General features: G+C 43.0%; 1 protein-coding gene across 1 annotated transcript; it reads left to right on the plus strand.

Moving 5' to 3' along the window:
- The first annotated feature begins 84,024 nt into the window (after positions 1-84,024).
- LOC141131494 (uncharacterized) lies at positions 84,025-210,252 on the plus strand. The gene is made up of 8 exons (XM_073618830.1): positions 84,025-84,399; positions 111,406-111,483; positions 129,717-129,977; positions 152,310-152,711; positions 170,301-170,381; positions 170,464-170,488; positions 199,428-199,459; positions 202,583-210,252. Exons 1-8 carry the CDS (start codon positions 84,330-84,332, stop codon positions 202,864-202,866), a joined length of 1,233 nt encoding a protein of 410 aa, XP_073474931.1. The 5' UTR covers positions 84,025-84,329; the 3' UTR covers positions 202,867-210,252.
- Positions 210,253-288,358: the final 78,106 nt, after the last annotated feature.

Here is a 288,358-nt window from a genome sequence, read left to right on the forward strand (position 1 = left end):
AGCAAGCCATAAGAGGGGAATTTGACTCACTTCTGTAGAGATTTCCTCATCGGCTAATGTGACCTCCATTTGGGAGATCCTATAGCATAAGACTCTATAGATACAAGAACCTGTAGTTATATCTATCCCACCTGCCTCCATTTTCAACATGTGTACATACCTCCCAACTTTTTGAGATGGGAACGAGGGACACCTTTTAGCAAAAGTATGTAGGCATAGGACACACCCCCTGCCGTGCTCCTTTAACCACTTCAGCCCCGGAAGGATTTACCCCCTTCCTGACCAGAGCACTTTTTACAATTTGGCACTGCGTCGCTTTAACTGCTAATTGCGCGGTCATGCAATGCTGTACCTAAACGAAATTTGCGTCCTTTTCTTCCCACAAATAGAGCTTTCTTTTGATGGTATTTGATCACCTCTGCCGTTTTTATTTTTTGCGCTATAAACGGAAAAAAGACCGAAAATTTTGAAAAAAAATGATATTTTCTACTTTTTGTTATAAAAAAAATCCAATAAACTCAATTTTAGTCATACATTTAGGCCAAAATGTATTTGGCCACATGTCTTTGGTAAAAAAAAATGTCAATAAGCGTATATTTATTGGTTTGCGCAAAAGTTATAGCGTCTACAAGCTAGGGTACATTTTCTGGAATTTACACAGCTTTTAGTTTATGACTGCCTATGTCATTTCTTGAGGTGCTAAAATGGCAGGGCAGTACAAAACCCCCCAAATGACCCCATTTTGGAAAGTAGACACCCCAAGGAAATTGCTGAGAGGCATGTTGAGCCCATTGAATATTAATTTTTTTTGTCCCAAGTGATTGAATAATGACAAAAAAAAAAAAAAATTACAAAAAGTTGTCACTAAATGATATATTGCTCACACAGGCCATGGGCATATGTGGAATTGCACCCCAAAATACATTCAGCTGCTTCTCCTGAGTACGGGGATACCACATGTGTGGGACTTTTTGGGAGCCTACCCGCGCACGGGGCCCCGAAAACCAATCACCGCCTTCAGGATTTCTAAGGGCGTAAATTTTTGATTTCACTCCTCACTACCTATCACAGTTTTGAAGGCCATAAAATGCCCAGATGGCACAAAACCCCTAAATTACCCCATTTTGGAAAGTAGACACCCCAAGCTATTTGCTGAGAGGCATGTTGAGTCCATGGAATATTTTATATTTTGACACAAGTTGCGGGAAAGTGACAATTATTTTTTTTTTTTTTTGCACAAAGTTGTCACTAAATGATATATTGCTCACTCAGGCCATGGGCATATGTGGAATTGCACCACAAAATACATTTAGCTGCTTCTCCTGAGTATGGGGATACCACATGTGTGGGACTTTTTGGGAGCCTACCCGCGTACGGGGCCCCGAAAACCAATCACCGCCTTCAGGATTTTTGATTTCACTCTTCACTGCCTATCACAGTTTCGGAGGCCATGGAATGCCCAGGTGGCACAAACCCCCCCCAAATGACCCCATTTTGGAAAGTAGACACCCCAAGCTATTTGCTGAGAGGCATGGTGAGTATTTTGCAGCTCTCATTTGTTTTTGAAAATGAAGAAAGACAAGAAAAAACTTTTTTTTTTCCTTTTTTCAATTTTCAAAACTTTGTGACAAAAAGTGAGGTCTGCAAAATACTCACTATACCTCTCAGCAAATAGCTTGGGGTGTCTACTTTCCAAAATGGGGTCATTTGGGGGGGTTTTGTGCCACCTGGGCATTCCATAGCCTCCGAAACTGTGATAGGCAGTGAAGAGTGAAATCAAAAATGTACGCCCTTAGAAAGCCTGAAGGCGGTGCTTGGTTTTCGGGGTCCCGTACACGGCTAGGCTCCCAAAAAGTCTCACACATGTGGTATCCCCGTACTCAGGAGAAGCAACAGAATCTATTTTGGGGTGTAATTTCACATATTCCCATGGCATGTTTTAGCAATGTATCATTTAGTGACAACTTTGTGCAAAAAAAAAAAAAAAAAAAATGTGTCTTTTTCCCGCAACTTGTGTCACAATATAAAATATTCCATGGACTTGACGTGCCTCTCAGCAAATAGCTTGGGGTGTCTACTTTCCAAAATGGGGTCATTTGGGGGGTTTTGAACTGTCCTGGCATTTTATGCACAACATTTAGAAGCTTATGTCACACATCACCCACTCTTCTAACCACTTGAAGACAAAGCCCTTTCTGACACTTTTTGTTTACATGAAAAAATAATTTTTTTTTGCAAGAAAATTTCTTTGAACCCCCAAACATTATATATTTTTTTAAAGCAAATGCCCTACAGATTAAAATGGTGGGTGTTTCATTTTTTTCTTTCACACAGTATTTGCGCAGCGATTTTTCAAATGCATTTTTTTGGGGAAAAAACACACTTTTTTAAATTTTAATGCACTAAAACACACTATATTGCCCAAATGTTTGATGTAATAAAAAATATGATCTTAGGCCGAGTACATGGATACCAAATATGACATGCTTTAAAATTGCGCACAAACGTGCAGTGGCAACAAAATAAATACATTTTTAAAAGCCTTTACAAGTTACCACTTTAGATTTACAGAGGAGGTCTACTGCTAAGATTACTGCCCTCGATCTGACCTTCGCGGTGATACCTCACATGCATGGTGCAATTGCTGTTTACATTTGACGCCAGACCGACGCTTGCGTTCGCCTTAGCGCGAGAGGGGGGGGACAGGAGTGCTTTTTTTTTTTTTTTCTTTATTATTTTTTTTCTATTTTTAACTTATTTTTAAACTGTTCCTTTCATTTTTTTTAAAATTATTTTTATTGTTATCTCAGGGAATGTAAATATCCCCTATGATAGCAATAGGTAGTGACAGGTACTCTTTTTTGAAAAAATTGGGGTTCTATTAGACCCTAGATCTCTCCTCTGCCCTCAAAGCATCTGACCACACCAAGATCGGTGTGATAAAATGCTTTCCCAATTTCCCAATGGCGCTGTTTACATCCGGCGAAATCTAAGTCATGAAATGCTCGTAGCTTCCGGTTTCTTAGGCCATAGAGATGTTTGGAGCCACTCTGGTCTCTGATCAGCTCTATGGTCAGCTGGCTGAATCACCGGCTGCATTCTCAGGTTCCCTGTTGAGACAGGAGAGCCAGAGAAAAACACGGAAGACGGTGGGGGGGGGGGGGGGCATTCCCTCCCACTGCCTGTAAAAGCAGTCTAGAAGCTAATTAGCCACTAGGATTGCTTTTACATGAAAGCCGACCGCTGGCTGAAAAGATTGATAAGATGATACCTAAACCTGCAGGCATCATTCTGGTATAACCACTCAAAGTCGTGAATGGCCTACCTGAAGACAAAAAAAATGGTTAGCAATAAGACACAGTAAACGGTAAAGTATAAAAAATTGCATACCTGAAAAGCAAACATGATAAAACATAATAACAATAAAACATTGCAGAATAGAATACAGTAAAAAAGAGCAGAACAATAGAGAGAGAATAGAGAGAGAGAGAACAATGAAACGACAACTATTATTTTTTATTCTCACAGCCAGTGAGAAGGCCCTTGAGCCACCTGCCAACTGCCTCTGAAAATAAATTTACTGCTGATCGCTTTTCAGAGGGGTGGCAATAACGGTTTGCAAATGTAAGCAAGCCATAAGAGGGGAATTTGACTCACTTCTGTAGAGATTTCCTCATCGGCTAATGTGACCTCCATTTGGGAGATCCTATAGCATAAGACTCTATAGATACAAGAACCTGTAGTTATATCTATCCCACCTGCCTCCATTTTCAACATGTGTACATACCTCCCAACTTTTTGAGATGGGAACGAGGGACACCTTTTAGCAAAAGTATGTAGGCATAGGACACACCCCCTGCCGTGCTCCTTTAACCACTTCAGCCCCGGAAGGATTTACCCCCTTCCTGACCAGAGCACTTTTTACAATTTGGCACTGCGTCGCTTTAACTGCTAATTGCGCGGTCATGCAATGCTGTACCTAAACGAAATTTGCGTCCTTTTCTTCCCACAAATAGAGCTTTCTTTTGATGGTATTTGATCACCTCTGCCGTTTTTATTTTTTGCGCTATAAACGGAAAAAGACCGAAAATTTTGAAAAAAAATGATATTTTCTACTTTTTGTTATAAAAAAAATCCAATAAAATTATTTTTATTGTTATCTCAGGGAATGTAAATATCCCCTATGATAGCAATAGGTAGTGACAGGTACTCTTTTTTGAAAAAATTGGGGTTCTATTAGACCCTAGATCTCTCCTCTGCCCTCAAAGCATCTGACCACACCAAGATCGGTGTGATAAAATGCTTTCCCAATTTCCCAATGGCGCTGTTTACATCCGGCGAAATCTAAGTCATGAAATGCTCGTAGCTTCCGGTTTCTTAGGCCATAGAGATGTTTGGAGCCACTCTGGTCTCTGATCAGCTCTATGGTCAGCTGGCTGAATCACCGGCTGCATTCTCAGGTTCCCTGTTGAGACAGGAGAGCCAGAGAAAAACACGGAAGACGGGGGGGGGGGGGGGGGGGCATTCCCTCCCACTGCCTGTAAAAGCAGTCTAGAAGCTAATTAGCCACTAGGATTGCTTTTACATGAAAGCCGACCGCTGGCTGAAAAGATTGATAAGATGATACCTAAACCTGCAGGCATCATTCTGGTATAACCACTCAAAGTCGTGAATGGCCTACCTGAAGACAAAAAAAATGGTTAGCAATAAGACACAGTAAACGGTAAAGTATAAAAAATTGCATACCTGAAAAGCAAACATGATAAAACATAATAACAATAAAACATTGCAGAATAGAATACAGTAAAAAAGAGCAGAACAATAGAGAGAGAATAGAGAGAGAGAGAACAATGAAACGACAACTATTATTTTTTATTTTATATATATATATATATATTTTTTACACTTTTTTTTGTAACTAACTTTTATAACTGTAACTGGTTCCACGTTCGGGTCTCTCAAAATGCGATGGCATCTTGGGAGACCCTGTGAAAGTGTGCCTAGTCTGTGCAGTGCTGTACCCTACGCTAATACTCAACTAGTGAATGGTAGCGTTCAAAACATTCACCAATGCAAAGACCAGGATTGTCAGGACAGGAGGGACAATAATAACGGGTGTCACGCCTATATCTGCGCTTGCTGCAGACATGACATCTTTTTTGGGGGGGTTCGTTGGGTAGGGGTACTCGGGAGGACATAAAGAAAATGCCTCTCATGCAGCCGACTGCATTTGGTTGGGGATGTTAATGGGGAAGTACGGGTGCTGCAGAAGTGGTGGGTTCCCAATTAGGATTGGCAAATGCAGCAGGAAGGGCATTATGGGCACGACGGGCCTGTTTGTCTTCTTCTTGGTGGCAGCGGGACATTACTTGTGCTTGCCACCTCACCAGCTTGAACTGCACTTATGGGACTCGCCATGTCACCAAGTGTTACTGCAGTGCTGGTTTGACTACGACCGGGGTGTACTAGGCCTCTGGTGCTTGCCACTTCACCAAAACGCTACCAAAAAAAAACTGTTAGCGATCGCAGGGATCAGGCCTGACTCTGCGAACGCTGCAGTTATGCATTTAGTGTTTTGTAAGTGACAGTGATCGATCGATACTGCACTTGGGTGGGCTGGGCCAGGAGGAGGGGCAAAACGCAGGTGCTAGCAGGTATCTGGGCTGATCCCGCTAACGCTGCGTTTTTGGGAACCCTAAACTGCTGGGGGTGCTAGTATAGATCTGATCGGATCAGATATTGATCCGTTCAGATACTATACCACTAAGGGAGGTGTACGGTGCATGCGTGGGTGTTAGCGGTACTGGCGCTAACCTGACGCTGCTTGGGGCTAGTGTTTGCCAGTTCACCAAAACGCTACAAAAAAAACTGTTAGCGATCACAGGGATCAGGCCTGACTCTGTGAACGCTGCAGTTATGCGTTTAGTGTTTTGTAAGTGACAGTGATCAATCGATACTGCACTTGGGTGGGCTGGGCTGGGCCAGGCGGAGGGGCAAAACGCAGGTGCTAGCAGGTATCTGGGCTGATCCCGCTAACACTGCGTTTTTGGGAACCCTAAACTGCTGGGGACGCTAGTATAGATCTGATCGGATCAGATATTGATCCGTTCAGATTTCTATACCACTAAGGGAGGCGTATGCTGCGTGCGTGGGTGTTAGCGGTACTGGCGCTAATCTGACGCAGCCTGGGGCGACGCATATCACCGCCGGGCGATCAGGGGGCTAAACCTTTATTCGGTAATAAACGGCGGGTGCCCTGACACTAAATAAATAAACGAACTAACCAGCGTCACCCGTAACACTTATATGGTGATCAGTGGTGAAAGGGTTAACTAGGGGGCAATCAAGGGGTTAAAACATTTATTAGATAGTATATGGGGGTCCCTGACTCTATAAAATGCTGACGGCGAACCTAAATATTTAGCTCCCTAACTAGCGTCACCAGTGACACTAATACAGCGATCAGAAAAATGATCGCTTAGCGACACTGGCGACGGGGGGTGATCAAGGGGTTAAAACTTTATTAGGGGGGGTTAGGGGGGTACCCTAGACCTAAAGGGGGCTAACACTAACTGCCCTACCACACTAACTGTCACAAACTGACACCATGCAGTAATCAGAAAAAAAAACAAAAAAACTGCTTGTTGTCAGTGTGACGGGGGGGGGGGGGGGAGGGGTGATTGGGGGGTGATCGGGGTGGGGGGGGGTGTAATGTGTGCCTGGCATGTTCTACTGAGTGTGTATGTGTTTTACACTCACAGTGATGTCTTCTCTCCTCGGCGCCGGAATGGAAAATACCGAGCCGAGGAGAGATTACATAATTTCCTTTGCTGCTGTTTAGCATACAACAGCAAAGGAAGATTCTCATTGGCTGGGAGGGATCGCGAGGGGGGGGGCCACGAACGGATGGTCTCCCCCTCGCCTCTCATCGCTCCCAGACCAAAGCCGACCGCCTCGGGCACCGAGGGGGGGGTCCGATAGGACCTCCCGCCCGCGGGAGGCAGATCACGTACGGGTACATGATTCTGCCTGCCCGTGCCATTCTTCTGACGTATATCAGCGTGAGGCGGTCGGCAAGTGGTTAAAGGAGAATTATAAAAAAAATGATTCGTTAAACCCATACGTTGCTGAATTTGTAAAATTTACAAATTCAGCAATTTAGAAATTGAATGCAAGGTTTAGCACTGGGAAACATTTTTTAAAAGATAAATAGTGCATTTAATATACAACTATATAGATCAGACCAAAATGAGGAACAAATGAGGAACAAAACGGGACAGAGGGACTTTGCTCCAAATCAGGGACAGTCCCTCAAAATCAGGGACAGTTAGGAGCTATGTGTAGCACCCTGAGTGTACAGAGTAGGAACATTTTGTTGGGCTCCTCTGTAGGCTGGAGCTTAGAAGGTGGAGGAACAGAGACAACAGACAAGGGGTCAATTCACTACTGTTTATCACATACAATAACAAGTCATGTGACTAATTTGCATAAATTATCGCATGTGGTAAATAAAGTCCAATTCACACAAAAAAAAATGACGATTATTATTACTGCAAAATGAAAAATGTGCCGGTAAATATAGTTTACTCTCTGGACCAGAGAGTAAAAAACATGCAATACTTACCACCAGGGTTTTGCTGGCGGTATCACTTGCTTTGTTTGTCAAAAAACAGCATGGGGGTCGGGGGGACTCTTATCCGAGTATGCAGTCCAGTAGGTCAGGAAAGGGAAGGGGTGACGAAGAGCGAGCGCCCCCCCCCCCCCCTGAACCATACCAGGCCACATGCCTCAACATGGGGGAGTGGGTGCTTTGGCCCCCCCACCCCAAAGCACCTTGTCCCCATGTTGATTGTGGGGTTGTGGGGGTCTGCGGGCAGGGGGCTTATCAGAATCTGGAAGCCCCCAGACGGGGGACCCCCTAACAAGGGGTCCCCCAGATCCCGCCCCCTCATGTGAATGAGTAGGAGGTACATTGCACCCCTACCCATTCACCAACAAAGTGTCAAAAAGTAATAAAAACGCAGAGACAGTTTTTGACAATTCCTTTATTAACCACCTACCCACTGGGCACTTAAACCCCCTTCCTTTTTTCACACAAATAGAGCTTTCTTTTGGTGGTATTTAATCACTGCTGTTTTTTTTAATTTTTTGCGCTATAAAAGAAAAAAGACAGAAAATTCTGTAAAAAAAATGCATTTTTCTTCGTTTCTGTTATAAAATTTTGCAAATTAGTAATTTTTCTTCATATGTTTTGGCCAAAATTTATACCGTTACATATCTTTGGTAAAAATAACTCAAATCAGTGTATATTATTTGGTCTTTGTGAAAGTTATAGAGTCCACAAGCTATGGTGCCAATCACTGAAAATTGATCACACCTGAAGTACTGACGGCCTATCTCATTTCTTGAGACCCTAACCAGCCAGAAAAGTACAAATGCCCCCCAAAAGACCCCTTTTTGGAAAGTAGACATTCCAAGGTATTTAGTAAGAGGCATGGTGAGTTTTTTGAAGTTGTAATTTTTTCCCACAATTTATTGCAAAATCAAGATTTTTTTTTTCTTTTTTTTTTTTTTCACAAAATTCTTATATTAGCAGGTTATTTCTCACACACAGCATATGCATAGCATAAATTACACCACAAAACACATTCTATTATTCCTCCTGAGTATGGCGATACCACATGTGTGAGACTTTTACACAGTGTGGCCACATACAGAGGCCCAACATGCAGGGAGCGCCATCAGGCGTTCTTGGAGCATAAATTACACATATAATTTCTTGACTACCTCTTACACTTTTGAAGGCCCTGGAGTACCAGGACAATGGAAACGGCCCAAAAATGACCCCATTTTGGAAGGAAAACAACCCAATGTATAATCTATGAGGCATATCGAGTCTTTTGAACATGCCATTTTTTTCTACAAGTTTTTGGAAAATGTGTAAAGAAAATGAAAACGCATTTTTTTTACACAACATTGTCCATTTACACAATGTTTCTAGAACATAGCATGTACATACCAAAAATTACACCCCAAAACAGATTCTCCTACTCCTCCTGAGTACGGCGATACCACATGTGTGAGACTTTTCCACAGCGTGGCCACATAGAGAGGCCCAACATGCAGGGAGCATCATCAGGTGTTCTAGGGACATAAGTTTCAAATCTAATTTGACTACCAATTACACTTTTGTGAGGCACTGTAGTGGCATGGATGTGGCATGGATGAGAACTGATGTGGCATGGATGAGAATGAATGGGGATGGATGAGCTGTGGATGGGGATGGCTGAGCATGAATGAGTATGGCTGAGTATGGCCGGGTACGGCTGAGTACGGATGGGTACGGCTGGGTACGACTGAATATAGCTGGGATGGCTGGGTATGGCTGAGTATGGCTGGGTATGGCTGGGTACGGCTGAGTATTGCTGGGTATTGCTGGGTATGGTTGAGTATGGAAGGGTATAGATGGGATGGCTGAGTACGGGTGGGTACGACTGAGTTTGGCTGAGTATGGCTGGGATGGCTGGGTATGGCTGGATATGGCTGAGTATGGCTGGGCATTGCTGGGTATGGCTAATTATGGATGGGGGTGGATGGGATGGCTGAGCATGGATGGATGGATGAGTATTGCTGAGGATGGATGGATGGCTGAGCATTGATGGATGGATGAGTATGCTCAGTATGGATGGCTGAGCATGAATGGATGGATGAGTATGCTGAGTATGGATGGGTGAGCATGGATAGATGGATGAGTATGCTGAGTATGGATGGCTGAGAATGGATGGATGAGTATGCTGAGTATGGATGAGTATGGATGGGTGAGCATGGATGGATGGATGAGTATGGATGGGTGAGCAGGGATGGATGGATGAGTGTGATGAGTATGGATGGCATGCTGAGCATGGATGGCTGAGTATGGATGGGTGAGCATGGATGATGGATGGGTATGCTGAGCATAGATGGGGGAGCATGGATGGATGGATGAGTATGTTGAGCATGGATGGGTATAGATGGCTGGGTTTGTATGGCTGGAATGGGCACTGAGCAGCACTGTGGGCACTACACATCCAGCCCACAGTGCTGCTGCCACCGATCTCCCCCCTCTCCCCTCGCACTATACCAATCGTTACGGGGAGGGGAGAGAGGAACCGGATGTGACGCCGGTTTGTTTACTAGTGATTGTTCCGTCATTTGACAGAGCGATCACGTGGTAAATGGCTGCTGACGTTTACCGTGATCCGTGATGCACCGGGTCCTCTGGACCCAGCGGTCACGAATGTTCTCGGGTGCGCGCCCCAGGATGTGCGCGAGTAGGGATTCCCATTTTGAGGGCATATGGCCTGGTATGGTTCAGGGGGGGCTCACTCTCCCCCCCTTTCCTAACCTGCTGGGCTGCATGCTTGGATAAGGGTCTGGTATGGATTTTTTGGGGGGGGACCCCACGCCGTTTTTTTTTTAAATTTTGGCTTGGGGTTCCCCTTAAAATCAATACCAGACCCGAAGGGCCTAGCATGGACTGGGGGGGGGGGGACCCCATACTGTTTTTTTTTTTTTTCTATTGCCGTCAATGGTATTGTATTTCTGGCAGTTTAAATGTCATTTCATTAATTTCTTTTTTTTTAGAAATGTCATACGTTGTTAAAGATGCTGTGGCCGGCTTCCTGGCCCACTCCTTAGAAACCAACTCAATGCGATAAATGACCGCATTAAATAATGCTGTAATTACCGCTAAATCTAACGAATACCACATTCGGTATTTAACCCCTTGCCGACCGGCCCACGCCCATATACCCTGTTTCCCCAAAAATAAGACCTAGCGTGATTGTCAGTGATGGCTGCAATATAAGCCCAACCCCCCAAATAAGCCCTACCCTGTTTCCCCGAAAATAAGCCCTACCCTGAAAATAAGACCTACAAGGACTTTAACTAGGGCTTATTTGGGGGGTAGGACTTATATTGCAGCCATTACCGACAATCACGCTAGGTCTTATTTTCGGGGAAACAGGGTATGTCGGCAGAAGGGCACGTACGGGCATTGTTAGCGCACGCGCCCGCTGCGAGCTCCGTGAGTGTGATCGCGAGTCCCGCGGACTCGATGTCTGTGGGGATACCTGCGATCGTCTCACGGAGAGGAAGAACGGGGAAATGCTGATGTAAACAAGCATTTTCCCATTCTTCCTAGTGACAGGACACTGACCACCACTCCCTGTAATCGGGAGCGGTGATCAGTGTCGTGTCACACGTAGCCCAGCCCCCCAACAGCTAGAATCACTCCCTAGGACACACTTAACCCCTGCAGCGCCCCCTAGTGGTAACCCCTTCACTGCCAGTCACATTTACACAGTAATCAGTGCATTTTTAATCGCACTGATCGCTGTATAAATGTGAATGGTCCCAAAAAAGCGCCAAAAGTGTTCGATATGTCCGCCATAATGTCGCAGTCACAATAAAAATCACAGATCGCTGCCATTACTAGTAAAAAAAAAATATTAATAAAAATGCCATAAAACTATCCCTTATTTTGTAGACGCTATAACTTTTTCGCAAACCAATCAATAAATGCTTATTGCGATTAATATGTAGAAGAATACGTATCGGCCTAAACTGAGGGAAAAAAAAAAAATGTTATATATTTTTTGGGGATATTTATTATAGCAAAAAGTAAAAAATATAGTGTTTTTTTCAAAATTATCGCTCTTTTTTTGTTTATAGCGCAAAAAAATAAAAACCGCAGAGGTGGTCAAATACCACCAAAAGAAAGCTCTATTTGTGGGGAAAAAAGGACGTCAATTTTGTTTGGGAGCCACGTCGCACGGCCGCGCATTTGTCAGTTAAAGCAACGCAGTGCCGAATTGCAAAAAATGCTCTGGTCTTTGGGCAGCCAAATGGTCTGGGGCTGAAGTGGTTAATGCAAAATTCTTAGTAAATTGCACTTTCAAAACTGATTTACCGCAAACGTTATTTTACTGCATTTTTTTGGCCGTTATTTAAGTCTCCTCCAATCCATGGGTAGCTAAGGCTCAGTAGTGGGAAGATAGGCCATTAATGTTCTGGGGCCTGGCCATATGAGAGCTGAGTCCAGGATCCACTCACCTGTAGGGGACCCCTGTGCTTGGGGGCCTCTGCCACTGGATGGAAGGAAGAAGCTACTGGAAGAGAGAGAGAGCTGAGTACTCACATCTCTTTCCAGCCTCAGCTAGGCTTAGCTGGAGCACCCTGACAGTCAGGAGCTGGGCCTGTTCATCAGGAAGCCTGTGCAGCAGCAATCTGGACTTAAAGCGGAGTTCCACCCAAAAATGGAACTTCCGCTTTAAGGGAAGGTGACCCCCTGACATGCTACATTTGGCATGTCTTTTTTGGGGGGGGAGCAGCAACCCTCTTTTTAGAGGGTTGCAGCTCCAACTTCCTCCCGGCGCACCGCGGCATCGGAAGCAAGTTAACCTCTCCCCCCTCCCTCTCGCCAATCATCTGGGACACGTCACAGGTCCCAGATGATTGCCCGGCCAGTTACAGCGCGCCACCCAGCTTGCGCATGCGCAGTGCGTGCCCGGCTGTTAAGCCACAGCCAGGCGCCCACAGTGACAATGCCGGCGCCGCAGAGAGGAGGGGGAGAGGAGTGGGGCTTCGTTCCCCTGCATCGCTGGACCCTGGGACAGGTAAGTGTACGATTATTAAAAGTCAGCAGCTGCAGTATTTGTAGCTGCTGACTTTTCTTTTTTTTCTTTTTTTTAAGCGGAACTCCGCTTTAAGGATTAACTCAAGAGGGACAAAGTGAGAGACCTTCATTCTTCACACCCCAAGCTTGGACAGAGGAGGAGCAGCAAGGTGCAATACTCTGCTAGCCCATAACCAGAACACAGCTTAGAGACAGTCTGCAGTCGCTAAAGCCATCCTAAACCTCTGGCTTGGGTCCAAAGTCAGCCAGGTGCATCAGCATTTCCTTACGGAGCAGCACCTAATAGTTGGAACTTTCTTTATTGCTACTGGGTTGATCCATCAATCCTATGGGAGGACAGCATACTGACATTATTTCTTAGCAGCCAGAGACAGTATCAAGGCCTCAAGTTTATTTTCAAGTGTCACAGTTCTGGGTATCACATGCTTCCATTCCCCATCCAAGTTATAACACCCTAAATAAACAAAAACACAACAAAATACCCCGGACTGGTTCTTGAAGTCTGTGTGAACGTGCCAAATTCCTGTTGTCTGGGCTGTTTGTGTAAAGGAGGCCCCGAAAATCCAGCGGCCCTTACGGGGGTTAGCGCTACTCGAGGAGGAAACTGACATTTGACGTTAGGCATAGCCACCATCATTTCAAAACCCTTAAAGGCTAGGATAACAAGATATTTTATTTTTTGGCAGATGGTTGTGGTCTACATCAAGTTCCATGCTTGCTATTACTACAGCTGCATTTTCTGTAAAGTATAATAATGTAAATCTAGTAGGGAGAGCAAAACACTTCCAAATGGCAATACAAGGTGGGTGAAAATTAATGTCTCTTGGAGTTACCAGCAGTAATCAGAAGCCAGAGGGTTGGTGTATTAACATCTAAAATATATTTTTTGTGGGGTTACCCTTTAAGTGTAAAATAACTCCAAATTCAAACCTCTTTCACACTCCTACACATACAGACACCATGGGGGTTATTTATGAAAGGCAAATCCACTTTGCACTACAAGTGCACTGCAAGTAAACTTAAAAATGCACTGAAAGTGCACTTTCAAGTGCAGTCGCTGTAGATCTGAAGGGGGCATGCAAGGAAAATAAAAAACAGCATTTTTGCTTGCACATGATTGGATGATAAAATTAGCAGAGCTTCCCCTAATTTCAGAGCTTCCCCTCAGATCTACAGCGATCTACAGCGACTGCACTTACAAGTGTACTTTCAAGTGCAGAGTGGATTTCCCTTTAGTAAATCAACCCCCATGTCACCAGGTCTTCAGCACCCTCTAGTTTTACAAAGGTTTTTAAAATGCCTGTAGAATTATGGTATACTCCTAAAATTGAAAATGTAATGTTGTTTAGTCAATTGTATTTTAGCATTTTTTAAGTTTACATTTTTGCTGTTTTATTTCTTCCTTCTATTTTAATATGTTTCTAATCATTGTTTCACAAATTTCTCTCTCTCTTGCTCTCTTTCTCTCCTTCTCTCCAGGTCTTCAGCGCCCTCTAGTGCTAAAGATTTGTGTTAGCAAATTGGGTCAATTTTGTTTTTTGTTTTCTTAAACTGTATAACAGTTATAGTAAGTCCCCTACATACAAACCATGTTCTGCACAGTTTTTCTTCATTCAACCCAATGGGCTGAATGAAAAAAAAACCTGACAGATCGCCATACCAACAGAAGCAATGATGGTGCAGCAATATGGTTGCCACCTCATCCCTTTAAACCTGAACACATATTAATTACACAGGTTCTGTGGCTGATTAAGGTGGTAATTAAACTCACATGGTGCCTTACCTGCATTTAATTAGCCTCAGAACCTGTGTAATTCATATGTGTTCGGGTTTAAAGGGATGAGGTGGCAACTCTATGCAGCAATCTCCCCAGCTGTGCTATTGTGTTCTAACAGGGGGAGTCCCCTGCCAGAACACACTGATCAGTGCTCGCAGCCTTTCTCTGGAAGCGCTGATCTTTGTTGGACTTACAACATTATTCTGCCCTAAGCTGGCAATCAGAAAGTAAAAAATAATTTAAAAAAAGTTTACCTTTCAATACCTTTTTTTTTTTTTTTTTTTTTGCAAGAGGGAGGGAAAGGAAGAGGAAGGAACAAGTAAAATTGGGTAATGTTTTGCCTAAAGGGCTGAAAGAGGTAAGTGCGTTGAACTCCAGGCAAACAGATAAATACAGATGAAAAACAGAGCTGCAGTTTCACTTTCACCTATAGGTCTCCTCCCCACCCTGTGATTGAGGAGTAAAAAGAAAATCTATTCATTAACCTCCCTGGCGGTATGATTATTTAGGATTTTAGGTGCTGAAAGCGGTACAATTCTTTTGCATGGAAATTTGGCGTTTTATATTGTAGGCCTGTAATTCTTAGCAATAACACACTTAAATCTGTCCACCAAGAGTCTAGTAGATATCCGGGGTATGATGAAGTTTGAAACACAAAAACATAAATTATAATATAATAAATAAATATAAATAATTAAAAAGAAAAATAATATAATAATAAAATTAATTTCCCCACGATTCACTATCGCTCAATTCTGCAAGTGTTCTCATTTACTATTGCTGTTTTCTAGCTGGTCTAAAGCCACTTTTGACGTAAAGGGACACTTTTTGGTTGCTATGGACAATCTAAAGTTTCCAGGCAGAAAGAACAGTATTTATAATATAAAACTGCATGCAGGGCATTGGACAAAGCACTGGGGACAAAAGGGATGTGAAATAATTTCATACAGTACTGTAATCTGTAAGATTACAGTACTGTATGTGTTATGATTACTTTTTTTTTTAATTTGCCGCCAGGCTCCGCCCCCGCACATCGCAACGCTCGCAGGGAACTTAGCGTGGCACAGAGAGGCTTCGGAGGAGGACGGAGCCCGCAGGCACAGCGGGGGACATTGCAGGATCCTGGGGACAAGGTAAGTAACACCGCACCAGGATCCTGAGATGTAATCCCGAGTGTGGCTCTGGGTTACCACTAATGGTGCTGAAATTTAACCCTGTGCCACACTCGGGAAAATCGTCAAGGAGGCTACAGAGCTCGTCTCTCAGTCATTCTTTTCTTTCCTCCTACAGTATTGGTCCTAAGGAACTCTGTGCACTTTCAGCTTGTCTCTTCTTCTCCTTTAGAGTCCTCCTCCAGTGACAGTCTCGATACTCCCAGTGGGCAGCTCTTCCGCCTCCCCCTCCAGTCCTGGTTGCTGTGATTCATAAAAGGTGCCATGACATCACCACGGGTCTGTCCCTAAATTTATGGACGGTTGGCAACCCTGACCCTGTGGAGCCTTCTGGGCTGTGGAGCCTTCTGGGTTCTTCAGGGGTGCCTTGTAAAAATAACTAAAAATTGCCCCAAATTGCCAACAAATTGTATGCAAGTCATCAGGTGGATTAAGCCTGCTTTTTGTGTTAAACAAAGCCACAAGTTTTCATTGTGCAAAAATACAACCTTGGCATTGTGTAGGCCAGCTGTCAGTGTCCTAACCAGGGCCGTCTTTAACGCGGGGAAAAGGGGCGGCAGCTGCCCAGGGCCCTGTCATTGTTGGGGGGCCCTGCGCTGCCCGCCGGAGTTCGTCTACTGCCGGAGCTGGTCACATGCTGGCTGCTCGCTACTGTCACTTGGAAAGACAGAAGCGCTGCTTCTGTCTTTCCAATTGACAACGCTCCTCTTCCGGCCACCGCTCTGAACCTCGGGTATACACACTGATTTCTGAGAGCAGAGGAGGAAGGGGGCAGGGAATCTGCATGGGGAAGCTGCCTCTGGAACCGGCAGGACATCGGACAACACTCCGAGTAGCATTTGGGACAGAGGAAAACTCTGTACTGGAATCCGGGGGGATGGGCTGTGGGGAACGGTAACGGGAGGAGAGCCATGTACTTGGGGGGAGTGGAGCTCTGTACTGGAATCTGGGGGGGGGAGCCGTGCACCTTCTGCACCCACCTCACCCCCACACTCTTCAACCCACCTCACCCCATCCCTGCACTCTACACCCACCTCACCTCATCCCTACACTCTGCACCCACCTCACCTCATATCTGCACTCACCTCACCTCACCTCATCCCTGCACTCTGCACCCACCTCATCCCTGCACTCTGCACCCACCTCACCCCTGCACTCTGCACCTAGCGCACCCCTGCACTCTGCACTTAGTGCACCCCTGCACCTAACGCACCCCTACACCCAGTGCACCCCTGCAAGCTGCACCTAGCGCACCCCTGCATGTTGTGCACCCCTGAACCCTGCACTCTGTAAGTAGCACGCCCATGAACTCTGCACTCTGTACATAGCGCACCCCTCGACTGCATGTAGCGCACCCCTCAACCCTGCACTCTGCACATAGTGCACACCTGATCCCCACACTCTGCACATAGCTCACCCCACACTCTGCACATAGTGCACCCCTCAACCCTGCACTCTGTACTAGGGATGAGCCTGATGTTCGAGTCGAATGTAAGTTCGACTCGAACATCGGGTGTTTGCCCCCTCCTGAACCGTACCAGGCCACATGCTCTCAACATGGGGAGGGTGCTTTGGGGTAGCCCCCAAAGCAAGTTGTCCCCATGTGGATGGGGACAAGGGCCTCATCCCCACAACCCTTGGCCGGTTGTGGGGGTCTTAACAAGGGACCCCCAGATCCCGGCCCCCCTGTTTGAAATGGTAATGGGTACATTGTAACCGTACCATTTCACAAAAAAAGTGTCAAGATGTTAAAAAACCACAAGACACACCTTGGGACAAGTCCCTTAGTAACCAATTCCCACCCGTCTATAGCAGATTGATGGCCAGGCGGTGTTTCAGTTACCCTGACTGGGCGTCATATGACTTCCAGCAGGATAACATGCCGCCGCGCACCCGTGGAGGGCGTGCATCGCGGCTATCGTTGGAGCGATGTGTCAGTCTGACACACCGCTTTGGGGGGCTAACCCAAAGCAACCTTCCCATATTGAGGGCATGTGGCCTTGTATCGTTCATCACCCCTCTTTTCCTGCGGCCTGCCAGGTTTCGTACTGGGCCTGGCCTGGTATGGAATTTGGGGGACCCCCACGCAATTTTTTTTGGTTCGGGTTTCCCCTTAATATTTATACCAGACCCAGGGCCTGGTAATGGACTGGGGGGGATCCTGTTACCCTGAAAAATCTATATTTAAGAGTTTTCATATCTCATAGATATGATGTGGGTTAAATAAGAGTTCTTTTCGACCAAGAGTGAAAGCTTCAAATATAATAACATTTATTAGGAAGCAGTTGCAAGTCTAGCTAATACACAATCATCTATCTATCTTCTTACACCAAGGAAGAAAATATTAGGTTGAAATAAAGTATTTACATGAAGGAATACAGGGTATATTCCTCAATACAGTAATCTACACACATATTTAGTTACAAGTAAAAGGGCATTCCTTTCCCATAATTACCCATCCTTACAAAAGTTCCTTTCAGCTTGCTGGTCTATCAGAAAGAGAGCGATACCTCCCCCTTGGCTCTGAGTATATCAAACCAAGCTGATGTCTCATTGGTTGGCCTAGCTTGGATCATGATTGGAGGGCTTACTCCATAAGTCAGCCCCCTTTCATGCAAATCCTTGTGACTATGCTGGCCAAGTGTGTTAATTGCATTTCCCCAGGAAGTTAGGTCCATTGCATATCCCAGTATGGCACCCTTTCAAAGGAGTAGGTGTAGAACAATGGAATTGGCTCTCCATTGTTTGCATATACAAGCCTTGGCCCACATTCTCTGCTCTTAGCAAAAGCTTAAATGAAACCCTTTTTGCCCGGCTTTCATAGATGCGAGCTAAATGAAATATATTCATTATTACAATATTTTACAGTTATTAATGGAGATTTCAAATAAACTCATAAGGCAACAATCCCATGCCGTTTTTTTCAATGACTTTCATCTGTATTGCCGGGTCCCGACAATTCATTATAGCCGCTCGTAATTTTAAATGACTTTTTTTCCTTTAGAAATGTAATTTCATGCAGGGACTATTCTAAACACGGGAAAAATGCGCCACTTTACAGGCATACTATAGACACCCCCCAGGTACGACATTTAAAGGAATATTTAACTTTTATTGTTTCACTTTAAGCATTATTAAAATCACTGCTCCCAAAAAACAGCGTTTTTAAAACTTTTTTTTGCATTGATACATGTCCCCTGGGGCAGGACCCGGGTCCCCAAACACTTTTTATGACAATAACTTGCATATTAACCCTTAAAATTAGCACTTTTGATTTTTCACGTTTGTGTCTCATAGACTTTAACGGTGTTCGCGTGTTCGAACAAATTTTTTGCCTGTTCGCATGTTCTGCTGTGAACAGGCTCTATATGTAGCACACCTTTCAACTATGAACTCTTTATGTAATGCACCCCAAAAACCTGCACTCTGTACATAACACACCCTTTAATGGTAGTGCAGTTTGGCCAAACCTGCAATTTGAAGCAGAGGTTATGATGTGCAGTTACCTCTATTAACCAGTGAGCAATAATGATGTACAGCAACCTCTAGAAACCAATTAGTGGGCAGTAATGATGTTATGTAACCTATAGCCCCCAACTGTCCCTGATTTCGAGGGACTGTCCCTGATTTGGAGCAATGTCCCTCTGTCCCTCATTCCTCCTCATTTGTCCCTCATTTTGGCCTGATCTACAGTGCCTTGCAAAAGTATTCACCCCCTTGGCTTTTTACCTATTTTGTTACATTACAGCCTTTAGTTCAATGTTTTTTTAATCTGAATTATATGTGATGGATCACAACACAATAGTCTAAGTTGGTGAAGTAAAATTAGAAAAATATATACATAAAACAATTTTTCAGAAATAAAAAACTGATAATTGGCATGTGTGTATGTATTCACCCCCTTTGTTATGAAGCCCATAAAAAGCTCTGGTGCAACCAATTACCTTCAAAAGTCACATAATTAGTGAAATGATGTCCACCTGTGTGTAATCTAAGTGTCACATGATTTGTCATTACATATACACACCATTTTGAAAGGCCCCAGAGGCTGCAACACCTAAGCAAGAGGCACCACTAACCAAACACTGCCATGAAGACCAAGGAACTCTCCTAACAAGTAAGGGACAATGTTGTTGAGAAGTACAAGTTAGGGTTAGGTTATAAAAAAAATTCCAAATCTTTGATGATCCCTAGGAGCACCATCAAATCTATCATAACCAAATGGAAAGAACATGGCACAAGAGCAAACCTGCCAAGAGACGACCATACACCAAAACTCACGGACCAGGCAAGGAGGGCATTAATCAGAGAGGCAGCACAGAGACCTAAGGTAACCCTGGAGGAGCTGCAGAGTTCCACAGCAGAGACTGGAGTATCTGTACATAGGACAACAATAAGCGGTATGCTCCATAGAGTTGGGCTTTATGGCAGAGTGGCCAGAAGAAAGCCAATACTTTCAGCAAAAAACAAAATGGCACGTTTTGAATTTGCGAAAAGACATGTGGGAGACTCCCTAAATGTATGGAGGAAGGTGCTCTGGACTGATGAGACTAAAATTTAACTTTTTGGCCATCAAAGAAAACGATATGTCTGGCGCAAATCCAACACATCACATCACCCAAAGAACACCATCCCCACAATGAAACATGGTGGTGGCAGCATCATGCTGTGGGGATGTTTTTCAGCAGTCGGGACAGGGAAACTGGTCAGATTTGAGGGAAAGATGGATGGTGCTAAATACAGGGATATTCTTGAGCAAAACCTGTACCACTCTGTATGTGATTTGAGGCTAGGACGGAGGTTCACCTTCCAGCAGGACAATGATCCCAAACACACTGCTAAAGCAACACTCGAGTGGTATAAGGGGAAACATGTAAATGTGTAAATGGCCTAGTCAAAGTCCAGACCTCAATCCAATAGAAAATCTGTGGTCAGACTTAAAGATTGCTGTTCACGAGCGCAAACCATCCAACTTGAAGGAGCTGGAAAATTTTTGCAAGGAAGGATGGGCAAAAGTCCCAGTGGTAAGATGTGGCAAGCTCATAGACACTTATCCAAAGCGACTTGGAGCTGTGATAGCCGCAAAAGGTGGCTCTACAAAGCATTGACTTTAGGGGGGTGAATAGTTATGCACATTGACTTTTTCTGTTATTTTGTCCTATTTGTTGTTTGCTTCACAATAAAAAAGAAAAAATCTTCAAAGTTGTGGGCATGTTCTGTAAATTAAATGATGCAAATCCTCAAACAATCCATGTTAATTCCGGGTTGTGAGGCAACAAAACACGAAAAATGCCAAGGGGGATGAATACTTTTGCAAGGCACTGTATATAGATGTATATAAAATACACTTTTTTTCTATCAAAAAGTGTTTTCCAGTGCTAAACCTTTCATCTGATTCCTAAATTGCTGCATTTGTAAATTCCAAAAGCCAATATAAAGGAATATTAGGTGTTAAAAAAAGCACCTGTAGGTTTAACCAATCTTGTTTTTTTGTACAATTTTCCTTTAAGGGCGTGGTAAGGGGTGTGTCCTATGCATATTTTTGCTGATAGGTGTCCCTCATTCCCATCTCAAAAAGTTGGGAGGTATGTGTAACCTCTAGCAACTAATTAGTGAGTGGTAATGATGTGCTGTAACCCAAGGTACAATCAATATTAAAGATGGCTCCGGTCCTAACAACTGCTGATGCCATTGTTTGATAGGGAGGACATTGGGCACCTGCACAGCATCCTTGTTTGACTCCCCCACCCCTCTGTCAGCACTGGAGTCACTTTAGCTGTGGATTATTTGTGGAGAATAAGGATATTGTGAACTAAACTCAGTTCAGAAGTAGTTGATTCATTTTCCCAGAGGAACAGTTTCCCTTTTAAACACTAGGTGGTGCATTTGTACCCTATCGCTAGTTGTATTGCATCCAGAGAGCAGAAAAAGAGTTACTGAAAGTCTATGCAAATAGTTCATGTATATTTCACTTAGCAGCAGAAATATACATTTTGCTCCAAACTAAGTAATTTACAATAAACATAGGAGGTGCAAGGTTATCCAATGGTTTGGTGTTTTGTATGTGGTCTAGACAGACCTCTGTGGATCTCTATAAGTAGGTGCATTATGGGGTCTTTATGAGTTTTATTATTTGAAGCAAGGTGTACAACGATATACTAAGATGGTTGCAGACATCTATATCTAAAAACAAAAATGTAATACATTACATCGTACCGATTCGTAGATGTGGCGGATGCCATCATTTTCTTTTTTAATTTTTTTTTCTTTATTTTCACCTGGTGATCTGGACAGTAACACACTTTCTGTCTAATGCCGCGTACACACGGTCGGACTTTACGGCAGACTTTGCCCGGTGGACTTTTCGACGTACTTTACGACGGACTTTCTGAATGAACGGACTTGCTTACTCACAATCCACCAAAGTCTGTCGAATTCGTACGTGATGACGTACGACCGGACTAAAATAAGGAAGTTCATAGCCAGTAGCCAATAGCTGCCCTAGCGTGGCTTTTTGTCCGTCGAACTAGCATACAGACGAGCGGACTTTTCGACCGGACCTGAGTTCGACGGATAGATTTAAAACATGTTTCAAATCTAAGTCCGTCCAACTTTTGAGCAAACAAAGTCCGCTGGAGCCCACACACGATCGAATAGTCCGACGAAATCCCATCCGCCGGGCAAGGTCTGCCGTAAAGTCCGCTCGTGTGTACGCGGCATTAGAGTGACTACACCATCTCCTCCACTGTATGTATTAAGGAGCAGCACAGCCATTCTTGGATAGCCACATTTTAAACCTGTGGAGAGACTAGTGTTAGATGGACTAGCGGATTTAAATGGATTTTAGGTGCCTAAGAAATTAAAGCCTAATGCCGCGTACACACGAGCGGACTTTTCGGCAGACTTGGTCCGGCGGACTGGACTCCGTCAGACAATTCGATCGTGTGTGGGCTCCAGTGGACTTTTTTTTCCCAAAAGTCCGTAGGACCTAGAAATAAAACATGTTTCAAATCTTTCCGACGGATTAGAGTCCGGTCGAAAAATCCGCTCGTCTGTATGGTAGTTCGACGGACTAAAACCGACGCTAGGGCAGCTATTGGGTACTGGCTATGAACTTCCTTATTTTAGTAGTATTTACAAATACCGTACTGGTGACCCCACAATAGGGATAAAACTTTTTCGCGGAAGGGAGTTTAACAAGACACATAGCCACTCATTAAAATTAGAAGAAAAGAAATTTAACCTTAAACTACGTAGAGAGTTCTTTACTGTAAGTGCGGCAAGGATGTGGAATTCCCTTCCACAGGTGGTGGTCTCAACGGAGGCATCGATATTTTATAAAACTATTAGATAAGTACCTGAACGACCGCAACATACAGGGAAATTCAATGTAATACTGACATATAATCACACACATAGGTTGGACTTGATGGACTTGTGTCTTTTTTCAACCTCACCTACTATGTAACTATGTTGTCAGTTTGACAGGAGTACACTATTGATGTTCATAGTATTGAACATTAACCACTTCAGCTCCGGAAGGTTTATCACCCTTCATAACCAGGCCAATTTTTGTGATACGGCACTGCCATGCTGCACTCAGATAAAATTGATGTCCTTTTTTTCCCACAAATAGAGCTTTCTTTTGGTGGTATTTGATCACCTCTGTGGTTTTTCATTTTGCTATAAACAAAAGAAGACTGACAATTTTGAAAAAAAAACACTAATTTTTCTACTTTCTGCTATAAAACATATCCAATAAAAAAAAGTAAAAAATAAATTTAGGCCAATATGTATTCTTCTACATATTTTTGGTGAAAAAATTTCAATAAACGTATATTGATTGGTTTGCGCAAAAGTTATAGCGTATACAAACTACGGGATATTTTTATGGAATTTTTATTTATTCATTTTTTTACTAGTAATGGTCTCGGTCAGCAACCTATAGCGGGACTGCGACATTCCGGTGGACAAATCAGACACTAAGTGACACTTTTTTGGGAACTAGTGACACTAATACAGTGATCAGTGCTAAAAAATATACACTGTCATTGCACTATTGACACTGGCAAGTAAGGGGTTGACATCAGGGGCGATCAAAGGGTTAAATGTGTTCCCTGAGAGTGCTTGCTAACTGTGTGGGGGAGGTGCTTTAGCTGGGGGAAGACAGAGATCTACGTGTTCCTGCTTAGCAGAAACACAAGATCTCCATCTTCCTCTTTGACAGAATGGCAATCTATCTTGTTTACATAGATAGACCGCCATTCTGGCTCTCTTGAGAATGATCACTGGATGGCGGCGAACATCCGGTCTAATCACAGCGGGACTGAGACGCCAGCAAAGCGCATGCGTGCCTCAGACCTGGAGCTAAAAATGACGTACCGGTACTTGATTTCACGTTGAAGGGCCGCCCTGCCGCAATACGTGTACGCTGGTCGGTCCGGTTAAAGAGATAATAAAGGCTGTTTTTTTTGCGTTAAAATAAAAAAGGGGTTCTACTTACTTGCTCTGTGCAATGATATTCACACATAAAGGTCCCTTACCTCCTCTTCTGGCAGTCCCCTGCCGGCACTGTCCATTACTGCCTCCTCCAGGTGCTTCCTTAGCAAGCCGTGTCCTAAGGAGGCACCCATATGCCTGAGCCAGGCTGCCTGCATTCATAAACACATACTTCTTCAGTAAGCCACCCTGCCGCTCCCTCCTCACATGAGTTTGACTGACAGCAGTGGCAGCCAGAGGCTAAGTGTCTCCTTAACTGCTTCCGGACCACCATGTACATTTACTGCGGCAGGGCGGCCCGGGTGTGCAAAATCATGTACCTGTACGTAATTTCGTGCACGCGGTTTAGGGGGTGCACTCCTGTGCCACTCCCATTGTGATTGGACAAAGCGGGAACCAATTAGTGGGTACGGTGGCCGCGATGGCCTGCCGCAACCCGACGATCATTCAGAAGAGGCACAGAGCAGCGGTGTGCTGATGTAAACAAAGCACACCGCTGATCTGTCAGGGAGGAAAAGTGAGAGATCGTGTTTCAGCTGAATCACAATCTCTCTCTTTCTCCAGTGAATCCACTCCCCCCCAGTTAGAAACTGCTCCCAGGGAACACATTTAACCCCTTGAACGCCCCCTAGTGTTAACCCCTTCCCCGCCAGTGTCATTTATACAAGGATCAGTGCATACTGGTGTCACTGAGATTTGTCTGCCGCAGTGTTGCAGTCCCGCTAAAAATCGCAGATCGCCGCCATTACCAGTAAAAAAATGTAAAAATAAAAATAAAAGTCCCTAAATCTATCCTGTAGTTTATAGATGCTTTAACTTTTGTGCAAACCAATCAATATACGCTTATTGGGATTTTTTTACCAAAACTACGTAGCAGAATACATATTGGCCTAATTTCATGAAGAAATTTGTATTATATATGTATTATATCAGAAAGTAGAAAATATCATTTTTTTTTCAAAATTGTTTATAGCGCAAAAAATAAAATAATGCAGAGATGATCAAATACCACCAAAAGAAAGCTCTATTTGTGGGAAAAAAGGACATCAATTTTTTTTGAGTACAGCATTGCATGACTGCGCAATTGTCAGTTAAAGCGATGCAGTGCCGTATCGCAAAAAATGGCCTGGTCAGGAAGTGGGTAAACCTTCCAGATCTGAAGTGGTTAAAAAGGAAATGAGAGGAGCATTACTGCAGTGGAGACAGCGCATGAATGCTGACACAAGTCACAAGTCAGGTAAATGTTTAGGGATGGGGATGAGTTCGACAAGTAGTGGGGAGTTTTTCATCTAATGCAGAGAATACATTAAGGTTAGAAAAGCTAGACTTTGTAACCATTTTAGGGGTAAAACGTATTCTGCGTAATTACATTTAGCATTGCACTAGCAGCAAGGTATTACTTATTTTTATCTAGAACATCTACATTGCTGATAAGTATATGAGGGCATGATTCAGTGGTGTATTTAGGTTTTGTGCTGCCCTAGGCCTGACTGAACTCGTGCACCCCCTATTTTAAATATGACCCACCCCTCCCTGTCAAGGCCACACCCCTTCCTGTTTAAGACCCACCCAATAATCTGTAAACCACATCCCCTCCTCCGCCGCAACATTCGGAAAGCGCATCGCGCTTCGCACATGTGCATTAGGGAATGGGACATAATGGTGGCAGCAGCTTTCGAGAGCCAATCCACAAATTGGCTGGGGTGTTGACATCGCGGGAACCCTGGAAAGGTAAGTGTCCTAATATTGAAAGTCAGCAGCTACAGTATTTGTAGCTGCTGACTTTGGGCCCTTTCACATTGGCTGTCTGATCAGGTCAGTCTGTCACTTTTTCAGGCGGATCTGATCGGACGCTTCATTCACTCCTATGGAGCGGTGACATGTCTGCTGACACCCGCTGCTACCTGATCCGATCCTGTCTGAACTCCTCTTTAATGAGTTTGCATTGATTTCAGCATGCATGGGGCACTTTGCACATGCTGAAATCAATGCAAACTCATTAAACCATCCACATTCAGTGAAAGTTCATGCACTGCAAAGTTTGCAGCACATGAACTTTCACTGAATGTGGACGGTTTAATGGGTTTGTAGCATGGATCACTTTGCAATACCATGATCTGTATATTTACAGATTGAGCACTAAGTGATTGGCTGCTTGGCACATGCACATTACAACATTACAATAGTAATATAAATTTATTGAAATAGATGTGAACAAAATGCTTTAGGAAATAGTGGAAATAATGAGGATTAAATGTATCAAGTGAGTGAGAATCAACCATCCAGTCTATAGGCAGCTGCTAAAAAATCCAGATGAGATCCAAACATAAAAATATAGCAGAAATGAGCACTGCTCATTCCTGCTATAGCATAGCAATAGAAATTAATTTCACCTGCTGTCCTGGCCGCTGCCTGGGGTTCCCCTCATGCTCCTCTCTCTCTACTCCTCCTCCGGCTCCTATCATTACAGACACACCTGGGCCGAGGAGAAGATGCAGCCAGGAAACGAAAGCCGCACGGAGGAGGGTAGGCGGAGCGAGCGCCCCCCCCTTCTGAGCCATACCAGACAGCAAGCCCTCAACATGGGGGGATGGATGCTTTGGGGCAGGGGGGGCTCTGTGCCCCCCCCCACCCCCAAAGCACCTTGCCCCCATGTTGATGGGGACAAGGGCCTTTTCCCGACAATGGTTGTCGGGGTCTGCGGGCGGGGGGCTTATCGGAATCTGGAAGCCCCCTTTAACAAGGGGGGCCCCAGATCCCAGCCCCCCCCTAAGTGAATGGGTATCGGGTACATTGTACCCCTACCCATTCACCAAAAAAAAGTAGTGTAGTGTGACAATACACAATAGACAGTTTTTGACAAGTCCTTTATTAAAAATGTCTTTGTCAGGGACATGGCCGTCACGGAACTGGCAATGTTGCCCAGAACCTTCATGGACACCCACGGAGGGTTTCGAGATGTGCACGAGCGTGCGTCGCGCATCAGCGCATGCCGGCGTGCATCGGCGCACACGCACTACTGCTCATGCGCGACAGCGCGCAAGTGGTGTGACAGACGTTGGCGCCAGTGGCCCTATTTAAGCCAGCCTGTGACTACAGGACATTGCTGGATTATCTCCTCAGCTCCCTTGTGTACCTTGACCTTGCTTCCTGATCAGTTATTACCCATTGTAACCCAGCTTGCCTTGACCTTGCTTCTTGATCTCCCAGTTTGACCTTTGGCCTGCTTCTGGTCTCTGCTTCTGCTTCCTGATAACCCGGCTTGACCTTCGGCTTGTACCTGGACCCTGCTTGTGTATGACCTTGGCTCGTCCCTGTGTTTGCTCTGGACTGACTTATCTGTGTATGACCCCTGGCCTGGCTCCTGGTTTCTCTGTTTACCTGAACACAGCAAGTTCAGCTCTGCCTGCTTCAGTCATCCCTCAGTGACCAAGCTCATCTGACTGCAAACAAGCACCTGGCCAACTGTGCTTCTTTGGACACCTCGCTCCCTGTTCCCAACTCCAGGGGCGCGCTGCACTTAGCTGCAAGGGGAGCCCTCTTAGCATTTTGATCTCCATACTCGCACCTGACAGTATAATCCAGCCATGTCAGAGATCGACAGAGGCGCGTCAACAGGTCTCTGCACTTACCTAAGCAGTGCAGAGCCCACAAGGCGCCTATGTTCAATTAGAGGGTCGTCTGCAACACTTATCCTTGGATCCCATGTCTCCTGATCCAAGACCCACCTCAACCTGTATTTATTCTGCTGCGCTGTCTCAGGAGTCTTCCCTCACAGTGCCGATCCCGCCTCCTGAACCACGTGTGCTGACCCCTGAACGGTTCTCTGGGGACCGAAGAAAGTTTAGGGCCTTTAATATTGCCTGTCTGTTATACCTGGCTCTGCAACCAAGAACTTTCTCTCTAGAAAACATTAAAGTTGGATTCATTATATCCTTACTCTTGGATGATCCCCAGGTCTGGGCCCATGGACTGCTAGAACAAAAAATTCTGATTACTGACTCTGTTGACACTTTCTTTGGGGCTATGGCCCAGTTATATGATGACCCCCAACATATGGCTACAGCCGAAAATGCTCTGCACACCCTGCAGCAGGGGCAGGGGCAGCTTCCCGCAGAGGATTACACAGTGGACTTCCGCACATGGGCTGCAGATACATGCTGGAATCAAGCTGCCCTAAGATACCAATATCGACTGGGCTTATCAGAGTCCCTCAAGGATGAGCTGGCCAGGGTAGCAATCCCAGATACCTTAGAGGGCCTCATCCAGTTAACCATACAGCTGGATAGACCCCTACGTGAAGGTTACTCTGAAAGGTCTCATACTCTCCAACCAGCCCAAAGACTGCCTGAAACCTCCTTTCCTCTGGCATCCGGTCCCTCCAGCTTTCCTGTGTCTGAAGTCAAGCCCAGACAGATTGGCCTGGTCCGCCCTGCTCTGTCGCCTGAAAAAAGGCTCTACCGCCAACAGGCGAATCTTTGCTTTTACTGTGGAGACAATGGTCATTTCTTGCAAAATTGCCACCTCAGGCCGAAGAACCAGCCCCCAATGCACTGTCAAGTGTCAGGACTTACCTCATCTCACACTGTTCTCCCTATCGGTGGCAGAAGAAGAGATCGACTCTGAGGCCTGTAGCTGCTTCTTATACATAACCTTGGCCAAAGGACTTGGAATTCCCCTTATTACCAAGAATCAGCAGTTAACAGTCCATTTGGCTGATGGATCTCTACCCAGTTCTGAACTGATTACCCATGAGACCCTGCCAATCCCTATAACAACCAATTCCGACCATAAAGAACTGGTACGCTTTGATGTATTGTGCTTTCCTATGTTTCTGGTCATTCCGGGAGTCCCCTGGTTACCAGCACACAACCCTCACATTGACTGGCTCAAGAATGAAGTTCTGTTTTCATCTGCCTACTGTCAGCAGCATTGCCTTGCCCCTAGTCCTAAGGACTTCACCAGCTGCCCAACCATACAACCTGTTTCTAGTACCAACCCATATGTACCCTCTGCCTACCAAGAATTCCTGGATGTATTCGACAAGAAAGGAGCGGACTTCCTAGCACCTCATCGTCCCTACGACTGCCCTGTTGAATTGGTTCCAGGTTCCGAAATTCCCTTTGGTCGTATTTTTCCTCTGTCAGAGACTGAACTTGAAACGTTATGACTATATATTGATGAAAACCTGGAAAAGGGATTTATTCATCCCTCTTAATCCCCTGCAGGTGCTGGCATTTTCTTCTTTGAGAAAAAGAATAAAACGTTGAGGCCTTGTGTAGACTACCGAGAGCTGAATAAAATCACCATCAAAAATCGCTACCCACTCCCCCTCATCCCGGAACTCTTCCAACAATTCCGTTCTGCTCGAGTCTCTAAACTGGACTTACGAGGTGCTTACAATCTGGTTTGTATTCGTGAGGGGGGTGAGTGGAAGACGGCATTCCGAACTGGTTTCGGACATTTCGAATATTTGGTGATGCCGTTTGGACTCTTCAATGCTTCAGCCACGTTCCAGCATTTTGTGAATGATATTTTCCGAGACCATCTTGACAACTTCATCATTGTGTATCTGGATGACATCCATGGAGATCCATTGAACTCACATGAAGAAGGTGCTAACTATTCTAAGAACGCATGGATTGTACGTGAAAGCCGAAAAATGCGACTTTGAAAAATAATCAATCCAGTTCTTGGGTCTTGTCATTTCTACTAAAAGAGTGGCCATGGATCCCCAAAAAGCAAAAGCAATCCTGAAATGGCCTGCCCCCTCGGACAAGAAGGGCTTTCAAAGATTTATCGGTTTCTCAAACTTCTACAGAAGATTTATTAAGAACTTTTCAGCCATTATATCACCCATTACCCAACTAACCCATTTGCATTCCGGATTCCAGTGGTCCCCGGAGGCTCAGGCAGCTTTTGACAGACTTAAAGCAGTATTTGTCTCGGCACCGGTTCTCCAGCATCCTGAACCTGCATTGCCCTATGTTCTGGAAGTCAATGCATCTGAAGTGGCCACAGGAGCTGTCCTTTCTCAATGACAGGGCCCCAAATCATTGTTGCGTCCTGTAGCCTTTTCGTCACGAAAAATTACGCAACCGGAAAGAAATTACGATGTCGGAGATTGGGAGTTTTTGCCCATTAAAACAGCTTTGGAGGAATGGAGATACTTGATTGGAGGTGCAGCACACCCCATCATTATCTTTACCGATCATAAAAATTTAGAGTATCTTAGGACTACCAGACGTTTGAGACCGCGTCAAGCGCGGTGGGCGTTATTCTTTTCGAGATTTAATTTTCACATCTCTTATCGCCCCGGATCTAAGAATGGAAAGGCTGATGCCCTGTCTCGGTTGTTCCCAGACACCCCTGAAGAAACCACTCCCGGCACAATCCTGTCCACAAAAAATTTTCTTTTAATTCAGCCAGACCTAAGAGCATCTATTGTACAAGCCTCTCTCCAGTGCACATAGCCAGGAATTTCAACCTTAAGGATTCACGAAGAGTTCCTGTGGCATCAGGACAAAATGTTTGTTCCCCAGGAAGTCAGACTACAGGCCTTAAAGAGATTTCATGATCACCAGCTGGCATTTCAGGGGCTCGGCAGACAATTGACCTCGTCCAACGATACCTGTGGTGGCCTTCCCTAAGATAGGACTGCAAAAAATATGTTAATTCATGTCTGGTTTGCCAGCGTAACAAGGGTTCCAAAACCAGGTCTTGGGGTCTGTTAAGACCTTTACCAGTCCCAGAGCAACCTTGGAAGAATATCTCTATGGACTTCATAGTTGATCTCCCTCCATCAGAGAATTTAACAAAAATCTTGGTAGTAGTGGACTGACTATCAGAAATGACCCACTTCTTACCCATGCTTGGTACACCTTCCGCCATGGACACGGCAAGAATCTTTATCAAAGAAATAGCCAGACTACACGGACTACCTGACAATATAGGGTAGCCCGCTGACAGCTGATGATTCATCGGTTGTTAAGGACATGGTGGCCAGCTTCCCGACCCCTTCCTTAGCAACCAGCTATATACAGTGTAAAAAAAAACCCCACAAATCTCACTAAAACGTGGTAAAAATGCAGAACTTGCATTTTGGATGCGGGTCCAGTGAAGTCTGTTACATGCAAAACTCTGCATTTTGCGGGAAAAAAAAGTCCCAGACCCTTTCCAAAAACTCAGAGGCACAAAAATGCATTGATGTGAACGTGTTCCATAGGAACTCATGTTAAAAAAATTCCCTGCATTTCTCCAAAATGCAAAGTGCAAAAAAAAAAAAGAGGCAATAGTGTGAATCGAGCCTTAGGCTTGATTCACACCCATGCATTTTTAGTGCTTTTTGCAATTTGCAGATTTGCATTACAGTCCATTTAACATGGTTTCCTATGGAACATGTTCTGTAGTGCAAATCTGCAAAATGCAAAAAGCACTAAAAATGCATAGATGTGAATCCAGCCTTATGCCCTGTACACACGGTCGGACTTTCCGACGGAATATGTACAATCGGAGCTTGTTGTCGGAAATTCCGACCGTGTGTGGGCTCCATCGGACTTTTTCCATCGGAATTTCCGACGCACAAAGTTTGAGAGCATGCTATAAAATTTTCCGATAACAAAATCCGATCCTTTAAATTCCGATTGTGTGTAGACAAATCCGACGGACAAAGTGCCACGCATGCTCAGAATAAATTAAGAGACGAAAGTTATTGGCCACTGCCCCGTTTATATAGTCCCAACGTACGAATTTTTACGTCACCGCGTTCAGAACAATCGGATTTTCCGAAAACTTTGTGTGACCGTGTGTATGCAAGACAAGTTTGAGCCAACATCCGTCGGAAAAAATCCATGGATTTTGTTGTTGGAATGTCCGATCAATGTCCGACCGTGTATATGGGGCATTAGGCTCGATTCACATCTATGCATGTTACTTTTTAGCGTTTCTGCAGTGTTTTTTGTGGTGCTTGCCGCGTTTTTGCATCAAAAACGCAAGTACAATGGTTTTACAGCGTTTTTGCATTTTTGTTTTTTTAACAGTTTTTTTTAGACTGTATACAGTCTAAAAAAACCCCAAAAAAACGCCAAAAACGTAAAACGCGCTAAAACGATGTACTTGCCGCAAAAACGCTGTAAAACGATGTACTTGCGTTTTTGATGCTGGTCCATTGAATTCTATTAGGCTCGATTCACACCTATGCATGTTGCTTTTGAGCGTTTTTGGAGGTTTATTTGTCATGTCTGCCACGTTTTTGAGCAGCGTTTTTTGTAGCGTTTTTACAGCGTTTTTGCCTCATTTTGCGTTTTTTTTTTTGTACAGTTTAAAAAAAAAAAATATAAAAAAAAAAAAAAAAAAACCCTGCCAAAAACGCATCAAAAACGCTGCAAAAACGGTGCACATGCATTTTTGATGCTGGTCCATTGAATTGTATTACATGCAAAAAGGCATTGATGTGAACATGTTCCATAGGAACCCATGTTAAAAAATTCCCATGCATTTCTGCAAAATGCAAAATGCATCAAAAAATGCACTAGTGTGAATGGAGCCTTACATGCAAAACACTGCATTTTGCATGAAAAAAGTACCTGACCCTTTCCAAAAACGCAGAGGTACAAAAATGCATTAATGTGAACATGTTCCATAGGAACCCATGTTAAAATATTCCCATGCATTTCTGCAAAATGGATCAAAAAACGCGTTTGTGTGAATGGAGCCTAAGGCTCCATTCACACTAGCGCGTTTTTTGATGCATTTTGCATTTTGCAGAAATGCATGGGAATTTTTTAACATGGGTTCCTATGGAACATGTTCACATCAATGCCTTTTTGTATCTCTGCATTTTTGGAAAGGGTCAGGAACTTTTTTTCATGCAAAATGCAGCGTTTTGCATGTAATACAATTCAATGGACAAGCATCAAAAACGCATGTGCACCGTTTTTGATGCGTTTTTGAAGCGTTTTTGCCATTTTTTTAAAAAATTTTTTTAAGACTGTAAAAAAAAAACTAAAAAAAAAAAAAAAAAAAAAAAAAACGCAAAACGCAAATCGCGGCAAAAACGCCGCAAAAACGCCGCAAAAACGCTGCTCAAAAACGTGGCAAGCATGAAAAAAAAACCTCCAAAAACGCTCAAAAGCAACATGCATAGGTGTGAATCGAGCGGCTCGATTCACACCTATGCATGTTGCTTTTGAGCGTTTTTGGAGTTTTTTTTTTCATGCTTGCCACGTTTTTGAGCAGCGTTTTTTGCGGCGTTTTTGTTGCGTTTTTGCCGCGATTTGCGTTTTATTTATTTTTTTTTTTACAGTTTTTTTTAGTCTTAAAAAAAAACAAAACAAAAAAAACAAAAACGGCAAAAACGCATCAAAAACGCTGCAAAAACGGTGCACTTGCGTTTTTGATGCTTGTCCATTGAATTCTATTACATGCAAAACGCTGCATTTTGCATGAAAAAAAGTCCCTGACCCTTTCCAAAAATGCAGAGAAACAAAAAGGCATTGATGTGAGCATGTTCCATAGGAACCCACGTTAAAAAATTCCCGTGCATTTCTGCAAAATGCATCAAAAAACGCGCTAGTGTGAATGGAGCCTAAGGCTGGATTCACACTTATGCAGTTTTAGTGCTTTTTGCATTTTGCAGATTTGCACTGCAGTCCATTTAACATGGTTTCCTATGGAACATGTTCTGTAGTACAAATCTGCAAAATGCAAAAAGCACTAAAAATGCATAAGTGTGAATCCAGCCTTAGGCTGGATTCACACCTATGCATGTTGCTTTTGAGCGTTTTTGGAGGTTTTTTTTTCATGCTTGCCACGTTTTTGAGCCGCGTTTTTGCCGCGTTTTTGCGGCGTTTTTGCCGCGTTTTTGCCGCGATTTGCGTTTTGCGTTTTTTTTTTTTTTTCTTTTTTTTTTACAGTCTTACAAAAAAATTACAAAAAAAAAAAAAAATAAAAATAAAATAAAAAAAACGGCAAAAACGCACCAAAAACGCACCAAAAACGCATAAAAAACGCTGCAATAACGGTGCACTTGCGTTTTTGATGCTTGTCCATTGAAAACCATTACATGCAAAACGCTGCTTTTTGCATGAAAAAAAGTCCCCGACCCTTTCCAAAAACGCAGAGATACAAAAAAGCATTGATGTGAACATGTTCCATAGGAACCCATGTTAAAAAATTCCCGTGCACTTCTGCAAAATGCAAAATGCATCAAAAAACGCGCTATGCATTTTTAGTGCTTTTTGCATTTTGCAGATTTGCCCTACAGTCCATCAACCATGGTTTCCTATGGAACACGTTCTGTAGTACAAATCTGCAAAATGCAAAAAGCACTAAAAATGCATAGGTGTGAATCCAGCCTTAGGCCCCATTCACACTAGCGCGTTTTTTGATGCATTTTGCATTTTGCAGAAATGCACGGGAATTTTTTAACATGGGTTCCTATGGAACATGTTCACATCAATGCTTTTTTGTATCTCTGCGTTTTTGGAAAGGGTCGGGGACTTTTTTTCATGCAAAAAGCAGCGTTTTGCATGTAATGGTTTTCAATGGACAAGCATCAAAAACGCAAGTGCACCGTTTTTGCAGCGTTTTTGATGCGTTTTTGGTGCGTTATTGGTGCGTTTTTGCCGTTTTTTATTTATTTATTTATTTATTTATTTATTTATTTTTTTGTAATTTTTTTTAAGACTGTAAAAAAAAATGAAAAAAAAAAAAAAAAAAAAAAAACGCAAAACGCAAATCGCGGCAAAAACGCGGCAAAAACGCGGCTCAAAAACGTGCCAAGCATGAAAAAAAAACCTCCAAAAACGCTCAAAAGCAACATGCATAGGTGTGAATCCAGCTGGATTCACACCTATGCATGTTGCTTTTGAGCGTTTTTGGAGGTTTTTTTTTCATGCTTGCCGCGTTTTTGAGCCGCGTTTTTGCCGCGTTTTAGCGGCGTTATTGCCGCGTTTTTGCCGCGATTTGCGTTTTGCGTTTTTTTTTTTTCATTTTTTTTACAGTCTTACAAAAAAATTACAAAAAAAAAAAAAAAAAAAAAAAAAAAAAAAAAAACGGCAAAAACGCACCAAAAACGCACCAAAAACGCATCAAAAACGCTGCAAAAAAGGTGCACTTGCGTTTTTGATGCTTGTCCATTGAAAACCATTACATGCAAAACGCTGCTTTTTGCATGAGAAAAAGTCCCCGACCCTTTCCAAAAACGCGGAGATACAAAAAAGCATTGATGTGAACATGTTCCATAGGAACCCATGTTAAAAAATTTCCATGCATTTCTGCAAAATGCAAAATGCATCAAAAAACGCGCTAGTGTGAATGGGGCCTTAGGCTGGATTCACACCTATGCATGTTGCTTTTGAGCGTTTTTGGAGGTTTTTTTTTCATGCTTGCCACGTTTTTGAGCCGCGTTTTTGCCGCGTTTTTGCGGCGTTTTGCCGCGTTTTTGCCGCGATTTGCGTTTTGCGTTTTTTTTTTTTTTTTTTTTTTTTTCATTTTTTTTTTACAGTCTTAAAAAAAAATTACAAAAAAAAATAAAATAAAAAATAAATAAAAAAAACGGCAAAAACGCACCAAAAACGCATCAAAAACGCTTCAAAAACGCAGCACTTGCGTTTTTGATGCTTGTCCATTGAAAACCATTACATGCAAAACGCTGCATTTTGCGTTTAAAAAAGTCCCCGACCCTTTCCAAAAACGCTGAGATACAAAAAAGCATTGATGTGAACATGTTCCATAGGAACCCATGTTAAAAAATTCACGTGCATTTCTGCAAAATGCAAAATGCATCAAAAAACGCGCTAGTGTGAATGGGGCCTTAGGCTGGATTCACACCTATGCATGTTGCTTTTGAGCGTTTTTGGAGTTTTTTTTTTCATGCTTGCCACGTTTTTGAGCAGCGTTTTTGTAGCGTTTTTACAGCGTTTTTGCGGCGTTTTGTGTTTTTTTTTTTACAGTTTTTTTTTGACTGTATACAGTCAAATAAATAAATAAATAAAAAACGGCAAAAACGCATCAAAAACGCTGCAAAAATGCTGCAAAAACGCTGCAAAAACGGTGCACTTGCGTTTTTGATGCTTGTCCATTGAATTCCATTACATGCAAAATGCTGCATTTAGCATGAAAAAAAGTCCCTGACCCTTTCCAAAAACGCAGAGATACAAAAAGGCATTGATGTGAACATGTTCCATAGGAACCCATGTTAAAAAATTCCCATGCATGTCTGCAAAATGCAAAATGCATCAAAAAACGCGCTAGTGTGAATGGAGCCTTAGGCTAGATTCACACCTATGCAGTTTTAGGCTCCATTCACACTAGCGCGTTTTTTGATGCATTTTGCATTTTGCAGACATGCATGGGAATTTTTTAACATGGGTTCCTATGGAACATGTTCACATCAATGTCTTTTTGTATCTCTGCGTTTTTGGAAAGGGTCAGGGACTTTTTTTCATGCAAAATGCAGCGTTTTGCATGTAATGGAATTCAATGGACAAGCATAAAAAACGCAAGTGCAGCGTTTTTGCAGCGTTTTTACAGTGTTTTTGATGCGTTTTTGATGCGTTTTTGCCGTTTTAAAAAAAAAAAAATTTTTTTTGACTGTATACAGTAAAAAAAAACTGTAAAAAAAAAAAACGCAAAACGCAAAACGTGGCAAAAACACGGCAAAAACGCTGTAAAAACGCTACAAAAACGCTGCTCAAAAACGTGGCAAGCATGAAAAAAAAAAACTCCAAAAATGCTCAAAAGCAACGTGCATAGGTGTGAATCGAGCCTTAGGCTCTAATATGGGTTCCTATGGAACATGTTCACATCAATGCCTTTTTGTACCTCTGCGTTTTTGGAAAGGGTCAGGGACTTTTTTTCATGCAAAATGCAGTGTTTCGCATGTAATAGAATTCAATGGACCAGCATCAAAAACGCAAGTGCAGCATTTTTGCAGCGTTTTTACAGCGTTTTTGCAGTGTTTTTGATGCGTTTTGCGTTTTTTTTAGACTGTATACAGTCTAAAAAAAACTGTAAAAAAAAAAAACGCAAAATGCGGCAAAAACGCTGTAAAAACGCTGTAAAAACGCTGCTCAAAAACGTGGCAAGCATCACAAAAAAACTCCAGAAACGCTCAAAAGCAACATGTATAGATGTGAATCAAGCCTAAAGGGCCGTACACACGATCGGACTTTTTGACAACAAGCATGCAAATTAGCTGTTTTGGAGCAACATCCGACCGTGTGTACGCTCCATCGGACAAACTTTTTCAGTTTCCATCGGACTTTTGTTGGCTGTGCGAACGGACAAACTTTCCGGCAACAAAAGTCCGATGGAGCAAAGTCCGATCGTGTGTACACAAAGCCATCGGACTTTTGTACAAACTGCAGTACGCAGCCGCGAGAATGTTTCCAGCGCGATCGGATCGCGCTGGTTCTCGGCGGCAGGGTACTGTACATCTCGCTCTAGCTGCAATAGGAAAAACACATTTTCCTACTGCGGCGGGCGCGAAAGGGAATTCCCCTCTGGAGAATACCAAGCCCTTCGGTCTGGTATGGATTTTAAGGGTAACCCCCTATGCCGAAAAAACACCGTGGGGGTCCCCCCAAAATCCATACCAGACCCTTATCCGAGTACGCAGCCTGGCCGGTCAGGAAAGGGGGTGGGGACGAGCGAGCGCCCCCCCTCCTGAGCCGTACCAGGCCGCATGCTCTCAACATGGGGGGTTGGGTGCTTTGGGGGAGGGGGGCACCCTGCGGGCCCCCGCACCCCCCCACCCCAAAGCACCTTGTCCCCATGTTGATGAGGACAAGGGCCTCTTCCCGACAACCCTTGCCGTTGGTTGTCGGGGTCTGCGGGCGGGGGGCTTATTGGAATCCGGGAGCCCCCTTTAATAAGGGGGCCTCCAGATCCCAGCCCCCCACCCTATGTGAATGAGTATGGGGTACATCGTACCCCTACCCATTCACCTAGGGAAAAAAGTGTCAATAAAAAACACAGTACACAGGTTTTTAACCACTTCAGCCCCGGAAGGTTTTACCCCCTTCCTGACCAGAGCACTTTTTACAATTCGGCACTGCGTCGCTTTAACTGCTAATTGCGCGGTCGTGCAATGCTGTACCCAAACAAAATTTGCGTCCTTTTCTTCCCACAAATAGAGCTTTCTTTTGATGGTATTTGATCACCTCTGCCGTTTTTATTTTTTGCGCTATACACGGAAAAAGACCGAAAATTTTGAAAAAAAATGATATTTTCTACTTTTTGTTCTAAAAAAAATCCAATAAACTCAATTTTAGTCATACATTTAGGCCAAAATGTATTCAGCCACATGTCTTTGGTAAAAAAAATGTCAATAAGTGTATATTTATTGGTTTGTGCAAAAGTTATAGCGCCTACAAACTAGGGTACATTTTCTGGAATTTACACAGCCTTTAATTTATGACTGCCTATGTCGTTTCTTGAGGTGCTAAAATGGCAGGGCAGTACAAAACCCCCACAAATGACCCCATTTTGGAAAGTAGACACCCCAAGGAAATTGCTGAGAGGCATGTTGAGCCCATTGAATATTCATTTTTTTTGTCCCAAGTGATTGAATAATGACAAAAAAAAAAAAAAAAATTACAAAAAGTTGTCACTAAATGATATATTGCTCACACAGGCCATGGGCATATGTGGAATTGCACCCCAAAATACATTTAGCTACTTCTCCTGAGTACGGGGATACCACATGTGTGGGACTTTTAGGGAGCCTAGCCGCGTACGGGGCCCCGAAAACCAAGCACCGCCTTCAGGATTTCTAAGGGTGTAAATTTTTGATTTCACTCTTCACTGCCTATCACAGTTTCGGAGGCCATAGAATGCCCAGGTGGCACAAACCCCCCCCAAATGACCCCATTTTGGAAAGTAGACACCCCAAGCTATTTGCTGAGAGGCATGGTGAGTATTTTGCAGCTCTCATTTGTTTTTGAAAATAAAGAAAGACGAGAAAAAACATTTTTTTTTTTTCTTTTTTCAATTTTCAAAACTTTGTGACAAAAAGTGAGGTCTGCAAAATACTCACTATACCTCTCATCAAATAGCTTGGGGTGTCTACTTTCCAAAATGGGGTCATTTGGGGGGGGGGTTTTGCCACCTGGGCATTCCATGGCCTCCGAAACTGTGATAGGCAGTGAAGAGTGAAATCAAAAATTTACGGCCTTAGAAAGCCTGAAGGCGGTGCTTGGTTTTTGGGGTCCCGTACGCGGCTAGGCTCCCAAAAAGTCCCACACATGTGGTATCCCCATACTCAGGAGAAGCAACAGAATGCATTTTGGGGTGTAATTTCACATATTCCCATGGCATGTTTGAGCAATATATCATTTAGTGACAACTTTGCGCAAAAAAAAATAAAAAAAATAAAAAATTGTCTCTTTCCCGCAACTTGTGTCACAATATAAAATATTCCATGGACTCGACATGCCTCTCAGCAAATAGCTTGGGGTGTCTACTTTCCAAAATGGGGTCATTTGGGGGGGTTTTGAACTGTCCTGGCATTTTATGCACAACATTTAGAAGCTTATGTCACACATTACCCACTCTTCTAGCCACTTGAAGACAAAGCCCTTTCTGACACTTTTTGATTACATAAAAAAATAATTTTTTTTTGCAAGAAAATTACTTTGAACCCCCAAACATTATATATTTTTTTAAAGCAAATACCCTACAGATTAAAATGGTGGGTGTTTCATTTTTTTTTTCACACAGTATTTGCGCAGCGATTTTTCAAACGCATTTTTTGGGGAAAAAACACACTTTTTTCAATTTTAATGCACTAAAACACACTATATTGCCCAAATGTTTGATGAAATAAAAAAGATGATCTTAGGCCGAGTACATGGATACCAAACATGACATGCTTTAAAATTGCGCACAAACGTGCAGTGGCGACAAACTAAATACATTTTTAAAAGCCTTTAAAAGCCTTTACAGGTTACCACTTTAGATTTACAGAGGAGGTCTACTGCTAAAATTACTGCCCTCGATCTGACGTTCGCGGTGATACCTCACATGCATGGTGCAATTGCTGTTTACATTTGACGCCAGACCGACGCTTGCGTTCGCCTTAGCGCAAGAGCAGGGGGGACAGGGGTGCTTTTTTTTTCTTTATTATTATTATTTTTTTTATCTTATTTTAAAACTGTTCCTTTCATTTTTTTTTTTTTAAATCATTTTTATTGTTATCTCAGGGAATGTAAATATCCCCTATCATAGCAATAGGTAGTGACAGGTACTCTTTTTTGAAAAAATTGGGGTCTATTAGACCCTAGATTTCTCCTCTGCCCTCAAAGCATCTGACCACACCAAGATCGGTGTGATAAAATGCTTTCCCAATTTCCCAATGGCGCTGTTTACATCCGGCAAAATCTAAGTCATAAAATGCTCGTAGCTTCCGGTTTCTTAGGCCATAGAGATGTTTGGAGCCACTCTGGTCTCTGATCAGCTCTATGGTCAGCTGGCTGAATCACCGGCTGCATTCTCAGGTTCCCTGTTGAGACAGGAGAGCCAGAGAAAAACACGGAAGACGTTGGGGGGGGGCATTCCCTCCCACTGCTTGTAAAAGCAGTCTAGAGGCTAATTAGCCGCTAGGATTGCTTTTACATGAAAGCCGACCGCTGGCTGAAAAGAATGATACCAAGATGATGCCTAAACCTGCAGGCATCATTCTGGTATAACCACTCAAAGTCGTGAATGGCGTACCTGAAGACAAAAAAATGGTTAACAATAAAGCACAGTAAACGGTAAAGTATAAAAAATTGCATACCTGAAAAGCAAACATGATAAAACATAATAACAATAAAACATTGCAGAATAGAATACAGTAAAAAAGAGCAGAACAATAGAGAGAGAATAGAGAGAGAGAGAACAATAAAACGACAACTATTATTTTTTATTTTATATTTTTGCTTGTGTTTTTTTTTTTTTTTTTTTTACACTTTTTTTTGTAACTAACTTTTATAACTGTAACCGGTTCCAGGTTCGGGTCTCTCAAAATGCGATGGCATCTTGGGAGACCCTGTGAAAGTGTGCCTAGTCTGTGGAATGCTGTACCCTACGCTAATACTCAACTAGTGAATGGTAGCGTTCAAAACATTCACCAATGCAAAGACCAGGATTGTCAGGACAGGAGGGACAATAATAGCGGGTGTCACGCCTATATCCGCGCTTGCTGCAGACACGACATCTTTTTTCGGGGGGTTCGTTGGGTAGGGGTACTCGGGAGGACATAAAGAAAATGCCTCTCATGCAGCCGACTGCATTTGGTTGGGGATGTGAATGGGGGAAGTACGGGCGCTGCAGAAGTGGTGGGTTCCCAATTAGGATTGGCGAATGCAGCAGGAAGGGCATTATGGGCACGACGGGCCTGTGTTTGTCTTCTTGGTGGCAGCGGGACACTACTTGTGCTTGCCACCTCACCAGCTTGAACTGCACTTATGGGACTCGCCACGTCACCAAGTGTTACTGCAGTGCGGGTTTGACTACGACCGGGGTGTACTAGGCCGCTGGTGCTTGCCAGTTCACCAAAACGCTACCAAAAAAACTGTTAGCGATCGCAGGGATCAGGCCTGACTCTGCGAACGCTGCAGTTATTTGTTTAGTGTTTTGTAAGTGACAGGGATCGGTCGATACTGCACTTGGGTGGGCTGGGCTGGGCCGGGCAGAGGGGAAAAACGCAGGTGCTAGCGGGTATCTGGGCTGATCCCGCTAACACTGCGTTTTTGGGAACCCTAAACTGCTGGGGACGCCAGTATAGATCTGATCGGATCAGATATTGATCCGTTCAGATACTATACCACTAAGGGAGGTGTACGGTGCGTGCGTGGGTGTTAGCAGTACTGGCGCTAACCTGACGCTGCCTGGGGCTGGTGCTTGCCAGTTCACCAAAATGCTACCAAGAAAACTGTTAGCGATCGCAGGGATCAGGCCTGACTCTGCGAACGCTGCAGTTATTTGTTTAGTGTTTTGTAAGTGACAGTGATCGATCGATACTGCACTTGGGTGGGCTGGGCTGGGCCGGGCGGAGGGGAAAAACGCAGGTGCTAGCAGGTATCTGGGCTGATCCCGTTAACACTGCGTTTTTGGGAACCCTAAACTGCTGGGGACGCTAGTATAGATCTGATCGGATCAGATATTGATCCGTACAGATACTATACCACTAAGGGAGGTGTATGCTGCGTGCGTGGGTGTTAGCGGTACTGGCGCTAATCTGACGCTGCCTGGGGCGACGCATATCACCGCCGGGCGATCAGGGGGCTAAACCTTTATTCGGTAATAAACGGCGGGTGCCCTGACACTATAAAAAATAAACGAACTAACCAGCGTCACCCGTAACACTTATACGGTGATCAGTGGTGAAAGGGTTAACTAGGGGGCAATCAAGGGGTTAAAACATTTATTAGATAGTATATGGGGGTCCCTGACGCTATAAAACGCTGACGGCGAACCTAAATATTTACGTCCCTAACTAGCGTCACCAGCGACACTAATACAGCGATCAGAAAAATGATCGCTTAGTGACACTGATGACAGGGGGTGATCAAGGGGTTAAAACTTTATTAGGGGGGGTTAGGGGGGTACCCTAGACCTAAAGGGGGCCTAACACTCACTGCCCTAACACTGTAACTGTCACAAACTGACACCAATCAGTAATCAGAAAAAAAAAAAAAAAAAAAAATACTGCTTGGTGTCAGTTTGTGACAGGGGGGGTGGTGGTTGGGGGGGGATCGGGGGGGGGATCGGGGGTGTTTAGTGTGCCTGGCATGTTCTACTGTGTTGTGTGTAGTGTTGTGCACTTACATGTCTTCTCTCCTCGGCGCTAGAACGGAAACTGCCGAGCCGAGAAGAGATGACATCACATCCTCTGCCTGTGTGAAACTACACACAGGCAGGGGAGGATTCCGATTGGCTGGGAGCGATCGCGAGGGGGGGGCCACGATCGGATGGTCTCCCCCTCGCCTCACAACGCTCCCAGTCACAAGCCGACCGCCGCTGGCACCGGGGGGGGTCCGATCGGACCCCCCGCCCGCGGGAGGCAGATCACGTACAGGTACGTGATTCTGCCTGCCCGTGCCATTCTGCTGACGTATATCTACGTTAGGCGGTCGGCAAGTGGTTAAAGTAATTTATTAGGCAGCTCCGGGGTCTTCTTCCGACTTTGGGGGTCCTCTTACGACTTCGGGGGTCTTCTTCCGACTTTGGGGGTCCTCTTCCGACTTCGGGGGTCTCTCCGTCGTCTTCTCCCGGTGTCCGCATCTTCTGCCAGCTCCACCGCTATCTTCTGCCGCTCTTTTGCCAGCAGTGGCCCGGACTTCTGGATCGTCTTCTTCCCTCTTCTCTTCCAGAGATGTTGACACGACACTCTCTCCAGCTGGAATGCTCTCTGAGCGCTCCGCAACGGACTTATATAGGCGGTGACCTCGCCCCCTATGACATCACAGTCCCGAGGCATGCTGGGACTGTGAGGTCATAAGAGGGCGCGGTCATGTCATCCACTGTGCTCTTAGGAACCTTAAGTGCAGCAGCAATTTTTTTGTAACCTTGGCCAGATCTGTGCCTTGCCACAATTCAGTCTCTGAGCTCTTCAGGCAGTTCGTTTTACCTCAAGATTCTCATTTGCTCTGACATGCACTGTGAGCTGTAAGGTCTTATATAGACAGGTGTGTGGCTTTCCTAATTAAGTCCAATCAGTATAATCAAACACAGCTGGACTCAAATGAAGGTGTAGAACCATCTTAGGCTCCATTCACACTAGCGCGTTTTTTGATGCATTTTGCATTTTGCAGAAATGCATGGGAATTTTTTAACATGGGTTCCTATGGAACATGTTCACATCAATGCCTTTTTGTACCTCTGCGTTTTTGGAAAGGGTCAGGGACTTTTTTTTCATGCAAAATGCAGCGTTTTGCATGTAATAGAATTCAATAGACCAGCATCAAAAACGCAAGTGCAGCGTTTTTGCAGCGTTTTTACAGCTTTTATGCAGCGTTTTTGATGCATTTTGCGTTTTTGAGTTTTTTTTTTTTTTAGACTGTATAAAGTCTAAAAAAAAAACTGTAAAAAAAAAAAAAAAAAAAAGCAAAACGCGGCAAAAACGCTGTAAAAACGCTGCAAAAACACTGCTCAAAAACGTGGCAAGCATCACAAAAAAAACTCTAGAAACGCTCAAAAGCAACATGCATAGATGTGAATTCAAGCCTAAGGCTCCATTCACACTAGCGCGTTTTTTGATGCATTTTGCAGAAATGCATGGGAATTTTTTAACATGGGTTCCTATGGAACATGTTCACATCAATGCCTTTTTGTATCTCTGCATTTTTGGAAAGGGTCAGGGACTTTTTTTCATGCAAAATGCAGCGTTTTGCATGTAATGGAATTCAATGGACAAGCATCAAAAACGCAAGTGCACCGTTTTTGCAGCGTTTTTACTGCGTTTTTGATGCGTTTTTGATGCGTTTTTGCCGTTTTTTTTTTTTGATTTTTTTTTTTAGACTGTAAAAAAAACTGTAAAAAAAAAAAAAAAAAAACGCAAAACGCAAAACGCGGCAAAAACACGGCAAAAACGCTACAAAAACGCTGCTCAAAAACGTGGCAAGCATGAAAAAAAAAACTCCAAAAACGCTCACAAGCAACATGCATAGGTGTGAATCCAGCCTTACATCCAAAACACTGCATTTTGCATGAAAAAAGTCCCTGACCCTTTCCAAAAACGCAGAAGCACAAAAATGCATTGATGTGAATATGTTCCATAGAAACCCATGTTAAATTCCCATGCATTTCTGCAAAATGCATCAAAAAACGCATTAGTGTGAATGGAGCCTAAGGCTCCATTCACACTAGCGCGTTTTTTGATGCATTTTGCATTTTGCATTTTGCAGAAATGCACGGGAATTTTTTAACATGGGTTCCTATGGAACATGTTCACATCAATGCCTTTTTGTTTCTCTGCATTTTTGGAAAGGGTCAGGGACTTTTTTTCATGCAAAATGCAGCGTTTTGCATGTAATAGAATTCAATGGACAAGCATCAAAAACGCAAGTGCACCGTTTTTGCAGCGTTTTTGCGGCGTTTTTGATGCGTTTTTGATGCGTTTTTGCCGTTTTTTTTTTAAATTTTTTTTAAATTTTTTTTTAGACTGTAAAAAAAAACGCAAAATGCAAATCGCGGCAAAAACGCCGCAAAAACGCTGCTCAAAAACGTGGCAAGCATGAAAAAAAAACCCTCCAAAAACGCTCAAAAGCAACATGCATAGGTGTGAATCCAGCCTTAGGCCTGATTCACACTTGTGCAGATTGCAGTTTGCATATTGCTGGTGCATTTTGCGTTTTTTTAATACACATCTTTAAACCATTGAAGTCTATGGAACCAAAAAACAGAAAAAAAAAACTCCTGGCCCTTTCCATAAAATGCACAGATGTGAACTACATCCATAGGAAGCCATGTTAAATGGACTGTAGTGTGTTTCTGCAAAATTGAAAATGCACTAAAAAATGCCTAGGTGTGAACCACTTCTTAATCCACATCAGCTAATCTGGTTTACCAGTACCACATACAACCTCTGTTATGCACAGCTATGCAATTGCAATCTTATGCACTATATATTTATATAAAACTTTCCTCATGTAGATCTAAACCCAATAGCAGACCCTCCATGAAAATGTAAATCTGCTTTACGGAAAACCTGCCCTTTCCCTATTGAGATTCCAAGAGAATGCACTTCAGCCCATTGCAGGGGTATATTCTTGTGGGATTTTGAGGCTCCGCTATCTCAGAAGGAATCGGCGGGCATAATGACATCACTGCACCTCTCAGAAGTACTTGTTATCTTAATTCTTTTTTTTGTATTCCCTTTGCAAATGATTTGACTTTCTGTGCTATACTTTATTATTATTATTTGTATTACTATTATTTTATACAGTAAACATTAAAGGGGCTAATACTGTATTTTGCAGTCGGAATTAGCTTTTACCACTCTAAACAAAGTATTGTTTATGCTACAGTATATTGCAAAATATGCAGACAGGATGTGATGATTTTTACACAACTTTATTTCCATAGAAAAGTAAATATTCCACTTCTTCTTTCTAAATTAGCACATCAGCTAGAGTGTTTTCCTAAATGAAAGTGTTTAATGTACTTCCTTTTCACCAGTTTGATCTGAAAACAATTGGATGTATTTATATCATATTATGCTTATTTTAATAAATTGCTGGTTAAACTGCAATTGATGCAGAGTGAAAGGTTCTGAGTTGAGTAAAAGTAAAGTATTGTGAATAAAGCCTATGGGAGGAAATCCCAAGCATAGAAAACCCCTTCTCATGACCTCACCATGGGCTTACAGCCCCTACTGCCCTCTCTTGCCTTCTTAGTTATTGCACCATCTGTACAGGTTGTAGTACAACATATAGCAGATTTTTTTCTTTTGTACCAATGTACAGTATATGGAAAGCATATCGTTTCCATATACCTTGGTACAGAAAAAAAAAAAAAAAAAAAAGCTGTTTCTCCTATTATTTACATCACTTGGAGCATCCTTCCTACTGTTTCCTGGGCTCTTTTGGATTAACCTTTTATCCTATATGGACTATATGCTCATTTTATTATATTTTATTTGTGTATAATTTTTGAGCCACACTATTTCTATTTTTCAAACTTGTTGTTTACAAGTTAAAATCATTTTTTTTGCTAGAAAATTACTTAGAATTACTTAGAACCCACAAACATTATATATATCTATCTATATATATACATATACAGTGGGGACGGAAAGTATTCGAACCCCCTTAAATTTTTCACTCTTTGTTATATTGCAGCCATTTGATAAAATCATTTAAGTTAATTTTTTCCCTCATTAATGTACACACAGCAACCCATATTGACAGAAAAACACAGAATTGTTGACATTTTTTGCAGATTTATTAAAAAAGAAAAACTGAAATATCACACGGTCCTAAGTATTCAGACCCTTTGACGTGACACTCATATATTTAACTCGGGTGCTGTCCATTTCTTCTGATCATCCTTGAGATGGTTCTACACCTTCATTTGAGTCCAGCTGTGTTTTATTATACTGATTGGACTTAGTTAGGAAAGCCACACACTTGTCTATATAAGACCTTACAGCTCACAGTGCATGTCAGAGCAAATGAGAATCTTGAGGTAAAACGAACTGCCTGAAGAGCTCAGAGACTGAATTGTGGCAAGGCACAGATCTGGCCAAGGTTACAAAAAAAATTCTGCAGCACTTAAGGTTCCTAAGAGCACAGTGGCCTCCATAATCCTTAAATGGAAGATGTTTGGGATGACCAGAACCCTTCCTAGAGCTGGCCGTCCGGCCAAACTGAGCTATCGGGGGAGAAGGGCCTTGGTGAGAGAGGTAAAGAAGAACCCAAAGATCACTGTGGCTGAGCTCCAGAGATGCAGTCGGGAGATGGGAGAAAGTTGTAGAAAGTCAACCATCACTGCAGCCCTCCACCAGTTGGGGCTTTATGGCAGAGTGGCTCGACGGAAGCCTCTCCTCAGTGCAAGACACATGAAAGCCCGCATGGAGTTTGCTAAAAAACACCTGAAGGACTCCAAGATGGTGAGAAATAAGATTCTTTGGTCTGATGAGACCAAGATAGAACTTTTTGGCCTTAATTGTAAGCGGTATGTGTGGAGAAAACCAGGCACTGCTCATCACCTGTCCAATACAGTCCCAAAAGTGAAGCATGGTGGTGGCAGCATCATGCTGTGGGGGTGTTTTTCAGCTGCAGGGACAAGACGACTGGTTGCAATCAAGGGAAAGATGAATGCGGCCAAGCACAGGGATATGCTGGACGAAAACCTTCTCCAGAGTGCTCCAGAGTGCTCAGGACCTCAGACTGGGCCAAAGGTTTACCTTCCAACAAGACAATGACCCTAAGCACACAGCTAAAATAACGAAAGAGTGGCTTCACAACAACTCCGTGACTGTTCTTGAATGGCCCAGCCAGAGCCTTAAGACTTAAACCCAATTGAGCATCTCTGGAGAGACCTAAAAATGGCTGTCCACCAACGTTTACCATCCAACCTGACAGAACTGGAGAGGATCTGCAAGGAGGAATGGCAGAGGATCCCCAAATCCAGGTGTGAAAAACTTGTTGCATCTGTCCCAAAAAGACTCATGGCTGTATTAGATCAAAAGGGTACTTCTACTAAATACTGAGCAAAGGGTCTGAATAGTTAGGACCATGTGATTTTTCACTTTTTCTTTTTTAATAAATCTGCAAAAATGTCAACAATTCTGTGGGGTTTTTTTTTCAGACACCCTAGAGAATAAAATGGCGGTCATTGCAATACTTTATATCACACTGTATTTGTGCAGCAGTCTTACAAAAGCCATTTTTTGGGAAAAAAATACACTTTATTGAATTAAGAAATAAGAAAATAGTAAAGTTAACCCAATCTTTTCTTTATATTGTGAAAGATAATGTTACGCCGAGTAAATTGATACCAAACATGCCATGCTTCAAAATTGCGCCCGCTCGTGGAATGGCGACAAACTTTGACACTTAAAAATCTCCATAGGCATATGTTTAAAAAATTCTACAGGTTACCAGTTTTGAGTTACAGAAGAGGTCATTTGCTAGAATTATTACTTTCGCTCTAATGATTGCGGCAATATATGTGCGATGTGAACACCGTTTACATGCGGGCGTGACTCATGTATGTGTTCGCTTCTGTGCGCGAGCACGGCGGGACGGGCCACTTTAAATTTTACTTCATTTTTTTCTTATTTATTTTACTTTTTATTTCTTATTTTTACACTGTCCCTTTAAAAAAGATTTTTTTTGGATCACTTTTATTCCTAATACAAGGAATGTAAACATCCTTTTTAATAGAAAAAAAGCATGACAGGACCTCTTTAATTTGAGATCTGGGGTCAAAAAGACCTCAGATCTCACATTTACACTTAAATGCAATAAAAAAAAAAACCTTTTTTTTTTTCAGTAAAAGAAAAATGTCCCTTTAAGGCCGTTGGATGGAAGTGACGCCACTTCCGTCATCATACGCTCCGGTAAGTGGCGGAGATGGAAACCTCTCCCGCCGCTGATAAAAGTGATTTTGCGGCGAATCCACCGCGGAGACCACTTTTATCGTAAAGCAGACCACCCGCCCTTTCATAAAATACCGAGGTTATGGCAGCTATCTGCTGCCATAACCTCGGTATTCAACGTCAAAATACCGACGCCTAACGTCAGTGGGCGGTCCAGAAGTGGTTAAAGTGGTTCTAAAGCCTTTAACCACTAACTAACTGACATATCAACATGGATGTCTCGCTTCCTTAAACTCAGTCTTTCTAAAACCATAATTTTTCCTCCAGCCTGTGCCCTCCCCTCGACTTCTCCATCAAGATCAATAATACAAACACCACTAAGCAACTTATTCGCTCCCTTGTTATCTCTCGCCTTGACTGTTGTAACTCCCTCCTCATTGGCCTACCTCTCCGCAAGCTCCATCATGAATGCCTCTGCCAGACTCCTTCACCTTGCCAACCATTCAGTGTCCATCACTCCTCTCTGCCAATCTCTCCACTGGCTTCCCATTGCCCAACAAATAAAATTCAAAACAGTAACAATAACGTACAAGGCCATTCACAATTCTGCCCAAGCTACATCATCAATCTTATCTCTAAATATCACCCAAACCGTCCTCTCAGCTCCTTCCAAGACCTTCTGCTCTCTAGCTCCCTTGTCTCCTCTTCCCATGCTCATCTCCAGGACTTCTCCAGAGCCTCTCCCACCCTCTGAAATTCACTACCCCAATCTGTCCGGTTATCATCTACTCTGTACACTTTTAGGCGATCCCTGAAAACTCATCTCTTCAGGGAGTCCTATCCTGCCTCCAGCTTACAACCGAATCTTCTATTCCCCTCATCAGTTCATCCCTCACAGCAGTGCTGGGACAAGGTGCCCAGGGCGAAGATGGCAAACTGCGCCCCCCCCCCCCCCCCCCGTTTTTAATAAAGAATCAATGTTGTTTCAAAACAAGAATATACTTAACAATACAAGTTCAATTAGGTTTAATGCGATAGAAACAGTTCACTCACACATTTTAATTATATGTATTTTTATACTATTGTAATTAACCTCCCCTCAGCCACCTCCGGCTAGCAACATGGGCGCTTTTAACCCTTTCTTGGGGATTAAAAGTTCCCTGCTAGCAGTTGAAAAGTACCGCTTAAATAGTGGTAAAGCGCAGCTAAAGCTGGTGACGCTTTACCACTAATGGACCTGCCACCCCATTTTAACCGCTTGCCGACCGCCTCACGCAGATATACTGCGGCAGAAGGACTCGTACAGGCAAAACCACGTACCTGTACGTTGCCCTTTAAGAGGCGGCCAGCGGGTGCGCGCGCCCGCGGCAAGCTTCGTGAGTCGGGTTGCGGGTCCCGCGGACTCAATCGCCGCGGGAATACCCACGATCGCCTCACGGGGAGGAAGAACGGGGAGATGCTGATTTAAACAGCATCTCCCCGTTCTGCCTAGTAACAGTGTCACTCGATCTCTGCTCCCTGTCATCGGAGCAGAGATCAGTGACGTGTAACATGTAGCCACCCCCCCACAGTTAGAAACACGCCCCTAGGACACACTTAACCCCTACACTGCCACCTAGTGGTTAACCCCTTAACTGCCAGTGTCATTTACACAGGAATCAGTGCATTTTTATAGCACTGATTGCTGTATAAATGACAATGGTCCCAAAAATGTGTTAAAAATGTTCGATGTGTCCGCCATAATGTCACAGTCACAATAAAAATCGCTGATCACCGCCATTTAAAAAAAAAAAAAATTATTAATAAAAATGCCATAAAACTATCCCCTATTTTGTAAATGCTATAACTTTTGCGCAAACCGATCAATAATCGCTTATTGGGATTTTTTTTACCAAAAATATGTAAAAGAAAACGTATTGGCCTAAACTGAGGAAAAAAATTTTTTTTTTATATATTTTTGGGGGATATTTATTATAGCAAAAAGTAAAAAATGTTTTTTTTTCAAAATTGTCGCTCTATTTTTGTTTATAGCGCAAAAAATAAAAACCGCAGAGGCGATCAAATACCACCAAAAGAAAGCTCTATTTGTGGGAAAAAAAGGACGTCAATTTTGTTGGGGAGCCACGTCGCACGACCGCACAATTGTCAATTAAAGCGACACAGTGCCGAATCGCAAAAAGTGCTCTGGTCAGGAAGGGGGTAAATTCTTCCGGGGCTGAAGTGGTTAAAAAAAAAACCTTATAAAAAAAATATAAAAAAAAGTCAGTGGTGGCAGTGGACATTGCAAGGACCGCACATGAACTAGTGTCTGTGTGGGACACCTGTCATACAGCTATGCCAGCCTGGACATCACAATACACCACACGCACAGCATACTTCCACAGTCCACAAGGCAGCTCTCCTCTTCCAGCCAAAATCCATGCAGGAGAGGGTGCACACACTGTACACTTCCCCATCTGTTACAGGCTATAACATACAGCAGAAATTAAAAAGCAGTGGTGGTCATTAACCTCCCCTCAGCCTCCTCCCCTCCCCCAACCAAGCCATTTATTAATGTTTGTTTAGCGGTTACTTTTACACATGTTCGGACACTGTTTGCCACACACTGCAATCCAAATCTACCTTAGCTTCCTTCAGAATACAGCTAGACTCGAGCCAGCCAGGCAGCAGCTCCTCGACTCCTCAAGGTCACAGTGCGCCGGGTCTGACACAGCTCCCTGCGCTCCTCTGAGTCCTCCCACCTCGCCCTTCGGCCGTGAGTGACGTGACGTCACGCCGCTGGCAGGGACTATGGGACTCCTCTGTAGGGGGAGTAAACTGAAACAGTAAAGGAAACAGTGAAGCTGTGCTGAGGGAAGGGAGGATGCAGGAGCGCAAAAATTCAGCACACACAATTTGTACAGTGCCGCTGGGCATAGGTTATTGTTGAAGTACACACTGGCGGGCAGCGGCCATTGCAGAACTTCACCTGCAGGCTGTGCCCCCCTCCTATGGCAAATGGTAGCGCCCAGGGCACGTGTTCCTTCCGCCCCTGCCTCACAGTCCCTACTTTTTGTTACACCAGCCCCTCCCTCTTAGATTGTAAGCTTGCAGGAGCAGGGCTCCTCTAACCCTCTTGTTTTGAATTGTACTGTTGGTGTAGTGTCTCCCTTTACATTGTAAAGCGCTGCGCAAACTGTTGTCGCTATATATATCCTGTATAATAATAATTGTAAGGGCTCAAGGTTTTTTTACCTTCACGCATTGTATGCATAAAGGTAAAAAAACCTTCTGTGTGCAGCAGCCCCCCTCCCCCCAATCCCACCTAATACTTACCTGAGCCCAATCGTGATCCAGCGATGTGCACAAGAGCAGTGGCTCTTCCAGGTCTCTTCCTCCTCACCGGCTGAGACAGCAGCTGGAGTCATTGGTTCCCACTACTGTCAATCACAGTCAGTGAAGAGAGAAGAGAACAGTGGTGGGGCTGAACCACGCTTTGTGCGTTAATGGACAGTGGCTCGGGAGCGAGCCCGATCGTGTGCCCCCATAGCATGCACATGGGAGTCACAGCCGTGGCACGGCTCTCTCAATAGGCGGCGCGCCTTCCATTGAGAGCGCAGGGCGCATGTGCCGGTGACGTCACCAGTTGCTACTATAGTAAACACGGTGCACATTTAGGAGATATTTGCTGTACCTACAGGCAAGCCTTATTTTAGGTTTACCTGTAGGTACAGTACAAGTAAACAATATGTAGTTTACTACTACTTTAATATGAATATAAACGGTTGGGGTAACATATTAACCACTTCAGCCCCGGAAGAATTTACCCCCTTCCTGACCAGAGCACTTTTTGCAATTCGGCACTGCGTCGGGTTAACAGACAATTGCGCAGTCGTGCGACGTTGCATCCAAACAAAATTGACGTCCTTTTTTCCCCACAGATAGAGCTTTCTTTTGGTGGTATTTGATCGTCTCTGCGGTTTTTATTTTTTGCGCTATAAACAAAAAAAGAGCGAAAATTTTGAAAAAAACACATTATTTTGTACTTTTAGCTATAATAAATATCCTAATTTTTTTTTTTTAAAAAGCTAATTTTTTCTTAGTTTAGGCCGATATGTATTTTTCTACATATTTTTGGTAAAAGTGTATATTGATTGGTTTGCGCAAAAGTTATATCGTCTACAAAATAGGGGATAGATTTATAGCATTTTTATTATTTTTTTTTTTTTTTACTAGTAATGGCGGCGATCTGCGATTTTTATCATGACTGCGACATTATGGCAGACACATCGGACAATTATGACACATTCTTAGGACCATTGACATTAATACAGCGATCAATGCTATAAAAATGCATTGATTACTGTAAAAATGTCACTGGCAGTGAAGGGGTGAACACTAGGGGGCGATCGAGGGGTTAACTGTGTTCCCTGGGAGGTGATTCTAACTGAAGGGGGAGGGGACTGACTAGAGGAAGTGATGGATCATGGTTCCTAGCTAATAGGAACACACAATCTGTCACTCCTCTCAGAACAGAACAGGGAAGTGTGCAGTTACACACACTCGTCCCTGTTCTGTGTCTCCTGCTCACAATCGTTCATGGCCGGCAGTCATCGCAACCGTCGGCCACGAGCATCGGCACCCCCGTTGTGCAGCTGGTGCGCACGCCTGCTATCCTGACCCCACGAGCCGATGTATAGCTACAACGGCTTGCGCAGGGGAGCCAACCTGCCGCAATATAACTGCTGGTGGGGAAGCGGTTAACAATGTACATTATCGTCATACTTACTTCAGAAGGATTAACAGCCCACAATAAAATAGTGTTAACCATTGCGTTAGCATCTGAAGAAGAATACTGTACATATTGTTGGTTTAACAGGAGTACACCTTTAAAGTGATACTAAAGGGGAATGGCTGGATTGAGATCGGGCTCCGGTAAGTATTAGGTGGGGCTAAGAAGGGAGCTGCACACAGACGGTTTTCTACCTTCATGCACAGATTGCTGTTTTATGCTTCTTCCTCATAAATATCAAAGTGAAGTAACACATGCAAGAGTTGACACAGCTGCAGACCCCAAAAAGCATCGCAAAATTAGTGGAAAAGTTCCCCCAGGGGGCTTTTAAGCAGCAAAATATTTCTGAAACCATGTTAGTAAAAATATTATTTAATTCAGACATAGAATGCATTACATAGATACAATCAATATCACATAAAATTTCCAGTAGTCGACACAAGCAACAACAAAGGACCATCTCCCATGGCAATCAATTCATTAAAAAAGTTCTAATTGAACAGTTACATTGTATCAATACTATCCATATGAATCCCTATGGAATCCATATGGAAAGTATTGATACAATGTAACTGTTCAATAAGAACTTTTTTAATTAATTGATTACCACGGGAGATGGTCCTTTGTTGTTGCTTGTGTCGACTACTGGAAATTTTATGTGATATTGATTGTATCTATGTAATGCATTCTATGTCTGAATTAAATAATATTCTTCCTCATAAATTACCCACACCAGCTAATGTGATTTACCACATACCTATGTACAGCTTTACGAAGAGGGGGAGCGCTGCTGCGCATTACAACCCTGGGAACTAAACAAAGGTCCGCGTGCCCCCCACCCATAGTGGGTCAGCCACTATGTGGATATGCTCATATAGAACAATAAAGGCCCAGTATACATAGTTACATAGTTAGTCAGGTTGAAAAAAGACACAAGTCCATCTAGTTCAACCAAAAAATAAAAAAATCATACAATCCGATGTAGCACTGTGGACTACAATTATGAAGTACAGTGCTACCTGTACTACATATCCCAGGGATCTTTGCTGCCATAGGAGAGATTGCTGGGAGGAACTATATAAGAAGTAAAAGCCCTGCACTGTGGTCTCTTTCTCCTGGGTGTCAGGGCTGGGCCCTTCCTTCCGTTCCGGTTACTGAACTTTGGCTATGTTTTGACTTTTTGGCTGTTCTTTTTACTTTTATTATTAAACAAGTGTGATTTAACTGTACTTCTGTCTCGGCCTGATTTCATGGTTTCTGACAGTAGGCGAAGGCCATGAATTCAGAAGATGCAGTCAATCCACTTGTTGGTAAAATTTTTTCCAGATTGGATGAACTGGATTACCGCATGGATCAGTTTGCCATGGCGTTACAAACGCTCCTGAGTCGCACGGCTCACCTGGAATCTTCCACTGTGGCCGCCCTGGTACAACCTATGTTGCAGGCCGACCCTGCTGCTGCTCCAGTCTCTGTGCAGGCACCCGGCTGGAGTATTACCTCTATAAGAGGTATGTCTGGTTCCGCTATGCTTCCCCAGCAATTTGAGGGCGATCCAGTCCAATGCAGAGGGTTTCTCAACAAGGTTGAGATATATGCTACCCCAGGCGTTTTCCACGGACAGAAGCAAAGTATGTTTTATGATATCTTTGCTTTCTGAGAGAGCCTTGGCCTTGGCAAACCCTCTATGGGAGACGCAAAGACCTGTTGTCTTGAACTACCCTGAGTTTGTGGCTTTGTTTAAAAGGGTATTTGAGGTTCCCGCATGCTGCACTTCTGCTGCCAAGTGCCTCATGTCCATCGAACAGAGTACGAAAACTGTTGCCGACTACGCCATTGAATTCCGTACTCTGGCAGCAGAGGTTGCGTGGGACAATGAGGCCCCCGTGGCTGTTTTTCTCATGGTCTCTCGGATACTATCAAGGATGAGATAGCAGCCCAAGATATACCCACTGAGCTGGAGAAGTTGATCACGTTTGCCATCCCCATTGACTTCAGACTCAGAGAAAAAATCTTTTTTAAGGAGCGCTTGTGGAAGCCTCCTGTACGTTTGTCTCCGAGCTTAGCAGTCTCACTCTTGCCTCCCTCACCTCCCATGCCTCCTGGTACCGAGTCGGTCAGTGAAGGTCAACCCTTGCACTTGGGTTTCACGCATCTGTCTGCTGAAGAGAGAGCCTTTAGGAGGAGGGAGAGATTGTGCCTTTATTGTGACCAGGCAGGTCACTTTTTGAAGTCTTGTCCTACCCATCCAGTGAACGCCCGAACCTTGAGGTCCTGTCACGGATAAACCTTAGGTGGCGTTGTTTCATCCCCAGTTATCCTGAAGGATAAGCCCCTGGTTTCGGTCACCCTTTCTTGGGCTGAGTCATCCGTCGAGATACAGGCTCTAAATGACTCTGGGGCTGCAGGCCTGATCATTGATGCTGCCTTTGTATTGAAGCAATCGATTCTGCTGCAGCTGCGTGACACTCCACTTGCCATTGAGGCTCTTGATGGGAGACCTCTACAGCCTGCCCATGTGACTCATGAGACGGTTCTGTTGTCCATGGCCGTAGGGGCTCTTCACCATGAGATAATCCAATTTAAGTTATTTCCTCACCTAAGTTTCCGATGGTTATTGGTTATCCTTGGTTACAGAGGCACAACCCCACTTTTGATTGGCTCGGTGCTGACATTCTCTCCTGGTCGCCACAATGCAGTGAGACATGCTTCCAGAAGGTAGCCAAGGTCCTGTGCACCTCTTCACTCTCCTCCCTGCCGGAGGAGTACCGTGATTTTAGCAATGTTTTTAACAAAGGTCAAGCCGGTAGTTCGCCTCCACTCCGGCCGTATCATTGCGCAATTGACCTTCAACCTGGTGCCATACTCCCTCGTGGCTGAATTTACCCTTTGTTGGTCTTAGAGGATAAAGCCATGGAGGAGTATGTTGCAGACGCACTTTCTCAAGGTTTCATCCGCAAATCCTCGTCTCCTGCTGGTGCTGCTTTCTTCTTTGTTAAGAAGAAGAGTGGTGAATTGAGACCTTGTATTGATTATAGGGGTCTCAGTTGTTTCACGATTAAGAATGCCTGTCCGATTCCGTTGATGACTATCTGTTCCGGTTACTGAACTTTGGCTATGTTTTGACTACGTTTGTTCTTTTTACTTTTATTATTAAACAAGTGTGATTTAACTGTACTTCTGTCTCGGCCTGATTACATGGTTTCTGACACTGGGCCTGACGCAAGACGGACCTCTCCGTGCAAGGAGAGAGTAGTCGCGGCCTACCACGCGGTGATCCACATTCCAACTCGGGCGAGAGGGGCCTAGCACTGCTTGCTGTTTGTCGGACATCCATTCAGCACCACCTTGGCTGCCCGCCAACCTGTGTTCAGAGCTTCGCATCGGGAGAGCGATGCGGCAGATCCACTGCACGTGTGTCGCTACAAGAGCTGCTGTCCGGAGGGTCCTAAATCGGCCTGGTCGTTGGTGAGAGGACAATCGCCCACCTTTTACAAATTCTTTTCTCACGGTTTCACTGGGACACTTTGAACAGACATCTTTACCTTAGGAATACTTTGCTGAACTTATCTTGAACACTGTGCATAGACACCTTTAGCTACTACCATTTCAAGAAATCTTATTGCTTGCTATTACACCTTATTGATTACAATTAAAGAGATCCTACATGCTGGTGAAGACCATCAGAACTGCAACGGAGAAATTGCTGTCATTATTGCTACAAGGGTCCTTATACCATTGCCATTAAGTCTGACCTCTCATTAGGGTTAAAGGTTTATAGGCTGGCCTAGGTTCCCCCTTTTAGAAGTTTTGTCAGTATAACCATCTAACTCCCTTATCCTTTCAGGTGCAAGTAGAATTCCACTGTACATGGGTATATACTAGTCTGTTTTACCTGCAGATATTAGGTATGTGTTATTTGGAGGAATTCCTTTGCTGAGTTGGCGCTGTTGCCCAAAACTCAGCAGATATATTACCTCCTCTTTGTGACAATATCTTCTTTGAACTGTTCCAGTAAACATTACCAGAACAGAAATGCACAGAGTTGTCTGATTTATTGCTTTAAGGTGGTGCAAAGATGTCTGAACCCATAGTGTCAGGTGGGTTGGAATGTTCATCAGGTCATGGCAATGCAGATTAATAAGTAATTACCTAGTAGTCCCTTAGGGGGTCGTGCTACATTTGGGGGCTTGTCTGGGATGCTATCTGCAGCTGGCCTTAACTGACCTAGACAAGAGCCACAATCCACGTGGGAAGTCGATTTGATGGCTGCGGTTGCTTGGGGCAGGAGTCAGGGAGCTCCAACAGAGAAAAGCACTATTCTGGAGCTCTCGGGAAGTGAGCACACCGAGCAGAGATCAGAAGGTGGCTGAGAGCTGTCAGATCAAGTCAGGGTACTATTGGAGTGGCAGGAGGATGTACCTGTGTGCTTTCAAGAGGAAGCGGTATGTCTGGCTGAAGGGGTGATTGCTAAAGTGTTCCCACTTAGAGGGGGGGGAGAACAGCCTGAGAGGCAGCCCTTGACCAGAACTCAGGAGAAGGGTCCCGTACTTGTGGGAGCTGACTCTCAAGTGCCAGTGCCCCTCCTTTCTCTTTCTTCACAGATATGAACCAGCTAGTTGATTGCTTAGTGAAGAATGGATCTAGATATGCCAACCAGAGCTATCGAAGATTTAGGTTCAATTGCCAACCTCAGTGGGGGAAGATGCGGGTTGAAACTACCACAGACATGATATATAAATTCAGCCACACCCACCAACAGAAGGAAGAGAGTCTGTCCGAATACATCTCTCGAGTAGATAGGATGCTGCATCAAATTATCATCAAGAGGGGTATTGACCCCAAAGATGTTGACCAGTCGTCTGATTGTATTGAGGTTACTACTGAAGAGAACTGAAGTGGTACCCACATACCCTGAACTGATAAGAGAAGTACGAGAGGAGGAGGCTATATTAGAAGAGAAAAGCCAAAGATCGAGAGAATTGGGTTCTATTGCTGGGAACAAAGAGAAAGTGGTGGCTCGAGCTGTTCATGTGGAGATGGATTTCTCAGATGAAAATAGTGGAACCGAGTCTGAACCGGTGGGATTGGTCCTTCCTGACACTAATAAGCCAGTGGCAGAACTCGGGCCAACCGAATTGATGGCCCAGATAGCTCAGGCCAAGTCCCAAATGTATCATGCTCTGATGCGGGTGATCGAAACCCAAGCAAAGGCCCAGGACTTGCCAAGGTGAGCAAAAACCGTACCAAGGGTGAGAGAAGAGATGTTATGGGTGCAGAGAGGTTGGAAACTTCCGAGCTGAGTGCCCCAAGTCTGGCATCAGTCCTCAATCACTCACGGAAGTCCTGATAGCATTACAAAAATTACTTTTCCCAAAGCCGGCAGGAAACTTCAAGGGACCTCAGTGAAGGAGCTAGTTGAGAGTCCCAAGGGGAAACTACGCTCCAAAGCCAAGAAAAGAGGCAAGAAAAGGAAAGCACGCAAGTCATCTGTTACCTATCTGTTACCCCTTCTTTACCCAAACAAGCGAAAGAAACAAAATCCTCAGGGAAGGGAAGACAGGCAGGAAATCAATGCACACCTTATGGAACTAATAGTTAGACCAACTCCGCTGCCTCCAAGGAGGTTGGTTAGGGCAAAAACTATAGAGTCACCTGTGAGAAACCTACCAAAGAACTATACACAAGCCTTACTGGATACTGGTTCTCAGGTGACGTTGCTGTATTGGGACTTTCGACACAAGTACTTGAAGCATATACCTTCGTGCAAGCTTGAGGAGTAATGCCGCGTACACATGGTCGGACTTTTCGTCTACAAAAGTCCGACGGACCAAAGCCGGCGGACAATCCGATCGTGTGTGGGCTTCCCCGGACTTTCGACTGACTTTTCCAGCCACAAATCTGACGGACTTTAGATTTGGAACATGCTTCAAATCTTTACGTCGTAACTCCGCCGGACCCAGAAATCCGCTCGTCTGTATGCTAGTCCGACGGACAAAAACCCACGCTAGGGCAGCTATTGGCTACTGGCTATCAACTTCCTTATTTTAGTCCGGTGTACGTCATCACGTACGAATCCGTCTGACTTTTGTGTGATCGTATGTAGGCAAGTCCGTTCGTTAGAAAGTCTGCCACAAGTCCGCCGCAAGTCCGCCAAAAGTCAGTCGAAAGTCTGTCGGACTTTTGTAGCCGAAAAGTCCGACCGCGTGTACGAGGCATTAGAGATCTGGGGCATAGGGACCCAGAAGTACCCATATGATGGATACATACCCATTAAGATAACTTTCGATCCTGCCATGGCAGGAAAACCAGAAACTTTCAAACGCGTTGGCTGTCGTCTGTCCTCCTCCTGGGGAAGGCCGAAATTCCTTATCGATAGACACCAACACCAACATTGTGTGGAGAATACTCACTCCTCTGGCCTTGGAGGGCACTCCAGTAGGGAAGATTCATCCTCAGCTGAGGCAGGCATTCGAGCGAGTGTTACAAGAGAAGATGGCACCTGCTGAAGGAGTGGGAAGATTGTGGCGATTGGAGAAGAAAGTGTTGCAGCCTGGGGAGAGGGCATCTCTGAAAGCCATGGTCAAGCTGTCATGGGACCAGCCGGGCCCTTATGTGGTGATGGAGGCTGATTCAGCAGAAGAGGAGGCTGGAATAGAATTGGTCCTGGAGATCGTACCCACTCAGGCCTTACTAAGAAACGGGGGATGAATTCCTGTCAGCGTGAGGAACATCAATAGTCACCCAATCAGCTTGAAGCTCAGTATGGTGATCGGAAAAGTGAGTACTGCCACCCCAGTGGTGAGGGATGAGGTAGTACAGAAGGAGGATGGAAGAAGAACCATGGTTCACTGCCCAAATCTACCCTCTGCTTGGGAACAAAGAATCAAAGCTCAGATAGCTTGATGGGAGAAAATGTTCTCCAAGAATCACTGATGTGGGATGTGCCTGGGATGTGCCAGGAGTGCTCAACATCGAATTCAACTGACCGAAGATAAGCCATTTCGAGAATTGGCCAGGCGAATCCCCTTGTGTGACCTAGAGGATCTTTGAGAGCAGATGGCAGAATTGAAGAGATTAGGAGTCATTAAGGAGTCCAGGAGCCCCAATGCCTCCCCGATTGTGGTAGTGAGAAAGAAGAATGGGTCCCTTCGAATGTGTATCGACTATCGAACCTTGAACCGAAAAACTCTCCCAGATCAGTACACAACCCCTTGCATAGAAAAACCCTAAAATGCTTATCAGGGGGCAAATGGTTTCCGTGTGCTGGATTTAAAGAGTGGATATTAAAAGATCCCTATGCATCCAGATGACTGAGAAAAGACGGCCTCTAGGGTTTTTTGAGTTTGACCGAATGCCACAGGGATCCCTGCTACTTTCCAGAGATTGATGGAGAAAACTGTGGGTGATATGAACTTGGTAGAAGTGTTATGCGGCGTACACACGATTGGGCATTCCCGACAACAAAATCCATGGGATTTTTTCCGACGGATGTTGGCTCAAACTAGTCTTGTATACACACGGTCACACAATGTTGTCAGAAATTCCGAACGTCAAGAACGCGGTTGGAGAAAGTTTTCCAGCGACTACACGCTGAGGGGTTGAAGCTGTCTTTAGAAAAGTGCCAGCTCTACCGGACCTCAGTCACATACTAGGGCATGTGGTGTCAGCCGAGGGGATAGCAACTGATCCTCAAAAGTTAGAGGTTGTCACTTCCTGGCCTTGCCCAAATATCATCACGGAGTTGAGGTCATTTTTGGGTTTCTGCTTGTACTATAGAAGATTTGTGAAGCACTTCTCACAGATTTCCCAGCCATTGAATGAGCTGTTACAGAAGCAAAAGGAGTGGGACCAGCAGAGAACCCAGAAGGGAGGCCCCAGGAAGCCTCGTGAGTCTATCTTGGAACAATGGACAGCGAAGTGTGAAAGGTCTTTTGAACAGCTGAAGGAGAGCCTGGTTGAAGGACCAGTATTGGCCTACGCGGATCCATCTAAACTGTATGAATTACACGTGCATGCCAGCCAAGATGACCTTGGAGGAATAATGTACCAAGAGCCAGAGAGGCAACTCTGTCCAGTGGTGTGATTCGCAGCCTACCCCCACTGAGAAGAACTATCCTGTGCATAAATTGGAGTTCTTGGCCCTCAAGTGGGCTGTTGTAGATAAGCTATGCCACTATCTGTATGGGGGTACCTTTGTGGTGAAGACTGACAACAACACATTGACTTACCTACTGTCCAATGCAAAGTTGAACACCGCTGGGCATCAGTGGCTGGCAGCTCTGTCAAAGTTTCAGTTTAGCTTGAAATACCAGGTGTGGGAAACAACGAATGAAGTTGGAAGATGGGGTCATATTTCGAAGAGGTCCCTCTGAGGAACCAGGAGGTTCGAGTCAACTGTTCCTCCCTGAAAAACATCGTCTGACTGTGTTGACCGCCCTTCATGATGATCATGGTCACTTAATCTTAATCTCCTCGTCTCAAAAGAGAATAAATTCAGTTCCTCTAATCTTTTCTCATAGTTCAGCTCCTCCATGCCTCTTATCAGTTTGGTTGCCCTTCTCTGCACTTTCTCCAGTTCCCCGATATCCTTTTTGAGAACTGGTGCCAAAAACTGAACTGCATATTCCAGATGAGGCCTTACTAATGATTTGTACAGGGGCAAAATTATATCTCTCTCTCTGGAGTCCATACCTCTCCTAATACTAGAAAGGACTTTGCTCGCTTTGGAAACCCCCAGATCGTTCTCCACTATAGATTTTTCCAGTTGTACTCCCCTTAGTATGTATGATGCATGCATATTCTTAGCACCCAATAGGGATGAGCCGAACACCCCCCTGTTCGGTTCGCACCAGAACATGCGAACAGGCAAAAAATTTGTTCAACGCGCGAACACCGTTAAAGTCTATGGGACATGAACATGAATAATCAAAAGTGCTAATTTTAAAGGCTTATATGCAAGTTATTGTCATAAAAAGTGTTTGGGGACCTGGGTCCTGCCCCAGGGGACATGGATCAATGCAAAAAAAAGTTTTAAAAATGGCCGTTTTTTCAGGAGCAGTGATTTTAATAATGCTTAAAGTGAAACAATAAAAGTGTAATATTCCTTTAAATTTCGTACCTGGGGGGTGTCTATAGTATGCCTGTAAAGGGTCGCATGTTTCCCGTGTTTAGAACAGTCTGACAGCAAAATGACTTTTCAAAGGAAAAAAAGTCATTTAAAACTACTCGTGGCTATTAATGAATTGCCGGTCCGACAATACACATAAAAGTTCATTGATAAAAACGGCATGGGAATTCCCCACAGAGAACCTCAAACCAAAATTTAAAAAAAAATTACGTGGGGGCTCCCCCTAAATTCCATACCAGGCCCTTCAGGTCAGGTATGGATATTAAGGGGAACCCCGGCCAAAATAAAAAAAAAAAGAATGGCGTGGGGTCCCCCTCAAAATCTATACCAGACCCTTCAGGTCTGGTATGGATTTTAAGGGGAACCCCGTGCCAAAATGAAAAAAAAATGGCGTGGGGTCCCCCCAAAAATCCATACCAGACCCTTATCCAAGCACGCAACCTGGCAGGCCACAGGAAAAGAGGGGGGACGAGAGAGCGGCCCCCCCTCCTGAACCGTAACAGGCCACATGCCCTCAACATTGGGAGGGTGCTTTGGTTCTTCCTCCAGTGTTCTCGTCCGGCATCTTCCTCCGTGGCGCCGGCGTCTTCTTCCCTTCTTCTTCTCGGGCCGCTCTGCATCCACCATGATGGGGGGCTCCCGCTGTCTGACGCTTCTCCTCTTCTGACGGTTCTTAAATAATGGAGGGCGGGGCCACCCAGTGACCCCTCCCCCTCTGACGCACAGTGACTTCCCTGTCCACCCCCCTCTGACATCACGGGGAATGCCACAGGGAAGTCCCGTCAAGTCCCCGTACGTCAGATGGGGCGGGGTCACCAGGTAGCCCCGCCCTCCATTATTTAAGAACCATCAGAAGAGGAAAAGCGTCACACAGTGGGAGCCTCCCATCATGGTGGATGCCCGAGAAGAAGAAGGGAAGAAGACTTCGGTGCCGCGGAGGAAGATGCCGGACGAGGATGCCGGACAAGAACACCGGAGGAAGAACCAGAAGAACCAGAAGTAGAAGAAGATGGAGGAAGAAACCGAAGGAAGATAGAAGATAGAAGATAGAAGAAAGGAGATAGAAGAAAGAAGAAGCATTTAAATAAAGGAATTGTCAAAAACTGTCTCTTGTCATTTTTAACATTTTTGACACTTTTTTTGTGAAATGGTAGGGGTACCTTTGTACCCCCTTACCATTTCACACAGGAGGGAGGGCCGGGATCTGGGGGTCCCCTTGTTAAAGGGGGCTTAAAGATTCCGATAAGCCCCCCGCCCTCAGACCCCCACAACCACCGGGCAAGGGTTGTGGGGATGAGGCCCTTGTTCCCATCAACATGGGGACAAGGTGTTTTGGGGGGCTACCCCAAAGCACCCTCCCAATGTTGAGGGCATGTGGCCTGGTATGGTTCAGGAGGGGGGGTGCTCTCTCGTCCCCCCTCTTTTCCTGCGGGCTGCCAGGTTGCGTGCTCGGATAAGGGTCTGGTATGGATTTAAAATTTTGGCATGGGGTTCCCATTAAAATCCATACCAGACCTGTAGGGTCTGGTATAGATTTTGAGGCGGACCCCACGCCATTTTTTTTTAAAACTTTGGCCGGGGTTCCCGTTAATATCCATGCCAGACCTGAAGGGCCTTGTATGGAATTTAGGGGGACCCCCACGTCATTTTTTTAAAAATTTTGGTTCGGGGTTCCCCTGTGGGGAATTCCCATGCCGTTTCTATCATTGAAATTTTATGTGTATTGTTGGACCGGCAATTCATTAATAGCCACGAGTTTTAAATGACTTTTTTTCTTTGAAATGTCATTTTGCTGTCAGACTGTTCTAAACACGGGAAACATGCGCCCCTTTACAGGCATACTATGGACACCCCCTAGGTATGAAATTTAAAGGAATATTACACTTTTATTGTTTCACTTTAAACATTATTAAAATCACTGCTCCTGAAAAACCGCCATTTTTAAAACTTTTTTTAGCATTGATTCATGTCCCCTGGGGCAGGACCCAGGTCCCCAAACACTTTTTATGACAATAACTTGCATATAAGCCTTTAAAATTAGCACTTTTGATTTCTCCCATAGACTTTTAAAGGGTGTTCCGTGGCTTTCGCTTTCGATTTGCCGCGAACACCCCAAATTGTTCGCTGTTCAGCGAACTGGCATACAGCCGATGTTCGAGTCGAACATGAGTTCAACTCGAACTCAAAGCTCATCCCTAGCCCCCAAGTGCATAACTTTACATTTATCAACATTAAACTTCATTTGCCACTTAGTTGCCCAGTTGAGGTCGGCTTGTAAATTGGAGACATCCTGTAAGGATGTTAATCCACTGCATAGCTTGGTGTCATCTGCAAAGACAGACACACAGGTTGGACTTGATGGACTTGTGTCTTACTATGTAACTATGTAAAAATGTTACTTTTAATTCCAGACCCTATATCATTTATAAAGATATTAAAAAGTAAGGGTCCCAACACTGAACTTTGGGGTACAACACTGATTACCTTAAACCATTCAGATTAAGAAGTTTTAAGACTTTCCTCAAGTAGATCTAAACCCAACAAATATGATAAAACAGACCCTCCATGAAAATGGAAATCTGGTCTAATAAAAGCTATCCCCCCCATCAAAATCCACTGAGAATGCACGTCAGCCCATTTTGAGCCTCTGATCTCTCAGATCAGAAGGAATCAGTGGAACATGATGGCATCACCCACACCTCCTGATTTTTAAACTTTGCAGACAATTTGAGTTTGGGTGGTGGTGAGGTTTCAATAGAGCCACGGCGCTGTGTCTGAATTGACATGCAGAGCAGTGGCTCGGAAGCGAGCCTGCTTGGGTGCCCCCACAACAAGCTGTTTCCCCTGGGGGCACTTGACAGGAGGGAGGGCCAGGAATATCGGAAGATTAGGGCTGTTTTGTGCAAGATCATTGCACAGAGCAGATGAGTATGACATGTTTGTATGACATGTTTGTTAAAAAAAAAAAAAAAATTGCTGAAAGAATGACTTTAAACACTTGCCGTCCGCCACATAGCAAAATGACGGCAAAGTGGTTGTGTTATCCTGACTGGACATCATATGACGTCTTTAAAGATAACAAGCCGCTGCGTGCTCCCGGGGGCACGCATCACAGTGATCGTTGTTGCAGTGTGTCAGTCTGACACACCGCAACTCCAATCTAGGTAAAGGGTCTCTGACGGAGACTCTTTACCACGTGATCAGCCGTGTCCAATCACGGCTGGTCACAATGTAAACAAAAAGAGACGTTGATCAGCTTTTCCTCACTCCTGTCAGACGCGAGAAGAGGAGAGCAGATTGGCTGCTCTTCTGACAGGGGGGGTCTGTGCTGATTGATTATCAGTGCAGCCTCCCCAAGGATGCCCACACTGGACCACCAGGGACGGCACCAGGACCACCAGGGATGACCACCACTAGTCACCACCAGGTATACCACCCATGGCTACCAGAGATGCCAATAAGTGCCCACAATGGATGCCAATCAGTGCCCACAATGGATGCCTATCAGTACCAAACAATAATGTCTGCCATTCAGTGATGCCCATCAGTACCATCCATTAGTGTACATCAGTGCCACCTATCAGTGCCCATCCATGCCCATCAGTGCCCATTCGTGTCGCCTATCAGTGCCCATCAGTGCCACCTTTCAGTGCCCATCAGTGCCACCTATGTGTACTCATCAGTGCTGCATATCAGTGCCACCTATTAATGCCCATCAGTGCTGCCTATCAGTGCCCCATCAGTGCTGCATGTTAGTGCCCAACATCAGTGCCCATCAGTGCTGCATATTAGTGCCCAACATCAGTGCCCATCAGTGCCACCTCATTGGTGCCCATCAGTGCCTGTCAGTGCAGCCCCATCAGTGCCCATCAGTGAAGGAGAAAACATACTTATTTACAAAGTTTTCTAACAGAAACAAAAAAAAAACATTTTTTTCAAAATTTTCGGTCTTTTTTTTATTTGTTTAGCAGAAAATAAAAATCCCAGAGGTGATCAAATACCACCAAAAGAAAGCTCTATTTGTGGGAACAAAATGATAAAAATTTAGTTTGGGTACAGTGTAGCATGACAGCGCAATTGTCATTCAAAGCGCGACAGCGCTGAAAGCTGAAAATTGGTCTGGGCAGGAAGGTGTATAAGTGCCCTGTATTGAAGTGGTTAAAGGAGAAGTCCAGTCTGAGCTTGTTTGGCTGGGCTACTCCTATGGGTCACAGGAGTGCAATACATTTTGCACTCCTGTGACCCGTTTTCAGCAGAGAGCGGTCTGAAGTCCGCTCTCTGCTGATGTCACCAATATCAGTCCAGGCACCGTATCATCCCGACTCTGGGAGGCCCGGAGGCCAGGTGCCTGGACTAATAGCCGTCTCAGCCTCCCAGCGAGCCGCTGAGACGACCGCTCCCCGCCCCTTCACAGCTCAGCGCACCAATGAGCGTGGTGGAGAAGAGCAGAAGAGCTGCTGATTGACAGGCAGCAGCTCTCTGCTCGGGGAGCCAAGAGAACCGAGCCATCGCGATGTTCGATCGCTTGGTTCTCAGTGTAGAGACACTGGGGGACAGATGCAGCATCGGATCGATTCTGCATCCACCTAGGTAAGTATAAAACTGCAATAACCCCCAAACCAATACTTCTCTTTTAAGTGGTTAAAAGTGGTCAATACTGTATTTTGCAGTTGGAATCACATTTGATATCACTTTAATGGTAAAGTAATTGTCATTCACAGTATTAAAGTGTGGAAAAATGAAAAATAGCTTGGCAGGAAGGGGGATTATTATGCTGGTCCTCAAAGTGGTTCTAAAGGCAGAAGGTTTTTCTACCTTAATACAATCATCGGCTTACCTCCAGACTTCCCTTATACTTACCTGAGCCCGATCTCAGTCCAGTCATGTGAAATAGAGCTGAGGCTCTCTCAGTTCTTTCTCTTCTTACTGGCTCAAACACAGCAGCAAGAGCCACTGGCCCCTGCTGCTGTCAAATACAGCCTATGAGGAGGGAGCGGGGGCAGAGTCAGCTCAGGAGCGAGCATGCATGAGTGCCCTCATAGCAAGTGGCTTGCTATGGGGGCACTCCGCAGGGGGTAGGAGCCAGATGCGCTGACGGGGGACCCGAAAAGAGGATGATCTGGGCTGCTCTGTGCAAAACCATTACATAAAGCAGGAAAGTATAACATATTTGCTATTTATATATATATAAAAAAAGACATTGCTGAAGGAATCACTTTAAGTGGTTAAAAGTGGTCAATACTGTATTTTACAGTTAGAATAATTTTTTACCACTGTAAATAAGCTATTTTTTATGTTAAACATCTATATTGCTGATATGCTCACAGGATGTAGAGATTTTCACACTATTTTATTTCCAGATAAAAAAAATATTCTTCTACTTCTTTTTCTAAAATTAGCACATTGGCTCAAATGGTAGAGGAAAGTTGCATTTTCTGAGAAGTACTTCCCTTTTCTGTACAATTTTTTTACTGTTATAAAAAAACAAAGGCAGAGGATACGCCCATGCAGGGGAACTGTAATGAACAAGAAAATATACACCAAAGATAAACAATTTGTTACAGAAGAAGCAGGATCATAGAAACAGAAAAGTGACGGCAGAAAAGGACTGAGTAGTCCATCGAGTCTGCTCTTTTTTTGTTTTTTTAAATTATTTTATTTTTTTTATTTTATTCATTAACCTTGTTGTCTGACTATAGATATATGTTTATCCCAAACATGTTTGAAGCCATTTACTGTTGACTGTCTCACTACCTTCGTTGGTAGTTTATTCCAATCATGTACTACTCTTTCAGTAAAATAATACTTTCTAAGATTCGTTTTGAACTTTCCTCCAGCTAGTTTGAGGTCATGTCCCCGTGTTCTTGATTTTGGTTTCATATTGAAAAAGACTGCCTTCCTGAACCCTATTCATCCCCTTGATGTATTTAAAGGATTCAATCATGTCTCCCCTTTCCCTTCTTTCCTCCAGACTGTACATATTGAGTTCCTGAAATCACTCTCGATATGTTTTATCCCCCAGACCTTTCACCACTTTTGTTACCCGTCTATGGACTTGTTCTATTTCATCAATGTCTTTCTGTAAGTGAGGTCTCCAGAACTGGACACGGTGTTCTAAATGAGGTCTCACTAAAGATCTATATGTAGCAAAGTCTTTAACCTCTTCCAGCCTAATGAGGACCTTCAAGGCCAAAGACAGCTGACATCCTTCAATATTTAAGGGGGTTGTGACACATAGTGGGTGCAAAGATGGTGAAAGTCATTGGGCGCCAGACTCTTCTTGGATGCAAAAGAGGTTTTATTTCTTTTAGCAGTCCTTTTATATTTTGAAGAGAAAGAGGGTTAAGACCAGGACACCCTTAGGTAGTTGCAATTTCAATTGGCAGACTCCAAAACTTCAATAGGAGGACAGCCATACAGGGAAAGGCCCCAGCAAGGCACCACTTCTGCACGTGCAGGATTGCTGTTTTCTATGGCAACAGTACTTAACAGTTCCTAAGTTCAACAGTTCACTCAGCTTCACTACAACTTCTACTTGTAGTTCTTCAGCCCCTTGTGCTCCTAGTCTCTTACTGGACTCTCTGATTCACTGACTCTGAATCCCGTGAGCACCTCAAGGCTTTTTCGGTGGTATTTCCCTCAAGCATCACCCACGCTTCCCTGCTGGGTCCCTAGCTTGGCACTCCAGATACTTCTCAAGCTTCACCCCTACTAACTGGCTCGGTCCCTGGCCTGATACACAAGGCTGCTCTGCAAGCATCACCTCAGCTGGTTGGGTCCCTGACTTGATCACTGCCCGAAGTTTCCTGATTCTCCCCCGTGCCTGTTCGGTGAGAATATTGCTCTGGTACTTGCTTCAGTTACTCATTGCAAAACCGTCACTTTTGGTTGGACTGCAAGCCGCAGTCCCAACCCTGCTCTTCCCTCTTACTTCTGGATAGGCCCTCACACAGCCTGGTAGCCAGATGTCCCCGGGATAGGCCAAATCTCCGGCCTAGCAGCCCGGGTTGAACAACACATGTTCACCCAGACAGCCGTCCAGGTGCACAGAACTCTAGATCACCTGACCTCACCAGAATATATAGGTTTTCCCAGCAGGCCAAGGGATTCAGGAAAACCCCTGCCCATTGGCCGAAATACCCTATATAACCATAACCTGACCTTGGGTTGCCCTTCTCATATCTAGTACCACCAAGTTCCCGGCCACCCAGTGGTAAAAGAGAAAAGTGCAACAAGGCCAAACTTAGGGAGAAATCAATAGATCTCTATTAACTGCAGTAGCTACTCCTGACAAGGAATTTGGTGAGGAGTTCCCTGACTAAACTCCAGGGCGCTACATCTATAAGGGAATCAAGACTTCCCTTAGGATCACATAGGAACCTGTAAAACATCAAACAGCTGAAGAGAGTAGGGCCAAGGATCCTAGGTAAAAAGAAACAGCTGGAAGCAAAAAAATAGGGAGGAGAAAAGAAAGGGAAAGTAGGGGAAAAATTCAGAGCCCAACGGACTTGGGTTGAATGATTCAGCAGAAAAATCACGGGGCACTCAGGTTACCCAAATCTATGGATTGAAGGGCATAATTGAGCCATGGTTCCCAAATTTTCTGAAATTTAGGCTGGGAATCATAGAGAATGCTATGACAATGACATCTTTTCATTGACCAGCATTCTTTTCATATGATCCTTCATCTCTTGAAATGGAGCAATGGATTTTCTCCAGGCTCTTGCTATCTTGTTTGGCTGCCAGGAACAGATATCCAACCAAATTTCTGCTGCCTTGGGTATAGGCCCAGAATTGGGACATGCAGGATGGGTAAGTGAGTATCCTTGGGAATGATGTGAAAGTGAAAGAGTGTTTGTAAAAAAAACAAAAACTCTGGACCAAAAAGCAATTAATTTTGGGCAGGACCACCATGTATGGACTAGGTCACCCCTCAGAGCACAACCTAGAAAACATCTGACATTATATGCTGAATTTGCTCCAGTTAATGTACTTCCCTCTCCACCAGTTCGCATTTGAATAAGCTGTCAATAATCTAAAAACAATGAACATGTTTTTTATAGCATATTTAAAATGAGAAATCCCCTGGTTATACTCATGCAGAGTGAATGGTTCTGAGTTGAGTTAACATAAATTATTGTGGGGCCTGTGGGAGAGTTCCAAGCACAAAAAAACCCTTTTCATTACCTCACCATGGGTTTGCAGCCCCTGCTGCCCTCTCTTGCCTTTTTTAGCTACTACACCATCTGTACAGGTTGTAGTACCACATTTGCTTTCCATATAATTTGTTAACTGCTTGAGGACCAGCCGCCGCAGTTTCACTGCGGCAGGATGGCTCTGCTGCGCAAAATCACGTTAATGCACGTGATCTCGCGAGGTCTGTATCTGTATAGCTCCGTGAGTTATACCGCGGGGATACCCGTGATCGTCTCACAGAGAGGAAGAACAGGGAAATGCTAATGTAAGCAAACATTTTCCCTTTCTGTCTAGTGACACTGTCACTGATCACCGCTCCCTGGAATCGAGAGCGGTGATCAGTCATGTGTCACACGTAGCCCATCCCCCCCACAGTTAGAATCACTCCCTAGGACACACTTAACTCCTACAGCCCCACAATAATCAATGCATTTTTAATCGCACTGATCCCTGTATAAATGTGAATGGTCTCAAAATAGCGCCAAAAGTGTCCGATGTGTCCGCCATAATGTCGCAGTCCCAATAAAAATCGCTGATCGCTGCCATTACTAGTAAAAAAAAGATTATTAATAAAAATGCCATAAAACTATCCCCTATTTTGTAGACGCTATAACTTTTGCGCAAACCAATCAATAAACGCTTATTGCAATTTTTTTTTTTACCAAAAATATGTAGATGAATATGTATCGGCCTAAACAGAGGAAAAAAAATGTTTTTTTATATATTTTTTGGGGGATATTTATTATAGCAAAAGGTAAAAAAATTTGCTTTTTTTTCAAAATTGTCGCTCTTTTTTTGTTTATAGCGCAAAAAATAAAAACTGCAGAGGTGATCAAATACCACCAAAAGAAAGCTCTATTTGTGGGAAAAAAAAGACGTCAATTTTGTTTGGGAGCCACGCCGCGCGACCGCGCAATTATCAGTTAAAGAGACGCAGTGCTGAATCGCAAAAAGTGCTTTGGTCAGAAAGGGGGTAAATCCTTCCGGGGCTGAAGTGGTTATAAAAAACACAATAAACAAGAAAAAAACCCATAAACACTACATACAGTTTACCATGTTTTATGCTGACAGCAAGTACATGTAGGTGTAGAACACTCAAAGTAACACAATTCTGTGAATTAATTATAAGGTTATTTATTTACTATGACATGCCATCTTTTCGTTTCATTCACTTACAATATGTTACAAGTGCCAAGTTATGATAACAGAATTAAATGCCAGAATCTGAGCATGTCCTTCCAACCCAACCTATCATAGCATCTGTTTCAAACATTTACAGCATGCAGTGTAGGAGCACAAGCATGGTCAGTGGATAAAGGGGATATTAATGAAGCAGTGAATGAGACATTCACGAAACATGCACTGCAGATGTAGTGTCCTGGTGAATGAGTTTTAAATTATAATGATAGATTCACCAGTAGTGAATGTTTGGGGAATTTCACATATACTGATTTATAAATAAGCCATTCCTAAAGAAATGTTTATTTATGTTTAAGTGTTCCAAGATTTTTGTTCTTCTCAGAAAATGCAACTTTATCTATACATTACATAGATATGAAAGATATATTGATGTGAAACTTCCTCTGAAGTGAATCTGTGCTTAGACTTTGCACTGTAAAGTATGAATATAATATAAACACATATAATATATACTGACAATGCATTACAAACACACAATAAAACAAGCCCTCATTTAGAGTGGCTGTAAACCTTAAGACAGAAATATGAACAAAGCATATCTCTCTATGGTGTGTATAAGAGCACTAAGTCTCTCTTCTGTCTGCTGCCTCCTTCCTCTGCTTGCTATTTGCATGAGTCAAAGGTGACAGGGGAGGGAGCTCCAGCACACAGCCTGTTACTGACAGCCTAAGCTGTGTTCCTATGTGCTGTATGAATTGGGGTGTGCCCATTCCTTACAATCAGCCCCATGGTCACCTCACTGAGCTCTGCTCTGCAACTGAAGATTCCCACCCTCTGCTTTTTGAAAACTCAGACAAGCTGTATAAATTCAGCACTTTGAATTGCTGCAGAGAAGAGATAGCTACAGATAAACAGGTACAACGTATGTAGGAGGATTTGTTACACCTCTTTGTATCACCTGAGACTAGTCACTTTACTGGGTATATTTAAGAGTTTACAACCACTTTAACTCTGTAGTTGTTGCCTTTGTTGTTGTAGCCTTGTGATTAATCTTTAAAGTTCACTACAGAGGCACTCAAGCAGCAGGTGTTTCTAAGCTGCTATAAAACTGATCGGAACCCAACTTTAGTTTCTCTGTTGAGATATTTGAGGACAAATTGCTTCACATTAAAGGTTCTGATAGGTCAAAGGTGTCTTTTTTTAAAAGATCCTATACTCCTTGTTGAAAATATGTAAAAACTTTAAAGTTTATAGTCTGGGTACAGGTACACCTTAACCAGTTGCAGACCGCCTGCCTGTAATATAGTGTGGATGGGTGGACCGTGCAGGTAAAACGACATACCCGTACGTCGCTACCCGCTACCCTCTCCCCCTCCACCTACTCCCTACTGTGATAGTGGGAGTCTATCAGCAGATCCCAGTCAAGGATTCATGACCGGGACCTGCTGGTTCCCAAATTTTCTGAAATTTAGGCTGGGAATCATAGAGAATGCTATGACAATGACATCTTTTCATTGACCAGCATTCTTTTCATATGATCCTTCATCTCTTGAAATGGAGCAATGGATTTTCTCCAGGCTCTTGCTATCTTGTTTGGCTGCCAGGAACAGATATCCAACCAAATTTCTGCTGCCTTGGGTATAGGCCCAGAATTGGGACATGCAGGATGGGTAAGTGAGTATCCTTGGGAATGATGTGAAAGTGAAAGAGTGTTTGTAAAAAAAACAAAAACTCTGGACCAAAAAGCAATTAATTTTGGGCAGGACCACCATGTATGGACTAGGTCACCCCTCAGAGCACAACCTAGAAAACATCTGACATTATATGCTGAATTTGCTCCAGTTAATGTACTTCCCTCTCCACCAGTTCGCATTTGAATAAGCTGTCAATAATCTAAAAACAATGAACATGTTTTTTATAGCATATTTAAAATGAGAAATCCCCTGGTTATACTCATGCAGAGTGAATGGTTCTGAGTTGAGTTAACATAAATTATTGTGGGGCCTGTGGGAGAGTTCCAAGCACAAAAAAACCCTTTTCATTACCTCACCATGGGTTTGCAGCCCCTGCTGCCCTCTCTTGCCTTTTTTAGCTACTACACCATCTGTACAGGTTGTAGTACCACATTTGCTTTCCATATAATTTGTTAACTGCTTGAGGACCAGCCGCTGCAGTTTCACTGCGGCAGGATGGCTCTGCTGCGCAAAATCACGTTAATGCACGTGATCTCGCGAGGTCTGTATCTGTATAGCTCCGTGAGTTATACCGCGGGGATACCCGTGATCGTCTCACAGAGAGGAAGAACAGGGAAATGCTAATGTAAACAAACATTTTCCCTTTCTGTCTAGTGACACTGTCACTGATCACCGCTCCCTGGAATCGAGAGCGGTGATCAGTCATGTGTCACACGTAGCCCATCCCCCCCACAGTTAGAATCACTCCCTAGGACACACTTAACTCCTACAGCCCCACAGTAATCAATGCATTTTTAATCGCACTGATCCCTGTATAAATGTGAATGGTCTCAAAATAGCGCCAAAAGTGTCCGATGTGTCCGCCATAATGTCGCAGTCCCAATAAAAATCGCTGATCGCTGCCATTACTAGTAAAAAAAAGATTATTAATAAAAATGCCATAAAACTATCCCCTATTTTGTAGACGCTATAACTTTTGCGCAAACCAATCAATAAACGCTTATTGCAATTTTTTTTTTTACCAAAAATATGTAGATGAATATGTATCGGCCTAAACAGAGGAAAAAAAATGTTTTTTTATATATTTTTTGGGGGATATTTATTATAGCAAAAGGTAAAAAAATTTGCTTTTTTTTCAAAATTGTCGCTCTTTTTTTGTTTATAGCGCAAAAAATAAAAACTGCAGAGGTGATCAAATACCACCAAAAGAAAGCTCTATTTGTGGGAAAAAAAAGACGTCAATTTTGTTTGGGAGCCACGCCGCGCGACCGCGCAATTATCAGTTAAAGAGACGCAGTGCTGAATCGCAAAAAGTGCTTTGGTCAGAAAGGGGGTAAATCCTTCCGGGGCTGAAGTGGTTATAAAAAACACAATAAACAAGAAAAAAACCCATAAACACTACATACAGTTTACCATGTTTTATGCTGACAGCAAGTACATGTAGGTGTAGAACACTCAAAGTAACACAATTCTGTGAATTAATTATAAGGTTATTTATTTACTATGACATGCCATCTTTTCGTTTCATTCACTTACAATATGTTACAAGTGCCAAGTTATGATAACAGAATTAAATGCCAGAATCTGAGCATGTCCTTCCAACCCAACCTATCATAGCATCTGTTTCAAACATTTACAGCATGCAGTGTAGGAGCACAAGCATGGTCAGTGGATAAAGGGGATATTAATGAAGCAGTGAATGAGACATTCACGAAACATGCACTGCAGATGTAGTGTCCTGGTGAATGAGTTTTAAATTATAATGATAGATTCACCAGTAGTGAATGTTTGGGGAATTTCACATATACTGATTTATAAATAAGCCATTCCTAAAGAAATGTTTATTTATGTTTAAGTGTTCCAAGATTTTTGTTCTTCTCAGAAAATGCAACTTTATCTATACATTACATAGATATGAAAGATATATTGATGTGAAACTTCCTCTGAAGTGAATCTGTGCTTAGACTTTGCACTGTAAAGTATGAATATAATATAAACACATATAATATATACTGACAATGCATTACAAACACACAATAAAACAAGCCCTCATTTAGAGTGGCTGTAAACCTTAAGACAGAAATATGAACAAAGCATATCTCTCTATGGTGTGTATAAGAGCACTAAGTCTCTCTTCTGTCTGCTGCCTCCTTCCTCTGCTTGCTATTTGCATGAGTCAAAGGTGACAGGGGAGGGAGCTCCAGCACACAGCCTGTTACTGACAGCCTAAGCTGTGTTCCTATGTGCTGTATGAATTGGGGTGTGCCCATTCCTTACAATCAGCCCCATGGTCACCTCACTGAGCTCTGCTCTGCAACTGAAGATTCCCACCCTCTGCTTTTTGAAAACTCAGACAAGCTGTATAAATTCAGCACTTTGAATTGCTGCAGAGAAGAGATAGCTACAGATAAACAGGTACAACGTATGTAGGAGGATTTGTTACACCTCTTTGTATCACCTGAGACTAGTCACTTTACTGGGTATATTTAAGAGTTTACAACCACTTTAACTCTGTAGTTGTTGCCTTTGTTGTTGTAGCCTTGTGATTAATCTTTAAAGTTCACTACAGAGGCACTCAAGCAGCAGGTGTTTCTAAGCTGCTAGAAACTGATCGGAACCCAACTTTAGTTTCTCTGTTGAGATATTTGAGGACAAATTGCTTCACATTAAAGGTTCTGATAGGTCAAAGGTGTCTTTTTTTAAAAGATCCTATACTCCTTGTTGAAAATATGTAAAAACTTTAAAGTTTATAGTCTGGGTACAGGTACACCTTAACCAGTTGCAGACCGCCTGCCTGTAATATAGTGTGGATGGGTGGACCGTGCAGGTAAAACGACATACCCGTACGTCGCTACCCGCTACCCTCTCCCCCTCCACCTACTCCCTACTGTGATAGTGGGAGTCTATCAGCAGATCCCAGTCAAGGATTCATGACCGGGACCTGCTGATTGGATGTGTCCAATCACAGCCCAGAGCTCTGTGTAGACAATTAATGCAGAGCTCTGTACGGAAGGAACAATCTCTCTGTTTCATATCCCTGCAAAACAGAGATAAGAAATAGAGATATTTAGTAAAAAAAAAAAAAGCACACATTACACATTGTTAGGCAGACATTTAACCCCCTGATCTCCCCTAGATGTTAACCTCTTCCCAGCCAGTGTCATTAGTACAGTGACAGTGTATACTGATCACTGTATTAGTGTCACTGGTGATGTCAGTATCAGTTAGTCAGTTCCCCTCCAGTGTTAGTTGTCTGCTGCAATATCGCAGTCCCAAGTCACTGATCCCTGCCATTAGTAGTACAAAAAAATAAATAAATTCAAATATATATTGTATACCATACTTTTACGCAAACCAATCAATATACACTTATTGGGATTTTTTTAAGGTATTTGATTTTTTCCCTCTTTTTTACTGGATATGTTTTATAGCAGAAAGTAAAAAATATTGTTTTTTTTCCTCAATATTTTTGGTCTTTTTTCCATTATATAATAAAACATAAAAAAAACAGTGGTGATCAAATACCACCAAAGAAAGCTCTATATGTGTGAAAAAATGATATACATTTCATTTGGGTACAGCATTGCACGACCGCGCAATTACCAGTTAAAGTAGCGCAGTGCTAAATAGCAAAAAATTGCCTGGTCATAAAGGGGGTAAAACCTTCCAGAGCTGATGTGGTTAAAGTTTGCCATTCAGAAAACTTACAAGTATGCATAAACGAACTACTGACAAGTCACAAACTTCAGCAACCATATCATTTTTCAGTAAAGGTGCCACAGCCCTGATAGGACTGAGATGATGAGGGCAGCTTCTCCTGCTCAAGCACCCCTGAAGCTTAAACAGAGGGTGCAAAGGAACTGAAGTAACAAAGCAACAGCGGATGTAGTTTGCAGAACCATGAACTGGGGATACTGACCAGGAAGAACTAACAGAATGTGCAAGAATATGTCAGATGAGAAGTTACCAGGAGAATTGGCAGAAGTTAAAAGGGAACTCTGACTTCACTAAAAGTTCAGGATGATGTTAGCAGGTGTGTAGCAGAACTATGCACAGAAGCAGGCAACTGCATCAGCATGTAGGGCAAGCAGGCACCCAACAATAGCATGGGGCAGAATCGGAGGCAGAAGCAGTCTCTGAACAAGTCGAGGTGGGCAATGAAGTACCAAATCGGGAGCCAGATCAAGGTCAGGGATGAAGCCGAGGTCAGTAATGGGTAGTACAAGAGTACAGAGCAGGATCCAAACTCGGTTCAGGAGGAAGCTGGGTCGATAACAGGAAACACAAGTCAGGGAGCAAGGAACATGCTGAAGGCCAATCAGCACTAACACTGAATGCCTTAAAGAGGGCATCTGGCATCAATTCTGACACTAGGCGTACATGCTGTGATGCACGTGCACAAACGCATGCATATGTTTCTGAGACAGCTTTTGGGTAAGGCTACAGCGTGGTGCTCTGGCGGCAAAGAATACATTCAGAGGCCAAAGTGGTTGAGAACACTAGATTGAGAGAATTCCCGAACTGGAGGCTTCTTACAAGGAGATGGAGTAGTCCCTGCACTTTCCCTACTTCTCAGGAACCTTCTCCTGCCACTAAGCCAGTGGTTCTCAACTCCTCTCCTCAGGACCCACTTACAGGCCAGGTTTGCAAGATAACTGAAATACAGCAACTAAGGAAATGATATATATCTTTAATTTAGGTTTACGTGAACCCAATGTTTAATATTTGAAATTTCATGATATTTACCTATATAAACCCTACTGTAAAACAATGAGCTTACTTTATAGATCCTTGTAAACTTACTTTATGTATCTTTATAATATTGTATACTCAATAAACTTCTTTTGACAAGGAAATACAGCACAGGTGATATCATTTGCTGCTCAGTGATTACAGTATTCTAGTCTGCATCTCTCCAAGGTAATACTTAAAATCTGGCCTGTTAGTGGGTCCTGAGGACAGGAGTTGAGAACCACCGCACTAAGCACTATCCCTGCCAGACAGGGAACCTGTCCCTACACTAGCCAATCACATAAAGTGTGCCAAACCCATGACTCAGAGGCTTAAATAAACTCTGCCCTGATCCAAGATGGCTATTGAGGTCATGTGGGATGCCACCGTCCAGTCAGACAGATGTCTGACCTTAGGAAGTCATAGAGGAGCCAAGTTCTTCACAACTTCCCTCCCCTTCTGCATTGCAGCTTCAGTCAAGCACCACCTAGTGGGGAATACAGACTGCACTTGCCTACAAGCTGGCTAACAGGAATTCCCTGATAAAAAGACCCCCTTTTATCATTAAAAAAGCTGTCCTTGAGAGCCAGTTAGTGACTTTACCTAGGCAGAGATAATGTCATCAGTCTGCTACAGGCAATAGGTAGGATTCCCTCAGTCTTTTCTCCCCCAAATTTTGACATTGTCACGGACACCTCCATTTTTTATTTTAAGCATATCAACTTGCACAACCTCTTTGTGTCGACCTGTTTTACATGAAAAGCTTTCTATTAAAGTGGAATTCTAGCCACCCCTGCTACCTACCATGCAGGGACACCCTTGATGAGCCAGGGAAGAATAAATTGATATCTTCATGGGCATATGCTATTTAGCTGAGAATGGGAATTGACAGTGGAATTTGCTGAACCGTTGCTTAGTGAAAGTACAGTAATTCCAAAATCACAGTGCTGCTGATGTTGGCATAATACAGTAATTCGTATTTTTTGGCACACTGCTGTTTCATGGATAAGAGGAAGTGATTTTTTTTTTTTTTTAAGGGACATTATGCGGCTGAGATATATATGGGAATGTGCTATTTCCACAGAAAGGGACATTGCTGAGAGGTAGGGATGCAATGATATTTTGATAGACATTACGCTGCTGAATTTTCAAATTCAATGCATAGTCATCCGCTGTTCAGAATTTGCTTGGACAGTCCCACTTTTAAGTTAGTTGCCCTGCGACATCTGTTTCTCTGGTTGTATCCTGGGCTATGTCTCCCTCCTCCCTACTAGTAATGAATAAATAAATAATTTCACAATGGTATATTGGGCTTTAAAAGTAGCATCCACCTGCCTTATTACAGTGATCAGAGGATTGTACTTTACTGTACTCTGTTCAAACTCTCCCATAGTATGACATCATTTGTTCGTTCGTTACTAGGAGAGAGATGGAGCTCACTCCTCATGCCTGCAGTCCAGCAGCAGCTAAAGAGGGGGTGGGCATATTGTAGAAGAAAGGAGAGTGGAGTGTGGATGGATGGATTGAGCTTTCAGTATGCAGCTCAGAGGTGAGAGTCCTCTTCTTGTGTGCATTATGACCCCTGAGTACAGCTTTGAAGGGCCCCTCACTGGGATTCATTAATCCTCTACCCACCCTAGCTCACCCTGTTGCCCCTGAGCAGTGTTACCAACCTATCAGATTGAATTTTACTGGCATTTCCAAAAGTTTACAGATTTAAGTTCAAATTTCAGTATTTAAGCTACAAATAAGTACAATATGCAATTAGCAATGTGATTTAAGGTAGATATTAATGCACAAAACATTTCTTATTTTATTTTCGATATAGTAAGTAAGTAGCTCAGGGACAGGACTCAGAAGGGCAAGAAATTAGAATGGGCGGCACACACACATGAAATTGACTCTCACAGTGACACTGACAGCTATGTGCAGCAGCACAGATGATGATGTTATCCTGACAACTACAGTGTCCTCTGTCAGTTGACTCCATCAGAGCTCTCCCTGGGACAAGTGTTGTAGGAACCCCACAGCCCTCTCCTGACTGGCCGTCTCTTCATCAGCAGCTGCTTGACGAGCCTGTGTATGTGGAGCCAGCCCATCCATGCATCCAGTGGTCTTCTCATCTATTCTGAAGCACGGATGTGTCCCTTTTTAAGGCTCTCTATTGGATGAACTGTTTGACGCTGTTTATTCAGCTTCTCTTGTGAGTGTATTGATTTTATCCTTTTATATTCAATAAAAAGATGTTATTGCACCGTGAGCCTGTGCGCTCGTATTCCCTTTTTTTTTTTTTACAGTTATCAATTCCCGTTGATCACTGTGCTGCAAGGAATATGGTGCTGACCAGATTGTTTCACACTAAGCATTCTCATCAAAGGATTCTGTGGTCAGTGTGTTTGTTATCACACAAATGGACTGGACATTTTTAGCGCAAAGACTATTGATGTTCCTTTTTCAGATGATGACACCTCCTGAGTCAGGTGGTCCCTTCAGTCTACTCCAGTCCAAACAGCACTGACAGTCCGGCTACCAGCTTGCCTTGCTCCTGTCCTGCAGACCCTCACACAAGGCTCCAGCTGCTCCGATCGGCTCCCTTGCACCATGACATTACACAACATGCTCAGGCACACCCTCCTCCAGACCCGCCGCTCAAACACACTTGCATAGTTACACATAGTTATATAGTAGGTGAAAAAAGGACACAAGTCCAACACTGTAGCAGTCACAGCCATATTTTTTACCGGCAACCTTTTCCTGTCACTGGCATTTACTGGCAGGAGAGTGCCCATTTTTTACTGACTGCCAGTAAAAATACTGATGGTTGGCAACACTGCCCCTGAGGCTTCTTTACCAGTTTACCAGCCTCATGTACCCTGTCCTTCCCCTGTTTCTCCTGTGGCATCTAAGAATAGTCACTTAGGGGCCCCTTACTAAACTCAGCCTGGTTTAACATTGTTCATGCCTCTAGATATCCTAGGGTCCCTAAGCAAAATTTCAAGGGCCACTCTCTACCTGAGGCTTTAATAACCCCATCCCTTCTCTTCTTTTTGGGGCCCTGGGCACAGCTGGATTAGGGATGGAAACACCTCGCTTAGGGAGAATGCCTGTGCTGAGGGAACATTCCGGTACCCAGACCATTAAAGTGGGGCTCTTCCCAGCAGCAGCAGAGTGCCATTCCAGTATACCACAAACTGCCGCCCCTTGCAGTGGAAGCCGTCTTCTGGTAATACAGACCTAAGTCTATATGGTATTGTACAAATACTCAATGCTATTTTGTCTAAAACCATACACTTTCTTTATTCTTTACTACTATTCTATATACATTATAAATTGCAACCTCAAGGACCATGTGTGGTCTCTCCCAGTTTGGGTACCTTAGACCTAGGCCTCACCGACATGTTTGCAGTGTAGTTGGCGTTTATCACTGTATTCTCTGCAAGATCTATTGGGTTGCCACACTTTAAATTAATTGTACAGCTAAAAACTGTAGCTAAACAAATTTACTAAAGAACAATACCTTCTTGGCTATGTTTCTGTCCATCTTATGATAAATCTTTCTGCATATAGAGTATTTTAACAATAAATTGTACAATAGGTGATAGGGGTGCAACGGATAAAAAAACTCACGGTTCAGATCGTTCCTCGGATCAGGAGTCATGGATCAGATCATTTTCGGATCAACAAAAAAAAAAAAATTAATTGAATTTACAAAAACCTGTAAAAATTCCACCAACATATAGTCCCCGCTGTAATATCCACAATCTCCCCCACTGTAATATCCACAATCTTCCCCAATGTAATATCCAAAATCTTCCCCACTGTAATATCCACAATCTCCACCCCCACTGTAATATCCACTGTAATGGACATCTCCCCCACTGTAATATCCACATCTCCCCACTGTAATATCCACATCTCCCCCACTAATATCCACATCTCCCCACATCTCCCCCACTAATATCCACATCTCCCAACATCTCCCTTCACTGTAATATCCACATCTCCTCTACGATTGTCTGCTTGCAGTTGAGGCGGGTGATGATGACGTCAGTGCGCCGCTCACCTAGGCCCCCGCCCGGTGTACCAAGATGGCCGCCGCTCCGGAGCTAGGCTGAAGCCGCGGCCTTTCCTAAGGCCAAGGCAGCGTAGCGCTCCACGGATCGCGTATGTGCCGATCCGAAATGGTTGAACCGTTCGGATCACGGATCGGTGACGATTCGTTGCACCCCTAATAGGTGATCTATATACCTCTCGTAGAACCATGTCCATTATAAATGAATTTCCCACCCCTAATGAACCACTTGCCGACCGTCTCACATAGGAGTATGGTGGCAGAGCTGCTCTCCTATGCCGGATCATGTGTCTATGTGATCTGGCACTTCCGGGTAAGGGGTACACACGCGTGCCGCTGGCACGCTGGCTGTGCTGTGATTCTTCACAGCACAAGCTGATCAGTGAGGGGTAAGACAGGACAGAGCTCTGTCAATATAAGCAATACGGAGCTCTGTCCTGTCAGTGGGGATGTGCCAGATTTTGTTTCCCTGCAAAGCAGGAAAAAAAAATAAAAAAAATAAAAATCGGCACATCCCAGTGAAAGCGAAGAAGCACAGAAAAAGAGAAAAAATAGAAAACTGACTTTTAAGGTTGCCACTATAATCCTAATAGGAAAGAAAATGGTCTCACATTATAATAAAATATAAAAATTTATTGAATCACATTTAAAACATATGATAAAAAAAGAGTACATAGGAATATCTTATTTGGACACTGTTCCATACGTATATATAGGGGGCTGAACGTGGAAAACCACATAGATGGCCCATAGACTGGTATTAATGTAGTCCAAGATGATCCCTTCTGACTGGAGGCCAAACTACCGAAATCACGTTTTCAGCGCCAATGGTTCATGATCATAAACTAACTGGAGGAAAGATCAAAACAAATCTTAGAAAGTATTATTTTACTGAAAGGGTAGTTGATACTTGGAATAAACTACTAGCAGAGATAGTGAGACAATCAACCATAATTGGTTTCAAACATGCTTGGGATTAACAAACATAGATCTATAGTCAGACAAAAATGTTAACGGAAACCCCCCCAAAAAAACAATGGGCAGACTCGATGGACTACTCAGTCTTTTTTCTGCAGTTCTATATTTCTGTAACTCCTCCTTCTATTAACCCCAACCGTACCAAAAATTTGTGGCAGCAGGGATAGGGGGTATTGGAGGAGAAAAATTACCACTGAACTAGAAGACAGCAGCACAAGGGACACATCACAGTGAAGAGAAGTAATGTCGCTTGTGGTCATTTTGTAAATTTAGGCTTTAATTGCACCATATAGAGAATAATGCAAGAGTTCTAAGAATGAATCGTGTGCATTTTGCTTATCAACTGTCACGGTTACTAAGTGAAATATAGAGGGAAGTGGTAAGTGGAAGGAAATAGATGTTATCATGTGTCGTACCTTTTATAGTTCCAAAACCGTGTCGTGTCCTGTAATTCTACAACTCTACCATGATGGCATATATACAGAAGATCCTAATAACTATGTTACTACTGCTTGCCATTGCAGATGGATGTAAAGGTAAGAATAATGAACAAATAATGTAACTTAGAATGTCAGTGTGAGATTTTAAGAGACTCAGTCAGGGAAATTCACAAAGGCTGGTGCGAAGTTTTAACTATGTATATGACAAGTGGACTTGGTATAGTAACCTCTGTGAATACGTCTGAAACTGACAGAACTGGAGCAATGAGTCAAAAATAAAATTAAAATATCTAATAGTAAAAAAGTGTTTTTAAATAATTGGGTTATAATTTTTATTGTTAGGGGAAATTAAATTAATTCTAATAAACATGTATTTTCATAATATTTTTGTTTAATAAGTTTTTATTAAAGACGAGAAAAATGATACAAATTGTTTTTAAACGTAAGCGCAAGTAGGTCTTGCAGTGATATAACATCCATAATCCTATGAGTCACATATCGATGTATAAAGTTGCCTTATGTCAGGCCTTTTGTTAATTTACGTTGTAATCATACTTTGCTTCAGTACCATATCTTGTCATTTACTTTATTATTATTATTATTATACAGGATTTATATAGTGCCGACAGTTTACGCATTATATATTATAGGAAAAAAACAGAGGAAAAGAAAAGTAGACAGAAAGTAAGGAAGGGGGGAAAAAATTAGGAAAAATGAGGGTAGGGGTGGAGAGGAGGGGTGTTCGCCTCGGTCAGATCTCTCACATCAGATAGTCAAATCATTAATACATTATGTGGTCGGAGCCATAATTTCCGCGTAGGCGGAAGTGAATTTGAAGGCAAACCAACAGGACAATATTTCTTTTCCCAACTCAGCTTTATTTCTAAGGGAGTATGTTAAGTCCTCCATATAGTATATATGATCTTCCTCCACTAGCCATTGGCACAGTGTGGGTATTGATGTTTTTTTCCAAAACCGGGGTATGAGGGCTTTAGCTGCATTTAATAAGTGTGGAGTTATAGATTTTTTTTATGATCCTATTGGCTTGTCTGTACAATGCAGTAATACGATCCAGGGGTCATTGTGAACCTCAAAACCCTGAATCTCCTTGATCCAATAAAGGATAGTAAGCCAATATGGTCTAATAAGCAGACAGTACCAACAAACATGAGCATGTGATACCCGTTCTCCACATCCACGCCAGCAGAGCGGTGATGTTTGTGGGAATGATTTATGTAGAACCACCGGGATATAATGCCACCTTGTTAGAAGTTTGTAGTTAATCTCTGCAAGTTTAGAGGACATTGAAGATGAATGAGATAGAAGGAGGATTGTAGATCTTTGAGTCTCGGTCAGTTCTTTGTGAAGATCCTTCTCCCAGCTGTGAAGAAAGCTAGGGTAGCCAGTGGATGCAAGTGACCTTAATGCTTGGTAGAAGTAGGAGATGGGTTACTCAACTGGTTGGTCTTCTGCAAAGGCTGTTTCTATCAATGTTAGATTAGAAATATCCCGCAAGGGTTTTGGAAGAGCCTGAATGAAGGCTGACAATTGAAGATATCTCCATTGGTCCATTAGTGATATAGCAGATGTGGATGTGAGCATGGTCAAGGGTACAATGTCCGATGCCTTAGTAACATGATGTAATAGGAAAGTGTTTCCAAGGTTCCAGGAATGGAGTCTGGGGTCTATATTCCTGGGCGGAAAGTAGTTATGACCAGTCAAGGGCATCAGGGGAGAGTTGTAAGGCCATTTATGTTTTTTGCACAACGAGTCCAAAATCATTAGGGTGGAGCGTGTAAGCGAGAAGGTACTTGTGGATAAAGTTCTATGTTTCCTTGGTATCCAAATTTGTGAATAAAGATCTGTACCGCTAAGTGCTATTTCTAAAGATACCCACAGCTTGGAATTTCTGTGATATTTCCAGTCTGAAATCCTGTTTAAAGTGACAGCCAGGAAATATCGTTTGATGTCCGGTAAAGCTAATCCTCCCTCTCTTTTAGATCTAGCGAGAAGGGACCTGGCAAGCCTAGGACATCGTCTGTTCCAGACATATCTGCATATCATAGTTCTCAATAATCTGAAAAAACCTGCAGGAATTTTAAATGGGATCATTTGAAACAAGAATAGCAACCTGGGTAAAATGTTCATTTTCACAACACTTATAGGGCGTACACACGGTCGGACTTTGTTCGGACATTCCGACAACAAAATCCTAGGATTTTTTCCGACGGATGTTGGCTCAAACTTGTCTTGCATACACACGGTCACACAAAGTTGTTGGAAAATCCAAACATTCTGAACGCGGTGACGTAAAACACGTACGTCGGGACTATAAACGGGGCAGTGGCCAATAGCTTTCATCTCTTTATTTATTCTGAGCATGCGTGGCACTTTGTCTGTTGGATTTGTGTACACACGATCGGAATTTCCGACAACGGATTTTGTTGTCGGAAAATTTTATCTCCTGCTCTCCAACTTTGTGTGTCGGAAAATCCGATGGAAAATGTCCGATGGAACCCACACACGGTCGGAATTTCCGACAACACGCTCCGATCGGACATTTTCCATCGGAAAATCCTACCGTGTGTACGGGGCATTATCCTTCCCAACCATGAGTGTGCCAGTTTTGACCATTTCTGTAGGTCAGATCTAATTGTATTTAACAATGGCATAAAGTTAGTACGAAATAGGGATGTAAGGTTAGGAGTAAGAAAGATTCCCAAGTATTTCATAGCGCTTTTTTGCCAACTAAAGGGGAAGGAGTTCTGCAGATGAGTCACAGTCTCCTTTGGGATTGATATGTTTAAAATTTCGGATTTTGATATATTATTTTAAAATTAGAGACAAAAAATTAGAGACATGGTGAAATGTTGAGAAAGCCGACATTAAATTGGGAAGGGAGATTCTGGGTTGTTGTATATAGAACAGAATGTCATCAGCATACGCTGCATATTTGTGTTCGGAATTGCCTACAGTGATCCCGTGGATATCTGGGTTGTGTCTTATTGTTGATAGAAATGGCTATAGGCGAAAGAGGGCAGCCCTGTCGCGTACCGTTATATAGAGTAAATGGATCGCTATACCGTTTATTCTCAATTGTGCAGTGGGGAAATTATATAAGGCCGATATTTGTCTTAGGAGTGATGGACCAATACCCAGATGTGATAACATCGCTAGTAGGAATTCCCAGTCCACCCTGTCAAACGCTTTTTTAGCATCTGTCTATAATAGCAGGGTGGGCTGGGAAGAACCAAGTACATGTGCAATCAGGGACAGAGTAAGTAGGGAGTTATCTTGTGCCTTTCTGCCAGGGATAAGACATGTCTGGTCATTCGAGATCTATTTTGGTACCAGGGGAAGGAGCCTATGAGCTATGATTTTGGCATATAGTTTAGCATCTAGATTCAGGAGTGAGATGGGACGATAGCTACCACCAACACCAGGGTCTTTCCCTGGCTTGGGAATGACTGTAATATTTGCATGAAGGGTTTCTGGTCGAAAGTCACCAACTGACGGGATCGCGCTAGCTTAGTTAATCAGTCAGGGAGTGAAACTTCCGCAAAGGAGCGATAGTATGCCACCGTAAAGCCATCAGTTCCCGGCGCTTTGCCTTTGGCCATGGTTTTTAGTGCCATGCACATTTCTTCGGTGGTGAATTCCCCGTCCAGGGCAGCTAAAGTGTCAGGTGGGAGTTTAGGTAAGTTGGCCTGTGCTATGTAATCCTGGATAAGCTGTTTTCTGGAATCCTGTTCTGGTATGTGTTGGTGGACGTAGTATAGGTGTTGATAGAATGATCTGAACTTTTCCACTATTGCAGTGGTGTCGTGGACTAAATTATTTGTCGTGGTCTTGATTCTGGCTATAAAGGATGCGTTTTTTTGTTTTTGTAGAGAACATTTACCGGGTTTGTTACCCCATTCATGTAAGCGTTGGGCTACTATGCGGAATTGTTGTTTCTGTTCCGCATGGAAAAGGTTTTTCAAGTCTTCCCTCTTTTTGGTCAGAGCACATAACACAGACTGTGATAGTCCCGCTTTGTGCTGCTGCTCTAGTGCATTTATATCTCGGATGAGTTCAAATTGTTGAATCGTTCTCTCTCTTTTTTTCCTAGTGCCTAATTCTATGAATTTCCCACAAATAAAGGCCTTATGGGCCTCCCACAATGTACCTGGGGAGATATCTGGGTGGGCATTTTCCTGAAAATAATGTTGCAGTTCGTTGCTAATTATGTTGTCAATTTCCTCTAATAGTAATTGGTCATTGAGTTTCCAGTTAGCTGTTTTATGTGGAATGGATGGGATTTTTAATGTAAGCACAATCGGTGCGTGATCAGATAAAGTGGATGTTTCAATATCAGAATCTATAAGGAGGGAGAGGTGATGGTGATCTATGAAGAAATAATCAATACCGGAATAAGTGTGGTGTAAATGCGAATAATGTGTGTAGTCTCTCATCTTAGGATGCATTATTCTCCACACATCCATCAACTGGGCTTCATGTAGGCGTTTACGTATAAGCGATAGACGCCTATGTGAGATGCAGGATTTACCAAGTGATGTGTCCAGGAGAGGTTCCAGTGGGGAGTTAAAATCACTGTCCAGGAGAACACAACCCTGAGCGCAGTCAGTCAGTTTTTTAAGGGTGACAGCTAAAAACCCGCTTAGTCATGATTGGGTGCATAAAGTGTTGCCAAGGTGCACGGCATATTACCCAGGTTGCCTTTTAAAAACAGAAAACGACCTGAGGAGTCACTTACAGTGGAGTCGAGCGTAAACGAGGTACCCCTACGGAAGGCAGTGGCCACACCTTTTGCCTTGTGCACATCAGATAGGTTATAGCCTACCCCTGTAGGGTAATGTTGAGAGAAAAGTTTCACTGAAGTTGTGTGTGTGAGATGGGTCTCCTGCAGGAAAACAATGTCCTCCCGCAGGCGATCCATCTCTCTGTATAAATTATGCCTCTTACCTGGAGCATACAGGCCTCGAACATTAAGAGATATCAAAGTCAGTTTAGTCATTGGCACCGACAGGGGGAGCTCGCACGTTGTAATCTCCGTAATGATCCTACCTGAGGCAGACATTAGAAAGGGAAGGGAGTGGGAGAGAGGAGGGGTATGTGAAGAAAAGAAAATGGGTGAAAAAAAGAAAAGAAGATGGATTAGCATCAACTCTCAACACAATCAAAAACCTCCATAACTGGAGGTAGGTATGTGCACGCAAAAAACTGCTGTGTGAGTCAGGGGCAAGTCGCAGATCCCGCACCCCCACGCACCCCGTCCCCGTGGGAACGGATGACTGAGAGTACGGGGCCCAACGACGACGGGGTCTTTGCCCCGGGCAACAGACAGTGAACACCTATTACGGCGCATACGCTGTCTAGGCACCGGCACCATATCATACAAACCATAATATGTTTAATCCATGAGTAACTGTAAAACAAACTGTGTGTGAATAACCTAATAGCGCTAGACCAGTGGTTCTCAACTTCTGTCCTCAAGACCCAGTAACAGACCAGGTTTGCAAGATAACTTAAATACATCACAGGTGTTATCATTTGCTGCTCAGTGATTGCAGTTTTCCAGTCTGCATCTCCCTAAGGTAATACTTAAAATCTGGCCTGTTAGTGGGTCCTGAGGACAGGAGTTGAAAACCACAGCGCTAGACAGAGTTAGTCTCCGTATATCAGAAACCTGTGGCAATCTAAACCAGGGACCCAGGTCGTGGGTGATCAACTGTAATAAAATAATAAAATAAAGAGGGGATCAACCATGTCTAAACAACATCCATATACTTGCGGGTATGAGGGAGTTATGGATTCTCAGGACAATATCGAAGAAGTCTCAGATCTGTAGATCAGCCGCATTGGGGAGAGGATCCAGGAGTGTCTGATCTATGCTTACGGTCCACCTTTTGCCATCGTGGTTCAGAATGGGTATTGAGAGGAGGGATGGTATCCTGCCATCCAGGGTTCTCCAGAAGGGAGATGTTGGTGTCTGAGCAAAACTTTTCCAGGTCTTCTGGGAGACAGAGTATCGCTGTTTTGCCATCCTTATGAGCAATAAGTGATGCTGGAAAGCCCCAGCGATAATTAATAGAGGCCACGCGGAGCTTCTCAGTCAGAGGTTGCAGCCCCTGCGACGTTCCAATGTTTCCCTGGCCAGATCTGGGAAGAACAGAAGGGATGCGCCGTCAAAGTCCAGTAGGGTCTTTTCTCGGGCCTTCCGCATTATGAGCTCTTTTTCCTCATAATAATGGAGCCTGCATATGATGTCTCATGGGGTGTCAGAGGACAAATTGTGGGGGCGCAGAGCTCTGTGCGCTCTGTCTATTTTTACTATTTTTAGGGGATAGTCTGTTGCCTGGCCTAGTAGGCCATTAAAGATACCGCGGAGGGACAGGAGGAGATCATCGTCACCGGTGGCTTCAGGCAGCCCTCTTATCCTTATATTGTTCCGCCTGTTGCGGGTCTCCTGATCCTCGATCTCATAGAGAGCCATCCTGTGTGCGATGGTGAGGTTACGAGTGGTAGTCTGCAGACTCCTAATGGCGGCCGCGTGGCGATCAAGGCTTTGTTTCGTTCCAACACTTGCGCCACATCTGATCGAACCGCGGAAAGTTCTTTTTTGATAGTGCGTTCCAGCCCCAAAAACATGGAAGCGAGCTACGATTTAGTAGGGAGGTCACCAACAAGCGCTGCCACTCCAGAGTGTCTGGAAGTGCTATCTTCTCCCTCCGCGCAGGCCGATGTTGCCGGGGAGGGCTGTCTGGGTTCAGATCTATGGCGGGAGGTGGAGCCCGTGCTACGTGGAGAGCGGCCTAGCCCATCCATGGCCAAGGTATCCTCCGTTTCTGCGGCTAGGAAGCACTTTATGGAGCCCGAGGAGGTTGCTTTTTAGGTAGGGATTTGCCCGTTCTATGCATAGTTTGCAAGATGAAAACGGTGTTGGATCGTGGGTTAGTGCAGCTAAAGTATATATATATATATATATATATATATATATATATATATATATATATATTTTTTTTTTTTTTTAAATATAGATATATATTTCTTGCTATTACCATAATTTACTACCAAAGAACAACCCAAAATTAACTCTCCTGCTCCTGACAATTGCAGTGATACCACATATATGTATGCATGTTGTTTGTACCCGTAGGAGATTTTTTATTTATCCTGCTTAAAACACACTGACAGTAACTGACACTGTTACTAATTAAAAAAATTGTTTTGAATTCTGCCCAAAATATGCTGATTGTGACCTTTGACCCTCGACCTTAACTCTAATGCCCCGTACACACGGTCGGACTTTGTTCGGACATTCCGACAACAAAATCCTAGGATTTTTTCCGACGGATGTTGGCTCAAACTTGTCTTGCATACACATGGTCACACAAAGTTGTCGGAAAATCCGATCGTTCTAAACGCGGTGACGTAAAACACGTACGTCGGGACTATAAATGGGGCAGTGGCCAATAACTTTCATCTCTTTATTTATTCTGAGCATGCGTAGCACTTTGTCCGTCGGATTTGTGTACACGGATTTTGTTGTCGGAAAATTTTATATCCTGCTCTCAAACTTTGTGTGTCGGAAAATCCGATGGAAAATGTGTGATGGAACCTACACACAGTCGGAATTTCCAACAACAAGGTCCTATCACACATTTTCCGTCGGAAAATCCGACCGTGTGTACAGGGCATTACACTTACCCTGCCAAACCTTGCTCTTGTTCTTTTTTTTTTTCATTTTTTCCTTTCTTTTTTTTTCCTTTTTTATTCTTTATTTATTTTTTACACACTTGTTTGTTTATATCTTCCTCTCCTGCAAGAAGAATAAGATGCAATATATCTTCCTATATATTCAGAAGAGGAAGTAAACAAAGGGGTGGGCTCACAGTGACTGATTACTGTGATCGCCAGCCAGAGGCTATCACACCGATCAGGTGACCCGGAACAGGGAGTTCCAGGTCCTGATTGTTAGTATGAGACAGGGGCCCCTGTCTTTGTGCTGGAGGCTCGTGGTGCGGTGCTCTCCCAGCACAATAAGAGATACACATATATGCGGCCCTACAGAAAAATACCCACTTCTGCAAGGCCATATATATGCGTATAGTCAGCGGTAAGGGGTTACTATAAATAGAGCATTATGAAAAGTCAACCTGTTATTACCATTATTATATTAGGCCAGTAAGGTCTTTTGCAGTTGGGGGTGGTAAAAACAGGCAGTTGAGCCATATTTTTATTAGCTCCCCACCTGCTACATATCATAATTTGCAATAATAAATAATAAATTTATTCTATTGATGTACCACATGAATAGAATTAAACAACAAATTGCAAATGACATTAATATAAAAATCAAAATCTCCAAATGTAAACATAAAAAATCTAAAACTTGAAGGCAATTCGTTGCAAACTATTGGCAGTGTCCATAAACAACATCTTCTAATATCCTTGTCACCTTTAACCACTTAACCACGTGGGTAAAGACTTCCATGCCGGATTTAAGTCCTTATATTTGGGGCAGGCAGCACCCATTGCCCCACCACAACTGTGTGTGACCTTAGGAATCCAACGTTCTTTACAATTTTCTGCCATCTCTCCTTTAATTACCGACTTCAGATCTCGGCATGGAGGGACCTGAGACCGCCCGTCTCTTTTTGCTTGTGATGACTTAATATATTGAGCTAAACGAGTATTGACCGTAGGCCCACCATCCGCTGTAGTAGTGAAATCCGTGGTAACTGTCGAAGTAGATGCTTGAGCCTCCTTAGGAGAAAGGTGGGTTACTGGTACCATCTGCTCCGGACTGGCGGTCACCGTAGAAGCTTCTGAAAAAACGCTGGCAGTGGGAACTGACACTTCCACTGCAGTGTCAGCGAGTTCATCTGACACCTAGTTCTTCGAAAAAAGAGTCAGCCCGAGTTGGGGTAGACTTGCCAGAATTGACAGCTTCAGTCTTCAGTACTGGAGATAAGTTCCTCCACATTAGCATATCCATGGGCCCAATCGACCCTCATCACCCGTGATGGCGACGGCGGTCTGGCACCTATCAACAATAACTCCCCACATTGACAGCATCTACTCCAAGAACGCATGAATAAGGCAAACCTGGAACATCATCGGCAGACAATTCCCATAGCTGCAGAGCTCTGAGAAATATACAAAGCGATCTCATCCTTCGGTACCATTTGAGTGCCCATATCGGTAACTGTGGTCACAGAGGTGAAGAAACAAGCAATTTCCTGGGGATCATATTCGGCCCACATAGGTTGAGGGACTTCGAGCCTTGGGACTCCCAAGTGCGCCATATCTTCCTTTCGCCCACGAGGTCTTAGCATGTGAACTCAAGATGGCGTTCCGAATAGTAATGCATCATCCTCTGCAGAGTGGGATGATTTCTGAGGAACTGTGGCGCCAGCCTCCTTCTTGCTGCGGCGCGCCAAAACTGTAATGGAGTCCATTTTTGGGGCCATTTTTAACCCTTACAGCGCTAGCAGGAAGTGTCAAAAGACCAGGCTGATTCTTTCCCATGAGCAGTGAGACTCGTTGGTTCTTCCCCACGTTGATAGTACACATGACAACACAGTCTATAAGAAGGATAAAGCTTACTTGCCGCTTTCCCACAGAGCCAGGCGAAGTCCCATTGGAGCTGGAGCTGGTTGCTATGGGTGACTGCAGTAAGGACAACACCTTAGCCCCATGTTGGGTGCCAAATGTAGCAAAATCTTTGACCTCTTCCAGTCTAATGGGTACCTTCAAGGCCAAAGACAATTGACATCCTTCAAAATGTGGTGGGTTGTGAGGCATAGTGGGTGCAAAGATAGTAAAAGTCATTGGGCGCCAGACACTTCTTGGATGTAAAAGAGGTTTTATTTCTTTGACAGTCCTTTTTGTATTTTTGCAGGGGGAAAGAGGGTTAGGGCCAGGACACCCTTAAGTAGATGTAAATTCAAATGGCAGACTCCGAGATTTCAACAGGAGGACAGCTGTACAGGGAAAGGCCCCAGCAAGGTGCCACTTCTGTACATGCAGGATTGCAGTTTCCTATGGCAACAGTACTTAAACAGTTCCTAACTCAAAGTAATAGTTCTCTCAGCTGTACTACAACTTCTCCTTGTAGTTCTTCAGCCCCTTGAGCTCCTGGTCTCTCACTGGACCCTCCGATTCACTACTCTGAATCCCTGAGCTCGACAAAGCTTTTGCGGTGGTATCTCCCTCAAGTGTCACCCACGCTTCCCTGCTGGGTCCCTAGCTTGGCACTCTAGATACCTTCAAGTTTCACCCCTTCTGACCGGCTCAGTCCCTGGCTTGACTCACAAGTCTGCTCTGCAAGCGTCGCCTCCGCTGGTTGGGTCCCTGACTTGATCACCGCCTGAAGTTTCCCGATTCTCCACCGTGCCTGTTTGGTGACAATACTGCTCCGGTACTTGCTTCAGTTACTCACTGTGGTCCCTGGTAAAGGTGATTGGTCCCTTTTATGGTGACAGCTTCCCTTCTACCTCCGATCACGACGGGTTCTCCGACCGGTAGAACCATCACTTTTGATTGGACTGCAAGTCGCAGTCCTAACCCTGCGCTGCCTTCTTACTTCTGAATAGGCCCTCACAGAGCCTGGCAGCCTGATGCCCCCGGGATAGGCACAATCTCCGGCCTAACAGCCCGGGGCAAATGACACACGTCCACCCAGATGGCGGTCCAGGTGGCACACAAGAACCTGGAACACCTGACCGCCCCCGAAATATATAGGCTCTCCCAGTAGGCCAAGGGATTCAACAAAACCCCTGCCGATTGGCTGAGATACCCTACATACTCATAATCTGACCTTGAGTTGTCCTTCTCAATCTAAGACCTCCAAGTGCTCGGCCACCTAGTGGTAGAAGAGGAAAGTACAACCAGGGCAGACTTAGGGAGAAATCAATGGATCCCTAACAACTAACTACAGTAGCTACTCCTGGCAAAGAATTTGGTGAGGAGCTCCCTGACTAAACCCCAGGGCACTACATGTGCAAAAATGCATATATACAACTACAATTTACGAAATTGCTTTACCAAGTACTAGGCTTGCACTAAATATGCCAAAAAAGCAATAGAAAAAATGAGATTCATAAGCAAGCGTGTAGCCAGCGAAAGTTCAAATAAATGTGAAAAAAAACATACAATTCCAATTGCTAAATTTTTTTTGCAAGTGTTGTGCTTAAACTAAATGTGTAAAAAAAAAAAAAAAGTGAAAATTCATAAACCAGCATGTAGCCAGTGAAAGTTCAAATAAATGTGCAAAAATGCATATATAAAGTTCCAATTGCAAAATTTCTTTCCCAAGTACTGCTGTGCTGAAAATTCCTAAAGAGCTGAAATAATTGATATCCACACATGTGACAACGTGCTCCAAACCCCCCCCCCCCCTTTTGGTTACACTCACCAGACCAACCTTTCAAACTTGGACATAAGGAGAAAGAGCTCACATAGTATAGATTGTCTTGTTTATTCAGTAGAAATCAAGCGTACAAAGTTCCATAGTAAAAAACGAGGATGTTTAACCCTCTAGGGGCAAGGCTATCTGTTAATTAAATCTACTGCGTTTCCTTTTTGGATAATTCCCTCACCAAATTAGTACCCCTCCATGAGGGTTTAATGTGGTCTATACCCCCAAATTTTAGACCAGCAGGATTCTGATTATGGTGGATCTTAAAATGTAAAGATAAATTATGATCTTTAAAACCAATGCGTATATTATGAATATGCTCTGCTACCCATATTCTCAAAAGGCGTTTGGTTCTTCCAATATATAATAAGCCACAAGGGCAAGTTAAGGCATACACTACATGTGTCGTATTACAGGTCATAAAATGTTTAATCCTGAACTCTTTGTTATTAGAAGGGGAAACAAAGGTCTTTACCCCTTTAAGTGGTCTTCTGACTTCCCTGCAGGCTTTACATCTCCTGCAGGCAAAGAACCCCTCCTGATCCCAAAAGGTGGGGAGATGGCTAGGGGGGTCATGGACCTTTTTTACTACAGCATCACTGTAACTGCGACCTCTACGGTATACAAACTTTGGTTTGGCTGGAAGAACCGTAGCCAGAGATCTGTCCAAGAACAAGACATGCCAGTGTGTGTTAAAAATATTTTCAACTTCTCTAAACTGGGGAAGAAACTGTTCCTGTCAGTGGGTTTGAAAAACACTCTAGTCTGTAGCTTATCACCGGCACTATAAATAGTCACATCGAGGAAGTTAATTTCTTCCTTACTCCACTGGCTCGTAAGTTTTATATTGTTTTAAATTCTTGTTCAAATAGTCCAAAAATGCACATAATAAAGGTGCCAGACCAAATCAGCAGGAGGTCATCGATATACCGTCTATAGAAGAGGAGTTCACTCCTTCTATTGTGAAAGATGGTTTTGTCCTCCCACTCCCATAAAGAGGTTGGCAAGACTGGGCTGCAAATTTTGCGCCCATAGCCACACCTCTTTTCTGGGTATAAAACTTACTGTCAAACCAAAAATAGTTGTGAGTTAAGCAAAAGTCTAACGTGTTTCTCAAAAAGACCTTTTGGGAGTATGGAAGATCTTCCCTCTTACTAAGGTCCCGATTCAGAGCCAAGAGGGCATCCTCCTGCTGAATAATCGTGTACTTCTTGTCACGTCAGCTGTTATCAAGTACACTTCCTCCTGTCCTGTTAGTGTTATCTCCTGTAATGACTGGAGTAGATTTTTTGTATCCTTAAGATAAGCCTTAGTCTCCACCACACTTTTCTGTAAGAATATATCTAAGTATTCACCCAACCTCGAAGTCACAGACTCAATCCCGTTCACAATGGGTCGGGGGGGGGGGATTTTGGGGGTCTTTATGAATTTTGGGAAGGGTATAAATGGTAGGTATACCCCATTGTAATAAGCGCCTCCAATTCTAATCTATACTGCGTAGTAGTGTCACCATTTAATTTCTGGTAGGTGTTATTATCCTATAATAATTCGGACAGCTGGTCATTATAGTATAGTTTGGCCATAATAGGAACACCACCCCCCTTGTCTGCAGGTCTGATCACTATATCCTTCCTGGATTCAAGGGATTCTATTCCTTCTTTATTATGTCTAGGATTTACGTTTTTCTTGGGAGTAAGTGCCTCCAAATCACGTAGTACCAGTCCCTTGAAAACCTCAAGATGTTGTGTGGTTGTATTCGGTGGGTTGAACAGTGACTTATTTTTCAGTCCACTGTCAACCGCAACCGACATGTTACTGTGGTTTGAGGTTTTATTAAGGAAGTGTTTTTTGATACTAATTTTTCTCATAAACTTATCTACATTAAGATATGCATCAAACTTACATAGAGGTCTCCTCAGACTACATTTGAGGCTTTGATGCAAAATATTCATTTCTTTATGAGAGAGTGTAACTCCGCTGATGTTACTTAGAACTTTATATATGCATTTTTGCACATTTATTTGAACTTTCACTGGCTACATGCTTGCTTATGAATCTCATTTTTTAATTGTTTTTATTGTAGCACATTTAGTTCAAGCCTAGCACTTGGTAAAACAATTTCGTAATTGGAGTTATATATATGCATTTTCGCACATTTTTGAATTTTCACTGGCTACATGCTTGTTTATGAAATTTCATAAATTTATTGTGTTTTTTGCACATTTAGTTTACATTAGCACTAGCACTTTACCATTACCCAATTAAGCTTGTTTGCGCTGTGGTATTTCCATTTTCTTTCACATTTTTGACTTATGTCATGAACAGCAGCAAGTTTATCACTAATTACCATATTTAGCGTGGGTGATTTACTGTTTATTATACATATATATATATTTGGTGCAGCAAAAATTTTAAAAAGGTTAATTTTTGTGTTTTATTTTTTCACACATTAAAATGAATGGGCTGCTCTACATGTGCTGCAGGAAACAGCACATGCTCCATCACATCTGCAAAGGTGTGAATAGAGAGTTATGGCTAGTTATGGCTTTTTTTTTTAATTCTGTACACACATTACGTAGCTGAGAACCTGATAATTTATCGCAGCAATGCCATCTCTTCTATTTAGCTCACTGGAAAAAAAGCTATAAAAAACATATGCAGCCACAACATCTGTTGACGAACTGCTAAGTAATAATGTTTTGTTTATGCATGTATGTTGTCTCTTTTCTTTTTGAGAAAAAATAATAATAATGTTTTGTTTTTGTATTTTATACCGCTTTAACAGCTGTAACAGTTCAAAATGCATGGCATTGTATAGACAGTAGTGCTCAATAGCATGGGTACTGAAACTGTGCTGCTGTTTAACTCATCAAAACCTCAGAGAACAGCAAGCTCACATTCTGTCTGCCCAACAAGTCTCTCTGCTGCTCCTCTCACTCATATTTGTCTCCACCTCCTTTAACATACGCTATATTAAAAAAAGTATTGGGACACCTGCCTTTACGCGCACATTAACTTTAATGGCACCCCAGTCTTAGTCTGTAGGGTTCAATATTGAGTTGGCCCATAAAGCAAGGTCCATAAAGACATGGATGAGCGGGTTTGGGGTGGAGGAACTTGACGGGCCTGCCCTCAACAAGATAGAACACCTTTGGGATGAATTAGAGCGGAGACTGCGAGACAGGCCTTCTCGTCCAACATCAGTGCCTGACCTCAGAAATGTGCTTCTGGAAGAATTGTCAAACATTCCCATAGACACACTTCTAAACCCTGTGGACAGCCTTCAGAAAAGAGTTGAAGCTGTTATAGCTGCAAAGGGTGTGGCTGCACTACTGCTGCTCTCCTAAGCTCCAGTGAGGCCTACTGATCCAAGGAGCTTGATTGCTTCCTATGCCCAGAGTGGATGCAGGAATCCGGGGTGGACCCAGGGGAGGATCCCCCGGATGGCCAGAGTACCGGTCCTCCCATACCAGTGTTTGAGGACCTGGGAAATGGCCCAGCTAAAAAGCGAAAGCCTGACAACCTACAGAAAGAAGGTTTGTGCGAGGATTGCGAGAGTCGCCAAGGAGGAAGAAGTACTGGTGTAGTTAAATTTTGACTTCAAGCATAAAAAAATTGCAAGTGACCGGCTTCCCAGTTCCAAGAGAAGACAGATGCGACCTGAGTTAATGGCTTTGGATGCCAAAGTGGAAAAGCAGAGTTTGCTGGTGGCCACATTGAAAGAAACCAGTGGAGCTTTCAAGGAAAAGTATGGCAACGATGATCGCTTCCATGCAATGCGCAGAGGGGCCATAGAGGTCAGTGGAGGGCATCACCAGAGTGCGAGAAGCCAAGGTTGGTGCAATGCAAAAAAGTTTCTGTGGGCTTGGACTGTGTTTCTGGCCAGCACGCTGGAAAATCTTTGCACCCTGCGCCAAGTATCAGTATACTTGTAGAAAAGGGAGAAAGCAATGGCAGACAGGCTGCGGGTGATCAGCAGTCAGATGTTTTGACTAGCAGTATGTCATCGGGCCAAAGGTATTTCTGTCCCCTTGTCAACTCAGCAGGAAGCTATGGAGCAAGATGATCCATCTGAGCCTGTGAATGGAGCAGGTATGCTAAAGTTCATTACAAAAAGGGAATCGCCTTTGCATGGTCGCAAGTTTGTGGTGTCTGGATCATCTGAGGATGAAGAAGAGGGTAATGATGTACCTTTAAAACAACGGGGGACAGAGAAAGCTGTTTTTGTTCAGTACTTGCCTATACAACATAATGACGGTGTAGTTCCTATAGATGGTGCAGTAGAGGGCAGCGGAGAGCCAAGCTCCTCTCCTGGATGAGACTCCCACCTGTGTACAGAAAGCCAGTGAGGGGTGTGCAGACTTTGCTGTGAAGAGTGCTGATAAGGACATCTCCACTGTTGGTAACCCTTTAGTTACTGGTAATGAAGTAAGAATTACCAAGGGTAATGTCAATATTTCTGTGTCAGAAGCCTCTGCTCCATCTGTTCCTGACAATAATGTTGTCTTTACCTTATCTAAAGAAGGTTCTGTAACTAAAAGTGATGTGCGGGATGTTGCAAGGAGTGCGGTTATTTCCTATGCTGCAGTGGTGGCTGCACCTGTCCCGAGCGTGAGCAGGGTCAATTATTCTGTGGTCACTAGGAGTGATGTGAGTGAAAGTCAGGCCAATCTGACACCATCTGGTAGCTCCTTTAAACGCCGCAATGTGGTCCAATTGAGGTGGACTGAAGAAGGGCCCCCCCCCCCCAATAGGAGAGATGTGGTGGGCCGTATTCTGTGGATGGGTTTTAAAGAGGAGGAGATTTTTGCCTTTATCAGCCCAATTGGGTCACATGAGTATGATCTCTCCTTTGAATTAGAAGAGGTGTAGATATGGCGCTATTCCTACTTGAAATAAAAATATATAAATTGGGAGCCAGGTGGTGGTGAGAAATTAATAAAAATTCTACCAACAAAACCAGAACCTGGAAAACATTTATTAGAGTGAAAAGAAAAACCTTACTCAGTAACAGTTGGGGTGTTAGGCTACGCCCTTTGCCTGTATCAAAATTGAAAGAGTGGGGGTGTGAGAGGTGGTTTGATGTGTTAAACCCTCTGTGATGGCAAAATTTAACCTTAAACAAATGTTGGTGTGCTACACCCTCTGTCTGCTGCACAAATGTGTGTAAATGAGTGTTGAAATGTGTTGGTGTGCTGCACCCTCTGTATTTTTTGTTTGATCATGCCACTTTATTCTAAACATTTAAGTTTGTGATCATATGCTGGTACAGTGTTTTGGCACAGAGGGTCAAACACACCAGCTACTTTGTATTTATTAGATAACAGAAGGTCTTTATTCTCTACCATGTTGGTTTATGTTGGGTGATCCTCACACACCCCAGAGGGTGCAACACATCAGTTGGTCACTCTCTTTTTTTGTTCTTTTGTTTTTGCTTTTGTTTTTTCATAACAGGTTTTTTTCACATAAGGATGTAGCACATTGTTATTTTTCAACATTCACACTCGTCTGTGCAGCAGACAGAGGGTGCAGCGCACCAACACATTTCAACACTCATTTACACTCATCTGTGCAGCAGACACACACCAACATTTGTTTAAGGCTAAATTTTGCCATTACAGAGGGTTTAACACATTTAACACATCAAACCACCTCTCACACCCCCACTCTTTCAATTTTGATACAGGCAAAGGGCGTAGCCTAACACCCCCAACTGTTACTGAGTAAGGTCTTTCTTTTCACCCTAATAAATGTTTTCCAGGTTCTGGTTTTGTTGGTAGAATTTTTATTAATTTATCACCACCACCTGGATCCCAATTTATATATTTTTATTTCAAGTAGAAATAGCGCCATATCTACACCTCTTCTAATTTATTCTCTTGCTCCACCTAGGTGGTAGTAATATGTAGAGGCAGCAATTCCTCTTTTTTTTTTCTCTTTTGAAATATCAGGGCATCCACCTGTCCCATTTTCTCAATTGTAATTTGTTTGGGGATTCCGTGGCGCAGTATTATTATTCTTCAAGATCTCTCCTTTGTCAAGGGGGAAGGATTAGCTGTCTTTTGGGGGAGAGGTATGAGCAGAGGTAGGAGTCCCCAAGATGGGCAGGTTTGTCACCCAAAGTAGTCTCTCGCCAGCCATTATACAAAAAGTCACCATTTTAGTATGTAATGAGTCCATTCCTACTGCAGATCTGGTGGTGTGGTTGGTGAGATATGCGGATGACCAAGCACCCTTGAGGAAAGTTGTAGATGACAAGGGGATATGGACAGAAGGATAGACAGTGTTAGTAAAACTGCATGTCACAGGTAATATTGTTAAGCATATCCCTTTGTCTGCCTTTATAGTCGTGACAGGATTATTACTTTTTATGCAGGGCAACCAAAGCTGTGTCATCGCTGTGGTAAAACGGGGCATTTTTCAATGCCCCGTTCCCTCTGTCAGTGCTCAATGTTCCCTCTGTCAGTGCTCAGGGCATGTTGCAAAGGACTGCAATAGTATTCGTTGTAATCTCTGTAACACCTAAAGTTAGGTCACCCCTATAGCCTTTGCCCTGAAGTCCTCCATAATAAGGGAAGATGGTGGAAGAACTGCTGAGGATTGAGGAGGAACGTAGGGGGCAGCAAGGGGTTGGTGGAGCTGTTTCAGCTAGTTCTGGCCCCCCCAGGTGTCAGTTTTCCAATCTGAAGGTGTGACCCCTCTTGTGTCTGCTCCCCAGTCTGTGCCCCCTACTGTTTAGGTGCCTACTTCTGTTGTGTGTTCTTCCCCAGTGTTTTCATGTGCCCAGTGTTCCAAATGTATCTAAGTCATCCAGATTGGCTTAGGCTGCCAAAGGGGCAGATTCGTGCAGATCTGAGGTGGCAGCTTCATCAGGGCCTTCCCTGAGGTAGTGTAAGACCTCTAGAGGAGGTTCTAAGGTGAAGAAGGGAGAAGCTGCCACTGCTAATGATGTAGATGAGGCCTTTCGGAGTAATGCTTCAGGGGAGGAGGGAGAGTGGACTAAGGTGGGCAGAAGGAGGAATAAGGTAGTCCTGACCTCTGCCGCCTCGGTTTCATCTGTAGAGGTAGATGATCTACCTCTGGGAAACAAGTTTGGGTCCTTATCGGAGGGGGAGGAGGAGTCTTCTAAATTTGTGTCTCAGATGAAGGAGGATGAGGTAGAGTGTTCCCTAAAGAGGTCAAGGTCTCCAGTAAGGGGGGGAGGGAGCTCAGGCTAAAACGCCTACCTCAATCATCCTGATGGCAGTTCCCACTCCGATAAAGGTGGCAACGATTAATGTTGCCAGCATAAAATCTGTAAGGGCTCGTAATATGGCCTTATTTTTGCTCAGCGAGATAGATGCTGATATTTTATTTTTGCAAGAGATCCGGCTAAATAGCCTTTCCGATGTCCGCCTGGCAAAGAGGGAGTGGAGGCGTGGGCCCTCTTTCTGGTCTCTTGCAGCTGAGACTTACAGCGGAGTTGCAGTACTTTTTACTGGCATGGTAACGTGTCGGCGGGTTAGCGAGGTAGAGATTGGAAGGTGTATGGTCCTGGACGTCTCTGTGAAGGGGCATGATCTACATTTAATAAATATTTTATGGACCACAAACTAGGTGGGACAGGAAATGCCTCTTTACAAAGATTAATACTTTCCTTTTTACATCTCAGAAAGTTGTCTTTAGAGGTGATTTTAACACCGTCACTAGGCCCAAAGACAGGAAAAGCTCCACTGACAGCCTGAGATATGATAGCATCTTTCCTAATACGATAGCCAGGGAAGCAGGTCTGGAAGATGCGCATATTAAGCCTTGCCCAGACAGCATGGGTTACACATTTAAGCGAGGCAGTTGTGAGAGCAGGATAGATGGGTTTTATTTTTTTAAGGGGGACTCTGCCTTTTCGGCTCCTGAGTGTCGTATGGTGGAGTTCTCTGATCACCTTATGCTGTCTGTTATTCTCAATGATTCAGATATGCCACCTAAAGTAAAGGGTATTTGGAGATTCAATTTCGGCACTGCTGGATGACGAGGAGGGAAGACAATCTTTTGAGGATTTTTTTCAGGTTCAGGTAACCATCCTGGATTTCTGCAGCAGTAAGTCGGAGTGGTGGGAGCTTTCTAAAAGCAGGATTAGTAGGTTTTTCAAGGCCATAGGAAAAAGGAAACAGCTTGGTAAGTACATTGCCTACCAGAAGCTACGGAGAAAACTTGATCACCTTGTCTCGAGTGGTGGAGATTCAGGGGCAATCTCTGAGGTTAAACTTCTCCTTAGGAAGTATCAGTATGACCAGCATGCTTTTTTTGGTCTTGGAAAGGGACTATGGGAAATGTCACTCGCACGACCATTATCAGAACTGCAAACAAAGCGCAGCAGTTAAGACGGTTGTTGGGCTAAGGGATAGTATGGGCTCTTTGAGGAAATCCAGGTCAGGGATTCTGGAGGTCTCGAGATCTTTTTATGTGGATCTTCTGGGGGAGAAGTACCTCGCTCAGGCAAAGATGTCGAGTTTCTGGACTCTACACCAGGTCTGGGAAATAACATTCCGCTGTCAAGTTTGACAGGGGAAATCACAGCAGAAGAGGTAGTCAAAGCTATAAACGGTCTGGCTATTAAGAAAACACCTGGGCCAGATGGATTGACGGCTGAATTTTATAAGACTTTCAGATTCAGCTTGGTACCTTATTTTGTGGAGGTATTTGACGGCTGTCTGCAAGAGGGTTCGCTCCCTCCCTCCATGAGACCACCATCTGCTGTGATTCTGTTGTCAAAAGGCAAGGATCCTTCGATGATTGAGAATTGGTGCCCCATTTACTTTCTCTATGTCGATTGAAAGATTCTGGCGACGATAATTTTTCTGGCACTTGTCGTCAGTAGCAGACTGATTGCTTTCTTGTCAGCAGCACTGTTTGATCCAGGGCAGGAGTACTTTTTCAGCGGCGTTAGCTGTCCGGGAGGCTCTCAAACGTTGCAGGGCTGAAGGCTTGGGAAAGTTTTTGCCGGCATTGGATCAGGCAAAGGCTTTTGATCATGTCAATCATGAGTACCTCTGGCTTCTCCTTGACAAGTATGGTCTGAAGGGTGGGTTTATTGGATGTCTTAAAACTTTATACAGAGAGGCAGAGAGCTTCATGCTTAAAGGTTGGGTTGGAGGCCCTTCAGGGTTGGATCGGGGGTGCGCCAGGGGTGTCCGCTGAGCCCTTTGCTATACGTGTTCGCAATCGACCCCTTTGTCAGAAAGCTAGAGAGCGGACCGTTGTGCGAGGTGCCGGTGGACATTACTGGTGAGCCGCCCTTGAGAGTTGTAGCCTATGCTGATGATGTTTCTATCTTTATCTCTGGGACAGAGGAGGCGCAGGAGGTGGTCTCAGTGATAGAGCAGTATTCCAAGGCATCAGGCTCCAAGGTCAACCGTGATAAAAGTGACGTTTTTTGGATGAGCGAGGGAGGTGAGAGCTTTGCACTTCTGGACACCTTCCCGAGGCCTCAGCAGAAAGTCAAAGTATTAGGCATCGAGTTTGGCCCTGATGATTACAGTAAGGCAAATTGGGAAGCCAGGCTAAATGATGCTGATGTCAAGGTGAAATGCTGGAAGGGGTGGCGGCTCTCGTTGAGGGAAAGGGTGGACTTCATTAAGACCTACCTGATTCCTACCTTTCTGTAAGTCAGCATTGTTTGCATCTTGCTAAAGTCCTGCTATACCAGGATTTATAGTTGTTTCTTTCAATTATTATGGGGGAACAGGCTGAATCTTGCGAAGCGGAATGTGACTTATCTGTCAGGTAGGTCAGTGTATGTCTGTATAAACTATACATATATTTAGCAAATAAATAACATTTCTAATCATACGAAGTTAAAAACTGTTCTCCTTTTACATCTGAATCCGCAGAGTTCCCCTTTTACATCTGAATCCGCAGAGTTCCCCTTTTACATCTGAACTCGAATAGTTCCCTTACACTGCAAGGGGAGACTCTGCAGTCTCTGATGTAAGGAAGAACTCTGGGGACTCTAACATAAGGGATGCTCTGGGAACACTGAGAACTCTGATGTAAGAGGGAACACTGTGGCTTCTGGTGTAAAGGGAAATTCTGATGTAAGGGGTGCTCTGAGAACCCCGATTTACCTTTGTGTACTCACTCAGAGGCAGGAGGGAGAAGGATGGTGAGCTCACTCACCCCTTGGCAGTCAGCACCTCTCCTCCAGATGTATCTGAGGCTGCTGGAATTCAAATTTCAGGCCCCCACTTTCCTTTTCTGAGGCACAGTCCTGGGGATTAGAGTGTAGGCAGACACAGAGGGGTAAGGGCAGGATGTAGAGGAGCAGATTGAGTCCTCTCCTGTGTGTGTGTGTGTGTGTGTGTGTGTGTGTGTGTGTGTGTGTGTTTGTTAGTGCTGGCTTTGGGCAGTGTGAAAGGGAGTGTAACAGATACTTTCAGCTTAGACAACTGCAGCCAGCAACCCTGCTGGGAAGCAATAGTCCAGTCTGAATGTGTCCAGGTTTCAGGCAGTTTGAAACCCTGACACATGATTCTAAACCCGAACTGTCCGGTTGAATCCTGGACAGGTGGCAACCCTACACACAACCCCACCGCCCAGCCAAAAAACCCAGCGCCCCCCCCCCCCCCCCCCCCGGTGCAGGGCTCGGACTTCGGGCCGAAGCCCGTGGTCTTTTTGCCACCTAGCAACGCCCCTGCTGAGTGGATGTATGCAGCATTGCAGAATCTAAAGGGATTTGATTTGGACACTCTTTTTGTAGTCAGCTTAGTAGTCCGATATTACACCTGGAATGTACTGTGTCAGGTATCCCTTTGGCAGGCAGTCCTTCCTGTTCTGGTGGTCGTGTGTGAGATTCTGTTTTCTCTCTGGACACTCCTTTAGATTTTGAAGGATAAACATAATTTTGAATAAAGGCTACGTACACATGATGATCTATGTTTCTTGGTCTGAATGTTAAAAAAGTTTGAGTAATGTGCAGAATTTTTGAAGATGTCTGTGCTGTTTAGTGATATACAGTATCTCACAAAAGTGAGTACACCCCTCAAATTTTTTAAAATATTTTATTATACCTTTTCATGTGACAACACTAAAGAAATTACACTTTGCTACAATGTAAAGTAGTCAGTGTACAGCTTGTATAACAGTGTACATTTGATGTCCCCTCAAAATAACTCAACACACAGCCATTCATGTCTAAACCACTGGCAACAAAAGTGAGTACTCCCCTAAGTGAAAATGTCCAAATTGGGCCTAAAGTGTCAATATTTTGCGTGGCCTCCATTATTTTCCAGCACTGCCTTAACCCTCTTGGGCATGGAGTTCACCAGAGCTTCACAGATTGCCACTGGAGTCCTCTTCTACTCCTCCATGATGACATCACGGATCTGGTGGATGTTAGAGACCTTGCACTCCTCCACCTTCCGTTTGAGGATGCCCCACAGATGCTCAATAGGGTTTAGGTCTGGAGACATGCTTGGCCAGTCCATCACCTTTACCCTCAGATTCTTTAGCAAGGCAGTGGTCATCTTGGAGGTGTGTTTGGGGTCGTTATCATATTGGAATACTGCCCTACGGCCCAGTTTTTGAAGGGAGGGGATCATGCTCTGCTTCAGTATGTCACAGTACAAATTGGCATTCATGGTTCCCCCAGTGAACTGTAGCTCCTCAGTGCCGGCAGCACTCATGCAGCCCCAGACCATGACACTCCCACCACCATGCTTGACTGTAGGCAAGACAAACTTGTCTTTGTACTCCTCACCTGGTTGCTGCCACACACGCTTGACACCATCTGAACCAAATACGTTTATCTTGGTCTCATCAGACCACAGGACATGATTCCAGTAATCCATGTCCTTAGTCTGCTTGTCTTTAGCATACTGTTTGTGGGCTTACTTATGCATCATCTTTAGAAGAGGTTTCCTTCTGTGATGACAGCCATGCAGACCAGTTTGATGCAGTGTGTGGCGTATGTCTGAGCACGGACAGGCTGACCTCCCACCCCTTCAATCACTGCAGCAATGCTGGCAGCACTCATACGTCTATTTCCCAAAGACAACCTCTGGATATGATGCTGAGCACGTGTATTCAACTTCTTTGGTCCACCATGGCAAGACCTGTTCTGAGTGGAACCTGTCCTGTTAAACTGCTGTATGGTCTTGGCCACCGTGCTGCAACTCAGTTTCCGGGTCTTGGCAATCTTCTTATAGCCTAGGCCATCTTTATGTAGAGCAACAATTCTTTTTTTCAGATCCTCAGAGAGTTCTTTGCTATGAGGTGCCATGTTGAACTTCCAGTGACCAGTATGATAGAATGAGAGCGATAACACCAAATTTAACACACCTGCTCCCCATTCACACCTGAGACCTTGTAACACTAATGAGTCACATGACACCGGGGAGGGAAAATGGCTAATTTGGCCCAATTTAGACATTTTCACTTAGAGGTGTACTCACTTTTGTTGCCAGCGGTTTAGACATTAATGGCTGTGTGTTGAGTTATTTTGAGGGGACAGCAAATTTACACTGTTATATAAGCTGTACACTTACTACTTGACATTCTAGCAAAGTGTAATTTCTTCAGTGTTGTCACATGAAAAGATAGAATAAAATATTTACAAAAATGTGAGGGGTGTACTCACTTTTGTGAGATATTGTATATAGTATAATATATAATATAGTGATATTGCTCTTGGTTGAAAAAAACCTTTTGTTCATATATTATAGGTTAAAGTAAGCTTTTATTATTATGTGTAGTCGTGTATACAATATGTTATGCATACACAAAAAAAAAAGTAAATATTTATTTTTTGTAAAAAAAAGTTGAGATGTGTTTCTTGCAAGATTCTCAAAATAAAAAATTGCCAACTCAATATTAAACCCTACTTACTAAGACTGGGAGGTCATATGCGTGTAAAGACAGGTGTCCCAATACTTTTGGTAATATAGGGTAGGTGCTCCCACTAAAGCAACAGCCCCAGCAATATGTCAAATAGATATGTGGCACTCAGCATTAGTGTGTCTGTGGGGAGTGCAGACCTAAAAACATTTGTAGCCCTCTTTTTAAAGGGGGGGGGGGGGGGGATTGACCCTTCCCAAACAGGATATTGCACTAAACCTATAGGTAGATAAGAGAGCCAGAACCTGTGCTAAGTGGAAAAGTGGGATTGATAGTAATTTGGCTGTGCTTCCACCCAGGACACTCTGTGAACAAGGGGGGGATTCCCTTTCTAGGTAGTTAACCAGCAATCTAATCAAAGTGATTGAAAACAGAAGAACTACTGCAACCAGCATATAACATAAACCATTAGCATATAGATGCACACCAGTATAAAAATAATACAAACTCTATTTAAGAAATAATAACAGTACATACATTCAATGTTACCAGCAAAGGACCTGATAGGAGTCCTGATGGAATTTTGCACAAATACCCAGGTATACAAATTTTTAAATATAGATGCCTCCATATGAATGTTTCAGCAAAGTCCCGTTGCAGGGGCCCCTGAGGATGATGCGACGTCTGTCTTTGTGTCGGAAACCTGAAAACAACATCTGCCGTTATCCAACCGGCCTGGAACACAGTCCTAGTTATCTGGCACTGTGCATGTGAGATAGTAATAGGACAGATACTCTGTTTGTCACAAGGATTTAGCAATACACTGAAGAATCTATGGGCAGCTGCAGTTAAACTATTAGAACATAGAAATACTTACATAATTGTCTCTTCTAATCAGGTATTAGTAGCATTGACAGGACATATGGCTAATGCCGCTTACACAAGAGCGGATTTTCCATCGGAAAAAACTTGGATGGTTTTTCCGACGGAATTCCGCTCAAACTTGCCTTGCATACACACGGTCACACAAAAGTTTTCTGAACTTTCGACTGTCAAGAACGCCGTGATGTACAACACTACGAGGAGCCGAGAAAATGAAGTTCAATGCTTTCGAGCATGCGTCAAATTGTTTCTGAGCATGCAAAGGAATTTTGCGCGTAGGAATTTGCACAGATTATCGCATTTTCGGATAGGAACTTTTTCCAACAGAAAAATTGAGAACCTGCTCTCAATCTTTTGCTGGCAGGAATTCCACCAGCAAAAGTCGGATGGAGCATACACACGGTCGTATTTTCCGACCAAAAGCTCTCATCGGTCTTTTGCTGGCCAATTTCCGAACGTGTGTACGCGACATAAGACTTTTTCTTTCTCCACTTTCTCCTTCCAGGATCTTTTCCCAACAACCCCCCCAGTCAGGAAGTGACCAATATAATTATACATTACAGTGTGATACTAGCAGGTGACAGTAGAGGGCAGTGGACCCCTACACATTTAAAACCATTGGGCCATGAACTGTTTCTCATGCAAAGCACACGCTTTCTCAAGGCACTTGAATCTACCTTCACTCAAGGTATGCCTGTTTATAATACATCCTGGTGCATTCTTACACAACCCCTCCCCTCACATAATTTGTAATAAAAACATCTTTGCCATTCTGACATTTCCCTCCACCACTTTGCATATTATTTCATATATAATGTGACTCTGTACTTGCCAAATATGCTGCAGAAATCTCCCTCCACTGAATCTGGCTGCAGCCATTTTAACTGTGGGCAGCTGAAGCTGCTGCCTGTTCACTTCCTGGATTTACACAGAGGCACACCTCCAGCTCTGCAGCTCTCATTGGCCCTCTTATGATTCATCCCCCCTCCCTTCCTGGGAAACTCTCACGAGAGAGAGAGCTGTGCATAATGTCATAAGCCTAGGCTTTTTACCAGACAAGAAACAGGAAGTGGGCTGTATAGGATATTTACTGGCAGAAAAAAATGTTTTACTATCCAAAGTTAAAACAACAAGGGCAGAAGATTTAATAGATGGAAAGTTGAAAAAATGACTGAAGGTCCGCTTTAGGTTCCATTTTTCTAAGAGATATTTCCTGCATATTTCTTACAAGACAAAAACAGTTACAGACAAGATGTACTGTAAAGCAAATAACTCAGAATACTACCCAAGAAACACTGTTAATTCATTTTTGTATTTTAGTATCAATGAACCTGTTGCATTTGTGAGTGAAATGAATTTAGATTCCTCCTGTAGTATCTTCCCTTGATCAGCTCCTCCATTGTTTCAAAATAAGTTTTTAGTCTAAGGCCTCATTCACACAAGGCGGACTCCGTTTCCACAGAGCCCACCTCGGTCCGCCGGCTCAGCGGGAGGTCAGTCCGTTAATCTCCGCTGAGCCGGCGGATGACAGGTCCCTCTCTGCTCACTGAGCAGGGAGGGGCTTGTCAGGCGCCGCTGCTGCCTATGGAGGGATTGGATGAAAATGGACAGCATGTCCGTTTTCGTCCGATCTCATCCGATCCGCCAGCGACGGATCTGGACGTGGGGCCATCCATCTGCTTTTAGCGGATCAGACGGGGTCGGATGTCAGCGGACATGTCTCCATAGGCTAACATGGAGCGCCCGTTCAGGTTCGCCGTCAAAACTGACAGGCGGACCTGAACGGTCCGATCGTGTGAAAGGGGCCCTAGAACTCTAACTGCTTTTACATTGCTACTCTGGACATTCTGAATATGCTTGCACTCTGTATGTTATGCCTTGTAATTCTGTAGTTATTACTTTATATCAGGTTGAGCGCTAAGCGCTACTTTTTTTACTACTCTTCCATTAAGTGAAGTTTAAACTGATATATTTATTTAAATTAGGAAATAATGAAGAAGCATGTGTTAAAATGCATGATGATGCATCCCAAACTAATGGATCTTGTTGTCAAGCACCTGGAGGTAAGACTGGTGTGTGTGTGTGTGTGTGTGTGTGTGTGTGTGTGTGTGTGTGTGTGTGTGTGTGTGTGTGTGTGTGTGTGTGTGTGTGTAAAATATCAGACCCTCCAACCTGCATTTTTATTATGAAATTAGCCTTTTGTGCAAAAGGATTGTGATTGTGTTCAGTCATTCTTGATATCCAGAAAATTCTGTGGAGGAATATAGCCAAAACCATGACCTCACTTTTGTTTGTAGCTGCAGTTCAAGTAGAACTAAAACTCTCTTTTTAATTTTCTTTAATTTTGGATAGAGTAAGGGAAGGTATAACCTTTTTGCATTTTTTTTGCCATCTGTGTCCCATTGTGGAGATTTCCTTTCACTTCCTGCCCCATAGCCAAAATAGGAAGTGAGAAGAAATCTCTCCAAATTGAGGGAAGGAATTCCTGGTTTTCATAGGAGTCACTAGAACTAGTTTTCCAAAATGTTAAATTTTTAACTTTCACTTTTGGTGAAAGTGGTAAAAACTAGATAAATTAATCAATGGTCTATTCCTTATTGGTGGAAACTGAAAAAAATGTTTTTTTTGTGCCATTCCTCCCTATTATTAGTTCAAAAGACACATTGTTTGCATGGGATGAATGAAAAGCTTTTTCGTATGCACAAAATGTGTCTTTTGTACTACTAAAAGGGAGCATATTCATAATAATAAAAACATAGTATGTACAGTATTCTAATTTTAAACTTTGTTATATTAAAGATCCTAGGGGGATTAGGTTTGTGGGCATTGACAAGACGTATGCCCAGTGGAGGGGTTATAATAGGAAAAGAGCCATTTCAAAAAGGGAGATTTGGTGGATTTATGAATTAGATTTTTAACCCTCACAATTTTTAATATAGAGTGGGATATTAATTACTTCAATGATAATAAATGATGTTAGGTTATGGGGTAGGTATAATATTTATGGGGAAATATCATACACATATTTATTTTGAGTAGTATTATTGCACCTTTATACAATACGATAGGGATATCAATTGCCTTACTGGTAATACGTTATGGGGTAAGTACATTATTTGGGGGCAATATTATGATTAAATGTTTCGTATTGAGTAGTACCACTGGTCACTTATGCACTTTACCAAAGTAATGTTTTAATTCACTTGTAGGTAGTAATTTATAACAGACTATTGTGATTGATGTAATCTATGGGATTACGGAACATGTTATAAGTATGTGAATGTTTGGACACTATTTTATTTTAATATCTTTGGGCCTTATAAGATACCCCCCTGTTTTCCTTGTATAATATATAGCTAAAGGTAAAACTTTTTTTTAGTTGGATAGTGAGTAGGGGGATTGGAACAACTGTCAGGTTTTTATTGCCGTCTGTGTCCCTATTAGCGAGATTCACCCTCTCTTTATTTGTCCTGTTTACCATCATCACCTAGGGTGAAAGTGAAAGAGAATCAAAATGTTGGGGGAAATCTTCCAATGGGGACACTAGTTCTGGTGACAACCAGGGATTCCATCACTTTAAAGGGATTTCCTCTTGAGACAGGAAGTGAAGAGAAATCTTTCTAATTAGACACAGACGTTAAAAAATAACCTTCCCTTACTCGATCCAAAATGAAAAAGAGTTTTGCTTTTAGTTCTGCTTTAAGGTACATCTAAGTATGCATGCCTCCGGGACAGGGTTGTCCACATAGACCATCCTCTGAACCACCATTGACGCCATTCCTTCCACGCCGAGCTCCACGAGCGGCTCGAGCCTCCCTTTCAGAACGCTCTACTGCAGGGTAGTCTTACCGGTCACGATTGCAGACTAACAGTGGTGAGAGCCGGCTGTTCGGAGGAGGGTCTATGTGGACAGCTTTACTCTGGTACAAATGTTGTGCCTTCATTAAGTGTAACCATATTGCTACACTTATAGGTGCCCCTCTTACCTAAGTCTGAAAGAAGTTATACAGTATCTCACAAATGTGAGTACACCCCTCACATTTTTGTAAATATTTTATTATATCTTTTCATGTGACAACACTGAAGAAATTGCACTTTGCTACAATGTAAAGTAGTGAGTGTACAGCTTGTATAAGTGTAAATTTGCTGTCCCCTCAAAATAACTCCACACACCCCTAAGTGAAAATGTCCAAATTGGGCCTAAAGTGTCAATATTTTGTGTGGCCACCATTATTTCTTTCTCGAACATCACGGGACACAGAGCCACAGTAATTACTGATGGGTTATATAGGTATCACTGGTGATTGGACACTGGCACACCCTATCAGGAAGTTCAACCCCCTATATAATCCCTCCCCCTTGCAGGGATACCTCAGTTTTTACGCCAGTGTCTTAGGTGATGGACGTGTAAAGATGTCCTGTGCTGAGCTCCAAAGGGAATATCCTGATATCCTATACTGGGGCAAGCCAGGCGAACCGGATCCATTCAAAGTGTCCTTTTAAGGCCGAAACGGATGGTACCCAGGCCTCGTGTCCGAAGAAACGAAGTTTTACCCGTAACGCTTCTCTTTTTAGAGAGCTGGACTCCGCAGATCAGAAAATGGCTTTAAACTTCCTAATTTCTGGCGAGGTGCTTTACGGGCCCAGAACTGCAGGATCCCCCTAGGATCATAGGGGGCCCCAGTCTCTGACGTTTTTTTCAAACGGAGCCCACCGTGAGAGGTGAAGATTGGGTCTGTGTAAACTGAACCCTGCAGCTGGATAAGGTAAGAGGAGATTCCACAGAATTTTCTAATTCTAGTAGGTTTCTCCTTTAAGGTAAATGCATGCTATGTCTATTGTGACCACCGGGGGCTGCCAAGAGCACATACCTTCACATGCTGGACGGTCTGTCTCAGTGAATCATCGCTGCACATGTTTTTTTTCACAGCGTCTCAGGCCGGCTGCAAGGTAGGATGGAAGGGGGGGATTTCTCATGTTTGGATGTTCCCCCCAGGCTAGAGAGAGGCCACAGGGGTCTAGAAGGTGGTTATACCGCTCGGGCTCTGCTGCCTCGGCCACCATCTCTGACCATTTTGCTGTTTAGGCAGGTCTTCTCTACCAGCTTCTCTCCATCCTCCCCCTCCCCCAGCCTTCCTCCTAGTATTACAGGAGAGTCGGCCAGTACAGGAAGCCCTCGTTTTTTTCAAAACTCGGGGGGGAGGTCAGCACAGGTGCTTAGACTCCCACTCAGGCCAGCTGCAGGCTATTAAAGGCACTCTGTACAGGTGCACTCAGCCTTTTGAGAGACACAGAGCTGACAGTCGCATGTAAGGTGGGACACAGGCATTCTCCTAGGCAGCATTTACTGAAGTAACACCAGACTGAGCATTGGGTAGCAAGGCTTTTAGCCAGACTACATCGCTCAGCAGTCAGTGTTCATTTGTATACCTCACACCTTGTTGCTTTGCACTATGGGTAGAAGAGGTTCAAGCACCCCAGGAACCAGAGACACTAGGGGATCTCGTTCAGGTTCTGAGGGCCCCCTGTCAGCAGCATCCTCCCCCCCTGATGGGCCAGGGGCGGCTAGCCAGGGAGAGCCATCGGGGTCAGGGGCTACACCTGCTTCTGGCACTTCAGCCCCTGTATATATTACACAAGAGGTTTTTTCCTCAACCATGAATGGTCTAGAGGAAAGATTAATGGCCGTGATTATGTCTTCACTCAGTAGAAGAAAACGTACTAGGCCTTCCTCTGTTCCCCAAGACCCTCAGACAGAGGAGCTCTGGGATAAAGGAGACCAATCCCTTTCAGAGGATCAGGATGGGACGGATGATTCCTCTTCAGAGGAATCAGGTGGAGAGGGACCCTCTGCCACTTCCCAAGAGGAGAAAGTCTTAGTGCAGATCCTCATTGGATTGGTCCGGTCCACATTTAACTTGCCCCTACCTGAAACTGCTAAAGAATCCTCTTCTGCTTTGGGGTCACTGAAACCTTTCCAAGCAGCACAGGCTTTTCCTGTTCATACTTTACTTGAAAAGCTCATTTATTCTGAGTGTGATCACCCAGACAAACGTTTTTTTCCGCCGAAAAAGTTTTCAACACTTTATCCGATGGAAGAAAAGTTTATTAAAATGTGGGGAATACCGGCTATTGATGCCGCCATTTCCTCCGTAAATAATAGCCTGACTTGTCCTGTAGACAATGCTCAGATGCTCAGGGATCCTGTAGATAAAAGGATGGAATCCCTATTGAAGGATGTTTTCTCCTTAGCAGGTTCAGTGGCCCAACCTGCAGTAGCAGCGATTGGAGTCTGTCAATACTTAAGAGACCATGTTAAGCAGGTCATCAAAGTATTACCTGAACAGCAGGCCCAGGGGTTTGCTAACCTTCCAGCGGCCTTATGCTTTGTGGTTGACGCCATTAGAGATTCTATCGTGCAAACCTCCCGTCTTTCACTGGGGTTGGTGCATATACGTAGAATCCTATGGTTGAAAAATTGGTCAGCTGAAGCACCATGTAAGAAGCTACTGGCGGGGTTTCCATTTCGTGGTGCAAGGTTGTTTGGAGAAGACTTGGATAACTATATCAAGAGAATCTCTTGTGGGAAAAGCACTCTCTTACCTGTCAAGAAGAAGAGTAAGCGTCCCTCTTTCAAACGGACTCTTTCCCCAGTGCCGGGGGCTTCAGCCTCCAGGCAGTCTCTACGGCCGCCTCCATCGGGGTCCAGAGACAAGAGTCAACCCCAGGGACAAAAGAAGTCCTGCGGGAAGAAGCCTACTAGGCAAAACATTAAGACCTCTGCATGAGGGGGCGCCCCCGCTCACTCGAGTGGGGGGAAGACTGCGACAGTTCTCAGAGCTCTGGCAGCAGGATTTCCAGGACAGATGGGTCATCTCCACGGTAACCTTGGGGTACAAGCTGGAGTTTCAGGAATTCCCCTCTCCTCGGTTCCTCAGATCAAGTGTCCCCAGAGACCCAGAGAAGAAGCAGTCGCTCCTTCTAGCGTTAGAGCGACTTTTGTCGCAGGAGGTCATTATGATAGTTCCCGCAAAGGACCAGGGATTGGGCTTCTATTCCAACCTTTTTACGGTCCAAAAGCCAAATGGGGATGTCAGGCCCATTCTGGATTTAAGGGACCTGAACCGATTCCTAAGGATTCAATCCTTCCGCATGGAATCAATTTGAACAGTAGTTCCCACCCTGCAGGGAGGAGAATTTCTGGCATCAATAGACATCAGAGATGCATATCTGCATGTTCCCTTTTTTCCTGCTCAGCAGAAGTTTCTGCGCTTCGAGGTAGGAGGGCGCCATTTCCAGTTTGTGGCTCTGCCTTTCGGGATAGCCACTGCACCTCGAGTGTTCACAAAGATCTTGGCTCTTCCTCTGGCCAGATTAAGGGCTCAGGGTATAGCTGTCATAGCATACCTAGACGACCTGCTCTTGGTAGCCTCTTTGAATGGAAACTTGAGGACCACAGTCAGGTATCTAGAACACCTGGGTTGGATCCTCAACTTGGAAAAGTCTTTCCTAAAACCAGTAAGAAGACTGGAGTATTTAGGTCTGATTATAGATACAAGCCAGGAGAAAATATTTCTACCCCAGGCAAAGATCGCTGCTTTAAGAGAGCTGATTCTGGCAGTAAGGACCAAGAAGGGTCCCTCTGTCCGCCTTTGTATGAGGCTACTAGGGAAGATGGTGTCTTCATTCGAAGCGGTTCCCTATGCTCAGTTTCACTCAAGAATGCTGCAACACAGTATTCTGTCGACCTGGAACAAGAAAGTTCAGGCATTCGACTTTCCGATGCACCTGTCGCATGCGGTGCGTTAGAGCCTCAATTGGTGGCTCATACCCGAAAACCTGCAGAAGGGGAAATCCTTTCTACCGGTTACCTGGATGGTGGTAACAACAGATGCCAGTCTGTCAGGTTGGGGAGCAGTTCTGGAACAGTCTGCGGTCCAAGGGGTATGGTCCAAGACAGAGAGGACCTTACCCATCAACATTCTGGAGATCCGGGCGATACATCTAGCTCTAAAAGCCTGGACTATCAGGCTACAGGGTTGTCCGGTCAGGATCCAGTCCGACAATGCCACAGCAGTGGCTTATGTCAATCATCAGGGAGGCACCCGGAGCTGAGCTGCTCAAAAGGAGGTGAACCAGATCTTAGTCTGGGCAGAGATGCATGTGCCATGCATATCAGTAGTTTTCATCCCGGGAATAGAGAATTGGCAGGCGGACTATCTAAGTCACCAGCAGTTACTTCCAGGGGAATGGTCTCTGCATCCCGACGTCTTTTGGGCCATATGCCTAAGATGGGGGGTTCCAGATGTAGATCTCTTTGCATCCCGATTCAACAAAAAGATATACAGATTCGTGGCAAGGACAAAAGATCCTCTTGCATGCGGGACGGGGATGCGTTGGTGATTCCGTGGCATCAGTTCTCACTGATTTACGCATTCCCGCCTATTCTGCTACTACCGCGACTCCTTCGCAGGATCAGGCAGGAAAGGAAGTCGGTACGTCTGGTGGCCTCCGCTTGGCCCAGAAGGACTTGGTATGCAGAAATAGTAAGGATGACCGTGGGTTCCCCGTGGACCCTACCGGTTCGCCCAGACCTGTTATCTCAAGGTCCAGTGTTCCATCCTGCCTTACAAACGCTAAATTTGACGGTTTGGCTATTGAGACCCACGTTCTGAAGAGTCGTGGCCTCTCAGGTCCTGTCATATCTACCTTGATCAATGCAAGGAAGCCATCTTCCAGGATGATTTATCATAGAGTCTGGAAAGCTTATGTATCCTGGTGTGAATCCAGAGGTTGGCATCCCAGGAAATATGTCATAGGTAGAATCCTTGACTTTCTACTATTAGGATTAGAGATGAAGCTGGCCTTGAGTACCATCAAGGGCCAGGTCTCTGCTTTATCAGTATTATTTCAGCGGCCACTTGCTTTGCATTCTTTAGTCCGAAGCTTTATGCAGGGGGTGATGCGTCTTAATCCTCCGGTTAGGGTGCCCCTAAACCCCTGGGACTTGAACTTGGTCCTGGCTGTGTTACAGAAACAGCCTTTTGAACCAATAAGTCAGATTCCTTTGGTCTTGTTGACAAGGAAGTTAATTTTTCTGGTGGCCATCTCTTCTGCTAGAAGAGTTTCAGAATTAGCAGACCTTTCCTGTAAGGAGCCTTATTTGATTATACACAAGGATAGAGTGGTACTACGCCCTCATCCTAGTTTTTTACCGAAGGTGGTTTCTGATTTTCATTTAAACCTAGACATTGTTCTACCTTCCTTTTTTCCAGATCCCTGTTCTCCGGAAGAGAGATCTCTACATTCGTTGGATGTAGTAAGAGCAGTTAAGGCCTATCTCGGGGCAACTGCTCAGATCCGCAAGACGGATGTTTTGTTTGTGCTGCCAGAGGGTCCCAATAGAGGACAGGCAGTGTCAAAAGCTACCATTTCTAAATGGATTCGACAATTGATCATTCAAGCTTACGGTTTGAAACAGAAGATTCCTCCGTTTCAGATCAGGGCACATTCCACAAGGGCTATTGGTGCTTCTTGGGCAGTGCATCACCGGGCCTCTATGGCTCAAATCTGCAAGGCCACAACCTTGTCTTCAGTCCATACATTCACCAGATTCTATCAGGTGGATGTGAGAAGGCATGAGGATATCGCCTTTGGGCGTAGTGTGCTGCAGGCAGCGGTACAGGGTCCTCAGGTCTGATTGCACCCTACTTGGTCGTGGTCCCCCCCCCCCCAGGTAGCATTGCTCTGGGACATCCCATCAGTAATTACTGTGGCTCTGTGTCCCGTGATGTTCGAGAAAGAAAATAGGATTTTTTAAAACTGCTTACCTGTAAAATCCTTTTCTTTCGAAGGACATCACGGGACACAGAGGTCCCGCCCCTCTTCTAATACACTATATTGCTTGGCTACAAAACTGAGGTATCCCTGCAAGGGGGAGGGATTATATAGGGGGTTGAACTTCCTGATAGGGTGTGCCAGTGTCCAATCACCAGTGATACCTATATAACCCATCAGTAATTACTGTGGCTCTGTGTCCCGTGATGTCCTTCGAAAGAAAAGGGTTTTACAGGTAAGCTGTTTTAAAAAATCCTATTTTTCCAGCACTGCCTTAACCCTCTGGGGCATGGAGTTCACCAGAGCGTCACAGGTTGCCACTGGAGTCCTCTTCCACTTCTCCATGATGACATCACAGAGCTGGTGGATGTTAGAGACCTTGAGCTCCTCCACCTTCCGTTTGAGGATGCCCCACAGATGCCCAATAGGGTTTAGGTCTGGAGACATGCTTGGCCAGTCCATCCTCAGCTTCTTTAGCAAGGCAGTGGTCGTCTTGGAAGTGTGTTTGGGGTCGCTATCATGTTGGAATACTGCCCTGCGGCCCAGTTTCCGAAGGGAGGGGATCATGCTCTGCTTCAGTATGTCACAGTACATGTTGGCATTCATGGTTCCATCAATAAATTGTAGCTCTGCAGTGCTGGCAGCACTCATGCAAGCCCCAGACCATGACTTTCCCACAACCATGCTTGACTGTAGGTAAAACACACTTGTCTTTGTACTACTCCCCTGGTTGCCACCAGAACACACGCTTGACACCATCTGAACCAAATAAGTTTATCTTGGTCTCATCAGACCACATGATATGGTTCCAGTAATCCATGTCCCTAGTCTGCTTGTCTTCAGCAAACGGTTTGCAGGCTTTCTTGTGCATCATCTTTAGAAGATTCCTTCTGGGATGACAGCCATACAGACCAATTTGATGCAGTATGCAGCCAATTTGATGCAGTATGAGCACTGACAGGCTGACCCCCTCCACCCCTTCAACCTCTGCAGCAATGCTGGCAGCACTCATACATCTGTAGCACCTTGGTGTTTAGGCAGGGTTGCTAGTAAATTTAGTTTCCAAGGCAATAGTTGCCCTGGTTAATTGTTAATAGATCCACTGATTCCTCTCTAGTTCTGGGCTTGCTGCACCTTCTCATACAGAAGTGGTTTCCGGCTATAGGCCTTCCATTGTATAGCTGTCTACCTATAGAAGTCTCGGAGTCTGCCAATTATCATTGCATCTACTTAAGGGTGTCCTGGCCCTAACCCTCTCTCCCACAGTTCTTGTTCAAGAGACAATAAATCTTTTTGCATTCAAAAAGTGTCTGGTGCCCATCACTTCAGCTTGTATTACACCCACCATGCCTTGTAACCACTCTACCAAGAAGGATGTCAGCTCTCCCTGATTCTGGAGGTCACCATTAGGCCTCTAGAGTTGTAGGACCTTGCTACATTTGGCGCCCAACGTGGGGCAAAGGCATTGATCCTGCAGCAGTCGCTCATTGCAACCGGCTACAGCTACATCCAGATTTCGTCTGGCTCTGTGGGAAAGTGGCAAGTAACATCTTTACTTCATATAGACTGTGTTATTGTGCATTCCAACAATGTGGGGAGGAACCAACAGGTCTCATTGACTGAGTGGGTCTAAGGACATCCTGACCGACACCGGAGTGCGGTATACATATGAGGGTAGTCTTGCCCTGTATATGGCTAGAGGCAATGAAGCCTTGGGACTGATTTGCGGGAAGTGTTCCAGCTTGGACATGTACCTGCGGCCTTGGATCGTCTGTGGACACTGCGGGGAACCCCTGCTTGAGGTAGTCTCACCAGCCCAACCTCTGCAGGCACTACAAGCGGATTGGTACAAGAATGTCACTGTCCTGGCTGGGAATGGCATGGAGAGTCCCCCTGCTATCACCTGGCTTGTGCAAGAAGCTGCTCCTCTCATCTATGTGGCTGCTCCAGGACCCAACACTCTGGTTATTCCTTGAGGCCCTGGACGGGCCCACTTGCGTTCCTTGATGGTGGAACCACCAGGGGAAAAAGACGCTGGAGTCAGGTAAGCCTGATATGGGTAAAAGTAGGGTGCCAGTGGGGGCGGTGGTGCCGGTGGGCAGTGGGGGAGACAAGGTTGTTGCACCAGTTGCTGCTAGTTCCAAGCGCAACCTACTCTCGGCCGAAGAGTGCTCCACTATCTCCAATTCGGATGTCTCATCCGATTGAATCTCTGAACTGTTTTCAGACACTTTGTCATGGACTGGAAAGTGGGGTGATAGTGAAGAGGAGCAATTATGTGACCTGGAAGAGAATGACATTCCTTTTGGGCCAGCTGCAAGTGTTAAGATTGAACTGTCTGCTATTACAGCTCCAACTGTGTGTACTACTAAACCCTTTGAGGAGGGTCGCTGGGCAACATGGGTTCCTAACGTTGCATTGACTAAGCCAATCCAGTTGACCAAGTTTGATTGTAAACCAGAAATTATTGCAGGATACCTAATTCAACGTGCACCAGATGCACGGGTCCTGACCGGGTATGGAGACCCTAAAACACTGCCCAGGCAGTCCAGGACACAGTGCATAATCATTAAGAAAGTGGCTGACTATGGCTACCTGTATCCCTAATATACTGGCCCATCTAGAGGAAGAGATCCAGGATAAGGAAACACAATGGGTAGATGAAGCTGTGCGGAGTTTTCTTAGGATCCCTTTACGATTAGATTTCCAAAAGTTGTCACCTAAGATAGCTGAGAGATATACTTCGGTGCTACAAACTTGGGGCTATGGCCGCAAAATCAACTCAGATAAGTTTGCTATTTGCCGGCCGAACAAGAAGGACATCTATCACTACATTACCACTGTAAATACAAGAGGGGAAACCCTGAAGTTACCGGATCCCAGGTATTACTGGTAAATGAAATTGAATTGTGTGTTGTGACGGAACGTCCTGCACTCCACTTGAGTGCTTCCATCAGTATATCGCTTCCTAAGTCCTGGAACACGAGTCCAATGGATCTGGCTATAGTAACCCCCAAGTACCAGACAAAACCAGTCTTGGAGTACATCAGGGATAGCCTTCTTTATTTGAGATCTCACACAAATATATACACAAGGATGACAATACAAACTGTAACCAGAAACCTAATTAACATGACCTAATTAGACAGCCTAGGTGACTCAGAGGCATGACCCCTCAGGACAGACTTGCCGTCTTTTAGCTCAGAAGACACAATCAACATTATCATAAATAGAAATACAGAAAACCTTCTCACAATAGCAGAAGCTAATTTAAAATTAACAATACAAACAGTAGACTGTCTGGCTTATACCCAGCTCTGGAGGCCTGTGATCAGCTCTTTATATATATCCTAGGAGATATTGTGGATAAATATTACTGTTATATTTAAGTAACCACCTTCTCATTGTCCATTAAACAGCTGTCCATCATTTTTCTCATTCACTCTGTGCCTCTCATGGACACAGGGTGGCTTAGACATAGGAGGTGCATGGGGAGCTGAAACAAGGGTTTCCCAACTTCTCCACATGGGAATCTGGGTTCCATGGGCCCTCCTGTCACATCTCTCCCCTTTCGGCAGAAGACTAACACAGGAGGAGACCCCAGACGGGTTGACTCCAAAGTTAGTCCATAGTTACAGTCCCCCAATGCCCGTACCCACACAGTACCCCAAATTGTTCCAAACAGAGCATTACTCACCCAGCCAACCTCTGCCTCTCTCATAAAACATACTCGCTGCAGGTGTGGGGCAGAGGTCTAGGACCCTCTGTCCGGTTGCCAGCACTTCTGCTGGGGGTTTGCTAGGTGGTTCCTCCTCTACAGAAACGTCTATTAAATCCCCAGTCTCTGGAATTGCTAAAAGTGTGGGACAGAGGTCTTGGACCCTCTGTTTGGTTACCAGATCTTCAGCTGGAGAAGTTTGTTGTAACTCCATAGATGCTACTGGCAGAAAATCACATGTCCCTGTCAGTGTTGTGGGAGAAAGGCCAACTACCTCTTCTCTCAAGAAGGCCGAAGCCACTGTTGGTGCTGGGCAGAGGTTAGCAGAGCTCTGACCTGTTATCGGCACTTCAGGTTTGGGGGCGGCAATCTCCGGAGTTTCCACTGCCAATTCTCTGGCATGCTGCTGAACGTGTTCTAGCAGTTTCCTGTATGCCCTTTCTAGATTCTGTTCCTTCCTTAGCAAATGGTCCAGATCAGGTTTAAGCTCCATGACCCCTGCAAGACCGAGCATAGTCTTTCTATATTCTTGCAAGTCCTCAAGGGTAGTTTCCCCTTCATCGCCAAACACAAACGATCTGTAAGGCTCTCCCACAGAAATCCAGGGCCTCCAAGGTCATATGCCTCTGGAGAGCATTCTGTTGTCTCCCCTAAATATCCCTGCTCTGTGTGCCATTGCAGATTGATTGTCCAACTCTATCTCCTGCTGGACCAACCTGTCCAACTCACCCATTGCTTCTGGGGCCGCTCTCCCAGGAATGCCATCTGCAATGCTCGTTGGTCACTGGCCCATTGCTCTTGGGTTGGAAAGCACTTGCCCTGTTTTTATACCAGCAAGCTGGAGGGCTCCAATCCAGAGCTCCACCCGAATCTGCTGCCTGAGCTCCAGGTATTCATCCTTAGACACAGTCCTGGTGTATGCTGAAAGGACGATCTGCAGCAGCACCGGGAACTCTGATGCCAGGTCCATATCTCAGCTGAGGTGACCGAAGTCTGCTATCCTGATTTTGGATCCAGGTGGAGGTTTGGATGTCCCAGACTGCAGGAAGCACCCCACTGCTTGCCACCAATTGTGACAGAACGTCCCACACTCCGCTTGAGTGCTTCCGTCAGTATATCGCTTCCTAAGTCCTGGAACACGAGTCCAATGGATCTGGCTATAGTAACCCCCAAGTACCAGACAAAGTACATTGGAGTACATCAGGGATAGACTTCTTTATTTGAGATCTCACACAAATATATACACAAGGATGACAATACAAACTGTAACCGGAAACCTAATTAACATGAGCTAGTTACCAATCCTTTAGACAGCCTAGGTGACTCAGGGGCATGACCCCTCAGGACAGACTTGGTGTCTTTTAGCTCAGAAGACACAATCAACATTATCAAAAATAGAAACACAGAAAACCTTCTCACAATAGCAGAAGCTAATTACAATTAACAATACAAACAGTAGACTGTCTGGCTCCTACCCAGCTCTGGAGGCCTGTGATCATCTCCTCATATATATATATATATATATATATATATATATATATATATATATATATATATATATATATATATATATATATATATATATATATATATATAAAAAATCTATATATATCCTAGGAGATATTGTGGATAAATATTACTGTTATATTTAAGTAACCACTTTCTCATTGTCCATTAAACTGCTGTCCATCATTTTTTCTCATTCACCCTGTGCCTCTCATGGGCACAGGGTGGCTTAGACATAGGAGGTGCATGGGGAGCTGAAACAAGGGTTTCCCAACCATTCCCAAGTGATTCTGGGTTTCACGGGCCCTCCCATCACAGTGATCCTTTACTGAAACCATGTGGATTACTAATGTATACTTTGTGGAGTCAGGACACTATGCTGGAAGCCACTCCACCTTCCTCGCAGAAATGTTGCTAGTGGGGACACTCCTGTTTGGCTGTACTGCTGGGACTGTGTTCTGCCGGCAGTTGCAAGGAGTGCCTATTTGAGTCACACTGGCTAGTGTTCTGGCATCGCTAGTGTGCCTCCACCTGAAAAGTAACCGGTCAATCTGACGGTCAGCATGTTTGTTCTTCAACAAGTGAAGAAATCTTTTCTCTGGCTGTTGTGTACACACACTGAGATTACCAATGCAAGGGGACCTATTTCAAGAAATGCGGTCCCTTGCACCATGGCATGGCTGCTTCTTGGTTGAATGCAGCCATGCATTCTGTCCCCAGAGTTGTCTTTAGGAAGAAGGGAAACTGCTGGGGAATTTTGTTCCACCCTGAGTGAAGGATTGATGGACTTTGGGGCTACAAAGACACTGGGTGTTTAGTCAGTTAGGTAGAATAAGCTGTGGCAAAGAGGGCAAGTTCTCACCTTTAAAATTGAATAATGGACTGAAAAGTACACAAGGACTGTTTTCTGAATATGCTGGCCACCAGGTGGCGTAAGAGTGCCAACCTGAGTGAGCCATTGCTCACATTATACAACTGTTTTATAGGAATTGTTAAGTTTCTTTAGGTCTGTTACGGAAAAGGGGTGGCACCCTCGCATGGGGCTGGGCCCAGCTTTCATCTGTACTCATATTTAGATATGTCATAAGGTGTTTTTACACTGCATTGCTGCTCTCGGCTGAGGGTAATTAATGTTTACTCTACACTCACACTATATAGATATATATCTATATAGATATAAATCTATCTATATACAATATCTATATATCTATCTCTCTCTCCCCCTCTCCCTCTCCCTATGTATATGTATATGTATATGTGTATATATATATATATATATATATATATATATATATATATATATATATATATATATATTTTGCACTGTGTTATTGTAGGGATAGGATATATTTCTATGCTGTCTATTTTCTCTTTCTGGTGTTCCTGTACCCCATGCGTCTTCCTTGGATAAGGAGAGATGGTATGCCACATGTCTTGTTATCTTTTCTTCCATCCTTGTTCCCCCACCCATCCCAGTTTTGCCAGAACATCCACTCTCAGGCTTCAGAGTTAAATTTTTTTCTTGCAATTCTGAGACGTCGTTTCCTAGGCAGGGGGAGGATGTAGCAGCCTGGTGTTTAGGCAGGGTTGCTAGTAAATTTAGTTTGCCAGGCAGGAGTTTCCCTGGTTAATTGTTAATAAATTCACTGATTCCTCTCTAGTTCTGGACTTGCTGCACCTTCTCTCATCTGTTGCTAGGTGGCGTTATGCTAGTTAGATAGACAAGGGCTTAGCAAGGTCTGGTTATGTATAGATGAGGTGTCTCAGCCAATTGGCGGGGGTTTCTTTACACCCTTGGTCTGCTGGGAGCTCCTATTTATTTGGGTGGAGTCAGGTGATTGGGGTTCTGTGCCACCTGGACGGCTGTCTGCGTGGACGTGTGTTATGCTGCCCCGGGCTGCTAGGCCGGAAGCCTGAGGCCTATCCCAGTGACATCTGGCTGTTAGGCTGTCTGAGGCCTATCCGGAAGCAGGAGAAGCAGCGCTGGGTTGAGACTGCAGGATTGGAGTCCAACCGAGAGTAACGGTTCAGCCAGACCGGGAACCAGTTGTGGTCGGAGGTACAGGGGAAAGCTGTCGCCACTACGGGACCATCCACCTTGTTACCGGAGACCACTGTGAGCTGGAGCCAGTACCAGAGCAGTCTTCTCACCAGCTGGGGATTGTGAAGAAGTGTGAAAACTTCAGCAAGTGCCAAGCCAGGGACTCAGCGGGACAGCAGAGGTGACACTTGAGGAGCATCAGTGAGTGCCAAGCCAGGGACCCAGTAGGGAAGTGGGGGTGACACTTGAGGAAGATACCGAGTTATGGAAGTGAAAGAGCTCAGGGGATCCGGTGGCAATCAGCTCTGAGAGTCTAATGAGAGACTGGAAGCTCAGTGAGTGAAGACCTACAATGAGAGACTGTAGAGTGCGAAGAGAACTATTTGTGTTACCAATAGTTAAATACCACTACCATTAGTGACTCTTACAAGATTTGTTGCCATAGGAGACAGCGGTCCTATCTATACAGATGTGGTGTCCAGCTGGGGGCCTTCCACTGTATATCTGTCTACCTATAGAAGTCTTGGAGTCTGCCAATTATCATTGCATCTACTTAAGGGTGTCCTAGCCCTAACCCTCTCTCCCACAGTTCTTGTTTAAAAGACAATAAATCTCTTTGCATTCAAAAAGTGTCTGGCGCCCATCGCTTCAGCTTGTATTACATCCACCATGCCTTGTAACCCACTCTAGCAAGAGAGATGTCAACTCTCCCTGACTCTGGAGGTCACCATTAGGCCTCTAGAGGTCTGGAACCTTACTAAATGTCTATTTCCCAAAGACAACCTCTTGATATGATGCTGAGCACGTGCACTCAACTCCTTTGGTTGACCATGGCGAGGCCTGTTTTGAGTGGAACCTGTCCCGTTAAACTGCTGTATGGTGTTGGCCACCGTGCTGCAGCTCAGTTTCAGGGTCTTGGCAAACTTCTTATAGCCTAGGCCATTTTTGTGTAGAGCAACATTTTTTTTTCAGATCCTCAGAGTTCTTTGCCATGAGGTGCCATGTTGAACTTCCAGTGACCAGCATGAGAGAGTGAGAGAGATAACACCATATTTACCACACCTGCTTCCCATTCACACCTGAGACCTTGTAACACTAATGAGTCACATGACACCGGGGAGGGAAAATGGCTAATTGGGCCCAATTTGGACATTTTCACTTAGGGGTGTCATCACTTTTGTTGCCAGCGGTTTAGACATTAATGGCTGTGTGTTGAGTTATTTTGAGGGGACAGCGAATTTACACTTTTATACAAGCTGTACACTCACTACTTTACATTGTAGCAAAGTGTCATTTCTTCAGTGTTGTCACATTAAAAAAGATATAATAAAATATTTACCAAAATGTGAGGGGTGTATTTACTTTTGTGAGATACTGTATACTAAACCTTTGCTAGTTAAACGTTTGTTCATAACATCACTATTCCTCCCTGTTACATGGACAGCCCCTCGCACTGAAGTAACACTGAAGTCATAGCAAATCATTACAAATCTCACAGAAGTAGTGCTGAAGTAGTGGTTAAAGTCTGGCTTTAAATCGCACTAATTTAAATCATATTTGGTGTGACTGCAAGCTTCTACTTAGTTGCTACTCATATTGCAAGACAACGCTCATTTATCAAGTTGAAATGTATTAAAAAAAAATAGCTTTTCTTGTAAAACACTCACAGACCAATTTACTCTCAATCCAAGGTTTTGCTGTACATTGAATTCCTTTTTTTGAGGAACACATAACTTGAGTAAATATTGCTTTGCAGGTCTGTCTGATGTTCAGCTTTAAATTAATACTGGTTATTTGTTTTTAATTGATACTGCAGACTGCAGAGCAGGCATGATTAACTAGAGCCATGGAATCCCAGTTGTACACACAGGGGTTGACTTACTAAATCCAAATAGGCTCTTCACTTTGCAAGGGAAATTGTACACTGCAATTAAGTTTACCCTTAGCTTAGTTAATGAGGTCAAGCTTTGGTGTCTTCCATCATCCATACGTGTGCAAGAAAAATACTGTTTTATTTTCTATGCATGTGATTGGGCATTCTTTGCATAGTCAATTTTCACTACATTCTAGGAAAGGTTCCCTTGAAAAATGAACAGCCTATTTGCCTTTAGTAAACCAAACCCTTTGAATCGCTGACCTGGAACAAAATGCAGTTAATAAGAGGAAATTTGGGATTCCTGATCTTTCTACTTGTTCTAGGTCAGGAATTAAAACAAATATTGAGGCTTTTGAAGCAGTAAAATGGCTGAACAACTAGAGTTCGGCAATGACAGCTTTTATACTTTCTCTTTGTAGGTTTCCTTCTTGAAAGCTGGCGGTTTACACTGGCATTAAGCACACACAGTCTTGTGTCAGCAGCAGTCATTTCTATGCAAGTTGTGTAAAAAGTGGTTGTAAAGTCTTATTTTTTTTTTAATAAACATGTTATACTTACCTTTTCTGTGCAATGGAATTTCACAGAGTGGTCCTGAACCTCCTCTTTGGGGGTCTCCCACTGGTGCTCCTGGCTCCTCCTCTCCTGTGAGTGCGGGCTTGATCCTGGGGCCGCACTGCCTGCATCCATAGACGCAGACAGCGCAGAATGGCCCTATCCTCTGCCATCTCGTTACAGGATTTGACAGAAGGCAACAGGAGCCAAAGGGTTTTTTTTTTACTAAAGCTGGAGAGTGCAAAATCAGGCTCACTTCTGCATAGAAACCAATCAGCTTCCAGGTTTTATTGCCAAAGCTTAATTGAACAAGCTGAAGTTAGAAGCTGATTGGCTACCATGCACAGCTGCACCAGAGTCTGAGTGCTCTAGCTTTAGTAAATCTACCCCAATGGCTTCCGTCCCCTCAGCAAAGCCTGTCAGAGTGGGGAGAGCTGCTACAGATGAGCACAGCACTGAATTGAATGAAGAGTGAAGTAAGTATAAAAGGTAGGTGAGGTGGCGATACTGCTAACTAAACATTTTTTACCTTAATGCAGGGAATGCATTAAGGTAAAAAATATTTAGGCTCTAGAACCACTTTAAGTGTTGATGTATAGTAACAGTTTAGGATTTAATGTACCCAACATAGTGTTATTACATTCTGCCTGAGGTGTGCCAAAAGGAACATATTACAGTTGGAGTCCAGAATCTCTCTTCATTTCCATATACGTTTTAATCACATGAGAATCATTCACTGCAAAGTCACATTTATTCTATTTTACAGATCAGCCAGATGTGAGAATTAACAGAGGGAACACTGAAATTGAATGCAGAAATAAACAGCAAGGAAAGGAGATTACCTGGTATACATATGGAAGTAAGGCCTATGGATTAGATGTATTTACCTCCGTGACATCAGGGACGAAATATACAGCTCCAAGCAGTGGTGGAATATTTACCTGTACAACAGAGACAAATAATTCCTCTGTGACTTCTAAGTTTTTTTGTAATTTTCACAAAACATTTATAATCCCCCCAGCAAATGGTACGTACCACATTATTGGTTAGCCGGTATTGTATGTAGGATTAGTTTTCTTTAATGATGAACTTTTAAGAAACAGATATCAGTTATTATATTTTTGTATCCATTGTATTACGTGGTTGAAGTATACCTGTCATGAAAAGAATATGTAGGATATTATTGCGGACCTTCTTCACAAACTGCTAGATGCCTGGTTTTCTTGCTGACCCTTTTGTATTGGTACTTTGAGTCACTAATTCAGCACTAGTATTACTGATTTTCCTAATATGTAGACTGGTTCAAGGTTAAACACTTCAAAAATGATTGAAGCCAGAAGGTCAACACAACACATAGCCAGCAAGCATTTTTAGAATGAAGTTGCCAATCACAACCTTCATATTTCTCAGAGGAAAGATTTACTGGAAATAAATCAGTTCCTCTGTTGTGTTTATGCTTCTCCATGACTCTAACAATAAAAATAACATGAAAAAATAAAAAAAACATATGGACTCATATAAATAAATTAATTAGGAAGGTCTGTGCTTAGGACGTGTGTGAAGGTTGCAGCCTCCACAAAAAAAAACCCCGTAAGAGGGCTCTAAAATATAAAAAGAAAGAAGATGTGAAGGGGTGAGTGGCGCTACCTATATGTCAAATAGTGCTCTACCAAATCACACTATAGTGGCTAAGTATTAAAAGAAACAGTATTATTGTGGAATAAATTATAACAAAACAGTTTCCATAAAGGTGATAGTGTAATATCTATCACACCTCACCTACCCCAGTAGGTGAGTACCAAAAGTTATCACCAAAAATGTAATGGCTTACAAATTAGTGTATAAAACATCCAGACATGAATATCATGATAGTATAGTGATCCTCTGCTTGTAACAGTGCGTATAGTGTCCAAGCCCAAAATACAGAATGTGAGTGAACCAAATCCAAAAAATGCAAAGAATCGCACCAAAAAAGTTATTAAAAAAAAAAAAAATCGCACCAAACAAAAACATATAAGTGTATACATATAGTGTCCCAATCATAAAATCAACATTTTACCACTTTTACCTTTATTTTTAATGATATGGTTACCTTCATCCTTATTTTACCCTTAACCCTACTCTGTGCCACTTTTTACACCCTATGGGCCAAAGGGCTTGAGTAATCAGCAATGGTTGATGGGTATCTAGACAGTTTTACTGGGTAATATCTGGCTTTGTTCTCTAAGTTTATCCTTAAGATTTTATCCTTAGCCACTAGGGGGACTCTGGAGCAATTAGACCATATACTAATGGTACAAATGTATCTCTCACTACTATATTTACCCCGGTCTGTGTATTAACTGATTTTATTTAGGGACTGGGCTACCAGATAATTGGAGGTATGCCAGTTAATTGTTGAGCCAAGTTCAATAAGAAACTATTTGTATTTGCTGACTTTTGGACTAGGCGATCTATTTTATTTTATTTTTTATTTTTATATCTCTATAGGTACTTTTTTCCTTTATTCGAATTCTATGTTTACCTTTATTTTCATTTTATCCTTAACCCTATTTTGTGTCACTTTTTACACCTTATGGGCCAAAGGGCTTGAGTAATTAGTATTCAGACAGTTTTACTTGGTAATATCTGGCTTTGCTCTCTTACTAAGTTTATCCTTAAGATTTTATCCTTAGCAACTAGGGGGATTCTGGAGCAATTAGATTATATACTAATGGTACAAATTTATCTTATATTGCTATATTTACCCCGGTCTCTATATTAACTGATTTGTGTTTATGAAGTTTATGGTGCTATTAAGGGAGAGCGGGTGTATTATTATCTACCTTCACCTGAAACCATATTTGGTCCGTCCCGGGATAGTCACCTATTTAACATCGTTATGCGATGCATGGGTTTCCTGTTTCCCAGTATTAGCTGGGCGGGCCAGTTTTAAGTGGGCGGAGTTACAAGCCACTCCCCCTTATAAAATACGTGACGTGCAGTGGTAAGACATCGCTGCTGAAGACGTCTGTGACAAAACACGTACGGCGTCACTACGCACAGCACGTGACTTCCAGGAAGCTAAGCTAGTGGGTGGAACGCAACCAGAGTGCATGCTGTCCACCTACAGCTCGGTTGCCTGTGCTTTATTTTATTTTATTTATTTCAGGTACTTATATAGCGCCGTCAATTTACGCAGCGCTTTACATATATATTGTACATTCACATCAGTCCCTACCCTCAAGGAACTTACAATCTAAGGTCCCCAACTCACATTCATACATACTAGGGACAATTTAGCCAGGATCCAATTAACCTACTAGCATGTCTTTGGAGTGTGGGAGGAAACCGGAGTACCTGGAGGAAACCCACGCAGACACAGGGAGAACATGCAAACTCCAGGCAGGTAGTGTCGTGGTTGGGATTTGAACCAGTGACCCTTCTTACTGCTAGGCGAGAGTGCTAACCACTACTTCACTGTGCCGCCCAATAATTTATACCAGGAAGTGCAGCCCCTATGGGACTAGGCATTACGCTGCATGAACTGCATTTTTTTGTCTGTATGCATTTTTTTGTCTGTTTGTTTTTATACATTTTTTAAATAACCTTTTAACTGCTTCAGCCCCGGAAGATTTTACCCCCTTCCTGACCAGAGCGTTTTTTGCTATTCGGCACTGCGTCGCTTTAACTGACAATTGCGCGGTCGTGCGACGAGGCTCCCAAACAAAATTGACGTCCTTTTTTTCCCACAAATAGAGCTTTCTTTTGGTGGCGGGAACCGGTTAAAAAACGGAAGTTTTGGTTATACTGCATTATGGGAGCCAATTTCTCTTTTTTATGAGGATTATGAAAACTACATCTATCACAAACCGGATATCCCAAGGCTTCTCAAGGAACTGCAAAGGCTGACACCAGTGGTTACCTGCCAACCTAAGGAGCTACATGCGCATTACCCCTGTAGGGGTAGTAGGATCTGGTGAGTGGGGACCCTTGAGGGGGAGCACACAAGTCACCTGTCAAGATTTTTTTGGATTTTCTTTTGCATCTTGGGTTTATATACACCTTGATTTTATGATTGGGACACTATATGTATACACTTATATGTTTTTGTTTGTTGAGATTTTGGTGCAATTTTTTTTTTTTTTTAATAACTTTTTTTGTTTTTTGGTGCGATTCTTTGCATTTTTTGGATTTGGTTCACTCACATTCTATATGGACTTATATGTGACTGCTTCACCATAGTCATACCTGAACACATCTTCAACAAGACAAGAAAGCTCTGTCTACATGAACCAAAGGTAGCCTCTTCCTGGGCTTCATACACTATTCCTGATGGAGAAAAGGTTGGTTGGACCCCAGTCATAACATGGCTTCCACTGTTTGACAAAAAATGTTAAAGAAGGTTGGGCACATACACCAAAAAATGTTTTGTGATTGGCTGTGGGCAGATGATCAGAAATGCATACTCGCAATTCAATTTTAAAGAAAAGGTCACATGAGATATAAACAATTACCTGCTGGTCTATTGATCCATCTGTAAATAATAATCTCCACTTTAGATAAACTCAAAATGGTTATCAATAATTTTTTTTTTTTTTTCTGTGCAATTATTGCCTGTAAGCTCTCCTCTGTGCGGCAGTTTCACCCTGCGTCTCCTCCTCCTGGACTTCACAGTGGCTTCTCTTGCATCACCTCCTCGGTGGCCAATAGGATCGCTTCTCCTCTCCGCCAATCGGGTGATGCGTACCAGGACCTGCTTCCTGATTGGCCGGGAGGAGAATCAGGAAGACAATAGCGAATTTTAATTTTCTATTGTCACATAACTGGGTAGGCTCATGGCGCAGTGCCCGAGACTACTCTTTTTTGAAGCCTATTAGAGCCTCTGGCTCTAATCACATGCATAAAAAAAAACATTGGAATCCATGCGTCCGGCACCCTGCATGTAGATTAGGGGCTGGATGCATGGCTTAAGGGGCCGGCGCCCCTGCATCCCGTATGGATGGGCCGCCACTACTAGTGACATTGTGCAGTTTATGTCTTCCTGTGTTCAACTGGCATGACCCTTCTCTTGAATGACTTCCCCCCTCACCCCTGCATGACTCACTAGTGACAGGGTGCCTTGTGTATGTCTTCCAGACTGTATTGAGCTGATCATGCTCCTTCCCCCTGCATTAATAATGATAGCGCTGGGCTCAGGCGGGTACCTGCTGTAAAAGACCAGCACTGTCAATCACATATAATTAGCTATTTATCTTATATTAGTATTGTTGGACAACTGTTGGGGGGGGGGGGTGCACTGTCCTCCACTTCACGATAGCATCCATAGCATCAAAGAAAACAGGACAACATGCTATATGTACTTTGTCCCCATCGGGACTGTAGGAGAAGATGTTTAGGACCAAAACTCTGCATTCAGCATGGTGCATCAACCCATCTACAGGGGTGCAAATCTTGTGTTAACTTACAGTGCAGATGGACAAAGGTACAGAGAAGTGAAATCAAAGCCTTGTATAAGCTCTGGTGTTGAGCAAACGGTTCAGCCCAAGTATGAGTTCGGGCCGAACATTGCTGTTCGCCTGTTCAGCGAACATCCGAATTGTCAGGGCATTTGCCAAATTACCACAATGCACTATGCCCCGCACAGTGCATTGGAAGCCCTGATTGGCTGAAGCAATGAAAGCTTCACCCAATCAGGGCACATAGCACTGTCAGAGCCATGATTGGACACTGTCATGATGACTCTAGCCAATCATGGCTCATTGCTCTTAGTCCCACCCCACACTATAAAAATATTCTTACCATAGCGGCCATTTGTAGTGTGATATTGGTGTGGAGAGAGATAGAACAGGGCTCTGTGCAGTACTATTAGCGAGTGCTATAGTGGGCTATTGTGATTCTATTGTGAGTTTAAAGTATCAGTTTAGTGTGAATCTAATGATAGTGCAGTGTGAGTGTAGTGTGACTGTTCATTTTTACTTTAGTGTCATTTTATTTTGTCTGGGCAGGTTTCCTGCGGTATATTTCAGTGCACTACTGCACGTTTAACGTAGTATATTGCAGTATGTTAGTGCAAATTTAACGCAGTATATTTCAGTGCGTTATTGCACGCTTACCACAGTATATACATTGCAGCACATTAGTGCACATTTAACACAGTGTATTTCAGTGCATTATTGCAGGTTTACCGCGGTATATTGCAATGTGTTAGTGCATGTTTACCCTAATATATTGCAGTGTGTTAGTGCACGTTTAACGCAGCACATTTCAGTGCATTGGTGCATTTTTTTTAGCAGTATATTGCAGCGCTTTAGTGCACATTTAATGCAGTACATTTCAGTCTGTTATAGCATGTTTACCACAGCGTATTGCAGTGCATTATTACATGTTTATTACAGTATATTGCAGTGCGTTAGTGCACGTTTAACGCAGTATATTTCAGTGTGTCAGTGCAGTTTTACTGCAGTATATTGTAGTGTGTCAGTGGAGTTTGTCTGTGTAGTGAGTACTCAAGTTAAAGTGCACCAAACACCACTTTCCATTGATTAAAGGGCATCCACGTACACATTTCCCTATCTTCATTACTTTTTGTTAATAACCCTCCCATCATGTCTAGGAGGTCAACAAGGAGAGGCAGATGTTCCCATGGCACTGTGAGGGCGCCAGCAGCGTCTGTGTCCACAGGCAAAAGTGGACGTGATCCATCCTCAGGCAGGGCATGATTTCCTCTGTTTAGTGATGTTGCCCATGCTATCCAGCCACAGAATGCAGAGGAGGTGGTGGACTGACTTAGTAAACCACCCTCATCCTCATCCTCCTCCATCAGACTAGTGCGCAGTCCACCACAGCTGCCAGAGTAGCTTATTCTGCCTCCTTGTCCACAGCTACAGTGCCTTGAAAAAGTGTTTATACCCCTTGAACTTTTCCACATTTAGTCACGTTATAGCCAAAAACGTAAATGTATTTTATTGGGATTTTATGTGATAGACTAACACAAAGTGCCACATAATTGTGAAGTGGAAGGAAAATGATAAATGGTTTTCAAAAGTTTTTACAGATAAATATGTGAAAAGTGTGGCGTGCATTTGGATTCAGCCCCCCTGAATCAATACTTTGTAGAACCACCATTTGCTGCAATACAGCTGCAAGTCTGTTTGGGATGTCTCTACCAGCTTTGCACATCTAGAGAGTGAAATGTTTGCCCATTCTTCTTTGCCAAATCGCTCAAGCTCTGTCAGATTGGATGGAGTGCATCTGTGAACAGCAATTTTCAAGTCTTGCCACCGATTCTGAATTGGATTTAGGTCTGGACAATTTGAACACATGAATATGCTTTGATATAAACCATTCCATTGTAGCTCTGGCTGTATGTTTAGGGTCGTTGTCCTGCTGGAAGGTAAACCTCCGCCCCAGTCTCAAGTCTTTTGCAGACTTTAACAGGTTTTCTTCTAAGATTGCCTTGTATTTGGCTCCATCCATCTTCCCCTCAACTCTGACCGGCTTCCCTGTCCCTGCTAAAGAAGAGCATCCCCACAACATGATGCTGCTACCACCATGTTTCACAGTGGGGATGATGTGTTCAGGGTGATGTGCAGTGTTAGTTTTCACATATAGCATTTTGCTTTTAGCCAAAAAGTTACATTTTGGTCTCATTTGACTAGAGCACCTTCTCCACGTGTTTGCTGTGACCCCCACATGGCTTCTTGCAAACTGCAGATGGGACTTCTTATTGTTTTCTTTCAACAATGGCTTTCTTCATGGCACTCTTCCATAAAGGCCAGATTTGTGGAGTGCACGACTAATGTCCTGTGGACAGATTCTCCCACCTGAGCTGTGAATCTCTGCAACTCCTCCAGAGTTACCATGGGCCTCTTGGTTGCTTCTTTGATTAATGCTCTCCTTGCCCGGCCTATCAGTTTAGGTGGACGAACATGTCTTGGTAGGTTTTCAGTTGTGACATAATCCTTCCATTTTCAGATGATGGATTGAACAGTGCTCCGTGAGATGTTTAAAGCTTGGGATTTTTTTTATAACCCAACCCTGCTTTTAACTTCTCCACAACTTTGTCCCTGACCTGTTTAGTGTGTTCCTTGACCTTCATGATGCTGTTTATTCACTAAGGTTCTCTAACAAACCTCTGAGGGCTTCACAGATCTGCTATATGTATACTGAGATTAAATTACACACAGATGGACTCTATTTACTAATTAGATGACTTCTGAGGGCAATTGATAACACTAGATTTTAGATTATCATTTTCCTTCCACTTCACAATTATGTGCCACTTTGGGATGGTCTATCACATAAAATTCCCCAAAAATACATTTACATTTTTGGTTGTAACATGGCAAAAAGTGGAAAATTTCAAGGGGTATGAATACTTTTTCAAGGCACTGTACTCATGCCATAGCCCCAGCATCAGGCATGGACGAGTCAGCTGAGTTATTTGAACACAGCATCAGCCACTTGCTCCTTGATAATGCACAGCCATTACTTGATTCAGACCTTGGTTCTGAGGTTGAGGAAGGTATGAACATGAGCCTACAGAGAGGGGAGAACACTGGTAAACAACAAATTGGCAATTATATTCCCCCAGCCGCAGCGTATTGCCAAGTTGGCTCCAGTGATGTTGAGGATGGAGGGGATGATGATGATGAGGTCACTGACGTCACTTGGGTATCGGATAGAGCAGAGGAAGAAAGTGAGGGTAAGGGACAACCTCAAAGAGGCAGCCATCATGGAAGAGTAGAGAGAAGCCACTCTATTCCACCAGATTGCGGAGCTGTTATCTCCCGCCCCACTTCCCACAGCTTAGCTGTCTGGGCCTTTTTTAGCAAATGTGCAGCCAATTGCACTGTTGCAATTTGCAACCTTTGCTTATGCAGATCAAGCATGGCAAAAACACCAACCATTGGTACCACATGTTTGACAAGGCATTTAACCTCCCATCTCTCAGCCCATTGGCAAGAGCATCTGAAAGCCACACAAAAGGGATGCAATTCTGCTCCTCCTCACCTTTTATGGCCTACCCCCCCGCTATACCTCATGACCTCTCAGCAGCCTCAACTGCTCCACTGACAGGGATGATGGTATAGCAAAGGGTGTCACAGGTCCTTGCAGCACGTCTGTCATAAGCACACCACCAGCTGTAGACTATAGCAGGCACATTTCTCTGCCCCACATGCCCAGCTTCTCAAAGCTGCTGGCTTTACAACTCCTGCCTTTCCGTCTGATGGATTCTAACCCCTTCCATGAATTTGCATAATGTGATGTACCACAATCACAGGTTCCCAGTCGCTTTTTTTTGCACTTAAGGCCATTCCAGCTCTGTACCATCACATGGAACGTTGTGGCATCTTTTAGATGAGGCATGTGGTGCACAGCTAACAAATTAACAAATGGTATTTATTCTCTTAAAATAATGCATAGTATATCGTATTACAAAAGTACATAAAGTTTTGAAGAACATATCAATAATATGTATCAAACCATAATGGGTAAATATAAACAGCGCAGCCTATCCTATATATAGCTATTGAGGTGGGGGTTGTCTCACATTTATGGTTGCAGCAGCACTTATTTTTTTGTTTTTCATAGACACACTTTTTGAATGTTTATTTGATTTGAGGGATAGCGCAGTATTTTTTTGATTATAAACATAGCTATTGCATTACAAATGTAAAAGACCATCCTCCATAACATGAGAGTATTATAAAGGTTAATGACTATAAGGACTAAATAGATGATGAAAAGGCATCACGTGCCATTGGATGAGACCATGATGCATCTCTACAAAGGACCGACGCGTTTCTGTGGATCATTCCAGTTCTTCAGGGGAAGATGTATCAAAAATCTACAGAAAGAACATGAATATATTAATTGGATCCAGTGATGTGCCTGAACATAGAAAGGGAAATACTGGTAAGGACACCATGGTTATCCATACCCATATACTCACATGTTAACTGTATGTAAAATAGAAAAAACTGGAAAGAAAAACCAGGGCTGCTACTAGTATTGTCTGTTCCAGGAGCTGAAGTAACAGGAGTCTGTAAGAAAGCAAGGGGCACATGAGAATCCCCAAAATTAAAATTGTCCAAAAAATTAGGTGGATGTGGGCTCCAATGATCTAAATCAAAATAAATGATATGTATCAATGAATGTATGTAATGGAGTAGGAAATGAGGGGAGCCCGTAACCAATAAAGAGGAAAAATTAATTAAGTAGCGAAGCAAAAAGCAACATATGTGCAAAAGGAAATACTATATTGCATATGAACCAACCACAGTGACAACCAAGAAAAGAAGTGAAAACATTTGCTCAGGAGTCAGGAAAGTGCATAGGCTGAAACTTACAAGTGATTAACTTGTGAAAGGTACTATAGAAGACCATGATCCATGGAGATGGTGTGAGGTGCACAGCGTGTGCTGTCAGAGAAACTGATAACACTAATTGGAGATTATTTATGCCGCCTGCCTAACAAGCAGGCTTCACCCAGCATCACGCTGGCATGACAAGGGAGGAGAGGCATCCTCGCCGGAGCGGCATGGCAACACCCATCAACTCAGACACGACTATCCATATGTCAGCCAAGATGGTAAAAAACACACGCCAAGCGTGGCAACATCCAATCAGGCCTTGCATGCATGGAGCGATGCGCCCGGGGTCACACCCGCCAAAACCCCCGCATCCAACCAAACTAATGAGGGGAAGAGGAAGGGCACTCTGAACGCATCGCAAATTCCGGAACAGGCAGGACATCCCCCAGCCTGAAGTAACATAGCTCCAGTTGATTCGCAAATTATAAGGCAATATACTTGATATGAATTGGAAAACATTGACTGTCTCATAAACCTAAAAAGGAGGGGGATAATTAGACCCTCAGTGGGGTACATCATGACCTATATTAGAAACACAGGATGGGTGGTCGCACATTTGCATACTGGTCACTCACACGCCTCCATCCCTAATGACCGGATTTAAAAAAATACCATTTATTTGAACCATTGATTCATTTGTTAGCTGTGCACCACATGCCTCATCTGAAGTCCCAACCTTCTCTCTCTTTAAATAGACATAGGAATGGAGATGTTAAATACGTCTCATATAAAGTCCCAAACCCTTCTTTTTAATCCAATGTTGTGGCCTCGTTGGGCAAGGCAGTCAGCCGCAAGGTCCACGTTACTGCTGACACGTGGTCCAGCAAGCATGGTCAGGGATGCTATATTTCATTCACAGCACACTGGGTAACTCTGCTTGCAACTCAGAAGGATGCAGGACAGGGCTCAGTGCTGCAGCTTGTCATGCCACCTCCTCTCCATACAGCTAGTGATGATGATGCGAGATTTGTCAGCTCCACCCCCTCCTCCTCCATGTCCTCCTCTGCTGAACTGTCCTATTTACCACCAGTACCCTCTAAGCATTCAAGGGGCTATTCAAGGAGTCAGGCTAAAAGGTGCCATGTAGTGCTTCAGCTGGTGTGTCTAGGGGACAGGACCCACAGCTCTGCAGGGGCAGGCCCAGAGGAGGTTCACGCTATTGCTAGCTGGAGACAGAAATGGTGGTGTGGGATAATGGCACAAACCTCCTGTCCATCCTTAGACAGGGAAAGTTGACATATGTGCAATGCCTGGCACATGTCCTCAATTTGGTGGTGGAGCATTTCTTAAAAGGTACCCAGGGTTGGAAGATCTGCTAAAGCAGGCCAGAAGAGTCTGTAGCCATTTCAGGCGATCATACACAGCCAGTGCTCGGTTGGCTGAAATTCAGCAAGAATTCCACCTGCCTGTAAACGGCCTGATTTGTGACATGCCCACCAGGTGGAACTTGACGTTGTCAATGCTGCAGTGGCTGCACATGCAGCAGAGGGCCGTCAACAAGTACCCATGTTAGTATGGCACAATGACAGGCTCAGACCTGTCTTTTGTTTCCTCAAGCCAATTGCTGCTGATAAAGGATGCATGCACTGTACTGTCACCATTTGAGGAGGCGACAAGGATGGTGAGCCGTGCAATGCATGTATCAGTAACGCAATCCCTGTTGTGTTCCTGCTCGAGCAGACTCTACATGGCATTGTGGAGAGAGCACTCCAATGCACAGAAGCGGGAGGAAGAGGAGGACTTCCTTATCTCTCAAGGCCCGCTTATGCAGACAACATTCTTGCGACGCCATACAACACACAAGAGGAGGAGGAGGATAATTCTAACAGTTTTGGAGGCATTGAAGCAGAGGAAGACATACGTCAACCCTTAACGGATGGTTTTCCATCCCCAGACCCCCTGGGAGTAGTATGTGCCTGGGAGGAGGCAGTTTCTCATGCCTTGCTTCTCATGCCTCCGCAAACTTGCGGTGCATGGGCTCGCTCGCTCTTCAAAGTCTGCAAAAGGACCCGAGAATATGTGGCATCAAGGAGAAGGATCACTATTGGTTGGCAACCCTCCTTGACCATCATTTCAAAGGGAAAGTCTCAGAATCACCCCATCCCCACAGAAGGAGTAGAAGATGAAATATCTTAGGGACACCTTATAGATGAGTTTATGTAGTGCCTTTCCCGACTCTGGTAGATTACAGTCTCATGGAAAACTTAGTTTTGAGGCTTCTGTTGGTCAAGAGAAAAGCGGTGGAGAAGGGAGCCGACTCAGTGATGCATTTCAAAATTTGTTTTTTTTTAGTCCTCGGCACCCAGGGCTGTCAGCTTCCACATGCCATCAGCAGCATCTGCATCATATAGTGGGAGATTATCTAGGGGTGAAAACAGACATGGAGAGCTTTCCACTGGGTCATGAGAATAGACCACAGGCCAGAACTTGCCCAGTATGCAATTGAGCTGCTGGGCTGCCCCGCATCCAGCGTGCTTTCCGAATGAGCATTCAGTGCTGCCAGAGGTTTTGTGACAAATAGGAGAGTGCGTCTGTCCACAGACTCTATGGACCATCTGACATTTTATCAAAATGAATCAGTCCTGGATTAGATAAGAAGAAAGTAGAAAAAATGGACTTTCCAGGCACCAATCACAGAAAAATAAACAATAATATTTTATTATTAGTTAATACATTACAATAAAAACATTTAAAATACTGCAAACTATTTGCAATAGCAGCTAAACCTCTCCAATGTGAACTATAAATGTCAGAAATCTTGTCATGCAAGACATATGATAATAACATTTACTGTAAGCTCATAGGCTCTACATGTTTCACGAAAACGCGCTTCTTCAGGAGCTTGATAAGCATTCTAAGGAGAGTAAGAAGCAGATAATTGTAACAATTGTATAATCTTCATTTAAATATTTAAAAAGAGTCTCGACAGATGCATACAGGATTGCAGGGCAACATCAAAAGACGGCCAAACGTAGGCATGCATAATGCACAACAAGCAACATGTGGGGATGTGCCAGATAGAAAATAATACTTAGGTAACCATATAGGACAAAAGGGAAAAATAAAATAAAATTCCCAAAGTATAGCACAAGAAATATAAGTAAAAAGTTACCACACACCACAAAAACCTGCCAAAGTATAGATGAACCACAATCATGCTATCAGGGCGTAACTGTGTATAAATCAGTAGCAATTAGGGTCTCTGGATATTAACTCATAATATGCTGAGCAAAGAAGAGAGAATCTATAGACATATAAATAGAAAATGTAAGGGAGGTATAATCAGAATAACTTGATAGAAAGCCAATCTAGATGAAAAGAAACTAGAACATATAATGATATTGGTCTCACCTGTATTTTATAATCAATATATTATAAAGGGTGTCAATGCCAAAATACTCAGTTTGAGCCCAGCAGAAAACCCAGAAAGCCAAACTTCATAAATGGATAACATCTACTGAGAAAACAGCAGCACAAGAAAGCAAGCATAGGGCCTCAAATCCACAACATCTGAAAAGGCAGAAGCATAACCAATCAGTATTAAAAAAAAGGGGGGTGGAAGGTCTATCACCATTAGGGATGAGCTTCGTGTTCGAGTCGAACCCATGTTCGACTCGAACATCGTCTGTTCGCCCGTTCGCCGAATTGCGAACGATATGGGCCGTTCGCGCCAAATTCGTGTGGCGCGTCACGGCCCATAATTCACTGCGGCATCGCAGTGCATTGCTGGCTGATGATTGGCCAAGAATGCACTATGACCCGCATGCTTGGCCAATCACAGCGCCGCCTGAACAGAGAGCCGTAATTGGCCAAAGCCAAGGAGGCTTTCTCCAATTATGGCTCAGGGGATTTAGTACATGCCCCACACTATATAAGGCCGCCTGCACGGCGGCCCTGTGTAGTGTGTGTTCTGGCGTTCATTGAGAGAGAGAGAGAGAGACAGACAGTGACATTTGATTTGAGTTAGATAGATTAGGCAGAACAGTCAGTCAGTTAGCTGCACTTACAGTGTATTGTGTATATATATGCATCCCAGGTGTTGCATAGGGGATTTAGGCTCAGGGGATTTAGTACACGCCCCACACTATATAAGGCCGCCTGCACGGCGGCCCTGTGTAGTGTGTGTTCCGGCGTTCATTGAGAGAGAGAGAGAGACAGACAGTGACATTTGATTTGAGTTAGATAGATTAGGCAGAACAGTCAGTCAGTCAGTTAGCTGCACTTACAGTGTATTGTGTATATATATGCATCCCAGGTGTTGCATATATATATATATATATATATATATATATATATATATATATATATACATATACACTTTATTCAGTTTAGCTAGATCCATTCTTGTTATCTTCCTACTGACAGGCAGGCTTGTCTTGTTACAGTATTTACAGCTACCTGAAGAAAATTACTGGTGTTCTTTTGATCCTATTAGTACCACAGTCAGGCAGCTAGACTATTTACAGTTAGTGGGGTGCGTCCTGCTCACAGTGTTCAGCTAAACCTACAAGTTAGTGGGGTGCGTCCTGCTCACAGTGTTCAGCTAAACCTACAAGTTAGTGGGGTGCGTCCTGCTCAGAGTGTTCAGCTAAACCTACAAGTTAGTGCAGTGCGTCCTGCTCAGAGTGTTCAGCTAAACCTACAAGTTAGTGCGGTGCGTCCTGCTCACAGTGTTCAGCTAAACCTACAAGTTAGTGGGGTGCGTCCTGCTCACAGTGTTCAGCTAGATCCGTTCCTGTTATCTTCTTACTGACAGGCAGGCTTGTCTTGTTACAGTATATACAGCTACCTGAAGAAAATTACTGGTGTTTTTTTGATCCTATTAGTACCACAGTCAGGCAGCTAGACTATTTACAGTTGGTGCAGTGCGTCCTGCTCACCGTGTTCAGCTAAACCTACAAGTTAGTGGGGTGCGTCCTGTTCACAGTGTTCAGCTAAACCTGCAAGTTAGTGGGGTGCGTCCTGCTCACAGTGTTCAGCTAAACCTACAAGTTAGTGTGGTGCGTCCACCTTACAGTGTTCAGCTAAACCTACAAGTTAGTGGGGTGCGTCCTGCTCAGAGTGTTCAGCTAAACCTACAAGTTAGTGCAGTGCGTCCTGCTCAGAGTGTTCAGCTAAACCTACAAGTTAGTGCGGTGCGTCCTGCTCACAGTGTTCAGCTAAACCTACAAGTTAGTGGGGTGCGTCCTGCTCACAGTGTTCAGCTAGATCCGTTCCTGTTATCTTCTTACTGACAGGCAGGCTTGTCTTGTTACAGTATATACAGCTACCTGAAGAAAATTACTGGTGTTTTTTTGATCCTATTAGTACCACAGTCAGGCAGCTAGACTATTTACAGTTGGCGCAGTGCGTCCTGCTCACCGTGTTCAGCTAAACCTACAAGTTAGTGGGGTGCGTCCTGTTCACAGTGTTCAGCTAAACCTGCAAGTTAGTGGGGTGCGTCCTGCTCACAGTGTTCAGCTAAACCTACAAGTTAGTGTGGTGCGTCCACCTTACAGTGTTCAGCTAAACCTACAAGTTAGTGGGGTGCGTCCTGCTCACAGTGTTCAGCTAAACCTGCAAGTTAGTGGGGTGCGTCCTGTTCACAGTGTTCAGCTAAACCTACAAGTTAGTGGGGTGCGTCCACCTCACAGTGTTCAGCTAAAGCTACCCGTAGAAGGTTGGTGGTGTTCTCATACTAGAGGCAGGGAGTTGATTTTGCTAGCTGCAGTATCAGTACATACATATATATATATATATATATATATATATATATATATATATATATATATATATATATATATATATATCCCAGCTTAGTGCAGCTACAGGCCATTAGTATGTCTGGAAGGCCAAGAAGGAGAGGTAGACAGTCACAAGCCAATAAGAGAGGGCAAGCAGGCTCTGTGTTTAGTGCTGGTCGTGGAGACGGTGCATCCTCATCAGCACGTGGCCGTGGGACACGCTTGGCCTTTTTTTCGGCAGCTGGCCGTGTTGAGCCGCAACATGCAGAAGACTTGGTCGAGTGGATGACCAAGCCGTCCTCATCCTCTCTCACCCATGCCCAGGGTACTTTGTCTGGCAAAGCAGCGGCCTCTTCCTTCGGCTCAATGTCATCAGTGACTCCTTCCCTAGCCCCACCATGTCCTCCTGAGGAGTCCCTCGAACTGTTTGACCACAGTGTTGGGTACATGCTCCAGGAGGATGCCCAGCGTTTGGAAGGCTCTGATGATGATACTGAGCTCGATGAAGGCAGTAACATGAGCACGGACAGAGGGGGTGCCCAAGAAGGACAGCAATCTGGCAGTCATGCTCCCGCTGCTGCAGCATACTGCCAGGTTTGCTCCAGTGATGAGGAGGGAGGGGATGATGAGGTCACTGACTCAACGTGGGTGCCTGATAGGAGAGAGGAGGAGGAGGAGGAGGTGGCACATCATAAGGGCAGCACATTGACTGCATCACACCCCAAAGCTCCACATGTGCAGGGCGCTGCAGTCTCTGTGCGTTATTCAAAAAGTTCTTTGGTGTGGGCCTTTTTTGAGACGAGTGCATCAGATCGCACCGCTGCTATTTGCAACATATGTCTCAAGCGTATCTCGCGTGGCCAAAACATCTCCCGCTTGGGTACCACATGCTTGACCAGACATATGTTGACCTGCCATGCAGTTCGTTGCCAAGCGTATCTAAAAGACCCACACCAAAGAACAAAGAGGACCTCTCCTTGCTCCTCATCAGCTGAGATTTCCAACCCCACTATACCTTCAGTCCTCTCTGAGACCTGCACTGAGAGGAATGAAGGTGTAGAATTAGGTGTGCCACAGCCAAGTACTTGTGGGCAATCTGCTTTTGGTACATGACGTCAGATTGTACCAGGCAAATTTCCCTGCCCCAGCTGCTGCACCGCCGAAAGAAGTTTGCTCCCAGCCATCCACATGCCCAGCGGTTGAATGCTAGCTTGGCAAAATTGCTAGCACTTCAACTACTGCCTTTTCAGTTGGTAGACTCTGCCCCCGCCCGTGAGTTTGTGGAATGTGTGGTTCCTCAGTGGCAGGTACCCAAACGCCACTTTTTCTCACGGAAGGCGATTCCGGCTCTCTACCGGCATGTGGAAGGCAATGTCCATGCCTTGCTGGACAGGGCGGTCAGCGGTAAGGTGCATATTACCCCTGACTCATGGTCCAGCAGGCATGGACAGGGACGTTACCTAAGTTTCACGGCGCATTGGGTGACTCTGCTGGCAGCTGGGAAGGATGCAGGACAAGGTGCAGTAGTGTTGGAGGTTGTTCCGCCACCACGCCTCCAAAATGCTAATGATTGTGACACACCTCTCTCCTCCACCACCTCCTCTTCTTCTTCCTCCATGGCCTCTTCCTGTGCTTTGTCCTCGGAACCAGTGGTGCTCCGTAGCCGTTCAAGGGGCTACGCAAGTACGCAGGCCAAAAGATGCCATGCGGTGCTTGAGCTGGTGTGCTTGGGGGACAGGAGCCACACTGGGGCAGAGGTTCTGTCAGCTCTGCAGGGGCAGGTTCAGAGGTGGTAGACGCCACGCCAACTTAAGGCAGGAATGGTGGTTTGCGACAATGGCACCAACCTCCTCTCTGCCCTCCAACAGGGACAAATGACCCATGTGCCCTGTTTGGCTCACATCCTTAACTTGGTGGTGCAGCGGTTCTTGGGCAGGTACCCGGGCTTACAGGATGTCCTGAGGAAGGCCAGGAAAGTCTGTGTGCATTTCCGCCGGTCATATAATGCCAGTGCTCGGCTGGCGGACCTCCAAAAGGAGTTTAACCTGCCCAAGAACCACCTAATCTGTGACATGCCCACCAGGTGGAACTCAACGTTGGCCATGCTGCAGCGGCTGCACATGCAGCAGAGGGCCATCAATGAGTACCTGTGCGACTATGGCACCAGGACAGGGTCAGGGGAGCTTGTTTTTTTTTCCCCACGCCAGTGGGCCATGATCAGGGATGCATACACTGTCCTATCACCATTTGAGGAGGCCACGAGGATGGTGAGCAGTGACAGTGCATGCATCAGTGACACTGTCCCCCTTGTCCACCTGTTGGAGCACATGCTGCGTGGAATAATGGACAGGGCACTTGAGGCAGAACAGAGGCAGGAAGAGGAGGATTTCCCTAGCTCTCAAGGCCCCCTTTATCCAGACAGTGTTCCTGCATGCCCGCCAATCACACAGGAAGACGAGGAGGAGGAGGAGGAGGAAGATTGTGTCAGTATGGAGGTGGAGCCTGGCACTCAGCATCAGCAGCAGTCTTTAAGGGATCAGTCCCAAGAAACACATGGACTTGTACGTGGCTGGGAGGAGGTGGCTGTGGACCATGTCTTCCTTAGTGACCCAGAGGACTCCGGACAAACCTAGGCTGCATGGCCTCCCTGATCCTGCAAAGCCTGCGTAAGGATCCTCGTATTCGTGGTATCAAGGAGAAGGACCAATACTGGCTGGCAACCCTCCTTGATCCACGTTACAAGGGTAAGGTTGCGGACCTTATCTTGCCATCGCAGAGGGAGCAGAGGATGAAACATCTTCGGGAGGCCTTGCAGAAAGGTCTGTGCAACGCGTTCCCAGAGACTGGGAGGTTACAAACTCCTGTTTCTGGACAACGTGTTGCTGAGGCTTCGGTCAGTCAAAGAAGGAGCGGTGGAGAAGGTGGCCGTCTGACCGATGCGTTCAGACAATTTTTTGGTCCGCAGCCCCAAGGTATGATCGGTTCCAGCAACCATCGCCAGCGTCTGTTTTACATGGTGCAGGAATACCTAGGGGCAAGATCAGACTTGGACACCTTTCCCACCGAAAATCCTCTGGGTTACTGGGTCTTGAGGATGGATCACTGGCCAGAGCTTGCACAGTATGCAATTGAGCTACTGGCCTGTCCTGCATCCAGCGTTCTTTCGGAACGCACATTCAGTGCTGCTGGAGGCGTGGTAACCGATCACAGGGTGCGTCTGTCCACCGACTCGGTCGATCGACTGACCTTCATAAAAATGAATCAGTCTTGGATCACCACCAGCTACCAAGCACCTGATGCTGATGTAACCGAATAATTTTTTTTGAAATCTCAGATCCCTTCAAAGACTGCCTATGCTGATGCTGAGTGACTATCCCTGAGTAATTATCCTCTTCCTCCTCAATCATCACGCTGATAGCTTGTAAGAACATTTTTGGTTCTGGGCGCCACCACCAGTGCCTAAGGCACAATTTTTCAGCCCCTGTTTAACAGGGGAGTGTAATTACAATTTTTGATGCAATACTTTGCAGCAGGGCTCGTTCCTGCGTTCCAACTAAAGTGTCTGTGAGGGGTTGCAGTGTTGTGGCACCAGCACCACCACCACCACAGGCCCAATTTTTCTGCCCCTGTTCAACAGGGGCATGTAATTACAATTCTTGATCTAATATTTCACAGCAGGGCCCATTTCTGCACCCACCAAGAGCGAGTGCGGACTTACAGTGTTTTGACACCAGCACCACCACCACCACCACCACCACCGAAGGCCCAGTTTTTCTGCCCCTGTTTAACAGGGGCATGTAATTACAATTCTTGATCTAATATTTCACAGCAGAGCCCTGTGAGGGCTTACAATGTTGTGGCCACAACAACACCTAAGGCCCAAATTTCTGCTGACTATATAGGGCAGGCCCCTACTTTCAAACATCTAACTTACAAACGACTCCTACTTGCAAACGGAAGGAGACAACAGGAAGTGAGATGAAATCTACCCCTAGGAAGGGAAATTCTCTCCTGTAAGAGTTAATATGGGAAAAACATTTCTCCTTTCCACTGATGCTTTCCAATCCTTGTTCCACAAAAAACCCCAAATTCTCAAAAAACATTTGTCATTGGGACAAAAAGTGAGGTGAAATCTTCTAAAGAGGAGGAAAGACAGCAAAACAAATGTCACAGGGGTGATAATCCTTCCCTATGTTTTCCAAAAAGCTTAAAAAGATATTTTGGCTGGAGCTAAACACGTTAAAAATGTACCCGTTCAAAATGACAAACAGATTCTACTTAACAACAAACCTACAGTCCCTGTCTTGTTTGCACCGCCTGTATACTGCTGTTCAGAGTATATAGGGCCTGGTGGCCCCACACCTTTCCTTATTTTAATTTGGGTGCGGGGTTCCCCTTAATATCCATACAAGACCCAAAGGGCCTGGTAATGGACTGGGGGGTACCGTTTGTCTCACTGATTTTCATCCATATTGCCAGGACCCGACATTACATTAAACCCGCAAGCAGTTTTAAATGAGATTTTTTCCTTTAAAAATGACATTTTGTGCAGGGACTGTTCTAAACACGGGAAACACGCGCCACTTTACAGGCATACTATAGACACCCCCCAGGTACGATATTTAAAGGAATATTTCACTTTTTTTTTTACTTTAAGCATCATTAAAATCACTGCTCCCGAAAAAACGTCCGTTTTTAAAATTTTTTTTTGCATTGATACATGTCCCCTGGGGTAGGACCCGGGTCCCCAACCCTTTTTAGGACAATACCATGCAAATTAGCCTTTAAAATGAGCACTTTTGATTTCGAACGTGCGAGTCCCATAGACGTCAATGGGGTTCTAACGTTCGTGCGAACTTTCGGTCCGTTCGCAGGTTCTGGTGCGAACCGAACCGGGGGGTGTTCGGCTCATCCCTAATCACCATATGTCAGGTGTCTAAAAATCAAGCCATAAGGGAAGCTGCATACCAAGCCGTATAGGATAAAAATGTGTAGATGGATCCTGAATACTATCAGCTCCTGGGGTGGATGCCATAATATAGGGCTGTTACCAGCAGCCCTATATACACATCCCAATCAGGTGTGCGGAAGGACTTCCGCATCACCTGACTCGGCCGAATAGGGATGCGCGCGCATCTCCGTTCGTCCTCGCATGCGCACACTGCATTGCGGGAGCGAGACGCGGCCGAGCGGGGAGAGCGTCCCAGGGAGGACCAAAGGAGGATGGGCTCCCCCAGAGGTACCACAGGCAATAGCAGTGCACGGGCGTGCATAGTGGGCGTAGATGGAAAAAGCCTATGCTGCCGAAGTTAGTTATTAGTTATTATTTCGAATTTTACTGATTATTTTTTTTCTTTTTTTCAGATTTTCGAATTTTCGGATTTTTGAATTTCCGAATTTTCTAATTCCGAAAATTCGGACATTCGGAATTCGAAAATTCGAAATTCGTAAATATGAAAATTCGGAAATGTGGAAATTCGGAAATTCAAAAATTCGAATTTCTGTATTTTCGAATTTCCAAATTTTTGAATTTCCGAAAAAAGCAAAAAACGAATTAAACGAAAATTAACACATTTTTTGTCAGTGCACATGTCTACGCATTATGCATGCCTGCGTTTGGCCGTTTTTTGATGTTGCCCTGCAATCCTGTATTCATCTGTCGAGACCCTTTTTATATATTTAATGAAGATTATAAAATTGTTACAATTATCTGCCTCTTTTTCTCCTTAGAATGCTTATCAATCTCCTAAAGAAGCGAGTTTTCACGAAACATGTAGAGCCTATGAGCTTAGAGTAAATGTTATTATCATATATGTCTTTTATGACATGATTTCTGACATTTATAGTTCACATTGGAGAGGTTTAGCTGCTATTGCAAATAGTTTGCAGTATTTTAAATTTTTTTTATTGTAATTATTAACTATTAATAAAATATTATTGTTTATTTTTCTATGATTGGTGCCTGGAAAGTCAATTTTTTCTACTTTCTTCTTATTTAATCCAAATTTAGGCTGTGGTACTGTGCTACCTTAGGCTCCCACAGTTCCATCCTGTGTTGGTGCCTCCTGTAACTTTTTGATCCATACAGTCCTGGATTAGCAGCAGCTATCAAACCACTGATGTTCGATGTTGCTGATTAAATGCTTTCTGGATCTTGAATCTCTGAAAGTCTGTCTAAGCTGCCTAGCTTTTTTCATGTAGGATTCATGAGCACAATTGACGCCCAAAGACCATTTACGCACCTGTTTGACAAGTGCATATCGTTTCAATTTTTGACAGCAAGGCCCATTCTTGCTTTCAGCAAGAGTACCTCTATAGGGTTAAGGTGTGAAGGCACCACCAACGCCCAAAGCCCAATTTTTCTGCACCTGTTACTTCTATCCAAAGTCTCTGAAAGAGAAACCAGAATTTATCCAAAAAATCTCTAATCTTGTTCCGAGTACACTCAGTTGTGGCCTTATCATGCAGACTGGCTCCCCCAGCTGTTGTTTATAAAATAAAGAAGGCTTGAATGGTTATTTTTTTGGCTTTATTAATGCCATTATTGCTGCAGCAGGTTCTATATACGGTACAGATATGCCACTTTACAGACAGACTAAGGGGACCCCCAGGCACTATATTTAAAAATATTTTTCATTGTTATTGTTTCACTGTAAGCATCAGTAAATCACTGCTTATTTAAAAATTATGTTTTTTTATAAACTTTTTTTTCATTGATACATGTCCCCCAGGGCAGTACACGGACCCCCATAACCATTGTATGTTCAATTACTTGCATATAACTCTTCAAAATGGGCACCATAGACTTCAAAGGGGTTCGTTATTCGGCTCCAAACTTTTGCGATGTTCAAAAGTTCTACCGTGAACAGAACCAGGAGTCATTCGGCCCATGTGTGCTCTAAGTCCCCAGAGTTGTAGCTCACAAAGGGATATGGGCCCCTATGACAGTACTGACAGGCCCTGTGTGGTCACACGGGTAAGTCACATGATATCCTGTGCCCAGAATTACCAGGGTTTTCCTTATGCTCCTGACAATGAACAAAACAGCAAGGGGGCAAAGAAAATGTAAGTATATACTGGTGGGGATGGGCATGCAAGGGTTAAAGCACATAAGCAAAGAACAATTTGACTTTAGTGAGTCTAAGGGTAACCCAGACCACTGGAATCTGACTGTAATATCATCTTTATATAGACTGAAACTTATTAACATTGTTGTAAAGAGCATATCATAAGAATACGATTTGACACTTTTTGACACACTTTTTTTTTTGCTTGCAGGAACCCATGAAAATAAAGATAATACAACAACATATATAGAAGGTGAAAATGTCACTCTTCAGTGTCATGTTAACGCAACACTGACAACAGGTTCATATGCTTTGCTCTGGATAGCTACATATCATAATAGAAACATGAAGTGCTTATCTTCAGTGGAAGTAATAAGGACATTAGAGTTATACAACTTTTCAAAAAATAATCTGTGTTGTCCTATTGAGGGAAATTGTCAAAGATATAATCAAACACATTCACTTCATTATCTGGACATTGAAAACATTACAATCTCTCAAACTGGAGAATATCTTTGTATTGTATTTTTCTTTGATGATGGTGGCTATAAATGGAAAAGAGTGAATAAAACATTTATTCAAGTTACCAATGGAGACACAGAGAGTATGTATGGTATGTTAACTTCTAATTCTGCATTAAATGTTAATATTGTATTGTTATACACCCAGTGAAACAATAATGACAGCAAAGTATATTGATATACTACATACAAGTTCTACACTTGTCATGCAATATGTGATTATGGTTTCCAAGTCAAAGCTTGATAAACACCAGTAATGCAACTGACTCCAGACAAATATCCCTTGTAGTAGGGTTGTGCCCATTCTACAAAGGTTATTTGCTCATTTAGGTCTAGGAGGGAAATAAAAGAAGATTTACTTACCTGAGCCTCCTCTCCTCGCTGCTGTTAGATCAGTTCCCACACAGCATCTTCTTTTCTACGCGCCAACATTTTAGGGTTCTGACATGAGGACCAATACTGGGTCGATAGCCCTGCATTGTATATGTTGACGCCAAGAAACAGTCCATTGCTGAAGTGTGGGGGAGCACAATCTGCCAAGGGAGCAGAGGGTCAGGTAAGTGGAACAGTTTCTTCTAACCCTTGCAGTGTGGGCACAGCTTAAATGCTGAAAGAAAAACTAAAAAAAAAACAAGAAAAAAAAAAACAAAAAACGTGACTATCACTTTACAAAGGGGAAAAAAGGTTTTTTTTTTTTTTTTTTTTTCCTTGTCAAAAGAAGTTTATTGAGTATACAATGTTATAAAGATACATAAAGTAAGTTTACAAGGATCTATAAAGTAAGCTCATTGTTTTACAGTAGGGTTTATATAGGTAAATATCATGAAATTTCAAATATTAAACATTGGGTTCACGTAAACCTAAATTAAAGATATATATCATTTCCTTAGTTACTTTTGTAGGTATTTAAATGATTTATACCTACTATACATATTGTTTACAAGTAGAGTGTATATAGGTCAAATAAATTCTGATAATGAGCTTTAATCGTGAGGTGGAGAAAAGGAAAGAGAAAGAAGAAAAAGGGTTGAAAGGTAGAGATATGGTCCACAAGGTTGTCCCGCTCGTCAGTTTATTCTTTTTAGTTCTCTTTGAAGCCTTAGAATGGGTGTCTCTGTAAGTCATTTAATCTGTTACCATGGCAACAGGGCAGAGTCATTGAAGTTTGACAGGAACTGTTGTTTTATCCAAGGATGCCAAAGTTTTTCAAATTTTGGAATTTGATTTTGATCGATGGCTACCATCTTAGCATGGGACATTGTATTATTCATTCTGTGAATTGTTTCTGCTAGTACCAATGTAGGAGATTTCCATGCCTTGGCCACTGTTTGTTTTGCAGCCGTTATTAGTTGGATCATAAGTTTGAATTGAGAGAGTGTTAACCATTCCGGTTTTAGATTAAGTAGAGTTAAATATGGATCTGGTTGTATTATTTTTTAAAATATTTTAGATGCAATCACGAAGACTTCCTTCCAGAAGGTTTGGATTACTGGGCACGTCCACCATATGTGTAAATATGTGCCTATTTCTGGGCATCCTCGAAAACAAAGAGCTGAGGTATTAGATGAATATTTTGCCACTCTAGTGGGTACAAGGTACCAGCGAGTTAGGACTTTATAATTTGTCTCCAGTGCTAAGATGTTGGGTGAAGATGACTTAGATGTGAGCCATATGTTAGACCAGTCCATGTCTTCTAAAGTTCGTCCCAGGTCCTCCTCCCACCTCTGAACGTAAGAGGGTCTATTAAGATTTGCTACTCCATATATTTGATTATAAAGTGATGAAATTGTACCTTTAGCAAATGGATCTTTTGTACAGATTGATTCAAAAATGGATAATTGGGATAATGGTGTATCCCCCTTTAGGAATGGTGTATAGAAATTTTTGATTTGGAGATATCTAAATATCTCAGAGTTTGGTAGATCATATTTTTCTCTAAGCGATGGGAATGAAAGGAATGATTTAGATGCTATGAAGTCATTTAGTGTCTGAATGCCTGATGTTGTCCAAGCTTTAAAAGAATTTGGATAGATCCATGCCGGATAAAAGGCCGGATTTCTGATAAAAGAAAGGAGAGGATTGTGTGGAGATTGTAACTGATATTTGGTTTTTAGTTTATCCCAGAGAGATAAGAAGTGTTTAGTTATGGGATTATGAATTTTAAAGCGGTCTTTAGGATCAAGCCATAATAAATTTGATATTAATAGAGGGTCGTTTTCTGAAGCCTCTATAAATACCCATAATGGGATTTCCTGTTTTGCATGGTATTTGGACAGACTGGCCAAATGTGCTGCTCTATAGTAGTTAGTAAAATTAGGGTATCCCTGGCCTCCTTTATTTTTGGGAAGATGTAGTGTGTGTATAGGTATACGTGGTTTAGAAGAGCCCCATATAAACGAAGTTGCTCTTTTTTGTACTATTCTCAAAAAACAGGAAGGAATTGGAATAGGGAGGACTCTGAATAGATAAAGCAATTTGGGTAGAATAGTCATTTTGATTGCATTAATCTTCCCTATCCAGGATAAAGGAAGTTGCGACCATTGTTTTATTAGATTTGTGATCTGTCTTAATACAGGAGGATAATTGGTTGAGAATAAGTCAGAATGAGATGCTGTTAAATGAATTCCAAGATATGGGATTGATTTTTCTGCCCATGTGAATGGGAGTGCAGCCCCAGCCGGGATCAATTCCATGTTTATGAGTGAAATATTAAGCACTAGGCATTTCTTAGGATTAATCATAAGGCCGAAAAGGGCTGCAAATCCATCAAGAGCTGGTATTAAGTTAGGACCAGAGACCTGTGGTGATGATAGAAAAAATAATATATCGTCTGCAAATATACATAATTTGTGTGTAATACCTCCTACTTCAATGGAGTACCAAAAAGGGGTGATTGGCGCTGTTCCACTAAATTTCGTCTGATGTGCAAAAGCTGATGTGGTGTGTCAAGTAAAGTGTGAAAATAAAAGATATATAAAAAATAAACATAAATTATTATATATGTAGGACTGATGAAATTACAGTCGTGTGGGAATTTCTGAAATATATGCGACGAATGCCCACATATATATATATAAAGTGCAACGTGTATTATCTCCTTACTAGACAAAAGGTAATCAAAAACAAAACCTTATAAGTGGGTATAAAAAAATGTGATATGAATTCCCAAAAAACCTTCAGAAAATCCTTAAAACATGACATAAATGACATAAATATGTGCATAAAAAACGCAAATATGTGCATAAATTGCTCAAATAAAAATAAGAACCCTATAATCATAAAAGAGTTTAAAAATAAATCATGAAATCATCAGTCCACAGAATGTCCCAAAAAATAATATAATAAAATAAAATAAAATAAAATAAAAAATCTTGAGAACGTTCTTCCTAAAGTGCAAATGGTGAGTCTCTTCAAACTTCTAGCAGTGCTCTTAGTGATGTAAACTCTTCCAGCCTTCCAAAGGCCCCCCAATGTGCCCTCACTCACCGGAAGAATTCACCCCTGCAGGGGTATCAAGCCTGTCAGCCGTATCCTGCAGCACTGGTCCCTGGTGAAAGTCCCTCAATCGGATCTCCACTCCTGGTATCCGGATCGGTTCCAGTCACTCCCCGCAGACACATCCATATAAAACAAAGACGAGCCCCATCGCGTGAATCCGTAAAAACTATATTGCTTTATTAAAAAATGTTGATAAAACAAACAACAATGCTCCGCTGCCTGATTGGCAGTCAAACCAAGTGTGGTGAGAGCAGCGCGGTGCGGCGTGCGTTCCACCGCTCGCTCCACACCCGGAAGTAAAGCAAAAAGACAGGACGTATGCATATCACGTGGCCACGCCTTACGCGTTTCGTCATCCAGACGTCATCTGAGGCGCGTGATGACGTCTGGATGACGAAACGCGTAAGTCGTGGCCACGTGATACGCATACGTCCTGTCTTTTTGCTTTACTTCCGGGTGTGGAGCGAGCAGTGGAACGCACGCCGCACCGCGCTGCTCTCACCACACTTGGTTTGACTGCCAATCAGGCAGCGGAGCATTGTTGTTTGTTTTATCAACATTTTTTAATAAAGCAATATAGTTTTTACGGATTCACGCGATGGGGCTCGTCTTTGTTTTATATGGATGTGTCTGCGGGGAGTGACTGGAACCGATCCGGATACCAGGAGTGGAGATCCGATTGAGGGACTTTCACCAGGGACCAGTGCTGCAGGATACGGCTGACAGGCTTGATACCCCTGCAGGGGTGAATTCTTCCGGTGAGTGAGGGCACATTGGTGGGCCTTTGGAAGGCTGGAAGAGTTTACATCACTAAGAGCACTGCTAGAAGTTTGAAGAGACTCACCATTTGCACTTTAGGAAGAACGTTCTCAAGATTTTTTATTTTTTTTTTTTAATTTTATTTTATTATATTATTTTTTGGGACATTCTGTGGACTGATGATTTCATGATTTATTTTTAAACTCTTTTATGATTATAGGGTTCTTATTTTTATTTTTATTTGAGCAATTTATGCACATATTTGCGTTTTTAATGCACATATTTATGTCATTTATGTCATGTTTTAAGGATTTTCTGAAGGTTTTTTGGGAATTCATATCACATTTTTTTATACCCACTTATAAGGTTTTGTTTTTGATTACCTTTTGTCTAGTAAGGAGATAATACACGTTGCACTTTATATATATGTGGGCATTCGTCACATATATTTCAGTAATTCCCACACGACTGTAATTTCATCAGTCCTACATATATAATAATTTATGTTTATTTTTTTATATATCTTTTATTTTCACACTTTACTTGACACACCACATCAGCTTTTGCACATCAGACGAAATTTAGTGGAACAGCGCCAATCACCCCTTTTTGGTACTCCACTTTACTTAGAATTTCACATTGGTGTTATTCTGTGTTGGGGGGGCTGCAGTTCCTTTTTTACCTAAGCGCGGAGCTATTTGTTTCTTATACCTCCTACTTCAATGCCAGTTATAGTTTGGTTTGTTCTGATGTATTGGGCCATGGGTTAGAGTATAAGGGCAAATAATAAGGGAGATAATGGGCAACCCTGTCGGGTACCTCTTTCGATATTAAAGGCTTCAGATTTGTATCCAGCATATTTTATATAGGCTTTGGGTTTATTATATAATGCTTTGATCCATGTTAAAAAGTGGGGTCCAAAACCCCATTTTTGTAATGTATATTGCATATATTGCCAGGATACTGTGTCAAATGCCCTTTTAATATCGAGAGATAGAAAACATAAAGGGATTTTCCGTTTTTAGCAATATGTGCCAATAACACTGCCCTGCGTATATTATCGCCTGCCTGTCTATTTGGCATGAAGCCTACTTGATCTCTATGTATTAATTTTCCTATAATGCTATTGAGGCGTTTTGCTATTATTTTTGCTAATAATTTAATATCGAGGTTTAACAGAGAGATAGGCCGATAATTCACACAGGAAGTATCATCAGAAAGGGGTTTTGGGATCATACAAACAATTGCCATTAGTGTTTCTTGCCGAAAAGAATGTCCATCTAGAAGTTTGTTAAAAGTTTCAGTGAGAATGGGAGAGAGTATTTCTGAGAATGTTTTATAGTATAAAGCCGAGTAGCCGTCTGGGCCTGGTCTTTTGTTAAGTTTTAGGTCTTTTATGGCGTTAGCAACTTCATCTATAGTTATAGGCTCATCCAAACTGCTTTTTTGATTCTGAGATAACTCAGGTAAGGTTATTTTTGAGAAGAAGGATTCAGCCTCTGTAGGATTAAATTCATTGTTTGTCTTGTATAAAGTTGCGAGATGTGAGTGAAATTTTATGGACTATTTTAACTGGATTACAAGTGTAAACATTTTTTGATAATTTCAAACGTATTGGTTTGAAAGATTTGTTAGTTGAATTTAATGCCCGAGCCAAATATGTACCTGGTTTGTTTGTATTCATGTAGAAATTGTGTTTGGAGCGTTTGAGGGATTTATCAACTGACTCAGTGAGAAATAGATCGTATTCCAATCTAGATTTTTCCAGATGAGATTTTGTACTCTGAGATGGATTATCTTGAAATGATATGTAGGCTGCATTAAAATTGAGTTCTAGTTTTTTTGCTAGATTTTTGCGTTCCCGTTTAAATAGTGCCATTTGTCTTTGTATTGTACCACGCAAGACAGGCTTATGAGCTTCCCACAGTGTTATTGGGGAGATGTCTGTTGTATTATTAATTGATATGTATTCCTTTAAAGCTTGTTCAATGGCCATCTGATGTAGTGGGTGTTTGAGCATTATGTCCGGTAAGTACCACGTTGGGTCATGCTCTTTTGGTATGGCTGAGGCTATAGTAGTGTATACTGCATTATGGTCAGACCACGGAATCGGAATTATATCTGATGCAATAATTTCTGGTATCATTCCTATTGTTAGAAAAATATGATCTATTCTGGTGAAGGTTTGATGAGGGTGCGAGAAATAAGTGAATTTCTTTTTCATTGGGTTACTTTCTCTCCACGAATCTACCAGATTGTATTTGGAAAGAAGTTGAGAAAAAGGTAATCTAGAGGTTATTTTGGATGGTGTAAAAGGTGATTTATCTAGAAATGGGAGGAGGACCTGGTTCGAATCCCCACACATTATCACTGTTCCTATTTTGTGTGTATTAATCACTTGTAATATATGTGAGAGGAATGGTGTACATTGTTTGTTAGGAGCGTAGTAGGAAATCACCGCGATTGCTGTATCCATTATATAACCCATGAGTATCGGGTATCTACCTTCTGGGTCTTTAATTTCTGATGATAAGGTGAATGGTGTGGATCGGTGAAATGCAATTAGAGTTCCCCTTTGCTTGGTACAGGCAGAAGCCGTGTAAATTTGTTGATAAAAAGGAGAAATATATTTTGGAGTAGAATCTTTGGTGAAGTGTGTTTCTTGGAGGCATACTATGTGAGCCTTCTTGTTATGGAAAGTACGGAAGGCTTTGGTCCTATTTTGAGGGACATTTATTCCCTGAACATTCAGGGAAAGTATATTCAGTGGTGCCATGGCAATAGATCAAATAGTTTTGACTTACTTTTTGTTATGCAGAGCTGACTGCGCAGATCAACCTGTGTGGACTGAAGAGATGAATAGATAGAAAAGAAACCAGTGAATTCTGGAGTAAAGAGTAAACAAAAAACATATGAGATTAGATGATACATTGTATAAATTATTTTTTGCAAGTAATCACAATTTACCCGTGAAAGAGAATAAATATCTCTCTCAGGGGAATAAGTGCCTTCGTCACACTCCCACATAATATGGTTGGGAGAATGAGGAGGGCTAATGTGGGTACACGGATCTTCCGCTTACAGGAGAGAAGTGCTATGTCAAAAGACATCAAAATGATGTTTCATTAATTGGAGTGTAGAATATAGTTTTTGTTGAAATTATTTATTCCAGAGTGGTTGTATATGGTTAGTCTTGCCCTAGGCTAAATAATTTAGTTAGAAAGGTACTGTTAATAACTTTGGTATTGATGAAGATAGTTTGAATTATTTTGGGATTTTAACCCTTTTAGAGTAAACAATTACATATTTTATTCATACGTAACTGTTTAGATATGTTAACTCATAAAATTGAGGTTGTATTGCTTCAGATTAGAATAAACAAAAACATAATTCTAGGAACTAGTTAGGTAATAATATATTTGTTTTAAGAAAAGAAAGAAAAAGCTTCCATTACTTCTGGATTATTGAACATATTTGTCCTAAAAAGTAATAAATCTATTGTTATTACCTGATAATATATAACTGAACAAGAATTTCCTTATTTCACTTATATATTCTAAGGCTATATGAATCAGAAGTAATAAGAAATATAACTGGAATGTAACATGATCCCACACAGTGTGTGACTATCAGAATGCAGTTACATTCAGTTATAAATATAGGTTTTTTATAGAGAACCATCTCTTAGTATAATAAATGAAGAGATATCAGGAATTAGGATGTCAGTCCATTGAATCTTCTTGGTCCATGGATGATGTGGCATGACGGCCTCTTTTGTGAGAATGATGATTCCCATTTTGTTCTGAAATTTTCTGGGTGCTGCCTGAAGGTGAAGATGATGCCATTCTTCTGCGTGTGGGAGTGTTGCTGCTTGTGGGTTCTGTCAGATTTAATTTTAAAAGGGTTTGTTGTAATTCATCTGCTGATCTGCTTCTGTAAATTGTACCTTGGTAGTTAAATCTGACTGAAAAGGGGAAGCCCCATTGATACATAATGTTGTGGCGTTGCAGTTCCATTAGTTGGGGTTTCATGGATCGTCTTTTAGTAATAGTAAGTTGGGATAGGTCAGCAAAAATTTGATAATGGTGTCCTTGAAAATCAAGTTCCTTTTTTTCTCTTGCAGCAATTAGTATTTGTTCTTTCGTTCTGTAATAATGAAATTTTGTGATTATATCACGTGGGGGTCCATCTTTCTTTTTGGCTGTGAGGGCTCTGTGTACGTTCCATAGGGATATCTGGCTTTAGTTCTTGTAATAGAGCAGTAATAGTAGATTGCAGGTTTGTCACAGTTTCAGGTATTCCCCTTATGCGCAAGTTTGAACGTCTGGCTCTATTTTCGTAATCTTCGAGCTTAGTTTGAAGTATTAAATTCTCTTTTTTTAATTGTTCCAATTCTGTTATATTTTCTTGGGTTGTAATTTCAATTTCATCCATTTTTATTTCTAAGGCTGCGGTGCGGTTTCCCAGCTCTCTTATTTCTTTGGTTAGGCTTTTTGTTATTTGGTCTGAGGTTTATTTTAAAGCCTTATGAAGCATCTTTTCAAATTGTAATAATATTACTGGGGATGCTGAGGAGGCTTGTGGAGAAGTTTGTGAGAGGATTTGTTCTGTATCTGACTCAAATGGAGAGTCTTGCTGTGACATTTTCTGTCTGTGAGAGCGCCCTGATGCTGTATCTTGTGAGGTGACTGGAGCTGCTTCAGCTGCAGTGAGTGCCTGTGAGCTCTTTGTGAGGTGATTTTTATTTCTGCCACGGTTTCCTCCCAGTACCATTTTTCCTGCCCAAACTTTCACAGTTTGTTCCCTGGGGCAAAAAGGTTCAAATGGATACTTTTTGAGCCTGCAGGCTCCGCTTTGTCCTTCTCTTCTCTCCTCAGCGGTGTGGAGTTCTAACAATGCATGTCTGCTCCGCTAGGCTCCCGGTTTTTCAATATTACTTTAATTTCATTAATAAAGAATTTTCAATGTAAATCAGTAACTGCTAGTGTGCCCTATCATTTAGATGTGGGTGTACTTGTAGGGTTTAGATCCACTTTTACTGAAGTTTGAACTGATATATTTAAATTATGGAATAACTTAGAATTTTCTGATAACATGCATAACTTGTTGTCATGCATCCGGAAGTGAGTAAGACTGTGTGTTTCTTAAAATATCAGACTCTCAAACTTGCATTTTCATTGTGGAATTAGCATTTTGAGCAAATGTTTTTTCCCCCCAATTTAGAGAGATGCGCGCCCGGCTGTGAAGCCACAGCCGAGCGCCCCCAGTGACCATGCCGGCGCCGCAGAGAGGAGGGGGAGACGAGCTGGGCTTCATTTCCCTGCATCGCTGGACCCTGGGACAGGTAAGTCTGATTATTAAAAGTCAGTAGCTGCAGTATTTGTAGCTGCTGACTTTTAATTTTTTTTTTTTTTTTAATTGGAACTCTACTTCAACCACTTCAGCCCCGGAAGAATTTACCCCCTTCCTGACCAGAGCACTTTTTGCGATTCGGCACTGCGTTGCTTTAACTGGCAATTGCGCGGTCCTGCAATGTGGCTCCAAAACAAAATTGACGTCCTTTTTTTTCCCACAAATTGAGTTTTCTTTTGGTGGTATTTGATTACCTCTGCAGTTTTTATTTTTTGCGCTATAAACAAAAAAATAGCGACAATTTTGAAAAAAACACATTCATTTTTACTTTTTGCTATAATAAATATCCCCCAAAAATATTAAAAAAAACATTTTTTCCTCAGTTTAGGCCATTATGTATTCTTCTACATAGTTTTGGTAAAAAAATAGCAATAAACGTTTATTGATTGGTTTGCGCAAAAGTTATAGCGTCTACAAAATAGGGATAGTTTTATGGCATTTTTATTGATTATTTTTTTTTACTAGCAATGGCGGCGATCAGCGATTTCTATCGTGACTGTGACATTATGGCGGACACATCGGACATTTTTAAAACATTTTTGGGACCATTGTTATTTATACAGCAATCAGTGCTATACAAATGCACTGATTCCTGTGTAAATGACACTGGCAGTGAAGGGGTTAACCACTAGGTGGCAGTGTAGGGGTTAAGTATGTCCTGGGGAGTGTTTCTAACTGTGAGGGGGCATGGCTACCTGTGACACGTCACTGATCTCTGCTCCCGATCACAGGGAGCAGAGATCAGTGACACTGTCACTAGGCAGAACGGGGAGATGCTTGCTTACATTAGCATCTCCCCGTTCTTCCTCTCCATGAGGCAATCGTGGGTATCCCCGCGGTGATCAAGTCCGCGGGACCCACGACCCAACTCACGGAGTTTCTGGCGGCACGCACGCAATGGCACGGCAGGAAATTTAAAGGGACGTACGGGTACGCCCATTTGCCCAGCCGTGCCATTCTGCCTAAGTACATCGGCGTGCGCCGGTCGGGAACCGGTTAAGTTACTATGGGGTCAATTCACACTCAATTACTGAAGCAATATTTGGGTCATGTGACACATTTAACCCAAATATCACATGCGATAATGAAAATGTCAATTCACTACAGGTTTATGTGGTATTTAAGAAATGTTTGATAAATACAGCATGACGCTATCTAAAAGTCAATTTACTAAAAATAAAAAAATAAATGTAAACAAAAACTTTAAATAAGTTTTAAGTTCTAGCCACGTGCTATTAAACGAATACTAGCTAGTTGTTAATGAGCCGGCACCCGCTGGCGTTCTTAAAAATAAGTGAATAGCTGATTGTTAAGGAGCTGGCATCTGCCGTAATTGACCAAACATGGATGTGTCCATGTATAGTCGATGGATGGCCCTGCCCACTCATGATGTCATTGTCCCAGCCCTTGTTTACTCAAGCAGCAGGGGGAAGTGGCATGTCAATCAGTGTGTGAGCCAATTGTAGGGAACCGATGAGTTTGCAGGCAGCGGGTATTTTTTTGAGTGGGAGGCGGCTGGCGTTCATCATGATTGATAATGGATTTACATCGGGACATTTAAAAGAAAAATGTTTTTTGAAAAAGGACTTGTTTTACACTTGTCAATTTTTTGGTGACTATGTACCCCTATTCATTCATAATTACTGGGTCAGGGTTGTGGGGAAGAGGCCCTTGTCCCCATCAACATGGGGAGGGGGCCCTGGCAAAGCACACTCACATTTTAAGGAGATGTGGTCTGGTATGGTTCGGGGGGTGCACACTTGTCCCCCCCTTTCCTGGCCTGCCTGGCTGTATACTCAGGGGGGTCTGGTATGGATTTTGGGGTGGGACCAGACACCATTTTTTAAAATCCGCACCAGACCAGAGGGGCCTGGTAAGGTTGGGGGGGGGGGGAACTGCATGTCATTGTTTAAATAGTTTTTTTCTACTGTTGGCTCTTTCGTTTACATGATCATGGTTGTTCGAACACTGGTGGGTTCTGGCTTCTCAGCAGCCCTGAGCTGACGTCCCCCCCAAATCCAAACCAGACCCGAAGGGCCTAGTATGGATTGGGGGTAAACTGCATGGCATTTTTTAAATAATATTGTTACTGTTGGCTCTTTTGTTTACATGGTCATGGGTGTTAGAACAGCTCCTCAAAAGCCCTGAGCTGAACTGTCACATTTAGCAGGGGCCACGGTTGTGGGGAAGAGGTCCTTCTGCTCATCAACTTAGGGGAGGGGCCCTGGCAAAGCACCCCCCCATGTTGAAGGCATGTGCCCTGGTATGGTTTGGGGGGGCTTATACTTGCCCCCTTTTTCCTGGCCTGCTTGGCTGTATGCTCAGATAAGGGTCTGGTATGGATTTTGGGGGGACCTGACACCATTTTTTTAATTGTTGGCATGAGGCCCCCCCAAAATCCACATCAGACCCGAAGGGCCAACTTGGATTGGGGGGTAAACTGCATGCCAGGTTTTAAATAATATTGTTACTGTTGGCGCTTTTATTTACATGGTTATGGTTGTTAGGACACTGGCGGGTGCCAGCTCCTCAGCAGCCCTGAGCTGAACTGTCACATTCAGCAGGGGCCAGGGTTGTGGGGAAGAGGTAATTCTCCTCATCAACATGGGGAAGGGGCCCTGACAAAGCACCCCCTACCTTGAAGGCAAAGGGGGGGGGGGCGTATGCTTGTCCCCTCTTTCCTGACCTGCCGGGCTGTATGCTCAGATAAGTGGAATAGAAGGTGGGATTTGGGACTTTAAATGAGGCAAGTGATCAAATATCAAGTACAGAAATAATAATTTATTATTCCAATTAGTAAACATAGCACATTACAATAAAAATGTAAAAAACAAAAAAAAACAAAATGCAATTTCATATATATATACTGTACATGCATGAATATTGGACAGTCCATCTCATTAACCAATCCTTGCTCTAATAAATAAAAATCCAAGTTGTATATTAGTATAGCATGTCCAAAATTGTTTGTGATACAATCTGAATAATTAGTAGTGTTGATATGATGTTTGCATCCCATTTAGCTTGACGCGTTTCGTGGTTGAAACTACTTATCAGGAGAGGATGCCTTAGTATGTCTAAAAAGAGCATAATAACAATAGGTCAAGTGTATGGCTCAAGTAAACAGAGGAAAAATTGGATAAGAGGGAGAGGTATAACCAGTCCCAATCTCTTACACGACATTGGAAGGGAGAGGCATGCGGTGTGATGGAAAGGGGACCGCTGGATTGGTCTGTCACAGGAGCTGAGGTGGCAAAACCGACGCATGGGGCGGACACACACACATAGTGTCCCCAAGAGGGAAAGGATCTTCATAAGTAACAAATAGTAATAGAAACGTCTTCAAATATGTCATGTAAAATTAATGAGTTGAAAACTCTTGGGTAGTGAAGTATGTTCAATATAGACCATTATACCAAGGAGAATGGGAAAAATAGGTGTGGGAAGTAGGGAGGTGAACACAGCCAAATGTAGAACCCATACACTGAGTGTAAAAAAGTGCTGGTAAGGCCACATACAAAGAAAAACAATTTAGGCGGTGAAAAAGTTAGTGTGTGCAAACACCGACATAACAGGTACCAAAATAGTTACCTTGGACTTTATAGCGTGACGTCGTTCACATGTGAAGTGAGAATTCCTAACCAGCAAGTGAGAATAATGGGATAGTGAGGGGTATTTATATGTGCGTCCGATGGACATGCACACTGCACACGGGTAGCCACCAGCGCCACGTTAGCGCAGGGGTGCCCAACCTTCTGAAGAGCGAGGGCCACTTTAGCGACTTGGCAGCTGGTCGTGGGCCACAATGAGCGGAGCGGGCAGATGACAGGTCTGTTTCCACTCTGCCTATGCAGAGCAGACAGTGACACAGCCCGCTCTACTCTATGGGCCCTCCGATCTGCCCAGACAGAAGGGGACGGATTCCCTTCTGTTTTTTAAGCAGATCGGATTGAAGATCTGCTTAAAAAGTGGGTGTAAAAGGACGCAGGTCAGTTTAATTCTGCCACTCTATAGGGGTGATCATGTGAAAGGAGCCTAAGGCTCCTTTCACACTGATGCACTACGGTTTACCTGCACTTCTTCCTCAGGATTCCTGCAGGTATTGCTGGCTGCTGCTGTCTCCTAGTTGGGTATGGCTGGTGGCTGCTGCTGGCTGTCCTTCAGGTTGGGTATGGCTGGTGGGTCCTGCTGGCTGGTACTGTTGGCTGGTACTGATGGGTACTGCTTTCTGGTACTGGTGGGTACTGCTGGCAAGTACTGCTGGCTGGTACTGGGAAGTACTGCTAGCGAGTACTGGTGGGTACTGCTGGCTGGTACTGCTGTGTACTGCTGGGCACTGTTGGCTGGTACTGAGGGTACTGCTGGCTGGTACTGCTGGCTGGTACTGGTGGGTACTGCTGGCTGGTACTTCTGGGTACTGCTGGTTGGTACGTCTGGGTAATTTTTGGTATTGCTGGGTGGTGCTTGTGGGTACTGCTGGCTGGTACTTCTGGGTGGGACTTTTGGGTACTGGTGGGTGGTGCTTCTGGGTACTGGTGGGTACTGCTGGCTGGGACGTCTGGGTACTGCTGGCTGGTACTTCTGGGTACTGGTGAGTGGTGCTGGCTGGTACTTCTGTGTACTGGTGGGTACTTTTGGTACTGCTGGGTGGTGCTTCTGTGTACTGCTGGCTGGTACTTCTGGATACTGGTGGGTACTGGTGGCTGGTAATTCTGGTTATTGCTGGCTGATACTTCTGGGTACTGGTGGGTACTGCTGGGTGGTACTTCTGGGTACTGGTGGGTACTGCTGGGTGGTACTTCTGAGTACTGGTGGGTACTTTTTGGTACTGCTAGCTGGTACTTCTGGGTACTCTGTGTGTACTGCTGGGTACTGGTGGCTGGTACTTCTGGGTACTGGTGGCTGGTACTTCTGGGTACTGGTGGGTACTTTTTGGTACTGCTGGGTGGTGCTTCTGGGTACTGCTAGCTGGTACTTCTGGGTACTGGAGTGTACTGCTGGGTACTGGTGGCTGGTACTGGTGGCTGGTACTTCTGGGTACTGGTGGGTACTTTTTGGTACTGCTAGCTGGTACTTCTGGGTACTGGTGTGTACTGGTGGCTGGTACTGGTGGCTAGTACTTCTGGGTACTGGTGACTGGTACTTCTGGGTACTGGTGGGTACTTTTTGGTACTGCTGGGTGGTGCTTCTGGGTACTGCTAGCTGGTACTTCTGGGTACTGGTGTGTACTGCTGGGTACTGGTGGCTGGTACTGGTGGCTGGTACTTCTGGGTACTGGTGGCTGGTACTTTTGGGTACTGGTGGCTGGTACTTTTTGGTACTGCTGGGTGGTGCTTCTGGGTACTGCTATCTGGTACTTCTGGGTACTGGTGTGTACTACTGAGTACTGGTGGCTGGTACTGGTGGCTGGTACTTCTGGGTACTGGTGTGTACTGCTGGGTACCTGTGGCTGGTACTTCTGGGTACTGGTGGCTGGTACTTGTGGGTACTGCTGTGTGGTACTTGTGGGAACTGGTGGGTACTATTGGGTAATGCTGGCTGGTATTTCTGGGTACTGGTGGCTGGTTCTTGATCCCCCTATACCTGCCATCATTGTGACAGGAGCGGCGCTGGAGGAAGCAAACGGCTGCAGTAGAGAGCAGAGAGCATGCTTCCTGTATCGCGCTGGGAACTGTCACAGGCGGAGCACATTTGGTATCACTCCGCCTGAGACAGAAGCCGGTGCTATACAGGAAGCATCGGCTCCGCTTCCTCTAGCACCGGCTTGAATCTTCCCGCTGATGCTCGGGGATGGCAGGTCGGGAACCCGCAATCTGGGCTTGCCGACTCGCCATCCCAGAGCGGGAGGTGGCGGGTCACATCAGAGGATGGGCACCCATGTGCTAGCGTAATAGTGAGGGGTGGAGCCGCCCACTATTGGAGCCGAAGAGGTAATCAGCTGAGTGGAAACACGCCCCCACCATGACGCCCAGGAATGATGTCACAGGTGCGGCGTAATGATATGCTCCAAAAAGGGTCTGCTATTTTGGGGGGACCTGACACCATTTTTTAAATTGTTGCCATGAGACCCCCCCCATAAAATCCACACCAAACCCAAAGGGCCTAGTTTGGATTGGGGGTGAACTGCATGTCATATATTTTATTATATTGTTATTGTTGGCTCTTTTTTGTTTACATGATTATGGTTGTTAGGACACTGGCGGGTGCCAGCTCCTCAGCAGCCCTGAGCTGAACTGTCACATTTAGCAGGGGCCAGGGTTGTGAGGAAGAGGCCCTTGTCCTCATCAACATGGGGAAAGGACCCTGGCAAAGCACCCTCCCATGTTAAGGGCATGTGGTCTGATATGATTCAGGGGGGGCGCACACTTGTTACCCCCCCCTTTCCTGGCCTGCCAGGCTGTATGCTCAGATAAAGGGGTCTGGTCTGGATTTGGGGGGGGAAACCTGACACCTTTTTTTAAAATTTGGAATAAGATTCCCCCCCAAAATCCACACCAGCCGTGAGGGGCCTGGTAAGGTTGATTTGGGAAGGGGGGGGGGGTAAACTGCATGCCATTTTTTAAATACATTTTTTACTGTTGGCTCTTTTGTTTACATGGTCATGGGTGTTAGAACACTGGCGGGTGCCAGCTCCTCAGCAGCCCTGAGCTAAACTGTCACATTCAGCAAGGGCCAGGGTTGTGGGGAAGAGGTCCTTTTCATAAACATGGGGAAGGGGCCCTGGCAAAGAACCCCACATGTTGAAGGTATGTGCCCTGGTATGGTTCGGCAGGGGGGTATGCTTGTCCCCCCTTCCCTGGCCTGCCAGGCTGTGTGCTCAGATAAGGGTCTGGTATGAATTTTTGGGGGATCTGATACCATTTTTAAAAATTTTCGGCGTGAGGTATCCCCCCAAAATCCACACCAGACCCGAAGGGGCTAGTATAGATTTGGGGGGGGGGGGGGGGTAAACTGCATGCTGTTTTTTAAATCTTTTTTTTTCAACTGTCAGTTTTTTTGTTTACATGGTCATGGTTGTTAAGACGCTGGCAGGTGCCAGTTCTTTAACAACCAGCAGCCCTAAGCTGAACTGTCACATTTAGCAGTGGTGGGAATACCACTGCTAAATGTTTCACTGCATGCGGCAGCTGGAGGTCTGCATTGTGTTAAAATAATGTGCAAAAAAAGGTACTTTAAATACAGCAAAATAAAAAAATGTAACTCTATATTTGATGTGCATTTGCACGTTCATGTGTTAAATATCGCATGAGTTATTTTAACTCAAAAATTCATGCAGTATTTAAATCTTAGTGAATTGACCCTATATATTTAAGTCTGAGCTCCATGCAAACAGCTAAATAAAGAGTTGAAAAACCTACACATGAAAATAATCTTACTTGCAAAAGGATTCTCAATTGTGTTTAGCTGTTCTTGAGATCCTGAAAAATTGGCAGGGGAACATAGCCACGCAAGTGACCTCACTTTTCTCAGCTGTAGTTAAGTAAAGTAGTACAGCTTGAACATCAACCTGCTCCTAGCCTGTAACTAGACAATAAAGCAGGAGAAGCACTCTGAGTTAGTAGAACTGCTGTTTATGTTCCCTCTAGACCAGGGATCCCCAAACTATTGCCCTCCAGCTGTTGCGGATCTATACATCCCATGATGCATTGTAAAACTCTGATATTCACAGACATGACTAGGCATGATGGGAATTGTAGTTCCTGAGCAACTGAAGGGCCATAGTTTGAAGACCCCTGCTCAAGACAAAATTGTGCATTTAACCCTTGCAGCGTGAGGGTGGGCCCACTGTAAAGGTTACTTTTTGATTTCAACCAGAATTCAACTTAATAAAAACTCTCCACACAATGAAAAATTGATTTTTCTATGGATTTCAATTGATTGGTGAATGGTGATCACAGAATCTGCAATTCTCTGGTGAATACAGTTATGTATACATTACATATTTCATCAGCAAAGACAGAAAATCATTCTTATAGTCTCTGATTTGACTATCTTGATGTTCTATTTTCCAGTCTACATTCTTGCAACAATAGGAGGACTTGCTTTAGTTGGTGCCATTCTATGTCTGGTGATACTTTACATAAAATATAAAGGTAAAATCAGATCATTAATTTTCATATAATACTAAATAAATGAATGCGTCAATTTGTCATCATACCTTTTTTTTCTCAACAGGGAAACAGAGAAATGTGGATCACAGGTGAAGTACTGTTTGCACCATTCATATGAAGATTTTAGTGTGGATTCACATATGCAAGTCTTTAAAAGAGAATAATTTATGCAATGCTTCTCTAAATTTAACACGCTAATGCCCCGTACACATGGTCGGATTTTCCGGTGGAAAATGTTCGATGGGAGCTTGTTGACGGAAATTCCGACCGTGTGTAGGCTCCATCGGACATTTTTCATTAGAATTTCCGACACAAAATTTGAGATCTGGATCTCAAATTTTCCGACAACGAAATCTGTTCTTGTAAATTCCGATTGTGTGTAGACAATTCCGACGCACAAAGTTCCACGCATGTTCAGGATCAAGTACGAGACGAAAGCGCTCGGTCTGGTAAAACTAGCTTTTGTAATGGAGATAGCACAGTCGTCACGCTACAATTTTTAAAATCTTTTAATGGAGCGCATTCTCTTCTTCTTTAGAATGCTAGAATAATGAAGTTGTTTTGCTGCTGATATTCACAGAGTTCTGAAAAAATGATTTCTTTATCATTTCTCGTGATCTCCTGAATATTTTATTTTTTGGTTTTTGTAAGATCTCCATAATAATGTATTTAAATTTTAGTTTATAGTGTTTTTTTTTTTTTTTTAATATCAAGATCTCCTTTGTTTTTTTTCTAGTGCTCTCCATAATATTGTTTTTCATTTTGTGTGTCAAGTTACCACAACACCATTATTATCTTGCATTTTTTTTAACCTCAAAGAGGTTGTTTGGTGTTAGTGTCCCTTGTTAACCACTTAAGGACCGCCTCACGCCGATGTACGTCGGCAAGGCGGCACGGGCAGGCAAAATCACGTACATGTACGTGATTTGCCTCCCGCGGGTGGGGGGTCCGATCGGACCCCCCCCCCGGTGCCGAGGCGGTCCCGTTTTGTTCTCCGGCGATCGGAGTGGAGGGGGAGGCCATCCGTTCGTGGGCCCCCCCCTCGCGATCGCCGCCGGCCAATGGGAACATTCCTTTGCTGCTGTATGCTAAACAGCAGCAAAGGAAATTATGTCATCAATGTGAGTGCACAACACACACACACAGTAGAACATGCCAGGCATACAAAACACCCCGATCCCCCCCCCGATCGCCCCCCAATCCCCCCCCAATCACCCCCCCCGTCACAAACTGACACCAAGCAGGTTTTTTTTTTTTTTTTTCTGATTACTGCATGGTGTCAGTTTGTGACAGTTACAGTGTTAGTACAGTTACTGTTACCCCCCTGTAGGTCTAGGGTACCCCCCTAACCCCCCCTAATAAAGTTTTAACCCCTTGATCACCCCCTGTCACCAGTGTCGCTAAGCGATCATTTTTCTGATCGCTGTATTAGTGTCGCTGGTGACGCTAGTTAGTGAGGTAAATATTTAGGTTCGCCGTCAGCGTTTTATAGCGTCAGGGACCCCCATATACTATCTAATAAATGTTTTAACCCCTTGATTGCCCCCTAGTTAACCCTTTCACCACTGATCACCGTATAACCGTTACGGTTGACGCAGGTTAGTTCGTTTATTTTTTATAGTGTCAGGGCACCCGCCGTTTATTACCGAATAAAGGTTTAGCCCCCTAATCGCCCGGCGGTGATATGCGTCGCCCCAGGCAGCGTCAGATTAGCGCCAGTACCGCTAACACCCACGCACGCAGCATGCGCCTCCCTTAGTGGTATAGTATCTGATCGGATCAATATCTGATCCGATCAGATCTATACTAGCGTCCCCAGCAGTTTAGGGTTCCCAAAAACGCAGTGTTAGCGGGATCAGCCCAGATACCTGCTAGCACCTGCATTTTGCCCCTCCGCCCAGCCCACCCAAGTGCAGTATCGATCGATCACTGTCCCTTACAAAACTCTAAACGCATAACTGCAGCGTTCGCAGAGTCAGGCCTGATCCCTGCGATCGCTAACAGTTTTTTTGGTAGTATTTTGGTGAACTGGCAAGCACCGGCCCCAGGCAGCGTCAGGTTAGCGTCAGTACCGCTAACACCCACGCACGCAGCATACACCTCCCTTAGTGGTACAGTATCTGAACGGATCAATATCTGATCCGATCAGATCTATACTAGCGTCCCCAGCAGTTTAGGGTTCCCAAAAACGCAGTGTTAGCGGGATCAGCCCAGATACCTGCTAGCACCTGCATTTTGCCCCTCTGCCCGGCCCAGCCCAGCCCACCCAAGTGCAGTATCGGTCGATCACTGTCACTTACAAAACACTTAACGCATAACTGCAGCGTTCGCAGAGTCAGGCCTGATCCCTGCGATCGCTAACAGTTTTTTTGGTAGCTTTTTATTGAACTGGCAAGCACCAGCGGCGTAGTACACCCTGGTCGTAGTCAAACCAGCACTGCAGTAACACTTGGTGACGTGGCGAGTCCCATAAGTGCAGTTCAAGCTGGTGAGGTGGCAAGCACAAGTAGTGTCCCGCTGCCACCAAAAAGACAAACACAGGCCCGTCGTGCCCATAATGCCCTTCCTGCTGCATTCGCCAATTCTAATTGGGAACCCACTACTTCTGCAGCGCCCGTACTTCCCCCATTCACATCCCCAACCAAATGCAGTCGGCTGCATGAGAGGCATTTTTATGTCCTCCCGAGTACCCCTACCCAACGAACCCCCCCCAAAAAAGATGTCGTGTCTGCAGCAATCGCGTATATAGGCGTGACACCCGCTATTATTGTCCCTCCTGTCCTGACAATCCTGGTCTTTGCATTGGTGAATGTTTTGAACGCTACCATTCACTAGTTGAGTATTAGCGTAGGGTACAGCATTCCACAGACTAGGCACACTTTCACAGGGCCATCGCATTTTGAGAGACCCGAACCTGGAACCGGTTACAGTTACAAAAGTTAGTTACAAAAAAAGTGTCAAAAAAAAAAAAAATATAAAATAAAAAAAAATAGTTGTCGTTTTATTGTTCTCTCTCTCTATTCTCTCTCTCTATTGTTCTGCTCTTTTTTACTGTATTCTATTCTGCAATGTTTTATTGTTGTTATGTTTTATCATGTTTGCTTTTCAGGTATGCAATTTTTTATACTTTACCGTTTACTGTGCTTTATTGTTAACCATTTTTTTGTCTTCAGGTACGCCATTCACGACTTTGAGTGGTTATACCAGAATGATGCCTGCAGGTTTAGGTATCATCTTGGTATCATTCTTTTCAGCCAGCGGTCGGCTTTCATGTAAAAGCAATCCTAGCAGCTAATTAGCCTCTAGACTGCTTTTACAAGCCGTGGGAGGGAATGCCCCCCCCCCGTCTTCCGTGTTTTTCTCTGGCTCTCCTGTCTCAACAGGGAACCTGAGAATGCAGCCGGTGATTCAGCCAGCTGACCATAGAGCTGATCAGAGACAAGAGTGGCTCCAAACATCTCTATGGCCTAAGAAACCGGAAGCTACAAGCATTTTATGACTTAGATTTCGCCGGATGTAAATAGCGCCATTGGGAAATTGGGGAAGCATTTTATCACACCGATCTTGGTGTGGTCAGATGCTTTGAGGGCAGAGGAGAGATCTAGGGTCTAATAGACCCCAATTTTTTCAAAAAAGAGTACCTGTCACTACCTATTGCTATCATAGGGGATATTTACATTCCCCGAGATAACAATAAAAATGATTTAAAAAAAAAATATGAAAGGAACAGTTTAAAAATAAGATAAAAAAAGCAAAAAAATAATAAAGAAAAAAAAAAAAGCACCCCTGTCGCCCCCTGCTCTTGCGCTAAGGCGAACGCAAGCGGCGGTCTGTCGTCAAACGTAAACAGCAATTGCACCATGCATGTGAGGTATCACCGCGAAGGTCAGATCGAGGGCAGTAATTTTTGCAGTAGACCTCCTCTGTATATCTAAAGTGGTAACCTGTAAAGGCGTTTAAAAGCTTTTAAAAATGTATTTATTTTGTTGCCAATGCACGTTTGTGCGCAATTTTAAAGCATGTCATGTTTGGTATCCATTTACTCGGCCTAAGATCATATTTTTTATTTCATCAAACATTTGGGCAATATAGTGTGTTTTAGTGCATTCAAATTTAAAAAAGTGTGTTTTTTCCCCAAAAAATGCGTTTGAAAAATCGCTGCGCAAATACTGTGTGAAAAAAAAAAATGAAACACCCACCATTTTAATCTGTAGGGCATTTGCTTTAAAAAAATATATAATGTTTGGGGGTTCAAAGTAATTTTTTTGCAAAAAAAAATAACTTTTTCATGTAAACAATAAGTGTCAGAAAGGGCTTTGTCTTCAAGTGGTTAGAAGAGTGGGTGATGTGTGACATAAGCTTCTAAATGTTGTGCATAAAATGCCAGGACAGTTCAACCCTCCCCCCCAAATGACCCCATTTTGGAAAGTAGACACCCCAAGCTATTTGCTGAGAAGCATGTCGAGTCCATGGAATATTTTATATTGCGACACAAGTTGCGGGAAAGAGACAATTTTATTTTTTTTGCACAAAGTTGTCACTAAATGATATATTGCTCAAACATGCCATGGAAATATGTGAAATTACACCCCAAAATACATTCTGCTGCTTCTCCTGAGTACGGGGATACCACATGTGTGAGACTTTTTGGGAGCCTAGCCGCGTACGGGACCCCGAAAACCAAGCACCGCCTTCAGGCTTTCTAAGGGCGTGAATTTTTGATTTCACTCTTCACTGCCTATCACAGTTTCGGAGGCCATGGAATGCCCAGGTGGCACAAACCCCCCCCAAATGGCCCCATTTTGGAAAGTAGACACCCAAAGCTATTTGCTGAGAGGTATAGTGAGTATTTTGCAGACCTCACTTTTTGTCACAAAATTTTGAAAATTGAAAAAAGAAAAAAAAAAAAGTTTTTTCTTGTCTTTCTTCATTTTCAAAAACAAATGAGAGCTGCAAAATACTCACCATGCCTCTCAGCAAATAGCTTGGGGTGTCTACTTTCCAAAATGGGGTCATTTGGGGGGGGGGGTTTTGTGCCACCTGGGCATTCCATGGCCTCCGAAACTGTGATAGGCAGTGAAGAGTGAAATCAAAAATTTTCACCCTTAGAAATCCTGAAGGCGGTGATTGGATTTCGGGGCCCCGTACGCGGCTAGGCTACCAAAAAGTCCCACACATGTGGTATCCCCATACTCAGGAGAAGCAGCTAAATGTATTTTGGGGTGCAATTCCACATATGCCCATGGCCTGTGTGAGCAATATATCATTTAGTGACAACTTTATGCAAAAAAAAAAAAAAAAAAGTGTCACTTTCCCGCAACTTGTGTCAAAATATAAAATATTCCATGGACTCAATATGCCTCTCAGCAAATAGCTTGGGGTGTCTACTTTCCAAAATGGAGTCATTTTGGGGGGTTTTGTGCCACCTGGGCATTCCATGGCCTCCGAAACTGTGATAGGCAGTGAAGAGTGAAATCAAAAATTTACACCCTTAGAAATCCTGAAGGCGGTGATTGGTTTTCGGGGCCCCGTACGCGGCTAGGCTCCCAAAAAGTCCCACACATGTGGTATCCCCATACTCAGGAGAAGCAGCTGAATGTATTTTGGGGTGCAATTCCACATAGGCCCATGGCCTGTGTGAGCAATATATCATTTAGTGACAACTTTTTGTAAATATTTTTTTTTTTTTTTTTGTCATTATTCAATCACTTGGGACAAAAAAAATAAATATTCAATGGGTTCAACATGCCTCTCAGCAATTTCCTTGGGGTGTCTACTTTCCAAAATGGGGTAATTTGGGGGGGGTTTTGTACTGCCCTGCCATTTTAGCACCTCAAGAATTGACATAGGCAGTCATAAACTAAAAGCTGTGTAAATTACAGAAAATGTACCCTAGTTTGTAGACGCTATAACTTTTGCGCAAACCAATAAATATACGCTTATTGACATTTTTTTTACCAAAGACATGTGGCCGAATACATTTTGGCCTAAATGTATGACTAAAATTTAGTTTATTGGATTTTTTTAATAACAAAAAGTAGAAAATATCATTTTTTTTCAAAATTTTCGGTCTTTTTCCGTTTATAGCGCAAAAAATAAAAACCGCAGAGGTGATCAAATACCATCAAAAGAAAGCTCTATTTGTGGGAAGAAAAGGACGCAAATTTTGTTTGGGTACAGCATTGCATGACCGCGCAATTAGCATTTAAAGCGACGCAGTGCCAAATTGGATAAAGACCTCTGGTCCTTAGGCAGCATAATGGTCCGGGGCTCAAGTGGTTAATTTGACATTGTATTTTGGAAATGTACCTGCCTACTCACAAACAAACTGTCCTTTTTGAAGTAAAACACATAGGCAAGTATTTGTGAATACAAACTAGCCATTTATTATGGGTCTGTAATGTACCTGGTGGTTGAGCCTGACTGGTAGAAGCAGACCTCTCTTAAATGCTGGTTCAGGAGCCCCTGGAAGTGGGAACAGTGGTCTCCTGAGCGCAGTGGGTAGGAGGGCCTGATGCAGAGTCCAGCAGAAGCAGTCACCGGAGCTGGAAGGATGTCCCTCAGGGATGGCTGAACTGCGGATGCAGGTAAACTGGTGCAGGTCGGAGGGCAGGCGGACAGATGCGATGACAGCAGCTGGATGCCAAACAAGCAGATTGGAAGCAGCGTCACAGGACACAGGCAAACAAGGTCAGACAGTCCGTTTTGGCAGGAGATCAGGCAGGTATTAACAGGAGGGATGATCCAAGGATAGTCAGACAGGCAGGAGTTCGGCAACAGGTAACAGAATAAGTAAGGTCAGGCAAGCCGGGTCGGATTGGAGACTGGAGAGAGGTCAGACGTAGCCGGGTGTTGCCTTATAAGTTTATGTGAAATCTCCATTAATAACTGTAAAATATTGTAATAATGAATATATTTCAAAAAGGGTTTCATTTAAGCTTTTGCTAAGAGCAGAGAATGTGGGCCAAGGCTTGTATATGCAAACAAGGGAGAGCCAATTCCATTGTTCTACACCTACTCCTTTGAAAGGGTGCCATGCTGGGATATGCAATGGACCTAACTTCCTGGGGAAATACAATTAACACACTTGGCCAACATAGTCACAAGGATTTGCATGAAAGGGGGCCGACTTATGGAGTAAGCCCTCCAATCATGATCCAAGCTAGGCCAACCAATGAGACATCAGCTTGGTTTGATATACTCAGAGCGAAGGGGGAGGTAACCCCTCTCTTTCTGATAGACCAGCGAGCTGAAAGGAGCTTTGGTAAGGATGGGTAATTATGGGAAAGGAATGCCCTTTTACTTGTAACTAAATATGTGTGTAGATTACTGTATTGAGGAATATACCCTGTATTCCTTCATGTAAATACTTTATTTCAACCTAATATTTTCTTCCTTGGTGTAAGGCGATAGATAGACGATTGTGTATTAGCTAGACTTTCAACTGTGTCCTAATAAATGTTATTATATTTTAAGCTTTCACTCTTGATCGAAAAGAACTCTTATTTAACCCACATCATATCTATGAGATATGAAAAATCTTAAATATAGATTTTTCAGGGTTACACGGGTCAATAGCAAACAACAGATAAGCAAATACAGGAACTTTCAGGTGCAGAGCTGCAGACGAACAGCACCTGACATGAGCACCTGTCACCCTTTTAAAGGCCCCTTGGCGCCAAACGGCGCTAGCGCAAACGGGCGTGCGCACGCGCACCCGCGAACGCGCATACGGGCACACGCGGGAGCGCGCCGGCGCCCCCTGGTGGGGAATTTAGCTGAATTCGCCTAGAAACATTCCTTGTGGACCTGCGTGCACGCAGATTCACCCGACGACTGCTGACATGTCCCTGACAGGGTCATAATAAACTAAAGAGGAAGGCAACACTGGAGAAACTTGTGAAATTGGTGAAGCCTTTGTACCCCAGGGCACACATCAACTATTTTACACCCAAAATTGGTAGCCTGAGGAGTCCATATAATAGTGAGCACAATCCGGTTCCGGGCTACAAGAGATCAGGAACAGCAGCAGATGACATATATGTCCCCAGGCTGTGGTCATAAAACAGCCTGCGTCTTTTGTCAGACCAGACTGAACCCAGGCCATCACTTTCTTGTCTTACTTCCACTCTTCCTTCCCCACTTGCTTCCAGGCTGTGGCTGTGGTGTTGGAAGTGTGGCAGGAGGTGGAGGAGGAGGAGGATGGTCCAACTCACACAGGTGTGTTTTGGTTGTGAGTTGGCCCCTCAACCCCTTTATTTAGGGTCATATACATAATTTCCTCACACAAGAGGCGTTGGTCCTCCTCCATTTCCTGCATTTTGCTGGCAGTCATGCAGCCAAAGGCCTCTTGAGGAGTGGGAGTGGCTCTGAGGGCCGCCTTAGCCTCCCGAATTAGCCCAAGCGCTGCCTCCTGGGCCTTTTGGTTGGAAGGCGGAGGGGAGGGACCTGGGATTCTGGCAGGCTACTACTGGGCCCGGCCACCTCCTGGCTGCCACATTCCACAGCCTCCTCCTGGCTGCCACATTCCACGCCCTCCTCCTGGCTGAGGATTTCCTGTGTATGAAAAAAGTTTTTCATAGTTTTTAGTTTTTTGTTCATCAATCACACACAAATTTCAGCTCATGACTGTTGCAAATTGAATGTTAACAAATAGAAAAGACTATCATTCTGACCCCAGCATTTTCCCTTCTTGTCCCAAACATTGTTGGCCACTACTGTGTATTGATATGTAAAACACATTATTAAATCAGCAATTAGTGATCAATAATAACATCTAGTTAACATTAATTTTACTACCAGAAATATGTTGAACAATGCTATACCTGACTCAAGCCAGGCTCCTCCACTTCTTCTTCCTGCCTGAAAGGCCCAGGTTGGATGTCGGAAACCTCAGCTGGGGTGGAAGGAAGCGTGAAAGGAAGAGTGGAAGGTAGGGTTGAGAGGGATTGCCTGACTTCAGTCTGGTCTGACAGAAACCGCAGTCTCTCATAGTACCACAGCCTGGGGACATAAATGGCATCTGCTGCTGCTCCTGATCTTATGGAATCCTGGACCTTATTACGCTCCCTATTATAAGTGCTCCTCAGGCCACCAATTTTGGCTTTTAAATAGGTGATGTTTGCCGTGGGGACCACCGGCTTCACCAACTCCAGCAGTTTCTCCAGCGCTGCCTGCCTCTTTTGCTTATGATTATAATGTGGATGTTTCACTTGCCACAGACAGCGCAGCTCCCTGTTCTTGTCTATGAATATGGGGAGGAAGTTGTGGTCATTGAAGCCATCCATTTTCTTTGCAAGACACAACACAAGACAAACCCTAATGTCAGGCTAAACTCTTCTAATCTTGTCCCAATATAGGCCTCAATCTATAAGCAGTATAGACCACTGATGCCCCAAGTTCAAATTGTACCTTCAATCTAACGATCGGCGCTTCCGATGTTCCTTCCGCCACTCACAGATCGTACGTACGATGCACACGTGTTACGTTTTATATACACTGCGCATGAATCAAACTCCGCCCGCCCTTGACCTTCTTTCTAGTCTATTCCCTGCCCCTTCTCTTTTTTCACAGTGGGGATGGCGGAGAAAGAGGAAGTGCATGCAGACAGCAGCAGCAACAAAGATTTAAGGCCTCAAATATGTCCTTTGTAGAGATGGTGGAGATGGTGGACATCTTGAAGAGGGCTGACTATGATGGGAAGCATGGACCTTACCTAAACCCAAATGTCAGAAAGGCCAAGATCATAACTAAAGTTGTGAAGAGTCTGCGCCGGAATTTTGGGGTACGGTGATCCAAGGATCAACTGGGGAAACGCTGGTCAGACCTGAAATTGAGGGAGCATGATCAGTAGAAGGATCAAGAGAGTTCTTCGAAAAAGTAAGTTGTTGTCGAGTGTTCCTATTATTATTATTTCTTGCATGCTGCTCCATGTGCTTTTCTTTACTGTTATACAGTTTAAAATGGCAACTTTCAGGTTCGTGGGCACAGTAATCGTTCGTAGTAAACATTGTTCGTTCGCCCACTAATACGATGTTTTTGGCAGATGCAGGTTAACTACATTTGTTCAGGCCTATTTGGAATAAAATAAGTTTAGTTGTCTAGATGGGTTTGTAACTATTATGAAATGTAAACTTGATTCAGTGTAAGGAGAGGACACTCAGCAGTTGTTTACACATCTGGATGCAGGAGCACTAGTGTGGGACACCAGAACAAATTTTTTAGGGTGTCCCACACAGGTGCTACAATGGATACCAGGGGTGTCTCCATGTGTGAAAATTGTACAAAAAAGGTAAGTATTCCAGCTTAAGAAAGGGAAAAAAATGTCTTCAGCTTGGAACTTTGCCCAAAAAGACAATTGTACGACACTTCCAAACAATGTTTCAGTTTCCTATTATTGGGCTCAAATATCTGTGTGCTAAGTATACCTTTTTTTTTATTCACATAGGGAAGAAAAAACTTGGGACATCTGAGGACACCCAGGCCCCACAATCCCCCAAAGAAGGGGAAATACCACCAACACAACCAGAGGATGTGGAGGAGGAAGAGGTTTTGGAAGTTGGCGAAATTGTGACCACAACAGGTGAGTGTCTGAGACCACAGCTTCAGATAATAGATGTATGCCTGCATATTTGTAATACATGGTGTTTTTTTTTTTAATTTAAGGTGATGTGGATGTTGTGGAAGAAGAAACTAATTTCACAAGTGCAAGCGCACAGATCCTCATCAGGGAGAGCATGGTCTGCAATCGTGATTTACAGAAGATCAAGGAAGACATCATTGATGTTTTAGGCAGAATCTAAAAAACACCTAAAGTCTTAATTTCTTGGATATGTTTCACCAATTTTTTAAGTATCTTGAAAACCAAATTTTGAAGATGCACACAGTGTGTCAACATGTGCTGTCTGCCATCATGGGATATCAATGTACGGGTTTGGTGGGTGCAACCCCTTCCTCGCAACTAAAGTAGCTGAGAGGAAGGGGTTGCACCCCCGAAACACGTCCATTGATCGCCCATGATGTGAGCTAGCACATGTTGACATTAGGCATGGGATCAGGAGGCAAATCCAGATTTTGACTCTCAATTTGTGTGCATCTTCAAAATTTGGCTTTCACAGGGGTGACATCACCCCATCTGATGAAAGCAAGATCAACACAGTTTGGACATACTAATGTCTGATCTTGCCTTCATTTTTGCAAAGTTGAACTTTGTAAGTTCCTGAGTTGGGTATTGTTTTATGGTTTTAAACATGCCTATTTAACACAAAAAAGGCTATTTGTACTGTCTATACCAAAAATGTTATTCATAAAATATGTTGGTTTGTTCAAAAACCCTTTTCCAACGCACATGTGAGTAAAACATTGTTTTAAGACTCAACAATGTGTGGCTTCTTCTTTCAATGGTCAATAGCAGTTTTTGGAGTCAGTTGTTGTTTACCGTGACAATGGGGGTTATTTCCTAAAGGCAAATTCAGTTTGCACTACAAGTGCACTTTCAAGTGCACTTTTGCAGTGCACTTGGAGTGCAAAGTGGATTTTCCTTTAGTAAATAACTCCCACAGTGCTTTCAACTTCATTTATGGTGCTGAAAATGATGAATCTTTTTATCATTAATGCATTACATACATTAACAACAAAAACAAGGTGTGTGTGTAGCAGACCCACGACATAATATTTCGCAGAAGAAGAGATTGTCACCTCTTGTATCAAAGAAATTACGTTTGCACTATTAAAGAAAATGGCGATAAAAAAAGGGCATTGGAGAACCTAGGAGACAGCTAAAAGAAACACAAGCAGTAAATCAAAGGAAATATGAGTTCAGTTTATACCAAAAATATTCATTTGAGAAAATTTTCACACATTGTTTGGCATATCAATGGCCCTCCTACCCCCAAAGTACTCAAGATACTTCTGTCTAACTTCGCAGGTGCTTTGGGGGGGGGGGGCAAGCCAGGACGGCCAGCTTCAAGTGTGGTCAAGGTACTTGGATTTGGAACACCGGCCTCAGTCCCAACTGAGGTCACATAGTTTATAGCATTTTTCCGTAGGAAATTGTGGAGAATGCAACAGGCATGAACAATATGATTCAGTTTATATTCCACCATATGGATCGCTGTCAGAAATAGGCGGAACTGACTGGCCATTATTCCAAAGGCATTTTCAACCACTCTTCTGGCACTGGCCAGCCGGCAATTAAAAACTCTCATGTCTGGGGTGAGGGTCCTCATCGGGAATGGCCGCAGAAGATGGTCCCCCAGCGCAAAAGCTTCATCCGCGACGAAGACAAACTGGAGTGCCGCCACATTGTCTTCTTGAGGTGGCAAGCCCAAGTTGCCATTCTGGAGCTGTCTGTAAAACTCTGTCTGGGCGATGACTCCATCATCTGACATCTGGCTATTTTTCCCCACGTCCACATACAGAAACTCGTAAGTCACCGACACCACCGCCAACAACACTATACTATTAAACCCCTTGTAATTATAAAAGTATGACCCCGAGTTGGGGGGTGGTACGATGTGGACGTGTTTACCATCTATTGCCCCTCCACAGTTGGGAAAGTCTGGGCAAAGTGGGATGCCACAGTCTGCCATTCCTGTGGCGTTGAAGGAAACTGTGGAGTCAAACCAAAAAAATTTTTTTGTAATTTTGCACATAAACATTGCAAGCAGATTAAACACAAACATTCTTGGCCAACATCAGTATAACATTTATTTGAAGGAGTATTTAAAGACAAATATATAAAGTACACTTATCAGATTCCTCACCCTCTCTGATGGCCCATTGTAAAAATTTTAGGGTGGGGGAGATGTTTTGGACAGGTAACCCTCTCCACTTCCATGAGAGCTGAATACATAAATAATGTGTTTAACTTTGGCCAGCCCCTCCTTACTTACACTATTGGCAGCCCACTGGACAGGTAAGAAGTGTCATAATAAAAAATATGAATACACACTGTACAAATTGAAGCACATTTTTTCATTCTGCAATTACCTATCAAGATAATAAGAGAACAAAACTTTAAACAGTACTATTTGAAAGTATTCAGGCAGGCCCTTGGACTACATGCTTTGGTGAATTCATTCATAAATATGACCATGAAAGAGGTAGGTATAGTGTGTATGGGTTGAGCAAAGTCAGCAGATAGAGGATTGGTATCGGTTGACTTAGCGGTTGGGGGGAGGGAGGGTTCCAAATGAGTTTGGGACCCCCATAAAAAGCCTCAGGCACTATGCATGAATTTAACCACTTGACCACTGGGCACTTAAACCCCCTTCCTAACCAGACCAATTTTCAGCTTTCGATGCTATCACACTTTGAATGAAAATTACTCAGTCATGCAACACTGTACCCATATGAAATGTTTGTCCTTTTTTTTCACACAAATAGAGCTTTCTTTTGGTGGTATTTAATCACTGCTGGGTTTTTATTTTTTGCACTATAAATAAAAAAAGACTGAAAATTCGGTAAAAAAAAAAAAATAAAATAAAATTCTTTGTTTCTGTTAAAATTTATTGCAGCGTATTGGCAGAGTATTGGCGAGTATAGGCAGAGTATTGCAGAGTATGGGCACTGAGCAGTGCTGTGGGCACTTCAGATCCAGCCCACCAAATTATCTCTCCCCCTCTCCCTTCGCACTGTACAGATCAGTACAGAGAGGGGAGGGAGGACCTGACATGACGCCGGTTTGTTTACAAGTGATCGCTCCATCATTTCATGGAGCGATCACTTGGTAAACGGCCGCTAACAGCTATTTCTGGTTTGGTGGCCAGTTCTATAGGCACGACCGTGGGGTTGCCATTGGTGCCAAATACGCCCCTAGCCTGGCAAACCTTTTCATGGCCCTCTGCGATGAGGATGTCGTCTATGCCTACAATAAACCCCAAGTGGTGTTGTGGGCCAGGAATATAGACGACATCCTCCTCCTGTGGGATGGCAGTCGGACTGATCTGGATTTATATATGGGCAAACTAAATATTAATACCAGAGGTATCTCCTTCAAATATGAAGCCAGTCAGACTGAGATCAATTTCTTGGACCTCAGGATTGGAATAACTCACGTTAAATTTACGGCATCAACTCATTTTAAGACCGCATTTTACTGACCGCAATTAATTTTTCCCCGACCGATAGTGTTAAGTTGAACCTTGAAATAAAGGACATCAACGCCAATAGAGCTGCATTCGTCTCATGTATGTTTACTTCAGAATATGCACTGTACAGTGGATCACATCTAAGTCGATCGTGATACAGATTACAAGTGATTTCAGACTTTTATATAAACTTCTAGCATTACATTCTATGGTGGGCAAAAGCCCAAAGTTACACGTCACAAGTACGCATTTCACCAAGTATGTCAACACAGCTTTTGGCCAGGTTTTGGGTTATCGTGACCTGAATATTTTTAATTAAGGAATTATTTTGACAGAAAGGGAAGAATAATTATTTGGGAAAGGTTAATTTGACTTTTAGACAGGGACTTTCTATGTCAACATCTTCCCATATAACATCCTTTCCGAGAATTGTGTCAGGTCATTGGTAGAACATTTAATTGCCAACTGGCCAGCCACTTGTGTTGCAATACCAAAAGAATTCAGAAACATCTTAGAGAAAAACAAGAATAATAAGAAATATCAAAAATACAAATTCGTGTTAAAGAGGAACTCTGAATACAAAGAAAGATATGGTTCATATATTTCATATCTTCACAGCCCCTCCTGTGTTTAGAATTCTTTCGGTATCCCTTTTAAGCTTATTCTGTGTCTTTAGGTTGATCTCCAGGTATACGGACCACCATCTTATGAGCAGTTCTGACTCGAGACCTTAAGGGCTCAGAAGAACCAATATTAGTACCAGCATGTGTGATTATCTTCAAACAACATTTGCATAACATAGGTGCGCATTTAACTATCAGGATTATGAGGACTATAATTCCTAAAATATATAGAATACCATGTAAAATTCCAGAAAACCATCCCGCAATACCAGAAAACCAGTTGAGAGGATTGAGCCAGGAGAGTCAGCCTTCCCAGCTACCCTCAACCCAAGCAGTTTCGGTATGTTCTTTGCGAAAATTAACCTTCATTTGTTGTACCTTTTCTACATGTGAAATGATGGCATCTTCAGTCTTAGTATCATTTCCAATGTAGTTACAACAAGTAGTTCCCACTATGGTGCATATTCCTCCTTGACTGGCCGTGAGATAATCCAGCACCAGCCGGTGCTGCTGCAAAACCTCTTTTTTGATCGTCTTCAATTCTATAGCAAGGGCTATAAAGTTTCTATCATACAAGGCAGTAATGTTATCCATCAGGTCTGCCAAATCAATGATGATACTGAAAGCCTTTTTAATACAACATCTATTTACCCAAGGAATAGAAAATAATGGTTTAATCTCTCTGTCATGCGATTCAATATTTGTGAAGTTATCATCTGACTTAGGATAAAATGTAGGCCTATCAGGAGAATTGTCAGTGCAGCTTTGCCCCAGTGCAGTTTTGTCAGTGCAGCTTTGCCCCAGTGCAGCCTTGTCAGTGCAGCCTTGTCAGTGCAGCTTTGCCCCAGTGCAGCCTTGTCAGTGCAGCTTTGTCCCAGTGCAGCCTTGTCAGTGCAGCTTTGCCCCAGTGGTCAGTGCAGCCTTGTCAGTGCAGCTTTGCCCCAGTGGTCAGTGCAGCCTTGCCCCCAGTGTCCATGCCTACCGCCGCCGCCGACATACACATAACTGCATGTTTTAAATATGGCGCCACGGAGTTCGGAGGGAGAGATACACATATTCGAGTGCATTCTGCTCTTTCCGGCGCCGCTCACAGTCCCGCCCAGTCCCACCCTATGATGGATATAACACAGGTCCAAGGGCGGGACTGGGCGTGACTGTGAGCGGCGCCGGAAAGAGCCGAATACACTCAACTATGTGTATCTCGGCTCTGTGATTTCGGCGGCGCTCGTTCAGCTCCGCCGAGTCCCTCTGAACTCCGCGGTGCCATATTTAAAACGACACGCTATGTGAATGTCAGCGGCGATCGCCGACATTCACATAATGATAGCGGGGATCAGCGTATAACATGCACCCACGATTTCCCCCTGATTTTAAGGGGAAAAAAGTGCGTGTTATACGCCGATAAATACGGTAGCTCTGTCAATCATTGTTCTACTGACATCACCAAAGTGTGCACTGTCCTCTACTTCAGCTAGAGTGCTAGGTATTCCTAACAAAGGTATAGTCTTATGAGAAATAGGTGCATGTGTGCATATCCAGCAATTAGTGATATTCAGTTTCTTGGCAGCTTACAGGTGCATAGATACAAAAGAGTTATGGAAAGGCTCTGCTAGTTTGGCATGATATTCATGTGCGGCTTCCCTCCATGCTCTTAGATCAGCATCTGAAACCGGTTTAAGTTGTGACATTTCTTCCATTACAGTAGCATTAAAAAGAAAAGTGTCTTGTATCTTACCCTTTTCTTTCTTGTATGTCCATTCATATGCCATGACTGTAATCCATACCACCACTCCATCGCAGAGGATAACACTCCAGAGCTTCACATTCATCTTAGGCCCTAAGAGATTCATTCTGCAGTTTTCTTGCTCGTGCACGAGTCAGTGGAGGAGACCTGGAAGGTAAAGGTTCAGAACAATTCTTGCCAGTAGCAGACCGGCTTATATTCTCTTTTGGAACCACAGACTTCTTACAGTGTGCACCATGCACCCAATACTTATAGTCTTTCAGCTTCACTGCGGTAGGAGACACAAGAATGACCTGAAATGGTCCTTTCCACTTAGGGGACAAAGTAGTCCGGGGTGTGTGATTCTTGATATACACCCAATCTCTTGACTTTAGTCCATGAGTTCCTTCACTCGTGTCCACAGGTTGTCCTGCTTTGGCTCTGGAAAAAGTATCAGAAAACACATTTGCCAATTTGCGAACATATTCTATCATGGAATCTTGACCATTTATTAAAGTCACTGTCTCTGGCTGCACAAGAGATAAATGTAGTCTTTTAGGCGGTCACCCAAACAATATGTCAAAAGGTGACAGCCCATGTTCTTCTTTAGGGGTAGTCCTAATGGTCGCCAAGGCTATAGGTAACGCTTCTACCCATGTGCTTTGTCCATTAGCAGTTATTTTGGCCAAATACCTCTTCAGGGTTTGATTGCTGCGTTCCACCATCCCACTAGCCTGAGGTCTGTAAGGAGTATGCAATTGCTGTTTCATACCCAAAATATTCACTACTTCTGCCATGAGTTTATCATCAAAACGTGTACCTCTATCTGAGGAAATTTTTGACCTTATACCAAACCTTGGGATCAATTCCCTCGTCAGACATTTTACCACAGTTCTGGCATCATTTTTCGACGTGGGCCACGCCTCTGGCCAGCTCGAAAATTGATCAATGCAAACCAAAAAATACTTAAATCGACCACAAGGGGGCATATCCGAGAAGTCAATTTGCACAATTTGAAATGACTCCTCAGTATGTAGAATATGCCTCATGGGAGTGGGCACTGACTTTCAATGTTATGCATTTGACCTATAGAACATTCAGTAACCTGTTTAGCAGCATATACAGAAAAACCTGGAGCCCACCAATCTCTGGCTACCACCCGACACATCCCTCCTGTTGAGACATGGCAAGGCCCATGGCTCAAAGCAAACAAAGAAGGAAACAAAATCGGAGGAGCAACCAGTCTGTTTTTCAATCTCCATAGACCATCTGCCCCACAAACAGCTCCCTTTGTGATCCAAGAGGATGTATGAGGCGAGCTTGCCTGCAGGGCTGATAGAATGTCCAGATCCACTTGTAGATCTGTGAGCAGGAATGTTGGAAGCGCTGTAGTTGGCTCATAAGAATGTATAGCATCTTTAGCATACCTATCAGCCAAAGCATTCCCAAGTGATATACTATCATCTGCTCTGGTATGTGCTTTACATTTAATTACTGCAACTTTAAGAGGCAGCTGGACCGCTGCCAATAGTCTAACAATTAACTCTTTATGCTGTATAGGAGTTCCTGCTGCTGTTAAATAACCCCTTTCTTGCCAGAGTTGTGCAAAACTATGCACTATGCCTACAGCATAGGCTGAGTCACTATAAATATTTACAAAAGCCCCTTTTGCTTGGGGTTAACAAATTGATGGCATAAGGAGCAAATCTAAAGTCTCCCTTTACTTCAAGTGTGTTTTACTCTCATTCCTTCAGTAGTTAAAACTATAGTTACTCCTATATTTATTACTATATCTCTGTCTAGCAGACTGCCAGGGGAGTATGGCGATAAAACAAAAGAACATTTATGACACTGACCTCCCATTCTTACTTATAGAGGCTCAGTGACTTTGGCAGTAATTACATCATTACTTACCCCGACCAAAAATTACCTGCTGATTCGAAGTGGAAAAATTGGCATCACATATATTTAACAAACTCTTTGAATCGCCTTTATCTATTAAACACAGGATAGATAAACCATTAACTGACACATCAATCATTGGTTCTGTATTTTGTCCCAAATTCAAGACAGCAAGTTCAGGGAAGGAATGAAATTTTCATTAATCAAATCACCACACTCCACTATCTGCTGAACTCGAGCCCCCATTCTTGGGGCATTTCTAACATACATCTTAGTTCTGCTAGACTTAGCTCATCTTTCCCTTCTAATTTGAACAGCTAAGACCTGCACCATAATACTTTTCATATGCAGTGCTGCTTTTCCCCAGTACGGGAACTTGTTATACATTCATTATTATTTATTTTTATCTCTATCCTTATTAATCTCTCAGATTCTGTAAAATTCAATATTCATTAGTTTTAGCGATAGCTTCTTTCTCCTGCTTTTATAGGTTTGGGAAATGGATAGATAGGAGTGTTAAAAAAAAAACCCATACAAGGAGTAAGAACACCCTCCTGTAGTAACGCCTCTATTACTGGTTTAATACCTTCAATTGATTCAGGAGATAAGGGGTATTGAGATAGTCTAAGTACTGGTAGTGTAGGGTCTCTATTTAACCGCACAGGGGCAACTTTCATAAGGCCAGGAGTGTTTGCTCCTGTTACCCATATGGAGGGGTCAATTTTTGTTTGGCCTCTTCTGGAATTCCTCCCTCCATATGAGCTACTAATAAAGGCATGAACAACAGATCAGTTGCTTCCTCTTTTAACCCATGCGGTATGTCAATGACAGTTTTACCCGGAGATAAAGCAATGGTTACCCCCATTTTTGAACGTAAATCTCGTCCTAATAAATTACAGGGGGAATGTGGAGACAATACAAATGAGTGTTCTGTTGAATGTTCTCCCAATGTCACCACATCCCACCTTATCCTAGTGTCCCTTACAGTCCCGTGCTATATGTCCACTCAATCCGCAATTGAAGCAAGTGGGGGAGGTACGAGGCTGCAGGGTTGGGAGTCTTACTCTATTTGGAATGATTTGTTGGTATCGGGACTGAATTCTAGGGTTTATGCGTTGTCCCTCATTTTGTCTCCAATTGCCACGCTTTTGCCGTGGCGCCCCATAATTAGAGATATATACCACTCCCTGAGGTGGGTAAGGGGGGGCCGCTACCGGTACACCCTGTGGTGTTACCTGTACTGTAGATACTGGTACCCCCTTGGGCTCTTGGACTTTTTCCCTTAACCTCTGGTAGTTGTATATTCATCTTTTGTTTTCTCCTTCTTTTCTACCTTGTCTTTCCTTTTCTTTAACACTTCGTAGGCTATTTGAGCAATCTCAACTAACTCAGGGGCAGGTTTCTTTCTCCATCCCACTGTACGAAGCTCTATTTCTTCCCTAATCTTAGGCAACATTCTACCCACCAATACATTCACCAACTCTGGTCGCTTCATATCACTTTTATCATCTGGAATCCAATCAGTATGCTTCTGAATAGCATCCTTGAATCTATTCCAGTAATCTAACACATCCTCATCTTTCTTTTGAAAAACATCCATCAATGCTCGCATATCTTGCAAATACATTCAATACATCCACATACTTCTCTAACACCGCACAATCAATCAAGATCCACATATCAATATATGTAGCTTGTTGCGTTTTCTCTATCCACATCAACTTTTTATACCATTTCTTTTGGACATTTCTCTAAGTTGGGCAGATCAACAATAATTGCCCTAATTTCATTGGGTTTCCAGGGGACATAAACTTTTCCTATTCTTGCGGTATAATTACCCTGGCCATCTTCTTCCCCCGGTAAAGCTACCTCTCTCAAGGGCATTTGTCCAAATGGTTCTAATTTGGATTTAAAATACTTTTTTCTTTTGTCTATCTTCTGGGGTACGCTGGGGTAGTAATCCCATCCGCTTTACCTGTTGCCTAGTTAACACAGGTGAGGCATGTTCCCTAAAACCCCCTGCTGGAGAAATATTAGTATCCAATTTACTTAATTTATTAAATCTTGCTAAGGCATCTGCTCTTGCTGGAGTGTACTGCCACAGTTCCCCATCTTTTTCAAATGTCATTGTACCATCTACATCATAGAATGGTTCCTCTCTACGGTAATGTGGGGAATACTGTTTATCAACAAGTTTACCTATGTGTCTACGCTGTGGAGTTTCTATCATAATACTTGGAGTGGCCTGCTGATAACCAGATGCTTCTCCTATATTATCACTAGCTGACTCCCCTCCTGTAGTTTCCACTTGCTGTACCATAGGTGCAGACGCTCCTGATAATTCCCTTCTTATTGAGTCATAAAGGGAAGCCCATGCATTGGGCATTTCATCCTCATCTTCTACATGTAAAGCAACTTTCTCTGAGCACATTTTATAGGGGGCGGTTTTATATCTTTCCTGGATACTTCTTCCCAGGCTGCTAAACATTCAATCCCCCCACAATCAGACATTTTAAAAAGCAGATTAAACAATGCATCAATTGTAGGTGTATTAAGGAACCCTTCTGGCGGCCATCATTTAGATGGGTCCTTCTTATACTCCTTTTTTGTTAGTTTACACCATTTTACATGATGTTTCAGGGCATCTGGGTCTCCACTCACCAACATTCTGATGATAGGAGCACTTGGTTGTAATTTAGCAATGTGAAGGGTTAGTGTGTGGGTGTGGCGCAGTCCTAATTCATAGAAATACTTGGTAAATCGTGTGTAGCCAAATCCCATATGTAAAGTCGCATATAAAGTATAAACCAAAATTGCAAATAAAAAATTCAACGAAAATAAAACCAAACATAAAACAGCACAGTGACCCCCTTTGGAGTGTGTAGGTGTAACGTTGTCCTAGTTTAAAAAATACTTTGTAAGTCGTGTGTAGCCAAATCCCACATGTAAAATCGCATGTAAATTATAAACAAAATATAAACAAAATCGCATATAGCAAATATAACGGCTAGGTTGGCCCCCTTTGAATTGGGGGAGGGGGAAGGGGAACAGGGGATGAAATCAAAAAATGACTTTAGCCAAAGCTATTCCATCTGCATAAAAACCCCATATAGTGATTGACAAACATAACATTGCTGAATAATTACATAGGTTAAATCGTGACTAGTGCTCAGTGCAATTTAAGTGAAAAACTTGACATCTTTGTAAAACAAGGCAGGTATTTGTATTAATCTTGGTGACCAGGTGCTCGTGTCTTGTGATCATGCGGACACTTGCCAGCTTCTTTAACCCCTGCGTGGGTAATGTGCAGTCACAGTGTATGCCACTGTGCGGCAATCCACAGGCTGTTTCTGGGTCACGGTGACGTTTTAGGCAGCTTCTTTAACCCCTGCGGGGGGTAATGCGCAGTCACAGTGTATGCCACTGTGCGGCAATCCACGGGCTGTTTCTGGGTCACGGTGACGTTTTAGGCATAAGAGAAGAAAGAGGAGATTCCATAGCGTAAAACCATAAAACACTCTTTATTGAACGCAGATGACAGAATGGTACTCACATTTAAGCAGTTTATAATAGGCAACCAAATGTCATCAAAACAGGAGAGCTTCAGATTTATGTTGGTGATCCTCTGGGAGATGATGCAAAAGCGTCAGAATAGGCCACGCCCTACGCGTTTCATCATAGGGACGTCAACTGGAGTTGACTTTACATATGGGATTTGGCTACACACAATTTACCAAGTATCTCTATAAATTAGGACAGCGCCACACCCACACACTAACCCTTCACTGTAATTTAGCAATACTTAGCCCTGTTGCTTTTGCTATTTTCAATAACTTTTTTGCCCTTTCTTTTGTTAACCCAAATGTATTCATGACAGGCAAAACATTTTTTTCAAGCAAATTTCCCATATTTATCACAATTTCTCATTAATCTCTTCAGAAATGACAATAATTTGGAACTCCGGGACCGAGAGCTCCACCGTTTATCTTTATGGCTGTGTACCAGCAGCCCAGTACATAAGTTGAGATATCTTGCTCGTTCTAATCTCAGAAGGACGTCTCCTTTCTGAGTGGCAATAGGCTAGTCCCTATCTAGACTCCCTATTCCAGAGAACACACAGCAGGTCATTCACCTCATTTGTGGTTATCCGCTGAAGGCAATACCTATCCGCCTTAGGACCACAAACGCTCAAAAAAAACATACAAAAAAAAAAACCATACAAAAATTCAACACCACCACCAACTTCTATTCACTCTTTAGAAATTGTGGTACCTGCACTTATACATCCCTTCACAAAATATATATATATATTGTCATTTCTGGAGACAAGGAGAAAAGGCAAGCGCTTAAAATGATCTTTCTTTAGCATGCTTTAAATTATAATAGGTACCTTTTAACTTTCTCAGTAATCATGCAGAGACAAAATGCAGGCAAAATCAAATAGGAAACGTGTTACCTTCTGTGGCTGCACTCCCCCAACCGGCCCCTCAACACCGCACAGAAAAGACAGTATATATCATGAGAAAATGAAAGTTTTCTCACCTGAGGCTTCTTTGCTGCTGTCTGTCCTGGAGAGGGTGGAGAGCCGGTGGTGGAGATGCAGACAAGAAGACACGAATCGGGGGCACCAAAATGTTAAGTTGAACCTTGAAATAAAGGACATCAACGCCAATAGAGCTGCATTCGTCTCATGTCTGTTTACTTCAGAATATGCACTGTACAGTGGATCACATCTAAGTCGATCGTGATACAGATTACAAGTGATTTCAGACTTTTATATAAACTTCTAGCATTACATTCTATGGCAGGCAAAAGCCCAAAGTTACACGTCACAAGTACGCATTTCACCAAGTATGTCAACACAGCTTTTGGCCAGGTTTTGGGTTATCGTGACCTGAATATTTTTAATTAAGGAATTATTTTGACAGAAAGGGAAGAATAATTATTTGGGAAAGGTTAATTTGACTTTTAGACAGGGACTTTCTATGTCAACATCTTCCCATATCACATCCTTTCCGAGAATTGTGTCAGGTCATTGGCAGAACATTTAATTGTCAACTGGCCAGCCACTTGTGTTGCAATACCAAAAGAATTCAGAAACATCTTAGAGAAAAACAAGAATAATAAGAAATATCAAAAATACAAATTCATGTTGAAGAGGAACTCTGGATACATAGAAAGTTATGGTTCATATATTTCATATCTTCACAATAGTTGCCACCATAAAACATGGCTAAAATCAGTGCCCAAAAGCAAATACATGCAACTGAGGAGAAACTGCTCTGATTTTGGCGAGTTTCTTCTACAGGCTAATGTTTTAACTAATAGATTTCTGGAAAAGGGTTATTCTGAGGCCTCCTTGGTTAAATCTCTAGAAGAAGTGTCCTCATTAGATGGGGCCGATCTATTGAGAGAGAGACCACCCAATGGGGACAGGATACCGTCTGTCCCTTTCATCACCACCTACTCCATCCAGCATAGGAATGTTGGTAGACTTATCAATAAACATTGGCACATTTTAACTAATGATCCTGTTTTTAATACTGTTCTCCCCAATAAGCCACAGGTCATCTACAAGGGAGCTTCTTCCCTTAGGGGCAGATTAGCTCCCAAAGTTCTTGACCCCCCTCCCATTTTAAGGGTTTTCTTTGAAAACCTCACTGGGTTTTATCAATGTAGGAGGTGCAGGGTCTGTTCTGTGAGTGGATGTCCTCATGGAAGAACCCAGAGGTTTGTTTCATCCAGAACTCTCAGAGAGTTTGAAATCAAGCCTTTCAATACATGTTCCACCAAGGGTGTTGTGTACCTGCTTCAATGCCCATGTGGGCTGAATATGTGGACAGAACCAAGAGGGCACTTTCGGTTAGGCTTAATGAGCATTTAACTAACATCATCTATGGTTTTCCTAAGCACCCAGTCTCACGACACTACTTGGAGGTTCACAACAAGAATCCTGCTAAGACTATCTTCCTTGGGATCGATAGATATATTGCCCATTGGAGAGGTGGGTCTTTAGTACGTGGTATCTCGAGACTGGAGATGGCCTGGATCCATAAAATCAAATGTTATGCTCCCTTTGGACTCAATGTAGATGTTGACCTCAGTGCTTTTATCGATAATTCCTAATCTTTTAATCTTTTGTAAACTTGCTGTGAACCCTCAGTGGCTTACTTATTAATTTATCTGGCTCATTGCCTATGTCCAGTGATACCAATAGGGAACTGTGATGGGGTCACTTTTATGACTCACCTGTCCCCATGGTTCACATCCCTTATTGGTTATTGCCTTATAGTTTAGTGTCCCTTTGACCAATGTTGGTTGGGAGGTTAACTCCAAACACCGTTTTGGGCCATTCTCTATAATAGTATTATTATAGATTTTTCTCTTATTATATTTCTTTAATTATATTTTATTTTCAATATTATATTATATAATATTTATTATTATTTTTTTAGATTGGCCAATGAATTTCTATAATTTCGGTAACATTTAATATATAATATGCTTGATAGATTCCATTATATTCTATTTAATATATTTTGTTGGTCCCTTCGTGATATCTGCTGGCAGATCACACTAGCATAGTGTTTTCTTTCCCATAGTGTGTTATAAATGTGAACACATTTGTTCCACTAGAGGTCAGTGTTGGACAATTTTGTTTTGGTTATGTACACACGACATGTTTTTTATTCCCATGTAGTGTTTCACGCTTTTAATAATACCTTTCCCGTCCTCTTATTATTTTTGAAATCCCATTAAAAAATTAATTATTCATTAGTTTTCATTTTTAACTCATTTTTTGCATTAATTTTAGGCAATAATATAAATCATGTATCTTCCCATTATGGAATCAGGCAATTCATTTTAGCCGCTTATGGTTCACAGCGAGGCTTGGTTGTCTATTTATTAAGATGAGTCAGCACATCACCTGTTCCCCATGACTAAGTCAATCTTTGACGAAACGTACGTCGGGTGGGAGGCATGCTGACATCATTGCAGTGTATCGTGTATTGGTGGACGGGTGTCTGCGAGCCGGCCGGCATCTTTCTATGAGCATTTTTTTTTCCTGTTTGTTTTAAGTGCAATACTTCTTTTTTAATAAATTATTTATATGGATTTACACTATGGAGAGTTTCTTTTCATGTCCCCATAATACGGATCGCTGGTCCATTCTTTGAGCCTCAATCCTCTGGAATGTCCTCATTGCCATCAAGTGATCCACTGCTGGTACTGGTCTGATGTCAGGATATCGATCCTAGTTTACAGGCTTGCTATCGCTTGCCCTCTGGTAAGCGTGCATTTTTTATGGTGGAGGTTCACTGTCACTGGTGTTTTTTTTTTTGCACACAAGGATCATTATACCAAGATTCACCTCACTGAATGTCATTTCCGTATAGGATTATTTTTTGATGGTATCCCCTTTTATGTGGGGACTTACCATTGTATTTCACGTTTTATGGACTGTCACATTATGTTTATTTAGATTTTTTTCAGCGCAATCTCCTTCTTCCATTTTTCATGTATTGTGCTTGTATATATCATACAAAATTGAGCTGCTGCTTTTTATTTTCATTTTATTTTATTTTATTTATTTTTTAGTTTTCAGCGCGGTATTTCATCCTTGTTAACATTTGTACACATTTTAGGTGGTGTTTAGGGTAAAGCACTACAATGGAGCTGACAAAATACATTGTTAAGTGACTAGGCTAGGTGTGTATGGGCCCAGGATAGCATGCTGGGGAGATTAGTGAAGCAAATATGCATAAAGGACAAAAAAGGAAGCATAAACAATTCAAGCATGCGTGAGGACAAAGGGGACATTCACAGCATATTACAATCATGGTAATTAGGGAGTGATGAAAGAAATAAAATACATTAGCAAACATTAAATACATATAATGTGATGTTAAAGGAGAAATCTTACCTTAATATAGTCCTTCTGCAGGACCTGAATGATGGCAGAAAAGGTCTCTGGAATATTGATCCCCAGAGCCTGGGGGAGATGCCTGTCGAGAACTTGATGTTCTGCAGACTTCTCCCTGTCTCCAAGTACCGCAACGTGGCGACTAGCCTCTGTTCGGGAGTGATGGCTTGCCACATGCAGGTGTCCTGCTTGGTAATATAAGGGGACAGCAAAGCCAACAGACGGTGAAAAATGGGGTCCGTCATCCGGAGATAATTCCTGAAATTATCAGGATTATTCTCCTGGATCTCCCGCAACAAAGGCATGTGCGAGAATTGGTCACGCTGGAGCACCCAATTCTTGGTCCATGAACTCCTCCCCCGCCCTGTTCATGGACTGGGCTTGGGTCAAAGTAATAAAAACCCCAACACCAAGCCCCTGCACAGCACGAACTCTACGACGAGTTCGTAACCTCAACATGGCTTCAAAATGGTCGGCTGGTCAGAACGAACTAACAGAAGGCACTGAGAAACAGAAAGGCCTGAGAAGAGCGTGCTGAAAATCAGAAACGAGCGGTCAAGAACGCACTGCAAAATCAAATACGTACTATAAAATACGCTCTGAAAAACAAATGCGAACTGACTACACACACTGAAAACCAGGTGCGAACCTACAAGCACAAACTGAAGAACAGTAACGATCTGAAAAGCACGAGTCTGAAAAGCGCGAATCGTCTCTCACCAAACGTCTACTAACACGAGATTAGCAGAAGGAGCCAAAAGGGTGGCACACTGGCTATTGAACTTCCCTTTTTTATTGCCGTCGTACGTGTTGTACGTCACCGCGTTCTGGACGTTCGTAATTTCCGACAAGATTTGTGTGTGTATGCAAGACAAGTTTGAGCCAACATCCGTCGGAAAAAATCCATGGATTTTGTTGTCGGAATGTCCGATCGTGTGTACTATCTAATGATCGACCTAATAATTGGGCTGCCAGAAAAAATAAGAAAATTTAAATTTTTTTGACTTTTGTCTGGTATCTTGAAAGAGGCTTTTACCTATAACCAAAACAGAGAATCTCTCACTCTGGTCTGGGATAAAAACGGAAAATTGAATGCAAATACTTACCGTAATTTTCCTTTCCTGACGAGCCCAATGGCAGCACAGCCCCCCCATGCCTCCAGGACTTAACTCATATAAACTTGAGCCCACCTACAGCCTCGGCGTTCTGTAACTAGTCCTACCAAGCTGGGTGGGATCTGTGCTGCCATGGAGCTCGTCAAAAAAAGAAAATTTCGGTAAGTATTTGAATTCAATTTTCGGTTTTCCTGACGACTCCATGTCAGCACAGCTGGGAACTAACTAGCCAAAACAGGGGAGGGATAATGCTACACACTCCTCAATTCTGCAATGTACACAAAGCAAGGGAATTGTAGACCTCATAAACATGCTTCTCCCCTTTTTTTTTTTAATGAAAAACTGGAGCACATAGAAATATAAAAGGATATCCCATATCTCAACAGGCCATGGCTGGCTCCAGTAGTCATCCACAGGTGACTCCCCTACCTTCTCTGGAAATGCTGGTCTTTTGAGAGGGTTGGCATAATGGCACAACAGTAAAGCAAACATGAGAAGCCACCAACAGGTTATTGCCATGTGTGAACAGACAAAATGTTACTTTGTGTACCTGTTATGCAGAGTACTCCTTGTGGAGGAGCTCAGGCTATGCATAGTGGCTGCAGGGAGCAAGGCACAACAATGCCCAGCAATGCAGCATTCATTTGGATACAAAGCATTTTTCAAATTTAGCTCACCCATCCTCCGTCATCCGACCGTAAACACCGGCACAGCGCGGGCGCATAGGGGAGACTCTGCCAACACTTCTGCCCACTTCACATGAACCTAGCGGACCCCAAACAAGGCTGTTAGCCCTGATAAAAGCCACTCCGAGGACCAGCAGCGGGGCTCCCTGGATTATGGGTCATTTAGCCGAGACACCAGGGACTGCGTCCAGCCTAATCCACGCGCATGGACGGACGGCCAGCCCTTTAGACCAGCCAGGTAGAGGAGCACACCTTGGTACTGCTCATAGGAGGAAAAAAGAAGAACTCCGAGGCTGTAGGTGGGCTCAAATTTATATGAGTTAAGTCCTGGAGGCATGGGGGGGCGGAGCCTATAACCAGCTATGCTGACATGGAGCCGTCAGGAAATTGGAATGTATTATTATAATCTTGTGTCCATATCATGTCATGAAGAATTCTGAGCTGGCTTGCTTAGTCTGCTGCCTCTACAATCCCATCTGTTTTTTTTTTTTTGTCCATGACTTTGGAGAGTTTTTTTTTAATTGCTATATTCAGAGCCCAGAGTCTCTATTATGAAAGTCATATTTAGATTTATGGAAACCTATGAAATCTAAACATGTACTACTGAAACTTTAAAATCAAATTTTAATTCAGTTGTATTCAATGGGACCTGTAGTGATAAAAATATAAGGGGTTGTCATTGCTGACTTCCAAAAATTCAAGTTGTCTAGGTTATTATGGTTCAAAAAGCGCAGTCACTGCTTATTTTTTCTCCCCTCCCCTCCTTTCCCATGTTTTTTTCCTTCCCTTGCCCTTCAGTTTTCTCCCTCGCCCTACTCTACTGTCCTTTTCGTTTCTTCCCTTTCAGATTCCATTTCCCCTTTATTTCCTTTACCCCTTCCTCCTTCTTTCTAACACTCTTTGCATTTTAAATCTAAACCTAAAATATTAAAGTGTAATACATTTATTTTTTCTTAACATTTTAGCTATTCAAACACAGTTCCCACAGAATACGAATGTAAGTATTTCACCAAAAGGGTGACTCTTACTTTAAATGAATGATAGGAAGACAATGTATTATTATTATTATTATTATTATACAGTATTTATATAGCGCCAACAGTTTACGTAACGCTTTACAACTTGAGGGTAGACAGTACAAATACAATACAATTTGATACAGTAGGAATCAGAGGGCCCTGCTCCTTAGAGCTTACAATCTAAGAGGGAAGGTCAAGAGATACAAGAGGTAATAACTGTGGGTGATGTGCTGATTGAGAAGATAAATGTACAGTTGTTAGGTGGGGGCCAGATAGGCTTCTCTGAAGAGATGAGTTTTCAGGGATCGTCTGAAAGTGGATAAAGTAGGAGAAAATCGGACGGATTGGGGTAGAGCATTCCAGAGGATGGGGGAGGCTCTGGAGAAGTCCTGAAGGCGAGCATGGGATGAGGTGACAAGGGAGTTTGAGAGCAGGAGGTCTTGGGAGGAGCGAAGAGAACGATTAGGTTGGTATTTTGTGACTAGGTTAGAGATGTAGCTAGGGGCCAGGTTGTGGATGGCTTTGTAGGTTATAGTTAGTATCTTGAATTTAATTCGGTGACTGAGTGGCAGCCAATGGAGGGATTGGCAGAGGGGTGTAGCAGACGCTGAGCGGTTTGTGTGGTGGATGAGCCTGGCCGCAGCGTTCATGATGGACTGAAGTGGGGATAGCCTATTTAGAGGTAAACCAATGAGGAGGGAGTTGCAGTAGTCAAGGCGGGAGATGACCAAGGAGTGGATTAGAAGCTTTGTGGTGTCATTGGTTAGGAAGGGGCGTATCTTGGAGATGTTGCGAAGACACAGGCGGCAAGCTATGGATAGCAATGTACTTATAGATTATACAAGGTATGGCAGTATCAATATTTTTCCTCTATTGTGTATAAATATAATCCATAGCACCATCCACAGTATCTATTACCACAACCAGTAATCTACAATACTGATGCTCTTCTAGCTTACTGCTAGTGAGCTAGTTTGAACTGATATCTTACAACCAATATATTGGCACTAAAATAATATAAAATATCTCACCTCTAATAGGGCGTACCCACGGTCGGACTTTGTTCGGACATTCCGACAACAAAATCCTAGGATTTTTTCAGACGGATGTTGGTTCAAACTTGTCTTGCATACACACGGTCACACAAAGTTGTCGGAAAATCCGATCGTTTTAAACGCGGTGACGTAAAACATGTACGTCGGGACTATAAACGGGGCAGTGGCCAATAGCTTTCATCTCTTTATTTATTCTGAGCATGCGTGGCACTTTGTCCGTCGGATTTGTGTACACACGATCGGAATTTCCAACAACGGATTTTGTTGTCGGATAATTTTATCTCCTGCTCTCCAACTTTGTGTGTCGGAAAATCCGATGGAAAATGTCCGATGGAGCCCACACACGGTCGGAATTTCCGACAACACGCTCCGATCGGACATTTTCCATCGGAAAATCCGACCGTGTGTACGGGGCATTAGACTGCTTTCTATACCTTTTGCAGCAAATAAACATCTTGGTCATACTCAATTTACCAAAAGAGAGCTAGATAGCATTGCATGATATGTCTTTTCTTTAAATGGTTTTAGATGTCCCACAATTCTTTGCTGCACAGATAAACTTGTATCGGAGGGTTTAATTTGCTAAAACTGGAAAGTGCAAAATCTGGTGCAGCTCCGCAAAGAAACCAATCAGCTTCCAGTTTTGTTTTTTTTGGTCAAAGCTTAAAACGGTTGTAACCCTAAAAAAAAAAAAAAAAAAAAAAATGGATCCTGTTCCTTTAAAGCACGAATAACAGCACAGTGCTTGTGCTTGTGCTGTATAATTGGTCCCTTTTTATCACCTAAAATACCTGGCTGATCCTGCCTGGTTCTGCCCTCCCCCCCCCCGTAAACTGACCACGGTTTATCATGGCTGCTGAGCCCTGACACCGTGGTCAGTTTACATGCCTCCGTCATCCGCAGCTCTCCTCTGTTCTCTCCCCCCCCCCCGCCTGTCAGCTGTGTCAGTGCTGATCTGCTTCCCTTCTGCTGCTATTGTAACTCAATGACATTCCTATCATTGATATAAAATGAAAAGAAGGGGCGCACCAGCCTTGTGCATTATCCTTTGGATATGTATTTATTAAAAGTAATAAAAGAAAACTACTCACAAACAATTGTAGAGTTCTTGCATTATGAATAGTTATCAAACAGCAGCATTCAGTCAGAGATGAACAAAACTCTCCAAAGGTCACGGAGGAAATTACAGGGATCACTGCCAGCTGACGCGTTTCGAAGGGAAAGTCCCCTCTTCCTCAGAGCTCAGCACTGCTCTGACTGAATGCTGCTGTTTGATAATGCACAAGGCTGGTGTGCCCCTTCTTTTCTTTTTATATCTTTGACTATTAGGATTCCTCCATTCTTGAGGGCAGCAAGGCCTGTGACATTAAATAGTTTGTCTGGTAATCCACTTGTGCGCAGGAGCATTTCTTCTCTGCTATCAACATTCCTATCATTCCCTCTGCTATATTAAATAATGTCTCCAGTGTATCTTTTTTTTTTTAAATGCCGCTGTGTATCTCATTTCATAGCGGCGCTCACGTGACCACCCGCCGGTTTCCTCCCCCCCCGACTGGCATCAGCCAGGGATTCTCAACCCCTCCCGCTGTAGCTGTCAGATTGGTAGAGGAAGCAGCGGGCAGTCACGTGTGCGCCGAGCAGTGCTATGAAATAAGGTACACAGTGGCATTTAAAATAAAAAAAAAAAAACACATACACTGGGGATATTATTTAATATAGCAGAGGGGATTGTAGGAATGACATTAAGTGGTTTAATAATCACTTTAACTGAACAAGCTGACGTGAGAAGCTGATTGGCTACCATGAACAGTTGCACCAGACTTTGCACTCTCCAATTGTAATAAATGAACCCCATAGTGCTCAACCTGCAAGGAACTTACCCAACATACAGGGAACAGTGTCTTAAACAAACATATCTTGAAAGAGTCTTATCATTTACAAATACATGATCACAATTCTGCAAATATGTCTAGGCTAATACATTGGCTCTACCCAAAAGTGTGTTTATTATTATGTTCTTAATGCAATTTATGTGTGTGTTTAAAGGTACACCCTACGCAGTTGGTGTAGGCCGAGAGAATAAACCTCAAGTTGAACCCAACTCAGAATATTCAGAAGTTGGAATGGGATCTGAAGCTAAACCCATCCCAGTGTATTCAGAAGTTGACATGAAACCTCCAGTTGAACCCAGCTCAGAATATGCAGAAGTTGGCATGGATCCTCACACTGTATATTCAAAGATTTGTAAAAAATCCAACAAAGAAACAGAGGTCATACAAGCAGAAAATGATTCATGTACAGCTTACTCTATAGTAGAACTGAAGAACTAATTGATATAATCCAAAAGTCATTTTTAAAATGGAAGTCTCTAGTATTGTAACATTAATGTGTAAAATTGGATTGGTACTGTATGTATGGGTAGGCAGGTTACACTCCCTCCATGTTCCTCTCCTCATTGGGTGCCAAGCAAGGGTCATATGAGAGGCTTACCACTGGGTGGGTTCTTATTGGCTATGCCGGGCACTTTGTTTAGGGTCACAGCACTACACCTGGGTTACCCTTACTTGAGCCACGCTCATGACCCGGATAGATGACTAAACATGAATGAACTCTAGTAAACTCTCTTGATGCCATATACACCAACACAGTTGCTTGCACATTTAGGAGGGACACGCAGATCCCTTGTCTTCTCCACCTGTCCAGCCTATCACTGCTACCTCTCTCCCAGTAACAGTATACACTGTCATGCACCTAGCGCAGACTCCATCTGTTCACTGACTGAACTCTTCTATTCTTGTGTACAGGATGAGGGTCCCAGTGATACAGATCTGCTCTCATTGCTATGGGAGATGGATCAGTGCTGAAGGAGTCCTGGCAACATCTTCCTTGCTGCAAGAGGCTATCTCACCTGCCACATGTACAGGCTTAACAACAGGATGCTAGAGAAACCTTTGTTACCCTTGGTAACCAGGTGTATCTTCACACTGTATTTACTCTTTGTACTGTTGTCTCCATACCCCAATGTGCTTTAGTGACCTGAGCTGTAGATTATGTGTGTCCGTTACTTGCATTTAGCAAATTTAGACCATGCAAAGGCAAAGTTTCAAACATATTAGTTAAAGAATAAATTAACATGATGACAACAACAATCAGCAGTCCAAGATAAGGTGCAAATATTCCCTAAACACCTCTAGTTCCTATCTACAGGCTATTAGCTGCCCCAGCATGCCTGTTCAAGCAAAAGTCCAATATTGGTTGGTTCCATGGCTGGAGTTTAACTCCGGCTTCAGCAGGACACAGGCCATCCAGACTCCGGCAACAAGAGGGGTGGCATTTTTATATTTTGTAAATAATACAGTAGAAGAAGCCACTTCAAGATGCTGCAGTACAGCTGCCAGTGTCACATTTACTAAAAGGGGTGCAGATTTTATACCCACAATTACAGAGACTGCAACAGCTAAAAGCTATGCAAATCAAAAGACCGAAAACTTTGCATCCCTGGTGGATAGTCTGTGGTTCAGGAGCTGCATGTGGACTTTTGCACTTATTGTAGCACACACATCATGAAAGCATTGATTTGTAAATGGGCTGTAATAGCAATAATCTCCAGCAGTCTAATGTTACATGTCTCCAGTCTATGACTGTTTCCTTATGACTGTTTCCAAAAATTACTATAGCATATCTGTAGTCTCTGGCTATCTTCTGTAGCATATCTGCAGCCTCTGACAGCTTATTATAGAATGTCATTTTCTAAACATTATGTGTGGCCCTTTGGTGATATATGGGGTTCCTTATGTTAAAGTGATTGTAAACCTCTGAAATGAAAATTGAACAAAGCATGTGCTTCTATAGTGTGCACTCCTCAATCCAAAGCACCTACTGTGGTTCTTCTCTGATCTCACCTCTCTCTGCTCTCTGCATGATTGACATCTTACAGTCTAACTTACAGCTAAACTCTGGGCATTTTTTCCCTATGCAGTGGAGCTGTGCCTGCACGGCACAGGTTAACTGCTAGTTTTTTTTCTAAGGGAGTAATAACAGATATTCCTATCTTAAGCCTAGTATACATGAGCCAAATGTTGGATGACATTGACCGGTTCAGTAAAAACCGTCCGACATGCGGCCCATGTGTATGGCAGCTGGTCTGACAGAAGCAAACGATCATGCTGGAGAACCAGCAGCCAACCGATCAGCGATGAGAGCACTGACTGAAATATTGTGGCGGGGGGAAGCTGTCAGGTTTTTTTTCATTCAATCTGCTGGGTTGAATGAAAGAAAAACTAGTGGTGTGTACTAGGCTTAATACTTTGATCCTACCAGTACAAGACTGGTCTGGCACCCCCACGCCCCAGAATTCTTGAATAGTGGACTGTTCCTGACATCATCATACCCAGAGCAGACTCCATAGACCAGGAAGAGTCCAATGCTGGACTGTGGGGGAGCGGTGTTTTCTGGAGGATTGAAGGATCTTGTAAGCTTTGTGCTCACCCCCTGACAAAGCAAGCATTTTGTTGGAGTTCGGTTTTAACACCACAGAATCCTGGGTGAAAGCCCCTCCCCCTCCTCCAGCACACAGCAGTTGATTGACAGCCCTACTATTCTGTATGGGGGGGTTGCTTTTCCTCCACTTAGGTCTCAGGTCACACACATTTCTCTTCTTTAGTCTGTGCGTGTGACATCAGATCCCTGCCCCCTGCCTGCTGGAGCTAAGAATAATCTTTTGCTCTGTGTGTTTTAGAGGGATGTACAGGAGGGATGACTGCAGATAAACAAGTACAACTTATGTAGGAGGATTTGTTTCATCTCTGTGTATCAACTGAGGCTTGTTAGTTTACTGCATATATATATATATAAGGATTTACTACCACGTTAAGTAAGCTTACCAACACCTCTCTGTATATTCACTGACTGAAAGAGGCTTTTTTCGTATCAGTTCGCCCAGCTAGCAGCCTGTCCTCTCCCATTCACAAGAGAATAGACTGCAGGAGAAGCTTCTACCTGATAACAGAGGGTAAAATCTTTACTAGTTTATGAAACACAAATGTATATTTCTTCAAGACATTAAAGAATTATAAATACAGGGCAATATTTTTAAAAATGAAAATAGAGCCCCAACAGGTGTTAAAAATAAATATGCAGCACAGACTCTGAGCCCAAAGCTGGGATTTAAAACAGAACCACCCATCTTTTAAGTTAATTACAGTATTAAGTCATATATTATGTTGTATTTAAAGCGTTACTAAACCCAGAACCTGCATTCACTATATCTGGTTTCCCACAGTACACAGAACATGGAAATGCAATTATTTTAGTATATATAAACTGCTAAATACCTTTTCTCATCAGCAGGTAGAGCAGTCTTGTGACTTCTATGAGTAGCCAGTCAAGCACTGGTTAAAGCTTGTAGGGGGAGATTTCTGACTGACCTATGAGACTGTATGATCTCTGACCCTCTGTCTGGACAGTACTGATTGGCTCTGTGCTGATCACATGCACTCTCCCAAGAAGAAAAAAAAAAACTTCTCTAACAATACACACCAAACTGAGCATGTGCAACCTGACTCCATAGACTCTGTGTCAGGAAATGATCAGAGGACAGTGGAAGAAGGGGAGGATCAGAGAAGACCGGCTCAAACAGCCTTTTTACATAATGCAGATGATCAACCCCTAAGGTTCCACAGTGAGTATAACAAGCATTCTTTACTGCATATACAGACTGATTTTACTGTTGTGGGTTTAGTAACACTTTAAGTCATAATTTAAGTCATATTTAGGCCACATAGCAAGTCATATATTAAGTCCAACATATTAATTAATAAGCAAAATATTTTTAATGGAAAAAATAAATTAGTTATTTTACCTGGATCACCTGTGTTCCCGATGATGGTCTTTCTCATCCTTGATTGATAGACTCAGGCTTATCTTGGTCCTGAATCTAACATCTAGGGGCGCTCCATAGGGATGCAGGGACATCTAACACAAGAGCTTGCAGGCAATATTTCAAACATCTGTTCAAATTTGTTAGTTAGCTACAGAAACTTCAGGACCAGTAGCTTGGTAATAAGCATCTGTAAGCCCAGTTTGTTAGCTGCAAAGGCAGCATGAGCCTAAACCAATTTTGGGTTCCCTATTTGGCCATAGCGGGCTGCTGATGCAGTTGTACTGTTAAAAGTGTCAACTTTGTAGAGTATTTCAAAAGACCATTTACACGTATGCATACTCGTTGTTTGATGCTCATTATGCACAGAACGTATGAATATTTAACAAGCACCGAAAATTCTATGTTCAGTTTTTCCCAGTGGACCACAGAACAGTGCATATATATTCACTTTATTTACGTTGTTGATTGGCCCTGGGGTCCTATTAGAAACGAATGAGAGTTTTCCACCCCCCTCCCAGAAGAGTTTCTCTTTAAGGCCTTTATCTCATATCATATATACAGCTTATTAATATACATTTTTTTCTCTCATATCCTCTCTTTTGTCCACATTTCTCTCCTTCATCCCCTCATTTCCTTTCACTGTCCCAGGTTAACTTTCCCCTACAACACCATTACTAAATGAACATTTTAATTCTGCAGGTTTAGATCAGGGTGCACTATTTGGGTTGGCAACTTAATGTCCATTTATTTGTTCATGTTTTTATACTTGATTCAATGGGGGAGATTTACAAAAACTGGAGACCAGAGAATCTGGTGCAGCTGTTCATAGTAACCAATTGGCTTCTAAATTCAGCTTGTTCAATGAAGCTTTGACAATAACAGTAGATGATTGGTTACCCCTACTATCCCCTACTGTGCCTCTTACCTGCGAGTAGAACTGTGATTTTTCTTGAATTGTGGAAATAAATCAAGAATTCAAAGAAAGAATTTAAAGAGAGCAACCCCAATGCCCATGTACAGCATTTGTGGTAACATACATACAAAGTTTTGATGCTACCTTTTTTTTTTTTTTATAATGCATTAGGGGTTTGGAATGTTATATACTTCAATAAAATATATAGTTAATGATTTGTGTAGTAGTCAGTGCATTCTGTGTTACATGGACTCTCTTTTCTTTTTCTTTTTCCAAGTTAAAATAACCCTGTACAGATTATACCCTGTGGGCAACTACTTGTTACATTAATGTGTCTGTGCCTATTGGGCATCATTCTCATGAGGCGGATCCGCTGCCTTGGAGTCCGCCTCTGTCCGCTGTCTCAGCGGGAGATCTCTCTGTTGATCTCTGCTGAGCCGGTGGATGACAGGTCCCTCTCTGCTCACTGAGCGGGGAGGGGCTTGATGAGCACCATTGCTTGCTATGGAGAGATCAGACGAAAACGGACAGCATGTCCGTTTTCGTCAGATCTCGCCCAATCCGATCCGCCAGGGACGGATGTGAACATAGGGCCATCTGTCTGATTTTGGCGGATCGGACCAGGTCGGATGTCAGCGGACATGTCACCGCTGACATCCGTCGCTCCATAGCCTTACATGGAACGCCCGTTCAGGTCCGCCGACAAAACTGACAGTTTAAAGAAAAAGTAATATTTATAAAGGAAAAAAAAAAAAAAAAATTCTGGTAAATGACAGTTTCCAGCCGCTTTGTTCTGTTTGTAAAGAAGCAGCTGGGGATTACCTTAAAAATCTATAAAAAACCCTTATCTATGATAAAGATCTAGTATAGATCTTAAGGAGAAAAAGAAATGTCATAGTAGATTGTAAGCTCCCTGAGGGCAGTGACTGATGTGGATGTAAAATATGTAAAGTTTTGTATAAATTGTCAGTGCTATAAAAATACATGTAATAAATAAATAATTATGACAAAAATAATACATTTATAGATGCTGGCTGTGTGAATAGATGGAGCTCAGGTTTCAGGTGGTCAGGTGAATTCTGTACCAAGGAATTTGTCTGGTAGAATGAACACTTGTTACGATATAAATACTAATCTAAGGCTACTTTCACACTGGGGTGGGCAGGCGCCGGTGGTAAAGCGGCGCTATATTTAGCGCCGCTTTATCGTCGTTTTAACGACGCTATTCGGCCACTAGCAGGGCGGTTTTACCCCCGCTATCGGCCAAAAAAGGGTTTGCGGCGCTGCCCCGTTGTTTTTCGATGGGAAGGGGCACTTTAAGAGTGGTGAATACACCGCTCCTATAGTGCTGCAAAGATGCAGCTTGCAGGACTTTTTTGACCTTCCTGCAAGCGCACCACACCAGTGTGAAAGCCCTCAGGCTTTCACATTGAAGTGAATTGAGTGGCTCTTTCAGGGCGCTTTGCAGGTGCTATTTTTAGCACTATAGCGCCTGCAAAACACCTCAGTGTGAAAGTAGCCTTACATGAGTGTATTATACTGGGTTACAATAGACATTGAAGCTTGCTTAACTTTGTATCAGACCTCAATTTTTTTTTTTTTTAACAGCAAAGTTTTTATTAATCTCCATCGGGAGATGATTTTTATTACATAATTACATATTACATTAATAAACATCAAAAGGGAAATAAAATCGAACTAATGACATATTGACAAATATTACAACAGAGTGCAAGACATATTAACCAACATGTTAATTACATGTGCTTCTTAGTACATAGCATCGGTAATACATTCTTGTGCAAAATGAGGTAGGGTTGTCTTTTATTCAAGGGATAAAATATCATAGGTACAAATGGTCCTATCCTGTATCAACCATATTAAGAATAATGGAATTTAAAGGGCTCCTTAGGGGGGTGAGGGGAGTAGGGGGAGACATCGAAAGTCCCGATCACGACCTGCCCAGCTGCACAAACTAGGACAGAGTAGGGTCCTATCATGATCAGGATTTTAGCTGTTGGTCCAGTCACCCCAGATCTTCCCAAATTTTTTCGGCCATTTACAACTATGTAAGTTTATAGAGTGGAAGGGTAGAGTCGATAAGATTTCTCCACTGTCCAATTGTCGGGGCTCCGACTGCTTCCATTTAGTTAGGATGGCCTTTCTGGCATAGAACGAGGCATAGAAAATCATTAACCTTTTGTGAGGATTTGTGGTGAGAGTGTCACAGTCACCAAGTAAGAGGACACGAGGATCAAGTCCCATGGCTAAATTCCCAACTGAGTTGATACATTGCACCACCTCCCTTCAGAATTGTTGAATAAGGGGACAAGACCATACCACATGGAAAAATGTTCCCACTTCCTTCATCCCAATCATCGTCCGTCAGGGGGGGCACATCCACCCTCCATTTAGCAAAGAGCTTAGTCCCCTGGCCATCAGTCCCACAGAATACCCGAAGGTACAGGGCGGAGAGGATGTGGTTGGAAGTTGGAAGGTGTGTTTTAGTTCATCATAGGATAGGAGTTTACCTGCTGGCATGATATGTTGTAGAATTTTAATCTCATGTCTAGCCCAGACAGCTGGGTCCGGGATAGACAAGAGATGTGGTAGCCTAGGATTGCCCCACAGTGGCATATAGGGGGAGAGTGTGTTAGGTGGATTAAGTTTAGCTGTCAGCTGTTCCCAAACCTTAGTCGTCGTGCGCATGGGGACAGTCATTGCAGGGGATCCCGTGGCCACCGCATGGGATATGTTCGTATACAACCGACGTAAATTAATGTCTGTACCCTTCCCTGACATGAAGCCCGTCTGGTCTCCATGAACCAGGGAGAGGATGACCGAATTGAGCCGATTAGCCAATATTTTAGAAACTATTTTAGCATCAACATTAAGGAGTGAATTTGTAATCCGTTGTTAATAACCTGTATTGACATTTATGCTCAATAAACTTTTTGTTTTTTGTAATCCGTTGTTAATAACCTGTATTGACATTTATGCTCAATAAACTTTTTGTTTGATTAAAAAAAAAAAACATTAAGGAGTGAAATAGGTCGGAAGCTAGGAAGCTAGGAAGCTCGTGGAGACGCCGCGATTGTTATGTTCGGTTACACGCTGTCTTTGAAGGAAGATTCTTTTCCACATTTACTACTGGATAGATCGGTATAGGTTGTGGGTGACCTGATAATTTCCCAAATGCCTGGTGAGACCACTGTCATAGTGGTCATCTCGAGCTGGTAAGGAGCCTCATACCTCACTTGGGTGCAAGTCACTTTGGATGCTGGATTCACCTGTGTCACATCTCTCCTGAATATATGCACTTTGATCATCTATTCACTTTATTTATGGACTTTTTTGATTTTCTGTAATATTTATAATTGGGACTTATTATATCACTTTTTTATTTTATAATTTTCTCACATGTGATATATGGTGAGACATTTGTCTCTGTCCTTTATGGGAGATTTGTTCTGTGTATTTATATTTCATTTTTTTTGGTGGATCAATCACTCTTTTATGGTTATTTTTAGTATGATATACAATTTATATTTAGTTTTAGCGCTGCACTCATTCTGTTTTTTTTTTGATAGTAGGATCCCACCCAGGGCTTCTTTAGAGCCAACGTCCTGCATCCAGTTAAATGAGTCTCCTGCAATATGCAGATGTGGGGGTTGTATTTTTTAATGTAATTAAATACCAAGGAATGTTTTATTTTGGAGTTGAGGCCGCGTACTTTCCAGGACAAGACTTTAAGTGGGGTCATTTGGGCATCATGGTGAATATCTGATAGGATTGGAACAGCCTTAAAGTTATATAGAATTTGTACAATACATCAGCATTTCTGATAAGGAATGTAGCTATCCATGCATCTTTTGTTGGGTAGACGTCTCCCTCTAGTGACGAGAGAGCAACATTACATGTCTTACATTTAGCAAACAAATCATCATTGAAATTTAGAAAGTAAGAAAAAAAACAGAGTAGAACCAGTCACTCCGAAACCATCCCCCCCCCCCACCCCGCACCACCACCCAAACCATGGGGTGCATGATCCCCATAACGAATTGCATAGTTGCCAACATTGGGAAAAAAAAATTCGGGACACACTTTTTGGCTGTAGGCGGAGTCAGGCTATAATTAGGGGGCGGGGCATGCGATAGTAGGCGGGGCATAGAAAAAAGGAAAAATGCGGCGCGCGAAGCGCGCGGCGCAAAAAAAATGGGCGTGTTACGTGAAATAGTGGGCGTGGCTTACATGGGCGTGGCTAAATGGGGTGTGGTTAGAGTCTGAGATGAATGAGGGATGCAGAGGGAAAGGGGGGTAGAGGGATGGAGGGACAGCAGACCCAGATCCTACACCATAATAGCAATGTGTATTCCAGAGTTTAATAATCAGCAGATAAAGATACTCCAAACACCTGGTGTTAGCACTTCAATCATCCCGGCACCATGGTTGTTATAATGTCAGGATGATTGAAGCGCATTATTACTATTATTACATTGTAATATAAATAATGAAATCATTCAACTCACCATAATGCAGAATCAGTGGGACCCCTGAGCGTGTCACCTGCCACGTCACCTGCCACCAGATGCCATCAGGTTCCCCCAGCAGAGTCTGTCCTTACATAAGGTGCCCCCAGCAGAGGGGGGAGAAGGGGGTGCAGGTATGTTGGTGACACAGGGGGGAGAGGGGGGTGCAGGTATGTTGGTGACACAGGGGGGAGAGGGGGGTGCAGGTATGGTGGTGACACAGGGGGGTGCAGGTATGGTGGTGACACAGGGGGGTGCAGGTATGGTGGTGACACAGGGGGGGAGAGGGGGGTGCAGGTATGGTGGTGACACAGGGGGGGAGAGGGGGGTGCAGGTATGGTGGTGACACAGGGGGGGAGAGGGGGGTGCAGGTATGGTGGTGACACAGGGGGGGAGAGGGGGGTGCAGGTATGGTGGTGACACGGGGGGGGGGGGGAGAGGGGGTGTGCAGGTATGGTGGTGACACGGGGGGGAGAGGGCGGTGCAGGTATGGTGGTGACACAGGGGGGGGAGAGGGGGGTGCAGGTATGGTGGTGACACGGGGGGGAGAGGGCGGGGCAGGTATGGTGGTGACACAGGGGGGGGAGAGGGGGGTGCAGGTATGGTGGTGACACAGGGGGGGAGAGGGGGGTGCAGGTATGGTGGTGACACGGGGGGGAGAGGGGGGTGCAGGTATGGTGGTGACACAGGGGGGAGGGGGGTGCAGGTATGGTGGTGACACGGGGGGGAGAGGGCGGTGCAGGTATGGTGGTGACACAGGGGGGGGGGAGAGGGGGGTGCAGGTATGGTGGTGACACAGGGGGGGGGAGAGGGGGGTGCAGGTATGGTGGTGACACAGGGGGGGAGAGGGGGGTGCAGGTATGGTGGTGACACAGGGGGGGAGAGGGGGGTGCAGGTATGGTGGTGACACGGGGGGGAGAGGGGGGTGCAGGTATGGTGGTGACACGGGGGGGAGAGGGGGGTGCAGGTATGGTGGTGACACGGGGGGAAGAGGGCGGGGCAGGTATGGTGGTGACACAGGGGGGGGAGAGGGGGGTGCAGGTATGGTGGTGACACAGGGGGGGAGAGGGGGGTGCAGGTATGGTGGTGACACAGGGGGGGAGAGGGGGGTGCAGGTATGGTGGCGACACAGGGGGGAGGGGGGTGCAGGTATGTTGGTGACACAGGGGGGAGGGGGGAATCAGGTATGGTGGTGACACGGGGGGAGAGGGGTGCAGGTATGGTGGTGACATGGTGTGCAAGAGGGGAGCCAGGACCATCAATGTCCCCAGCCAGCGGAGCCCCAGTCCATCCATGCTGGACCTCAGCCTTTGAGAAGTGTACTGCAGGGAAAGCTCCAAGCCTCCCATACACTGAGTACACCCCCTCCCCCTATCTCTCTTCTCCCCCACTACACTGACAGGCCACTACTCACAGGTCAGACAACTCCTGAACAGCCAGATGAAAGCCTCCCTTCTTCCCTCCCGTCACTCCCACTATTCCTCAGAGCTCCGTTGGACACACGGGGGCGGAGGGTGATGGCAGTGGAGGCTGATCACGTCTTCCTTGTGTTCAGTGTAGAGCGGGGAGGGGTTGCCAATCCCTCCAGCCAATAGGCTTCAGTGTACAATAGAATTTTCTATTTGTACACTGAAGAGAGAAGCGGATTGGCTGCCCCTCTCCCCTCCGCTGAACACAAGGGGAACTTTGTGACTGACTCGTGGAGGCAACGGCGGCCATTTTTGTGGAGCCGTTGCCGTTTTTTACAAAAACACTCACGATTTTCTCGGGACAAACCCCAAAAATTCGGGAAAACACCCGGGACAAAATTAAATCGGGACAAGGGTCCCAAAATCGGGATTGTCCCGGGAAAATCGGGACTGTTGGCAACTATGGAATTGTGACAACTGCCCATGGGGCACGCAAACAGTGGAACACCAGAGCCTCCACCTCCCTCCACCTCCCCCACTCTCCTTTCAGTTTCAGTCAGCCTGGAGCGAAAACAGTCCATATCTCTGCGGATCAGGCTAATGTCGAGCTGCATGCTCTCAATTTTCCCTGTCAGGGTAGTTTGGCAGGTTGTAATAGCCTGCATGAGGGCATCAAAATTGCTTTGGTCCCTCAGCCCTGGGTTAGCATCCTCCGTCTGAGACGCCATGCTGTCTGCTGTAGCGGGAGGCGGACATGTTGTGGAGTATAGGGTTTTAGAGGTATTGCGGGATTTACGAGACAACGGAGCGTATTTCCCTCTGGGCATACTGTTCCGGAGGGGGTCCTGCACCGTTTGGGTCCGATTTCAGTCGGTATTCTGCAGGGAGAGCGGATAATAGCACAGCCAGGTCCCAGCGCTCACCTAAGGCACGTCTGCTCTGGTGGCCATCTTGGACACGCCCCAGGCCTCAAATTTTACTATTGGATAAGATTACCTAGCTTTTCAATTTTAGTTTTCATGGGTTTGAGGAATTTTGCATTAATGAAATTATTTATTTGAGCATTTAAAAATTATGTATGACTCGTATGGTGAGCCATGACTGGAATAATAATTTTTCAGTAAATATACAGTGCTATTAAGCCAAAACAATGTTTTGGATTTATAATTATTATCCCTCTATCCTGATACATAGAGCTGCAATTTCACTTTACACAAAGCACATTTGATTTTCTGTTTTATACAATATACAATGACTTGAAAAAGTATTCATACCCTTTGAAATTTTCCACATTTTGTCATGTTACAACCAAAAATGTAAATGTATTCTATTGGGATTTTATGTGATAGACCAACACAAAGTGGCACATAGTTGTAAAGTGAAAGGAAACCTAATTAGTAAATGGAGAAAGAAAAGAAAGGGGAAAGGTCTGGTGTCCCCAGTAACACACTTCCATCCCTGTAACATAATTAAACAAAGGATTCACCCTGGGACTTTAAATGAAGTGGGTACTATTTCTGCCAGTAAACATAACAGTAGTAAATACAGTATAAGGTTTATTCAAGTAAAAATGTTTACATGCATAGATAACACCAACAGTTGCCAATTTAAAAAAGATACAAAACAAGAGATATTGGTAAATAGATGTAATGGCAGTCATAGTACACGGGCATCATACTACCAGACTAGTTTCGCGAGATCCAGCTCACTCTTCAGGGGTGGATGTGTGTAACAATGTACTTAGGATGAAAAAAAGTATCTCCTCTGCTATCCTATGTTTCTTATCATCTCCATGTCCTTACCATCTTTGGGCCCAGGCCTTTCATTCATGCATACATATCTTTATGCCAATACTTATTGATTCTACTTTACTACTTTATAAGCCTGACAAACATACTTATGTTCACAGCCTATACTCTTTATAGACTAACGAGGTCTCTTGGGATACATCACTACACCTATGCCATGCCTGCTCTCTGTTTGGCCCCTGGCGGGGTCCCATCTGACTCTGCCCCTCAGCTCCCTGGTGAGGCACCTGCTGCCACCGTCTTGGAGCTGCACACCTGTTAGCCATGGTAAAGCTCAGTGGTGAGTATGGGGACCCATAACCCCTCCTACCCTGTGCCTTTATAATCATTACTGTGCCATATTGCCAAATATATACTTTTTTCATCCTAGGTACATTGTTACACACATCCACCCCTGAAGAGCGAGCTGGATCTCGCAAAACTAGTCGGGTAGTATGATGCCCGTGTACTATGACTGCCATTACATCTATGTACCAATATTTCTTGTTTTGTATCTTTTTTAAATTGGCAACTGTTGGTGTTATCTATGCATGTAAACAATTTTACTTGAGTAAACCTTATACTGTATTTACTACTGTTATGTTTACTGGCGGAAACGGTACCCACTTCATTGTAAGTCCCGGTGCGAATCCTTCATTTTATTTAATTAGTAAATAGAGTCCACCTGTTTGTATTTTAATCTCAGTATAAATACAGCTTTTCTGTGAAGCCCCCAGAGGTTTGTTAGAGAACCTTAGTGAACAAACACCATCATGAAGTCCAAGGAACACACCAGACAGGTCAGGGATAAAGTTGTGGAGAAGTTTAAAGCAGGGATAGGTTATAAAAAAATATCCCAAGCTTTGAACATCTCACGGAGCACTGTTCAATCCATCATCTGAAAATGGAAAGAGTATGGCACAACTGCAAACCTACCAAGACATGGCCGTCCACCTAAACTGACAGGGCGGGCAAGGAGAGCATTAATCAGAGAAGCAGCCAAGACGACTATGGTAACTCTGAAGGAGCTGCAGAGATCCACAGCTCAGGTGGGAGAATCTGTCCACAGGACAACTATTATGCTGTGTACACACGGTCGGAGTTTCCGACCGGACTGGTCTGACGGACGCTGACGGACCAAATCCGGCTGACAATCCGATCGTGTGTGGGCTTCACCAGACCTTCAGCGGACTTTTCCAGTCGCAAATCTGATGGACTTTAGATTTGGAACATGCTTCAAATCTTTACGTCGTAACTCCGCCGGACCCAGAAATCCGCTCATCTGTATGCTAGTCTGACGGACAAAAAATAGGGCATCTATTGGCTACTGGCTATCAACTTCCTTATTTTAGTCCGGTCGTACGTCATCACGTACGAATCCGTCGGACTTTTGTGTGATCGTATGTAGTTAAGTCAGTTCGTTAGAAAGTCAGCCACAAGTCCGCCAAAAGTCCGTCGAAAGTCTGTCGGACTTTTGTAGCCGAACAGTCCGACCGTGTGTACAGTATGCGGCATTAGTCGTGCACTCCACAAATCTGGCCTTTACAACCCCTGACAAAAATTATGGAATCACCAATCCCTGAGGATGTTCCTTCAGTTGTTTATTGTTGTAGAAAAAAAGCAGATCACAGACATGGCCAAATGGCATTTCAAATGGCAACTTTCTGGCTTTAAGAAACACTAAAAGAAATCAAGAAAAATAATTGTGGTGGCCAGTAACAGTTAGATTTATAGAACAAGCACAGGGAATAAATTATGGAATCACTCAACTCTGAGGAAAAAATTATGGAATCATGAAAAACAAACAAACAAAATAACACTCCAACACATCACTAGTACTTTGTTGCACCACCTCTGGCTTTTATAACTGCTTGCAGTCTCTGAGGCATTGACTTAATGAGTGATAAACAGTATTCTTTATCAATCTGGCTTCAGCCTTCTCTGATTGCTGTTGCCAAATCATCTTTGCAGGTTGGAGCCTTGTCATGGATCATTTTCTTTAACTTCCACCACAGATTTTCAATTGGATTGAGATCCGAACTGTTTGCAGGCCATGACATTGACCTTTTGTGTCTTTCTTCAAGGAATTTTTTCAGTTTTTGCTCTATGGCAAGATGCATTATCGTCTTGATAAATGATTTCATCATCCCCAAACATCCTTTCAATAGATGGGATAAGAAAAGTGTCCAAAATTTCAATGTAAACCTGTGCATTTATTGAAGATTTAATGACAGCCATCTCCCCAGTGCCTTTACCTGACATGCAGCCCCATATCATAATTGTGGAAATTTGCATGTTTTCTTCAGACAGTCGTCTGCATAAATCTCACTGGAACGGCACCAAACAAAAGTTCCAGCATCATCACCTTGCCCAATGCAGATTCGAGATTCATCACTGAATATGACTTTCATCCAATCATCCACAGTCCACGATTGCCTTTCCTTAGCCCATTGTAACCTTGTTTTTTTGTGTTTAGGTGTTAGAGATGGCTTTCTTTTAGCTTTTCTCTATGTAAATCCCATTTCCTTTAGGCGGTTTCTTACAGTTCGGTCACAGATGTTGACTCCAGTTTCCTCCCATTTGTTACTCATTTGTTTTGTTGTACATTTTCTGTTTTCAAGGCATATTGCTTTAAGTTTTCTGTCTTGATGCTTTGATGTCTTCCTTGGTCTACCAGTATGCTTGCCTTTAACCACCTTCCCATGTTGTTTGTATTTGGTCACTGTTTTAGACACAGCCGACTGTGAACAACCAACATCTTGTGCAACACTGCGTGATGATTTACCCTCTTTACCTACATACTAACAAGCAGATTTAATCTGATGCAGGTGTTAGTGTTTGTAATGAAAATTTAAAGGGTGATTCCATATTTTTTTCCTCAGAATTGAGTGATTCCATAATTTATTCCCTGTGCTTGTTCTATAAATCTAACTGTTACTGGCCACCACAATTATTTTTCTTGATTTCTTTTAGTGTTTCTTAAAGCCAGAAAGTTGCCATTTGAAATGCCTTTAGTCTTTGGCCATGTCTGTGATCTGCTTTTTTTCTACAACAATAAACAACTGAAGGAACATCCTCAGGGACTGGTGATTCCATAATTTTTGCCAGGGGTTGTATGAAAGAGTGGCAAGAAGAAAACCATTGTTTAACCACTTGCCGACCAGCTCACGCCAATATATGCCCGCAAAATGGCACGTTTCCGCAAAACACTGTATGGGTATGTTGTCCCCTTTAAGAGCTGCCGGCCATCTGCGGGCACGAGAGCCAGAACGGGGATTTGTGTGTGTAAACACACAAATCCCTGTTCTTTCAAGGGAGAGGAGAAAGATCGTTTGTTCCTAGTAAGTATAAACAGCAATATGTCTCCTCCCCCAGTCAGTACCATCCCCCCACAGTAAGAAACACTAACTAGGGAACACATTTAACCCCTTGATAGCCCTCTAGTGTTAACCCCTTCCCTACCAGTGACATTTAAAAGTAATCAGTGCAATTTTATATGGTCCTAAAAATGTGTCAAAATTGTCCAATCTGTCCGCTGCAATGTCGAAATACTGCTAAAAATCACAGCCATTACTAGTTTAAAAAAAAAAAAAAAATTATAAAAATGCCATAAATCTTTCCCATAGTTTGTAGATGCTATAACTTTTGTGCAAACCAATCAATATACGCTTATTGCTATTTTTTTTTTTACCAAAAATATGTACAAGAATATAAATTGGCCTAAACTGATGAAGAAATTTGCTTTTTAAAAACATTTTTGGGGATATTTATTATAGCAAAAAGTAAAAAATATTGTTTTTTTTTCAAAATTATCGCTCTTTTTTTTGTTTATAGCGCAAAAAATAAAAGGTGCAGAGGTGATCAAATACCACCAAAAGAAAGCTCTATTTGTGGGAAAAAAAAGGACGTCAATTTTGTTTGTGTACAACGTCACACGACCGGGCAATTGTCAGTTAAAGCGACGCAGTGCCGTATCGAAAAAAATAGCCTGGTCATTAAGCAGGAAAATCTTCTGTTCTGTGAGTGGTTAAAGAAAGCCATAAGCAGTCCCGTTTATGAGAAGCCATGTGGGGGACACAGCAAACATGTGGAAGAAGGTGCTCTGGTCACATGAGACCAAAATTTAACTTTGTGGCCTAACGGCAAAATGCTATATGTGGCAGAAAACTAACTGCACATCACCCTGAACACACTACCCCTGCTGTGAAACATGGTGGTGGCAGCATCATGTTGTGGGGATGCTTTTCTTCAGCAGGGAAAGGGAAGCTGGTCAGAGTTGATGGGAAGATGGATGGAGCCATATACAGGGCAATCTTAGAAGAAAACCTGTTGGAGTCTGCAAAAGACTTGAGACTGGGGCAGAAGTTCACCTTCCAGCAGGACAACAACCCTAAACATACAGCCAGAGCTACAATGGAATGGTTTAAATCAAAGCATATTCATGTGTTAGAATGGCCCAGTCAAAGTCAAGACCTAAATCCAATTGAGAATTTGTGGCAAGACTTGAAAATTGCTGTTCACAGATGCTCTCCATCCATTCTGACAGAGCTTCAGCTATTTTGCAAAGAAGAATGAGCAAAAATTTCACTCAAGATGTGCAAAGCTGGTATAGACATACCCAAAAAGACTTGCAGCTGTAATTGCAGCAAAAGGTGGTTCTACAAGGTTTTGACTCGGGGGGGGGGCTGAATACAAATGCACACCACACTTTTCACATATTTATTCATAAAAAATGATGTGCCACTTTGTGTTGGTCTATCACGTAAAATCCCAATAAAATACATTTACGTTTTTGGTTGTAACATAAAAAATTTGGAAAGGTTCAAGGGGTGTGAAAACTTTTTCAAGGCACTGTACAGTGCTGTTTAGAGTTAATGCTCTATCTTGCTCTAGTTAATGCTCTATCTTGGTATAATCCACTAACTACCACCAAAAATAAGTAGCAATATCTTAATAAATAATTAGGCTAATGTATAGATTTACTGATTGAACGTGTGCTTTGAGTTTTGGATTGTAATTTTGCGAAACGCTGGACATCAATTTCTTGAGATTATGTCATTATGATAAAAATCTGCCAACGATACATCAACTGCTCTTGGAAAGCAGCAAAGAAGCCCACGGATTTAGATATACACAAGAAGAAAACTATTTAGGGAAAATGTATTCAAATATGTTTATTTATCATTCACAGGGGGCACAAAATCAGAAAAAAATCAATGACAATTAGGTTATTTTACTGCATTCAGGAGGAATTTTGCACTCTGCACTATTCAAAGTGTAGAGAAGGTTTCTTACAGCACACATGCTTCATTGGATGAGACAACAGAAATTCTGGCAATGAACACAGCTTCTTTCCAAATCCTCCATACACATTTCACCCCTGGTGCTCTAATCCAGGGGGACACCTTTCTGCTCCATGTCCCCCCAGAGACCTCCTCCAGTAGAAAAGCTAGAAGCTGCAGTGCACAGAGCTGGGCCCCTCTTTAGCACAGGACACCCTTCTCAGGCAGCATGTCTGGGAGGACAAGAGAACTTTGAAAGGCCATCCCAAATATTTATATCCTTTCCCAGCAGGCACCTCTGGCATTAAACCTCCTAATAGTTGACCAGGGAGAAATAAATATTTTTAACTCAGGTTACTGGATTCTCTTACACTTTTGCCAGGGACACTCCCCAACAGCAGGCGGAAGCAAACAATGACACAGAGCTTAGGGAAAAACATGGAGAAAGCAGAACTGTCAGGCTGACTACAGCACTAAATATAGGCTAGGGCACCTATGCCTATTAAAGAGTGGGTCAGCAACATAGGTGTGCGCAGCCTATTGTATTAGGGTGTACACCCCAAAGCTCAAACACATATGCTTTTCTCTGGAGTCTCAGCTATACAGTACGGTGAATGAATGGGAAGTTCTCTGTGCTTCGCGGCTTCCTACTAATTCACAAACTGAAGCACAGTTTACTATGCTTCAGTTATGAATGAACACAGTGAGTGAGTGTGTTCATTTATAAAAGGATGGTCCTGGTAAATGACATATTTACTAGTCCCACCATCCTGAAACATCCCCTGCAGCAGCTGGGGGGAGAGAAGAGGAGGGAAGCCATAAGCACTGCGGGGCAGGGGGCCAACACGGGGGAAGCCCGGGCAGTAGGGGGAATCGGCACTGCACGTAGTGATTAGGGTGTGCCCAGGCACACCTGACACACCTCATGCACACGCCTATGGTCAGCAATCTTTTGGATCACCTACTGACCTTTCAAGCTAATAATTATTGCAAAGCAAGAAACAGAATTGACATCTTCGAAATGGGGAACTGATGGTTTAACCTCCATTGTGGGGTGTACCTGAAAGATTTGAAGGAACAGTTCTGCTGAACTACCTATCAGTTGATGTTAGCACTTGACCTTCAAAGATGCCCGCAGGATATGTACCCAGAGTGAAAATTCCTAGACAACTTTGAGGCAATACTGAAGTCGACTATAGATGATATGATTTTGCTTGATTCCCATATCAGTCAGTGATGATGGTGGAATGCCTCCCGTGGAGCTATTGTGTTTTCCTGGGTTGGGGGGGCGTGGGTCCCAGGGAGAACCTCTAGAGATGAACGCATGGAGACAGACTAACTGAACGATCTAAGTGCTGTCACGCTTTGGATAAAGGAAGGAGGATATCGGCAGAGATGTTCCACTGTTTTGAGAGATATACATGCAAAGATTAAGCTCTTATCTGGTAAGAGTTTTTCCAAGAGGGGGTTCTCCTCCACACCCCCCTCTTTATTTGTGCATGTGTGATGTGGGCTTTCCTCTGGTGACAGCAATTCTTCGTTTCAAGAATTCTTTACATAAATTATTGCAATGGACTTGCTGTTTTCCTACAATTAATGACACAATCTTTGTGCTTTTATCATTTTTTACGGATTCATATTGGTGTACGAACTACATTGAATGGACATATATTGCATTGATTGCTCATGTTATTTGATTAGTCCTATTTATAAGCGCTTCTCAAGGTCCATCGGACCTTTTTTTATTTCTTGATTGTACTATGATTCTTTTTTTCTAAAAAGAGTTTCTTTAGGCAGCAGCTGTTGCCATTAATTTTGGTTGTTAGATTTAATTTGTCTCATTGTGTTTTATTGCTCCCAAAGCGCTTGTTCTTTGTGAGAATAGGCCCGTTTCTCATTTTTATGTTGTGTAATTAATATGTGTTCGGTTTTAAAGGGATGAGGTGGCAACTCTAGATGGGGACGAGGGACACCTATTAGCAAAATTATGTAGACATAAGACACACACCCCTGTCCCACCCCTTACAGGAGAAATATGCAAAATAAATATTAGTTATGTGCTTTTTTTTTTAAACAGTACTATTCCTTTATATTGACTTTTGAAATTTACAAATGCAGCAATTTAGAAATTGGATGAAAGGTTTAGCACTGGGAAACACTTTTTGAAAGATAAAAAAATGCATTTTATACACAACTATATAGATCAGACCAAAATGAGGGACAAATGAGGAGCAAAGAGGGACTTTGTTCCAAATCAGGGACAGACCCTCAAAATCAGGGACAGTTGGGGGCTATGCAGAGACCATAAAGTAACTGAACAAATATGAAATAAAAAGGTAAAACAAGTAAATATAATATACCTTCCTATCTATATACTAATGCTAGCAGCATAAGGATTACAAATAGTTCATGTTAATTGAGAGAGTTTAGTTCCATTTTCCTATTTTTCAGCTCCAGTAAATATGTTGTGAAATACCTAAAACTGACACAAGATGTCAGTATTGGGTTATGTATAGACCTAAAGCTGACCTGATATACAATAAATAGAACATTTTAAATAAAACTTTCACTTTGCCAGGCTTTTCTTTAAACATATTCATAAAAACGTGTTCTACTACTCATCATATGACTCGTTGTCTTGGCATGAATTGGTTATTTTTCTATAAACATTTTGTAAACCGCCTCCTTGTTTTCCTGGTCTAAACAATGACACTTGAAATTCATAGAACAAAATCTCCCTGGCTGTCTCTCACTGACTTCAGAACCCATGCAGTATTTTTTGTGGAGGGAGATCAATATGGTTGCCAGAATTTGCAGGTGCGGCAGGTCAGCAGGAAGCAATACTGCCATACTGTTATTATTTAAATAACCATCAATTTCAACAGGGAAGTAAAGCTGTAATTATCCAAAGAACAGTGCTCAAAAGAATATAATTCAGCCCCAGTGAGTAGCCAGGCTTTTTTTTTTGCTAGCAGAAAGCTAATAAAATCAGAATTACAACATCTCAGAGGTTGGGATTCTTCATGTCGTCGTAAAAAGTCACAGGAGAAGAAAAAATGTATCATGAATCAGTATGAATTAAAGCAGAAGTCTATGGAGCATGATTAAGAACTTCAGTGAAGCAGCAGCAACCTGGCTCACATACTAAGAATTATAAGACCCAGGGAACGCCAGGAAGGTCTTAGATTGCCGTATATCAGAGCTTTGCTTGGATTTATAAGGCCCTGACTATGGGGTCAATCAACAAAGGCATAATGCATGCAGCATTTTGGTTTCCATGCATCATATGCTCATTTTTTCATTAAAGTGGTTCTAAAGTCTAATTCCCCTTTCACACTGAGGCGGTTTTCAAGCGTTTTAGTGATCTATTTTGTTCTGTTTGCGGTGTTATAGCAGCACCATCTTGAATGTAAATGCATTTTTAGGGTGTGCCCCCCAAGTCTGTTGTTTGTATATTGTAAGGGTCCTGACCAGATCCCTTGGGCTGGGGCACCTCACCCCCCCTTCATTACCTCTTATTAGTGTCCACCTGAGTTATAGGAGGAGTCCTTATAGATCTCCTATAAAGAGGAGTTTGTCTCCCATGGTTGAGATGTAGGATCTTTTATTCTATGAATAGTGTAGGACCCACTGATAATGGGGTATTTTGACGCAGTAGTAGGCTTAGCACTATATAGCCAAATGGTGTAAGCAAATCACCATATTTTTGAATATGTTCCGGTGTTTTAAATAGCCTTGCAGGATTTAAATGTCATTTTTGTATGTGTGCGCTGTAATCTATTTTGTTCTGTTTGCCGTCTTATAGCAGCACCATCTTAAAAGTAAATGTACTTTTAGGGTGTGCCCCCCAAGTCTGTTGTTAGCGCTAGAAATAGTGCCTGAAAACTGCTTCCCATTAATTGCAATGAGAGCTTTCACACCCTGGTGGTGCACTTGTGGGACGTTAGGAAAAGTCCTGCAAGCAGCATCTTTGGGGCAGTTTGGGAGCACAAAACGCCCCTACCCAAGTCTGTTGTTATCACTAGAAATAGCGCCTGAAAACTGCCTCCCATTATTTGCAATGAGTGCTTTCACACCCGGGTGGTGTGCTTGTGGGACGTTAGGAAAAGTCCTGCAAGCAGCATCTTTGGAGCAGTTTGGGAGGGCAAAATGCCCCTACCCATTGCAATGAATGGGCAGCGCTTTCGAAGCTCCTGAAAAGCGATTTGGAAGCACCGCAATACAGGAGTTTTTAACCCCTTTTTTGGTGTTAAAAGCACCCCGCTAGCGGCAGAAAAGCAGAGGAAAAGCACAGCTTAAACAGTGGTAAAGTGCCGCTAAAATGAGCGCTTTACCGTGAACGCATGGGCGGGCCCAGTGTTAGAGGGGTCTAAAGGTTTTTTTTTTTTTTTTTTACCTTAATGCATTCGCTGCATTAAGTAAAAAACCTTGTGTGTCACAGGATCCCCCCCAGCTCCCCTTATACTTATTTGAGCCTGATCTTGATCCAATGGTGTGCATGAGAGCAACAGCTCTCTCCACTCTCTCCCTCCTCACACGGCAGATTGAAAGCAGCAGGAGCCATTTGCTCCCACTGCTGTCAATCAAATTATGTGATCTTTAAGCAGGGAGTGGGGCACTCATTGAAGAGGAGGTGCCAGGAGTGCTGGCGGGGGACCCCCCTCAGAAGAAGAGGATCGGGGCTGCTCTGTGCAAAACCTTACACGGAGCAGGTAAGTATGACATGTTTTTTTAAAGGGTAACTCCACTTAAAGCTTTGACAATAAAACATGGAAGCTGATTGGTTTCTATGCAGAACTGCACCAGATTTTGAAGCATGCAGTTTTAGTAAATAACCCCGTAAAAATTTATTGCATTGATAAGCTGAATTTTCTGCATACACATGATCCCAAGGCTGATCTGTAATCTAGTTATATTTTGCTTCTCCTGTTTTTTCCCCCAACCAGCATTCTAATTAAATACTGTTTTCATTATATACCTTATTTTAGACCCACGGATGTCATAACTATGTCTCGTTGCTTCTCTATGCAATGCAGGCAGATCATAGTTGGTAGGAGGGGCTGGCAGGGTGCTATACATAGATTCCTTTACATTAAATTAAATCTCCAGTCAAAAATAAAATAAGAATGAATAGCTCTGTAAGGGATAAATTGAATAAACAATACTTAATTTCGATCCAGTTGTCCTTTGTAATACTTAATTTCTACCACTAAAGGTCCCCAAACTTCTGAACTCATAGACAGCCAACATCAACCAACCCACATTCAGTGTTACAAAGTTGTCATGGCAGTGACTGGACAATGAAAGAGAAGCAGTACAATTATGAGCTCATCTCATTCGCTTGGCTTTTTCCTACTATCAGCATGCTCTTGTCAGCACATGAGATAATTGGCTCCATGCACTACTTTTTCCTCTCCCACCCTGAGCTCTGATGTGCAGTGACAGAGCTGTACAGAATTGCATTCATTTGTGTCTTTTACAGGCATACCCCACTTTTAAGTACACAATATTTATTTACTAAAGCTGGAAAGTGCAAAATCAGGCTCACTTCTGCATAGAAACCAATGAGCTTCCAGGTTTTATTACCAAAGCTTAATTGAACAAGCTGGGGTTAGAAGCTCATTGGTTTCTATGCAGAAGTGAGCCTGATTTTGCACTTTCCAGCTTTAGTAAATAAACCCCATTGTGTACTTAAAAGTGGGGTATGCCTGTATTTCTGCCTAAAGTTCAGCTTTAAAGAATATGTAAACCCAACATTTCATATTCTGATATGTGTCTGATGTACCATGTATGTGTATAAACAAGTATCCTGTTCTCTTTATATTGCTTTCTTTGTGTGAAATCCCTGGTGTTCCTGCCACTCTCCCTGCTTTCCTTTTAAAACTGACCACACTAGGCATGAGTGGACAGTTTTCTAGCTGTGCTCAGCCTGCTATCCTCCAATGATCAGACTTGTCCTGACACCCCCCCCCCCCCCTCATGGCCTTTCACTAGGAAGATCAGTTTGCTGCTGTTTCTCCCCCTCCCGGCTCTTATGCAGCTGAGAACAAAGGATATGTGATCACTTACAAAAAAGGGAAACAGGTATTTATTTTTTTTGTACATCTATACACTAATGATTTGCATTTCATTTCTATTTTAAACTGAATGGGTTATTTTTACAAGGTGATCGTTTATAATCACTTTAATCTATTTAGTGAGCCTTAAAGTGATGGTAAAGTCTTGTTTTTTTTTTTGTTTGTTTTTTTTTAATATCAAACATGTTATACTTACCTCCTCTGTGCAGTGGATTTGCACAGAGCAGCCCAGAGCCTCCTCTTTTCCGGTCCCTCTTCTGTAATCTTGGCCCCTCCCTCCTGTCGAGTGCCCCCACAGCAAGCAGCTTGCTATGGGGGCACCCAAGCCGAGCTGTAGCTCCATGTGTCCATTCAGACACGGAGCTGACATTTGGCCCCACCCCTTCTCTCTCCTGATTGGCTAACTGACTTTGATTGACAGACGCGTGAGCCAATGGCATCGCTGCTGTGTCTCAGCCACTCAGGAGGAGAGTCCCGGACAGCCAAGGGAATTGTGGACATCGCTGGACAGAGATGAGGCTCAGGTAAGTATTAGGGGGTGCTGAGGTGGCTGCTACACACATAAGGCTTTTTATCTTAATGCATAGAATGCATTAAGATAAAATGAGTTTTGCCTTTACAACTCCTTTAACCTTGCCACCTGAAACATGCTCAATAGGGATGGGCCGAACACCCCCCTGTTCGGTTCACATCCAGAACATGCGAACAGGCAAAAAATTTATTTGAACACGTAAACACCGTTAAAGTCTATGGGACACGAATATGAAAAATCAAAAGTGCTAATTTTAAAGGGTAATATGCAAGTTATTGTCATAAAAAGTTTTAAAAACGTCAGTTTTTTCATGAGCAGTAATTTTAATAATGCTTAAAGTGAAAAAATAAAAGTGAAATATTCCTTTAAATTTTGTACCTGGGGGGTGTCTATAGTATGCCTGTAAAGTAGCACATGTTTCCCGTGTTTATAACAGCCCGAGAGCAAAATGACATTTCTAAAGGAAAAAAAAGTCATTTAAACATGCTAGCGCTAGTGCCGGCTGTTGATGAATTGTTGGTCCCGACAATACACATAAAAGTCATTGAAAGTTATTGAAAAATTAAAAAAAATATATGTGGGGGTCCCCCAAAATTCCATTACCAGGCCCTGCAGGTTTGGTATGGATATTAAGGGGAACTCCGTGCCAAAATAAAAAAAAAATGGCGTGGTGTTCCCCCTAAGAATCCACACCAGACCCTTATCCGAGCACGCAACCTGGCAGGCCGCAGGAAAAGAGGGGGGGACGAGAGAGTGCCCCCCGCCCTCCTGAACTGTACCAGGCCACATGCCCTCAACATGTGGAGGATGTCCCCATGTTGATGGGGACAAGGGCCTCATCCCCACAACCTTTGCCCGGTGGTTGTGGGGGTCTGCGAGCGGGGGCTTATCGGAATCTGGAAACCCCCTTTAACAAAGAGGACACCCAGATCCCGCCCCCCATGTGAATTGGTAAGGGGTACATCGTACCCCTTACCAATTCACATGGGGGGGCAGGATGCAAGTTATTGTCATAAAAAGTGGGGTGGGTTGCAAGTTATTGTCATAAAAAGTGTTTTGGGGACCCGGGTCCCCAAACACTTTTTATGACAATAACTTGCATATTGACCTTTAAAATTAGCACTTTAGATTTCTCCCATAGAATTTTAATGGGTGTTCCATGGCTTTTCGAATTTGCCGCAAACACCCCAAATTGTTCGCTGTTCAGCGAACGGCCGAATAGCCAATGTTCGAGTCGAACATGAGTGAACAGATAACCCATCCCTAATGCTCAATAGGCACTAACATTGGTGAGTGATTTAGATCATAAGCGGTGGAGAATACATTGTATGGAGAATCTGCTATTTACATTTTTGGGATTGAACATAGTTTCTTTTTAACTCTTTTTGTTATACACAATTTTTAAACATTTTTTTTGATACACATGTTCACTAATAATAATATTTTTTGGCTACAATTTTTTGGCACTAATACTTTGAGACTTTTATGGACTTTTGTTTTTTGTTTTTGTTCTTTGGCTATATATAGACACATATAGATTGAAGTAGATGTTTTATGTGGGTTTGGTTACCACTTTTTCATCACATAGTGGTGTGGTCACACATCATATTATATTAATTAGATTAATTATTTAGTTTATATTATTATCACCAACTCTGATAGAGATTATATCAGTATTACTTAGTTTAGATAAAGATTATAGTATTGTGTTGGGTCACTCTATATATATCACATACACATTTTTAGTATAGATTACCTTGATAAACATTTGGCTAAGCGCTGTCTTTCTATATATATAACTCTAATGACCCGCACACACGATCGGACTTTCTGACAACAAAACCATGGATTTTTGTTATAAGGATGTTGGCTCCAACTTGTCTTGCATACACATGGTCACACAAATGTTGGCCAACAATTACGAACGTGGGAATGTGATGGCATACAAGACGTACGACAAGCCGAGAAAAAGGAAGTTCAATAGCCAGTGCGGCTCCTTCTCCTTGATTCCGAGCATGCGTGAATTTTTGTGCGACGGACTTGTGTACACACGATCGGAAATTCCGACAACAAAATTTTATTGGCGGAAAATTTGAGAACCTGCTATCAAGCATTTGTTGGTGGAAAGTCCGCCAACAAATGTTTGATGGAGCATACACACGGTCGGACTTTCAGCCAACAAGCTCACATCCAACATTTCCCGTTGGAAAATCCGTGTGTACGTGGCATAAGGCTTACACACAAGGCTTTTTTTTCAGTGGGAATGTGGGGGGAATGCAGTTTCGGCAACTCCAGCACTGAATATATGTAATGGAAAGGGGTGCTGGGGAATGCTGGAAGGTCTATGGTTTGTGGCTGCTGGGGATCTACTTTCATTTGGGGGGAATGTATTTCTTCTGGAGTGATCTATTATTGCTGGAGTGGTCTGGTGGAGGATCTATTGTTGTTGGGAGGGTCAGTTGTTACTTGGGGGGGTCAATTGTTGCTGGAGTGATACTGTTGGGGGGGGATCTATTGCTGGCTAATGCAGGGTCTAATAATACTGACTGCTGGGAGATCTGTTGTTACTGGTGGGGGCCTAATGTTGCTGTGGTGAATCTATTGTTGGGGGAGGTAGCATTTTGTTGTGCTGGTCTATTGCTGATAGGTGGGTCTATTGTTGATGGAGGGATGTCTATTGTTGATAGCGGAGTCTCTTGTTGAATGAGGGAGTCTATTGTTGCAGGGTAGTCTATTTTACTGCACCACAAAATAATACTTGGTTCTGTATTCTCTAAAAGGGGCGGTACGGGAAGGTGGGTAGGGGCGGAGACAAGTGATGACTTGGGAGGGGGAGTACCTGCACCTATTCTGTGAGAAAAAAAGCCCTGCTAACACCTACCCCCCTTACTGCTCATAAAATATAATACTGTATTAGATACAGAAAGAGCGGATTTAAATATGCATAACCTGTGTTTGTGCTTCATTCCTCATTATAGCAGACAACACAGGCAATATGAGTATCAACCAGTTAAAATTTAGTGCTGCAAGGCGATATGGATTTTATCTAATGTAATTATGCATAGCACAAGATAAAATTTTTTTTGCATTTCTGTGAATTTCCCTGGTCTAGAGGAAGATTTCCTAATTTGATGCGGATTCTTGATTAAAATCCCAGTGGACGTCAGAAAAATGCAATGTTCAGAAGGTTGAACAACTGGACTGTATACTAAAAGAAATGATTTTTTTTGTGGCTAGAAGCAGAATAGATTAATGAACCCTCCAGCGACATTGCTTACTTCTAGTTCCTCTGCACAAGATCATTAAAGGATATTATTAATGCCAAATCCAATGAAAATATATGGGGTTAGTGACAGAACAGAGTATAGGTTAAGTATGCTTCAACTACCTTTGTAAAAATAACTGATACCAGTCTTACATACAGTAGCTTTTCTTACACATTATTCAGTTCGGCTCCAGAGCATTTTTTTTTATTTGTCGCATACATGTAAAAATCTTAATTTTGCAATAAAATTACTTAAACCCCCAGAATATTATATATTTTCTGAAAGCAGAGGCTCTGTAGAATAAAAAAGTGATAGTTGCAAATTTTTGTTTCACACGATATTTGCGCAACTGTTTAAAAAACGCAAATTTTCCGAAAAAATATAATAAAATGGATTTTAGTGCAAAACCACACCATATAATACCCATTTTTGGTTAAAATATAAAAGACGAGGTTGCATCAAATAAATTATACCAACCATTCCATGTCTCAAAATTGCGTGCGCTTGCGCTATCGCCAAAAATTACGGTGCCCAAAAATCACCATAGGCGAGGCTTTAAAAGCCTTTAAAGCTCATCATTTTAGAGTTAACTAGGAGCTCTTGTGCTAGAATTATTGTTCTCACTCTGATGTTTGCGGTGATATGTCACACATGTGGTGCGCCCGTGGTTTACATACACGTGCACGTGCACACCCTAGGCTTGCTTTGTGTTTGCGCAGGTGTACGGGGAAACGTGGGTTTCTGCAATTTTTTTTTTTCATTTTAATATATTTTAGTATAATTTTTTTCTTTTTACTTTTTTCTTTTATTTTTATATTTTTACTTGATTACTATCACAAGGGAATAATAAACCCCTATGTGATAGCATTGGGCAGGTGACAGGTACTCTTTATGGAGACATTAGGGGTCTCTCCTGCCCTTCACCATCTAACCAAGCACAAATCGACTTGGTTAGATGTGTTCCCTGGCGTTAATGGCCAGGAAAGTGTGAATATGAAACTGGAAGTGACATTACTTCTGGTTTTATTGTTTGCATGTTAGATTGAGGAATGGATTTGCCTTCGTCTCACAGCAATCTCTCTCCCCCCGCCGGCATGTTGTGTTCCCTGTTCTCGGGCCCTGGTAGGCACGGGACTGCCCGAGGGGGGGAGGGGGGCTATGAAGCTACTGCATCACTTTCACTTTGAAGCCAGTCGCCTGCTGAACAAAACACACACATCAGCTTGTGATTAAAGGTTCACACGGCCAAAGAGCTGAACTGGTTAAATAGTTGTCACACATTAGCCCATTCCAAAGACATGCTGGTAGGTTAATTGCATCCTGTCTAAATTGTCCCTAATATATGTATGAATGTGAGTTAGGGACCTTAGATTGTAAGCTCCTTGAGGGTAGGGACTGATGTGAATGTACAATGTATATGTAAAGGGCTGCGTAAATTGACGGCGCTATATAAGTACCTAAAATAAATAAATAAATAATTAGGAAACATAGGGGTAGATTTACTAAAGGCAAATAGACTATGCACTTTGCAAGAGCAGTTGCTCCAAAGCGTAGTAAATGAGGGCAAGCTTTGCTGACTTCCCTCATACAGTCATGTGCAGGCAAAATTTTTTTTTTCCTTGCATGTGATTGGCTATTTTTTCCAGAGTGAAGCCCCAACCTCATTTAATAAGCTCTGGAGTACCTGCACTTGCAAAGAGCACAGTTTATGTGTCTTAAGCAAATCCACCCCAAACCATTCCCCAAGGTTATCTAACTTTTTTTTATACATACTTACGTACTTACTTTCCAGTAATAGGATGCGAGGAGTGATCAATATTGTCATAAAACCCAAAAATAATTTTTTACCCATTCACTCCAAAACTATTTTCCCTAACATATGTGTGTTTCAAAAATAGATCAGTAGAGAGTAAATATCTGCTGATCCTACTGCACATTATTTCCTTGTTCAAGGTGGCAACGCTATGTTGGCTGATTAAATGAATAAATAATATGTGATAACGCTGCCCAGATAATAATTCAAATAAATTGATCCAAACATTAACTAAATATACATATATAAATAAATAAATGTAAAATATTAAACATTTCATAACAAAATTAATAAAAGTGCAAATGCAGACATGAATCAGTGAATGTTGGAAAAAAATTAACTTAAGTATGCAAAGTCCCAAAAAAGTCCACTTAAAATGTGCTCTAGTAGTGATTCTTTTCAGAAAATTGTGCAAGATAGAGTTTCAAATCCATAAATGCTTCATTACTTATCACATGGTGTTTCACCACTTAACAGCCAGTGCTCCATTCACCAGGTGAAATGCATGCTCACCATCTTCACCTTCATCTTCATCTTAGACCCACCTAGGGGTCACTAATACATAGAAAGAGATCAATATCATACACCAGATAATGGTCCTCAGTTCCTCTTGGAGTGATTTGATTCCTCTCCTGGGACATCTCCACACAGCTCATAGGTAGCAAAAGAGAAGAAGATAGTCTCCAACAATGCAGTGCTTAACAAACGCACAACCCCAACTTCATACAATGCACTCACATTTATTGAATAAAAAAAAAAGCATGTCATAAAATCCAGCAAGGTCTCCCATAATCTGAAACGGTGACTACCAGGCTCAACCTCTACATGTTACGCCACTAATGCACATGGCTTCATCTGGAGGAAAGCCGAGCGGCTGTGGTGGGGTTAATGTATATGCACCGGAGATAATCGCTGTATATTGATCCGTTTCGTGCATGTGCACTAGCTCCAAGCTACCCAGGAAGTCTGCACATGCACGATGTGGAAAATCGGCAATCCACCGCTGATAGTGGACCTACAAGAAAATGTCCGAAATGGGGACCAATAGCAAATGCCATGTTATAAACTTGATAGAGATTTACATGCAATATCGTTGGGGCTGGCTGGCTGATTCACAGGGGCGATTTACTAAAGGCATGTAGACTGCACTTCGCAGAGTGCAATTGCACTCTGCAAGAGCAGTTGCCAGAGCTTAGTCAATGAGGGGAAGCTCTGCTGACTTCCATCATCCAATCATGTGCAAGCAAAAATGCTGTTTTTTTCTTTATATTCCTTGCATGTGATTGGGTATGTTTTGCAAGTGAAGCTTTACCTCATTTACTAAGCTCTGGAGCAACTGTACTTTGCAAAGTGCACTATTTGCCTTTAGTAAATCAACCCCACGGTTTTCTGTATTGCCACTCTGTCTTAGTTTTTTTAATAATGTTATTGATATTTTGTTATTGATGTTTTTTTCACAAATAGCCACGTGATCACCAGTGCAGCAATTAGCTCTGTGCAGTTCCAGCCAAATGATACAAACAATTTAGAAACGTAAGAATCGCGCTAACCCGTGAATATGTATAGACCATAAATGAATAGATAAATAAATAAATAAGTGAGATAATAAATCATAAACAGTACAATGTGAATAAGTGAAACATAAATATTAATTAATACATCCCATAAACACCCAATCACAATGACTATGAATGGGAGAACAAATAACTGAAGTGGTGAAGTGATAAATGAAACTTGAATATGTGTAAGAGTTCAAATAAAACTAAATTACCGGTAGTCTCTGTGGGTGACTAAAACAAATATCGTCCACCCGTGCACAGATGAGAATCAAGTTCCTCCACATGAAACAATCTTCATCTGCTATGTGACACAAACTTGTGATCCACCACCGCTATAGAAGGGGTTACTTCTTACCAAAAGGCCATGATCCCCCACTACAGAGGATCATGGCAAGCCTAAAAGGCTGCAACTCTGGATATACCACACGTGCTGATCAGCCGCTGGATCCTCGGATCACCTTATTAGATAAACAGGCTCCTCTGCTGCCACTTACATGGTTACATAGTTACATACATAGTTACATAGTAGGTGAGGTTGAAAAAAGACACAAGTCCATCAAGTCCAACCTATGTGTGATTATGTGTCAGTATTACATTATATATCCCTGTATGTTGTGGTCATTCAGGTGCTTATCTAATAGTTTCTTGAAGCTATCGATGCTCCCCGCTGAGACCACCGCCTGTGGAAGGGAATTCCACATCCTTGCCGCTCTTACAGTAAAGAACCCTCTACGCAGTTTAAGGTTAAACCTCTTTTCTTCTAATTTTAATGAGTGGCCACGAGTCTTGTTAAGCTCTCTTCTGCGAAAAAGTTTTATTTCTATTGTAGGGTCACCAGTACAGTATTTGTATATTGAAATCATATCCCCTCTCAAGCGTCTCTTCTCAAGAGAGAATAAGTTCAGTGCTCGCAACCTATCCTCATAACTAAGATCCTCCAGACCCTTTATTAGCTTTGTTGCCCTTCTTTGTACTCGCTCCATTTCCAATACATCCTTCCTGAGGACTGGTGCCCAGAACTGGACAGCATACTCTAGGTGCGGCCGGACCAGAGTCTTGTAGAGTGGGAGAATTATCATTTTATCTCTGGAGTTGATCCCTTTTTAATATTCTGTTTGCTTTGTTAGCAGCAGCTTGGCATTGCATGCCATTGCTGAGCCTATCATCTACTAGGACCCCCAGGTCCTTTTCCATCCTAGATTCCCCCAGAGGTTCTCCCCCCAGTGTATAGATTGCATTCATATTTTTGCCACCCAAATGCATTATTTTACATTTTTCTACATTAATCCTCATTTGCCATGTAGTTGCCCACCCCATTAATTTGTTCAGATCTTCTTGCAAGGTTTCCACATCCTGCGGAGAAGTTATTGCCCTGCTTAGCTTAGTATCGTCTGCAAATACAGAGATTGAACTGTTTATCCCATCCTCCAGGTCGTTTATGAACAAATTAAATAGGATTGGTCCCAGCACAGAACCCTGGGGAACCCCACTACCCACTCCTGACCATTCCGAGTACTCCCCATTTATCACCACCCTCTGAACTCGCCCTTGTAGCCAGTTTTCAATCCATGTACTCACCCTATGGGGCCAATATGGTCTGTCCTCCCTTTTTTACTGTTTACATACTTAAAGATTTCTTGGGATTTTTTTTGCTCTCCTCCGCTATGTGTCTTTCATGTTCTATCTTAGCCGTCCTAATTGCACCCTTACATTTTTGTTGCATTCTTTATAAAGACTGAATGCTGAGGATGAATCCTCAACCTTGTATTTTTTGAAGGCCTTCTCCTTTACTTTTATATGCATTTTTACATTGGAGTTAAGCCATCCAGGACTTTTGTTCGCGCTTTTAAATTTATTACCCAATGGGATACATTGGCTAATGCCCTTATTTAATATGCTCTTAAAGCAAACCCATCTCTCCTCCGTATTCTTTGTTACTAATATTTTATCCCAATTCATGCCTTTTAGCAAGGTTTGTAGTTTAGGGAAGTTGGCTCTTTTGAAATTCAGTGTCTTTGTATTCCCTTTATGTTTCCTATTTGTGTGATTTATACTGAAAGAATTGACCTGTGATTGCTGTTACCTAAATTGCCCCATATTACCACATCCGTGATCAGGTCTGTATTGTTGGTAATCAGTAGATCCAGTAATGTTTTATTTCTAGTTGGTGCGTCTACCATCTGACCCATAAAATTGTCCTGCAAGACATTGAGGAACTGACAAGCCTTAAATGAATGCGCGGTTCCCTCCGCCCAGTCTATGTCTGGATAATTAAAATCCCCCATTATGATAACACTTCCCATCCTTGCTGCTAATCCAAATTGTGATAGGAGATCTGTCTCCACTTCCTCCCTCAGGTTAGGGGGCCTATAGCATACTCCCAGTATTATTTTCCTCTTAGCTTCATCCCTTTTGGAGCTCTACCCATAAGGATTCCACCTCCTCCCTAGCTCCCTCAGTGATGTCATCTCTCACATTCACATTCACTTCAAGCAAAATCTTCTCTCTACTTCCTCCCGACTCACCTCTCTATGATACAATGATACAAACACCCTGCAATGATGCATGCAGGATATGTCACAATCCTCAAATTAGCTTCTCCCACATATTGCCCATTGGCTTGCAGTGGAACTAGAAAAAGATCTTGTGACCAAGTTACAGAAAGTTTAAAAAAGTTATTTGCAATCATTAAAATGCTGTTATATGTGGACCATAATGTACAGTAATGCTGCTATACATTTCACCTTTGTCAAAGTATGTACAAATGTGTTTAGTTATACTGCAAAAAAATTGAGAAAAGTGGAACTCTTCACCACGGCATCCAAATCAGTTTCAGAGGTTTTTCTATGAAAACAATGAAAGGATCCCATTGGAATTGGAACAACTGGAAGTGATGTAGGTACTGTACGTCATGATGTGTACTCAACGCTGGAGTGCATGCCGCATTTGGCGAGAAGCAGGCTGTTCCCGAAACTGGAAGTGACGTTTTACTGGGACAAGACTGGATGGGGCTGAAAAGAAGGGGATGCAGAGTGGTGGGTGATGAAAGTCCCCCAACTGCACAAACCATTTGATGGACCACAAGGTAAATGAAGGCAGAAAGGATGTCTGTCAACTGGTGGCGCTACTCATAGATATAACCTCGCCATCATATGGGCAGTCTTGGTTGGTTCTCTGCGTCCTGCCACTTATGTACTTCCTCTTTGTTTTTTGTTTTTTTTTAGCCTTTCTGCTACTAGTATCTGCCCCGGTTGCTTGTACCTCTACTTATCTGGCTGCCAAAGGGCATGCACCCAACATCTGGAATCTTTTCATTTTTGTCGCACACGTGTTTGTATCAGAGAACCGCTTACGTACACCTAATTAACAACTTATTTAGTGCTGATTTTGTGATTGTTAAAATATATTTACAGATTTATGTTGTGAACCATCCTACAGATACCTCATCCAGTTTGTGACAAGTGTGGATATGATTTTTCACTATCTGTGAGACATTGTTGTCCTAAAGAAGTGGAAATGTTCTACGAAACATGTTGACCTGTGGATGTCCAAACAAGTATTTGTATTGTAAAAATCTGAAAAATATATCCAAGATGTTAAAAAGTTCACAGATATGTGTTTTTACATACAGTGTGTATTTTTATATATGCATTTTTAATGAGAAATAAAAAATTGGACAACTTAAAAGGTTTTCTATGTTGGAAAGAATTTTTGTGTGTTTAAGATTTCTTTGTCGATGCATGTGTTGGTCTACACAAATGAAAAAAAACCAAAAAAAACTGTTTTATTTCTCCTTTTTGTATATATCAATAGGATCTCATTTGGTTGAGTGGGGAATTATTTAAACCCCTGTCACGTTTTTTAAAATGTTTGTTTCCTCACTGGGGAGATTCACAGACTACTGTCACCAGGACAGAACGTGATGGGAAATCCATCATTTTACTGTTGTCACAGAAACAGTAGGCAAAGGGGGGAAATCAGTCAATGACTTGGTCTGGTGCCTTTGACAGAAATTTCACTTTCACTTCATGTAGGGCCACAGAGAGTAACATATACCTGACAGGGGTTTTAAACTTTCTATATGCAACCTAGTATATAACCAGTTGGCCTCCAAAGGTTTTACCCCCTTCATGACCAGGCAATTTGTTGCTATTTAGAACTGTGCTAGAACAAGGTAGTGGTATTGAGAGGACATATGTACGTGACTTACTAGTAAATGTAACATAGCAAACAGGAGTACTAGAGTTAAAAAAGGGGTATATTTATAAAAAAAATATCTGTGTGAATGTCTCAAGCATTTGCACAGCCGTCACAAAAAATCCTTGAAATTTGACTAATAGGTTTATTTCCTATGAGCGCCAGCTACATCTAGTGGTCACAATGTAGTATTTTCCTCAAGTACATCAATTAGGAAAATTCAACAATATGGGTACTAGATGGTGCTGAGAATAATAGTAAATAAACATATTAGACAAAATACTATAATTGTTCGTAATGACTGTGAAAATGCCTGAGACATTTACACTGAAAGTTTTCTACAAATTGACCCCAAAGTGTAACAACTATTTTGCAGATAAAAAAATATATATCATTTGTGTAATGTTAAGAAACTTTAGTGTTAAAAACTAAAAATTAAAAGTGTTAAAAACTAAAAAATGTATATCATGGTAGAAAGTAGGATAGTTATGTAACTAGATAAAAATGATTATTTCATTAATACTGTATAATTACAACTGTTTATTTCAATTTAATAGTCTCAGTTTAACAAGAGCTGATTCCCACTGTGCCATTATTTGCTGTGAGTTATACAGAAAAAATTATTTTGAGCTTAAAAGAAAACCTAATTAAACTGATATAACCTATTGTAGGCGATTGCTACACAAGCCATACTGTAATTTAATTTTATCAAATAATACCTTTCCATTTCAGTGTTGCTTAGCCATTGCAACAGTACTTTGCATAGAGAACTTCCTTGAATTTTAATTCCCCTTCTTGTGCCACTGGCTTAGTAATTTTCTTCTGGTAAACCTCTGCCAGATATTTGCACATAGGTGTAATTTTGCTCACCATAGACGATCCTAGTGTGGATGTATTCATGTGAAACCCTAAGTCACTGACGCTCCTCGGCCATGCCCCCTGATATGTTTTGCCCCACCCACCGGGGCTTAATCATAGGGGTAGGGAGTAAGAGCAGGATAGCAGAATTTATACATCACTGACTGTGAAGAGTGAGAGCGTGACACATGTACATGTGATACATGTTATAGCCACTATGGTTTATTCATATTTTGTATGAAGGTGTTAAATCTTTGTACTCATACTTTAGATGGACCATCACTTCCCCCGATGAAGTGTTTCTGATGAATTGAAACACGCAGGAGTTTCATCTATTTAAATGTGGTTATTATTACCTGTAGATGTGAGGATGGTCTTTGTAAAGATATTCATGTGATTGATCAGCTGCTCATTTTATATGATGGGTTTAAAGTGGTTGTAAGGGCAGCAGGTTTTTTTTTATCTTCATGCATTCTAATATTCTATGTGCAGCAAGCTGCTTATTGTGGGGGCACTCAACAGGAGAGAGGGGCCAGGAGCACGGAAGAGGGACCCAAGAAGAGGAGGTTCTGGGCTGCTCTGTGCAAAACCACTGCACAGGGCAGGTAAGTATGACATGTTTGTTATTTTTAACAAAAAAAAGACTTAAGTATCACTTTAATGAATTTGGATGTTCAATAAATTTGTACTTTTATAATATTTTGTGTGCAAGTGCCTTAAAAATCCTTAATTTTAGCGAATCGTACACTATTCTTCATCATTGATATGGTACACGGCAAGATCAGACTTATAGAATTAATTTTATATGCAATGTTCAAACAGCACTCTGTAGGAGCTTCCTGTATTAAAGGCTGGTCACTGCTTCTCTCTCTCTCCATGTACAAGGTGAGTGGTATTGTCTCCGCCCCCTCCTGTAGTTTTCTGCAGACAGCCTGTAGTGGGTGGGGCCTGCAGGCTCCCTTCCAAAGCTTTGCTCCCTGCACAGGCTATATACGGCAGTGTTGTGATGCCACCACTACCTTTGCAAGGTAATATTTGGGTTTGCAAATGTTTTTGATAAAATGCCCACATTTCTAAACCCCAACAATGTTTTATAAAAAAATATTGGGACAGTCATTGCTAACTGCTTTCTAAAATGTTAGTTTCCAGACCGTTATGCAGACCTAGTGACAAATAGCAAGCACTTGGAGAGTGAGCATGGCAGCCAGGAAATTAGGGTTTTCAGAAACAAAGAATCTTTTGTTTTTCTCACATAACAGGTTTCTTTTAAGCTTTTGTGAAAAAATGTTTTTTTATGTTTCCATAGCTCTCCTGTGTTATCTTAACACAACATGTAAAATGATGGGGGATATTGAAAGAAGCCAAAATTGGCTTTAAAGTGACACTAAACAATATCCTTATTCTCCAAAATAATTCCATGCACATTTACTACCTAATGACCCTGTAATCTATTTTTCATGAAATGTCTGTTTTTCTGCCTCCTTGTAACATCCTCCATGAACTCCCAAACCTCTCCTTTTGACCTCTCACTTTCTTTTGTTTGGAATTAGTAGTCCAGGATGGTTGCAGTCATGTGCAATGCTCTATATACACTACAATTCCCATAGTCCATAGTCCTTAGTCTATCTCAGGAGCGAGCAAGATAGGGTGACAACATTCCTACATTCAGTGGGACCATGGAGAATTAATGTAGCCATCCTCTAACAAGAAGTTGGATCTCAACAGCAAAAAAACAAACAAAAAAAATGGAGATTGGATCTACTTTTCTCTCCCCAAAGCTCTAAGTGTTGTTTCTCTCTGGTGCTTCCTTCCTCTGTTATTAATTTTTACGAGTCACTTCTGACAAGTTCTCCGACACATGAGATAACATGAGCTCGAAATTTGTGTCGGGAAGGCAGCTTAGAGGTAGATATGCATTGAGTGTGTCTATTCTGAATACAGCTCTGCCTATGTGGAGGGGGGTGTGTCCTTTTCCTCCAATCGGCTCTCACACAGTGTAAGTCTGGTCTCTCCACCCTTCCCTGTGTACTGCTGAAAGAGGGAGAAAGATTTTTAACATGATCTGCACTTTTCATAGAGTGTAGAAAGAGGAAGACAGCAGATATACAAGTAAAACTTAGAAGGATTTGTTTCATCCCTGTGTATCATCTGAGGCTATTCACTTCACTGGGTATATGTGAGGGCTTACAACCACTTTAAGAATACATACGTGAATAGCATTTTTAAAATCAGAGTTAACCACTTGCCGACCGCCTCACAACGATATACGTCGGCAGAATGGCACGGGCAGGCAGAATCACGTACCCATACGTGATCTGCCTCCCGCGGGCGGGGGGTCTAATCGGACCCCCCCCGATGCCCGAGGCAGTCGGCTTTTGTCCAGCGGCGATCGGAGGTGAGGGGGAGGCCATCCATTCGTGGCCCCCCTCTTGCGATCGCCGCTGGCCAATGAAATCATTCCTATGCTGCTGTATGGTAAACAGCAGCAAAGGAAATGTCATCTCTCCTCGGCTCGGCAGTTTCCGTTCTGGCGCCGAGGAGAGAAGACTGTAATGTGAGTGAAAACACACACACACACAGTAGAACATGCCAGGCACACAAAACACCCCCGATCCCCCCGATCCCCCCGATCACCCCCCAATCACCCCTCCCCCCGTCACACTGACACCAAGCAGTTTTTTTTTTTTCTGATTACTGCATGGTGTCAGTTTGTGACAGTTAGTGTGTTGGGGCAGTAAGTGTTAGCCCCCTTTAGGTCTAGGGTACCCACTAACCCCCCCCTAATAAAGTTTTAACCCCTTGATCACCCCCGTCGCCAGTGTCACTAAGCAATCATTTTTCTGATCGCTGTATTAGTGTCGCTGGTGACGCTAGTTAGGGAGGTAAATATTTAGGTTTGCCGTCAGTGTTTTATAGCGACAGGGACCCCCATATACTACCTAATAAATGTTTTAACCCCTTGATTGCCCCCTAGTCAACCCTTTCACCACTGATCACCGTATAACCACTACGGGTGACGCTGGTTAGTTTGTTTATTTTTTATAGTGTCAGGGCACCCGCCATTTATTACCAAATAAAAGTTTAGCCCCCTGATCGCCCGGCGGTGATATGCATCGCCCCAGGCAGCGTCAGATTAGCGCCAGTACCGCTAACACCCACGCACGCAGCATACACCTCCCTTATTGGTATAGTATCTGAACGGATCAATATCTGATCCGATCAGATCTATACTAGCGTCCCCAGCAGTTTAGGGTTCCCAAAAACGCAGTGTTAGCAGGATCAGCCCAGATACCTGCTAGCACCTGCGTTTTGCCCCTCCGCCTGGCCCAGCCCAGCCCACCCAAGTGCAGTATCGATCGATCACTGTCACGTACAAAACACTAAACGCATAACTGCAGCGTTCGCAGAGTCAGGCCTGATCCCTGCGATCACTAACAGTTTTTTTGGTAGTGTTTTGGTGAACTGGCAAGCACCAGCCCCAGGCAGCGTCAGGTTAGCGCCAGTACCGCTAACACCCACGCACGCACCGTACACCTCCCTTAGTGGTATAGTATCTGATCGGATCAATATCTGATCAGATCTATACTAGCATCCCCAGCAGTTTAGGGTTCCCAAAAACGCAGTGTTAGTGGAATCAGCCCAGATACCTGCTAGCACCTGCGTTTTGCCCCTCCGCCCGGCCCAGCCCACCCAAGTGCAGTATCGATCGATCACTGACACTTACAAAACACTAAACGCATAACTGCAGCATTCGCAGAGTCAGGCCTGATCCACGCGATCGCTAACAGTTTTTTTGGTAGCGTTTTGGTGAACTGGCAAGCACCAGCCCCAGGCAGTGTCAGGTTAGTGCCAGTAGCGCTAAACTCACCCACGCACCGTACACCTCCCTTAGTGGTATATCTGATCAATATCTGATCCGATCAGATCTATACTAGCGTCCCCAGCAGTTTAGGGTTCCCAAAAACGCAGTGTTAGCGGGATCAGCCCAGATACCCGCTAGCACCTGCGTTTTGCCCCTCCGCCCGGCCCAGCCCACCCAAGTGCAGTATCGATCGATCACTGACACTTACAAAACACTAAATGCATAACTGCAGCATTCGCAGAGTCAGGCCTGATCCCTGCGATCACTAACAGTTTTTTTGGTAGCGTTTTGGTGAACTGGCAAGCACCAGCAGCCTAGTACACCCCGGTCGTAGTCAAACCAGCACTGCAGTAACACTTGGTGACGTGGCGAGTCCCATAAGTGCAGTTCAAGTAGTGTCCCGCTGCCACCAAAAAGAAGACATACAGGCCCGTCGTGCCCATAATGCCCTTCCTGCTGCATTCGCCAATCCTAATTAGGAACCACCACTTCTGCAGCACCCGTACTTCCCCCATTCACATCCCCAACCAAATGCAGTCGGCTGCATGAGAGGCATTTTCTTTATGTCCTCCCGAGTACCCCTACCCAGCGAACCCCCCCAAAAAAGATGTTGTGTCTGCAGCAAGCGCGGATATAGGCGTGACACCCGCTATTATTGCCCCTCCTGTCCTGATAATCCTGGTCTTTGCATTGGTGAATGTTTTGCACTAGTTGAGTATTAGCGTAGGGTACAGCATTGCACAGACTAGGCGCACTTTCACAGGGTCTCCCAAGATGCCATCGCATTTTGAGAGACCCGAACCTGGAACCGGTTACAGTTATAAAAGTTAGTTACAAAAAAAAGTGTAAAAAAAAAAAAATATATATATAAAATTTTAAAAAATAGTTGTCGTTTTATTGTTCTCTCTCTCTCTATTCTCTCTCTATTGTTCTGCTCTTTATTACTGTATTCTATTCTGCAATGTTTTATTGTTATTATGTTTTATCATGCCTGCTTTTCAGGTATGCAATTTTTTATACTTTACCGTTTACTGTGTTTTATTGTTAACCATTTTGTTGTCTTCAGGTACGCCATTCACGACTTTGAGTGGTTATACCAGAATGATGCCTGCAGGTTTAGGTATCATCTTGGTATCATTCTTTTCAGCCAGCGGTCGGCTTTCATGTAAAAGCAATCCTAGCGGCTAATTAGCCTCTAGACTGCTTTTACAAGCAGTGGGAGGGAATGCCCCCCCCCACCGTCTTCCGTGTTTTTCTCAACAGGGAACCTGAGAATGCAGCCGGTGATTCAGCCAGCTGACCATAGAGCTGATCAGAGACCAGAGTGGCTCCTATCATCTCTATGGCCTAAGAAACCGGAAGCTACGAGCAATTCATGACTTCGATTTCGCCGGATGTAAACAGCGCCATTGGGAAATTGGGAAAGCATTTTATCACACCGATCTTGATGTCGTCAGATGCTTTGAGGGCAGAGGAGAGATCTAGGGTCTAATAGACCCTAATTTTTTCAAAAAAGAGTACCTGTCACTACCTATTGCTATCATAGGGGATATTTACATTCCCTGAGATAGCAATAAAAATGATTAAAAAAAAAAATGAAAGGAACGGTTTAAAAATAAGATAAAAAAGCAAAAAAATAATAATAAAGAAAAAAAAAAAAAAAAGCACCCCTGTCGCCCCCTGCTCTCGCACTAAGGCGAACGCAAGCGTCGGTCTGGCGTCAAATGTAAACAGCAATTGCACCATGCATGTGAGGTATCACCACGAAGGTCAGATCGAGGGCAGTAATTTTAGCAGTAGACCTCCTCTGTAAATCTAAAGTGGTAACCTGTAAAGGCTTTTAAAGGCTTTTAAAAATGTACTTATTTTGTTGCCACTGCACGTTTGTGCGCAATTGTAAAGCATGTCATGTTTGGTATCCATGTACCACATGTGTGAGACTTTTTGGGAGCCTAGCCGCGTACGGGACACCGAAAACCAAGCAAATACTGTGTGAAAAAAAAAAATGAAACACCCACCACTTTAATCTGTAGGGCATTTGCTATAAAAAAATATATAATATTTGGGGGTTCAAAGTAATTTTCTTGCAAAAAAAAATAATTTTTTCATGTAAACAAAAAGTGTCAGAAAGGGCTTTGTCTTCAAGTGGTTAGAAGAGTGGGTGATGTGTGGCATAAGCTTCTAAATGTTGTGCATAAAATGCCAGGACAGTTCAAACCCCCCCCCAAATGACCCCATTTTGGAAAGTAGACACCCCAAGCTATTTGCTGAGAGGCATGTCGAGTCCATGGAATATTTTATATTGTGACACAAGTTGCGGTAAAGAGACACATTTTTTTTTTTTTTTTGCACAAAGTTTTCACTAAATGATATATTGCTCAAACATGCCATGGGAATATGTGAAATTACACCCCAAAATACATTCTGTTGCTTCTCCTGAGTAAGGGGATACCACATGTAGGAGACTTTTTGGGAGCCTAGCCGCGTACGGGACCCCGAAAACCAAGAACTGCCTTCAGGCTTTCTAAGGGCGTAAATTTTTGATTTCACTCTTCACTGCCTATCACAGTTTTGGAGGCCATGGAATGCCCAGGTGGCACCAAACCCCCCCAAATTACCCCATTTTGGAAAGTAGACACCCCAAGCTATTTGCTGAGAGGTATAGTGAGTATTTTGCAGACCTCACTTTTTGTCACAAAGTTTTGAAAATTGAAAAAAGAAAAAAAAAAAGTTTTTTCTTGTCTTTCTTCATTTTCAAAAACAAATGAGAGCTGCAAAATACTCACCATGCCTCTCAGCAAATAGCTTGGAGTGTCTACTTTCCAAAATGGGGTCATTTGGGGGGGTTTTGTGCCACCTGGGCATTCCATGGCCTCCGAAACTGTGATAAGCAGTGAAGAGTGAAATAAAAAATTTACACCCTTAGAAATCCTGAAGGCGGTGATTGGTTTTCGGGGCCCCGTACACGGCTAGGCTCCCAAAAAGTCCCACACATGTGGTATCCCCATACTCAGGAGAAGCAGCTAAATGTATTTTGGGGTGCAATTCCACATATGCCCATGGCCTGTGAGAGCAATATATCATTTAGTGACAACTTTGTGTAAAAAAAAAAAAAATTGTCACTTTCCCGCAACTTGTGTCAAAATATAAAATATTCCATGGACTCAACATGCCTCTCAGCAAATAGCTTGGGGTGTCTACTTTCCAAAATGGGGTCATTTGGGGGGGGGGTTTGTGCCATCTGGGCATTTTATGGCCTTCAAAACTGTGATAGGTAGTGAGGAGTGAAATCAAAAATTTACGCCCTTAGAAATCCTGAAGGCAATGATTGGTTTTCGGGGCCCCGTACGCGGCTAGGCTCCCAAAAAGTCCCACACATGTGGTATCCCCGTACTCAGGAGAAGCAGCTGAATGTATTTTGGGGTGCAATTCCACATATGCCCATGGCCTGTGTGAGCAATATATCATTTAGTGACAACTTTTTGTAATTTTTTGTCATTATTCAATCACTTGGGACAAAAAAAATTAATATTCAATGGGCTCAACATGCCTCTCAGCAATTTCCTTGGGGTGTTTACTTTCCAAAATGGGGTCATTTGGGGGGGTTTTGTACTGCCCTGCCATTTTAGCACCTCAAGAAATGACATAGGCAGTCATAAACTAAAAGCTGTGTAAATTCCAGAAAATGTACCCTAGTTGTAGACGCTATAACTTTTGGGCAAACCAATAAATATACGCTTATTGACATTTTTTTTTACCAAAGACATGTGGCCGAATACATTTTGGCCTAAATGTATGACTAAAATTGAGTTTATTGGATTTTTTTTATAACAAAATTAGAAAATATAATTTTTTTCCAAAATTTTCGGTCTTTTTCTGTTTATAGCGCAAAAAATAAAAACCGCAGAGGTGATCAAATACCATCAAAAGAAAGCTCTATTTGTGGGAAGAAAAGGACGCAAATTTCGTTTGGGTACAGCATTGCATGTCCGCGCAATTAGCAGTTAAAGTGACGCAGTGCCAAATTGTAAAAAGTGCTCTGGTCAGGAAGGGGGTAAATCCTTCCAGGGCTGAAGTGGTTAAGTATCACTTTAAATATTGTAAAAAAAACTCTCCTTTTGTTGGGCCCAATTGAAAAAGCTTCAACACGAGGAAAAGCATCTTTATTTTCAGCCATGTGACTGCAATTTCACATCTTGTTAGACTCAGCTGAAAATAACACAATAAGGATGCTCAACACAGAAAGATAATAAAAAAGTTATGACTTGGACTGATAGGTATGCTGGTGTGATAATGATTGGTCCAAACAGTCGCTAAATTTATTGTACAGGTCACGTAGCCTCATATACTGGGAAAGGAAGATTCATAAATCTAATTTGAACAAATAAACACAAAGGTTGCTGTGTGCCCTGTCCTTGTATTTATTTGTTCTATCAATTAGGGATCCTTATCCTTGTGTGTTAGCTTTTTGAATTGAGCCTTAGGTCCAGTTACATACATTGATGGAACTGGATGGACTAGTGTCTTTTTCAACCTGACTAACTATGTAACTATGTAACATTGCAAGGTTTTTAGCAACGTCAGTTTAAGGCTTTTATCTCATCCTGCTTTCTCGTAACTGACATATACGTTCCACAATACTAAGTGGGAGCTTCTGCCTGCTATAATTACTCGTCACCATGAATGATATAAATTTTTTAAAAAGAGAAATTTACTGTGCCAATAACATGAGCAGAAAATTACTTTTTTGAGGGCTTACTGTGTAAAATGTCCCCAGTTGCTGTGGTTACAAAGAAAATACTATTTTAATATTTTTGTCAGTTTAGAAATAAATAGCTGGTTGGTGTTTGAAATGTTAATGACCAAGACCAAAACCACTCAAGACCACTGATAAGGGGGTACAGGTAATACTCCTGTACCAGCCCCCTATTGGGTCAGCATGGATGCCTTTCCTCTCAGCATACCTCAGCCTCCCTTTGTGATCGATGGGCAAGCAAGCTGCCCTGGGGGGCACTTAGCAGGAGGGAGAAGCCAGGAGACCGGGCAGGGAACACAAGAGGAGGAGGATCAGGGCTGCTCTGTGCAAAACCAGTGTACGGAGCCGGTAAGTATAACATGTTTGCTATAAAAAAAGCCCTGATAGGTGGCACTGGTGAGCACTAATTAGCAGTACTGATGAGCACTGATGGGCACTGATTAGCAGCACTAGTAATGATTAAGCACAATTGTACTATGTGAAACGTGTCTACAAGACTGTATTTCTGGTGTCCTTTGATGTCACTTTGGTGATTCAATAAACGGCTAATTGTACTTTCTTCGACGTGCAGCTATTTCTTTTCCATTGCATATATCCACTGAGGCGGGCTGGGGCTAGCACTTGATTAAAACTCTTATCAGGCACAGCTTATTCACCTAGCTCTCTCATGGTAGGTAGAGACAGATTTATGTGGTTTTAAATTTGAGTAACAATGATTGGTGGGCATGGAAAAAGGTGGGTGTTCCTAAAGGAGTGTATCAATATTTAATCTGCGCAATCAAGTAATATGTGAAAAAACAAAAATGAAAAGTCAATCAGTGCTAAATGAGTTGCTAGCCAACACCCATAAGTGATTCAAAATGTGCTAAGCCAAACTATTACCCAAAGTTCTGAGGTAGTCCAGATGAGTTGGACGTAACATACGTATAGGAGGAGGAATCACATGCATGATGTCATCCCACAGCCATCTCTGCATCTAGCTGTTCTGTGATTGTGTATGTGAGACAAGTGATTCATGGTTAGCACTGCCTATAGTGCCATTTTTTGTAAGTACAATATTTTATTCCTTTATTAAATGTGAGTTTTAAACGGAGAGCACTAGGTTTGTGTGCTTTTTATCCAGCATGCATGCTGTTGGGATTTGAGATCCATTTACCCATCCATCCGAATAGGAGGCAGTGGAGAATTGGAGATATTAGCTGTTTTCTTCATCCCCATAGAGGGAAAACTGCGTGGTGAGACCTACTGGTAATGCAGGGGTCATGTCAGTGAGGAGAGAGGCTTATCTACATGGGTGGTGGATTCACTTTGTGTATATATACATATCACAGTGGTGATTGAAGAGGATTCAAGTTGGATATCATTTATCGTTTTTCTCAATATTCTACAAGTTTAGATATTCATTGGACTTTATTTGCATACTTTAGAGATATTTAAACATCATTTTTGTATGCACAGATTTTATGCATATTGTTTTTGTTCACATATTATTTAAGATTTATTGTCAAGAGGTATTTATATATCTGTATTTTTATGAGAGTTGCGCTACATCATTTTTGGGTAATAGTGTTCCTGAAGGACATTTTGTGACACAACTTTTCACATCTTTTCACATCTTTCAGCATTCCTTGATACTTTTTGCATTCAGTAATAAAACATCTCAGTGGCAGGTACTGTGATTACAGGTTTGGACAGGGAGCAGGTAATTGTATAATGCTCAGCGTGTGTCTCAGACTGCAGTTCCTGCATTGATTGATGTTGGAATGGTGAAGAGTCTCAACTCAGGACCATCATCACAACATATCTTATTAGTACTGGCCTGGGGGCAAATGCTACCTGCTCTCCTTTGATGTCTCAAAAAGAAAACAAGTAATGGAGGGATCAGGAGGTGCTTGGACTCAGGGCCAGTACAGGGAGGGGGGGGGGGGGCAGAAGCATTTACTGGAGGTAGGTAGTGCCGGCAGTGTGCTGCTACAATCTGGCTGCACAAGTACACTGTCTTTGACTGTACGCGCTGGCCGCGCTGCTGCTACATAGCTACAGCGATGTACCCAGTGTGCTCCTGCACCCGGCACAAGCCTAGGATGGATAGGCTCTTCACTTCCCTGTAAGGCGGAGATCAGGCAGAATATCGCCGCCTGACAGGCACTCCCTAGTTCCAGCCCGGTGTGACGTCATTGAGAGGCCGGCTGGAGGCGGGATGGGAGAGGAGCATTGAGTGCTGCTTCTGGAGCTGCGACCTGCGAGTGCAATCTAGAGGAGGAGGAAGCAAGTGTGCATTGCACAACAAGTAAGCAGATTGCCATCTGTAGATGAATTCGTAAACTGTTTGGATTGGGGAGGGGGGGGGGTTAATTACCAATGGTATTTGTAATATGCAGCATGAGGGGGTTAATGTACTGGCGCTGGTCACTGATTAGTGTTAAACTTTCCTTTTTCTAGTTTGAGGTCATATTCCTGTGTTCTTGATCTTAGCTTCATTAAAAAAAATTCTGCCCTCCTAAATCACATTCACACCCTTAATAATTTAGAACATTTCAGTCATGTCTCCCCTTTCCCAGATTGTACTGTATGTGTTAGGCCTCATGTACACTGCTGCTGGTAAATGGACGTTCAGAGGCAGTTGGCTGCTTTTTTCAGCTGCCCCTGAACTCATCCAATGTTATCTTATGTGTACATGTACACAGGTTAGTTTAATGTTGTTTTTAGGCAGTTGAGTTTAGAGGCCTTTTTTGGAAAGCAAAAAAATGAGTTCAGACACTGAGTTTAGAGGCATTTCAAGCACCAAACGCTTCTAAACATGTCTAAATGCGTCTAAACACGGTAACCTGTGTTTAGCCACATTTCGTTTACAGGCATTTTTCATTTTTGGCTATTTTGAAAAAAATAAAAATAATTTTTCAAACGCTTCTAAACGCGGCATGTAAATGCTGCAAAACTGACGTTTTAAACATGGGTTACTATCTGTCAAGTTAAATCATTAAGGAGAGTTTGTAAAAACGTCCCGTGTGAAATCTCTCCTCATATGTTTTTTCCCCTAGACCTTTCACCATTTTTGTTACCCATCTCTGGACTCGTTCTATCTTATCAATATCTCCTTGTACTGGACAGAGTATACTAAATGAGGTTTAACTAAGGATTTATATAGCTCTACTGACTATTATGGAAGCAGCAGTTATATATTGATTGATATAATGCTGCCCCCATTGGAGAGATTTTCCTCACTTCCAGGGCCAGTGACACATCAAGGACTGGAGGTAAATCTCAAAAATGAAGATAAAACCAGAAATAACAATATATTTGGGGATCTAGCCTTCACTATTGTAAAAGTAAAACAAATTGTCTGGAGTTTTACTTAAAAAAATTGTCATGCTCACAATGTGTTCCTGCTAAACACCAACCCCAATGGTAAATAAATGCTCAGCTTTAAACCCCTCAGCTTTGTATATCCTTAAAACAAAGTAACAGTACAGGACACAGCTCTGCAATTTAAAAAGGAAGAAAAAAACAAACAAAATCATTATAAACCAACATCCTGGTACTCATTGGTTATATAAAATCTGCACATTCAAGCCAAATAAAATCACTTTTACTTCCACAGCGAATGATAAACAGTCTGCATTGGAAGTGTGATTAAATTATGTCCTATCCTTGATTTAGAGTCTTTATAATTAGATGTTTTTCAGCACTTGAAATGAACAAACAGCTACAACAAAGTGAACGCCAGCACTTTTATCATTCCAAAGTGCAATTGCAAAATTTATCATCTGTCCTGATCAGTTTTGAAACATATAACGTGTAGACATTGCCAACATCACATAAACATTGTCAACATTCATTAGGAGAGGTAACAGCTTCCGATAAGGATCAGCATGTTTTTGTTTCTGGCAGTTCAGATGCCCCTGTATTTAACAGTGCATGCAAATCAATATATACATAAAAAAGTGGACTATATATAGTTTGGTGGGTACCAAAAACACTACGTAAGTTAAAAAACGTGCCTAGCCATTGCGATTATTTTCAGTGTACAGTGGTAACAAGGCAGTACTGCCATATTAAAATGTTTTATTGCTTTGTATCATTGCTCTTACATGCATGTTTCTGGTGTGCTGAGTGTCCTATAGCTGTGTGCAGTCAACTATAGACAGGAATGGGTGAAAGCAGATGCATGCAGCTATTTGTGTAAAGTAGTGCATGCATACAGATGTAATGCATCAAATGCACCTTGGGTGTGATTGGTGCATTACATCTGTGCACATGTGCTTTTGTACACGATAGCTGCATACTGCTGCCTTTACTGCTTCCTTTGAAGAAAGGCCGCTAACCGACTTCTGTTAGAGGGACATAGGTCCCCTTAGTGCCCACCAGTGCTGCTAATCAGTGCCCTTCAGTGCTGCTAGAAATAAATAAATCACCGCTCCAGGTGAATAACTGTGCCTGATAAGAGCTTTAAACAAGTGCCAGCTCCGGCGCGCCTCTGTTGATATATGCAATGGAAAAGAAATATCTGCACATCGAAGAAAGTCCAATTAGCCGTTTATTGAATCATCAAAGTGACATCAAAGGACACCAGGAATACAGTCTTGTAGACACGTTTCACATAGTACAATTGTGCTTAATCATTACTAGTGCTGCTAATCAGTGCCCACCAGTGCCATCTATCAGTGCTCACCAGTACTGCTAATTAGTGCCCACCAGTGCCACCTATCAGTGCTGCCAATCAATGCCCATCAGTGTCACTTATCAGTGCTGCCTATTAGTGCCGCCCACCAGTGCCGCATATCAGTGCCCATCAGTGGCACCTATCAGTGCCCACCAGTGCCACCTATCAGTGCCACCTATCTGTGCCACCTATTAGTGCCCATCAGTGCCACCTATTAGTGCCACCTCATCTGTGCCCATCAGTGCAGCCTATTAGTGCCCATCAGTGAAGGAGAAAAATTACCTGTTTGCAAAATTTTATAACAAAATATGAAAAAACTTTTTTTGTTTTTTTTTCAAAATGTTTGGTCTTTTTTTGTTTTTTTACCAACCCCCCCCCCCAAAAAAAAAAGTGGTGATTAAATACCACCAAAAGAAAGCTGTATTTGTGTAAAAAAATGATAACATTTTCAATTTTAGTATAGTGTTGCATGACCACGCAATTGTCATTCAAAGTGTGACAGCACTGAAAGCTAAAAATTGGCCTCAGCAGGAAGGGGGTATAAGTGCCCGTAAGCAAGTGGTTAAAGGAGTGTGGGATACATAAACAGGGATAGCTTTTTTATTTATATGGAAATAAGTATATATCAATGATTGGACTTTACTCTGTTAAGCGCTGTAAACATTTAAATGCAGTCAAACTGTAAAGCTCCTGTTACTGTATGCAAGAAGATTTTAAAAAGTAAGTATCCCTCTAAAATAACTACACCAAGGGGTGTGATCAGAAGGGGCTTTTATTTTTGTTAGGTTTTCCAGTTTATGATAAACTACAGGTATAACATTGTGGGCCAATTATTGGCTCATCTGAGAAGATATTATAGTTTACCATTATTTGACCTATGAATTACAATATATGTAAGCTTAAAGTAGATATAAACCCTAACAGACTGGCATTTAGTTTGCTAAAGCATTGTGTATCCTTGCTGTTTACAATAAAATACTTGTTTTCATCCTTTATTGCATCTCAGTGTTGCTGATGTCCTGCAACTTCTTTACAGACATGTTTTTGAATAGATACATGCACTCCAGCAATGGCTACTGGGCATTTTTCAGGGCAAGTTTCCCAAATAGTGACAACAGAGGACCATGTCTGCATAGTCTGTGTTAACATGGCCCCTAGAAGCCTCAATGAGAAGCCCACATGATAGAGTTAAAATGCAGGAGCACAATTGGTAGACAAGGAAGAGTGTTGTCGTTCTAAAGGAGGAAGTGTCTGAACAAGGACCTTCATGACAACATCACCAGGTATTATGTTAAAGAAAGCTGCAAATGCGAATGAAAATGACTTTTAAAATGATATTAACATGGTAAAGCTTATATGAGATTTTTAGTAATTGGGGTTACACATGCTTTAAAAGTATTCTGGTAATATTGTGTGTAATATCAATAACATTGGCAATAACATGACTACAATAACATGACTACATAGTTCACCATTGGGAAGGTTGCAAAATATCCTGGGCCATCAAGTTCAACCTGTGTGTGTGTATGTGTTTGATCCAGAGGAAAAAAATAACTCCTACAAGCCAATTTGCTGTTAAATAAATTCCCTCCTGACTCCATACTGTCAATCGGATAAATCCCTGGATCAACCTTCCATTGAATTGAAGAATTCCAGTAGCCCTGTATATTATGCTGAATGTGCAAGATATCTAGAAGTTTTTTGAATTTATCAACATTCTCAGCTAATACCAGAGCTGTTCTATTTCAAATGTCACTTTATGCATTGACATACCTCCTTAGAGCTTGTCTGTCCAGACGGTATGATCTCCTATTGACTTGGCACCATCCATAAAAAAATGCACTAACAGGAAGGAGCACCAGACCAAAGGATAAAAGAGCCCAAATTAAAAAATAGGCATTTCAGAAATATGGATGTTAGACTTATGATTGTATCAGTAACATTTACATTTACATTATATTGTGTTTTGATCTAGCCCTGATGAAGGGGGACTTTTTTCTGACCCCTGAAACATGTTGGTTGTTTTTTTAGTATAAACTAATAAATTAATTTGGACTCTTTTATCCTTTCCTATTAGTACAAGTTTTTTTTTTCTGGTAACCTGCTCAAGGGTAGCCTTGACTGTTGTGAGCAGCTAACTTGAGCCAGGTAATTCTCCAAATGTTTTAGCCCTCTTACTACTTTGTATAAATTCACCCCACATCTTGGATGTTTTTTTCTTCATTAGAACCATCCACAGGCAGCCTAACTTTTAAACTAGACACAGAAATTAAATCCAACACAATTTTGTATCAGTTAATTGCGTTGTTTTTCTAGTCTTTTGAGGTGTAAGAAGACAATCACTTTGGAAGAAAATTAGAGGATCTAGCTAGGACAGAACTAACTAGCAATACACAGGAGGGGAGGACAGAGGGAGATACCAAATCACATAAGTAAACAAGATGTAGTGGCCTAAAACTGCCACTAGATGTCACCATGCATCAAACAATAGTAAGTAGTTCAAAACTACAGAAAAAAATAAAATAAGTGGGATTAAATACAAAATATATTCTTGACTATTTTTATAGTTTAATACAGATGTGCTGAATTTGATTGAATAAAAAAAAATGTTGAGTGCTATTTAATTTATACGATCAATAGGTAGTTCATATTTGACTGAATTGTTTTTCATGCAAAAGTGCTTTCTTTTGAACTATGTATCACAGCTTGATGAGCTTCAATACTAAATAATAAGGAGTTTTATTTTTATTTTTTTAGTGTAGTGTAATTAAATGCTGATTCTTTTGCTTCAAGCCTTTCTATTCATTACTTACCATGGTGTTTAGGACTAAAGCTGGACTATACTTTGTAAGGTAACAGACATTGGACATGCAATTTTTATAATTTATTTATGAGTATGCTAAAGAATTTTCATTATGTAGAATGATATTACATTTTTGCTTCATTTAAGGTTTGAATTAGTTTGACACAGCCTAAATTACTATAATTACTCAAACAGAAGGGTATTTGATTAGCACTACTGTGTTTCTCACTCTTTTCCTCTGCATTCCTATTTAATTTCTTCGGTTTCCTATTGTTTTTCTTTGATTATTTTTAACCCGGTCTTCCCGATTTGCATTGCAATACTTTATTCTGATAGTTGCACTGTACTATTTTTCTGCTTGACCTCTCTGTCTTTTTATGAAAGGCAGGTCATTAGAATACTGCTTGCCCACAATCTGAGTATTGATGACTGTAATTGTAAAATCTTTAACTGTCTTAACTCCAAACAGCAATTTGGTGAAGCATTACGGAGGAAGATCTGGTCTATGCATTTTGAAGACCAACATTTAACCACTTGCCCATTGGGCACTTAAACCCCCTTCCTAATCAGACCAATTTTCAGCTTTCAGTGCTCTCACATTTTGAATGACAATTACTCAGTCATGCAACACTGTACCCATATGATTTTTTTTCTTTTTTTCACACAAATAGAGCTTTCTTTTGGTGGTATTTAATCACCACTGGGTTTTTTATTTTTTGTGCTATAAATGAATAAAGACCAAACATTTTGTAAAAAGATGCATTTTTCTTTGTTTCTTTAATAAAATTTAGCAAATTAGTAATTTTTCCTCATACATTTTGGCCAAGAGTTATACTGCCACATATCTTTGGTAAAACTAACCCAAATTAGTGTATATTATTCGGTCTTTGTGAAAGCTATAGAGTCTACAAGCTTTGGTGGCAATCATTGAAAACTGATCACACCCGATCATACCTGATGAACTGATGGCCTAATCTAATCTAATTTTTTAAGACAGTAACAAGCCAGGAAAGTACAAATACCCCCCAAATGACCCATTTTTAGAAAGTAGAGATTCCAAGGTATTTAGTAAGAGACATACAGTGGGGCAAAAAAGTATTTAGTCAGCCACCAATTGTGCAAGTTCTCCCACTTAAAAATATGAGAGAGGCCTGTAATTGTCATCATAGGTATACCTCAACTATGAGAGACAAAATGTGGAAACAAATCCAGACAATCACATTGTCTGATTTTTGAAAGAATTTATTTGAAAATTATGGTGGAAAATAAGTATTTGGTCAATATCAAAAGTTCATCTCAATACTTTGTATACAATCTTTGTTGGCAATGACAGAGGTCAAACGTTTTCTGTAAGTCTTCACAAGGTTGGCACACACTGTTGCTGGTATGTTGGCCCATTCCTCCATGTAGATCTCCTCTAGAGCAGTGATGTTTTGGGGCTGTCACTGGGCAACACGGATTTTCAACTCCCTCCAAAGGTTTTCTATGGAGTTCAGATATGGAGACTGGCTAGGCCACTCCAGAACCTTGAAATGCTTCTTATGAAGCCACTCCTTCATTGCCTGGGCGGTGTGTTTGGGATCATTGTCATGCTGAAAGACCAAGCCACATTTCATCTTCAATGCCCTTGCTGATGGGAGGAGGTTTGCACTCAAAATCTCAGGATACATGGCCCCATTCATGCTTTCATGTACATGGATTAGTCGTCCTGTTCCCTTTGCAGAGAAACAGCCCCAAAGCATGATGTTGCCATCCCAATGCTTCACAGTAGGTATGGTGTTCTTTGGTTGCAACTCAGCATTCTCTCTCCTCCAAACATGATGAGTTGAGTTTCTACCAAACAGTTCTACTTTGGTTTCATCTGACCATATGACATTCTCCCAATCCTCTTCTGGATCATCCAAATGCTCTCTAGCAAACCTCAGACGGGCCCGGACATGTACTGGCTTAAGCAGGGGGACACGTCTGGCACTGCAGGATCTGAGTCCCTGGCGGCATAGTGTGTTACTTATGGTAGCCTTTATTACGTTGGTCCCAGCTCTCTGCAGGTCATTCACTAGGTCCCCCCTTGTGGTTCTGGGATTCTTGCTCACCGTTCTTGTGATCATTTTGACCCCACGGGGTGAGATCTTGCGTGGAGCCCCAGATCGAGGGAGATTATCAGTGGTCTTGTATGTCTTCCATTTTCTTATTATTGCTCCCACAGTTGATTTCTTCACACGAAGCTGCCTACCTATTGCAGATTCAGTCTTCCCAGCCTGGTGCAGGTCTACAATTTTGTTTCTGGTGTCCTTCGACAGCTCTTTGGTCTTCAACATAGTGGAGTTTGGAGTGTGACTGTTTGAGGTTGTGGACAGGTGTCTTTTATACTGATAACAAGTTCAAACAGGTGCCATTAATACAGGTAATGAGTGGAGGACAGAGGAGCCTCTTAAAGAAGAAGATACAGGTCTGTGAGAGCCAGAAATCTTGCTTGTTTGTAGGTGACCAAATACTTATTTTCCACCATAATTTGCAAATAAATTCTTTCAAAAATCAGACAATGTGATTGCCTGGATTTGTTTCCACATTTTGTCTCTCATAGTTGAGGTATACCTATGATGACAATTACAGGCCTCTCTCATCTTTTTAAGTGGGAGAACTTGCACAATTGGTGGCTAACTAAATACTTTTTTGCCCCACAGTAGTTAGTTTTTTGAAGTTGTAATTTTTTCCCACAATTCTTTGCAAAATAAAGATTTTTTGTTTTCACAAAATTGTCATATTAACAGGTAATTTCTCTCACATAACATATGCATACCACAAATTACACCCCAAAATACATTCTGCTACTCCTCCTGAGTATGGCGATACCACATGTGTGAGACTTTTACACAGCCTGGCTACATACAGAGGCCCAACATTGAAGTAGTACCTTTAGGCATTCTAAGAGCATAAATTACACATCTCATTTCTCAAAATCCTATTACACTTTTGAAGGCCCTGGAGCACCAGGTCAATGGAAACACCCACAAGATAACCCCATTTTGGAAAGCAAACACCCCAATGTATAATCTATGAGGCCTAATGCGTCTTTTGAACATGTTATTTTTTCCACAAGTGCTTTGAAAATGTGGAAAGAAAATGAAAACGCATTTTTTTTTACACAAAGTTGTCCATTTATAAGATATTCCTAACACATAGCATGTACATACCAAAAATGACACCCCAGAATACATTATGCTACTCCTCCTGAGTATGGCGATACCACATGTGTGAGGCTTTTACACAGCCTGGCCACATACAGAGGCCCAACATCCAAGGAGCGCCATCAGTTGTTCTACGGACATAAATTATGCATCTAATTTCCTGACAACATATCATATTTTTGAAGGCCCTTCATATTTCTAATACATAGTATGTACATACCAAGAATTACACCCCAAAATACATTCTGCTGAGCAAAGGTTAAACAAAAAATTACCTGTGGTTTTAGTAGTGCAGTTGTCCACAGGAGGAGAGCACCGATCCAGGCAGCAGGCAGGAATGTGGTCAGTGTGTGGTCGTATAACAGGCCGGAGTCAGTTCCGGAGCAGGCAGTGGTATGTACAGTTTAGTGCAGTGGCATAAGGGGTGTGGAGGTAAATGACAATTAGGTTTACCATACTTCCCTAATAATGAAGTATGGTAACGGCGGAAACAGTCACCTATAAAGAGGCCTGGTTTGGAAGTACATTGGGGACAATAATAGACGGTGTCTCCTCCTCTGCAGCACACCAGGCATTTCTTTTGATGTCTTTGGCCTGTTTCACGGGGGGGGGGGGGGGGGTGATTTTCTCAGGAAAGTGGCGTTCGTGGAGTCTGCTCACTGAATCAGAGCAAATATTTTCTGATGGGCCTTCAGGGTACAAAAGGCGGAGATAATTTCTTCTTGGTAATGATGATAGGATACGGGGGTCTCAGTAGATTTTTGGTAAATAACATAAGTGTTATACATGGCCAAACTGAAAAAAAAAAGAGACTTTTTTGTACCAATGGCGGGATTTTCTTGTGGGAAGGTAGGGTTCGATCATCTGATCATTGAAGTATCCCCATGAACAAATTATAGTTGTGGACACAAGCTAGTTTCTGGATTGGGCCATTTCTTCTGGGGATTTCCACGTAGGTGTCGTTATAGATCGATGTGATCATGTGGACATTTAGTCTGTCCCTCCATCTGATAGCCAATATCTCATCATTCCGCAAAGATGCCGTCTCCCCTCATCGTAGACTTTCATTAACGAGCCTTTGCAAGAAGCTCTTCCTATTGGCTCTCACTGTATCACATGATACCACATGTGTGAGACTTTTACAAAGCCTGGCTACCTACAGAGGCCCAACATTGAAGTAGTACCTTTAGGCATTCTAAGAGCATAAATTATACATCTCATTTCTCAAAAACCTATTACACTTTTGAAGGTCCTGGAGCACCAGGTCAATGGAAACACCCACAAGATAACCCCATTTTGGAAAGCAAACACCCCAATGTATAATCTATGAGGCCTAATGCGTCTTTTGAACATGTCATTTTTTCCACAAGTGCTTTGAAAATGTGGAAAGAAAATGAAAACGCATTTTTTTTTTAAACAAGGTTGTCCATTTATAAGATATTCCTAATACATAGCATGTACATACCAAAAATGACACCCCAGAATACATTATGCTACTGCTCCTGAGTATGGCGATACCACATGTGTGAGACTTTTACACAGCCTGGCCACATACAGAGGCCCAACATCCAAGGAGCGCCATCAGTTGTTCTACGGACATAAATTATGCATCTAATTTCCTGACAACCTATCATATTTTTGAAGGCCCTTCATATTTCTAATACATAGTATGTACATACCAAGAATTACACCCCAAAATACATTCTGCTGAGCAAAGGTTAAACAAAAAATTACCTGTGGTTTTAGTAGTGCAGTTGTCCACAGGAGGAGAGCACCGATCCAGGCAGCAGGCAGGAATGTGGTCACTGACAGAGAATGGAATTGTCCAGACAGCAGGCAGGAATATTGTCCATAGTCAGTACAGGCAGAGATACTGTCCATATACAGTCCGGGGTCAGTGCAGGTAGAGATATTGCCAGCAGTGCCAAAATATTGGTCCTGGTAGTAAGCAGGAACATGGTCCATAGTACAGGTAGCAGACCAGGAAAGAATGGGGACAGGGTAGAGGCTTCTCCCACCCAAATCTCTTTGAAGTCTCCAGACTCCAGACCCTAATCCGGGAATGAGAAAACAAAAAAATTAGTTTTCTTTATCCAGAAAAACAATTCTGAAGCCCCTCACATATGTGAGACCCCATGTGTTACGAATCCCACTACTCCAGTAGCAGGGAAAAGATCAGTCCAAGAGGCAGGCAAAAAAACGTGGTCAAACAGTCCAGGTTCAGTTCCAGAGCAGGCAGAGGTAGGTACAGTTTAGCGTTAGGCAGAAGTGTGGTTGTATAACAGGCAGCGGTATGTACAGTTTAGCGCAGTGGCATAAGGGGTGTGGAGGTAAATGACAATTAGGTTTACCATACTTCCCTAATAATGAAGTATGGTAACGGCGGAAACAGTCACCTATACAGAGGCCTGGTTTGGAAGTACATTGGGGACAATAATAGACGGTGTCTCCTCCTCTGCAGCACACCAGGCATTTCTTTTGATGTCTTTGGCCTGTTTCACGGGGGGGTGATTTTCTCAGGAAAGTGGCGTTCATGGAGTCTGCTCACTGAATCAGAGCAAATATTTTTTGATGGGCCTTCAGGGTACAAAAGGGTGGAGATAATTTCTTCTTGGTAATGATGATAGGATACGGGGGTCTCAGTAGATTTTTGGTAAATAACATAAGTGTTATACATGGCCAAACTGAAAAAAAAAAAAAAAAAGAGACTTTTTTGTACCAATGGCGGGATTTTCTTGTGGGAAGGTAGGGTTCGATCAACTGATCATTGAAGTTCCCCCCATGAACAAATTATAGCTGTGGACACAAGCTAGTTTCTGGATTGGGCCATTTCTTCTGGGGATTTCCACGTAGGTGTCGTTATAGATCGATGTGATCATGTGGACGTTTAGTCTGTCCCTCCATCTGATAGCCAATATCTCATCATTCCGCAAAGATGCCGTCTCCCCTCATAGTAGACTTTCATTAACGAGCCTTTGCGAGAAGCTCTTCCTATTGGCTCTCACTGTATCACATGCTGGAGTCTTCCTCCGGTGAAGATTGAGAAAGAGGGGCAAGCTTGTATAGAAATTATCCACATACAGTATAAATGATATTTAGGCATCTGGGTGTCTTTCCTGCGTACACCAGGAAGGCGTAGATGTACCCCGTGGCTTGGTCACAAAGTTTGTAGAACTTAACCCAATATCGGGCCCTTTTGCTGGGGATAAACTGCTTGAAGCCCAGCCTGCCTGAGAATTTGACAAGTGACTCATCAACGGAAATATTTTGGTCGGTGGTATGTAACTGGGGGAATTTTTCAGAGAAAAAATTTAGAAGTGGCTGAATTTTAAATAATTTGTCATAAGCTTGTTCATTTCAGGGAGGGCACTGAGTGTTGTCATTATAATGGAGGAACCGCATAATCATTAGGTATCTTGACCATGGCATAATGGATAAGAAGATTGGCAAGTGGTGGATGGGGTTGGTGGGCCAGTAGGAGTAAAATTAGTTTTTTTTGTGAGTCCCATATTAAAAGTTAGGCTTTAAAAAAAAATTTAAATTCCTCCATGGTAAGTTCTCTCCACTCAAATGGACGGGTGTAGCTTGAACCAGGGTTGCTTGTTATGAACTATTGTGCATAGAGGTTGCACTGGGCCATGATGGAAGATAATAGGTCTTTAGTAAAAATGTAATTAAAAAAATCAATGAGGGCAAAATTATCGGTGGTCACCTGGACACTTGGCTGGGCGGTAAAATGGGGATGTTTGCTGCTCTGGAATTAGGGGGGAAGCCACGGGGGTTTTGAAAGAGCAAAGGGAAGGCTGCCATGGGCCCTAACCCTTTGGGGCTGAGATGACACCCCACTAGTGCTTGGCCTTTGTTACAGTGGTACTCCATTTCTCATGGATGGCACTGCGCTAGAGGTGGATGGCACTGAGCTGCTGGTTGATGCCACTGCTCTACTTGTAGTAGGCTGCTGCTCCTCCCCAGAATGCCTTGGCTTCATGGGCACACATTCCTCCTCCTCCGATTCTGTAGCAGACCCACTGCTTAAAACGTGTTCACATGTCGAATCAGAATCAGACTCCGAGAGCTACCCGCTGCTCTCGTCACTCAGACTAAGAAGCCGGTATGCCTCCTCACTGGAAAAATATTTTTTTGCCATACTGGTCACTGTGGGCTGTGGTGCGATAGGGACACTTGGACAGATATGGCTGCACTGATGGGTGCTGATAAAGCTGGTCTAATGAGGCTGCACTGCTGGGTGCTGAAGAGGCTGCATTGCTGGGTGCTAATGAGGGTGCATTGCTGGGTGCTGATGAGGGTGCAGTGATGGGTGATAATGAGGGTGCATTGATGGGTGCTGGTGAGGCTGCACTACTGGGTGCTGATGAGGGTGCGCTAATGGGTGCTGATGCGGGTGCACTGCTGGATGCTGATGAGGGTGCACTGCTGGATGCTGATGAGGGTGCACTGATGGGTGCTGGTGAGGCTGCACTGCTGGGTCCTTATGAGGTTGAACTGACGTGCACTAATGCACTGCGGCTGCGCTGATTAGCTGGCACTGATGTGCACTGATGGATCTACTGAGAGGATGGTACTGATGAGCACTCACTTATGGGCATCATTGGATGGAGCGATCACATGGTAAAGGGCCGCTGTCAAAGGCCCTTTACAGCGATCTGTGACGTGTCGGGTCCTGTGAACCCTGGCGAACACGGACAGTCCCGTATGCGGAGGACGTCATAGTATGCCCTCCCAGAGTTATCGGCTATGGCCCAGTTGTTAAGTGGTTAAAGTGTCATTAAGCCCAAATAATTATAAACCGTCAATACATGCTATATTACATTGGGGTTGATCTTCTAAAGACAAATAGACTGTGCACTTTGCATTCTGCAAGAGCATTTCCTCCAGACTTCATCATCCAATCATGTGCAAGTAAAGATGCTGTGTTTTTTTAATTTTCCTGGCATGTGATGGGGTATTCTTTGCAAAGTCAAGCATTTACTAAACTCTGGATCAAATGCCCTTGCAGAGTGCAATTGCACTTCCAAAGTGTACAGTCTATTTGTCTTTAGTAAATCAACCCCAATGTGTACATGCTCAGTTTGCCACTATTCCATTCATTATCTGTAAAGTGCCTGGTTGATCCTACTGCTATTCACTGTCCTTCCTTCCTTGTCTCAGGCCCTGCTGCAGCCTGAGATTGTGTAGACCAGCCATGGCCATATCTACTGAACATGCTCTACTTTTAGTTCCATTCTAAGCTGTTCTTTTCCTTTTTTTTTCTTATCTGTGCAGCCCATGTGACTATAGATGTGGGTGCATACACAGTGGTAAATGACAGCTACCACCCTCCCTCTTCCTCCATGTCTTTGTATTGCTAAACACTATGGGAGTGGGATATATGATGTTGACTGATGGAAGCTTCACCTGCCAGTTAGTCTTGTGATTGGCAGAACCTCCTACAGATATCTTTACAGTGTGAACAAAGTGAAAGCTATTGTCGGTCAACTTACACTCCACCCATATTATTGCAATAAAATAGTAATAAACATTTGTCTTGAAATATAGATTCATAATAAGCTTTAAAACATTTTGCTGCTATTATTTATTTATTTATTATATTTACTTATCTATTATAAAAGCTATTTTTTATGTCATGTGACTGGCACAGCACCAATCAGCGCTGTGCAAACACAGATTTATAGTCCAGACGTCCTCTGCAGCTATAGAGCATACATCAGCAGAGTACTAGAAACTCCTTCCTCAGATCTTTCCCTGAAAACAGGAAAGACCTGGGAAATGCCATGTGACCCCCTGAACAGCAACGAATAAATAAGGTATTCAGGTTTTTTTTTTTTTACAATGTAACATCTCTAAAATTCACCCCTTTTACATCGTAACATCTCTAAAATTCATCCCTTTTAAACTAATGAAACCACCAAGATACTCATTCAATACCTTGTTATCTTTTGCCTTGACTATTGCAATTCCCTTCTCACAGGCCAAGCTCTCCATAAGCTATCCTCTTTTATTCTATGATGAAGGCTGCTGCCAGACTCATTTACCTTATCAACCACTCAGTGTCTGCCACCCCTCTCTTCCAATCCATCCACTGCCTTCCAATTGCCCAGCAAATTAAATTCAAATTACTAACAACATACAAAGCCATTCACCACTCTGCCACCAAGCTACATCACCAATCGTATCTCGAAATATCACCCAAACCATCATCTCCATTCCTCTCAAGACCTCCTGCTCTCAAGCCTCCTTGTCTCCTCCTTCCATTGTCGTCTCCAGGACTTCTCCAGAGCCTCTCCCATCCTCTGGAACCCACTACCCTAATCTGTCTGACTATCTCCTACTCTGGCCACCTTAACGTGATCCCTGAAAACTCATCTCTTCAGGGAAGCCAATCACACCTCTAACTGAACATTTACCACTTCCATCAGCTCAGCCCTCACAGTTCTAACCTTTTGTATAGATTGTAAGCTCTTAGGAGCAGGGCCCTCTTAACCCTCTTGTATCTTATTGTATTGTAACTGTACTGTTTCCCTTTATATTGGAAAGGCGCTATATAAATATTGGCGCTATATATATATATATATATATATATATATATATCTGTATAATAATAATAATAATAATATAGAATTCAATATAGTGGCATTATCTTAATACCAAAATAAGAGATAATGACAATTAAACATTGTATGTTTAGTATCACTTTAAAGTGGTTTTAAAGCCTAAATATTTTAAAATGTAATGCTTTCCTTGCATTAAGGTAAAAAATGTTTAGGTTGAAGCATCCCCCCCCCCATATGTACCTAAACCCTCACTCAATTCAGCGCTGTGCCCCCCCTTCAGTGGTTCTCTCCTCTCACTTTTTGGTCTCACAGGCTTTACTGAGGCAGCGGAAGCCATTGGCTTCCGCTGCTGTCAGTTTAATCCAGTGACAAGGGAGCAGGAGGCGGGGATGAGCCACGCTGTCTGTGCCTATGGACACAGCGCAGCTGGGGATTGAGCTAGCAGGTGTGCCATCATAGGAAGTGGCATCCTATAGAGGCACACCTAGAGGAGTAGGAGCCAGGAGTGCTGGCCGGGAACCTGAGAAGAAGAGATTTGGGGCCACTCTGTGCAATTCCTTTGCACAAAGCAGGCAAATATAAAACAGTTTTTTATTAACCACTTGCCAACCGCCGCATGTACATATACGTCCCTTATTTGGGGGTGGATATAGTTGTTATGGCAGCAGCTAGCTGCCATAACCCCGGTATCCCCGTGTTCGGCCGGCGGTCCCGCCGCGATCCGGTGCCCTCCGCTGCTTACCGGAGTCATCGGAAGCGGTGGAGGTGATCGCATCTGTCCCCTGGGCTGACATGGAAAACGTCACTTCCGCCCATACCTCTTAAAGCCACATTTTTTCAAATGACAATAATTTATTTATTTATTTTTTATTGCATTTAAGGCCAAATATGAGATCTGAGGACTTTTTGACCCCAGATCTCATATTTAAGAGGACCTGTCATGCTTTTTTCTATTACAAGGGATGTTTAAAAAAAAAAAAAAAAACAGTGTAAAAATAAATAAAATAAAATAAATAAGAAAAAAAATGTTTTTAAAATGCCTCGTCTCGAGAAGCTCGCGTGCAGAAGCGAACACATACGTGAGTAGCGCACGCATATGAAACGGTTGTCAAACCACACGTGAGGTATCACCGCGATCATTAGAGCGAGAGCAATAATTCTAGCCCTAGACCTCCTCTGTAACGCAAAACATGCAACCTGTAGAATTTATTTTAAACATTGCCTATGGAGATTTTTGAGGGTAAAAGTTTGACGTCATTCCACGAGCGGGCGCAATTTTGAAGCATGACATTTTGGGTATCAATTTACTCGGCGTAACATTATCTTTCACAATATAAAAAAATTGGGCTAACTTTACTGATGTCTTATTTTTTTATTCAAAAAAGTGATTTTTTTCCAAAAAAAGTGCGCTTGTAAGACCGCTGCGCAAATACGGTGCGAAAAAAAGTATTGCAATGATGGCCATTTTATTCTCCAGGGTGTTAGGAAAAAAACAATATATAATGTTCGGGGGTTCTAAGTAATTTTCTAGAAAAAAAAACTGTTTTAAACATGTAAACACCAAAATCTCAAAACGAGGCTGGTCTTTAAGTGGTTAAAAAAACAATTTTGAGTTTTAAATCACTTTATGGCTTCATTTAGAGCACTGACACACATCCTGTGTGCAGCCTCGCTTTGTTATTTCGCCTACATCCACCCCAGGCTGAGCGCAGGCAGCCTATAGAGGTGAATGCAGTTGCAGTGGTTGCACAGAAACAGCCACATATCAAAATTTTACATGCAGGCAGGAGTGGGTGAATGGATCCGAATGCACACTGTCTATATTTACATCTGTGCACCCATCACACAAACATCAATTTGCCATCACTAATTTTTTCACATAATAGGGCTAGATAGAATAGGTGGTTGTGTCTGTCTCTGAAAAGAGATCTAAACATGAATGGGAAGAATGATCTTGTTGGTGGAAAGTGTGATGGTGATGAAGCATTATGGGTACACATGGGTATCCATACTGCCAAGATTGTTATTGGCATATGTTACAGGCCTCCCAATATTTGATATGTGGTAGAGACTTGACTCTTGAAAATAAATAGGGCTAAACAATCTAGGGAATTTATTTACCCGGAAATTGATTAAAGCGGAGTTCCAGCCATTTAAAAGTCAGCAGCTACAAAAAGTTGTAGCTGCTGACTTTTAATAAACAGACACTCACCTGACCCATGGTCCAGCGATGCTGCCACGCGAAGCCTTGCTTCTCTCCCCTCCTCTTTGTGACGCCGGCATTGCAAGTGTGGGCGCCCCGCTGTGGCTTCAAAGGAGGGAGGGGAGAGAGGTGAACTTCCTTCTGGCGCCGCGGTGCCAGGAGAGGAAGTGGGAGCTGGGTAGCTGTGAAAACTAGGTACCCGCTCCCCCCCAAAAAAATGACATGCCAAATGTGGTATGTCAGGGGGTCACGAGTACTTAAAGTGGAAGTTCCATTTTTGGGTGGAACTCCGCTTTAAAAGAAGGGTCAGGAGTTAAATGGTCACACCGAGTGCTCTTTGCAGCATTATTTAGACAACGCCATGAAAGACACTGTACTCCAGAATATAGATTGGTAGGAAATAGGGTGGGCCATAAGGCTCGATTCACATCTATGCATGTTGCTTTTAAGAATTTCTGCAGTGCTTTTTGCAGGGATTGATGCATTTTTGGACATGCGTTTTTACCGCGATTTGTTTTTTTTTTACACTGTATATAGCTGGTTGCTAAGGAGGGGACCGGGAAGCCCGCAGCAGCGTCCTTAACAACGGATTAGCATCAGCTGTCAGTGTGCTTCCCCGCTGAATGTAAAAAAAAAAAAAAGAATTTCCGGCTAAAAAAAAAAGTGGAAAAAAAACAGTGTGGGGTCCCCCCCAGGTCCATACCAGGCCCTTGTGTCTAGTATGTATTCGGAGGGGACCCCCCATGCCAAGATTTAAAAAAAAATGTTAATGGGGACAAGGGCGCCTCTTCCCAACAACCTTTGGCCGGTGGTTGACGAGGTCTGTGGGCGGAGGGCTTATCGGACTCTGGAAGCCCCCTTTAACAAGGGGGCCCCCAGATCCCAGCCTCCGCCCTATGTGAATGAGTATGGGGTACATTGTACACCTACCCATTCACTAAAAAAAAGTAGTGTAGTGTGAAAAAATACAGTAGACAGCTTTTGACAAGTCTTTTATTAAAAATATCTTCTTCTTCCTCCGGTCTTCCTGCATCTTCTCCCACTTCTTCTTCTGCTCTTCTTGCTCCACTCTTCTTTGTCCAGTGTGCTTCTTCCTCTGCCACCACTCCTCCTGACGATCCTCCTCCGATGCTGTGTCCCACTGATCTGTCCACGCCAATGTCAACCATTTTTTAGATAGCAATGGGGGCATGGTCATAGGACAACGTCATCCGGAGTCCCCACCCCTTGTGACGTCACTGCCCAGGGCATGATGGGTCCATGATGTCACAAGGGGGTGGGGCCTCCGAGTGATGCAATCCGATGGCTACGCCCCCATCGTTATCTAAGAAATGCTTGACATCGATACAGACAGATCAGCGGATTGGATGAGGGTCATCGGCGGGAGCAGCGGGAGAGGAAGAAGAACACTGGACAAAGAAGACCAGAGAAAGAAGAAGAGCGGAAGAAGAAGAAGAAGCCCGGAGGAGAAATCTTTTGACAGAAAGCCACTCCAGCCACCCCCAATCGTGGCCAGGCTGAAGAAATTTGCCGAAGTTTGGTCCAGCCAATGCAAGGATCCCTGGGTGGTATCCACCGTCTGTTTCGGACACTTCTGGACGTTTCTAGATCTCCCTCCGTGAGACCTTTTTGTCCCAACAAAACTACCTACTTCTCCTCAGAAAGCAGAGGCTCTGCAAAAATATCTTCGCCTACTACAGACGCAGTAAGCAGTAATTCCTGTCCCACCTTCAGAAAAATTCACAGGTTTCTATTCTTCTCTCTTTCTTGTTCCCAAAAAGAGTGGAGAATGGAGACCGGTAGTGTATTTGAAGAGGTTAAATCTTTACGTTCACCTGGAATCCTTCAAAATGGAGTCCTTGCACACCATAATCCAGATGGTCCAACCAGGGGACTGGATGGTCTGGGTGGACCTTCAGGACGCCTACTTTCATGTGCCCATTCTGCCTGCCTTCCAGAAATATCTAAGAGTGGCAGTGGGTCCCATGCACCTCCAATTCCAGTGCCTTCCCTTTGGCCTGTGCACGTCCCCGAGGATATTCTCAAAAGTACCGATCGCAATTCTGGCACCCCTCAGGGAAAGGGGGTTGCGAGTGTTCCATTTCCTGGATGATATCCTGCTGTTAGCCCCCAGTCCAGCACAACTTCTGGAGCACAGAGAGGTTCTCCTGTCTACCCTGAAGAAATTTGGTTGGTTGGTGAATAGAGAAAAGAGTCTCCTGACTCCAACCCAGGTAATGATCTATCTAGGCACCCTTTTTCTTTTTCAACACCTCAGCCGGAACAGTATGCCTTCCTCCTCAGAAAAAAAGTGGCTATTGTCCAGAAGATGTCCCATGTAAGAACACTGTCTCACCTGTCAGGATCAAACTGTATGAGTCTAATCAGGACTATGTCATCTTGGATACCGATACTACCCTGGGCTCATTGGCATCTGAGGATGTTTCAGGTGGGCTTTCTGGCCCAGTGGAAGAGGAAGTCACTGTGCCAGCGGATCTTGATCTCAGTATCCATGAGGAGAGGTCTCCTTTGGTGGTCGAAGAAGAATCTAATCTCAAAACCCCGTCTACTTCAATGTCCATCTTGGACCATCCTAACCACCGATGCAAGCTCATTGGGTTGGGGAGCACACTGCGATCACCTTGCAATACAGGGGAAATGGGACTTCCCAACAAAGGGAATAATCTCCAACATCTTAGAGTTAAGAGCAGCTTTTCTAGCCTTGGTGAATCTGAAAGATCATCTTCGACAGAAGTCGGTCTTAATACGCCTAGACTACAGGGCAGCAGTGGCGTATATTCAAAGGCAGGGGGGGGCCCACAGCATACCTTTGCTGAGGGAAGTAGAGCCCATTATGTTGTGGGCAGAAAAAAATCTGCTGGATCTGAAGGCAGTCTACCTACCATCTGAACAAAGAGGCAGATCATCTGTCTTGTTATTTTCAAGACGACAACAAATGGTCTCTTCACCGGACAGTCTTCGACTGGATCTTGAATCTACAGATTCCTCCAGCGATAGACCTTCCCTCCCAGGCCCTTGATCTCGAGGTTCCTGCTCAGGTTGTCGAAAGAACCAGTCAAGGTGGCAACGATTCTACCATACTGGTCGAGGAGGCCATGGTTTCCCTGGGCAATAGCCCTCAGTACGTGTCGGCCTCTCAAGAATTCCAATTCTACCTCAACTTCTCTCACAAGGGAGATTCCTGCATCCAGCCCCTCACAGACTGAATCTGCATGTCTGGATGTTGAAAGGGAATTCCAGTCTTTAGGATGCTCTTCTAGTGTCATTTCAACTCTTATGAAGGCCAGGAAACCTTCCACAAATTAAGTGTATTCAAAGATCTGGAATAAATTCAAGTCATTTATGGAAAGCAGGGGTTCGGCCTCCACAGATCCGTCTACTGCTCTCCTCTTGAATTTTTTACAATCTGGCCTGGACCTTGGTCTCAGTTTAAGTTCACTCAAGGTTCAAGTGGTAGCTATTTCGGCAGCTACCCAAAAAAGATGGGCAGAAGAGTCGCCCGTCGTTCAATTTTTCAGAGCAGTTAAAAAGATTTGTCCGCCAGTAAGGCGATCTTTTCTGGCTTGGGATTTGCCCTTTATCCTGGACTGTCTTATGTCTCATCCTTTTGTTCCTCTAGAAACTGCTTCTCTATGGAACTTAACGCTCAAGACAGCCTTTGTAATTGCAATAACCTCAGGAAAAAGGGCTTCAGAGTTGCAAGCGTTAGGGTCAGAAGATGAACACATTTCTTTCTTCCCGGATAGAGTGTGGAACTATGGACAATACAAGGTTTTGTCCCAAAAGTTTCTTCTCGGTCCTCTCTATTGGAAACTTGAGCACTACCTACTTTTACGGATCCACTCTCAGGTGCTCTGCAAGAACGGGACATTGCCAAAGTTCTAAAATGCTACCTACAAGCCACAAGTCCGTTCTGCCTTGGGGCAGAAATAGGGGGAAGGAAGCCGCTCCAAGAACAATCGCCTCCTGGATTTGCAAGTTGATCCAAAAAGCGTATAGGGCTAGAGGGATGGATCCTCCAGCAGTGAAGGCCCACTCAACTAGGGCAGTTTCTGCATCATGGGTGGCAAGGGCCAGCGTTTCTCTGGAAACTATTTGTAAAGCAGCCACGTGGTCATCCCCAAACACATTCATGCGTCATTACAGGATTGACCCAGGGGCACTCACTTCAGTGGAATTTGGAAGAAGGGTGATTGAGTCAGCTCTTGTGTTGCCTTATTAAAATTTTCTTATGAGCATTACCCACCCTATTGTTATCTATTCATTTTATCACAGGTATGCTGCCATGGAGGCACCAGGAAAACGGAAAATTGTATCATACTTACCGTAATTTTTCTTTCCTGGTGCCTATCCATAGCAGCATACATGCCCTCCCATGGTATTCGATGTAATAGGAGAATGCTATTGGGAGGTAGAGTTGTCTTTTTTATAATGTATTAACTATCCTGAGGGGAGGAGTCCAGGGCGGAGCTTATCACAGGTATGCTGCCATGGATAGGCACCAGGAAAGGAAAATTATGGTAAGTATGATACAATTTTCCGTTTTTAGTGCATTTTCAGTTTTGCAGAAACACACTACAGTCCATTTAACATGGTTTCCTATGGGTCACGTTCACATCTGTGCATTTTATGGAAAGGGCCATGGACTTTTTTCTGGTTTTTGGTTCCATAGACTTCAATGGATCAAAATTGTGTATTGAAAAATGCAAATTGCACCTGGAGTATGTAAACTGCAACCTGCATAGGTGTGAACCAGGCCTTAAACAGTTAAAGGTGCGTCCTTGTCCTCGGGTCCGGGAGAGGCGGGGCATCACAAGTGGAGGGCAGAAGGGGCCCAATATATTAAGCGGCTCCTTCGGGGGCTGAGCGCTACACCAGCAATTAGTTAGAAGGTGTTGGGGTGTGTGTGCATGTGTGTGTGTGTGTTAGGGAGGGGAACGGCATATAGAAAAGATTTAATTCTTGTCTAAATTAGCTATAAACAATAAGAATTGGACATTTGAAGTATGAAACTGAAGGAACACTTCCTTCATTTTGGGAGTTACAACATAAAAGCTGCAAGAAAAAGAAATCAGGTTGGCAAAAATGTAAAAAGAACAATTCCCCCTAAAAATTAAAATATATCAATAGCAAAAAAACAGGCTTAAGACTATGATCACGTAGGTCACATGTGTCAAACACAAGGCCGTGGGCCAAATTTGGCTCCCCAGTCCATTTCATGTGGCCCTCGCACCTCTCCTGCTGCTGTGGAACCCCCTCAGCAATTGGCAACAGAGAGGGGGACAGAACTCCTCCTACAGATCCGCAACACTGCCTTGTCTCTGCCTCCCCTTGTCTCAGCAGACTCCAGCCCTCCTCCAGACCCTGCACTTTCTGCTTCCCAGCTCCATCCCCAGTTTCTTTCCAGTAGCAGCACAAGGAAGGGGGTGCATTGTGAGGTAAGTGAGGGTGAGGTATTGTTGACTTCTGATGTAAGTGTCCTCTGGACATATAGTCTTACAGATATAACTGGCCCATTGAGAGCAACCATAATTGAGTTTGACACCCCTGACGTAGGTCCATAAGAGAATAGCTTAAACTTGGTCACTAGGCAAAAGAAACAACAAACGTAATAAATATGTTCTTGAGCTCTGTGTATACAACTGATATTGTTGGTGCTGCTATAAAATGTGAGAATGCTACTAACGGGAGACATATGTAAGGAGACCAAAAAAGCTGCACACCCCGAAATTAGTTTAACTAAAAGATTTGTGGATTCCCCAGTGGAGCTTTAAAACAGCAAAGTACAATGTTACAAAAATCATTGATATTGATGTTGTAAAGACAATTTATTGACAAAATGTCCAATAATGTCATGTACTTATACAAAGTCTGATCCAATGATGAATACAAGTTACATAAAACGGTAAAAATGCAGTTATAATCCATAAGGCGGTAAAAGTGCATTGACACATCATTTACATTACATAGTACAGTAAAATACAGAAGCCCCGACGCGTTTCGACCTGTATGCGGTCTCTTCAGGGGGCACATTTGAATCTATAAAAAATATAGTACAAATATTCAGAATTATAAAGATATAAAAATATCGCATTAAATAGAAATAGAAATATTAAGAAATTAATATTTCTATTAGAAACACCTACTTCATCCACAACGGTAAAATTCATCACCTTGATTTATTTAATGCGATATTTTTCTAACAAAATCTTTATAATTCTGAATATTTGTACAATATTTTTTATAGATTCAAATACTTAATACTAAATACTAAATATCGCTGATCCGCGAATTGCTGAAAAGATGCTAGAGTATGCGATAAGCCAACATGTTTCGCAGTTTCCTGCTTCTTCGAGGGCGTCGCTTACATCTGTCGATATCTCTAGATTACATAAATTTATATTAAGAACAATTCTATAGTTACATTATTTAGTATTAAGTATCTCTAATGTACTTTTTGCAGTTCATGATTTTACTATATTTGATATTACGTGTTTTGTAATCAATAAAATGTAATTTTTATGACTTTTTGAGTTTGTGCTTACCTTATTATACAGATAATACGGTCCACTAAAAAATCCCATCTTTTATGAGAAAGCCTAGGCTCTCTCTTCTAGTTTCTATTTGCGTATTTTCTGTATACAGTAGGGGTAGCTCTATCAACATGGAACAGAGCTCACTATTTTCATGATTATTTCTTCTCTGCACATCTAAAACCTACATAAATGTGTACAGAAAGCAGAGTTCTTTTGCATTGTTAGATTGTTAAAAACAAATCATTAAAAAGAAGCTAAAAAATGAAAATGACAAAGGGACCTGTTAATTTATTATTAATATTTTTTTTAATTTATAGACTTTCCCCCCCTACAGAAGAATCAAGTTGTCATATCATAAACTGAATATTTATATTACTTTTTTGGCCTAAGGCTGAGAACGCTTGCAACTTGTTATCCTGTTGTATGTGGTAAGAAAAAAAAAACTCTCTCAGCTTCTGCTGGCCACACTTCAATGTTTGTAGTTTCTCCCAAATGACAAATCTATTTACTGTCAGAGTTTTTTTGGCCTCAGGTGAAGACTGTTTTCAGCTTTTAGTCTATTATAGTTGGCAAAAACACCCATCATAACCTCTGAATGCCAACAATGCATTGCCTGCAGTTCACCCTACTGATAAACATGGTTACTGTATTAGAAAAAGAGAATGTATTGCTTATTTTTGGCCTGAAGTCAAGTAACCCAGAAATGTAAAAAAGTGAGTTGCTGCCCACAACCTCCAGATAACATTGTAATGGAAATTTGTAAGTTCTGTATATAATTGTATTATTAATTGTAATAACTGCAGTAGTTATTATTAATTTGGAACCACTAAACAATATGAGGATAGGAGTTGCCTATCATCAATTTAACCAAGTCAGCATGGCGAGCCTTGCCTTAGGAGGGGATTCCAGGTGATCCTGAGTATCTACATCTATATTCTCTGGGAAAAAGAAAAGATTATGATCACCATATGCAAATCTTTAATTTTCCTTTTCACTATTTTCATTAATTAGTTAGCCCTCAAAGAGTGTTTGTGGTTTGTTATTTTGATGTATATGTCAACATTTTGTTTATATAATTTTTGCAGGCCATACTGCCATTCATGTCATTAAAATAAATCTTCATCCCCAAGTTAAAGTTCCCCCTACCATCAATACAAGGATTATCTATTGGGACCATTTTTCATTTATGGTCAATCTCCAAAATGACAAATGACATATAGGTGGGCAACTTGTTTTTGAAGGAATTTGCACTGAAGGTTATGTCTGGCAGGTTGATGTTTGAATCTGGTGACTTAATCAGATTTTGTTTCACATTTGATCTGTCAGATCAACAAAATTCACCAGTGACTATATTTATAAACTGTTCAGATAGTATCCAATAAAGTAGGTCATCCTCCAGTTTGTAAATTGTGATAACCTAATAGGTCAAATCAATATATGAGAATGTCGGGCCAGCATCTTTAATTTCATATAGAGTGGGGAAGAGTTAAAATGAATTGGCTTTTGTTTTTCCTGTGAACTCATTAAGGACTTCATTAAGGAGGCTGGCTGTCCCCATGAAGCTTGTGTAGGGTCTTATCCCAGTTAGGCTAGATTTAATTTTTGGCTCTGCAGTACTCAATTGAGTGGTAATCTGGTTTTTGGTCTGGCCAGGGTTCCTCTAAGCTTGGTGGTTGATTATGCATGCCTGCTTCTGTAAGAAGCTTCCAGAGAATAGAGTACGAGGATCAACCCCTGAGTTATGAATATTTATCAGACCTCAGCCAATCCCTTGGAAGAGGTCCCCAGAAGGTGGCAGGGGAGAAGGTAAATGTATTGGTTTGTTCAGCAGGGTTCTTGTACTGGGGCTGCTGTCCCTGGGATGCAAGCCTTTGTACTAGGGTTGTTGTTTGGGCTTCAGCATGTGCTTGGCTGAGGGCCTGATGGAGATCTGGTTTAGAGACATTAGCGGAAGGTATCATCTGCAGAAAATGGTCTGGAGGCTGGGAGGCAGACAGCTGTCCTTGGACTTTGTGAACAAAACTGTGGTTATGGATCCCAGGTGTGCATGTGATTGGGATGTGAGTGCCAGAGGTTGCTGTAAGGATGGGAACTGCTCACATAGATTTCTAAATTAGCTGGCCAGTCCCTCCTTCTCCCAGCAAAGGCTGTTACAAAATGACTTTGTCTAAAGTTTGTCATCCTGCTAATTTCACCTTATATTTTTTAGTATCTTGCACCCTATCCCTCTCTCCTGTTGATTGCTAAAATTAATTTACAAAAACACAACCCCTAGTCTGACTTTTGTTGTTGATGTACATGGAGCTGTGTCTGAGTCTGGCAGCCTCTGAACTAGCAAGGGAGACCTGGTCATTCTCAGTGTTCCCCAAGGGGTAGCAATACTCTTGTACAAGAAATGTAAAGATGTCACTGGAACAGGACGGCACTGCCAGCAATAAAAAAATAGTTGGGGATTTAACTCTTCCCAACTCAACTAAAAATTTGTTTTTGTATTTACAGTATCTATGTCTCTGTTTTGCCCCAGCAAAAAAGTGAGGTGAAATCTCCCAACAGGACACAAGTGGCAATTAAAACCTGACTGGGGCTCTAGCCTTTCTCTGTTCTGCCCAAAATGAAATACAGATCTTTGGCTGGACCTAAATCCCAATATGTAACTTTTAAGGAGCTTTTTTTCTAAACTTAGGACATTGGTATTATAAATGATCATTACAGATTCATGAACGGAATAGGAAAATCTCACTTATCTTTAATTAAAAAATGCAACTGTGTGAAATTGTTTTGCTTGAGCAATTATTTAAAAGGGTGAGTTAACCTAAAACATAAAAAATAACAGAATTTCATGGTGTAACCTCCTGGATGATAATTGTGACCTTAAACTACGAGCTTAATAATGAATGATACTGTTATGATACAGTGATTATTAAATTTTCATATTTTGGAGAGGTTCCTTGATTTAATGTATTTTCAAGTATTATAAGATAATATTAATAATACATACTGTATTGGTCATTAAAAAAATGTTTCCTAAACATTTACAAATGTTTGTTAACTTTCAGTGACATTGTTGTATTCACAATGTAAGGACTTCAATTGATAACATCAGAAAATGTATTTATATAATCCATAAAACCCAATTCTTAGCTAAGGTAGGCTGTAGGTATCTAGAACCCCTCTTCCTGAATGACAATATCCCAGACCATAGAGATAAAGAAACATATCAGAAATCTTAAAGTGTTGAAGCATTACCAGACAGACCACATTATCAAAGAGGCTGCTACTAGAACAGTTTCCTACCAGATCATTTTATAAAGACCCAACATTACAGATAGATCACTTTATTACAGAGGCTATGCCTACCACATACAGTATATATATTAATAGCAAGAAGCTTGGTGAAATCCAACAATCCTGGAAGTGTAGGTGTCTTAAGATTCATTAGACTTCAGTTTCTGTTCAATACAGTGGAGAATGGTGATGTCAGTATTAACTATAGTCTTTACAGGGATGTAAAGAAGGTTGGACTGACTCCAGTATAAGGAAACCAGTGTGGGCCATGCCCATAAGGTAACTTTAAGATATACAGTACTGTGCAAACGTTTTAGGTCATCCCAAGAAATGCTGTAAAGTAAGAATGCTTTCAAAAATATATATTTTAATTGTTTATTTTTATCAATTTACAAATAGCAAAGTGAGCAAACAAAGGAAAAATCTAAATCAAATCAATATTTGGTGTGACTACCCTTTGGCTTCTATCCACCATCAATTTTTTGAGGTAAACAGTTCTTGAAGGAACTCTGCAGGTATGTTGTTCTAAACAGCTTGGAGAACTAACCACAGATCTTCTGTGGATGTAAGATGCCTCAAATCCTTCTGTCTCTTCATGTAATCCCAGACAGACAATGATGTTGAGACCAGGACTTTGTGGGGGGTCAAACCATCATTTCCAGGGCTCCCTGTTATTCTTTACATTGAAGATAGTTCTTAATCATATTGGATGTATGTTTGAGATCATTGTCCTGCTGCAGAATAAATTTGGAGCCTATTGGTATGGAATGATTTCTGTCTTGTACGTAGGCTGTTCTGCTGTTACTGACCTTAGCTTTTTTCCTGGACACTGTCTTGTTTGCATGCTGCTTGGCTGTTCCTGACTCCGGTTTGTGCCGCAACTCTGCTCCTGTCACCTGAACTGGGACCCCTCTACCTACCCAGGTCAACCCCTGTGCCTTGACCTTGTTCCTATAACCTGCTCTGGTAACTTGCTATTCCAGCATATGGTCCATAGCTATTTGCTCCATGCACCTGGCAGCCACACAGATCTGATACTGCATGCATTTCCAGCACTTCGAGCGATTTTGCCGTTGTAATAAACTCCAACGGTTTCTCCGACGGAACTCCGATGGAATTCCATTCAAGCGGTCTTGCCTACACACGTTCAACCCAAAGTCCGACCGTGCAGAGCGCCGTGACGTACAACACTTACGACGGGACTAGAAAAAGGAAGTTCAATAGCCAGTAGCCAATAGCTTCCATCTCGTAATTGCTTCAAAGCATGCGTCTTTTTTGGTCAGCATACAGAATGAATTGGGTCCGTCGGAAATATTTAGAACATGTTCCATTTCTAGGTCTGTCAGATTTAAAAAAAAAAAAAAAAGTCCAATGACACACGATCGGTATATACAATGAAAAGCTTCCGTAGGACTTTTTCTGTCGGACATTTCGCTTGTGTGTACGCGGCTTTATGCTACTCCACACTAGGGATGAACCGAACACCCCCCGGTTTGGTTCGCACCAGAACCTGCGAACGGACCGAAATTTCGCGCAAACTTTAGAACCCCATTAAAGTCTATGGGACTCGAACATTCAAAATCAAAAGTTCTAATTTTAAAGGCTAATATGCAAGTTATTGTCCTAAAAAGGGTTTGGGGACCCGGGTCCTGCCCCAGGGGACATGTATCAATGGAAAAAAAAGTTTTAAAAACGGACGTTTTTTCGGGAGCAGTGATTTTAATGATGCTTAAAGTAAAAAAAAAGGTGAAATATTCTTTTAAATATCGTACCTGGGGGGTGTCTATGGTATGCCTGTAAAGTGGAGCGTGTGTCCTGTGCTTAGAACAGTCCCTGCACAAAATGTCATTTATAAACCAATAAAAGTCATTTAAAACTGCTTGCGGCTTTAATGTAATGTTGGGTCCCAGCAATATGGATGAAAATCAGTGAGACAAACAGCATGGGTACCCCCCCAGTCCATTACCAGGCCCTTTGGGTCTTGTATGGATATTAAGGGGAACCCCGCACCCAAATTAAAAAAAGGAAAGGCGTGGGGCCCCCAGGCCCTATATATTCTGAACAGTAGTATACAGGCGGTGCAAACAAGACGTGGACTGTAGGTTTGTTGTTAAGTAGGATCTGTCATTTTGAATTGGTACATTTTTAAAGTGTAGTTCCAGCCAAAAAATCAATTTTTAAGCTTTTTGGAAAACATAGGGAAGGGTTATCACCCCTGTGACATTTGTTTTCCTGTCTGTGCACCTCTTCAGAAGATTTCACCTCACTTTCTGTCCTAATGACAAATGTTTTTTGAAAATTTTGGGTTTTTAGTGAAACAAGGATTGGTGATAAAGCATCAGTGAAGAGGAGACACGTTTTCCCCATATTAACTCTTACAGGAGAGAATTTCCCTTTCTAGGGGTATATTTAATCTCACTTTCTTTTGTCTCCTTCCGTTTGCAAGTAGGAGTTGTTTGTAAGTTGGATGTTTGAATGTAGGGGCCTGCCCTATATACTCTGCAGAAATTGGGACCTTAGGTGTTGGTGTTGCCACAAAACTGTAAGCCCTCACAGTTACTCTTGGTGGGCGCAGGAACGGGCCCTGCTGTGAAATATTAGATCAAGAATTGTAATTACATGCCATTGTTGAACAGTGCTAGAAAAATTGGACCTTTGGTGGTGGTGGTGGTGCTAGTGCCACAACACTGTAAGTCCTCACAGTTACTCTTGGTGGGCACTGGAAAGGGCCCTGCTGTGAAATATTATATCAAGAACTGTAATTACATGCACCTGTTGAACAGGGGCAGAAAAAATGGGCCTTTGGTGGTGGTGGTGGTGTTGCCACAACACTGTAAGCCCTCACAATTACTCTTGGTGGGCGCAGGAATGGGCCCTGCTGTAAAATATTAGATCAAGAAATGTAATTACATGTTCCTGTTGAACAGGGGCAGAAAAACTGGGCCTTAGGCACTGTTGCCACAACACTGCAACCCCTCACAGATGCAATAGTTGGAGCGCAGGAATGAGCCCTGCTGCAAAGTATTGCATCAAAAATTGTAATTATATGCCCCTGTTAAACAGGGGCTGAAAAATTGGGCCTTGGGTACTGGTGCTGGTGCCACAACACTGCAACCCCTCACAGATACTCTATTTGGAGTGCAGGAATGAGCCCTGCTGCAAAGTATTGCATTAAAAATTGTAATTACACGCCCCTGTTAAACAGGGGCTGAAAAATTGGGCCTTGGGCACTGGTGCTGGTGCCACAACACTGCAACCCCTCATAGATACTATAGATGGAATGCTGGAATGAGCCCTGCTGCAAAGTATTGCATCAAAAATTGTAATTATACGCCCCTGTTAAACAGGGGCTGAAAAATTGGGCCTTGGGCACTGGTGCTGGTGCCAAAACACTGCCACCCCTCACAGATACTATAGTTGGAGCGCAGGAATGAGCCCTTCTGCAAAGTATTGCATCAAAAATTGTAATTATACGCCCCTGTTGAACAGGGGCAGAAAAATTGGGCCTTGGCCACTGGTGTTGTCTGAACACATCAGTCAGATGGCCACCTTCTCCACCGCTCCTTCTGTGACTGACCAAAGCCTCAGCAACGCGTTGTCCAGGAGGACCAGGAAATTGTAACCTCCCAGGCTCTGGAAACGCGTTGCACAAACCTTACTGCAAGGCCTCCCGAAGATGTTTCATCCTCTGCTCCCTCAGGTCCACAACCTTACCCTTGTAACGTGGATCAAGGAGGGTTGCCAGCCAGTAATCATCCCTCCCCTTGATACCACGAATACGAGAATCCTTCTGCAGGCTTTGCAGGATCAGGGAGGCCATGCAGTATAAGTTTGCTGAGGCATTCGGTCCACTCTGGGTCACTAAGGACGACATGATCCGCAGTCACCTCCTCCCAGCCACATATAAGTCCATGGGTTTCTGTAAATGATCCCTTGAAGACTGCTGCTGATGCTGCGTGCCAGGCTTCACCTCCATGCTGACACAATCCTCCTCCTCCTCTTCCTCCTGTGTGATCGGTTGGCATGCAGGAACACTGTCTGGATAAAGTGGGCCTTAAGAGGTAAAGAAGTCCTCCTCTTCCTCCCTCTGTTCTGCCTCAAGTGCCCTGTCCATTATTCCACACAGTGTGTGCTCCGACAGGTGGACAAGAGGGACAGTGTCACTGATGCATGCACTGTCACTACTCACCATCCTCGTGGCCTTCTCAAATGGTGACAGGACAGTGCATGCATCCCTGATCATAGCCCACTGGCGTGGGAAAAAAAAACAAGGTCCCCTGACCCTGTCCTGGTGCCATAGTCGCATAGGAACTCATTGATGGCCCTCTGCTGCGTGTGCAGCTGCTGAAGCATGGCCAAAGTTGAGTTCCACCTGGTGGGCATGTCACAGATTAGGCGGTTCTTGTGCAGGTTAAATTCCTTTTGGAGGTCAGCCAGCCGAGCACTGGCATTATATGACCTGTGGAAATGCACACAGACTTTCCTGGCCTGCCTCAGGACATCCTGTAAGCCTGGGCACCTGCCCAAGAACCGCTGCACCACCAAGTTAAGGACGTGAGCCAAACAGGGCACATGGGTCATTTGTCCCTGTCGGAGGGCGAAGAGGAGGTTGGTGCCATTGTCACAAACCACCATACCTGGCTTAAGCTGGCGTGGCATCAACCACCTCTGAACCTGCCCCTGCAGAGCTGACAGAATCTCTGCCCCAGTGTGGCTCCTGTCCACCAAGCACACCAGCTCAAGCACCACATGGCATCTTTTTGCCTGTGTGCTTGCGTAGCCCCTTGAATGCCTACAGAGCACCGCTGGTTCCGAGGAAATCAGCACAGGAAGAGGCCATGGAGGAAGAAGAAGAGGAGGGGGTGGAGAAGAGAGGTGTGGCAGAATCACCACTAGTAGAATTTTGGAGGCGTGGTGGCGGAACAACCTCCAACACTACTGCACCCTGTCCTGCATCCTTCCCAGCTGCCAGAAGAGTCACCCAGTGCGCGGTGAAAGATAGGTAACGTCCCTGTCCATACCTGCTGGACCATGAGTCAGCGGTAATATGCACCTTACCGCTGACCGCCCTGTCCAGCAAGGCCAAGACATTGCCTTCCACATGCCGGTAGAGGGCTGGAATCGCCTTCCCTGAGAAAAAGTGGCATTTGAGAACCTGCCACTGAGGAACCACACATTCCACAAACTCACGGAAAGGGGGCAGAGTCTACCAACTGAAAAGGCAGCAGTTGGAATGCTAGCAATTTAGCCAAGCTAGCATTCAACTGCTGGGCATGTGGATGGCTGGGAGCGAACTTCTTTCGGCGGTGCAGCAGCTGGGGCAGGGAAATTTGCCTGGTACAATCTGACGTCGGTGTACCGATAGCAGATTACCCGCAAGTACTTTCCTGTGACACACCTAATTCTACACCTTCATTCCTCTCAGTGTAGGTTTCAGAGAGGACAGAAGGTATAGTGGGGTTGGAGATCCCAGCTGATGAGGAGCAAGGAGAGGTCCGCTTTGTTCTTTGGTGTGGGTCTTTTAGGTACGCTTGCCAACGAACTGCATGGCAGGTCGACATATGTCTGGTCAAGCATGTGGTGCCATAGCGGGTGATGTTTTGGCCACACGAGATACCCTTGAGACATATGTTGCAAATAGCAGGCTAGTGGCTTGGTCATCCACTCTACCAAGTCTTCCGCATGTTGCGGCTCAACACGGCCAGCTGCCGAAAAAAGGACAAGAGTGTCCCGCGGCCACGTTCTGATGAGGATGCACCATCTCCACGACCAGCACTGTTGCCTCTAGACACAGAGCCTGCTTGCCGTCTTTTATTGGCTTGTGACTGTCTGCCTCTCCTTGTTGGCCTTGCAGACATACTAATGGCCTGCAGTGAGATGTAGCTGCACAAAGCAGGGATGTATATATATACTGATACTGCAGCTAGCAGAATCAACTGCCTGCCTGTGGTACTAACAGGATCAGAAGAACACCACCGGGTTTCTTCAGGTAGCTTTAGGTGCACACTGTACAGAGGACACAGTACACTAACTGTAAATACTGTAGCTGCCTGCCTGTGGTATTAATAGGAGCAGAACAACAGCAATTGTCTTCAGCTAGCTTTAGGTGCACACTGTGCAGAGGACGCAGTACACTAACTGTAAATACTGTAGCTGCCTGCCTGTGGTATTAATAGGAGCAGAACAACAGCAATTGTCTTCAGCTAGCTTTAGGTGCACACTGTGCAGAGGACGCAGTACACTAACTGTAAATACTGTAGCTGCCTGCCTGTGGTATTAATAGGATCAGAACAACAGCAATTGTCTTCAGGTAGCTTTAGGTGCACACTGTGCAGAGGACGCAGTACACTAATGCCCCGTACACACGGTCGGACTTTGTTCGGACATTCCGACAACAAAATCCTAGGATTTTTTCCGATGGATGTTGGCTCAAACTTGTCTTGCATACACACGGTCACACAAAGTTGTCGGAAAATCCGATCGTTCTGAACGCAGTGACGTAAAACACGTACGTCGGGACTATAAACGGGGCAGTGGCCAATAGCTTTCATCTCTTTATTTATTCTGAGCATGCGTGGAACTTTGTCCGTCGGATTTGTGTACACACGATCGGAATTTCCGACAACGGATTTTGTTGTCGGAAAATGTTATCTCCTGCTCTCCAACTTTGTGTGTCGGAAAATCCGATGGAAAATGTCCGATGGAGCCCACACATGGTCGGAATTTCCGACAACACGCTCCGATTGGACATTTTCCATCGGAAAATCCGACCGTGTGTACGGGGCATAACTGTAAATATTGCAGCTGCCTGCCTGTGGTACTAATAGGATCAGAAGAACAACATCAATTTTTTTCAGGTAGCTTTAGGCGCACACTGTGCAGAGGACACAGTACACTAACTGTAAATACTGCAGCTGCCTGCCTGTGGTATTAATAGGATCAGAACAGCAGCAATTGTCTTCAGGTAGCTTTAGGTGCACACTGTGCAGAGGACGCACTACACTAACTGTAAATACTGCAGCTGCCTGCAGTACTAATAGAATCAGAAGAACACCAGCAATTTTCTTCAGGTAGCTTTAGGTGCACACTGTGCAGAGGACGCAATATACTAACTGTAAGTACCGTAGCTAATAGGACTAATAGGATCAGAAGAACACCAGCAATTTTCTTCAGGTAGCTGTAAATACTGTAAAAACACCTGCCTGCCTGTCAGTAGTAGGAAGAGAAAAGAGAATAACAGGAACGGATCTAGCTAAACTGAATACAGTGTATATATATATATATATATATATATATATATATATATATATATACACAACACCTATGATGCATATATATACACAATACACTGTAAGTGCAGCTAACTGACTCGCCTGCCTACTCTAACCTAAATCAAATGACACTGTCTCTCTGTCTATCTCTCCGCCGCTGCCGCAACACACTACACAAGGCTGCCATGCAGGCGACCTTATATAGTGTGGGGCGTGTACTAAACCCCCTGAGCCATAATTGGCCAAAGCCACCCTGCCTTTGGCCAATTATGGCTCTCTGTTCTTACCGCGCTGTGATTGGCCAAAGCATGCGGGTCATAGTGCATGCTTGGCCAATCATCAGCCAGCAATGCACTGCAATGCAGCAGTGAATTATGGGCCATGACGCTCCACTCGAATTTGGCGCGAACGGGCCATAACGTTTGAAATTTGACGAACGGTTGAACATGCGATGTTCGAGTCGAACATGGGTTCGACTCGAACTCGAAGCTCATCCCTACTCCACACCCTCACATTATCTGGCATCACTTTATTGTTGGGCAGGTGATGCAAGAGGGGCCCCCCTATCAATACATTTATTTTAGAAACAGAGGGCTCTGTCATTGAAAACTCTGGAAATTAGTTTATTTGGAATCTGTCTCGTTGACATTCAATGCTGCCTGTGTTTGCTGTTAGCGAAACAAGCATGTCGCAAAATTTGTATAAAGCATGGATTCACAAACTGCAAGTTATTGTGATAAGTATAAAACAGCACACAGTGATGGAAAGAACATGATAAATGTAAGCTTTAATTATTTCCAAATTCATTTGTGTGGACTCCACTCAGGTGTTAATGTATCATGAAAAATTAAGAGAAGCATTAAGCCAACAGTACAAGAGATGAATAACACAAATTCCCAGACACGGCTCCAGAAACCGTAGCAGATTTGGCAGAGCTGCACAGAACAGAGGCAGGCCAAAAACAAGCAATTGATGGTTTTGCTAACTATTCTAGTGAACTTATAAAAATTAAATTGTTACCTCTTTATTGGGGATGAGCATGCGGTTCGAGTTAAACGTAATTTCGACTCGAACATCGGGTGTTTGTTCTAAAACAAACCAAACACATGTGGCGTTTGCGGGAAATTCGAGTGCCACGGAATGCCCCATAATGCACTACCAGATCGCAGTGCATTGCTGTATGATGATTGGCCAAATCATGCACCTGACCTGCATGCTTTGGCCAATTACAGTGCGCTCTGCTGAGAGAGCCATAAAAAGCCAAAGGAAGGGTGCCTTTGGCCAATCATGGCTCAGGGGGCTAAGTCCACGCCCCACACTGTATAAGGCTGCTGCTTACACGGCAGCCTAATAGTGTAATGTAGTGTAATGAATGAAGAGAGATTAGGCAGCTTAGTTAGTGGCGTGCAGGCAGTGTATTTGATATATATATACTGTATACAGTATATATAAATATATACTCTGCATTTAGCGTAGATTAAATAGAGTAGATATTTAGTGTATAATCTATATTCGGGCAGTATAAATAAAATAGTGTATTGAAGTGGTTAAGGGGAACCCTGCGCCAAAATTTTTAAAAAATGGCGTGGGGGTCCCCCCAAAATCCATGCCAGGCCCTTCAGATCTGGTATGGATTTTAAGGGGAACCCCACACTAAAATGAAAATGAAACTGCATGGGGGTCCCCCATAATCCATACCAGACCCCTATCTGAGCAAGCAACCTGGCAGGCTGCAGGAAAAGGGGGGGCGAGAGAGCTAAAATTTAGAGAACTAAATTTATGCGGTCATTGTAAAAACGTTTGTCGACTCTACATGTTTCACCATAATCATGGCTTCCTCAGGAGCTTTTGCATGACTTTGTGTGCAGTATCACTATAAATGAAAAAAATATTTCAATAAATAAACAACAACTATATTCAACAAGCAAAAATATATATAGTGCATATATATATACCAGATAAGGTTTAACATTTTACATGTACATTACAAAATAACAATCATTTATACATCGGTCGTCTGATGAAAGGACTCTCAAATGTAAGCATAACTCCACGGGAGTTTGACATTATAAGGCATGTCCAAGTATAATTAATTCTATGTTCTGGCAGGTTTAATCAAGGGGTTTACCCTCTCTATGACACACTGATACTCTGCTTGGCTGTTTGCCTGGTGTTTTGCTAGTCCCTTAGAGTTGTGCTAACATTTGGGGTGAGAGTCCTTTCATCAGATGACCTACAGTATGTATAAATGATTGTAACTTTGTAATGTACATATGTAAAATGTTAGACCTTATCTGGTAAATATATGCATTATAAATATTTTTGCTTGTTGAATATAGTTGTTGTTTATTTAATAAAACTATTTTTTTTTCATTTATAGTGATACTGTACACAAAGCTGTGCAAAAGCTCCTGAGGAAGCCATGATTATGGTGAAACATGTAGAGTCGACAAACTTTTGTACAATGACTGCATAAATTTAGTCATGTTGGTTTTAATATAGTATTTTAAATGATATTTATTAAATAACATTTATATATTTTTTGAATTTGTTCTCAACATTGATTAATTTGCACCTTAAAACTTCCAATTCTACTTCTCCCTTTTGAAATGTTTCTATTATGGGGAGGTGGTGCATGTGATTAAGACCTCTTATCCTTGATTAAAATGATTCTTTCATTCACCAAGTCCTCTTCTTTGAAACACTGTAATAACTTGTAACACAGAACACAATGTAACAAAAACTTCAGACATCCAACAAATTGTTACCGTAGAATAAATCATAAGTTCACATTTTTGATTGATAAAGGAATGGTTAAAAGCCCTGTCAAAGTTTGTGCCCCTTTGTGGGTATTGCCTTCACTTCTTGTTCTGTAGATAAAACAGGAGAATGCAGTTTTAGACAGTTGGTAATGCAACAGGTGGCCCAATTGATCCATTTATAGATTTTTCTTTGCATTCATTCCAAATAGAGATAGTAAATCTACAGATTAGGGACACAAACAAGAATAAAAACCTGACAAGGTTTCTCACCCCTAACCAATCTATCCAAATGAAAAAAGTTTCGGATTTGGATACACTTTAACTTAAAGGGGTTGTAAACCTTTTCTGTTTTTTCACCTTAATGCATCCTATGCATTAAGGTGAAAAAACACCTGGCAGTGACCGGCCGTCCAGCCCCCCGTTTTACTTACCTGAGCCCTGGAACTTGACCCGGTGGGGATGCCCTGTGTCTCTGCAGGGGGTTCTCAGCTCTTGATTGGATAGATTGATAGCAGCGCAGCCATTGGCTCCCACTGCTAACAATCAAATCCAATGACGCGGGTGCCATGACGCGGGGCCGAGTCATACATTCGACGTCTATGGACACCGAATGCTGGACTTGGGAGCTTGCCCGCAAGGTAACCCCCTCGGGAGAGCGCTTCTCCTAGGGGGTTATCTGATGTGGGGAGGAGCCGCTAGAGCCATTGGAGGACCCCAGAAGACCAGGTTCAGTGCCACTCTGTGCAAAATGAGCTGCACAGTGGAGGTAAGTATGATATGTTTGTTATTTTAAAAAAAACAAAAACGAACCCTTACAATCACTTTAAGAATAACTTATTACTAGCATTAATTAGTTCCTAATTGATTCTGAACCCCTCTCTTCTTTGTGATTGAGCAGGTATATTTTTATCTTAAAGAATATAAATTTTTTTGATATTTATTGAAATTTAAAATATATAAAATGACCTTGAAAACATAAAACAAGGTCTTTAGAGTCAATTAATAGATTTGGATCTTAACATTACAGAACTAAGTATGGTTAAACTTAGACCTCATTAATGAGTTATTTATGTTCTTTTTAGAGAAAAATATTATTACAAGACACAATTCTTGCGGAGAATGTGTACCCAAAAATGACTCATCCATAAGGAATTTGCTAAATTTAAAATAAATGCAGTATGTAGAAACTAGGCCATTTTAATATTATTATGACATGTCCTCAAATTAATGAGACATAAGTGCCAAATTCTCCAAGACTAGCTATTTTAAAGCCCTTAAGTAATACCTCAGCAAATTAGCTCAAGACATCCACGAGATTCTTTGAAGGATTTTTAGTCCAGTAACTTTTCAGGCATCCAGCTGATAAGACATAAGTCATCTGTGAATGGACATATTCCCAATGGCAATCCAGATATTCCTTTTGAATTTAACTAGAGTCGTGACACCTTTATCCAACCATGAATTCCCTTTTCCAAAAAAAAAAAAAAAAGTAACAATGTCAAACCATTTTTAAGTAAATCTTTAAGTCATTTAGCTTAATAAAAGTACTAAAGGTTAAAAGTGCAGCGCTAAAACCTTAATGCCATGTACACCTGATCGGACATCCGACAACAGGTGTTCGTTAGGAGCTTGTTGTTGGAAATTCCAACCGTGTGTAGGCTCCTTTGGACATTTTTTGTCGGAATTTTCGACAACAAAAATTTGAGAGCTGGTTCTCAAATTTTCCGACAACAAAATCCATTCTTGTAAATTCCAAGCGTGTGTAGACAATTCCGACGCACAAAATTCCACGCATGC

This window comes from Aquarana catesbeiana, linkage group LG03, assembly GCF_042186555.1.
Source record: "Aquarana catesbeiana isolate 2022-GZ linkage group LG03, ASM4218655v1, whole genome shotgun sequence".
Taxonomy (NCBI): domain Eukaryota; kingdom Metazoa; phylum Chordata; class Amphibia; order Anura; family Ranidae; genus Aquarana; species Aquarana catesbeiana.

Coding starts and splice junctions, on each gene's coding strand:
- LOC141131494 (XM_073618830.1), top strand. CDS start 84,330: ATGATGGCATATATACAGAAGATCCTAATAACTATGTTACTACTGCTT. Junction 111,484..129,716: donor TTGTTGTCAAGCACCTGGAG/GTAAGACTGGTG, acceptor TCTATTTTACAG/ATCAGCCAGATGTGAGAATT. Junction 170,382..170,463: donor ACTTTACATAAAATATAAAG/GTAAAATCAGAT, acceptor TTTTCTCAACAG/GGAAACAGAGAAATGTGGAT.